General features: G+C 40.5%; 1 protein-coding gene across 9 annotated transcripts; it reads right to left on the reverse strand.

Moving 5' to 3' along the window:
- Positions 1-5,126: 5,126 nt before the first annotated feature.
- On the reverse strand, positions 5,127-153,430 carry map2k4a (mitogen-activated protein kinase kinase 4a). Of its 9 annotated transcripts, none has more exons than XM_063074248.1 (14): positions 153,124-153,430; positions 152,648-152,760; positions 105,560-105,592; positions 92,400-92,508; positions 85,939-86,037; positions 67,316-67,490; positions 65,023-65,142; positions 59,474-59,593; positions 58,830-58,881; positions 55,128-55,255; positions 22,284-22,361; positions 21,962-22,110; positions 13,239-13,284; positions 5,127-7,512 (listed from the first exon to the last, which is right to left on the reverse strand). In XM_063074248.1, the coding sequence occupies exons 2-14, from the start codon at positions 152,733-152,735 to the stop codon at positions 7,399-7,401; spliced, it is 1,311 nt and encodes a 436-aa protein (XP_062930318.1). In that variant the 5' UTR covers positions 152,736-152,760; positions 153,124-153,430; the 3' UTR covers positions 5,127-7,398. The 9 variants fall into 9 exon arrangements, with proteins under 9 accessions (XP_062930318.1, XP_062930317.1, XP_062930321.1 ...); XM_063074247.1 differs by having other exon boundaries at positions 152,648-152,790; XM_063074251.1 differs by lacking the exon at positions 105,560-105,592.
- Positions 153,431-288,358: the final 134,928 nt, after the last annotated feature.

Raw genomic sequence — 288,358 nt, forward strand, 5'->3', positions numbered from 1 at the left:
GTAGCAGTAGGTGAACCAGAGTCCAGGTTCTCGCTCAGACAGAAGTCAATTCTGCTTGTAACCAACCTCTCAAAGCATTATACACCCTCAGTCTATGTGGCAAGAGCCAGATGGCAAAAAGGCAGCGTAGTACATAGCGGGTGACATTAACTAAGGTATATGAAATACTACAACACATGAAAAAATTTTACAACAGCATACTTTCTTTATATTCTAAACCAAGAGCTTCCTATCTCTATTAAGTTGACCTGGGGTAGAACTGGAGTAGTGATTCCACCATATAATGCTGTATAATTGCATGTCTCTGCCTTATTACCATAACCTTGGAGTCCAGCCACCGTCAATTTGTCATGCATGTAACAATATGCAAATCTTAACTTCCACATTCAGAAACACCACCTCCACCCCACAAGATTCTCCCCAAAACATCCAAATGGAGATAACATGGAACTTAATACAAAAAAAAATCACTAGGCCAGGTAGCATCTAGGAATAGAGTACAGTCATTTTGTTCTTGAAACACACATAAAAGTTGTTGGTGAACGCCGCAGGCCAGACAGCATCTGTTGGAAGAGGTACAGTCAACGTTTCCGGCTGAGACCCTCCATCAGGACTAACTGAAAGAAGAGCTAGTAAGAGATTTGAAAGTGGGAGGGGGAGGGGGAGATCCAAAATGATAGAAGACAAGAGGGGGAGGGATGGAGCCAAGAGCTGGACAGTTGATTGGCAAAAGGGATATGAGAGGATCATGGGACAGGAGGCCTAGGGAGAAAGGGGGAGGGGGGAAAGCCCAGAGGATGGGCAAGGGGTATAGTGAGAGGGAAAGAGGGAGAAAAAGAATGTGTGTATATAAATAAATAACGGATGGGGTATGAGGGGGAGGGGGGGCATTAGCGGAAGCTTGAGAAGTCAATGTTCATGCCATCAGGTTGGAGGCTATCCAGATGGAATATAAGGTGTTGTTCCTCCAACCTGAGAGTGGCTTCATCTTGACAGTAGAGGAGGCCGTGGATGTTGAAGTAGTTACACAATTTCTAACACAGAGTTTTAAACCCCTGGTATTTCAGTTCTTCATTAATTAGTTTGCATAATAATGAACATAATTAAAGCAAAAACATTATATTTGAATACAGAGATGGGCACAGAACTGCAATATTGACTATCAGGTTTGGACTAGCAAGAATGCAAGTCCTGCAATTTGCAGAGAGTTCGAGGCTAGTGAATATGCAGGCAGAGGGTACAACGTGTTCTGGTGAGCCCTACAAACACTTTAGAAGATTACAGAATGAAGAGTGGAAGATAGGAGTCATATTCAGATGTGTGAAAGCTCACATCAAGGACATGCTGTGTGTACATGTGGCTTAAAGCTAACACAGAATATTCCAAGCAGGCACAGCCATGCCTGAAGAACTGTATTTGAAGTGACTGACAAGTTCTGAATTCAATGACAACTCCCAAGTTAAGTGACAGCTCCAGAAACACCCATGTCTCGAATTGGGTTACAGAGTAAACTCGAGGAGCAGTGTACAATCAATATCATAGCTAAGTAAAGCTAGCACATGTATTCTGAAAAGAACCAAAGTAAACACAGTGAACTATTAGAGAATGTATTTGCATCTCTGCGATCTGACATGTTGGGTCCAAAGGAATGGGCCAACATGAGCATTTCAAGCTTCTCTGCAAATCCACTCCTCTAAAGTAAATTTTCTTGCCCAATAACGAAGAACATATTTTTAGTATAATGGTAACTTGTATGTTTCATTATTGTAAGCAATGATTGAATGCTTGCTGAGTGAGACACTTCCCTTGTCTAACCAATTATTTTGTGCATATTTTCTGGCACCAAGGTCAAGCAACTGAAATTAATGGACAACTTTACCTTTGACCTTACTGAATGACAGCAGAGGTTTAAGCAGCTACATTAACTGCACTTATTCCCTTTCTTAGGTTTCAGAGATGTTGAGCTATTGTTGCCAATTATTTTATGCAAATTTATTCACAGAATAGCTCACACTTCCATCTTCTCAAATATATCTATTAAAATGCTTCCTGCTTTCAAACTTAGAAAATACGCTTGTAGTATTATATGTGTCTAAAGTAATTCCAAAGAAGTTTAATGCCAGAAATAAGCATGTCAACAGTTAAAATTTAATATGGATCTTATTTCTTTCTGTTTGATTGGCAGATAATTGCTTGGCTTCCAAGAGCATTTGTGTTCAAATAAAAGCTGTGGTTGAGATGCATTTATTTCATTCCATCTCCAAGATGTTTCTTCAGATAAAACGTGAGGTGTCAGGCTGATAGAATTTTACAAAATCTGCAGTCATGTGCCAAAACTACCAGGATAGATCTCAATCTTGCGCAACAGAGTGCGAGATAACACCAAACCAGCTTTTAATTTTACATCTGTTCTATTTACTTTCAGAGGGGAAAAAATGAAGATGTCAATCAGACTGTTGATACACCAGGTATGTGGAGGATGAGGGTGGCTGTTTTTTTGGGGGGGGGGGGTAGGGAGAGAGGCTGAAAAGAACAACAGCGGTAATGAAGGGGTGAACAACAAGTCATAGCAAAAGAAAATTGTGATAATTGTTCAAAAAACTACAAATTAAGCACAGGAAATGGTGGAAACACAGCCTGTCATGTGGCATCTGTGCAACAACAAAGTTGACCTATTTTGGATCAAAGAGTACGCCTCTCCTGTCCTACATCTTCACATGCTGCCTGACCTGCTGAACCTTTCCAGCATTATGTTTTTATTTTAGGTTTCTTATGTCTACAGTTTTTCTTTATTTTCATCTTAAAGTGGAAAATAGCTTAGGAATCAAAACAGAATTACTGGAAATACTTACTAGATAAGGCAGCATCTGAAACAAATTATAATTTGTCTCCCCATAGTTGTTTAATCCATTGAATATACAGTGGAATACAAAAGTTTGGGCACCTCGGTCAGAATTTCTGTTACTGTGAATAGCTAAGTGAGTAGAAGATGAACTGATCTCCAAAAGTCATAAAGTTAAAGATGAAACATTTTTTTCAACATTTTAAGCAAGATTAGGTATTATTTTTGTTTTGTACAATTTTAGAGTGAAAAAAGGAAAGGAGCGTCACGCAAAAGTTTGGGCACCCCAAGAGATTTGAGCTCCCAGATAACTTTTACTAAGGTCTCAGACCTTAATTAGCCTGTTAGGGCTATGGCTTGCTCACAGTCATTGTTAGGAAAGGCCAGGTGATGCAAATTTCAAAGCTTTATAAATACCCTGACTCCTCAAACATTGTCCCAACAATCAGCAGCCATGAGCACCTCTAAGCAGCTGCCTCGCACTCTGAAAATTAGAATGAACAATGCCCACAAAGCAGGAGAAGGCGATAAGAAGATAGCAAAGAGTTTTCAGGTAGCTGTTTCCTCAGTTCATAATGTAATTAAGAAATGGCAGTTAACAGGAACGGTGGAGGTTGTTGAGGTCTGGAAGACCAAGAAAACTTTGAGAGAACTGCCTGTAGGATTGCTAGAAAGGCAAATAAAGACCCCCATTTGACTGCAAAAGACATTCAGGAAGATTTAGCAGACTCTGTAGTGGTGCACTATTCCACTGTGCGACACCTGCACAAATATGACCTTTATGGAAGCGTCATCAGAAGAAAGCCTTTCCTGTGTCCTCACCACAAAATTCAGCGTCAGAAGTTTGCAAAGGAACATCTAAACACGCCTGATGCATTTTGGAAACAAGTACTGTGTACTGAAGTTAAAATAGAACTTTTTGGCAGCAGTGAGCAAAGGTATGTTTGGAGAAAAAAGGGTGCAGTATTTCATGTAAAGAACCCCTCTCCAACTGTTAAGCATGGGGGTGGATCGATCATGCTTTGGGCTTGTGTTGCAGGCAGTGGCACAGGGAACATTTCACTGGTAAAGGGAAGAATGAATTCAATTAAATACCAGCAAATTCTGGAAGCAAATATCACACCGTCTGTAAAAAAAGCTGAAGTTGAAAACAGGATGGCTTCTACAACAGGATAATGATCCTAAACACACTTCAAAATCCACAATGGACTACCTCAAGAGGCGCAAGCTGAAGGTTTTGCCATGGCCCTCACAGTCCCCTGACCTAAACATCATCGAGAATCTGTGGATAGACCTCAAAAAAGCAGTGCATGCAAGACAGCCCAAGAATCTCACAGAACTGGAAGCCTTTTGCAATGAAGAATGAGTGAAAATCCCCCAAACAAGAATTGAAAGACTCTTAGCTGGCTACAGAAAGCATTTACAAGCTGAGATACAAAGGGGGTGTTACTAAGTACTGAACATGCAGGGTGCCCAAACTTTTGTTTCGGGCCCTTTTCCTTGTTATTTTGAAACTGTAAAAGATGGAAATAAAAAAGTAATCTTGTTTAAAATATTAAAGAAACATGTCATCTTTAACTTTATGCCTTTTGGAAATCAGGTCATCTTCTACTCACTTAACTATTCACAGTAACAGAAATTTTGACCGGGGTGCCCAAACTTTTGCATGCCACTGTATATATGTTTTTTACAGAATATTTTGCTTTTGATTACAAAGCAATCACCTGATGTTGAAGTGAGTATTGTGTAGTCAATGAATGAAGGTATACTAAATTGAATACAATTGAATTCGTGCTTTACACAGGTCAAGCTATTTAGAGCAGGATAATGGAACTGCATTATTACCAATCTGTTCTTGCATGGGTAGGTGCCATGGAAAGATTTACACAACAGCACAGTCAAAACACATTTCTGTTTCAGAATGGATATATGCAATAGTCTATCTTTTTCATTATTCTTTTGACTCAGAATCACTGTAAAGCTAAGCAACAGTTATTTGAAAAGCAACTTTCACAAGGACTTAAACGCAATTGAATTGTTTGTTCACCACCACAGGATACATCAGCAAAGAGAAAGTATTAAAGCCACACAATTTTTCTTTCTCACATGGGAGTCTTAGGTTGTTGCATTATTCACCCCAATGGAAATGAAGATGTTGACAATTAGGCAGCATTGAAAAACATACTTAATAACCAAGTTGATTGCAAATTCCTCAATATACAAACCTTAGATTACGATAAAAGATGCTGTCCTTAAGGCACATCAAGTTGTACACTTTTTCCAGTATTTCAATTTGGAGTTTATTTTTGCAATTGTGTGTTTCAGACCTTACAAAACAAGAACAAGGTCACAGTCACGTTCTAGTTTTATTACAACTGACCTGCAGGCAAGAGTATAGAACTATTATATGAATATTTAAGATTCCATTTATAATGTTTTAAATATAGGAAGAAGTCAAACCAGTATACAGGATAAGAAATATCCACGAGCTCTGTAAAATAATGCTATGGTGATGTTACTCAGCGAGCTCCATTTTCACAGACAAGTAAGGCGATATCCCTGCACATCAGCTTTGATATTTTTATACATTTTCTATGATACAGGAAAGAGAAATTAACCAAAGTTCACAATGTACAGTTCTTAGTCTATTTTCACAGTTTGTGACCATTATACACCTTTTTAAAGATACACTGTAATATATTCCTCACCCTTAATAGATAATAATCTAAGATTAATATACGTATAAACTGCCAATTTTACAGGCATTCCACTCGAGAAGTTTGAAGAAGTCTCTTGACTTTTTTTTTTAAAAATCAAGTTAATTTCTCCACCAGTAGAATTGAACACAATGAACTGAGATGGGAGGTTGAGGGAAGGGGAAGCATGTCTTAAATTATGAAAGGAGGATAGAGGAACAAAAATTTTGCATATTTTTTAAAACTTTAGTGACATTTTGATTTACAAAGGAGACGCTTATTGGGTTTACTTGTCCATTACAAAAGCTATCACCTGTCCTCAAACAAAACTAACATTCTCTCCACAGATGTTGGTATGAAAAATAGAATCTTACAAGGAACCCTTTCTTGTATAGCGCAAGTCCTGATTCATGTGTAGCTAAAATTAAAACTTTTTTTAATAATTATCTGAAACAATAAAATTCTTCCAGACTTGCAGCCCCTCTGGAGCTGGGTACTCACAACGATGTCAAACTAAATGGAAGACTCTGCACCTAACATCCAAACAGTTTAATTTATTTCTCTTACCATTAAATTGTATTTTCCTCATCAGACAAGTACAACCAATAATTAAACACATAGCCAAATGGTGTCAATATACTACTGATAAACCTGGAGGACTTTTCGTTTCTCGAAGTTTTCAGCAGTCACAGGTATACATTTATTTTTGCATAAATAATTTGCCATAAAAAATAGCACGTTGAGCCACAGTATGAGCTGTCGGTGGGCAACATTTAAGTACATCACTGCTAGGTGCTCACTGCATAATCCATATATAGCCTGCTTTAGTCTAAAATCCTAAGACATCAATGTGTACATTTACAGACTGATAAACAGGAAAACATTTGTTGCTTCAATCCAGCTTATTTTTTTTCCCAGCATGCTTTACTCAAAGCATGCTGGTCAAAGTTACATGATAGCCCAGTGTCTTTACTGCAGATTTTAATAGTCAATTAAACAACTTTTCTCAGATGAGTTGGCCAATTTTCTCAATGGTTACAGCTAATAGACAATGAATGTCATCAAACTCAAATTAAAGTTTGATTTTAGGGGAATAAGTCAGCTTTTTTGCATCAAACCTTTCCTGTATCAATTTTGTTTTCATTGCAAACCTCAGTCCACACTTTTTTTGGTGAAAGACATGCTGTTCAATTTTGCACTTATTTAAAAAAAATCATTTAAACTTTATTAACAGTAAAATACAGATGAATTCATTCCTCCATGATATACACTAACTATAAAGCAACAGAATTAAAATCAGTAAATCTATTGCACTTTGTTGAGCAAAATTCAAACTTGCTTGACTGCACTGGAATATTGTTCGAAGTATCCTGTTCATGTCGAGGTTTCCTTTCACTGAAGACAAAGCAGAATTCTCAGAGTCCTTGAGGGTGCTGCCTAAAATATTCTATGCAATGGAGGGAAAAGCTAGTCCAAGACAGTCTTTCCAAAATTGTACTGTGATAATGCTGCCAGCATTTGTTCTTCTATTTGTATTGAGTCAACTCCTTTTTTCACGCTCTTCCCAGCGGTGGCTAAGCAATGTCCCAGCAATTTTCTGATTTCTGAATACCCTCCAACGTTTATACCAAAAAGGCAATAAATATTTCAGGTCCAGTAAAATTCTTGTGATGACTTGGATACAATGAGAAGGATGCTTCGAATGGACAATTGTGGGCAGACACAAGGAAAATGGAATAACCAATTTTTATTGCACTGTTTGAGCAAGTTAAAAATAGAAACACTGCAATGTGTCATAAAACAAATCTTTACACCTTGATTTCTCTCAGCCGTTTTAAGGCCATCTTTTCAGCAGCAAAATTAATCAACGTACATTGGGGAAACAGGAGTAGGGGGCATTTGATCCAAGATTTTGCTAACATAACTTGCCACGTCCACCCTGCGCTCCTCATACATCGAGATGAAAGAATGTTTCTGAAATGAGAACAGTAACATATTTTGGATGTATACATCACATCTCTCCAGAATTAGGTTACCAGCAAGTTCATGATTTGATCTCTCAACAAGCTTTCATTACTACGAGGGGTGATTGATAAGTTCGTGGCCTAGGGTAGGAGGAGTCAATTTTAGAAAACATAGCACATTTATTTTTCACCATAGTCTCCTCCTACATTTACACACTTAGTCCAGCGGTCCTGGAGCATACGCATCCCTTCTTTGTAGAAGTTGGCGTCTTGGACCTCCAGAAAGTGGTCCACAACAAGGGCGATTGATAAGTTCGTGGCCTAAGATAGAAGGAGATAAGTTATACAGCTCTTGTTACATGCACATGCAGTTCAACTCTGAGTGAAAATGCAGAAAGTTTGAAGTTAATAACTCATCTCCTTCTACCCTAGGCCACAAACTTATCAATTACCCCTGCTGTGGACCACTTTCTGGAGGTCCAAGACGCTGACTTCTACAAAGAAGGGATCCGTATGCTCCATGACAGCTGGACTAAGTGTGTAAATGCAGGAAGGGACTGTGTTGAAAAATAAATGTGCTAGGTTTTCCAAAATTGACTCCTTCTACCATAGGCCACGAACTTATCAATCACCCCTCACATTTTGCAAACAAAATAAATATACCAATTTGCAAGCTTTTAATACTAGACTTCTCCATTGAGCATCAAACCATTAACTTTGCAAAGCTATATAGTCCAGATAGCAAATGCAAGAGCTGGAGCATGGTTTACTATTTGAGTTTCAGAACAGTTTTACCAAAGTGAAGTCTTAAAATGTTAAATCAGAAGATTTACTTGAAATAAAATTGATCAGAATGTAATTTATAGCAGCATGCAGCAAGAAACTTAAAGTGGAAAGGAACTACAAACCAGGAGCTGGAACTGAGAATATTTGTATCAATAAAATCATAAAAAGATAATGCACACATCCTTCAGCACATAGTGCCTAACTAACTTTCTAAATCATCCCAGCCTTACCACTCTCTTGCCTTTCTCCCCACAGCCCTTAGAATACTTGCTCAACTATTTAATAACTCACTGAAAGTTCTACCACTGGATCTATTTTTATCACCATCTTGGGTCATTGGTATCAAATCCTAATGTCTTATGTTCAAAAAAGAAATTTTCATCTTAACTCTAGTCCTTTTGCAGACCTTCGGTAAGTACCTTCTGAGAACTGACCCCTTTATTTCCTATATACTTTAGTCATAGAATCACAGAGCATGAAAATAGGTCCTTTAGCCACAAAGTGCATGCTACCGTCCAACCACCCCTTTACGCTAACCCTTTTATTCCATCCCTCTCACATTCTTTTTAATTCCCTCTATGATTCTACTGCTCACCTACACACCAGGGCAACGCAGTGGTTAATTAACACTAACTCACACTTTATAAAAATGAAAACCCTTGGTTAATTTTGAACAGTTAAAAATTCAGAAGATGCTGGAAACACTTAACTGATGAGACAGAACTGAAGGATATTCAGCCTCAAACTCTTTCCATAGAAGGTACATAATTTGTTGTATTTGTGGTAGTTTATTGTTTTTATTTCAGAAATGGAGTATCAGCTGATTTTTGATTTACATATCTTTTCTTAACCCTGACTATGCAAGCCTCGAGTTGTCCAATGTCATCAAACCCTTTTGCTTTAACTTCTCTGCAAACTCTCCCTCAAGTTCAGTGTCTAGAACTGCACAGAAACTAAATCTGTTTCTTACTCACTGATTTACAAAGGTTTCACAGAACATTCTACTTTGGACATACATATCTGTTTAGTTTAGTTCACTGACTTACTTAAAAAACAAAAGATTGTCAACACATCATGACACTACAAGATTTGTCCACACACAATCCCATCTCTCTGCTACAGCATATTAAAATTTCAGTCTATGCTGCCTCTCATTGTTGTCCCCAAAATCAAGCACCTCACGTTGCTCACTTCACCAGACTAATTACCTTTACTGTCTGCCCACCTACCTATCCTCCACAAGTACAGACTTTGTCCTCAATATTCAAGCTTGGATCATTAACATAAGGAACATGAGTCGTGGTCTAAATACTAATCCTTGAGATCAGAGTGCGAGATTAACGACAGAATCATCTATACTATTCTGCTATGGAAAAAGGCTATTAACCATTACTGCTTCCTGTTCCTTAATTTGCATCCACCCTTTTCCTCTCAGTAGTCCAGCTCTATAATGCAATTTTATAATATTTATTCAATGAATACATTATTTTCTCAATCTACACTAAAGATCTTGGCATGAAAAATATTCAAAATAGAAATCTATAAAAGATGTAAACAAAATAGAAATTATTAAATCAAATATGCACATATTCTCTCCCCACAGATTCTGAGAGGAATACATGGTTATAGAGTCCAAGCCAATGATCAAATACCCAACTGCACAAATACCATTGAATTTTGCCATCATTCCTCTCAACTACCTTAAGATATTGTCACTTTAAATATACATTAGGGACAATTTGTAATGGCATATTAACTTAATTTGTATATTTTTGGATGTGGGAAGCTACAGGATCACAGGAGCAAAATGCAAGCTTCAGAGAGATAGCAGAGGTTGCTGCGGAAACTGGATTACTGGAGTCATGAGACAGCAGCAACAGCAGCTGTTTAACAGTTCTATGCATGCTGTCTCTTACAAATAGGAGCATTTTGCTTGACACTCAAAAAGTGGTATGGGCACCAATTTGTAAAAGGTTGTGCAAAACTTTCTGGAATTTGTGGCTATTGGTATTTTTCAGCAAAATGCTGCGCAAGATAATTGAAGAAAATCTAATGGCTATAGATATGGTAAATGCACCTCTGCTATAACTACTAAAGTAAAAACTGTAGAAACATTCATCACTTCATGCATGGTTGTGAAAGGCACAAAGATTTTAAATTCATTGACTTTCAATGATTAACTAGCCACAATAATGCACAGAAAAGGTAGCAGAGGGTTTGATGAATTTTTGTTTTACTTGGGATAAAGTGATTTGGAAAAGGATATTGATGAAATGATTAAAGGACTTGCAGAAGCTAATTCTATTAGCATAACAGCTGACTTGGCAAAGAGTTATTGTGAGTATCTACTTGTAGGAAAGTTTAAATTTGCATGGTGGGAAATAATGGAGAAACATCAAGAGTTCTAGGTCACCATTTTCCTTTAAGGGTAAAAGTTGGGGTAGCAAGTACAGGGAACTCTGGATGTTGAGGAATATTGAGAGTTTAATACATAAAAAAAGCAGAGAGAACTAATGACAGGGGAGGCCCAAAGTAATAAAAAGTGTAAGGTGGTGCTTAAATTTGAAAGGCTAAGCTGGGTCATAAAGATTAAAGCAGACAAGTTTAACTTAATTAAATCTGAAGGCATTGACAACAGGCACAATTATGTGCTTGGATCTAAAAAGGTTTAGAGGTCTCAAATAAATACTTTTCATTGGTATACACAAAAGAACCATAATTCAGTGAAGAAGTTAGTCTTGTGGAGGACTTTATAAATGAAATAACTCAATGTCTTCTCAGGCTTTAAAGTGCATCGAGCACTGGACTGCATGGGATATATTCCAGGCTGTCATAGGAGATAAAGGGGAAAGATTGTTGGGGCTCTTGCTGAAAACATGCTGCCAGTCAGAAGGTAACAGATGTGGTAGCAATCCAAGAAGTCAGCACATGTAGAGCCCTTAAGAAAGGCAGCAGGCAAAAGCCTGGAAACTATAGACCTGTGAGCCCAGTGGCAAGACAGATACTGGGAAAAAAATTCTTAGAGGGAGGATTAATGATCACTTGGACAGGCAGAGATTAATGAAAGACTGCAATATGGTTTTCATGAGGGCAAATCCTGACTGACAAACTTTAGGTTGAAGAGTTAACAAAGAGTTTTGATAAGGACAGGACAGTTGATTTTGATTTCGAGATGGGAGTGAGGTCTTTGACAGGGTCCCACCTGGGAGACTGGCTTAATGGTTCAAGCTCACAGAATTCAAAAGCGGCTTGGCAAAGGAAGATACAAGGATGATTTTGTGATTGGATGCCTCTGACTAGTGGTGTCCCACAAGAATCGATGCTGGGACCCTTCCTATTAGTAACAGAACATTAAAGACTTTGCAGTGGATGTAAAAGGCACAATCAGTAAGCTTGCTAATTACATTGAGATTAGTGAGGCTGATAATTGTGTGGAAGACAGCTTTAGGCAGAGACAATGATATATTGGTGAAATGGGCAGAATAATGGCTGATGGAGCCTAATTCAGATAAATGCAAGGTGATGCATTATGGATTTGAGGGAGCTCTGAGGAACTGATGGGCTTTGGAGTACCATATGTCCTTGAAGGTGGTAGTGGACGTCCTGTAGGTAACAGGGTTAGGAAGGCACATGGGGTACTGGCCTTCATTAGTAACAACACTGAATACAGATGTAGGGAGGTTATGCTACAACTTAAAAATAAAAACATTTGGTCAGACCTCAGCTTGGCTCCTGCCTGCAGTTCTGGTCCTCATGCTATAGGAAGAATATGATAGTGCCGGAGAGGATACAGAGGACATTCAAAAGCTATTCACAAAGAACTTTGCGAGGGAAGGAGCACCTCATTAGACTGGAGAAGCTGGATCTGTTCTTCCCTGGAGCTAAAGAGTGGCATGTCTGAGGTATATAAAATTGTGAAGGGTATAGATAAGCAAAGACTGCAGGAAGCCTATATCAAAGGATCAGGGCTAGCTAAGGCTCAAAGACAGATTTAAAATATGGAGAAAGATTTAGAGGAGGTACAAAGGGGACTTAATGAACAAGTGAGCGATGAGCACCTGGAATCCACTGCCTGAGAGTATGGCTGAAACTGGGTCACTAACAGCATTTATGTGTCCAGGTAAACACTTAAATAGCCTGGGCATTTAAGGGATATAACAAGTGATGGGAGATGGGACTAATACAGAAGGGTATCCACTGGTCTGTGTGAACAAATTTGACCAAATGGCCTGTTCCATGCTGTATAGCTATATGACCTTACCAACTGAATAATGTTGTCTCTTGAAATTTTATTAAACACTCTCAATTCATAATCCTTGCCAGCTAGCATCTTACAAATGGCTCAAATAAAGTGTCAACTTCAAACCTAATACTTCTGTTAAATTGTGTCTGATCACTCTCCTGAAGTATCTTCAGACTTTTAAACATAGAAACTAGTAATAAATGTGAGTTAGTCACTAGCCAAATAAAATTATTACTTTCTGAGAATTTTAATAGGCATCTCCTGAGAAAATAAAATTTGAAAAGTTTGGTTTAATAAGATTCTCATGTGCCTTTAAGAGAATAATGGTATTGCACAAGATGTCTCATGTCTAGAATTAAAACTAAGATTATGGTTATTGCAATGGTTCTCTAATTCATTATCATCATGCTTTCTCTAAGAGTTGTGTTGTTTTTCAGATTAGGACTGAACTGAGACAGAGACTATGTGCAAATGGCTTCCGTATTAACAATCTTAAATATGCAACATTATAGATGAAATGAAACAGATGTTGGCATCAACAACCTGAAATCAGAATTTTAAAAAGGACAAAAGTATAAACACTGCTATCAGTGGAGATCATTCAATATTTTAAAAACATGTATGCAAAGAATACATAAAAATATTAGCTACAGTTAAAACAAATGAAAAGTTTTGGCAAAAGTTATGAATTAACAAACTGAACTCACCAGAAGCTCTTTATACTTTGGCCTTTTGGACTCATCCTTTGTAAGGCTGAAAGAGACAGATGATAAATTAAATATACAGATGAACGGAGGTAACAGCTTCAAATGGAAGCTCGGTAGCATAGGGGGTTTTAACTGATTCCCTCCTCTCTTCATGAAAATTCTTCCCTCCCCCTTTGAAGGTAATAATTTTGCCTCTTCAAGATTAGCACGTCTATATCGCTACCATAATTTGTCAAGAAAGCCATCCTCCATGTTCATGATCAAGAATATGTTGACAGGTTACGGAGAAATAAAGTAGGTTCTTTGACAGCTCCGCTGAAACAAGTTGCTACGAGGAACTGGAAGATAAGTGTAGTGTGTTTAAGGAATGATATGCTCCCAAGATTCATATCTGGACATATTATTTCCTTCATCAGAACTTAGCAGTTTCTTATTTTATTAGGATAGCAACTTTACTGCATGGGCCACAGCAATTCAGACCCAAGAATGATCCATCTACCAGCGCATCTAATTTACCAAATTGATTTGTGCTTATTGGGGCAACCTACGCAGAGTGCTAAAATATTACAAGGCAACTTGTTTTCCTTTTGGAATATTTCCAGTTTTTGTATCTTCCTTAACCAATGGAATGGATAGTACAATGAGATTGACAGCAATTCTTTATTCAGACATCAGGAAAAGACACCAGCTGAAAATGGCAGCTGTTCAGAAAAGCTGAACTGATATGAACCCCAACTCTTCTCCACAATGTCCCATGCTAAGAAAACACACACAATTGAGAGTACAGAAACAAGAGGTTTTCCTAAAATAAAAATTCTATATTTCTATATTAAGTATGATTGGTCAGTGGTGATGTTTAAGAATGGATTATAGATAAATGGAGGCCCCACTTGCAAATCTCTTACTATCTCTTCTTTCAGTTAGTCCTGACGAAGGATCTCGGCCTGAAATGTCCACTGCTTCTTCCTATGGATGTTGTCTGGCCTGTTGAATTTAAATCTTCAACAAGTTTTGCAGATAATCATTGAAAATAAACTGGTAATGAAATATACACTCTATAAGATCAGCTTGAATTGAATATTCTTCTTGTGTATATGGCCTGTTACACAACAATGCTATTAATAAAAACGCTGGAGACGGGAGCTACATTTCATGGTTCTTTACTGGCAGAATCTGAACTCGACACACACACATACAGATCAACATGCGCTTAATAGCGCATGCTCAATAAGTGCCTTATAGCACATGCTACGACGTGTTACTACAACATAAAGTAGTCCCTTATTATAACGTAGGCCATACGGTACACTCCTCCCCTTTTATTTTAATAGTGTATCAATTTTTTTTTACTGTGGCACTACGCTAAACAAATATGTTTACCCTTAACATACAACACCTACCATTAGTAACTTAATAATATCAAATTATAACAAGCCTTTTTTTTTAAACTTTTGGTCTAAGACCCATTTATAACTCAAGTCTCTGGGGGGGGGGGGGGGTCTTCTCTGCCTCTCCGGGTAATGTCTGTCCTGAAACATTTGCTTTGGGGAATGAGTCTCCACAAGTACATCAGGTGGGTCCTCAGCACTGATGACAGGCTTATCTGTAGATGAGACTGATGTGGTCAGATCAGGAGTGTTTGCTTCTATGTCCGGGGAGCCTGGGCAAAGTGTTGTTGTGTTTTTCACCTGAGCATTCAGGATTTGGTCCACATGATGTGCTTCTATGTCATGGGAGTGTGGGCAAGGTATTGTTGTGTTTTTCACCTTAGCATCCAAGATTTGGTCCACATGACGTCTCCATACTTTCTCTCCCACCTGTACCCTATACATCAGTGGCCCATCTATGACGGAAATTGCACCCGGTTGCCACTTCAGTCCAGTAATCACGTGCAAGAACTGACTGTCCCACACTGAAGCTCTAAATTGACTCAGCATTCAAGTGTTTGAACTGTCTGTTCTCCACATCACGCTGAACATCTGGTTTGAGAAGATCCATGCAGGACCGCAGGCTCCTGTTCAGAAACATCATTGCTGGAGTCTGATTAGTGGTTGCATGTACGACATTACGATAGGCAAGGAAGTTGTCTATCTTGCGTTGTAGTGGTCGATTTCCGCTGTCCATTGCCTTGATGGTTTTCTTGAATATCTGTACAAATCTTTCTGCCAAGCCACTTGTGGATCAATGGTAAGAGACAGATGTAAAGTGCTTGATTCCATTGTCCTGGAACAAAATTTTGGAATTCTTCAGAGGCAAATTGTCGTCCATTGTCTGTACAGATTTGTTCTGCTATGCCATTCCTGGCGAACATGGTCCTCAAAACTATAATGGTCTTTTCCGATGTGGTTGTCTTCATTTTGATGACCTCTGGCCATTTGGAATGTGCATCGATGGAGATTAAAAAGATGGAGTCCATGAATGGTCTAGCAAAGTCGATGTGCACTCGCTGCCATGGTGATGAGGGCACTCCCATGGATGGAGAGGGGTTTGTGGTGGTGTGTTCTGGATGTTCTGACATCCAGAGCAGATCTTGGCCAAGCCCTCAATCTGCTCATCAATTCCTGGCCACCACACATAGGCACAGGCAAGAATTTTCATCTTCACAGTACCCAGGTACCCCTTGAGCAGTTCCTCCAGCACTCTGCTGCATAGCTTGGGAGGAATCACAACTCGTGAACCACACATTAGTGTTCCCCGACACACTGACAACTGCTCCTTCCTCGCTGAGAAGGCTGGAAACAGTGTGTTACCCCACACTGGCCATCCCTTTACCGTGATGTCGTATACTTTTGACAACATCGAGTCATTGCATGTTTCCCTTTCAATGACGCTGTTTGTCACTGGTAATTTTTCGAACATTGTTGTGTGAAAGACCTCTGCTGAATCCATTTGGGTAGCTATCTCTGAAGTTGGCAGTGGTAAACATGACAAACCATCTGCGTTGCCATGTTGCTTGGTCCCCTTGTGTTCAGTGTCATACCTGTGACCGCCTAAGAAGAGACCATTGCTGTAGCCTTTGTGCTGTCATCACTGGAACACCTTTCCTTGGGTTGAATATTGACACGAGAGGCTGATGGTCAGTCAACAGAGTAAACTTTTGGTCATACACGTAGTGACTGAATTTCTTGACTCCCCACATGAGGATTAGGGCCTGTCAATCTGTGCACTGTTGCGTTCAGCTGAAGTTAGCTTTCTTGAGGCAAAGGCTATTGGTCTTTCTGAGCCATCTGGAAGCTTGTGCGATAACACAGCTCCTATCCCATGGGGCGAGGCATCACAAGCTAGTCAGATTGGTAAGGAGGGGTCAAAGTGTGTGAGCACCCCTTCTGAAGTTGAGACTTTTACTTTCTTGAAACGCTTTCTCACAGCTCTCAGTCCACTTCCATTGTGTCCCTGTCTGTAATAGTGCATTTAGTGGGTGTAGGACCGTGGATAGGTGAGGCAAGAACTTGTGGTAATAGGTCACTAGTCCAAGATAAGCTCTCAGCTGAGACACATTTTCAGGTGGTGGTGCCTTAAGCACCGCTTCTATCTTGTCTTGAGACATGTGTAAGCCATTCTTGTTGACAACATACTCACAGTATGAGATTTTCTTTTTGAAAAACTTACATTTCTGTCGATTAGCTCAGAGCCCATATTCTTGTAACCTGGTGAGTACTTGTTCAAGGTTAGAAAGATGTTCGTTGTCATCTTTGCTGGTGACAATGATGTCATCCAGGTAACACTGAGTCCCTGGAATCCCCTGCAGAACCTGGTCCATCACCCTTTGCCAGATTGCAGGAGCTGAAGCTATCCCAAACATCAACCAGTTGTACTGGTAAAGTCTTTTGTGTGTATTTATTGTCAGGAATTTCTTGGATGCTTCACTGATTTTCATTTGGAGATAAGCCTGGGCCAGTTCAATTTTTGTGAAATGTTCCCCTCCTGACAGGGATGCAAAAATGTCTCAATACGAGGTAGAAGATACCGTACTGTGTGGAGAACTGGGTTAACAGTTACTTTAAAGTCACCACATATACGCACCCTGCTTGGTTTTCCTGGTTTTGTGCTGGAGGCTTTCTTCATCACCAGAAAAATAGGCGTGGCCCATTCACTCCAATCCACCTTTGTCAGGGACCCCAGTCTGCTCCAGATTTTTCAGCTCTACCTCTACTGTAGGATGGATTGCATGTGGCACTGGCCTGGCTTTGTGAAATTTTGGACATGCATTTTCCTGAATCTCAATCCTTGCCTTCATGCCCTGAAGTGTTCCTATTCCTCTCATGAATCCTTCCTCAGAGTCAACAAGTATTTGCGACAGTCTCTCAGATGTAGCCTTGCTGCCCTCCTTTGCTGACACATCTAGTGCCTTGATGGTGTGCCAATCCAACTGGATTTTCCTGAGCCATTCACCTCCCAGCAACAGTGGTCCTCCATTTTTTAGTACATAGAGGTTCAGCTGCTGTGTTTTGTCTCCGTAGGTCACTGTCACTTTAATTTTACCTTTGGAACACACTTTCCGTCCTGTGCAAGTCTTTAGCAGTAGTTTAGTTTGTTTCAGAGGTATGTGAGAAAACAGTCGATTGTAGTCGGGTACAGAAATCACTGTTAAAGCTGAGCCTGTATCTAACTCCATTTTCAGTCTCACACCTGCTACTTGTGTAGTGATCCATATTACTCTTCAATCATCTGTCTCTTTCACACTGTGAAGTTGCAGCAAGACAATTCACTTTTGGCTGAGTCGTTTTCAATTTGTGTACATGGTTTTATTTTCCTTTCTGGGGTTTCTTGTTTCTCTGTATTTTGTCCTTTTTCTGCTGTTTACTAGCTTTGCATACTCTGCCAGTGTGGCCCTGTTTGCCACAGTTTTGGCATTCTTTGTCTTTAAACCAATAGTCATCAAGGTCATGTGACATGTTCCCACAATGGTAACATTTCTTTCCTTCATTTCTGTTCAGTGACATTTTATTTGTAGCATATTCTAGTTATTTTTGTTGCATCTCTGAAGCACCCCGTGCTGCTGTTTCCATTGATATTGCAATGTTCAGCGCCTTCCCTAATGTTAGGCCTTTTTCACACAGGAGCTTCTTCTGTGTGGTTCCACACTGCATGCCACACACTAACCCATCCCTCAATGCATCTGATAGACCAGCTCCAAATTGACAATGTTCTGATAATTTGCGCAATTCAGCACAATATTCAGAAATGCTTTCTTTTTGCCTTGATTCCATTTGTGAAATCTAAATCTTTCAGCAATGACCAGTGGTCTGGGGTTTAAATGCTGTTGGAGAGTGTCTACTATTTGCTTGAACGTTTTGTCAGCTGGCTTTTCAGGGGTTAACAAACTCCGTAGCAGCCAGTATGTTTTTGCTCCCTTAATACTGAGATGCTGGCTTTCTTTTCATCATTAACACTGTTCGCATCACAATATAACTCCACTCTTTCAATGTAAATTGCCAAGTCTTCAATGCCACTATCAAATGCTGTAATGGTTCCAATCATCGCCATCTTTGTTATGTTAATTTAGCCCCATTCTCCCCTTGTTTTCTCTTTGACTCATATGTCCTTTTTGCTAGCGCAATGACGCACTCTGTCTAGAATCTCTCTCTTCTCCTCTGAGTGTTGTTATCAACTAAAACATGGCATTCCAATAAGATGTAGGTTCATAATTCTCGTTGTCAATTTGTTGTGCATGTGGCCTGGTTACACAACAATGCTATTAATAAAACCGCTGGAGACGGGAGCTAAGTTTCATGGTTCTATGCTGGCAGAATCCAAACTCGACACACACAGATCAATACACGCCTACTTGCGCATGCTCAATACGCGCCTTATAGCGCATGCCATGACGTGCTACTAAAACATAAAGTAGTCCCTTATTATAACGTAGGCTATATGGTACAATTTTCATTACTGCTCAATGAATCCAAACCCCAGATGATGTTTTGCACACTTTAGCTGGACAGCGTAAATCTAATGCAAGTAGATACTGCAATGCCTAAATTTACTGGATGGATAAAGAGCAACAACTACACAAACTAAAAGCTCAAGGCACATTGGAATGTCTGCAAAGAAATTTGTTGGGATTTTTGTTTTAAGAGTACAAATCTATTCCAAGAGGAAGACAAAGTATCACATCTCAATCTCACTAAATTTAAAACTCCAAACCAAGATTATTTTACAACTTAAAGAACTTCAATATACCTCTTGTTTAAGAAAATTGACTATTTCTTGCTCCACCACAACAATGCAAAGAATTGTTAATAATTAAGTATTTCAGGTTTCAATTAAATATTTAAGTAAATACAAAAATAATTCACTTGGGTTGAATCAGGTCATCAAGTGCCCAACTCACCATTTTGTTCACTATCATTACATTATTTGCTTTATTCACACTGTCAGATGTCAACGTGGCAGTTGCAGTAATCTTGTAAATTACATTCAGTAGAAATAAAACAAGCTAGCTTTTTAAGGGAATATTAGAACAGCAGTTTTCATCTGAACTGAAGCCTCAAAATTGGATTATGGTACAAAAGAGATCAGTGTACACAACACAAGAAAAATGAAGGCAAAGGGAAGATTGCAGTTACAGTGCACATTTTGAGTAATGTCATATATAATGATATCCAGGGGGTAACTGAAGTACAGAGAATGTTCATAACAGGTGGTTTGACAGAAGAAAGGAAATGTAATTGAAAAATAAATAGCTAAGCAAAATAAAACTTTCTGTATTTTGCTGACTCAATTTAAGTCAAGAATTAAAGACTTTTTTTTGCCCCAAAAGGTCCAGAGTAGCTTTTACTGCTTATAATACCAGGTCGATTCCCGTTGCTATCTGTAAAGAATTTGCATGTTTTCCAATGACAGTGTGGGTTCCCTCTGGGTGGTCTGGTTTCCTCCCATATTCCAAAAACATACAGGTTATGGGTAGTAAGTTGTGGGCATGCTATGTTGGCAACTGAAGTGACACTGTAGCTGCCCCCAGTATATCCTCGGACTGTGTTGGTCCTTGACGTAAATCATGCATTTCACTGTGTCCTTTGGTGCTATAAAGTTTGTGAACCTTATAGAATTTTCTCTATTTCTGCATAAATTACTTAGAATGTGATCAGATCTTCATGCAAATCCAAAAACTAGATAAAGTGAACTTGATCAAATAAATAACAAAAACATTATTCTTGTTCATTTATTTATTGAGAAAAATGATCCAATATTACACGTATTTGTTGGGAAAAGCATGTGAACCTTTGCTTTCAGTAACTGGTGTGACCCACTTGTACAGCAATAACTCCAACCACAGGTTTCCGGTAACTGTTCATCAGCCCTGCACATTAGCATGGAGGAATTTCAGGCATTCGTCCTTATAAAACTGTTTCAGCTCTGGGATGTTGGTGTGTTTCACTGCAGGAACTGATTGCTTCAGGTCTTTCCACAACACTTCTTTAGTATTAAGGTCACAACTGTGACTCAGCCATTCCAAAACACAAATTTTATTCTTTTTAAACCATTCTGTTGTTGATTTACTCTAGTCTTTTGAATCATTGCCTTGTTGCATTATCCAACTTCTATTAAGCTTCAGGTGACGGACTACTACCCTGGCATTCTCCTGTAAAATGTCTGATACAATTTTGAATTCTTTGTTCCCTCAACGATGCAAGCTGTCCCGGCCCTGTCGTAGCAAAGCAGCCCCAAACCAAGATGCTCCTTCCACCATGTTTCACAGTTGGGATGAGGTTTTGGTGTTGGTGTGCAGTGCCCCTTTATCCTCCAAACATAGCAATGTGCATTTCTGCCAAGAGGTTCAACTTTTGTCTCATCTGTCCACAGAACATTGTCCCAGAAGCATTGTAGAACATGCAGGTGGTCTTTTGCAAACTTGAGACATGCAACAAAGCATTGTTTTCTTCTTTGGTGTCCTTACAGGAACACCATTCTTGTTCAGTGTTTTTCTTATAGTGGTCACATGAACAGACACTGTAGCAAGTTCTAGAGATTTCAGCAGGTCTTCTGCTGTTACCCTTGGGTTCTTTTTCACCTCCTTCAGCATTGCACATTGTGCTCTTGGTGTGATCTTTGCAGGGAGAGTAGCAACCTCTATTTGTAGACAATTTCTCTTACTGTGGACTGATGATGTCTTTAGAAATGCTTTTGTAGCCTTTTCCAGTTTCATGCATCTCTACAATTCTTCTTCTAAGGTCCTCTGAAAGTTGCTTTGTCGAGACATGGTGCACATAAACAGATCTTTAAGAGCAGACTCTGTCAGTCACTTGATTTGGTACATCTTTTTAATAGGGCAGGGCACCTCTACAACCCATACCTCAATCTCTTCTCATTGATTGGAACACTTGACTCCAAATAGCTTTTGTAGAAGATATTACCCCAGAGGTTCACATACCTTTCCCAACAAATGAATGCAACATTGGGTCATTTTTCTCAAAAATAAATGAAGTATGATGTTTTTGTGATATATATTGAATTGGGTTGTCTTTATCTAGACGTGGGATTTACATGAAGATCTGATCACATTTTAGGTCACATTTGTGCAGAAATAGAGTAAATTCTACAGGGTTCACAAACTTTCTAGCACCACTGTATGAGAAATAAAGCACCTGCACCAATACTACAGTGTGACCTTGGAGGCAAGTTGAAAATCGTTAACTGCTACTGTAACAAAAACAGGAGAGGAAGAAAAGTGAAATGTGCCAACAAGATATTTTAACTGTAAAGATTTGAAAAATTCTTACCACAAATTAACAAAGTTGATGAAGCTGGGAGAAAACTCCCTCTCCTCAGAATTGCTGAGTTGCGGAGGATCACCTTTTACTACCTGGGTTAGCTGATCAAATACACTGTTCCATTTTGGATATGGGAATCGTCCAGTGGCTAACTCATACTAGAAAATAGAATAAAAAGGGTAAACTTTATAAAACAAGTAATTCTTGATTAAGATAATCACTTGTATTCAAATCTTTTAACGATGATCAGAAAAATCTAAATTTTGCATGCTGATGTTTATTTTATTTAACTTGCAGCACATTAATTACAATACATTATAACAGTACTTACTAATGTGATTCCCAAACTCCAAACGTCTGACCGCACATCATAGCCTTGTCTTGAAGCACTTGGATCTATTCTTTCAGGCTTTCAGGGGTGGGAAGAAACACAAGAGATACATACTTAAACCAACTGCAGCAAGCACTCATAGTCAAGCTAGGAATCTCAAACAAAATTAACATACAATTTCTGAAAAATACAAATGGTATTTTTTTCTTAAACCACATTGTTATCCTGTTTTTTTGCCACTGACCTTTCAAAAAACACACTGAAATGGATACACAAAGTATATTCTGAACACTGAAATACCCGTTTCCCTTGGTTTTGATTCTATCCAGCAATTTTCCTAAAGAACTGGTCAAGCTTACAAATGGTCCAGGAACACTTGAATCCAAAATTTATTGACTCAATACACTTAAGTCAAGATGTTCTGAGAATCTAATAAATGAAATACATTTTTCAAGGCTCAGTTTAACAAGCAGCGTTTCCACTGATCATATTTTAAGGAAAAATTTACAGGCGATACGTTACTGAACTTCAGATGTCACCTAGATCAACTTAGCTACTACATATTCTTGCAGTAAAGTATTACAATTGTGCACTATTCTCAAGTATATAAACCTCAAGCATATTCAATACATTTTCTGACTGACAAAATAACAAATCAAAGGATACACTAGTTTTAAATATAAAAATTCCCTCGAGACAACAGTAACATTTGTAAAATGATACTTAGAGTCTGTTTAATATTTTCAGTCCTCATCTGTCTATTAATTTGCTTCTATTTATGCTATTCCACATCTATGAAAATTTTATTTTTTCAGGAGCCTTACAAACTTCAGTTTAAGTTCTAACATTTTAAAACAGATTTATATTTGGAAGAGGTAGACCAATAAATCAACCTACTACTTAACTAGTACAAAAATTAAATGGAACCTACGCATGCAAAGCCACTCTCAAAACTTTGGGTTATTTAAGAAAAACAAAACACTGCTCGAGGAACTCAGCAGGTCAGGCAGCTTGTGTGGAGAGAAATGGACAGTTTGTGTTTCTGGGTGAGACCTTTCATCTGAATTCCTGCAGCAGCTTATTTGTTTACTGCAGATTCCAGCATCCACAGCTTCATGTCTCCAAATTAATTATTTAATTTAGATTGCCAAAAAGAGTGGAATTAAGAAGGTTCTTGCCATTTCAAGCAGAAATAATATTTTGGATTTTATTCCCCCTCACCCAAATATAATTACTGGCGAGGTTTCAATTGTAACATACTGTAGTTACATTATTTACCAAGCACCTTGATTGCACAACTAGTGCTCCTGATAAATCAGTAAAACTGTGAAACATTTCATAAACAACAGAATATCTGCAGATGCTGGAAATCTAAGTAACACACAAAATGCTGGCCTGCTGAGTTCCTCCAGCACTTCATGTGTGTTGCAAATATTTTATAGATCATATTTTAACATGCTCCAGTTTTATGCAAGCAAAAACAGAAAACAAAACTCCACTCTCTGTTCTGCAAATATTAACCTTTTCATAAAAACTAGATTTCTCTGAGATTTTTAATTTTGGAGTCAGTGTTTTACAGCACAGTGACAGGCACTTTGACCCACTGCACCTATGTTGTCATGTTTATTGATACTATTTCATACCCTCCATGCATCATTCCTGCCTCCTTTACTACCCATGACAGCACATTCCAGATGCCAACTTATTGTGTATGTGGTTACCCCTCAGATCCCTTTAAAATCCTTCCGCTCATCTTAAACCCATGCTCCCTAATTTCCGACACCTACCTTAACAAACAGCCATTGGCTAGCTACCTTGTCCATACCTCCCAAATCTACACATTTCTAACTTGTCACCTCTTGCTTAACTCTGGGAAAATAAACCCAATCTATCCAATATCTCTATAACTCAAGCCCTTCAATTCAGGCAGCATCCTTGTGAATCTTTATTGCACTTTTTCTGGCTTAATTACATTCTTCCCTATAGGGTGACAACTAAAACTGCAAATATTCCAAGTGCAACATAACTAATGTTTTGCACAAATGTGATATGATGACTCAGACTTTATATTCAGTGCCTCACATGGGAAAGCAAGCATGCCCTGTGTCTTCCTTACCAGCTATCTACTGTGCTGCCACTTTTGTGAACTATATGCTTATACTCCAAGGTGTCTCTGTTCAACAGCACTGCGAGGCCCTGTACTGTGCACACCCTGCCCTTGTTTCACTTCCCAAAATGTCAGAGTTGCTACTTCCCTTTGACCATTTTCCCTGCTGGTCGATAGCATGTGGTAACATTAGGTAACCTTATTCACTGTTCACCAATTTTGGTGCCATCTATGAGTCAATGGTAAATACAATGTTAGCATTCATTTTGAGAGGACTAGAATACAAGGCAAGGAAGTAATACTGAGGCTTTATAGGACATTGGTTAGTCTGCACTTGGGAGTATTATGAGCAATTCTGATCCCCTTATCTAAGAAAAGATGTACTGGCATTGGAGAGGGTCCAGAGGAGGTTCACAGGAATGATCTCAGGAATGAAAGGGTTCACATATGAGGAGCTTTTGATGGCTCTGGGTCAGTACTTGCTGAAGTCTAGAAGAATGAAGGGTGGTCAGGAGAGGAAAAGGAGATCTCATTGAAAGGCTTAGATATGAATGGATGTGGAGAGAATGTTTTCAGTACTGGGGGAGTCTAGCACCGGAGGCCACAGCCTCAGAATTGAGGGACATCCACAGAGAACAGAGACTAGGAAAAATTTCTTTAGACAGGGGGTGGTGAATCTGTGGAATTCATTGCTACAGACAGTTGAACAGACCAGTTCATTGGGTCTAATTAAGGTGGAGATTGATAGGTTCCAGATTAATCAAAGCATCAAAGGTTATGGGGAGAAGGCAGGAGAATGGGGGTTGAGAGGGATAATAAATCAGAAATGAGGGGATGGCAGAGCAGATTTGATGGGCTGAATGGTCTAATTCTACTCTTATGTTAACAGGGCTGCACATTAGTTAACTACTGCCATCATAACAAAATGTTCAAATCTGGAATAACTATTGCAAGTAATAGTGAACTGACACAAAATAACTAAAATTGAAGATAGATATTTGTCACCATCATCCACAGACAAAAATAAACCTGAACGACTAGTGGTGTTCTGCAGGGATTGGTACTGGTACCACTTCTTTTTATGCTGTACTTTAATGATGGAATACATGGCTTTGTTGCCAAATTTGCAGATGAAATGAAGATTGGTGGAGGGGCAGGTAGTGTTGAGGAACAGGCTGCAGGTGGACTTAGATTAGGAGAATGGGCAAGAAAGTGGCAAATGAAATATAATGTTGCAAAGTGCCTGACTGAATTTTTTGAGGATGTGACTAAATACATTGATGAAGGTAGAGCCGTAGATGTAATGTATATGGATTTTAGCAAGGCTTTTGATAAGGTACCCCATGCAAGGTTTATTGAGAAAGTAAGGAGGCATGGGATCCAAAGGGACATTGCTTTGTGGATCCAGAACTGGCTTGCCCACAGAAGGCAAAGTGTGGTTGTAGACGGGTTATATTCTGCATGGAGGCTGGTGACCAGTGGTGTGCCTCAGGGATCTGTTCTGGGACCCCTACTCGTTGTGATTTTTATAAATGACCTGGACGAGGAAGTGGAGGGATTGGTTAGTAAATTTGCTGACGACACAAAGGTTGGGAGTGTTGTGGATATTGTGGAGGGCTGTCAGAGTTTACAGCAGGACACTGATAGGATGCAAAACTGGGCTGAGATGTGGCAGATGGAGTTCAACCCAGATAAGTGTGAGGTGGTTCATTTTGGTAGGTCAAATATGATGGCAGAATATAGCATTAAAGGCAAGACTCTTAGCTGTGTGGAGGATCAGAGGGATCTTGGGGTTCGAGTCCATAGGACAACCAAAGCTGCTACGTAGGTTGATTCTGTGATTAAGAAGGCGTACGGTGCATTGGCCTTCATCAACTGTAGGATTGAGTTTAAGAGCCGAGAAGTAATGTTGCAGCTATATAGGACCCTGGTCAGACCCCACTTGGAGTACTGTGCTCAATTCTGGTCACCTCTCTACAGGAAGGACGTGGAAACCATAGAAAGGGTGCAGAGGAGATTTACAAGGATATTGCCTGGATTGGGGAGTATGCCTTATGAGAATAGGTTGAGTGAACTCGGCCTCTTCTCCTTGGAGTGATGGAGGATGAGAGGTGACCTGATAGAGGTGTATAAGATGATGAGAGGCATTGATTGTGTGGATAGTCTGAGACTTTTTCCCAGGGCTGAAATGGCTAGCATGAGAGGGCATAGTTTTATGATGCTTGGGAGTAGGTACAGAGGAGATGTCAGGGGCAAGTTTTTTTTTTTTAAAAACTCAAGAGAGTGGTGAGTGCATGGAATGGGCTGCCGACAGCAGCGGTGGAGGCAGAAACAATAGGGTCTTTTAAGAGACTCCTGGATGGATACATGGAGCTGAGAAAAATAGAGTGCTGTGGGTAAGCCTAGGTAGTTCTAAGGTAAGGACATGTTTGGCACAGCTTTGTGGGCCAAAGGGCCTGTATTGTGCTGTAGGTTTTCTATGTTTCTAAACCTGTAGTAGAAAAAAATGTGCAGACTATTTTCTAAGAGGGGGAGAAAATCCAAAATCTGAGCAGTGAAGGGACTTGGGAGTTCTTGTGCAGGACACCTTAACGGTTAACTTGGAAGTTCAGTCAGTGGAAGTTCACCAGCTTGAAAGAAATGATAGCATCTACTCATGTTCTTTTTACAAACCCTACAGCATTTGGTAGGTTTCTACACAGAAGATTAATTGCAAAAATAGAACTGCATGAATTGATTTGATGATCTAGGCTGGTAATTATTTGGCCATCAGGATTGGAGGAAGGATAACTACAAACGTTTGTAGCTCACTCTCCAAATGGTAGCACTTGTCAAGTGGTATTTCCTAGATATTTGTCCTCAGGAGTGTTTCTTATTCTACATAGCTGAAAGGGAAGAAACTTCCTCAGAATTTGAAAGAATAATGCAGTGTGTGTACAAACGTTTGTAGTTTATAGAATTTCTCCAAGAACAACAGATATAATGAAGTCAGTTCATTATTTGCTGAAAAACATATTTAACAAATCCCAAGTATTTGATACAAGCTAAGAATTTCAGTATCTTGTACTATAAAGCATTTGCAGTGTGATAATCAGGAATATAGGACTGGAATTGTTTGGATGGGGATCCACCAACAACTTGGTAGATGAAATGTTCAAGTTTTAAACGTAAACAATTGAGTTATTTTTCCCAGGTTATCTGGCAAAACTGTCTTGACGTCTATTCAATTTCATTTAAACATTCTAATGCTATTGACTATCCTAATCCTATTACTGTGCAGTGGACTTAACTCTTAACCTTTCCTTAGGAAAACAGTGATGCAAAAGTGTAGAACAAGTCTGAAGCATAATAGAATGCAGTTATGCGTAAACATCTTGAGGTCCAATAATCCAATCCCTGACAAACCTTTTCATCCCAAGATATCTTCCTACTTCCCTGTACGTTGTCCCTTCCCAACAAACCGTAATCAAGGATAATATCAATAATTGTTTGAAATTTATTAGAAGTTGTTATACAAGACTATAAGACATAGGTGCAGCGAATTGGCAAATTTGGCACATCAAGCCTGCTCCACCATTTCATCATGGCTGATCCATTTCCCTCTCAACCCCATTCTCCTGCCTTCTCTCCACCACCTTTCACGCCCTGATTGGTCAAGAACCTATCAACATCTGCCTTAAATGTACCCAGTGATCTGGCCTCCACAGTTGCCTGTGGCAACGAATTCCACAGACTCACGACCCTCTATTTTGAGGCTGTGCCCTCTGGTCGTAGACTCTCCCCGCTCTCTCCCCCCAAAAAAAAACATCTTCACACTGCTCTGCCTCAACCTTTCAAACAATGGGTTTCAATGAGCCCCCCCCATTCTGCTAAATTGCAGAAAGTATAGGCCGAGAGCTTCTGAACTCTTTCCAATGTCAGCACAGCCTTTCTTAAATAAAGGGCCCAAAACTGCTCACAATATGCTGCGAGGCCTCACCAGTGTGTTATACAGCCTCAGCGTTACATCCTTGCTTTTACATTCTACTCCTCTCAAAATGAATACTAACATTGCATTTGCCTTCCTCACCACTAATTCAACCCGCAAATTAACCTTTAGGGAATCCTGCACGAGGACTCCCAAATCCCTTTGCCACTTGGATTTTTGAATTTTCTCCTCATTTAGAGCATGGTCTATGCTTTTATTCCTTCTACCAAAGTGCATGACCATACTCTTCCCAACACTATTCCATCTGCCACCTCTTTGCCCAGTCTCCTAATCTGTTTAAGTGCTTCTGCAGCCTTTCTGATTCCTCAACACTACCTGCCCCTCCACCTATCTTCGTACCAACCACAAACTTGGTCACAAAGTTATCAATTTTGTCATCCAAATCGTTGACGTACAGTGTACAAAGAATTGGTCCCAATACAGACCCCTGTGGAACAACACTAGTCACTGGCAGCTATTCCACAAAGGATCTCTTTGGTCCCATTCTTTGCCTCCCACCAATCAGCCAATTCCAGAATCTTTCCTGTAATATCCTGCGCTCTTATCTTGTTTAGCAGTCTCATGTGCAGGATGCAAATCAACTTGCTCTTCAAATTGAATATTATTTTGAAATTAAAATATGATTACATTTATTGGTATGCTATTGAGCAGGTAGATACAAGTTATTATGGAATGCAACATGATAGTATAATCCTTTTCAATAAATTGAAAATACATTACCGTCAATCTTTCAATTTTTAGAAAGACCATTTCTCATTACCTGTTCTTCACGGTTCTCTGCAAGGATTTCAGTGCTAAATATAGTTAACCCGTTACACTTTAGCTATTGTGAGCAGATTATAAAGTTACTTTGTGCTGGCAGTCTGTAATTTCCTACTCTTTCCCTTCATGAGAAACAAAATTGCATGCTGGTGAGAGCACAAGAAAATCTTGGCCAAGAGCTCTTACAACAATCTTAACATTGCCCTTGATGGACTGTTAATGCTTTCCCACTTTAAGCCGAAACTCCAGTCTTGTGCTTAATGGTAACCACTATCCATCGAAGCAGGCAGTTATGGAATATGCCTTGAGCATTTCTTGACTGGCAAATTTCCCAAACCTTAAATGAGTTCAAGTAAGGAGAAACCATTCAACATAATAATCACTTGGACTTGCACAAAATGTTACTTACTGAATCAAACACACATGTTCAGATTTTTTTTAAAAAAAACATGCTTTCATCTATTATTTCAATGGTTAAAGCCAAAGTCATACTTAAAAGTTAACGTAGATAATCCCTGCTAAGAATCCAATTTATCAATGCTAAAATTATTAACTGTGGCTCCAAGAGACTAACCAAATCATGGCATGAAAAACAGTAATAAAGCTACTGCAGACCTCTCTCCAGATTCTATTTCTTTCAAAATAGACTAAAATGGCATGTTATGGCTTCATTTTCCTGCTTTACTTTCTTCAGCTTGATTACATCTCCATTATGTGTGCATAAACAGAATAATTTTAAATTTGTATGCCTGTAGGTTATAGTTCTTAACTATTCACATAATGATGAAAAACAAAGGAAATATAATAATGATTTATATGTAAACCTGAGGTTAAAATTTACTGCTATTTCAGCAAAGTCAAGGAACTAAGTGGTGAAAAATTACGGAAATTTCAATGCAATAAATGAACTAAAAACTTGCACCTTCAAAAGCAGAGCTGTATCTTTTAAAAGTTTCCCTCATCTTTCCTTGTGTGGTTACATAAAAAATAACAGAGAACCAAGGATTCCACAACCAACACAAGCACTGTGACCTCAATTAGTTTTCAATCTTAAAATGAATGGTACCTGGATTAAAATCCTATGTTCTTTTAATTCTTGGGAGGGGGAAGCTGGGGTGAAGTAGTCTGCCTTATATATATATATGCATATTGGACCTAGTTAATAATTAAGAATAACTGAATCATTTCACATTATTTAGTGTAAAATCCATGATTTGAACCATGTTGTGTCGAACAAGTCTCAAATAAAAATGGGTTCAGCGTTTCCAGATTTCCATAGTTATTTAAAGGATATGTTAAGTGGAGTCCTGATCCAAGGTCTTGGATGGTAGATCTATTCTTTGTTCTGGATACTAAATCGATTTTGAAATTAACAAGTAACTAGTTCAAAATAGTGAAATTTGATGTTGATAAATTTAGGTCACAACTTGACTACATATTTTGACAGAAGTATTTTGATAGAGGGAACCAATGATGGATGAAAAACAATGAACAAGTAAGAAAATGCTCCATTTCGTAGTAATTTGGGAATATAAGAATGTAAGAAATAGGAACAGGAGTACGGACTGTCCAGGGAGAGGGAGCATCGTCGGTGAAGGGGCTTGTTATGTCCAATCTGGGGCAGCTCATTGGGCTTTTTAGTCCTCATCAGTCATTCAGTTCTCACCTGTGTCTCTAAGTAGCTGATTACATGCAACAGCAGCCATGCCCCAGTACACTGTTTGACTGGTGGACTAAACCAACTGAGGGTAGCCAGTGAACCTCATAACCAGTGAGATAGGGAAATGCCTGTCCTAGCATGTGAAGTCTGCTCCATTGGACTGGGTGGATGAGATCTAATAGTGCGCTCCAACGGCGAAGAAGGTAGTTCTGCATTGCTCCACAAAGAGCCAAGGCCATGACGAGGCACAGAAGCAGTTATGGTCATCCACTGCAAACTACTTGTACCACTGGATCCAGATTTCTGAGGTTGAGAGAGTGGAACTACCTCAGTGCTAAGGATTTTCCACATTAAAAACTCTCTCGTACAGGTTTCCTGTCATTGTCACATATAAAGGACAACCACTAAACAAACAAATTCAACACAGACACCCCAGTGCAAATAGATTGCCTTCACGCAATGACTTTAATGATTGCACCCTAAATGTTCACTTTCATTGTAACATTCAAGATGATTGTTGATACCTTCAAATTCTTCATAGTTCCTAACTTTAAGTAGTCAAATCGTTTCAATTCCACTCCTGACCATTTCTAGCATCTCCAAACCTGAATGCTTGAAACTGCAGTGAGCAAAGCTATCAGTGAGATATACCACTGCTTTTTGAACATGAACACATGTAACTGTCACCATTTAAAAACTGTTCGCTCTAAGCATGTAATGTCTTATAACAACACTAGTTCCTTCCACTAATTCTAGTTAGAAACTGTTTGGCAGGTCTTCTGTCCCAAATAAACAAAATGAATTCTGGCTACTTTCTCACAAACACGAGGAAATCTGCAGATGCTGGAATTTCAAGCAATACACATAAACATTGCTGGTGAACGCAGCAGGCCAGGCAGCATCTATAGGAAGAGGTACAGTCGATGTTTCGGGCCGAGACCCTTCGTCAAGACTAACTGAAAGAAGAGATAGTAAGAGATTTGAAAGTGGGAGGGGGAGGGGGAGATCCGAAATGATAGGAGAAGACAGGAGGGGAGGGATGGAGCCAAGAGCTGGACAGTTGATTGGCAAAAGGGATATGAGAGGATCATGGGACAGGAGGCCTAGGGAGAAAGAAAGGGGGGGAGGGGAATCCCAGATGACGGGCAAGGAGTATAGTGAGAGGGACAGAGGGAGAAAAAGGAGAGAGAGAAAAAAAATTAATAAATAAAGTTTTTGTTCTTTGAGAGCTGACCCAACTCAGCTGCTGCCCTGTGTAACTAATGGCCCAATTAACTGGAATTCGCTATACCAGGAAATTCCCACACTGTTGGGTAAATGTCAGTATTGTTGCAATTTGGCCAGATGTGTAGCCGGTTCTGGAGTGCAGGTCACCAGTACTATGGCTGAGATGCAACCTTTGCTCTGTGCTATCATATGGAGTGAATTAAATTGGACATTGAACCCATCAGTGCTACTTTCCTACTTTCTTTTGATATATTATTTCTCTTTTTGCACTTTTTGCTTTAACTATTTAATATACTGTAATTGACTGACTTACTTTTTTATATCATATATTGCATTTTACTGCTGCCACTAAGTTAGCAGATTTCTTTTTCTTTTTAAATCTTTTTATTGAATAAGTATACCAAAAGGTAAGCCATATAAACATTAATACAATGTTAAAATATAATAAAATTACAGAAGGTATCAATACCAAAAAAAAATACTACAAACAATGTAATTTAAACATAAGAAACCAAGATAACATAATAGTATACTAAATTTTATATATATATCAATAGAAAAAAAGAAAAAAAAACCCAAAAAAAAAACCCACCGTGCAACTAACTAAAAGCAAAGCAAAGCAATGGGCTAACTTGAAACCAAACAGAGTTAAACTTAAAATCACGTCCTCAATCCCGACCTCCATTAAAAACAGTGAAAAAAAACAAGAAGGGTATATATTACATTAAGTGAAAATATCGAATAAAAGATCCCCAAATCTGTTCAAATTTAAATGAAGAATCATAAAGGTTACTTCTAATTTTCTCCAGATTCAAACATAATATCGTCTGAGAGAACCAAAAAAAGGTAGTTGGAGCATTAAGCTCTTTCCAATGTTGTAAAATACATCTTTTCGCCATTAAAGTAAGAAATGCAATCATTCTACGGGCTGAAGGGGAAAGATTACTAGAAATTTTAGGTAGTCCAAAGATAGCAGTAATAGGGTAAGGAGAGATATCTATATTTAATACCTTAGAAATAATATTAAAAATGTCTCTCCAAAAAGTTTCCAAAGTAGGGCAAGACCAAAACATATGAGTTAAAGAGGCTATCTGCCCCGAACATCTATCACAAAAAGGATTAATATGCAAGTAAAAACGCGCTAACTTATCTTTGGACATATGTGCTCTATGAACAACTTTAAATTGAATTAGGGAATGTTTAGCGCAAATAGAGGAAGTATTAACTAATTGTAAAATCTGCCCCCAATCATCCACAGAAATGGTAAGCCCCAATTCCTGTTCCCAATCTACCCTAATCTTATCAAATGGAGCTTTCCTAAGTTTCATAATAATATTATAAATCATAGCCGATGCACCTTTCTGACATGGATTAAGGTTAATTATCGAATCTAAAATATATGTAGGAGGAAGCATTGGAAAGGAAGAAAGTATAGTACTTAGGAAATTTCTAACTTGTAAATATCTAAAAAAAATGTATTCTTGATAAATTATATTTATTAGATAATTGTTCAAAAGACATAAGGGAACCATCTAAAAATAAATCCAAAAACCATAAAATACCCTTAGTCTTCCAAGTTTGAAAAGCGCGATCCGTAAAAGAGGGAGGAAAAAATATGTTACCTAAAATAGGAATCGCTAACCCGAATTGATTAAGATCAAAAAATTTTCTGAATTGAAACCAAACACGCAAAGCATATTTAACTATCGGGTTAGACGCCTGCTTAAGGCGTTTCGAATCAAAAGGGAGAGAGGAACCTAAAATAGAGCCAAGTGTATAGCCCTGAACAGATTGTAGTTCCAATGCTACCCATTTAGGAATAGATAGTATATCCTGGTCAAGTAACCAAAATTTCATATGTCGAATATTAATTGCCCAATAATAGAATCTAAAGTTAGGTAATGCTAAACCTCCATCTCTCTTAGCTTTCTGTAAATGTATTTTACCCAGTCTCGGATTTTTATTCTGCCAAATAAATGAAGAAATTTTAGAGTCAACTTTATCAAAGAAAGATTTTGGAACAAAAATTGGTAATGCCTGAAACACATATAAAAATTTTGGCCAAAAAAACATCTTAACTGCATTAATAAGACCAATCAAAGTTAAATATAAAGGAAACCATTTAGATGAAAGTTGAGTAATATGGTCTATTAATGGTAAAAAGTTAATCTTAAATAAATCTTTATATTTACAAGTAATTTTAATCCCAAGAAAAATAGTTATCAATCAATTTAAATGGAAATTTATAATATAAGGGAAGATGTTTATTAATCGGAAAGAGTTCACTCTTACTAAGATTTAATTTATAACCTGAAAAAAAACCAAATTGAGCTAATAACTCTAAAACAGCAGGAATGGATTTCTCAGGATTAGAAATATATAAAAGTAAATCATCAGCATAGAGTGATAATTTATGGGACTTTAATCCCCGAGTTATCCCAGTAATATTTGAAGATTCTCGAATGGCAATTGCAAGAGGTTCTAATGCAATATCAAATAATTGGGGACTAAGAGGAGCCTTGTCGAGTACCTCGAAAAAGAGGAAAAAAAGGTGAGTTTAAAGAGTTAGTACGGACCGAGGCTACAGGGGAATGATATAACAGTTTAATCCAGGATATAAATTTCAAGCTAAAATTAAACATTTCAAGCACCTTAAATAAATAAGGCCATTCTACTCTATCAAAAGCTTTCTCGGCGTCTAAAGAAATAACACACTCAGGAACATTTTGTGAGGGAGTATAAACGATATTTAACAATGTACGAATATTATAAAAAGAGTAACGACCTTTAATAAAACCCGTTTGGTCTTCCGAAATAATAGAAGGAAGTACTTTTTCTAGTCTATTTGCTAATAACTTAGAAAAAACTTTAGAATCAACATTTAATAGAGATATTGGTCTATAAGATGCACATTGAGCAGGGCCTTTATCCTTCTTTAATATTAAAGAAATTGACGCTCTATTAAAAGATTCAGGAAGTTTACCAAGTTTCAGAGAAGCCTCAAAAACCCTACAGAGCCAAGGGATCAATAAAGAAGCAAAACATTTATAAAATTCAACGGTAAACCCATCCGGGCCAGGAGCTTTCCCCAAATTCATAGAAAGAATAACATTCTTAATCTCATCCATAGTAATAGAAGTATCTAATATAGAAGACATATCCTGTGAAATCTGAGGGAAGTCTAAATTATCTAAAAAATCATTCATATGTTTAGAATCTCGAGGAGACTCTGATTGATATAAAGAATAAAAATCACAAAAGGTTTGATTAATCCCCACATGATCCAGTATCAATCGATCATTTTGGTTATAAATCTGATTGATTTGAGATTTAACATAATTAGATTTCAATTGATTAGCCAGCAGCTTGCCAATTTTGTCACTGTGAACATAAAATTCACTTCTTTTCTTTAATTGGTTTACAATCGAGGACGAGAGTAGTAAACTGTGTTCCATTTGAAGTTCAGTTCTTTGTTTGTATAAATCCTCAGAAGGAGCCATAACATATTTCTTATCAATTTCTTTAATCTTGTCCACAATTACCATCTCCTCCTGCTTCTGCCTCAAAGCAGCAGAATACGAGATAATCTGACCACGAATATAGGCTTTAAAAGTGTCCCAAAGAGTGTTAACCGAAATATCCTCTGTATGGTTAATTGTAAAAAAAAGCTCAATCTGTTCATTCATAAAGTTAACAAAGTCCGAGTCCTGAAGCAACAGCGAATTAAAACGCCATTGTCTATTATTTTGTATATTGGCCATAATTTTAATAGAAAGCTTAAGTGGAGCATGATCCGAAATGGTTATAGAATCATAATCACATTTAATCACTGAAGGAATAAGACGAGAATCAATAAAAAAAAAAATCAATTCTTGAATAGGAATGATGAACATGTGAAAAGAAAGAAAAATCTTTTTCCTGAGGATGCAGAAAACGCCAAATGTCCGTCGACCCAGAATCAGAAAGGAAAGAGTTAATCAAAGTTGCAGATTTATTAGGTAAGGTCCGTAAAGGAGCCGAACGGTCCAATGCTGGAGACAAACAGGTATTAAGATCTCCGCCCCAGATCAATGAAAACTCGTTCAAATTCGGAAACTGATTAAATAATGATTTATAAAATTCCGGACAGTCCATATTAGGAGCATAAACATTAACAAAAACTACTTTTTTATTAAATAGTAAACCACTAACCAATAAAAATCTACCATTCGGATCAGAAAAAATACCCTGTTGTATAAAAGTAACTGAGGAATCTATAAAAATAGAGACGCCTCGAATCTTAGCATTGGAGTTCGAATGAAATTGTTGGCCCTTCCAGAATTTAAAAAAACGTAGTCTGTCCCCCCTCCGTACATGGGTCTCTTGTAAAAATAAAATTTGTGCTTTAAGTCTCCGGAACACTTTAAAAACTTTTTTCCTTTTAATAGGATGATTAAGACCGTTAGCATTCCAGGAGACAAAATTAATAATAGACTCCATAAATCCTAAAGTCAACCCACAGCGAGGAGGATTGACGATAGGCTCGACCCACGAACCCGGAGAGGAAACAGAACATACAAAAGATACCGGGAAAAAGGACGCAACCAGTACTTCAATAATGTATATAGCCCAAAGAGAAAAAAACTAAAACGTGAAGCCCCTCCCACCACTCCCCACCCCAAGACCCCAAGGCAAAATCTAAAGCAGACCCGCCCGAAAGAAGCAAGCGCTAAAACTACCCCCATGACTTCCAGTATACGCTCCCTAAAAAAAAGGTATAAATATGAAAAAGATCAGCTAATTGTAAAACAGTAAAAAAGTAAAAAAAAAAGGTAACTCAATTAAAATACACACACAACAGAACAAAAGCCAGAAAATATATATTAAAAAAAAACCACAATAAACCCCAAACCCATGAATAAACAAAACAACAAGAAAAAATAAGATTATTAACATAAACTAGTTATAAAAAGCAAAACAAAATAAAATTTAAAAAAAAACTACAAAATTTAAGGCCACACAGGAAATACGTAAAATGACAATAAGGAAGTAACCACCCAGAATCCCCTGGGAAAAGAAAGAAATGACGCAGTTAAAAAGAAAGTTTAGCAACCATATTAAGAAATCAAAAATAAACTTTTCTGCCCAAATAGGGCACGAGAAAGTTAAAACCAACCAATTCACAGCCTCCGATCAACGGAGATAGTTAAAAAAATAACAATTAAGATGTTGAAGGTGAAAATTGATCCAGATAACTCTGGGCATCCGATGGAGAATCAAAAAAACGAAGGGCTCCATCTGACATGCGAATCCTTAGACGTGCAGGGTACAGCAGCGCTGGTCTTAAATTTATCTTATAGAATTCCGACATCACAGATCTGTAGCGAACCCGTTGGTCCCAGATTGGTTTACTGAAATCTTCCACGAATCGGAACTTAAGATCCGAAAAATCAATGAAACCTTTAGATCGAGCAAATCGAAACAGTCTCTCCTTGTCTTGAAAGTAATGAAAACGTAAGATAACATGTCTAGGTCTATCTGACCTAGACGAGTATGATGGGACTCTGTGAACACGATCCAGTAGCGGTGGTTGGTCAGGAAATACAGTAGGGAATGCATCTTTTAAAAGTTGAGAAAAATACTTCATGGGGTTGTTAGATTCAACAGCTTCACGTACCCCAATCATTCGTAAATTCTGCCGTTGCATTCTAGATTCTAAGTCAGAGTTTTTAAAAGTCAGAAAGTCAAGTTTCTTCTTCATTACATTAATTGTTTCTTCGATTTTCCCCATCTTAAGCTCACTTTGTTGCGTGGATTTTTGAAGATCAGTTATAGCCGACTGATGTTCCGCAATAGATGTTTGCATCTTATCGGTTGAATCGGCAATTTTCTGGAGATTAATTGAGATTTCCGTATGAATCAGGTCCTTAACAGAGACTGCAATTTCCGTACGAATCATCTCCATAACAGAGGTTGAAATTTCCCTCTGAATTAACTCCGATATAGCTTTCAAAGTCACCGGTGATTCAGTCGGAGGAAAATCCATACCTTTCGGTTTAACCGGAGGTTTACCATCCTTGCCGTTTTTCCCGTTCTTAGACATAGCAGATCTAAGATGCATCCAGTTATCGGAGAGTTCAATTTAATTCAAAGTATTGTAAGAGTTGATACCTTAATGGTTAATTAAAGTATAGCTGATCATAGAAAAAAAACTCAGAGGTAATGGAGCGAGTCAAGAACGCGACTTCACTCCATGAGCGCTACCGGAAGTCCCCCAGCAAATTTCACAACACATGCCAGTGATATTAAACCAGATTCTGATACTGAAAGAGAAAATATATAAATACTAAACAATTTCTCTTGTTCCAACACAAAGCACTGTAGAAACTCAGCAGGTCAGACAGCATCTATGGAGGGAAATAAACAGCCAACATTTCACTATGGCTACCAATCTGACTATGTCTACTCTCTTTCCAATCCACATGAAGGGTCTCGACTTCAAATGTCAACCATCCATTTCTCTCCATGGATTCTGCTTAACCTGCTGCATTTTCCCAGAACATTTTGTGTTGGAACAGATTCCAGCACCGACATTCTCTCCTGGGTATGAGAATAAACTACACCCAGCTGTGGAGCATTTGCTTTGGGTAATGAGGTTACCATTAACCACAGCTACCTCCAGGTCACCCTTAGGCAAGGCATAGCACCTGTTAGCCTCCCTACTTGGGTTACAGTGAAGCCACGGCAAGCAGGTGGCGGATGAAGCAGAAGGCAAGTCGTGACACAATCGATGGTTCCTGCTGGTCAGACACTGAGCTATAGATCCTTTTAATAGGACAATGTTCAGGGTCACCCGTCTTGTAAAGACACTGCATCGGAAGCAAGGGGAAGCTACTTCTTGTATTTTATCCCTAGTACAACCGTGGTTAATACATACACGAATATAAAAAGACAACAGCGTAAATAGCAGCCCACTTCCAAATAGTGTGGACACCTCGCTCTGTACGGGATATCATGTAAACAGAGAGGTAAGCCTGGATCATCATAGCACTACTGTCTGCAAAGAACAAGAGACTGTGAATTGCCACTTGGAATATTCGAACCCGGCACCAAGCTGGTAAGCTAGAAAACAAAATTAGAAATGAAGAGGCTAGAAGTCAGCATCCTAGGCCTAAGTAAAATAAAGTGGAAAGGCACTGGAGTATCCCCATCAGACAACTACGAGATGATATACTCTGGTGGAGATTAACATGAAAAGGGTGTTGTAATCATCTTAGACAAAGAAACATCCAAGAGCCTGCTAGGATACTGGCATATCTCAGACAGAATGATGCTAATCAAACTAAAAGGACAACAAAACAACATCTCTATCATCCACAATGGCAAGCTCAGAGGAAGAAACTGATGCTTCTACCACTCCCAACACAAAGCACTAGAAGAATGCAAATCACAAGAAGCATCATAGTCATGGGTGACTTCAATGCAAAAGCTGGTGAGGGAAGAGAAGACCATATTGTTGGAGACCAGGGATTGGGAGAAAGAAATGAAAGAGAAAAGCTTATATCATGGTGTAAAACAATCAGATAATCACCAACACTTGGTTTAAACAACATCCGAGAAGAAAATGGACATGGAGAAGCCCAGATGGGAACAACAAAAATCAAATTGACTACATAACAATAACAGATTCAAAAAGCTACCATGGAGCAGACTGTGGAAGTGACCACATACCAGTCATTTGCAAAATGAAAATAAAGATGAGAAAATTAAAGAAACCAAAAAGATCAGAACCACAACTACAAAACAACCCTCATCTGAAAACAGAATACGGGGGGGGGCTTCCGGGTCATCAAGGGAATGGCGGCATAAGGAAAAGGTCTCTCGACAAAAAAGGTAAACTGCCCCAAAATCGAATTTAGACAAATACTTAATATTGCATAACTATATTAATAAAAGGGGCAAGGATGATGTCTAAGAACAAGATTAAAAAGTCCGCTCCGAAGGCTGATAAACATAGAGAGACGCAGCAAGGCGACGGGCCTAGCTCCCCCACGGCAAGCCAGGACGGAGATAATGAGGGGGAATCGGTGACTCTGTCTTTGATTCTCGGAGAGATTCGCGAGTTCCGACAAGATAACAGCAAACAGCTGGAAGATATTAAAGGAGAAATAGTAAAAACTAACTCGCGGATAGATGAAGCCGAAGCGAGGATTGTTGGAATTGAAGAGAAGCTACAAAACACCGAGAAAGTGATAGCAGAAATGCTGAAGCTGCAAGACCTGCTCCAGTGGAAACTAATAGATCAAGAAGGCCGTTCAAGAAGGGAAAATGTGAGGATTTACAGAGTTCCCGAAGGAACCGAAGGTAAACCCGGGTTAATGATTCCCTTCATAGAGAAGCTGCTTAGAGAGAACCTTGATATACCGGCCGCAAAAGACCTACAGATAGAAAGGGCTCACCGCGCTTTGGCACCACAGCCTCCGGCAGGTGCCCAGCCCAGATCAATTCTGGTCAGATTTCTCAGTTACAGAACGAAGGAAGAGGTGCTTAAAAGGGCATGGCAAAATAAAGGCTTCATGTGGAACAACTGTAAAATCAGTTTAGACCACGACTACGCACGGGGGATTCTTGCCAGACGGAAGGAATATACGGAAACACGGAGAGTCCTGAAGGAAAGCAACATCAGATTCCAGACCCTGTATCCAGCTTGGCTGAGAGTCTTTTACGACGAAGGGACAAAAACTTACGCTACGGTGGAGGAGGCAACGTCGGACCTGGCGGACTGGGGACGACCTATTAAAGTTATCACCCAACCGGAGTCGCTACTGGAGAGGATTCAGCAGAAGTCGTGGCAGTTAGTGGGGCGAGGATGCTCCACACGAACCAGAGTGTCAAACTACAAGGAAAAGCTGCAAATATTCAGACGCGAATGTACAGAGAATACAGATTAATTAAGGGAAATGACTGAAAAGAGTAAATCGGACTTAAAGGTAAAATGAAAACTGGTAACTGAAAATAAACTAGGCGGAATAACTTGAATGATAGCAATATGGTTGAGACATAAATAGGAGAAAATTCTCTATGATTATTCAAACTGCTGAGGGCCCTCTAACACAGGGTGAAGATAGAGGTTATCCCTCTGAACTGAGGCAGGTCGGAGCTCAGGCCTCACTGTGGGAAGTTGGGAAAAATTTTCAAATGTTACACTTTCGAAAATGTCTAGGGTGTGGTTATATGTCTTGGTTTACTGTTGAGAAGGGATTGCTTACTATTTGGTTAGAAAAGGAGTGTGTTTTTTTCTACTAGAGAAAAATGCAAACTGAATTGGTAAAAATAATTTCCTATAATGTTAATAGGGTTTTGAATCCAATTAAAAGAAATAAGATTATGTGTAAATTGAAAAAAGAGAGGGCACAAATAGCTTTCCTCCAGGAAACACATATGAGTCAATCTGAACATGGAAAATTAAAAAGAATGGGCTTTAAGCATGTATTTTATTCATCATATAAATTGAGTCACAAAAGAGGGGTAGCTACTTTAATATCAAGTATTCTTAATTATGAACATATTTCAGAGACTAAAGACAAAGAAGGACGGTTTGTAAAAATCACAGGAAGAATAGAGGGTACAGAAATAACATTGCTGAATGTTTATGCTTCTCCAGGTTGTGAATGGTCATTTTATAGACACGTTTTTGACCTAATGGTCAGTTCTCAAGGGGTAGTAATTTGTGGAGGGGATTTTAATATTAGATTAAATCCTGTATTAGATTCTTCAAGAATAGTTACTCAGAATAAACCTCTGACTCGGAAAATGAATTCATTGATGGAGGAGTTGGGAATTATAGATGTCTGGAGGGAATTACACCCTACTAGTAAAGATTATACACATTACTCTTTCCCTCATTCAGCCTATTCAAGGATAGACTATTTCTTTATCTTTAATACAGATAGACTCAGGATAAAAAAACTGTAATATTGCAACAATTGATCTGTCGGATCATAGCCCAGTCTCTATGTCTCTAATCCTGGAAAGGAAAATGAGGAAAACACTATGGAGGCTAAACTCACATATACTCAATAACCCGAAAGTAATGGAGAGATTAAGGGGAGAAATCAAAGAATATCTAGACCTTAATGACATGGGAGAAACATCACCAGTGATCTTATGGGATACATTGAAAGCTGTACTGAGAGGGAAAATTATTTCCATTACCATTCACATGAAAAAAATCAATACACAAAAATTGGCAGACCTTCAAGGAAAATTAAAACAACTTCAAGTTGTAGATAGCAACAAAAGTAATTCAAATCGAAAACAAGGAAATTAGGAAATTGCAAAGTGAAATTGACGATATTTATACGTTGGAAACTCAAAGAAATTTTCTTTACCTGAGACAAAAGAATTATGAAGCAGGAGGTAAATCAGCTAGATTATTAGCATATAAATTACAAAAACAACAAGCAGACAATACAATTCATAAAATAAAGAATCCAAAGACAAAGCTTGTGGAGAGTACAATAGGGAAAACTCAAGAGAGTTTTGAAACATATTACCGAGAGCTGTACTCCCAATCCCAGGCCCCCAATGAGCCCTATGTAGACAGTGTATTGAATTTTTTAGATCTACCTAAATTTACAGATTTACAAAATGAAAGTTTATTAGAACCAGTAACTGTCAAAGAACTAAACGTGGCCATCTCTAGGTTAAAGGCTGGAAAGTCCCCGGGTTCTGATGGGTTTACCTCAGAGTGGTACAAGTCCCTGAAGACACAGTTAGCCCCATTACTACTTAACACCTTTAATTGGATTTTGCAGAGAGGAGAAACTCCACCTTCCTGGAGAGAAGCGATTATTTCAGTTATTCCTAAAGAGGGTAAAGATAAACTAGAATGTGGCAATTATCAGCCAATTAGTGTTCTTAATTTAGATTACAAACTATTTACATCTATATTAGCACGCAGATTGGAAAAGCTTTTACCTGGCCTAATCCACTTAGACCAGACTGGATTTATTCAACAAAGACAAACACAGGACAACATAAGGAGAACTCTGCACATATTAGAACAGGTTAATAAGAACGAGACAGAGACAATGGTAGTAGGATTGGACGCTGAGAAAGCTTTTTATTCGGTTAGTTGGGCATTCCTATACAGAGTGTTAGGAAGATTCGGCTTTCAAGAAAAGTTTATTAAAGTAACTCAGACTCTATATGACAGCCCTACAGCCCGAATTAAGATAAATGGGGACCTCTCTGACTCCTTCATCTTAGAGAGAGGCACTAGACAGGGATGCCCAATTTCTCCTCTCCTTTTTGCACTATATATTGAACCGCTTGCCCAACTAATAAGACAGAGCGAAATCGTAAAAGGTATCAAGGTGGCAGGGATCGAACAGAAAGTGGCGTTATTCACAGATGATGTTTTGGTCTATCTGAGTGAACCAGAAAAATCATTTATAGGATTGTTTACACTGTTGGATGACTTTGGGAAAATATCAGGTTATAAAATAAATATAAAGAAAATGCAGGTTATGTCCCTAAATTATACACCATCCAAAAAAATTGCAGGATACATACGATCTTAAGTGGGAAGCTAAATCATTAAAATATTTAGGAATAACCCTGCCGAAGGATCTTTCAACACTGTCACAAGTAAATTAGGGGCCATTAATCTCAGAGATAAAAGCAGATATGCATAGATGGAATCTTATCCCCTTTTTAAGTTTAAATTCAAGGATAAATACTATAAAAATGAATATTCTTCCTCGGTTATTGTATCTTTTCCATATTGGAGGTGGATGATAATCAATTCAGGGAATGGGACAAATGGATTTCCCGCTTCATTTGGCAAGGAAAGAAACCTAGAATTCGATATAACACCTTACAGTTAGGGAAGGAAGGAAGGAGGTATGGTTCTTCCTTGCCTGAGAAATTATTTTTATGCCTCACAGATAACCCCTCTGTTATATTGGTGTAATAGGGAATATAAGGCTAGATGGAAGGAAATAGAATTTGGATTAGTTGACAGTTTTCCTCTACAGGCCTCAGTAGCTGAGAAAGGATTGATGGCCCAGTTGGAAAAATTTAAAAACAGTTGGATAAATCTTACATTAAAAGTATGGCAGAAGGTGGTTAATTCATGTGGAATTAATAACATGTTAAAACTCTTTAGATGGTGTGCATATGATACCGAATTCCTTCCCAACAGAGGAGATAAAAGATTTGAGCTATGGATAAAGAAAGATCTTACAACCGCAATGTGAGCAGACTTTAGATGACTCTCCTAATGATTTATACTGCTCTTCTCATCAACACAGTAATATTGCTAACGTAAGCATCCCTAGTCTAAATGTCTTTTTTTTTGGTTTTCTTTTGGAAAATAGAGAATTAACACAAGTAAAGGGAAAGATTTGGGAAAGGGATAAAAAATGAAAAATTAAGTAAATAAGTACATAAGGATTGGATAATTATGTCTGCGGGCAGGAGCAAGCATGAACAAATTAGGATATAAACACCTACAATGGTTGTTACATAGGCTTACATACAACATTTTGGACCAGTGGAAATGGTCCAGAAGAGTTATATGGAAACTATTATTACTATTTTTCTTAACAACTAATACCATTACTTAGCCTAATAGATTAGAATTACCACAGTACATAATTATCTATTTAAGTGTCTAATTTTCTTTTATATCATCTCAATGTGTACTTAAGAATGTATAAATAATTATAGTTTTATACATATAAAAAAATGGAAAAGGTTATATGTGTGAAAAAAGTACATGATATTTGTGAATTCCTTATCCAAATAAAAATAAAATTAAAAAAAAACAAAACAAAACAGAATACACAGTCAAGGTGAAAAACCATTTTCAATTGCTGCAGGATGAAGGAGGCAAATCTTCCTGGGACATACTGAAGGAATCCATGGTTGTAGCTGCAAAAGAAACCATCCCACGAAAAGAACGGAAAAGTAAGAAGAAATGGATAACTGAAGATATAATACAATTAATGCAACAAAAACAGACCATCAAACTAAGAGACAGCGAAGAATACAAACAACTTGATAAGACAATAAAAAGAAAATGCAGAGAAGCTAAATACAGATGGTTAAATAAGAAATGCTCAGAGATAGAAATGCTACAAACCCATAACCCTGGAACAAAGTTGATGCACAATAAGATTAAAGAACTAATGGGGAAATTACCTTGCTCAGCAACTGGATGCGTCAAGGCAAAAGTTGGCGGCTTAATTATGAACAAAGAGGAAATCCTAAACAGATGAACAGAATATATAAAAGAACTTTTTGAAGACCAAAGAGGAGAAAAACCAAACATAAAGAAGAATCTTGAAGGACCTAGCATTCTAAAATCAGAAATTCGAGCAGCTGTAAATAAAACAAAACATAACAGAGCAACTGGTCCAGACAAAAATCGCTGCTGAAATGATACTGGCCTTCGAAGATTTTGGAATAGAGAAAATAACAGAAATAGCAAATGAAATCTATGATCATGGGGAGATATCTGATGATTTAAGTAAATCAGTGTTCATCACACTTCCAAAGAAAGAGGGAGCAACAGAATGTGAGTTAGATAGTACAATAAGTCTGATGAGCCACGTGGCAAAAATTCTCAGAGTAATCATGATGAGAGCAAGATGTTATATAAAACCAGAAATCAGTAATGAACAATGCGGCTTTGTGGAAAACACTGGAACCAGAAATGCAATTTTCATGCTACAGATGATCAGTGAACGAGCCATCCAGGTACAAAAAGATATCTACCTATGTTTCATTGACTATACAAAAGCTTTTGACGCTCTCAGACAGCAAGATCTTCTGGAAATGCTTCAAGATCTTGACATCGATGGGAAAGATATATGTTTCTTAAGAAACTTATACCGGGACCAGACAGCATCCGTCAGAATAGGAGAAGTGAGTGAATATTTGAATATCGTGAGAGGAGTCAGGCAAGGTTGTGTCCTTTTCGCCAGACTTATTCAACCTGTACAGTGAAAATATCTTGAGAAGTATCAAAGACAAAGGATTCACAATTGGAGGCCATAATATAAATAACATGAGATATGCTGATGACATCTTACCAATAGCTGACTCAAAAACAAAACTTCAAGAACTACTCACTACAGTGGCAGCAGAAAGTAATCGCAGAGGCCTCTCAATTAACACCAAGGCGACAGAAAGCATGGTCATCTCCAGAAAGACAAACATCTCACAATGTGTGATCAAGATTGGAAATACAAACATCAAAGAAGTCAAATTCAAATATCTTGGCAGCCTAATAACAAGTAATGGCAGGTGCAACACAGATATCAAATACAGAATAGCAATGGTGAAAGCAGCTTTCCAAAAAATGAAGACCATATTAACAGACAGAAAGTTGACCACGTACACTGAAAACAGAATACTGCAATGCTACATTTATTCTATCCTGACTTATGGAAGTGAATGCTGGACCATTTTTCCAGCAATGGAAAAGAGACTGGAAGCAGCTGAATTATGGTTCTACAGGAGAATGTTAAAAATATCATGGACCACACACACATCAAATGAAGAAGTTCTCAGAAGAGCCCAAGCAGTTCGATCACTCATACCAACAATAAGAGAAAGACAACTCAGATTCCTAGGACACATCACGCAGAAAGATGAACTAGAAAAACTCATACTCTCTGGAGAGATTGAGGGGACCAAACCTAGAGGAAGACCTCAGCTTATGTACATTAACAGCATAGTCAGGTGGCTTCACATCGAGGAAATGGAAGTCATCCAAAAAACGAAGGATAGATCTGTATGGAAAACCATGGTCCCCAAAGTCCGCATCGGATATGGTACCCAGGCAGACAGTCTCTTGCATCTCCACTTTCTGGTTCACCTCTTTAGACAGTTTGAACCATCACTCTTCCAATGTTAGGGACTGAGTTAAACACTATACAGCGTTCTCCTCATTCTGGATCCATGATCTGGCTCATCACCAAAACTATCAACTTCTATCTCTACAATGCAATCCTTCTTCACCAAACCAGCACCAAATCTCCACTTCAACTAAACTTTCTCTGCAAACTTCTAACACATTAATTGCAATGCATATTTTGTTCACAATGAATATTATATCCAGTGCAATCCATTCTCAAATGACTAAAGCTTTCATATCTTAATTTTTCAGTATGACCAAATCTTGCTTACCAACGTAACCTTTGCTGTAATAATTACATCATCACTGGTGCAAGTCATGAAATTTGTTGTTTTGTAGTAACAGTACAGTTAAGCCAAGCCTAATGACCAGCACCACTTAGAATCTCTTTTTTATTCTGCCTATTGTTTTCATCATCTCAACAATAGACATTGTTTGGTCTTCTGCTACATTTTGGAATTTCCTTCCAAGCCCAAGTATTGCTGTTTCCCCACCTCCAAAAAAGTCTCAAGCCCACTCACCTTCAACTGATTGAGAGATTTATCAGGCCCTTAATCTTATGATGCCATTCATACCAATTACTACAGTACAGCACGAAAACAGGAATCATTTCTGTACACATCCTCAATTATCACTAAGCAAAATTGTACTTGTAGAGTTCTAGGAAAAAAATTCTGGTATCACATACAGCTGACTAACAGTACCAATGTTAAGGAAAGAAAGAGTAAGTTGTCTAAAACCAGGCTACAACACTGTCTTCAAAGTACTGTCAAAGCCAGTTTTGAAAATGAAAACACTTTACACCCACATTTTCTATAAGCAACCTGAAACTACTTCCATAAATAACTACAGTTAGCTAAAAGTTTAAAATATTTACTCACTTTAACTACTGACTGATGTTACATGCTCAAGATTTGTTTTTTTTTGCGGGAATGATGTAATGGTCTTTTGAAGGTTACCTGATGTGATTTTCCCGCCGATGCGAGGTCACGTGATGACATGTGCACCATGACTATATAAGGGTTGACCCAGATGACGCAGTAGGTTTTTTCAGTTTGTAGATTTCCAGGTAGAACGTGCTGTATCTCCGTTTCTGTTGCGTGTTTGTTTTTGTGACGCAGTTTCATTTTTAAAACAGTTTTGGTTCTATTGCAAGATACCATACTATGGACTGGAAATTTTTGGCTAGATGTGTTGATTTACTCAATTCCAACAGTAAAAGGGAGAGTGAAGAATTTATCGAAGTGCAGGATCGAGGGATCGAGAGGAGTCGGCATCGTCTGGCAGTTTAACAAAGGATCGACCTTATTGAGTCTTCGTTGGCAGAGTAGCAATCTGCATCGAGGATTAAATCTTGCCAAAAAGAGCAAGGAGTTCATGTAACGGTTTGCTCTCTCTAAAAGAATTTAAGGTCAGTTGTTTTAAACTGTTTATTTACCTCCACGTGGATTCTGCGGACAGAACCAGCAGAAAAGTTGCGTCCGTGAAGAAATCCTTCTCCAGAGAAGTCTCTCCCCAACTGAACGTATAGATCTGTTGGACTTTCGAATTTATCGCTTTAAGAACTGTTTTAGCATTTAACGCTTTAAGAACCAGTGCCGAATGTTGATTTGTTGAACGGCTCCATATTGGTTAACTTCTGGTTAAAGTTTTCGTTTGTTTTTTTTACCTTATCGTTTATCCTATTTATTAAATGTTTGGTTGTTTTTATATAACCTGTCTCGATTGATATTCATTGCTGCCGTTTACGTAACACTGAAGATTGTGGACTTCAATCATTAGCTCTTAACTGTTTCTTTCTCTCCAGAAAAAGGAAAATTCCAAAGAATTGGCTCACTAGGGGACTGACTATTAAATGTTATTCTCTTACTGTTTTAATTCACTTGCTTGATAGGTTACAGAGTGCTGCAGCAAATTTCTCAGCGAACTTGTTAAGTTTAAAGGGAGCATAGGAGGTAGGGCCCGCTGTGTCAGAAGTATGCGTGGAAATTTGGGACTCAGTAAGTGGAAGGGGAATGCAGGACCCAAGGTCCCCCATGGATCAAAAATGAACCCAACAAACATTACCTGTGAACGAGATACTGAACCACCAGGAATTGCGTTTGGTCATATCATGTATTATCAAGAGTTTTACCATACAATCTAAAATGTTAGGCATCAGTACTTCTATTCCACACCCATCTTGTAAAGTCTGCAAGCTTGCAGATGATAGCTTTATAAAATGGGTAGTTCAAATCCATGTTACCACTAAATACATTTCACATGATCACAAAATATTCAAATAAAACGTAATTTCTGAACAACAATATTTTCAGAAATTAAGCTTATTAGCAGCCAATATTGCATGAGTTTTCCATAGCAAATGTAGGCAGCATGGCTCTAATCCACATTGCTGACATCATCATAGTACACAGCAATTCCTGAAATTTTAATGCTCTGAGCAAAAGCTACTTTATCAAAGAGATGCCAATGATGTCACCTCAATACTTGAGTAGTTCAAGATGAAAAAAAATCTTTGTTCACTCATTCAGAAGTTGAATAGAGCGAATGATGTCATCTCAGTTTAGGGCTTCTACTGCCTAAACTTAGAACATTACATCAGTTGGTACTGAGCCCACTATAAAGTACTTGGTTCCAAAGCTTAGGTCATGTCTACACTTAGTAAATACAAAGCCGATTTAGCTTCAGCAAAGAATAATTCTTCCAACAAAATGAAAATAACACGAGTACCATGCTTATTACATGTAGAAAAAAACAACAATTAACACACACCATTCAGCTTAGGTTTAAATTTTAAATGAATTATGTTTGATTATATTTGCCTAAAACTCAAAAAATGATAGAAAGTGTCGATTTCTCATGCAAAATGTATTTCCCCACATGGGTAAAAATTTTAAACAAGCATAACCCAGGACAGATATTTAGTGTCAAACAGGAAGTAGCACATTAGAAGGGACACATGCCTTTTTTCTGAGCTCACTTGGACTGGGAAAGCTGTATAATGAACACTTAAGTCATTTATTCATTCAGCACAAATGCAAAACCAAAAATGACCTCCAAAAGGTTACCAAATTTAGATTGGAAACCAAGGGTCAGCCATTGAACCAAGTCATAGTCTGCATGCTTTAATAATACTATTTACAATACAAAATATTTCTTCATGAGATCATCAAGACTTTTTTAAAACAGCTACAAATACTCTAGATTAGCTGCATGATCACAAATTTTGTTCATTCCATTCAAAATATGACATAATCACCATGCCTGAACACAATAATACTGCACTTGAAGGCACAAAATGTTCTGATTTCATCAAAATGGGAAAAAAGGCCCAAATCCTCTGGGAGCATGAAAAATACTAACAGTGCAATTCTACTATTTTAAGATAACAAATTTAAATGCAAAACTTTCTAACATCCAAACCATTTTAAGCAGTAAAAGCACTTCAAAGAAAACTACCATTTAACAATGTACATAGCCACACGGAATTTCAGCAAATCAAGGAATCAGCATCATAAATCTCACTGAATTAATATTTCCTTGAAGAGCAATATTAAGAGCAACTATCACACTGCTACCGAGATAACAAAATCTTCAGCAGGAATTCTAGAGATTTACGAACCTGAGAAGCAATCTTGGAGCAATTGTATTGTATAACCAGTTTCCGACTGTGCAGTTATGTTCCCTTGTTTGTGACTCCCTCACTAATAAAAACATTTCAATATTTACAGTTTCAAGCTCCATCAATAAGGTCATTTCTCATTCATTTAAACTCCCAGACTGCAGACCAAACTGTCTAGCTTTTCTTGACAGAATTAGTCTGGTGGTGAATCTCCCTAGAACTGCTTGTAATGCTACCATATCCTTGTTATCTGTGCAAGGGAACCTCACTGTGCACAGTATTTTAGGTGTGGCCTGATAGATACTCTGTACAAATGCAATAAAATCTTCCTTTTCTTAGAAACAGTCCAACATACCATTTGCCTTCATAATTTTGGGACTCGTGCACCAGGAACACCTAGAAAATCCTCTGAACTTCATTCATTTGCAGCCTCTGTCCATTTAGATAACAAATTAACGAAGGGCTGATAAAACACAACTATTTTAGAGATAGTCCTGACGAAGGGTCTCAGCCTGAAACATCGACTGTACTTCTTCCTAGAGATGCTGCCTGGCCTGCTGCGTTCACCAGCAACTTTGATGTGTGTTGTTATTTTAGAGATAGACATAGAATCTGAACCTCATCAAAACAAAATGCTTGGACGAGTTCAGTCAACAAAACTTCCAATTTCCCCAATTGCTTTTTAACAGGATGTTTTAGAGATTTTTCTCGATTTATGTTATTATATGCAGAAGTAGTCACAACCATTGTTTACTGTAGCAAAAAAATCTACATTTCACAACTCCATCAGTATCTTCTGTGGCACAAACTTCTGTATTTAACTTATCCTGCTTAAATAGCAATTATTAAATTCATAGTTGTAACTGAACTCATTATTTATTGATTCAACTTTGTAGACAACATTAAGCACGCTCCTCCTCAAATGGCAGGAACAGTCTTTCAAGTACCTTCCCCATGGAATACTCTCACTGCTAAAAGGCAAACAGCAATGAGCAAGCTTAAAGAGAGAACATGCCATGGTATTCAAACCACACACAATGCTGACATCAAAATCATTCAACATTTTGATTTTGTACTTATTACTTTAACAATAATAGATATGATCATGCCCAAGATCTTTTTTTCACACCAGTTGGGAGTGCACAACAATGTTCCTACATCGTGTTATTGCAGTTAAAACGATGATAAAATTCAACCATTTGTGACATTCAATTTTAATAGAAATTGCAATTTATAAATTATTCTGGAAACTTGTGGAGTTTATCTCTACACAGACCCCATGGTTGTGTGCTGAGCCCATTGCTGTATACTCTGCTCACACTGTGAAGCTCGCCGATGACATGACAGTGCTGGCGCTCATTACAGACAACAATGAGGCAGCCTACAGAGAGGAGGTGGAAGAGCCCTGGTGCCAGGCAAATAACCTCTTCCTCATTGTTAAACAAAACAAGGGAGATGGTTACTGACTTCAGATCTCACACCATTCTTTACATCAGCAGCACAGCAGTGGAAACCATGAGCAGTTTCAAACTCCTGGGAGTGCACATGTTGCACAACCTCTCATGGTCCCAGAATACATTCTACATCATCAGGAAAGCTCACCAACGCCTCTACTTTTTCAGGAGGCTGAAAAGAGCTAGAGAATATGCACACCCACGCTGCTCATGGACTGTTCCTTCCACTCCATCCCATTCTACCTAGCATCCATGCCAGGACCAGGAGTCTCAAAACAGAAACTTTACCAAAAGCAGTAAGGTTGATCAATACCTCCGCCCATTAACACACCCCCCCACACCCCCAACCACCACTACTTCATTATTTCCTGTCAATCACCTTATGTCCAAACACTCCTGTGCCTAGCGTCACTTTTTGGACACAAAATCTATGTATACAAGCCATTTTATGTATTTGCATTTCTTATTATTGTGTTTGTTATTGTGTTTTTTTAATGCCGCATCAGATCCAGAATAACATTTGGTTCTCTTTTACATCTGTGTACTGGAAATGACATTAAACAATCTTGAATAGAGACCAGGATAACCTTGTTTGTGATTATCTAAACAGGGAAAACAGGAGTGGGTTACACTGCTCTTAATCATTACAAAGGATCAGTCAAATATACAGTACTCCATAATTAACCCATGCTTAGCTTGATTTTTATCAACTTTGCCTCCAACTTCCACTCAGCCCTTAAATTCACTTGGTCTATTTCCGACACCTTCCTTCCCCTTTCTCGATCTGTCTCCATCCCGAGACAAAGTGTCAACCGCCATCTTTTATAACCATACTGATTCCCACAGTTATCTTGACTATACCTCTTTTCACCCATCTCCTGTAAAAATGTTATTCCCTTTTCTCCGTTCCTTCATCTCCACCACATCTGTTCCCAGAATTTGGCTTTCCTTTCTGAGACATCAGAGATTTCCTCCTTCAAAGAATGGGGCTTCCCTTCCTCCACCATTGATGCTGTCTTCACCTGCATCTCCTCTATTTCCCAAGTATCCACGCTTACTCCATCTTCCTGCAATCTTAACACTGACAAAGTTCTTCTCGTCTTTACCTACCAGCCCATGAGCCTCCGAATCCAACACATCCACCATCTCTCAAGGGATCAAACTGCCATGCATATCTTTACCTCCCCCATTCTCCATCTTCTGCAGGGGTCAATTCCTCCATGACTCCCTTGTCCATTCATCCCTCCCCATTAACCTCTTCCCCGGCCAAATGCCGCACCAGCTCATTTACTTCTTCCGCCACCACAATTCAGGGACCCCAACTGACCTTCCAGATGAAGCAACACTTCACCTACAAATCTGCTGGTGTCATCTATTGTGTCCAGTGTTCCTCATGTAGCCTCCTTTACACTGGTGAGACCCATCATAAAATGGGGAGGGATAGTTTTGTCAAGTGCCTCTGCTCCATCCACCAAAAGCAGAACTTCTGGTTGCCAAACATTCTTAAATTCAATTCCCATTCTGACATGTCGGTCCATGGCCTCCTTTTGTGCCACGATGAGGCCATCCTCAGCATGGAGGAGCAACACCTGGGTATCCTCCAACTGACAGCATGAATATTGATTTCTCCTTCCAGTAAAAAAAATTCTTCCCCCCTCCTCTTCTTCTCTTTCCTACTGTGGCCCTTACCTCTTCTCACCTGTCTACCACCTCCCCTGGGTCCCCTCCTCTTTCCCCCCTCTCCTATGATCCACTGTCCTCTACTATCAGATTCCTTCCTGTCCAGTCTTTACCTTTCCTATCCACCTGGCTTCACCTATAACCTACCAGCTGTCCTCTGCCCCCTCGCCACTAGCTGTCACCAATCATCTACTAGCTATCCTCCGCCCCCTCGCCACTAGCTATCACCTATCACCTACTCTGCTATCCTCCTACTAGCTATCCTCGGCCCCCTCCCCACACCTTTTCATTCTGGCATCTTCCCCCTTCCTTTCCAGTCCTGAATAAGAGCCCCGGCTCAAAATGTCAACTGTTTATTTATTTCTACAGCTGCTGCTTGACCTGCTGAGTTCCTGCAGCATTTTGTGTGTGTTGCAATAAATATCCACAGTCTATTTTAGAATTCTAATCTTCTAAATGAAAACATTTCTCACTTCATTTGTAAGTAGATGACCCTTTTAGAGACCATGTTTCGTTTCTCTGCACCCATCAACCTTAAGTACATCTCAGAATCTATACAGGGCTTTTTCACAATAAAGTGTTTGGTTTCCAGGTATATATCAAGTATCTGGACTCATTTGTACAGGTCACGGTGAAGAATAGTGCGGACTGCGGCAAAATGGAAGATTAGTGATATAGAAAGTTATAAATTTAAAAAGTATCAGTAGGCCTTTAGATGAGCAAAAAAGCAACATGCATTCAAATGAAATTTCAATAACTAACATTTGCACTTCCCTTCTGCCTTCCCTACCAGATTTATTCTGTCCATCATTCATCCATGTCCCCTCTCAAAAAAAATCTAGTTGCATAATACAAAACAGAATGCTAGTAAAACTCACCAAGTCAAGCAGCATTTAAGGAGACACAAACTGCAAGATGATGGGTTGAATTCAAGACCACATGTATCAGAACTGAGAAGAAAGAAGGATTGCCGATATAGAAGGGAGGGGTGGGATAGAGACTAGGAAGTGATGGGTGGAACCGGGCCAATACAGGAGAAGTAGAACATATGGATAAGGAGGCAATGGAGTACCGTACTTGCCTTTTTTCTGGATCAATTCAAGGTCATCAATCATACTAAAATCTAGGCTATACAAATCTTGTCATTACATCATAAGAATGACAGTAATCTAGGGAGTATAAAAAATTATCAAGATATTTCTGGGCCTGAAGATTTTTGGTTATGAGGAGCGATTGACTGCACTGTTAATTGTTTACTCTGATTATATCTTCCCCTTGCCTCACTGCTTCTGAAGTATTTCAATTCTTACAGGAAGAATCCAATTCCCTCAGAAATGGGCCTTGTGGTGCTTAAAAACAAAAATACAAGTTTAGCTCAAATTATCAATAAAAGGCTCTATTGATTAGAAATATCAAAAAACAATATTTTGGCTTACTGCCATGTATGGTCGGCATCCTGCATCCCTCGTTTTGGCAATAGAATCTACTAGTTGTCCACTAATACCAAAATCACAGAGTTTAATATTGCCATTTCTGTCCATAAGAATATTGGAAGGCTTGATATCTGTAAAACAAACATTTTTTTTAGTACATTGCAATAATATCACTGTCTTTAATAATATTGCAAGAAGGATACTTGTTAAAAATAGATGAAAATTAAAACAAATCACCGCAGAGCGTACATATACCAATGAATACTTAATACTGCTCATAACAGCAATACAGAGGGAACTAGTCAGTGAAACTAAGCTCTTCCTATGTTAAATTTACAAATTTACACTAATTTCATACCTACTGGCCATTTTCAATTTATGAAGTGTTAAATTGTCTGCTCTAAGGCAAAATAACCATGTTCTCCCTTTTGGCCCATTTAATAATCTGTTATAAATCCAAGGTGCAAAATAGAGCAGAGCAGTACTATTAATGAAAACACAAAATATAATATTAAGAGTAGATCACATGGCCCCAACCCACCTCATCTATTCAACAAGGTCAAAGCTAATCCTGCATGTCGTGTCACTTTCCTATCCAATTGATAGATCCCTCATTTTCACTGTATCAAAACATGGATCGGTCTTAACCTTGAAGGTACTCCACAAGCAAATATCGACAGCCTGCTTTAGAATTCCAGACATTCCGAATCCTCTAAATGAAAAAAATTCTCATTTCAGTGCTAATTGACCCCATAGAGAGCATGTTTCCTTTCTCTGTATTCTTCATCAAGCATCACCTCAGAAACTAACCTGTTAATTTCTCTTAAAATTCCTTGTCTCCATGATATCTTATCCTTGTATGAATTCAGTGTATATGATCATTTTCCTACCAACAACTCGGTGTTGGTACTACTTAGTATTTTCTACTAAGAATCAACCTAGCGGATCAATGTTGTGCCTTAGATGGAAATCAGATCAAAACTTCACTCACTACTCTAGGTTCAAATTCGAAGACTTAGATGAGTTCACTATGCTTATACTCCATTTGCCCTTGTAATAATTTTCTCTACACTATTTGCTTTCAACCTGCACACTGTTGTGGCACCATATTCTATAAACTAGCTCATTTACATTCCTATGATTTCCATACTCTAAGTACATTCATCATATTTTTAAAAAGCATTTCCAAAAAAATAAATTTGGCAATTGTAGCATTCTAACTAGAGTTCTTCCAGGGCGGTTGAAAGAAACTTAATTAGGACTCCCACATGCCTGGCATCATTCCACAATTAGCATGTGAGCAAGAATGTTTCAGAATACTCAGTCTAACCACGTTGAAAATGGCAGATTTGGCCCAGAACCTTCAACACCACTCAGCTCAAAAATCAACTTTTTAAAAACTGTTTTGTTCCTTAAAAGCTGATTTTGCGAGAAATCGTAATTTTAATACTTTCACCAAAAACTTCAGTCCAAATACCTTCCTCAACTAACAGTCTGAATTATTCAGGAACTAAAGGTTGGTAAATCTCCTTGAATGAATCCAATATCCTAGATGTAATGTGGTGCTTGCAAATAACATATGCATTGTAATAGATCTCCAAGTTCTCTAGATTCTGGAATGATGACTGTGGTTTGCAAGGAAACAAATTCAAGCCAGACATTGGCTGCTGGAAAGGTAGTGGAAACCATTAAGGTAATGATGACAGGGCACTTTGAAAATTGTACAATTAGGCAGAATCAGTACACTTATGTAAGGGCAATAGCTACAGACAACACTGAGATTTGTAACTAGTCAAGTTAATAAGGGAGTACATCAAATATAATCAGTAATTTCGTAAACATCTGACAAGGTGACATACAAAATTTAATTTAAAATTTAATGAAGGCACATACAAAGACAGAAAACTGGTTAAAAGGCAGAAACCAGTAAATTTTTAGTTCTAAGTTTTAATACTGAGGAGCCCAAACACCAACTACTCTGCTGGTAAAGGAACAAAGAAGATTAAGTGAGTCAAGAGACTAACACAGGGGTCTGCAACCTTTTTGCCTCTGTGGGCTGGACTGCGTATTATAAGTGAGCGAACGGTGGACCAGATAAATGCCATAAAAAACTTGAAATATGGGAATTATCCATTTAAATACATCTAGTTATGTTTTGCCTCAAATTAATGAATAACACATGCTGGAAAATCATTTGTGCTTAACCATGGATGCCAATTAGTAATGATAGAACTCAGTTTAGTTTTTCTGTCCGACCATTGCTGGTGCCCCATCAGTTGTGATGCCAATTAGCTTCAACACATTAAGTTTCATTTCTGACATCATTTTCAGCAAAGCTTCAAAAATGTCTGCTCCAGTAACTGTGTCCTTCACAGGAATTAATTGAATAAATTCTTCAAAAATTTGAAAAGTTGAGGTAACTCCTCGCACAAACACTGCAAGTTGAGCAGTGTCTCGCAAGTCTGTACTCTCATCAAGCACAATTGAAAAAAAATGCAATTCGTTGCAGACATCCCTTAAACAACTTTTAACATGTGCTGACATTTCTTCAACTCGCCGTGTGATCATTCTTGCTAACAGGCTGATAGATGCAAATAAAGATTTCTTTTCAGGACAAACAATATCCACCACTGTTAGTAAACATTCTTTGACAACCTCTCCATTTGTAAAAGGCTTCATCTTTTCTGCAATACGTTTGAGACTTCATAGCTGGCACAGGTATTTCCCTCATTTTCACTGCTTTTTCGGCACTCAGCGCCTACCTTCCTGCGTTTTGCATTCATTGCCATTCGAATTTTTTTCTTTGATTTTATTTCAAAACACGAGCTATTCAACAAGTATCGTAGAATATGTAAATATCTGGATATTTAGCATGGATTTCTTGTTAAAACACAGTGACGCTGTTTCTGTTTACAAATTTGAACGATCCCATCTGAAAACCTGCGTGTGCACCGTGACTATCTAATATATATTAATAAGGTAGTCTGCCTTCCCATCATTTTTATATACCAGTGTTTGGTTTGGAACAAAACAGAACCTGGGGCCAATGTAACAAGACGCCATGCATGTCCATCAGTGTTGTCGCGTGAAACACTCAGAATAAGGGGGGAAAAAAATTGCCCGCGGGCCGGGTTGCCTACACCTGGACTAACATATGCATGAAGTGGAAAAATGCAAGGTTAATCATTATGGTAGGAAAAAAATAAACTTTAAATAGTAATTAATGGGGGTACTGCCTTAAGAAACACAGAAAGTTAACATGGAGGTAAAACAAGCAAATGGAAAAGCGAAATGCATGTTGGAATACCAAAGTGAAGAAATCCTTCTGCAAACATAAAGGCTTCAGGTGAGGCCTCATCTGGAGCAAATCAACCATCAAGTACTCATTTACATTAATCTCACAACCCCATTTTTCCTACATTCTGTCAATCAAACAACCCCAGATTCCACTTACATACCAGGTGCAATTTGCATTGGCCATTCAATTAGTGACCTACATATCTTTGGCTTGGGGAGTAAACCAGAGCACCTGGAGGAAACCCACAAAGTAACAGGGAGAATGTCTAGGCTCCTCACAGAAAACAAGCAGGGTCAGGATTGAATGAGGATATCTGGTGCTCTGAGGCAGCAGCTCCAGTAGCTGCACCACAACTGATGTCTTAGTAATGCGCATCCTTCTTTGTAAGACATGACCTAAACACTTACCTCGGTGAATTATTTTCAAGTTTTCTTTTAAATAGTTAAGTGCTTTCACAGTCTGAAAGAAAGCAAATGAATATCAGAAGAAAGCAAAGGAATGTGAAAGGTTGTTGGAAAACATTAACACTAATCACATTCACAATTAACAAATATCCCACAATACAAGAGATTACATTTCCTTTTTGAGATTTCTGCACTGTCTGGTTCTGGTCTCCCTCACTCCAATGATTTAATTACTCCATCAACTCAGTGTAGTTTCAGAATTTTCGATCCTAGTCCCACTTTCTATCTTTTTCCCTCTCTTCAAGAGACTCCTCAAAAACCAAAGAGAAGACATTTTTATCACTTGTTAACTTGACAGTATTTTTTAAATTTCTATTTCTAAAATCATACCTCATGAAGCAGTTTGCTGCTAAAAATGCTAAATGCAAATTGCTATTTTACCAGCAAAATATACAATAGATTTCTTTTTCTTAAATTCATATACAGGGAAGCAAACTGGTTTCTGGCAAACTAAGGTGCAGGTTGACATTGAATCAGAAATAAATCAACACATTTACTAACTGTTGAAGTTTTGCATTCCATTATGGAACAATAATTGCAGCAATTATACTTATAACTTCTTTAAAACTAAAAACCAAGTTACTTACAGCTAATGTGATTTTGCCTAAAATTTCCTCTGGGATAACATCATCTAATGCACCATATACATATTTGTAGAATTTGTCAAATGAGGTAGACATGAGCTCCATACATATCCAACAATCACCCTGTAAAGAAAGTTAATAATCAGATTTGATCTTCTGAAAACTGACCATTTGGCACAGAAACTTTTTTTTTGGGGTTTGGGTATTGACTGAGTTAAAATGCACACCTTCACATTTGCACAAGATAGAGTATGTACTATTGCAATGTTGGAACATGTCTTTAAAAAGAAACCACAGCACAAACAGCATTTTACGATAATGCAATTTGTCTTCAGCGAGTTTACACATCTTCAGAATACGAGGGTGATTGATAAGTTCGTGGCCTAAGGTAGAAGTAGTCAATTTTAGAAAACCTAGCACATTTATTTTTCCTATGTTTACACACTTAGTCCAGCGGTCATGGAGCATACGGATCCCTTCTTTGTAGAAGTTCGCGTCTTAGACCTCCAGAAAGTGGTCCACAGCAGGGGTGATTGATATGTTCGTGGCCTAAGGTAGAAGGAGATAAGTTATTTACTTCAAACTTACTGCATTTTTACTCAAGAGTTGAACGGCATGTGCATGTAACAAGAGCTGTACAACTCATCTCCTTCTACCTTAGGCCACGAACTTACTTATCACCCCTGCTGTGGACCACCTGGAGGTCCAAGACGCTCTCGTTACATGCACGTGCAGTTCAACTCTTTGAGTGATAATGCAGGAAGTTTGAAGTTAATAACTCATCTTCTTCTACCTTGGGTCACGAACTTATCAATCACCGTTGTTATGGACCACTTCTACAAAGAAGGGATCTGTATGCTTCACCACCGCTGGACTAAGTGTGTACATGTAGGAGGGGACTATGTTGAAAAATAAATGTGCTAGGTTTTCTAAAATTGACTCCTTTTACTTTAGGCCACAGACTTATCAATCACCCTTTGTATAATCATCAACTAGTTCAAAAAAGCAAACACTGGAAGCAATGTGAACTAAACATCGGCGACCAAAGCTTAACTCAGGCGAGGTGAATGTTAAAACTCAAAGATTTCAGACAGAAGGCACCAGCGAGAACAGGTAAGTTTTATTTTTTTTTTAAATTGTCTATAAATCCTTAGCCCCAAGTTCAGTGCAGGCAGGATGGTTAAGGCGCTGGAATGCTCCTCCTGTGAGGGTACCTGACAGTGTCCTTAATAACTACATTTGCAGGACGCGTACCAGACTTTCGCTCCTGACTGACCAGGTCAAGGAACTGGAGCTGGATGTACTCACGACCATGTGGGAGGCTGAAAACCTCAAATGTAACTTTTACTAAGGTGGTCACTTGCAGGCTTCAAATATGGATAGCTGATCACCACAGTAAGACAGCAAGCAGTCAATGTAGGGTTGCCCTGTGGCTATTTCCTACATGGCCCAGCGACTCAGCAGGGAAGGGTAAAGTCAAGCAGAGAGATAAGAATAAGAGACTCAATAGTCAGGGGGACAGACAGGAGACTATGGCTGAGAAAGAGATGCCAAGATGGTGTGAAGCCTCCCAGGTGCTAGAGTCCACGATGTCTCAGAGCAGCTGCGGAATATTATCCAGGGGAGGGTGAGGAGACAGGAATAATGTTGCACATTGGCACTACTGACATAGGTAGAAAGGGGGAAGAGATCCTGTGCAGACAATATAGTGAGTTAGGAAAGAGGCTGAGGAGCAGGACCTCCAAAATAGTCAGGGCAGGAAGAGGATGATAGTACAGATGTATGAGTGGCTGAGGAACTGGTGCAGGGGGTAGGCTTTCAGGTTCCTGGATCATTTGAACCTCTTCTGGAAAAAAGGTGACCTGTATTAAGAGGTGCAGTTTGCACCTAAACTGGAGGGGAACAAATATTCTAGCCAGGGGGTTCACTAATGCTACTTGGGAGGGTTTAAACTAGTTTGGCAGTGAGATGGAAACCAGAGCACCAGGTTAGAAAGTGGAAGTATAACAAAGGAAGTGTATATGGATAAGATCCCTAATGAGTACTTTACTTCAGAATTTACCAGGGATGTGGAGGATAATGAGATCAGCACCAAGACTATTAATATAGTACAGCATTTCAAAGTCAACGAGGAGGTGGTGTTGTGTCTCTTAAAAGCACTAAGGTGGACAAGTTGATGGGATATACCCCTGGTTATTGAGACAGGCAAGTGAAGAGATTGCTGGGGTCTTGAGCAATATCTGTCTCCTTCAGCCACAGGCAAGGTCCCAGAGGACTGGCGAGTAACTAATGTTGTTCCATTGTTCAAGAAGGGAACCAGAGAAAGGATGTTTCCCCTCAGAATAGAGGGGCGATCTTTCAAAACAGAGATGTGAAGAAATTTCTTTAGCCAAAGGGTAGTGAGTTTGTGGAATTTATTGCCACATGCAGCTGTGGATGCCAGGTCGTTGGATGTATTTAAGGCAGAGATTGATAGGTTCTTGGTTGGACATGACATCAAAAGTTACGGGGAGAAGGCTAGGAACTAGGATTGAGGAGGAAAAACAAAGTATCAGCCTTGATCGAATGGCGGAGCAGACTTGATGGGCCAGATGGCCTAATTCTGCTCCTATGTCCTATAATCCTGGAAACTATTGACTGCTGAGTCTCATGTCAGTAATAGGGATATTACTGAAGAGAATTTATGAGCATCTGGAAAACCATGGCTTAATTAGGGAGAGCCAGTATGGTTTTGAGCAGGGCAAGTCATGTCTTACTAATGTAGTTGAGATTTTTTAATGAGGTGATAAGGGTGATTGATGAAGCAAGTTGTCCACATGGATTTTAGTGAAGTGTTTGACAATGTCCCTTAAGGCAGGCTCATCAAGATCAAAATGCATGGGATCCCTGGCGAATTGGCCTTTTGCATTCAGTACTAACTTTCCCAGAGAAGACAGAAGATGGTGGTCGATGGGACTTTTTGTTTTAGCTGGAGGTCTGTGTTCAGTAGTATTCCATAGGGATTGCACTGGGATGTCTTCTGTTTGTGATGTATGTAAGTGACCTGAATTAATATGTAAATTGGTGAGATAGTAAGTTTGCAGATGATACAAAGATTAGTGGTGTTATGGATAGCTTAGATGACTGGCAGAGAATACAGCAGGATCAATTGCAGGTATGGGCAGAGAAAAGGCAGATAGACGTTTACCTGGTCAAATGCAAAGTCTGGCACCCAAGTAGGTCAAATGTAAAGAGACAGCACACTATTAAGAACAAGACCCTTAACAGTGTTAAACAGAGGGGCCTTGGGGCTACTGAAACCTTTACGCAGATTGTTAAGGTGCTTAAGAAGGCATATGGCATGCTTGCCCTTAATGAGTCAATGCAATGAGTTCAAAGGATAGGAAGGTATGTTGCCGCTCTATAAAACTCGAGTTAGGCCGCACCTGGAGTACTGCATACAGTTCTGGTCACCCGATTATAAGGATGTTGAGGCTTTGGAGAGGATGTAGAAGAGGTTTACCAGGATGCTGCCTGGATTAGAGGGCATGTGCTACAATGAGAGGTTGGACAAACTTGGATTATTTCCTCTGGAGCGTTAGAGGCTCAGGGTAGATCCGATAGAGGTTTATAAGACTATGAGAGGCATGGATAGAGTAGACAAACTGTACCTTTTACCTAGGGTTGAAATGTCTAATACCAGAGGGCATGCATTTAAAGCGAGAGGGGGTAATTTCAAAGGAGATGTGTGAGAGAGTGGTGGGTGCCAGGGATGATGATAAGAGGCAGATACATTCAGGACTTTTAAGAAATATTTAGATAGGCAAATGAACGCGAGGGAAATAGATATGGGACATTGTGTAGGCACAATTAGTTGGCCATTTGATTACTAATTTATTTGGTTCAGCACAATAGTGGGGGCTGAAGTAATATTTTATCATAGTACTGTTGGATTTAATTATTACAAGAATAACTACTATAATCACAATTACCACAAGTTGAGATGTTGGTAATGAGAATGAATTTGCTTATAATTTACCCAAAATACTAGACAATTAAATGAATGCCAATCTTTAATTTTTATAACATTTTTTAAACTCACTCTTCCTCCAAGGACCTAGCTAACACTTTAAAGCTGTCTGTCTGCTTTAGCAGTGAATGGCAGGTATGATTTAAACCAGCAGGGAAGGATGCAGCCAAGAAACATTACTTTCACCTTCCGTGCCAATCTATGCCCATGTAAGGGCTGGTCTTGTGATTTCCCTACAAGCAGCTTGAAGTGTATGCTAGGGTCAATTTGTTGAACTCAGGGTCAGCAGCCATTGACATGTGGCTATCAACCATTGGAGAGTTGTGGTATGGCCGGATTGTCCAATCAATTTATACACATCAAATGTTAGGATATTAACTCCAATATAAAAACCAAAAACACTGAAACACTTAACAGGTTAGGAGAATCTTTCAAAGTACAAAAGTTGAGCTAACCTTTTGGATAGAAGATGAAGAGCCCAACATGTTTTTATTTTAGATTTTGGCATCTGCTCTTTTTAATATTCATTAAATCCAATATGTTTGTCCGATTCAAAAAGAGTCCCTGATATTGTTGTTCTGGTTATTTTAAAAGTTTTACTGGATTAGATATCTCTCAGAATGAACTGAGATACTGCAGTATTAATATTATGAGAATTTAAAGATAAATGTAAGCCTTTCCATTATTGGAAACAGGGTTGTATCTTGTCTTCGACTGCTGTGTATTGTAATGCTACTATTTTCATCAGCTGTCAAATGCACCATATTCACAATCCTTCAATTTTATCACCTTTGAATGCTTTTGACATTTTTTACATTTATTCTGGTCATTGGATAGAACATTTCAGCATGCCTTATTTTGTCCAAATTCATTTCAATATTGACTTTTCTCAGAAATAAGTCAGAATTTTACCAAAAACATTATCCGTTCTTCCCCTTTCACAGTTTTGGTGATTTTTCCAACATGGTGACTCAGTAGTGTAGTAGTCACTGTTAGCGTAACACTGTTACAGCTCCAGTGATTGGAGATCAGGGTTCAATTCCTGCTGCTGTCCATAAAGAGCCTGCACATTCACTGACTGCGTGCGTTGCCTCCAGATGCTCGGTTTCCTCCCACATTCCAAAAAGATGTACAGATCAGGGTTAGTAAATTGTAGACATGCTATGTTGACACCTGAAGCATGGTAACACTTACAGGTAGTCCCCCAGCACATCAGAAACGATGATGTAAACTATGCATTTCATTGCATGTTTCATTATTTAAATGTACATATGACAACTGAAGATGATCTTTAATCTTTAAAATGTGTTTGTGGGAATTTGAAACAAAGCAATAAAATTGTTCTGATCACTATTATTTCCATTTAAAATGACTCAACTATAAAATCTAGCTTACTTAACTATATATTATTATACCTTTTCCAGTGTCTACAGGTGAATATTTCCCATTTGAACACCAGTTCAATTTGATGTTACAAAAAAAGGCTCTCCCTTAAGAATTTGCACAAACATACAAAGAGAACATCTCATCTCAATTTTCTCACCTCTCTGAAGAGTGCACCATAGAACTGAACAATATATGGACAATCACTACTCCTCATTACAACATCTAAATCCATCAAAAGCTGTTTCTGCTCTTTCTCATCCACTGTTGATCGAATTCGCTGTAAAGAACGTAAAACATTAGAAAAATTGTCAGATTTCTATATAGTTAGAAGACGCTCCATTTTTCTTGAAAGTAAACTGTCGCGACCTCCTTCTGCAACTTAAAATCTATACTTTTGGGTAGATTCTTTTTTCCTTTGTAGTTCTATATGCTTTTTCAGCCATGTACACAAAGTTCGGCATTTTAAGTCAAATTTTATAATATGAAAAATGCATATACTTCAGTATTATTCAAAATAATCCATATTTTGTTCTCACAGTTGTTTATGATTTTTCAACTGATGAAATAATTTTGTTTCTCTTTTAAACATTTTTTGGGTAGCTTTAATAGTGAAGTAGTAAGGAACAGGTTATGCCCGAAATGGTAAATAATATTATGCACTTCAATGACTTTTCATATTTGCTGTCTTATAGGGGGGAAAACAAGTTCTGTTAATGAATCTATCAAAAATATAACAGAAACACATTAATTATTAAGTTGACAGAGAGAAAAAAGCACAATGGTGACATACGATATACAAGCTCAGGTTCAATTGCTGGTGTCTAGGGTCAGTCTCCTGCTAATTTTCTTTAAGACAGTTCTGCAATAATGTCACCAGACAACACTAGACTACACTCTAATAGCCTGCATTGCTAACTATCATTGATACCAAGTAGCAAGTTGTAGTGCTAAACAACCTCTCCTGCTAGGAGGATCTTTAGGCATTAGTTTCTCATAGGATTACAAGGAGCATATTAATCACAGACTGAAGGTGAGGTTAACAAAATGACCAGGATCAAAATAAGCTATCAATGTTTGTACACTGTGCAAGGCCTACAATAGACCAATAGCCAAAACAAATCTAAAACATCCTGGTCTCATTAAATCTGTTGCTTTAAGAATTGTAAAAATCATAAAGCAAAAATCATGTATAAACTCAAAAAATAAACCATTTTTTGAACATGAAACTTACCACCATATGAAGTTATTAAAACAAACAATTGGTGTGTCTTTAAATTCATTTATGTCCACAAAGGGAAAGGACAAGCAGATACGTAGATCAAATGAAAAGTGAAAGGCAGCTTAACACGGGCATGAATGGTTGGATTGGCTATAAATTTTACGTAATTCTATGTGATACATACCTACTTGGCAATTAGCTTTAGTGAGCTCTGATGGTTTTGTAGTCTGCCTGCTGCTTCCTCTAAAACCTGATGTCATAGGCACAGATCTCAAAACATATGAAAGGGAGGAGGTTGATAATGCAAACTGGCAAAGGGGTGTACTGCCATTTGAGATGCATACAGAGCATATAGAGTTTGCTGAATAAATTGAATATATTTTCATCAAAAGAGAATGTTGGAAATATCAAGAGACTTGTACTATAAAATTTGGAAATCAAACTCAATTGAAGTTTAAGTATGAAATGCACATTTGACTATTTAAATGCAAATTTATGTGCATTATTGTCTAGTTTTAACTGCACTGAATCATCAGGGTATCAGAGTGAATGAAGCTCATAAATACAGTAATTTAGGATGATGTGCCCAAAAGGCATTAAGCTCCTGTTGATCGTTCAATCAGTAGCTTAAGAATGCACATAACCTATTAGAGTCAAACTGAAAAAATTTCTTCAGTTACAACTAGACTTACTAGGTCAAGCAAACTAGGAATGTGCTAATACTACTACATTTGTAGTTTGCACTATGTTAAATGCAGTTTTCCTTCTCATACCAGTGGGATGATTGTGTAGATATTTTGGTGGATTTAATGTCCGAAAGGATAGTTTCAACCCTCTCCTTGTGAAAGCTGATTGAATGTAACATTCTACCCACACGTTGGTACAAATTTCTGAAGAGTTATGAAAGATTTTTTTGGAAAACTGTGGTGGGGGGTTGTGTAGGGATGGAAAACACAATTGGAATAAGGGCATTGCCTTAAAACTGAAAATAAGCTGTGGGAATGGAATGGAAATTGTTCCTTTAGTGCCTGACTTTATGGAAGCAACTCAGATTCGGCACACTCATGCTCAATGCATAAACTGTAGATAATACGAAGAAAAGGTTTTGAAAGAAACATTTAACAGCTTTGTTTTCCAAGTAGATCTTGTAAAGTTGATTTTAATAAATGGATTTCCTATTTATCTTGCAGCTTATATCAAGCTTATCAAGAATTACTATTTTAATGCTTACTTTCACTGCCATAACCTGCTCACTTGGGTTATGGACCATTTTGTTCACAGAACCGTAGGCTCCACGTCCTATTTCCCCAAGGTCCTTGAGGTCATCCGCAGTGAAATCATACAACTGTTCTGGAGAGATCTTCAATTTCCCTGAGGATTCAATGCTATGAGTCCGCAGCCTCTCTCTGAAAAAGGATGTCAAGAATGTCATTGGTCTCAGATTTTCAGAAGTGTAATCCTCATCAGTTAGAATCCACACCACTCCTTTAATCAGCTTCCTCTATTGTGGCTGTTATTTAGAAATATTGCTTACATTCTTTGACTTCCTGCAAAACAAAATGATAATAGATGGAAATCTGTGCATTTCAATTGTGTAATCATACATTCCTCTTTGCTTTTTCTATAAAAACTAGTACAAAAAGTATAGTTATGATGGGTTTCAATACTGCTTCCTCTGATTTAATGTGAAGACAACCATTTGGGCTGACAGGGTGCATTTGATATGATGCCATAATGTTCAACCTCCTCCTCGTGCTGCCAACAGTGCAAATGTTTTCAATATTTTGACACTCTCAGCACCTCCAAATTTTTCTGTGATAATGGTGACCAACATTGCTTAGTGCAGCCAAGAGTGGTCTATTACAAGTTTAGTGCTAGGTCAGCACAAGTCAAGTACCTCTTAATTCCGTCTTGCCAAAACTATTGAAATTGACATAGGAGCAGAATTAGGCCATCTGGCTTATCAAATTTGTTCTGCCATTCCATCACAACTAATTTATTATCCCTCTCAAACCAGTTCTGCCTTTCCCTTGTAACCTTTGACGTCTTTACTAATTAAGAACTCATATCTAAACTCATTTTATAAATTATACTTTTTCAATTTCAAAACCAGTCCAGCAAAATTTAAGCAACACACATCAAAGTTGCTGGTGAACGCAGCAGGCCAGGCAGCATCTCTAGGAAGAGGTACAGTCGACGTTTCAGGCCGAGACCCTTTGTCTGGATATTCACCAGCAACTTTGATGTGCCATGCTTGAATTTCCAGCATCTGCAGAATTTCTTTGCCAGCAAAATTTACTCTTTTATAAAACTGGAATGTGTCAGAATTAGTTTTTTCTTTAGTAAGTTATAGCATTATCATTATTAAAATCCCAAACTTTTAATCCATTGATCTACACTCATGTATTCCCCATTCTAGAAAAAAAAACCCTTGTTGGACTTCCTTGCATATTCAGTTGTGAGTCCTATATATATCATGTCCAATATTATCCCCTTTGTCTATATTTTAAAAGTTACAGAATTATACATGTACATGGGCCACTCGCCTAAATTCATCCAAGCAGACTAGTGGGCACCTTTTGTAATAATCCCATCTCCCAGCATTTTGCCCATACCCTTCTATACCTCTGCATTCATCCAGCTATTTCCTAAATGTGATCCAATTTCAATCATGTTCTCCAGGTACTTAGCATTCTTTGGCTGAAATCTCTTATATGCTCCCTAAAACTCTTTTCTAAATCAAGGTCCTCTCTGGGGAAAAAGTTTCCTGCTGTCTACCTTTTCAATACCCCTCAAAGTTTATGGACCTTATTCATATTCCCTCCTAACCTCCTCCATTCCTAGGAGAGAAGATATAGACTCTCCAGTCTCCTCCCATAGCTAACCTGTTCCATCCAGGTAATACTCTGGTGAATCTACTCTGCACCTACTTCAGTACTATCATGTCCTTCCTCATGGTGATCCTAATTGGATGCAGTACTCCATCTAGAGTTGATAATGGTTTCATAAAGTTGTAGATTAATCTGTCGACTTCTGTATTCCGTGATGACTATCAATGAAAAATAGTCATTCTGGATCTCAGCCACATTTTCGTCAAAAAGGCCCTGATTTTTCTCTGGTTATTCCTTTGCCCTTTTCCAATGCTTTCATATTTAACTTAATCCTATCTGCCAATAAATTTTCAGGATTCTCTAGGCCTTCCTAATTTCCTAATTCAGCACCTTCCTGCACTTTAATGGAGTGGCCCATTAAGTGCATTAGTTCTCTGTACCTGTCATGACTCCTTTACCTAATCTTCATTATCCTTAGATATCCAAGGTTCCCTATACTTGTTATCCCTGGCTTTTACCCTTACTATTTCTCTTTCTCACTTACAATATATTTCACAGTGTGCAGATGCAAGCATGCCTCCAAGTTAATATTTCCAATCTACCTCCTTGAGGCTAATGAAATTGCCCTTCCCCAATTTAAGACCTTTATTACCAGTCCACACTATTCTTTTCTGTAGGATTTAGGATAGGTTTTTAAAATATATGGAGCAACAAACTATCTGCTAGACAAACACTGATGCAGTTTTCAACCCAAAACATGGACAATTCCTTCAAACCTCAATCGCTAGCTCTTTCTTCCCTCATTGGTCTATCCACATAAGACACCAAAAAGCTCTCCTGGATATCTATCTATAAATCTGTTCCAGTCAAGGTGGCACCAAAATGTGGTCTGTTAAGGTTGTGGCTCAGGCTAAGTTATTGTTTAGGTTTTGGAGGCAGCGTAGGGAGTTAGGGAACAGGTTAGGGTTTAGAGGCAGTGATAAGGGGAGATAGAAGTCAGAGCCAGTAGCTGGAGCTCTCCGCAGTAGAAGGCCAATGATCTCCATGAATAGATGTCAGGTCATCAGGCGCTGAGACAAAGACTAGTGATCCCTGTGGTTAATGATTGAGGTTGATGGGCCCTGTGAATGATGCAGGTGACTCCTCCCAGGTTAGTGGTGAGTCCTGGGGTCGGCGGTCTGTGCAAGTCCAGAGTTTGAAGCCCAAAGTTGGCGTACCCAGAAGTCCAAGGCTGATGTCTGGAAGTCCAGTTGAAGGACAAAAACCCTGGTTGGCAAGTCGCAAGCTTGGAAGCCCATGTGACTATAGAGTTAGAGGCCGGAGTTCAAAGACTCATGATATCTAGGCCCTGGGGTTGACCAAAGATTGAAAATCCATGTTGCCCAGTTAAGAAGTCGAGGTCCAATGATCAAGACCCTGGACTGGCAAGTCTGGAAGATAGAAGCCCAAGTCTGCAAGTCTATGTGTCTGTGTGTGAAAAGGGGCTTGTGCTACTGTTTTGTTGCTGTGGCTTATGTGGTTCTGCTGAACACCGTGGGCATGCTATGTTGGCACTGGAATGTGTGTTGACATTTGCAAGCTGCCCCCAAACTCATCCTTAGGTTACGTTGGTTATAAACACAAATGCATTTCATTGTGTGTTTCAATGTATACGTGATAAATAAATGAATCTTAATCTCCTGTGGACTGTTGGTAAGTCTGTAATATAACCCCAGCAAAGTTTGAGGAGCCTTCTAGGATATCCTCCTTTAAAACTGAAGTAAACCAAACACTAACAATGCAATATCTCCTCCACTTGGCTGAAAATTCTATACCCTAGGATATTAAGTTGCCATTCCTGCCCATCCTTAAACCATATCTCATTGATGACAGCAATACTGAGAGTCAATGTGGTTATGCAATTTTTAGGCCAGGCAGTGTCATATATTTAAAAAAAAGGGTGGTGGTGGGGAGGGGGGAGGGTGGGGAAGAGACATGACACTGCAGATGCTGGAATATGGAGCAACAAAATCAGTCCTGATGCATGGCTTTGACCAGAAATGTTGACAATCCTATCCTCCCACACATGCTACTTAACCAGCGTTCTTCAAGCAAATTCACAATAAAAGGAAACACCAAGTTAAAGCATTACCCCACGGCATATCAGTAGTCAAAGGTATCGGAGGACTAAATATGAAATGTTCCTGATGTTCAAAATTGTTCAAAAATAGTCACTTATATCAAAATATTAAAAATATAAATGTTTGAATACTTCAAGACATTGAGAAAATTTAAACCAAATACATAGAAACCATAGAAACTACAGCACAGAAACAGGCCTTTTGGACTTTCTTGGCTGTGCCAAACCATTTTCTGCCTAGTCCCACTGACCTGCACACGGACTATATCCCTCCATACACCTCCCATCCATGTATCTGTCTAATTTATTCTTAAATGTTAAAAAAGAACCAGCATTTACCACCTCATCTGGCAGCTCATTCCATACTCCCACCACTCTGAGTGAAGAAGCCCCGCCTAATGTTCCCTTTAAACTTTTCCCCCCTCACCCTTAACCCGTCCTCTGGTTTTTTTCTCCCCTTGCCTCAGTGGAAAAAGCCTGCTTGCATTCATTCTATCTATACCCATCATAATTTTATATACCTCTATCAAATCTCCCCTCATTCTTCTACGCTCCAGGGAATAAAGTCCTAACCTATTCAACCTTTCTCTGTAACTGAGTTTCTCAAGTCCTGGCAACATCCTTGTAAACGTTCTCTGCACTCTTTCAACCTTACTTACATCCTTCCTGTAATTTGGTGACCAAAACTGAATACAATACTCCAGATTCGGCCTCACCAATGCCTTATACAACCTCATCATAACATTCCAGCTCTTATACTCAATACTTTGATTAATAAAGGCCAATGTACCAAAAGCTCTCTTTACGACCCTATCTACTTGTGACGCCACTTTTAGGAAATTTTGTATCTGTATTCCCAGATCCCTCTGTTCCACTGCACTCCTCAGTGCCTTACCATTAACCCTGTATGTTCTACCTTGGTTTGTCCTTCCAACGTGCAATACCTCACACTTGTCTGTATTAAACTCCATCTGCCATTTTTCAGCCCAGTTTTCCAGCTGGTCCAAGTCCCTCTGCAGGCTCTGAAAACCTTCCTCACTGTCTGCTACACCTCCAATCTTTGTATCATCCAAACTTGCTGATCCAATTTACCACATTATCATCCAGATCATTGATATAGATGACAAATAATAATGGACCCAGCACTGATCCCTGTGGCACACCACTAGTCACAGGCCTCCACTCAAAGAAGCAATTCTCTACCACCACTCTCTGGCTTCTTCCATCGAGCCAATGTCTAATCCAATTTACCACCTCTCTATGTATACCTAGCGACTGAATTTTCCTAACTAACCTCCCATGCGGGACCTTGTCAAAGGAAGGCCTTACTGAAATCCATGTAGACAATATCCACTGCCTTCCCTTCATCCACTTTCCTGGTAACCTCCTCGAAAAACTTCAATAGATTGGTCAAACATGACCTACCACGCACAAAGCCATGTTGACTCTCCCTAATAAGTCCCTGTCTATCCAAATGCTTGTAGATTCTGTCTCTTAGTACTCCCTCCAATAACTTACCTACTACCGACGTTAAACTCACCGGCCTATAATATCCCGGATTACTTTTCGATCCTTTTTTAAACAATGGAACAACATGAGCCACTCTCCAATCCTCCGGCACTTCAGCTGTAGACAGCGACATTTTAAATATTTCTGCCAGGGCCCCCGCAATTTCAACACTAGTCTCCTTCAAGGTCCGAGGGAACACTCTGTCAGGTCCCGGGGATTTATCCACTTTAATTTTCCTCAAGACAGCAAGCACCTCCTCCTTTTCAATCTGTACAGTTTCCATGATCTCACTACTTGATTCCCTCAATTCCATAGACTTCATGCCAGTTTCCTTAGTAAATACAGACGCAAAAAACCTATTTAAGATCTCCCCTATTCCTTTGGTTCCGCACATAGCCGACCACTCTGATCTTCAAGAGGACCAATTTTATCCCTTACAATCCTTTTGCTCTTAATATACCTGTAAAAGTTCTTTGGATTATCCTTCACTTTGACTGCCAAGGCAACCTCATGTCTTCTTTTAGCCCTCCTGATTACTTTCTTAAGTATTTTCTTGCACTTCTTATACTCCTCAAGCACCTGATTTACTCCCTGTTTCCTATACATTTCATACAACTCCCTCTTCTTCTTTATCAGAGTTGCAATATCCCTTGAGAACCAAAGTTCCTTATTCCTATTCAATTTGCCTTTAATCCTGACAGGAACATACAAACTCTGCACTCTCAAAATTAACTAACATCGTAAAAATAATGAAAGCACCATGTAAGCTCTTGTCCAAAATCAAATCTATTAAAGTCTGTGCTCCCTGGTTAGAGAAAGTAATTTTCTCAGGATCAAGGATCAGCCAAGCAGAAAGTTGACTTCAACCTCTGTCTGGGCAAGCCCTGAATTTCTACATAGTACATAGGTGAAAGTTGTCTGCTCCAAAGTAGAACTACTGACTTTTAACGTGAAGGTGAAGGCGATGGCGATCATCTTTTGTCTCTCTCCACACTCACTGAGAGTGTGTTATGACCTAAAATACCTCCCAGTCTCAATTTTTCCATAGGGTTGTCTCAGTCACTCACATTGAGACAGTTTGCTCAGAAGCACAGTACTGCTTGCGTTTTATTATAGAAAATATACAGGCCTATTTTAAATTCACATTTAATAGAAATTTATTTTTTTAGTTTCCAAATACCTTTTTACACTATACTCCCTGTCACTGGCACTTCCCTTAGTTGCTTTTCCCTAATAATTTATAAGGTATTTGACTCTACCTCCTTCCTGTAATGAATGGCCAGGCATGTGAACTGTTAAACCAAATATTCCGGTTCAACAATCATAATGCAAACATTAATCAAAGCAATGGCAATAGCATTATGCTGAATTCTCATGCACATATCAGGAATTAAAACACATGGAACATTCTTCACACTTCCAAAAATAATTATAGGTTTGGAACTATTGACTTCCCACTGCAGTCTAGAAAATGGAAGGTAGACGAAATATTTTCATGCAGGTCAGAAAAAATGCACACATATTCCACTCTCGCCTTGAGAGAACAATGGTCAAGAAAAGGCTGAAGAAGCTAATCTGCATGAATAATGGTAGAAATGCATTTCATAAAAAATTTTGCACTCTTAAAAATGCACTATTTTGATCTGGTTTGAAATATATCCTCAAATTATTCATAAATAGATCACAAAAGGCTCATGATGTCAATGTTTGACAAGATTATACCTGACACCAGCAACCAGGGTCTCCCCATGTCAATACTGAACTGATCAGAATATATCTTCCCGATCCATGGTATTCTAGATGATACCAACGTGCAAGATGGCAGCAAGTCTAATGGTAGTGAGAAAGCTCCATGCTTAACACATTCTTGAAAACTCCAGACAAAACTCCATTCCTAGGTTTTAGCAATGTTGTAATTTTAATTACTATTGTGTCAAGACACAGCAAAAATCTTATCTTGTATACTGTTCACATAGATCAAGTCATTACAGTGCACTGAAATAGTGCAAAGTTAAACAATAACAGAATAAAGCCACAATAACAAAGAAAATGCAGAACAGATAGACAATAAAGTGCAATGAGGTAGATTGTGAGGTTAAGAGCACATCTTATTGTAATAGAGACCATTCAACAGTCTTATAATAGTGGGGTTGAGCCCAGTAGTATGTACAAAATTTCAGATGTTGATGAGGAGGCATAAAGGAGCAAGATAGATCAACTGGTTGAGTGGTGTCACAGCAACAAAATTGCACTCAACGTCAGTAAGACCAAAAATTGATAGTGGACTTCAGAAAGCAGAAGTCGAGGGAACACACATCAATCCACAGAGGGATCAGAACTGGAAAAGGTGAGCAGTTTCAAGTTCCTGGGTGTCAACATCTAAGTATCTATTCTGGGCCCAACATTTTGATGCAATTACCAAGGAGGCACAACAGCGGCTGTACCTCTTAAGGAGTTTGAGGGGAATTGGCATGTCACCAAAGATGCTCACAAATTTCTACAGATGTACCATGGAGAGAATGCTAACTGGTTGCACCACTGTCTAGTATGGAGGGTTTACTGCACAGGATCAGAAAAGGCTGCAGAAAGTTGTACACTCAGCCAGCTCCATCAGAGATACTTGCTTCCCCAGCATCCAGGACACCTTCAAAATGTGATGCCTCAAAAAGGCAGCATCCATCATTAAGGACCCCTATCACTCAACACATCGTCTTCTTATTTCTACCATCAAGGAGGTACAGAAGCCTGAAGAGACACTCAACATTTCAGGAATAGCTTCTTCCCCTCTGCCATCAGATTTCTGAATGGACAATCAACCCATGAACAGTTCCTGTTTTTCCCCCCTTTCCTTCTCTTTTTGCACTACTTTTTTTTTAACATACATTTCTTATTGTAATTTATAGCATATTACCTTGTATTACTATTTTAATACAATCTATAAAATGACAAATTTCATGACATACGCCAGTGATATTAATCCCCATTCAGATTCTGCTTTCAGGCTTTCGTATTTTCTGCTTAATGGACAAAGAGAGAAAAGAAAATGTCTGGGGTGGGCGAAGTCTTTGATTATGCTGGCTGCTTTATTGAAGCAATGAGAAATGTGGATAGAGTCCATAAAAGGGAGACTGATTTCTTGATGTGCTGAGCTGTGTCACAACTCAATGCAGTTTCTTGTGGTCACAGCCAGAGCAGTTGCCATACAAGTTGCAATGTAACCAGATACTGTTTTCAATAAAAATAGGTAAGGGTAGATGCATCTATGCTAAATTTTTTGTCAAAGCTAATTGAAGCAAATTGTAAATACCTAAACATGTTTGCAAATAACTAAAACCAAGGCAAACTTAAAAGCAGGAACTTTACTTTCCCCTTACCTCAATGCCAGCAGTTCCATTCAGAACAGAGATCCAGCACAATTGTGTAAATGTGACAGTACATAATGGAATTTACTTTTCTAGAAAAGGAACTTTAGTTCTTCCAGTTTGATGGTAACAATGGACTTCCATTAATTCCATAATTATTCCTTTTAGACTTAGCAAGTTTGCTCATTTATCATGAGTTTAAAAGAATCTTGGCACTCAACAAATCAAAGCAGGAAATGAATTAATGACTCATTATGATGCTTAGCGAAAGCAAACTAATGAGATATACTGAATGTTAGGAATTTAAAAACTGTAGGTAATCGTTAGACTAGGTTTTGTTTTCAAAAAATTACCACAAATTACCAAAATATTTGTTGACTTTACATCTATCATAACAATTATATAATCTATTGATCCTTTTTGAACAAGTCCCTTTACAAATGCTATTCATTGCATTTCACACTCTTTAGGCATGCTACATTTCCCAAGGTTACTTTCCATCAATGTGCCAATTAAGAGGTTTAGGCAACTCAAACTCTTCACAGTAATCTAATTAGTGGTTCTCAGTCTTTTTCTGTATGTGGCTCATTTGTGACATTCATTTATCTCTGTGGCCCCCACCCTCCATTGTCCGTTAGTTACTTAAGTTTCTATTTGGTCAGCTGTATTATTCTAATACACTGTAAATATTTATGGTTCAACAGATTATAGGCACTACAAAATATCAAATATAATATTACACATGTATATGGAAAAAAAATTCTAAGCTCTGAATACGATACTTTGAGAAAATTAGTAATTCAGCGCTGTGGCTGAATTATAATAAATATAATCGCACATGGAAAAAGTACCAATTTTGAATATATGTGTAAAAATAAAGCTAACTTTTAAAGAAAATGCTTTTGAAAAATACTAGTATATATGCAAATTCTATTTGGCAATAAAGGGTGTGTACTCACCAAGAGAAGTGAATTGAACTCTTTTCAAAATATGATAGTATCAGGGATTTAATGGAACACTCACAACATGCTGGAGCAACTCAGCAGGTCGGACAGCATCCATGGAAAAATCGGTCGACATTTCGGGCTGGAACCCTTCGTCAGAAACGTCGACCGATCTTTTCCACGGATGCTACTCGACCTGCCGAGTTCCTCCAGCGTGTTGTGAGTGTTGCTTTGACCTCAGCATCCGCAGATTATTTTGTGTTAGGGATTTAATGGAAGTTGCAGTGGTAGATAGGGATGCAGTGTTAACCTCACGTTCTCACCTCTCTGGAGTTTAGCCATTCCTAGCAGATGACTCCACTGGAGTAACTGCAGCCTTCATGCCGCATCTTATAAGTATTAAAATACAGACGGGTCAGTGGAAGGCAAACAGAACTAACCTCCTGTTGCAAATTCGCTGACTGGCCTTGCTGCAGACAGCCAGCCCCACCTGCAGTTTGCAGTTTGCAATTTGGGGGTGAATGTGGAGCGGGGCCCGCTGTACAGGATGTGTGTGGTGATTTGTGTGTGGTCAAGCAGGAGCAGAGAAAACAACTGATTTGCTGCAACCCCCATGCCACATTATGGCAGGGCACTGTTAAGTTACTAGCAGACTTGATACGTTGTACAATTTTGGCACAGCATGACAAAATTCAAGTTAAGCTTTACAGTCTTTAAATCTAGGAACATGATAAGTAGCCTGAAAGATCTTACAAGCATTGAAAGCCTACAACACAATACAGGCCCTTCGGCCCAAAATGCTGTGCCAAACATGTACCCAAGATAGATCTTAGGTGAACAGGTTTTGACAAATGACTTTGTAAAAACAGAGGATATAAAATATGGCTCATTTATGTTTAAAATGATATTACAAATGATAAACTACTCCAGCTTTAACATGTTTCAGCAGAACTTCAATTATTTTGATTTACACTGTAAACTCTCAAAATAACTTTGGGCCAGATACATGCAGATGTGCAATTTAAATCCATGAGAATCTCTGCCATTTAGAACTAAAAAAGAATGCTTCAACTCTTTCCCAATAATTGAGTAGATGTTTTAATTGAAACTAATTGTTAAATTGATTAAACTTGACAAATATGAGTTACACAGGGATAAAGCATGTTATTGATATATTTACTTTTATCACTGAGATTTGCTTCTCATTTTAACATGGTGGGGCTAGATATGGAAAATCCTGACTAGGCTTTCCACTGTTGAGAGGCTCCAGGTTTGACTGACTGGGTCTGCTCTTCCCCAAGGAGCTATTCTCTAAAATTCTCAAGAGCCCTGTCAAAAAAAAAAGCATACCCAAAGCATTAAGGCAGATCTCATCTAATTTTACATTTGCATAGGTAACGTAACACTCAAATTTTCCTTTCCTTCACCTGAAGTGTAATTAAGTTAACAAATGTAAATGCATTGCGTACTAGCACCTTGCTTACTCTAAGTTTTTGCATAATTATCAATTTATTTAATATTCTGCAGATTAAAATGTATATTGTCATAAGATCTTAAATGGAAAGTTATTTTAAATAAACACTAGGTCAGTTGCCACTCTCCATGAGCTATTCAGTGCAAGATTACTAAATACTCAAAGCATAACAGAACTATTATGATAACAAAAAGCTCAACTTACTTTCAAAGATCACCGTCACTAACAAGAATATAATGAAATTACTTCATGCTAAAATTGTTATCGTAACTGGATGCTGCGCTGCTGGCTGCCCCCTGCTTAGAGCTGCGAACTAAAACTGATGGCATAACTAATTGAAGCAAAAATAATTGCACAAGCAGAAACCTGACAGATTTCAACTCTGATGATAGGTTTTCCTTGACACTGACAAAACAAAATTAGAGACCATGTCTTTAACTTCAATGTTGTGCTCAACAGAAACTTGCTACAAGATGGTGGCTATTAACTCAGCTTTGGACCTACTTCCAAAATAGTGGATAGTTGAATAGATAGAAGAAAAACAGATTTAAGTGTTGTGGCAGAGAAAAAGAATAGCAACATAAAATCAAAGTGAACTAAAAAAAGGAAAGACAGGAAAAACCAAACACTATAAGCTCAATGGATTTAAAAAAATAAATGGTTTTATTTATTACAGTGCAAACCAATGCAGTTTAGAAAAGGGAGCCTCACCTAAAAACTGAAACACGAATAGTGAATATTTACATTCTTCAAGAATTAAGGTATTGCACTTAAATTGTAAAACAATTAAAGTCAAGTAATTCCAATTAATGCAGAACAGGACTACGAGATAATATTCAGTGCGATCCAAGAGTTCAGTCTTAAAACATTCAGTTTTCATATTATGTAAAACTAATACTATGATAATCCAAATACTATGGTCGAGAATTGAGGAAAAACTGACAGTTGATTTTCAAAGCTATCCCAAAGTGATATACACAATGACAAATAAAACAGGTACTGTGTCCAACGCACAATACCACTAACAAGGTTATTAATAAACAGCTTTAAAGTAATAACAACTTCCAAAAGCACTAACGGGGCCAATCAGACAAAAAGACAACGTTTAAAATCAAATAAAAAGCTTTGTCATGCAGTCAGGAGGGAAGTAAAGCAACAAATACAGGAAGTGGAGATGCCTTAGCATCTGAACACCAGAATGAGAATTAAGATAAGCAGCCGGTGAATCTGCAGCTAATATTACTCATTCAACACAGATGATGTAAAAAGAACTAATACCAGCTCAAGAACTGAGCTGCAAGATTTTGGATAAGCTTGTTTAAGGATAGAAGGTCGCAGAATAGTGAAGTAGTTGAGTCTGAAGAGAACAAGGAACAGCACTTGTAAGTAATCTTTGGCACTGCACTGAAAATATGCAAGCATCTGAAGCAATCTATGGTTTAACTGAGTTGAGTTATGAGGAAAAGTAAGGACAAGTTGTAGTACTTCAATTGCAAACTATCCTTATATTACAATCATGTTCAAATGAGTTACATTTTGATGTATGAATTATTTAATATTTAATGATCACAGAAATTAATGTGTGCAAGTTTTATCGTTGGGTATCAATCTATAAATAACTAAATTGAGTTACCATTTTAGTACTTTAGTCACTCCAATATTTGTTTTATAGGCATTTACAACTACTCAAAACCATTGTGCTTAAATAGCTTTTGTAAGTATAGTGAATAAGGCTAATTTCACACTACTTAATCACAATAGACTAAAATTAGAAAATTACATTGTATCTGGGCATAGAGAAAATTTACATATTTTTTCATAAACCCAATGAACCTAAGAGTCAACAATTAAGATATTATAAAAGAAAAAAAAATCTACAGATGCTGGAAATCTGAAATGATGTCCCCAGCATTTTCTAGGTTTAAGCAACACATCTACTGTCAATGACCCTTTATCAGAACTGACCATTGACTGGAAATGACAACTCCTCCATTGTCCATCTGTATGTCTACTCCAGCACCTAATGAAGTACATCAAAGAAAAGAGGGATGGAAAGTGCCAGAGCTTTGTTAAAGGAGACTATACTTTTGATAAACAATGCCATAATACAAAATTGTCATTTCATTTCAGAAATCTCACCAGTAAGATGTCCTTACATGTCAGTTACCTTTCTATTACCTTAACCTTATAACATGATATGGCTGTTTGCTCACATGCAAGCTGGCATGGACCAGTCACATTAGTCCCATTAACCTCACCATATTTCCCCGAGGTAATGCAACTTCTTCCCTTACATACATGCTGAGCTTCCATTTGATTCTTTTTTAATCACTGAACTACACCAAAGGGAGAGCACCTCTTTGCTTAGATAACATACACAGCTTAATAAACAAGAATGAAGTTTTGTTTTGTTGTGTGCCAATGACTGTAAATATTCTCCCTTTTATCAACAGCACAACCATAATTACCAGACACCGTAAAATAAATACAGATGGGGAAAAATAAGTTTGTGGAATATGCTTTCAATGGATCTATTATCTTTTAAAGCATTTTTGAAGCAATAAATATCTATTAATTTAGATATTTGGTAGTGCTGTTGCCTTTCAATTCAAGTGACCCAGGTTCAATCCTGATCTCTGGTGCTGTCCATATTGAGTTTTCATATTCTCTACGTAATTACACACAGTTCTTGCAGTATGTAGGTTTCTCTCATATCCCAAAGATAAGTTGTTTGGTAAGTTAATTGGCTATTGCAAATTATCCCTAAAACAGGAGGGCAGTTAGGGAATCTGGTGAGTCAATAAGAACATAGAATAGTACAGGCCCTTCGGCCCACAATGTTGTGCTGACCGTTAAACCCTGCCTCCCATATAACCCCCGCCCACCTTAAATTCCTCCATATACCTGTCTAGTAGTCTCTTAAATTTCACTAGTATATCTGCCTCCACCATTGACTCAGGCAGTGCATTCCACGCAACCAACCACTCCCTGAGTAAAAAACCTTCCTCTAATATCCCCCGTGAACTTCCCACCCCTTACCTTTAAGCCATGTCCTCTTGTATTGAGCAGTGGTGCCCTGGGGAAGAGGCGCTGGCTGTCCACTCTATCTATTCCTCTTAATATCTTGTATACCTCTATCATGTCTCCTCTCATCCTCCTTCTCTCTAAAGAGTAAAGCCTTAGTTCCCTTAATCTCTCATCATAATGCATACTCTCTAAACCAGGCAGCATCCTGGTAAATCTCCTCCGTACCCTCTTCCAATGCTTCCACATCCTTCCTATAGTGAGGCAACCAGAACTGGACACAGTACTCCAAGTGTGGCCTAACCAGAGTTTTATAGAGCTGCACCATTACCTCGAGACTCTTAAACTCTATCCCTCGACTTATGAAAGCTAACACCCCATAAGCTCTCTTAACTACCCTATCTACCTGTGAGGCAACTTTCAGGGATCTGTGGACATGTACCCCCAGATCCCTCTGCTCCTCCACACTACCAAGTATCCTGCCATTTACTTTGTACTCTGCCTTGGAGTTCCAAAGTGTACCAGCTCACACTTCTCTGGATTGAACTCCATCTGCCACGTCTCAGCCCACTCCTGCATCCTATCAATATCTCTCTGCAATCTTCAACAATCCTCTACACTATCTACATCACCACCAACCTTTGTGTCGCCTGCAAACTTGCCAACCCACCCTTCTACCCCCACATCCAGGTCGTTAATAAAAATCACAAGAAGTAGAGGTCCCAGAACCAATCCTTGTAGGACACCACTAGTCACAACCCTCCAATCCGAATGTACTCCCTCCACCATGACCCTCTGCTTTCTGCAGGCAAGCCAATTCTGAATCCACCTGACCAAACTTCCCTGGATCCCATCCCTTCTGACTTCCTGAATAAGCCTACCATATGGAACCTTGTCAAATTCCTTACTAAAATCCATGTAGATCACATCCACTGCACTACCATCATCCTGGTCACCTCCTCAAAGAACTCTATCAGGCTTGTTAGACACGATCTGCCCTTCACAAAGTCATGCTGACTGTCCCTGATCAGACCATGATTCTCTAAATGTCCACAGATCCCATCTCTAAGAATCTTTTCCAACAGCTTTCCCACCACAGATGTAAGGCTCACTGGTCTATAATTACCCGGACTATCCCTACTACCTTTTTTGAACGAGCGGGCAACATTCGCCTCCCTCCAATCCTCTGGTACCATTCCCGTAGACAACGAGGACATAAAGATCCTAGCCAGAGGCTCAATAATCTCTTCCCTTGCCTCGTGGAGCAGCCTGGGGAATATTCCGTCAGGCCTCGGGGACTTATCCATCCTAATGTATTTTAACAACTCCAACAACTCCTCTCCCTTGATATCGACATGCTCTAGAACATTAACCCCACTCATATTGTCCTCACCGTCATCAAGTTCCCTCTCATTGGTGAATACTGGAATTATTCATTGAGGACCTTGCTCACTTCCACAGCCTCCAGGCACATCTTCCCACTTTTATCTCTAATCGGTCCTACCTTTACTGCTGTCATCTTTTTGTTCTTCTCAAAAGCATGACCATGAGTGAAAACAGATTACAAGTGAGGCAAGTGTACTGGAGAGAGAGTTCCAAAATGCTTGAACAGATCTGAAGGGCGCCTATTGAAAGTAAAGAAACTTTAAAGCAGAGGAAAAACAGAAATTATTTTCTCCAAGTGCTCTTATTTCCTCACATTCCAAAAGAAATGTTAACTGGTAGGTTAATCAACTAGGATAAATTGTCTCTAGTAAGGAAGTGAGTTGTCCGGCTGCTGGCACAGTGACATCAGCACCAGACTCCGGAGCGATGGTTCCCGAGTTCGAACCCAGTCGGGCCACTCCCGGGCGCGCTTTCCATCTGTGCCAGGTTGAGTGTCGAGCTCGCAACTCAGCTTCATTAAAAAAAAGACTGCGCTGTGAGAAGGACATGGGGGAGCACTCACAGAATCTCCCTTCCAAGACAACCACTTGAAAAGTGGGGCCAAGGCTCTGCTACAAACAAAAGGAAGCGAGTGGGATGACCTGGGAAGAACATGAGGGGATATAAACATGGGACTGATTTTTGATTAGTCTTAATAGGTAGTTGCTGACTTGCTATGCCAAAGGGCAATTTGTTATATTAGATTGCTCCATAAATACTTAGAAATGATAAAAAGGGATTAGATATGCAGATAAATTTATTACAAGATAGTCAAATTTTTACATACACAAATTCTTAAGTTAGAAATGGGTTGATAACACTAGAAAAATTCACTAAGTTCAAAATTAGAACCAATGTTTACAGACAACATTTACAGGGATGTTGTCAGGATTTGTGGACCTGAGTTTTCGGGAAAGAATGAATTGGTCAGGAACGTAGAAGAATGAGGGGAAATTTAATAGAGGGATAGTAAATTATGAGAGGTCTAGATAAGGTAGATGCAAGCAGGCTTTTTCCACTGTGTTTTGGTAAGACTTGAAGTAGAGGTCATAGGTTAATGGTGAAAGAGAAATGTTTAAGGGGAACTACTTCACTCAGAGGGTGATGTGAGAGTGGATCGAGCTGCCAGTGGAAGTGATGGCTGTGGGTTCAATTGCTACATTTAGAGAAGTTTGGATAAGTACATGGATGGTAGGGATAGTAAGCATTATGGTCCAAGTATGGATCAATGGGTCCAGGCAGAATAACAGCTTGGCATGGACAGGTTGGGCTGAAGGGCCGTGTTTATGTGTTGTACTGTTCTATGACTACATTTATAATATAACAACAATGACATCTAATTTCAGATATCTGGGTCCCACAAAGAGCAATGTGATAATGATCAGATGCTGTCTTTTTAAGACATGTTGACTTCAGACTGTCCAGGGCATCAAGGATAAATGCCCTCCACTTCCCAAAGTAGTTGTTTGGGACTGTTTAGGCTTGTTTGATGGTGCAGTCATAATTGGGGTTTTACACCTCATCATAAAGACAATGCTATTGACTATGAATGAAGCATTCCTCCACTGCACTAGCACAAATTTAAGAATTTCATGATCAAGTCTTTCAAGAGACTTTAATCCACAACCTTTAATTTAACATAGACCATAGAATAGTACAGCACCTTACAGACCCTTCGGCCCACAATGTTTAAATAAGCCCTAGAAACAAATGGCAAAAAAATGCAAAGCATGATGCTGAAGTTGGAGATAATTGAAAATCAGTACAGATGAAGTACAATTTCTTCTTCTGGTATTCCATGGAGTTATAAAGGGAAATGCAAGTTGAATCATATCACTTCTTGGACTGAGTGACATTTGGTTCATAAAAGCATTAGGTGATTCTGCTCTCATCTCTTTTCTCCACTTCTCATTATCCCAACCTTAATTTACCTTCCTTGCCTACTCCTCCTTTTTTCCTCCAATCATACACATACACCTTCTTCTATGGTCCACTCTCCTCTCCTATCAGATTCCTTCCTCTCCATCTTTTCTACCCACCTGGCTTCACCTATCACTTTCTAGCTATCCTCCTTCCCCTCCTCCCCCACCTTCTTATTCTGATGTCTTCTCTCTTCCTTGCCAATCCTGAAGGACGGAATCCACCGAATCATCAAGTGTTTATTCATTTCCATAGATACTGCCCTGACCTGCTGAGTTCCTCCAGCATTTTGAGGGTGCTGCATCAAGTTCAAAATCATGGAACCAAGATACTGAAGATGTAACAATAATGTGTGACAACTGGACCGTGTTGTTTATGGTAATGTACAGTGTTTCATGGAACACTGAAACCATGGAACTAATCAGATATACCTTACGACTTCAAAAATAAACCAGCATTTCATAAATAAATTGTACTATACCAACCAGTAGCTAAATAATGTTTCCATTTTAATAGCCAGGCAAGACAATTGACTCATATGCAGGTCAACAGGTAGTTAGGAAAGCTAACAATGTTATCACAGCCTGGGGAACTGAAGTTGAAGGAAATTACATTTCTTTTCTCAGGACATTAGAGAGACCACATCTGGACTTTTGTAAAGCGTGGACTTATCAGCAACTATAGTTTCCTTCTCTAAGGAAGATGTTAATGCAGTTCAGGTTTATAAATCTACTACCAGGAATGCATGGATTGTTCTCAAGGAAAAATTGGATGGCCTAGTTTTGTATTCACTTCGAAGTACATCATAAAAGATCTTTTGACACGATGAATGTGGAGGAAATGTTTCCTTTGAGTGTCAAAACTAACAATCATTGTTTAAAAATAAGGTATGACCCATTAAAGTCAGATGAAGAAATTTTTGTGTAATGCCTGGGTCTTTTCGTCAGAGGGTGGGTGAGTATTTTTAAAAGCAGGGTGCTAGATAATAAAGCAAAGAGGGATGAGGGTGAAAGAATACTGCAGGTAAAAGGAAATTCAGGCTTCAAGCCTGAATTAAGTGCCCTACAATTCCTAATGCATAATAAAATCCAAACAAATCTTCCTCACTCTTCTCAATGTATCTGTTGGTTACAGAATCTGAGCTTCACAGGCTATAAATATAAACATAATTCAGATTAATTACATGTTCAATAACAGGTCCAATAATTACAGTTCTATGTTTCACATTATGCAAATCCAAACAAACCTTGTTCGTTTCATTTCCAATGATATGAAGTCTTCATCCACAGGAGCTGAAAGTTCCAAAGATCCAAGGTCTGGGCCCTGTTTTTGGGTGGGCCTGGACCTGCAGAAAATATCAGTGTAAAATCTAACAGACTAATTGAAAAAGTGGCAAACGTTAGCACTGTAAGTTCAGTTTTTTTTTAAAAAGTTAATGGAAATGGTTGTCAAAAGTTAAAGCTGATGGTTTTAGTACAATACTGACCTTCCAAACTAAATTTTAACGGCTTTAGAAGATTCTATGAACTATACGTTCCCAAGAGATTTAAAACAAAACACCTTTACAACACTGTTAGATGTGAATACAAACTCTGAAAAGCCCAACCCAAGAGATAACCAGTGGAAAATTCAAAGTCACACTAAATAAATTAAACTATAACAAAAAAAAACTGACGAGAATCTCCGATGATTATTTTTCATCCTCCAGTACAAGTTCACTGGTGGCAACCCTCAGAATTATCATCAATACTAGTATACTAATAAGCCAAATACCACCAGCCTTTTCTGCTCCTGGCTATATCATGATCTAACTCTATACACTTACCTTTATCTCATATTGCTTGGTATTTGTTTCATGGGTAGCTTTGCATAAACTACAATTTGCTGAAGAATACTTAAAACTTCCATAAAACTACTCAACTGGACAAGTACTTTTCCTCACTTGATTCCTTTAAGATCTGGCTTTAAATTTGAATTGGGAGGTTGTAGGTATCCTTAAAAAAATATTGATAAAATGATTGGGATTGAAAGGCAATAAATCTCAAATGGTTTACTTCCATTTCCTACATCCTTCAAAACCTTATTTTGATCAAATCAACTCATAACCTAACAGTGAGAACTGAAGCAGACTTCACATATGTCCTCACGTCAACCCTCTGAATCCAAGTTCCTTTCTGTTAGATCTGCACTGCATCTATCCAGGACAAATCTCTAAGTGTGATGTCTAAATCTGCCCTCAATACTCCTGATATGGCCACAAGGGGGTTAACATTGTAACAACTCAAACTTATAATTGAGCTCTCTGGAACAAAGGCCAAAATTCCATTGCTGTTTTGATTAGTTTTGCACCTGTAAACAATTCACGATGGAAGAACATAGGCCTCCAATACTTCAAATGTTCAGTTAATATTTTTCATTAATCCTGAGTTTGCACAAAAAAAACAATAAGCTGTCTGTTCCTTAGAAAACAGTCACACTTTCCTAACTTTTGGAAATCTCACGCTCAGCTTTTTAACTTCTTGCTTTCATTCCTTTAAGATGTTACTTAAAACTGACCCTCATGCTTTTAAGTCATGTGGTTTGATCCAATTTTGGCTGGCACCATTATCAAAAGCTACATATAAAGATGCCATGTTAATACAATTTGTTCACCAAACAAATTAAAATGCCATGCTTACACATGCATAAAATGGCATTATTACAGCTCCCCAATGGTATTCCTCTTACAAAATTGTGGGCATCCAGTGTAATCTCTGACCAAAGTGAAACCAATTTCCTTTCGGTGTTTTGTTGAATATTTCTTGGTGTTTTTAGAGGAGGAGATGGTGAAATTTCAATAAATAAATGATTAAAGATCATTGTCAAGCTATAGAATCAACTTAAAAAGGAAAATGGACTTTGCTGGAGTACCTTCTACAAGAATAAAGAACAAAAGCCACTTATATACCCATTTGATTCAAATCTCAAAGGATAATTTGCTCAAGGACAGATTTTTCCACTCTTTATTCAGGGTAAACTCGAAGCTGTCAATCATTTCAATACATGGCACAGGAGAAGCCAAAAAAACACAACATATTGCAGGTTCCAGAAAGGAAAGCACAAACGACAAACGAGTGTGAATTGTCACGAATCTCCCCCTTTACGTTACTGATTTTGTCCCCACTTTTCTAAAATGGCAGGAATGGATGGAAAATGTTTCTTAAAGCAAGTAATATTTACAGATAAGTACGCTGGGATTCCCTTCAATGCCTCCTAATGGATAGCTACAGTTGCTGAGATTTGCAGATTGTCTTCTCAAAGACCAACGCAAATTTATTATCAAAGTACATATATGTTAGCATATACAACACAGAATCAATGAAAAGACCACACTCAACAAGGCGGACAAACAGCCAATGTGCAAAAGCTGACAAACTGAAAATACACAAGAAAAAATAATGATCATAATAAATAAGTAAGTAATAAATAGAGAACCCGAGAATGAAGAGCCCCTGAAAGTGAGTCCATAGGTTGTCAGAACAGTTCAGTGATGGGGCAAGTGAAGTTATCCCCTCTGCTGAACAGGCTGATGATTGTGGGATAAAGACTCTTCCTGAACCTGGTGGTGTGTGTCCTGAGGCTCCTGAACCTTCTTCATGATGGGTTCAGTGAGAACAGAGCATGGCCTGCATGACAAGGTGATGAATGCCACTTTCCTACAACAGCGCTCCGCTGTAGATACGTTCATTGGTGGGTAGGGCATTACATGTGATGACCTAGACTGTATCCACTACTTTTTGTAGGATTTTCTGTTCAAGGACATTGGTGTTTCCATTCCAGGCTGTGATGCAATCAGTTAACATACTGCCCACCACACATCTGTAGAAGATTGTCAATGTTTTAGATGTCACACTGGACTCTGACGGTGGTGTCTGAAAAGAGGATGCTGTCCAAGTTGCATGCCATCTTGGACAATGTCTCCCATCCACTACATAATGTACTGGTTGAGCACAGGAGTACATTCAGCCAGAGACTCACTCCACAGAGATGCAAGACTGAGCGTCATAGGAAGTCATTCTTGCCTGTGGCCATCAAACTTTACAACTGCTCCTTTGGAGGGTCAGACACCCTGTGCTGATAGGCTGGTCCTGGACTTATTTTCATCTGGCATAATTTACATATCATTATTTAATTATTTATGGTTTTATTTTGCTATATTTACACTCTATTCTTGGTTGATGCAACTGATTTCCCACGGGATCAATAAAGTAAGACTATGACTAAATCTTCACAAACTTCTAAGGAAATAAAGGTGCTGTCATGCTTTCTTTGTAACTGCACTTTCGTGCTGGACCCATAACAAGTCCCCTGAAAAGGTAACACCAAGGAATTTAAAGTTGCTGACCTCTGATCCTCCAATTATCTAGTTCAGACAGACAGTTCAAAATGAGAGACAGTTGGATGACCTGCTTTTTTGGCCGTCTGTTCACAGAACTGTCAGGGCATTAAAGGGTGAACTGAGACTATTAATACAAAACAAAAATGTTTGAAGAGTCAATTTTAAAGCCTTCAAAAAGCTATATTGTCATTTTAAAATAAAATTGCAGCCAATGAAATAAAATTGTGTTTATGCATAGTAAGTTAACTAATTGTTTAAAGCACTGAGGCAAAAAGAGTATTCAGTCTTTACAGAGAACAAATGCACTGTTACTTCATCTATCATACCAACATGGGTTTGAATTTTCATTTTATAATCAGTAACAGCTAATTCCCTAAAATTTATTGCAATTATTTTAAGGGCTTATAAAACATTCAATACATCTTACAATGTCAAAAAACCAGAAATAGTGAAAATGTAAGCAGACTGTAAACTTTGAATTGTCAGGTAATATGATAATTTGTAATTTAATTGCTTTTTATCATAGAAACAGTCGATAATTTGCTTTAATTTTCTTTTCCTCAGTAACTCTTGCTAACTTGACAAACATCAGAACTAAAAATAAATCATTTTAAAGCAAACAAATTTTAACTATAATTCAACAGCATCAACCATACATGGTTACTTTAAAATTGCCATTAAGTAAATGAAATATTATACCTTCAAAAAGCTACAATTTTCATGATGCTATATAATATGCAGATGTTACCATTAAAAGCATTTCTTTCGGATGCTATGCAGCACACTCTTGGGTATTAAATCAATTCCAACTTTCACTTTTCAATTCAAAACACTTGTCTATGTGTAGCACTTGCTTTTCATTTCAACTGCACACACCCTCCCTCAGCCACACAGTTCTCAGCTGGCAGGGATCTGACATTCAGTGCTAGAAAGCAATTCAGATACCAAGGACATCTTGTTCCCATCTACCTCCATCCTAGCTAAGGATGACAGCCACAGATCAATACCCGAAACCACCTCTCTTCTTAAATATAGTTATACAGAGCGTCCTTCATACTGCTCAAGCTAAAATTTTTAACAGACCATACATCAAATCTGCTGCTACTTGCCGGGTTTGATTTTGTTTGGAAGCAGATGGTGGTTTTACCAATTTAATTCATTGGAATAATTTTAGCACCATTTTTTTATTTGAAAGCAAAGCACGTTAAGCACAAGTTATTCATAAATATAGCTTAACTGTCAATGTAATAGTTACATACTTTATTTTATAAACAAATTGGCTTTACATTTTTAAAATAAAGAAATATAATAGAGGACATTTTCTGCACATTTTCCTGTCATTTTACAATGATGGAATGATTCCTGAATATTAACAATAATTGGAATAATAACTATTAAAGTAGTGCAAAATACAAGTTATTGATTCAAATTAAGTATGACAAATGCATCTCCGAGTATAGATATCATAATTGGGAGAGCTACGTTTCAATTTAAAACACACAAGCTTCCACTCTGATTTGTAACTTGACGCACTCCGCATCCTTTAAAATGTGCCACCCTTCCAAGGAAAAACATTTCACCTCATGTTTCTTGGCATTACATTCAGCTTCCATGTATATCTCCCCATTTCATTGCTATTTGCCTTGTCAGAGAGCTTCTGATTTGTTTCATATCTGCTAACAATGAAGCCAGTCCAGGCGCCACAAGAAATTAAGATGTGAAATATTTAATGAATTAACTGGGCTACAACTTCTGAATCCCAAAATAATGTTACTTTATGATAGCAAGCTTTTACAAGTTCAGGACAAAACTAAAAAATGTTCTGCAACAAGTACAAATCCTATTAACTAATCTTGTATCACAGATTAACTATACTGGCATATCAATAATAAAAAACTAATAATTTGAAATGCTAATCATACAAATGACTACACGCTATTCAAAATACGTATGCACTAAGATTTTGGCAAACAGATTCGCAACTGAGCAGACATTTCTCTCATGCCAAATTCAAATTAGATTTTTTGGAAAAGCTTAAACAATGATCACTAAACATGAAAATTTCACAAATGAAATACGTAGCCATAGCATTTGTCTCCCAATTTTTCAACTTGGCTAAATGAACTCAGAGTACCTCCAGCAATTTTTATTTTATTTCCAAAAGTTTAAGGTTTCAGTGTGACTTAACTGAGTGACAGAAGATACAATGCAGTCAGCAAGAACTACCTTCACCAATCACCATTACATTTAAGTCTTTGAAAACAGTTTCACAGCCACTATTACTGCCAAGTAATAACTTTACACAAAACACAGCCAATGCCAGAAATCTGAAACTACATACAGAAAAATGCAACAATATTCAGAAAATCAGGCAGTCAGTCACAGAAAGTTAAACGTACCAGGCTTCTATCAGATCTGATTACTCTCACAGATTCTTATCGGAAAATATATGATCTAAGCTTAGTGGGTCTTGAAAGGTTCTGTTAAATTGAGCTGATATTTGATTCTATGGGATTCAAGATTGACAAGAATCATTCCACATATCCAATTGTCCATAGGTTATACAAATGTGAATATCCCAAAAAATATTTTACACTACTATTTACTGCAGATTGTAATGCAAATCATGAGAAACTCCATTTGCAAACAGCAGATAGCTGGGATCATAACTGTTAGACAACAAATGAAAATATTTTCCAAAGATTGCTAACTGAAATGATAATCACAGGGTATGTGCATCTTTGTATCAATTACATTCTTATTCATCTCTTACATTTATTGTTATAAAATATTAATAGTTCATTCCCTGGCAAACAAAATAATTGAATTGAAAAAATGATCAGCTGAATTTGTATCTCCTAACTCAAGCCTCTGTCATGACATATCCACAGTACAGACTGCTGACCATCACCTGATCAAGCATTACAGAGTGAAAAGGTAACTAACCAATAACAGCAATGGGTCTTGACTGCACTACTACTCTTGACCAAAGGTTAAAAATTGAGAGCTTTAACAGGAAACACTGCTGAAGGTTACACAAAAGGAGATTAAAACAGCCTCAAAGTTAACAAGAACAATTTAAATTCCCAGCATTTACCACAAATGTGTGAAATGTAAAGTGCTAGAGACACTCACCAATTCAAGCTCCATCCGTGAAGAGAGAAATAAACTTAACACTTAAAGGCAAAAGCTTTCATATGCTCTGATTAAAAATGCTCAACTTGTTTCTTTCTTCAGAAATGTAGCCCAACTTCCTGAGTGTCTATGATGTAGAGAACATACAATTTCAATATTGTTGTTGAAAGGTTAAATTAGAAAACTCCACTCACATGTGTGGGTTCTGAAAGTGAACGCCTCCTGTTGGATTTAATGTAAGCCTTGCTGTTGTCTTGAAGGCAGGGTTGGCAAAATTCAACTTCAACGCTTTGCGTTTAACTGCTTTTTAAACAAAAAAAAATGACAAAAGGAAACAGAAAGATATGTTAAGTCATACCAACCATTACAGCTTGGAAATTAATTGCTCAAAACCTAGTAACTAATGGTAATTGAAAACAAGGAAATATCACAAACAACTTTTTATGAAAAGCTAAAAAAAAATGCATAGGCTTTCTTGCAGGTTTAAAACAAATAACTGCACTAGGCAGAAAAGGAAAATACACTTGTAATGTACATATCAATGCACCACCTGCTTTACTTTTTACATTTAAATGCTAAATGCTCTGCAGAATACAATTGTACGTTTCAGTTCAGGAAATCAAATTCAAATAATTTGCAATACATAAATAATGGAAATGTATCTGTTATTGTTCAAGGACACAAGTAAATAGGAAGTACAAAAATTCTACATTAAATTCTATATGAATTCCAAAATTCTTTAGAAGTAAACAGAAATTATCTTTTTATTCAACATTTAAACACAAAGTAATTAACTAATTTTAACAAGATCCTCCATGCATTTTGTGAAAGTTTGAGTTTTCAAGATATAATCCTGACTTAGAATGTAAAATAGCTGGTAATCACAATTCTTCAGTTCTCTTTTTAAACAGCAAAAATGAGCCAGAAGGCAGGTGAGTACTTTTAAGCATACAGTACCAAGCTTCTCACTCAATATGGTTCAAGAAAAAAAAAATGATCAGCTGAATTTGTATCTCCTAACCCAAGAGAATTCTGGTAAATTTTGGCATCAATCTTCCATAACTTCAAAATGCTTGGTCAAATAAATCTAAATTAGGAAATCAATCCAAGGACATTCTAATGTAGATGGCTCAGTTTCTCAGGTCATACTCTGTTGTTCTTGCCATTCTCGGTGACAGAAATTGCAGGTTAGGACTGACAATTGCAGATCGCACATGTACTTAGTGCAGTAGATGAGGTAGCCAATAAAATTTTTGATTTACTCTGGGTATTATCAAATTCTTCAGTGATGCTGGAGCTGCTTTCAAAGTGTAGAACAGTTGATTACACTTCATATTTGTGTGCTGCAAATGGTGTAGGCTTTGGGATGTCAGGAAGCTGATCACTTTTCACAGGATACTAATCTGACTTGCTCTTTAGCCACATTACTGAGGCAAATCTAGCGAGCGACAGGCAGCATTCAACTGTTCAGTTGTTAATTTGCAGAGATCAGAGCTACCATTCATTTTCAATGGGAATTCTTATTAGACAAAGGTAAGATTTTTTATTTGTATACATTTTACGTATTAAATGTTATCGTTTTCCAGGATTGTCGAGGTCCTCAGGACTAACAAACTTCAGATCACTGATAAACAAGGATACCCCAGGATATCAATGGTGGGAACCAGCAAGATTTTATTTGGTCTGGAAATGAGCCTGGGAAAATTATATTGGCTTCAATGAACTGAAAACCTTTCACCCACAAGCTACACATTAAACTGCACAGGTTGAGATGACCATTTAAGGACAATGTTATTTTGCCATTTCAAAAACAAAATGCAGTATAGCTCCAAATAGCAAATGTTTAATTGTCTGCATCTTGACTTCAGCAGCAATTAACTGAAAACCTGAATGAAATAACTACTATTACATTATGAGCTACACACCCTTCACTGAAGTCATTGCTGCATGACTACAGCAGTATTTCTATTTTCAATGTTTCACTTGGGAGCTGAAACTGAACTCCAACTATTTTATTTGGTCTGTGCCTATTTAAACTTTTAAACAAAAAGGAGAACGCCAACAAAATCTGAATGCTTACAATAAACAAGTTCACAGTGGCAAGCTGCATGAAAAATAACATTTCCATGACACTTCCTCCAGGTCTTATTTTCCAAACTAACTTTTATAAAGAAGGGAAAAGAGTTTAGGAAACATATTTTACTCTAAATGCTCTACTTGCTCAATTTCCTTTTTAGTAGGAGAAAAATGCATTCAACATATTTCCATCTGCTGTATCAGTCATTGTGAAAAATGCAGTCAGCTGGTCTCCCTACAACATCAAGCCCTGATAACAGAAAGCTGCCTATAGAAAGAACTGCATCAGGAAACTGAGGTACTACTTCAGACTAATCCTCACCACTCTCCCCCCCACCCCCCAAAAGGTGTCATGGAACCATGCAGAGATCTTCAGAGTAACAAAATTTGGGCAATCCTCAAACGAAAGTTAATTTTGAGTAGAAGGCCTACACTATGTGAAAAGATTTTATGATGGTTTAAAAGGCTAACACTGTATTGGTATGCTATTATCTTTCACTTGTTCCATAATTCAATATAAAAATCATTCTTGGAACTTATCAAAAGGGTATCTGCAAATAAGGTATAATTGCGTCAGTGATCACCAACATACAAACCAATGCTTCAAATTTTACTTTACTATCAGATGAGATGGTCAAATAAAATGGTTATAAAACTGTTAGAAATAGTGTATGTTTGCCATTTTCTTTTCTAGCAATATACAATTTTACCATGGTGGGAAAACTATTCAATTTTTCGCTAAGATCAAAAATAGAAGCTCCACTGAGAAACAGTTTAGTACAAATACAAAAGAAAAGTCAATTATCTTATTGCTGTGCTGTAGCATTAAAAAGCAAACAAGCAGTAAATAATTCAAATTAAATTTTGTCAAATATAAAACTGAGACAAAAATCAATTTTTTTTTTAAAAGATGCATATCAAGAGCACAAAGTACAAATAACTTCTTAAAATGGCACTTGGGACTTTTTGAAAACTGCAGAATTATTCTGACAGAATGCCAGTTTATCAAGGCTGCGACAGCTCTTAGAGCAATTCAGTCAGTCTGATTCCCTTGTTCTTTTTTCCACAGCCCTATAAATAATTTTGCCAAACTACCTAGCCAGCTGGTTCTTGAAAGCCCAGATCAACTTCATTTTTACCACCATCATAGACAGATTCCAAAACATCATAGTCTGATTCCAAAAACTTCAGTCTATCATTTTAAATACATGTAATTGTCTCAACTTCTTTTAATTTACTCTGAATATAGGATTTTGTACACCTCTATCAAATCGCTTTTCAGCCTTCTTTATTCCAAGAACAATTACTTCAGTTTAAACAAACATAAAATCCCTTGAACCCTTCCAGTAAAGTTTTTCTCTACCCTGTCTGGAATCAAATCCTTGTTTAAGTTTGATAATGTGAATTAGGTACAGATGTTATTCCTCTCTGCACATCAGGCAGCAACCTTGCCGTTTCTTAAACATTTGTCCTGTTTTTTTTAAATATAAGGCCGAGTTGCTAGCTCAGTGCTGAATCCAGCGCGGATGGAAAGCACGCAAGGAGTTGGCCAGATTCGAACCCAGGACCACTCGCCTTGAAGTCCTGTGCAAATGCACTGCACCACTGGCCAGCTAGAATTAGGTGTAGAACCTCTCTTACAATCTACCGTGTTACATTGTCTTTGAGATGTAACATGGAAGCAGGCCCAACAGTACAACAACCTACATTTTTTGTCTGAAGCTACTAATAAGAAAATTCTAGATCTCAAATGCATTACTCAAAATTTATGTGCACTTTCATTTAAACCCCTCTGTCCTTATTCAGCCTTATGTCATCAAGTCTTAAGCATCTGTCCTGACTACCTTTGCCAAATTGCATAAATCCACATTTGCCCATAGTTTTAGTCCACACATAGTCTAAGTAGATTCTGGTGAATTGGATCACATCGGGACCAGTCTGTTTTGGCCGAAGTGGCCGCCCCAGGTAACCACAGTTTTATAGAAATAGTTTTAAAAGATATTTAAAACACTACCATTTAACTGAATGACAAATTAAGAAATGAAATACAAAAAAATTAGAACATTGCCATTCTATAACAGTACTATAAAGTTGTACTAGTTCATAATAATTAGAGGAATTCATACAGTGTACACTGCTGTGTTCATTTGATTGACGGAAAATGATCAATGCAGATACCTAGGGCAGATAATGGATTGTCTTCGTACAATGTTATCGACCATTGTATCCTCCAAAGCTTCATTTTCATTCTGTCATTAAAGATGATCAATGATCCCTTCAAACTCTTCCTTCTAACTTGAAGTAGTGAAATTGTTTCACTTTCACTCCCAGCTTGAACGTTTAAAACCACAGTAAGCAACAGTTCTTGCTGCTTATTTCTCAATAATTATCTGTGACAAAAATCACAGCTATTTAAACACAAACACACGCAAGTGACACTATTTAAAAATTATTCGCTCTAAGCATGGTGTAGTGTCTTACGGCCACACAAGTGCACGCGATGACGCCAGTTCAAAACTGTTCGGCAACAGTCTCCTGTCCCAATTAAGCAGCACCATGCCAAATTAAAGAAAGGGAATCTCAGCTATTTTCTCAATTAAGCCCCAAATAAGCTGCTGCCCCGACTAAATGATGGTCCAAATTAACCGGAATCCACGGTTATCTTATATCCCCTGTTCATCACCATTTCCAAATTATGTGCCATTTTCATATTCTGAACTTCTCCTGTATTCTCATATCCAAGTAGCTCATAAAAAAAACGATAGTTGTAGTCCTGACACAAACCCAGAAGAAACATCACTTGTCTGAAAAATAACCATGCACCAAGACCCCCTATCGCAGGGGTTCCCAACCCAGGGCCAACAAACATCTCTGTTAATGGTAGGGGTCTATGGCCTATCCTAACCCCTTCCATTAAACCAGCGTCTTAATCATACAGCCATTGAGCTGTGGACCTTGACTTTATGAAAATACATTTTACGTGGGACTTTGTTAAAAGCCTTTTGAAAATTCAGATGTTTACTGCATTCCAAACATTATCACATTAAGATATTGAATCTGTTTAGTCAAATGATTTGCAGATGAACAACAGAGTGATGGCTTTCCTAATTAAAGCTGAACTATCCACATTAAAAAAAAACAATTTTCGGCATAACTAGCCTCACCAAACATTCCATAAATTTTCACTCCACCCATTATTTCTATTATCAGCTGATACTTTGACTGCATTCTCTTTCTTAAAGGGCTCATTAGCTCATTCTGGATCCCCCAACTTTAATAGTGGAATTACACTGAGTATGGCACCATGGCACCCTGGTTAAAGTGGAGTGAATAGGAATCCGGGGGGGGGGGGGGGAAGAGAAGAAACACTCTTGCTACTTGGAATCATTACTCAGCACAAAGGAAGATAGTTGCAGTAAATGGAGGTTGATCATCTGATCATCTTAGCACTAGTTTCTCAAAGTTGTATAGAAGGCCCAATCATCTTCAGCTGCCACATCATCAAAAATCCCTGCTTCGCACTTCCAACAAAGCCAGAAGCAAAGATGTTCGCTGATGACTGCACTTTGTTCAGCACCATTTGAGACTGCTCAGATAACGAAGTGGTCCGCACCTAATTGCAACAAGACCTGGGCGATATCCACAAATATTCTAGGCAATGACAAAAAAAAAATCCAGTTTTCAACATCTGACATTCAATGACAGTACCATTACTGAACCTCCCTTCCAGCCCCCACCCACTATATCCTGGGGTCACCAGTGACTAGAAACTGAACTGGAGCAGCCATGCACAAAATGTGGCTAGAAGAGCATAATGGAGCAAGGAATTCTGTGGAAAGTAACTCATTTCTTAACTCACCAAAGCCTGTCCACCATCAACAATGCTCACTCAGGTCCGGAGTGTGATTTAAGTACTCCCCACTAGTCTGGATGAGTGCAACATCAACACTCAAAATGCAACACTGTACAGAACATAGTAACACACTTCATAGCCATCCCATCTACAACTATTCATAGACTACCATTGCAGCATACAGCAGTGGTTTATAGCATCTGTAGGATGGCACAGCAACAACTCAGCTAGAAGGATGAGGGCAGCAAATGCATGGGAATACCACTGCATGGAAATTACCCTCCAAACCGCAAGCCATCCTGACTTGGAAATACATCACCATTTCTTCACCATCAGGGGGCCAAAGTCCCAGAACACTTGCCCTAAAAGGACTATGGCATATCCACACCTCAACGCTTGAAGTGGTTAAAGGCAGCACACCATCAACTCCTTAAGGGGACTTAGGAGAGGGAACTAAGTACTGATTCAGCCTGTGAAGCAGACAACTGTGATATGCATATGAACATTGTGGGTGGGGGAGCCAGGAGCAAGAGTGGGAAGAAAAGAAAGGGAAGAGAGGAGGGAGTGACAGAGATGTTCCAATGTTAAATGAATATGCAAATTTTTTTGACACTTACACCTAAACAAGAAAAGATTTCATGGCAAAGCAAAATATATGCAGCAAAACTATCTGGTGTTTAAATGTCATGTCTTCTATTCATATTCTACTTTACTAATAAGGTGCAAATAATAAATGAATTCTAGAAACTATTTTTAAAACAGAGGAAGCAGCAAACATCCAACAACAGACTGCAACTTTCCTAGTTCATTGTTGCAGTAAAATTTGAAGTCATAGAAATGCAAATTGAAACAAAGGAATAGGCTCCTCATCCTTTCAAACGTGTTCTGCCACTCATACTATCATAGCTAATCCTCCATCTCACTGCCATATTCCTATACTCAAGGTGCTTTGTCTATTAATCAATTTATCCTTATCAAGGTATTCAGCCTCCATTATCACTCTGTAGTGGAGAATTCCATTACATGTTCATCACTTGCTGAGTGAAATTTCAGTCCAATGCCTATACTACATCATGAAACCCACCCTTTCTCTCCCACCTCCCCACACCCTCCCAGTCAAAGGACATATTGAGCAACCCACACTAACTGCTGGAGGAACTCAACATGGCACACAACACCTATGGAGGGAAGTGGTCAGCTTCTGGATAAGACCTTTCAAGTTCTGTAAAATTCTGTAAATTCTCCCCTTTTTTTTTTCCTTCTGCTTATTCTAAACTTCTGTATACAGAACTAGCTAACTTCCTCTCTTCATATGACAGCCCACAATCTCAGGAATCAGTTTGGTGTATTCATATTTTATTGAAGTACGTAGACTAAAACTGTAGCTAACACTCCAGATGATGTTTCACCAGAGGCCCAGAGAGAAGCAAGGCACCCTTGTTCATAGACACAAAACCTCATCATGAAGTCAATCTGCCCACAGCACTCTACAGAACCTCCATCAGAAGAACTGCAGAGATTTAGGTGCTGGCGTACCACCAACTAAATAGTATGGGATAGGCAGTAAATGGTACTATTAGCAGGGCCCTTATTCCATGGGAATTAAAACACTCAGAACCAAAAGTTTTACAAGTGATGACTGAAGTGTACAATTTAACTGAATTGCAATCATGTCTTCATAATGTTACCAGCAGATAAACAGGAAGAACGTGACCTCTTGGTACTGCTCATTCTCCAAAAAAATTCAAGTCAATAGATAAATATTTAACCAAATTAAACATTTGTTAAAATTCAATGCAGTTAAGGTTCTACTGCAAGAATTCTGATACTTGCATCCTAAAATATATTCAAACAACATACTGCACAGCTCTAAATTATGACTTATATGACTCAAACAGGCATTATCTTTGGTTGGGTAGAAATAATGAAGAAAATGGTGAACAGTACATGCTATTTAACTTCAAATATTAGGCACTTTTTTCTTAAATTTCTGCTGAGAACCGTAAGTAACAAGAGTTAGTACAGCCATTTTAGATGGGTATTCTGGAAAAACTATATTTTGGCTCAACTGAATTATCAGAACATTTGCACGTCAGAAATCTGAAATAAAAATTCCTAGAAATACTCAGTCAATCTCTTTATCTTGCCCCTTCAAGTACAGTTTTGATTACCAACTTTTCTTTGTTTTAGTGAAAGCTAAATTGCAATCATGCAAACCTGATTAACTCTGGTCTCATTTTGAAAATTTAGCAACTGGATAGTTGCTTAGCTAGTTCACAAAGTATACAAGACTAGCTTGTGTTCATTCCAGTGCTTGTCTGGAGTTTGGGAAAGACACTCAAAATATACACAATTACTTTTCGCACAACAGCATTATTCAACTTCCCCATTTAGTATGGTGTGAAATAGATCAGCTAATAATATTTTGATTCCAATCTGTCCATCTGAAAACAAGTTTTTGGCTGGCAGGTTTTGACAAAACAAATAATTTTCAACTGTTTACATTAGGAATATTTCAATTCACTTTCAACTTAGAATACTGCAAATATTTTTTCACTAGCTTTAGATAAACTTTGTACCATATATGCAAATACTTACAAGATCCAATTGCATTAACTTCAACCAACTAACAAATGCCAATTATGTCCCTTAACAGGATAATTCCAATTTTGTAGCTCAAATACAGGTAAAAGCAGAGCCTAATTAAAGAACTACTGAATTTACCTTTATATAAAAAGCTATCTTTTCTAAAATGTTCAAGTTCCTGGAAATAGCAATTTAGTTTTTGCCCATCTTGTATGAACCACAATACAGTTAATAAATTTTTGCCTTACCAATCTTTGAAAATTTTGTTAGGTTCCTAAATCTTAAATCAACTATTTGTCACATTTTTGGTAAAGTTATTGCAAGCATTTTCCTTGAAATATTCACCATTTTAAAAGCTACAGCACATTTAAACATGTAATGACTACACTTCACAAGTACACCACTGGCTATAAAGCTCTGAGATCTCATGTGGTTAAGAAAGGCATAATATAAATGGAAACCCAATTAGTCTAAAATTTATCTTAACAACCATGTGTAGTAGTGTGTCGTAAATTTGATGCAACAAAGATTTGTTCAAAACCATTACTGGTTACAAGGCAATAATCTGAATCTCCTGAAGACCTTGTAGCAGAGATTCATAAAGAAACTGTACGAAGTTTAGATAGAACAGTAATCAACATGTACTAGTCTTAAAAGTGTCACTTCCACCAGAACAGCACACTTTTTTTTTAAACCCACGCTTCCTGGGAAGTGGGTGGCAGAAGTTAGGAAGAGAAAAAAAGGTTAAAACCAGGAGGAAACAGAATCCCCTTCACCAGCATTTGCTTTTATTTCATGGATGATTTGGATAAAAGTAACAATGATGTACAGGTTTTGATGCAATCGCTAAAATGATATCAGATTATATTTCTAAAATCAAGCTTCCTTGAACTAATGATGCAATACCCCAAGTTTTCTAAACATTCCTAATAAAAATTATGCTAAATCAATATCTTTAGCAGGAATTAAATATAATGGGCAAATAACTATTATACCTTTATTACATTGCAACTCACAACAACATGTCATTTACAATTGATATGGATTAGTAAAGAATACTGAGAGGCAACCTTCAATCACATTCAATAACTTATTATACAGATTCCACTATGTATTACTGGAAACTTTGGTAAATATAGCACAATCATTCGTACACCTCACTTCTGTTATCTGGTGAATCCTGCTTGCCATGAGATGCATTTTGTCTTGTGCTAGTAACTAGTGAAATATCAGGTACACCTAGAGTCCAGAACATGCAGCCGGAGCTGGGGTTATCTAGTAGGTTTCAATAAGATCATCCTTCATTTTTCTTGAATTGAATTTCTTACTTGCATCCTTCACATACATGAGGAGTAAATATCTTTACGTTATGTCTCCGTCTAAATGTGCAATGTTTAATTTATCGTAATTTGTAATAAGTAGTATGTACAACAGGACAGTCAATATAACATAGAAATACAATTGTATCAGTGTGAATTAATTAGTCTGATGGTCTGGTGAAAGAAGCTGTCCTGGAGCCTGTTGGTCCTGGCTTTTATGCTGTGGTACCGGTTCCCGGATGGTAGCAGCTGGAACAGTTTGTGGTTGGGGTGACTCGGGTCCCCAATGATCCTTTGGGCCCTTTTTATACACCTGTCACTGTAAATGTCCTGAATAGTGGGAAGTTCACACCTACAGATGTGCTGGGCCGTCTGCACCACTCTCTGCAGAGTCCTGCGATTAAGGGAAGTAGTTCCCATACCAGGCAGTGATACAGCCAGTCAGGATGCTCTCAATTGTGCCTCTATACTCTTAAGAACCAACCTGTTCAGTCTCTCTTGGAATAGCTATCCCCTGATTACACGAATTAGCTTGACGAATCTTCTTTGGTCTTCTTCCAATGCTATAATAATTCTTGTGGCATTGCCTCAAGAACACGGAGATGCCCACAAAACAAACCATGCCTTCTTTTTGCAGCTACCATTAGGCAGGAAATATAGAAGCTTCAAGTACCACGTCACCAGGCACAAGAACAGTTACATCTTTTCAACCATTTGGTTTATGAAACAACCAGCAAAACCCAAATCACTGCAGTCTAGCACAGCTATAAACGCTGATCAACTTACACCTGAAGTGGACTTGGCTCTGTTCTAATTGTTTTCATTTTAAAAAGTGCATAGTTTGTTTTTTTTCTTGTGAATGCTGCTTTTGTTGTGTGCCTGTGATGCTAGTGTAACAAGTTTCTCATTGCACTTGTGCATGTGACAAACTCAACTTTGACTTTTTAAGTAAGCGGTTAAAACAAAGAACAGCATGGCCTAACCACAATACATTCCAACCCTTTGCAATGACAGCCAATGCCAATGCACTATTTGCCACACCTGCCAACTTTGTGACGCAGAACTAAAATATCCCTGTGAACTGCACTTGTATAAGATACAATAAAATGGCCTCCACACACTACCTCATAAGTTTGTATCTTATGGTTTGCATTGCAGTCTCCTTGCTGCTGCTACAATGTATTTGGCACTCTTTTATTGTTTTCTACCTCAACACAGTAATCAAGATCAGTCTTTCACTGTATCTCGGTACATGTGACAATAATAAATCAATTTCAATAATAAAATGGATTATAGTACGAAAATAGTAAAGCCTGATTGGAGCTATTCAGGGTATTGATGAGATCACACCTGATATGCTGTCCACGTTTGGATTCTTTTTACGAGAGTTGACAAGGTTGATAGCCAAAATGAAGGGGTTTTCTTGAAAGGTTTGAGAATTTATGCCTATAGTTATTGATAATGGAGTGCAAAAGAAGGCAAGGTGATCTTACCGAAATATGTAGAGGGCAGCTAGTCAGGCCAAATGCTGTGTTTCCTCTTGTGGTTGACTATAGACCAAGCTTAAGAATAAGCAGCAACCTTTTAAAATTGAGAAGGAATTTCTTCTTACAGAATTGCAAATCTGGTACTCCAAATTGAATACTAAAACTACATATATTCAAGGCTTCCTATGAAGGGTCAAGAGTCATCAGAAACAAGGAGTGAAATGGAGCTCAAATGATAATCAGATACTCCATTATCTCATTCAATGGTAGGGCAGGCTATAAAGACATATGGCCTGGTCTTATTTCCAATTAGGTTCTTAAATTTGGAAGTATTGTACTTAACCAACCAAATTTAAAAATCTTTCAAGTCACATAGCTGAGTATTAATTAGGTGAAAGTCAATCCTATGATAGATTAAAATAAAAATAAGTTACCAGTCTGAATAATCAGACCAGCCGTAGGTTCAATAAGTAAACCAGCTTGTACCTTAGTTATTTGCATTTGTTTGTAAGAATAATCAACACTTTTGAAATGACAGTACAAGTGCTGTTTTAAATGTATTGGACTCCAAGTCACTGGCGTGAAAATTTAAAAGTTCTAAGAGCAGTTTCATTTAAACAGATATTAAATATAAACAATTTTTGAGTTCAACTGCTACACTTAATTAATACTGTGCATTCTGTTTAATTGGGACACATCAGACCAGTATATTTTGGCTCTGTTATGCAGCTGGCCCAATTAGCTGAAGTTTCATGGAAATAGTAAAAAAAAGGTATATAAAAAAAAGACCAACCATCATTCAATTGAGTAATAAGTTACATATTTAAATGAAATACATTATAAATTAGAACACTATCAAAACTACATTGTACTATAAAACTGTAGTAGTTCCTAATTGTTATCTTTGGAGGAATTCATTCAGTGTACACTGATGTGTTCTTTTAACTGACTGTAAATGAACAAAGTCAGCACAAGCACTAGTGCAAATAGTAGACTGCCTTCAAACAAGCTTGACGACTGCATCCAAGTCTTCATTTTAATTGCAACATTCAGATAACTGTTGGTACCTTCAAATTCTTCATAGTTCCTAACTTGAAGTCGAAAAATTGTTTCACTGTCACTCCCAGCTGTTTCTGGCATGTCAAAGTTTAAATGCTTGAATCCGCAGTGAGCGAAACAGTTCTGGATTGTCTTAGTGCTTATTACACACCAGTAACTATCAGTGACAAAAATTACTGCTAAACAAAAGGAATCCCTAAACATAAGGAAATCTGCAGATGCTGGAAATTCAAGCAACACACATAAAGAATGCTGGTGAATGTAGCAGGCCAGGCAGCATCTATACAAAGAGGTACAGTCGACGTTTCGGGCAGAGACCCTTCATCAGGACAAAGGGTCTCGGCCCGAAACGTCGACTGTATCTCTTCGTATAGATGCTGCCTGGCCTGTTGCATTCACCAGCATTTTGTGAAGGGAATCCCTGCTATTTTCTTTTTGTTCAAGAGTTGCCCTGATTAACCAATGGCCCCCATTAACCGGAATCCACTGTATTCCAATCTAATAATCTTTTGAGCTTTCCAGAATGAAACAAATATTTCTCTGGGGACATGGTAATCCCACAGTTATTTGATAAGACTTTTAACACTTTTGAAAAGGAGTGCAATGGCAGGCCTTTAATGGAGTAATTGCACGGCTCTTCAGCTATAAAGCTAAAGATCCTTTCAGTTTTTAAATACTGGAAATTGTATACATTTTAGAATTAATCTTCACCTGCCATGAAACGGAATATCCAAATTTCAAATGGCTACTGGTACACAATTTGACATAATGCCAATTTCAGAAAGAAACTGACAGTCTGCACTTTGCACTGAAAACAAGTCAGTCTTGGCATGTTACTGCACTGTTTAAGAGGGCCAGGCAAGTTGCAGAAAAGAGAAAATGCTTGCTGAACCAAAGTTAGTTGAAATGGCAGCAGACAGATACCCACTACCCAGTTATCAGTCAGAAACAAGTATCATGAAATAGGAGCTTACTTTGCTCTTTTCCACAGACGCTTAGCTGAACTCCTAAAGCAGAAAAAACAAAAACTTCTTTTAGAAACAATTGCAACAGTGAATTTCCACAGCTACCATTGTACCTGTTTGAGAGATCACTGAGGTTCTTGCCATAAAATCTGATCACTTCAACTGAAACACAACTGCTGGCATTATTTGGAGCAGGGGAAAGATCAGAGTATCCAATTTACAGCAGATTGCTTTCCATGTCACAAGTTAATGACAGAACAATTGTTTAAATTGGATAAAATTATTTTAAAAATACTTTATATTAATGGATCTACGAACAATGAATATGGAATACATTGCAAGTCTCATGCTTTAAAAGTGTAACTGCATTTCGACTTGCGTTGTGCAGTTTTTATTACCATTCAAAATAATTGATAAATTATCAATTTATTATGCATAAATCAATTATTTTTGGCATATTTGATACATGGGTGGTAGCTAATCAATCATCATTCATTAATGTAAAATGTCCAATTTTAAGTTAGTAACCATTAATATTGAGAACAAATCATTTCAAAGAATACAAGCACTATTCAGTTCTAACTCAAGTTATATTGTTTAGCTTAGAATCTCAAATCAATAATTCATATTTGTACAAGTTTTTAAAACATTACAAATCAATTTGAGACAAATATAAAATGAAAACGTGACAATGGAACGCCAACATATTATTCACTAACAATTCCCATACATGTATATTAACTTCGTTGTATTTTTAACATGGTCAAAAGGTCTAAGGCTTATTACTTACAGAAGTTGAGGCACAAACTGAAAAACATAATAGGACAGGAGATTGGGAAATTGAACTTTGATTTCTGGAACGTGCATTCAAATCCAGCCCATCTCAAAAGGTATACCAGGTAGCTCCATATATCAATATACTCTATCCCTGCAAACAAGTGATCATGGCACTAACCGATCCAGAAAAGAACTTAAGTTTACACAAGTCTTAAGAATAACTTCATGTTATATCTCACCTTTAATCAATGCAGTTCACATAGAAAAAAGCTATTATATTAGGAGTTCAAACACATGGCAAAGTGATGACCCTTAATCAATATATTCAAGGACCAGGAGGTAAAGAAATTTGACCTGAATTACAGAATTTAGGTCCTAAGCAGAGGACACAAGGTCAAGGAGTAATCTGGAAGAGATGCTTAGAACATGGGCCCATTGGACTGGCAACCAATATAACTAAGGAAACAGTTGTGAAGGACTAACAGAACATGGTCTTTTACACAAATTATGGGAAGTAGGATTTTTTTTTTACAATTATGGAATTGTAATCTAGACTGTAGATCACTGGAATAAAATATCATTTATTTTTGAAATTTTTGGTTTAAAGAGAAGTTAACACTGTTCATTTTGGTTATTTAACATCAGTAAAATCAACAACCCTCAAATGTTAGAAGAATTTTTAGGGCAGAATAAACTTTTGCTTATTTTTTGTTAATGATGTGTTCCAATTATAAATGACTGTTGCCATCAATAAAATAAAATGTGCCAGCACTTTCAAATCAAAGTAACTTGACCTAACAAACGTAGGTAAGGGCTTTTCCTTTGCTGATCACTGGAGTCAGAGAAATCTAGCATGGGAGCATACCCTTTGGCCCACCGTCCATTCCAACCATCCACCACCACCACCCATTTAATCCTACATTAATGCAAACTGAGTGGGGATTTCAAATCTAATTTGTATTAAACTGGCACACCAAACAATGAACTTTATTGACAATATATGTTCATTTCATAGGATCCCTCTTTGGAGCACAGAACATTACCAGGCTACCAATCAAATTCTTTTCCAAATGACAATATCTGTGTAATCAGTCTGAGAACCTTTAGTTACTGAAAATACCAAATACAGCAAAACAATTTCTCGCAAATGCTATGTACAAGTGAAATACGTAGTTGTGTACAAATCTAATTACTTGTTCACTTTACACGGAAACTACCATGCTTTCAATAGTCAAAGTACTTTCAGAGTGCAGTTTTAATTCAACTTATAATAAGTATCCTGGATGTCAGATATTGAGGTTCAAAAGGTTCAAAGGTTGATTTATTATCAAAGTATACAACTCAGAAATTTTTCTTCTCCAGGTAGCCATGAAACCAAGAAAAGAAAGGCAGCACAATCAGCAACCCCCAATCTCCCCTCCCCGCATACAAAAAAACAAAACCAGAACAAGCACATCAACCCCCAAATCCCTCCTCCCCGCACGAAAATAACGAGAAAGATCAGGTGAAAAACACAGAATATAAAAAACTAAGACTGGAAAAAGTCTATCATCCCAAGTCCATTATCTGAAATGCAGAAAACCTGGGTAACATTCACAATCAACCTAACAAATCTACCTGAAAGTAATGTAAAGCAATCACTGGACAAGTTTTGTTATCATTTCAAATATGGTTGAAAATTCACTTCCGACAAATATCCTTTAATAGACCAGAGGTGCTATTATACATTACTCTTGCATTACATAAAGTTATCAGAGTCAATACAAAAATTAGGTTAGGCTTCAGTTATATTGGCATTGGTGAAATAACACATGAAGTATGATGTAAAGCATTAACGGCCTTCTTGCATAAGAACAGGATACATTGAAAACTGTTTAGAGAAGGCTTTAGTCATTTTTGGAATGGGCAGATTGCCATAGGACAAAAGGTGACACTTGCATCTGCTGGAGTTTAGAAAATGACTCAAGGGCTCAGTAGCTTATTTTTGCTCAAATGCTCATAAATTACTTTTTGTAGAGATACATCTATATGGTTTGAAGGACTTTAAAAATATTTTTTCTCATAAATTATCAAACATATTGTTTCTTACAATAAATCAAATCCATGGCACATTTTGTCTCATTCAGCAAATACTGAGGTTGGGTTGAAGGAGGGGGTATGAGGCATTTAAAAGAGTGGATACGGAATGGAGATCAACCAGTTGAAATTAGAAATTTTGACCATATTTCAGCATCTAATTAAGCTTGTGGAATAACATTTCAGCAGATCGGTTCAAAGAATCCTTATAAATGGTAGCAGAGGGTGAATTAGACATCTCTAATAATTCGTTTGAAAATACTTAATTATCAACATTTGTCAGATCTATCAATTTTCCTCATCATGTAGTGGAAGTGGTTATTGGGACAGAGGCCTTCGTCAGTCAGATATTAAGTTACAGCTGTAGACCACGACTATATTTGGAATATTGTGTTCAGTTTTGGTTATCCTGCATTAGAAAATATGTCATTAAGCTCTAAAGAGTGCAGAAAAGATCTGAGGATGCTGCCAGGACTCAAGAACTGAATTGACTGAATTGTAGGGAAAAGGTTGAGCAGCCAAGAACTTTAATCATTAAAGCTTGGGAAAATGAGGGATGATCTGAGAGATGCAGAAAATCATGGCAATAGAGTGAATGCACATCACGTTTTCATCTTTACCCTCTCCCCCTCCCCTCCCACCTTCCAGGTTGGGGAACCAAGAACTAGACAGCATATGTTTAAGGTGAGAGGGAAGATATTTAATAATAAGGACCTGAGGGCAACTTTTTCACCCAAAGGATTATCCATATATGGAATAAGGTGCCAAAGCAAGTGGCTGAGGAAAGTAAAAGGCACGTGCATAGGAAAGGTCAAGAGAGATAAAGGGGTAAGCCTAAATGGGCATCTTGGTCAACATAGACTGGCTGGGCCAAAGTCCCTGCTTCCATGTTGTTTGACTATAACAGATCTAGCATTTGTTCACACCATTCAAAGGAGAGAGGAAGTACTTTTCTGGGGAGCAAAGTGTAAAATTAGTTTGAAAAAAACAAAACAGAAACAAATAAAAACAAAAACAGAAACTTGCTTAACCAAACTAAGGAATTTTTTTGCGATGACAGGAATGATATCTAGACTTGGGTGACATCTTGTAAGGTTTTACCCATTAGATTAATGAATAAAATTTATAGCATGTAAAGTCACAAAGTGAGCAGCAAAATGAATGCACAATCGAGTAGAATATAGTGGTAAATAGTACTATACATTGTGACAGAAGAAAGAAAATGGGGCTCGTACTGAAGCACATAACCATCCTGGAACGGGTATTTTATTGCCCAATAAGTTCCATTTCCCATAAAAGTAAAGCATTACAATTTACAGCATACAATAATTAATGATTGTATGCTACTTGAAAAGTAATAATATAAATGTAACAGAGAAACAAAAGATCTGGGCATATACCAATCACTTTCACTGTTGTAACAAGAGTACCTCAAGCAACAGGTTTTAATTTCAGAGGGATCCAATGGGTAAGAACATTTCAGAATCAGATTTAATATCACTGGCACGTGCTGTGAAATTTGTTAATCTTACAGCAACAGTTCAATGAAAAACAAAAATAAATCTGAATTACAGCAAGTTTATATATATATATATATATCTCCATTAGACAGTTAAATTAAAATAAGTTGTGCAAACAAAAAAACAAAAATACAAAAGTAGTGAGGTAGTGTAGTGTTCATGGGTTCAATATCCTTTTAGAAATCAGATGGCAGAGGGGAAGTTGTCCCAGAATCACAAAGTGTGTGCCTTCAGGCTTCTGTACCTCCTTCCCAGTGGTAACAATCAGAAGAGGGCATGTCCTGGGTGGGGGTCCTTAATGATGGATGCAGCCTTCCTAAGGCACCACTCCTTGAAGATGACTTGGATACTACAGAAGCTGGTACCCATGAAGCAGCTGACTAATTTTACAAGTTTCTGCAATTTACTTTGATTTTGTACAGTAGCCTCACCTCCCACCTTGCATACCAGACGGTGATACAGCCAATCAGAATGCTCTCCACACTATCTTTGTAGAAGTTTTTGAGTGCTTTAGGTGACATACCAAATCTCCTCAAACTCCTAATGAAATACAGCTGCTGTCTTGCCTTCTTTATAGCTACATCAATATGTTGCATTTAGGTTAGGTCCTCAGATATTTACTAATCTCCGGGAACTTGAAATTGCTCACTCTCTCCACCTCTGATCCCTCTGAGGGTTGGCTTGTGTTCCCTCATCTTAACCTTTCTGCAGTCCTTAATCAGCTCTTTGGTCTTGCTAATGTTGAGTGTAAGGTTGTAGCTGCGACACCACTCAACTGGTGCATCTTGCTCTTTCGTCACAATCTGAGATTCTGCCAATAATGGCTAAATCATCAGCAAATTTATAGATGGCATTTGAGCTATGCCTAGCCATACAGTCATGGGTATACAGAGAGTAGAACAGTGGGCTAAGCACACATCCCCGTGGTGCTTTTTATGCTAAATGCATCGAACAGGCTAGGTCTCTTTTCTACCAAAAAGACAGAACTGACTTAAAGCAGCTGAAGAATAATTTCAAAATGAGTAGAATGGAAAAGTAACCTTTTCCAGACAGTCATTATTAAAAAAACACATAGTATTAGAAGAAACTTCACTTAAACTTGTGAGAATGTGGAAATTGCTGTCCAGGGAGTGGTGAGGCAAAGCATGTTGATTCAGTTAAGGATAAGCTAGATAAGCATGCAAGGAAGCAGCAAACAGTGTGTTTATCCTGATTGGATTGGATAAGAAGAGGCTTGAAAGAAACAAATATTAGCAAGGACGGGTTTTCTGAACTCAGCAGCGTTTATTGTGCTGTACATTTGATGTAATTTCAATATGTTTAATACTAAATATAAAAAGTGTATTCTTTAAGGCTTAAAGTGTTTGTGAAGTTTAATAAATTTAGACATGAAAATTATTGCCCATATTCTGTATATTCGAGTTTAGTAATGTATTTTTCTATTATTGGATTTAATATAGTTTTAGAATAACAGCTTTCTCAGGAAAGGAAATTAAAGCGCAAAGGTATAATGTTAAAATAAAAGCAGCCCATCAAAACTTAAGCAAGCGTATTGTAAAAATCAGTCCTCTGACTAAAAAGGGTATGTATATTGGACAAACAAGAAATTCAGAACATGCTGGAAACCCAAAACACCACACACAAAATACTGGATGAACTCAGGTCAGGCAGCATCCATGGAAATGAATAAACAGTCGACATTTTAGGCAGAGATACTCAAGAACTGCGAAGGAAGGAGGGAAGATGCTAGAATAAAAAGGAGGGAGAGAAAGGAGGGAGAGGAAGGAGGGAGAGGAAGGAGGATAGCCAGATGGTGATACGTAAAGCGAGGTGGGCGGGAAGGTCACGGGCTGAAGGAGGAATTTGATAGGAGAGGAGAGTGGACCACATGAGAAGAGGAAGGAAGAGGGACCCAGTGGGGAGGTGAAAGGCAGGTGAGAAGAGGCAAGAGACCGGAGTGCAGAGTAGAAGAGGGGAGAGGGAGAGTAGTTCTTTAATATACCGAAAGGAGAAAATGAAATTAATGACATCAGGTTGCAGGTTATCCATATGGTATACACGGTGTTTTTTAAAAAATTATTTGAGATACAGCACAGCAAAGACCCTTCCACTCCTTTGAGTCATGCCACCCTGCACCCTTGATTTAACCCTAGCCTAATCACAATTTGCAATGACCAATTAACCTACCAGCCAATATAACTTTGGACTCTGGGAAGAAACAGGTGCACCCGAAGAAAACCCACGCAGTAACGGGGGAATGTACAAACTCCTTACAAGCAGTGGCAGGAATTGAACCCCAGGTGACAAGTATTGTAAAGCGTTGTGCTAACCACTACACTACCCTTTTGTTCCTCCACCCGGAGGGTGGCCTCATTGTGGCACAAAAGGCAGTCAAGGACCGACATACCAGAACAGGAATTGGAATCAGAATCAGAATTAAAACGTTTGGCCTCCAGGAAGTTCCTGCAAAAGAGACTATTCACTTTTCTCAGTTCTTTCATCTCCGTTACATCAATTCCGAGGTTGAGATCCTCCTTTCTAGGACATCAGCATTGTCCTCCACTGTCAAAGAACTCAGTTTCCCTTCCTCCACTGCTGAAGCTGCCCTCATCTCATCACCTCCATTTCCCGACCATGTGCACTCACCTCATCTTCCCACTGGCTTAATGGTGATAGCGTTCCTCTTGTCCTTATCTCCCACCCCAAGAGCCTCCACATCCAACTTCCACCATCTCCGAAGGGATCCCAACATCAATCATCTTTACTTCGCCCTCTCTGCTTTCCACAGGAATCGGACCCACTGAGATCCCCTTGTCCATTTGTCCCACTCCACTAATTTCCGTCCTTGCATTTATCCCTGCAAGAGGCCAAAGTGCTACACCTGCCCAATCACCTCCTCCCTCACCTCTATTCTGGGCCCCAAAAAGGCCTTCCAGGTGAGGCAACACTTCACCTGCAAATCTGCTGGGGCCGCCTACTGTGTCTGGTGCCACTGGTGCAGCTTCCTCTACATTGGTGAGACCCGTCATAAATTGGAGGATCTGCTGCACTCCATCCATGAAAAAGCAGATCTTCTCAGCGGCCAATCATTTTAATTCTGATTACCATTCCAACATGTAGGTCCATGGTCTCTTCATGCCAAGATGAGGCCACCTTCAGGGTGGAGGATAACACATGATATTTCATCTGGATAGCCTCCAAACTAATGGCATGAATATCAAATTCACATTCTGGTACAAAAAACCCTCCCCCCTTCTTCAATTCCCCACTCTGGCCTCTTACCTCTTCTCACCGGCCTATCAGCTCTCCCTCTGCCCCCCCCCCAACCTCTCCGGGTCCCCTTCTTCCTTTTCTCCTATGGTTTACTCTCCTCTTCTATCAGATTCCTCGCTCTCCAGCCCTTTCCTACCCATCTAGCTTCACCTGTCACACTCCGTCATCCTCCCCCCCCCCCATCTTTTTATTTTGGCATCTTCCCTCCTTCCTCTCCAGTCCTGAAGGGTCTCAGTCCAAAACAAACTGTTCACTTCCATAGATACTGCCTGACCTGCTGAGTTCCTCAATTATTTTGTGTGTGTGGGCACGAGGCCAAGTGGTTAAGGCATTGGACTAGCCACCTGAAGGTTGTGAGTTCGAGCCCCAGCTGAGGGAACGTGTTGTGTCCTTGAGAAGGCACTTAATCATACATTGCACTGCGACAACACTGGTGCCAAGCTTTATGGGTCCTAATGCCCTTCCCTTGGACAACATCTGTGCTATGGAGAGGGGAGACTTGCAGCATGGGCAACTGCTGGTCTTCCATACAACCTTGCCCAGGCCCGCACCCTGGAGAGTGAAGACTTTCCAGGTGCAGATCCATGGTCTCACAAGACTAACAGATGCCTAAATTGCTACGTATATTAGGTAGCAAAACTGATATTTTATGATTGAGATGGTGATTCATTAGGTTAAAAACTAAACAGGCAAAGGAACTGAGCTACAGAGGATTGAAAGTGTAATGGAATGGAGGAACAAGTCATTTAGTAAAATTAAATTTGGAAATATACATAGCTCTGGGCCAGAACAGGCTACTCCTACTCCCAATTCAATGGGTTCACACTATAGTTTCTACGAATTTCTCACAACTAAAGCATTGTTATTCAATTTATTTACAATCAAAATACAAACCACAACAATCTGAAGAGACATACACAAGGGCATGTATCATTATGCATTCAGTAAATATTACAATTTAAAAATAAATCCTTTAAAATACACAGTATTTGTCCAAGTTGAAGTAGACCATATTCAAGTACAGCTTAAGATACAAATTAGACAGTCTGTATTCTATTAATCTAGCAATGTCACATCCAGGTTGACTGGTATTATTTAAAAGGCAGGTAACATGCAAATTCATTTTAAGGAACATTAAATTTGAGAATTTCCCCCAATTTTCATTTCTTGTTAAACATAATGAAGTCAGATTACTGTAAGATTATTTTGAAAAAGTAATAACCCGCATGCTACTCTGATCTAAAAATCCAACAGTTTTAAAGTAGTCAAGGTATCTTACAGAGTGCAGTTTTATCCACATACAAATGAAAATATCTCCACTTTTGATACTGCAGAAATCAATAGCATTATCTTCAACATAGATGATTACATGGTTTTCATTTATTCCAATTGGATGAACTACAACATTTTGCAAAAACAATGCAATCTTTAAAAATAGGAATTCATATATGTCAACTACCTAAGTCAAGTTCAGCATAAAGAGAAATATATCACAATAAACTAGCGTGGAGCAAAATAATTGACAATAACAGCAAACGTGATACATCTATGACAAATTCAAACAGGTGTTACACAAAAGCAATACTTCCAATAATAAGTTCTCATAAGAATGAACATTTTACAGTAATTGTCACTGACATGTTATGCACAACAAAATGCAACTTGCAAATTGGCTTTCCTTTCAGAAAGTTGATTATAACTGATACTGATACATATTTGTTTAATAATAATGGAACTTCCAGGATTTGCACCATTATAAGAGTATAGGAAGACATGCCGGCTTCATATCCAACAACTTATTGCCTATGCAATTCTACAATTCTCTAATAACTGGATCAATTGATACATTACCCTTTTTAAACTATGCCAACCAATGCTACTACAATTTAAAGGAGTTAAAAGTGTAGAGATTCAAAACCTGTGTTGGTATTATCAATAGTTAGAAAAATCTGCATTGAGTAGAACATAACTTATTTTCATCATTATCAGTATTTCCATCAGTTTAAGATGTAAAGGATTTTCATTTCACATCAACATTAAAGACACTCAAGACCTACTCATTGCTAAATCTAATGAGTACTGTCATAGAAGGTGTCTCATACTACTGACAAAAACTATTAATAAAAGTGTGCAAATTTACCTGACGTTTATTTACTTATTGGGATGGGTCTCCCAGGTTGGTGTTCTAAGTAATTATACTATTGTACCTAAAGTCTTCAAACACATACAACCTCCCTAAACAAGATAATTCACGTTCCAACAAGGAAGGCAGAAAATGAAGTAAAACAGTGAACAAATTGCTTGCTTTGAGTGTCAACATTATAGCCATAAGTGCATGCGCTCCTAAATTGCTAGCTTGAGTTTTTATGATCATACACACAAAAAAAGAGGAAAAACAAATACCATAAAAATGTTCAAACAAAAAAAATTGCTTCTTTCTAAAAGGGTAATTTAGAAAGAAGCTATTAAAGCTATTAAATCTTACTAGCTTTGAGAAGCTTTAAGCTAAACAAAACCACCAGATATAAAATCCTGAACTTTACTCTTTAGAAAAAGACACTCTTAGGAAAGCTAAGGTCAATCTTTTGAACTGATGTCATTCTCGTTGATCACGGCCATCTCCATAACTCAATTCTATAACCGCGGATGGACTTTAGTTGGACAAGAGTAGTAATCTGTTTCAGCGTTTTCAACTGATCTCACTTTCACAAAACAGTTCTAGATTTCCACAACTAGTTTCCAGTAATATGCTCTTGCCCAAAGATGTCTTCTCTTTCTACTCAAAAATTTACTTAATCATCTTAATCTCCAATCATCCCTTCATTTCCTATAATCCAGGTTTTTAAAAATTCATAAACGTGACTGCTGAAGGAGGATCTGGGCCTGAAATAGCAACTGTATACACTTTTCCATAGATGCTGCCTGACCTGCTGCATTCTGTGCATTGCTTTAAAAAAATTGTCTACATAACTTGTCCAGATAATTTAATTACTCTATGCAGGAAATTTGATGTTTGCCCCTTCCTTATCCATTACATTCTTCCCAAAGTGTGGTGCTGGCAGAGTTGAATACAGTATTTTCAAAGTTTGAAGTAAATTTAATACCAAAGTACATATACATCACCATATACAACCCTGAGATTCACTGTCTTGAGAGCATACTCATGAAATTCATAATAACCATAACAGAATCAATGAAAAGCTGCACCAACTTAGACATTCATGTAGCGTGTAAAAGACAAACACGGCAGTATATAAAAAAAGGAAATAATTATAATAAATAAATAAGCAGTAAATACTGAGAACATGAGATAAAAAATCCTTGAAAGTGAGTTCATAGGTTTTGGAAACATTAAGGATGAGGCAAGTGAAGTTACCCCTGATGGTTGAGGGATCATAACTTTTTCTGAACCTGGTGGTATGAGTTCTGAAGTTCCTGTACCTTCTTCCTGATGACAACAGCAAGAAGAGAGCATGTCCTGGGTGGTGGGGGTCCCTGATGATGGATGTGGCTTTCCTGCGACAGCATTTCATGCTCAATGGTAGGAAGGGCTTTAACCGTGATTGACCGGGCCATATCCACAAATATTTATAGGATTTTTTGTTCAAGGGCATTGTTGTTTTCATACCAGGCTGTGATGCAGCCAGCCAACAGACTCTCCACGACACATTTATAGAAGTTTGTTAAAGTTTTAGATGTCATGCCAAATCTTCACCAGCTCCTAAGGAAGTATAGATGCTGCTGTGCTTTCTTCATAATTGTACTTACATGCTGGGCCCAGGAGGTCCTCTGAAATAATAACACCAAGGAATTTAAAGTTACTGACCCCTTTCACCTGTGATCCTCCGATGAAGGAAGGCTCATGGACCACTGCTTTCCTTCTGAAGTCAATAATCAGTTCCTTGGTCTTACTGACATTAAGATATTAGGCAACACACACAAAATGTTGGAGGAAATCAGCAGGACAGGCAGTATCTACGGAAAAGAGTAAACAGTAGACATTTCAGACCGAGACTCTCTGTCAGGGCCTGAAAAAAAAAGACGACACTCACCACCACTTTCAATTTAGCCTATGACAGTGGTGTCGTCAGCAAACTTGAATATTGCATTGGAGCTGTGCTTAGCAACACAGTCATTAGTGTAAAGTAGAGTGGGGTGCTAAGCAAACAGCCTTGTGGTCAATGTTCCCTCTAATTTTCAGTCCTCAGTGTGCGCAATAATCTTATGTTCTGCAAATGTTTTTCCTGTGACGAAAATATGTGCGCACTGAATGCACACATGGTACAGTTTATGTAGGTTCAGAAAATATTTGACATAAAACTGCACAAAATAACAAAATAACATACATATTTAAGTCACTCAGTTATTTTTTCTCTCTCCTGTCTTTGGCATTTCCCCATTCTTTGTAAACTCTATCTAGACTAATAGAACTTCCATCCAATTGATAGCTTTTGATTCTCATTAACATATCCAAATGACATTCACCTAAACAGTTTCTCACCTTGTTTGAGTTGATTCATTAGAAACATAGAAAATAGGTGCAGGAGTAGGCCATTCGGCCCTTCGAGCCTGCACCACCATTTATTATGATCATGGCTGATCCTCCAACTCAGAACCCCGCCCCAGCCTTCCCTCCATACCCTCTGACCCCCATAGCCACAAGGGCCATATCTAACTCCCTCTTAAATATAGCCAATGAACTGGCCTCAACTGTTTCCTGTGGCAGAGAATTCCACAGGTTCACCACTCTCTGTGTGAAGAAGTTTTTCCTAATCTCGGTCCTAAAAGGCTTCCCCTCTATCCTCAAACTGTGGCCCCTCGTTCTGGACTTCCCCAACATCGGGAACAATCTTCCTGCATCTAGCCTGTCCAATCCCTTTAGGATCTTATACGTTTCAATCAGATCCCCCCTCAATCTTCTAAATTCCAACGAGTACAAGCCCAGTTCATCCAGTCTTTCTTCATATGAAAGTCCTGCCATCCCAGGAATCAATCTGGTGAACCTTCTTTGTACTCCCTCTATGGCAAGGATGTCTTTCCTCAGCCCGCACTAGACGCAAGAAAACCTCACTGACAGTCCGCACTAGACGCAAGAAAGTTTCCCTCAATGTCCATCAACTGTGCAAGGTCGCAAAACTGTTCATTTTGAAGTACAAATCCCACCATTTGAGCAAAGTTTGAAATCAGTTTGGATTTAATTTTTTCTTGCACGGAAAATCTGAAATCATTAAACTATCTAACTATTACAATATTTTCAGCTAGAAGATCATGATATTTTAGGCATAAGGCATGAACTTGTTCTTCGCCAAATGTGAAGTCACAATCTGCAATTGTGGAGAAATCAAAAGCTGACCATTCTTGTACATCATCTTCAGGAAACCTTTCTTCTAAATGAACACAGACTATTTATAAAAGTTAACTGAACTTCTATCTACTGTGACATTTTCTTCACGTTGTTGGCTTAGCAAAACTTTAACTTTGTCACTCCACGAAACATTGTCTTGTTAATTTTGCCTCACGTAAAATGAAGTGAATCAATTGGTGTTAGGCCACTCTTTTGCAGAATCTTGCACAGCACAGCCAGTTCATCAAAGACATCACTTCTGTGCGCACATTAATTTCCTTTGTGCGCAGGTTGAAAAACAATTGGCACACGCGCACAGCTTAGAGGGAACATAGCTTATAGTGCACCTGTGCCAATGGAGATCACGGAGATGATGTTCTCAATCCAAATTGACTGCGTCTGCAAGGAGGAAGTCGAGGATCCAATTGTGCAAGGAGGTATTGAGGCCACTAGATTATTGATTAGTTTTGAGAGGATGATGGTATTGAATGCTGAGCTACAGTCAATAAAGAGCATCCTGATGTGTACATCTTTGCTGTCCAGATGTTCCAGGGTTGAGTGAAGAGCCAATGAGATGGAATCTGCTGTGAACCTGCTGCTCTGGTAGGCAAATCGGAGCAGATCCAAGTCGATTCAACTCCTGCCTGAAAAATGCTTCATCACCAATCTCTCATAACACTGCGTCACAGTGGATGTAAGTGCTGCTGGATGATACTCATTGAGACAGGTCACCATATTCTTCTTAGGCACTGGTATAATTGAAGCCCGCTTGAAGCCTCAGATTGCTGAAGCAAGAGGTCAAAGATCTCAGTAGACACTCCAGTCAGTTGATCAGCAGGTGTCTTTAGTACTTCCTATTCATTGGCTTTCTATCAATCATCTTCAAATACTTTTCATTAAATTTAAAGTTCCTTTGGCCATTTTTGAATCATACAAACTAAAATTGATCTTTAGATATGTGAACACCACAGCCTTTATTAGCTCTGTTAAATTACATTGGAGTTCAATGCATTTCCTCATGCCACTGAAACATCACAGGACATTTTCTACATTAAAAATAAATATTAATGGGAAGTAGTGCTGTCCATGAAGGGGGCATGACAATTAATAAGTTTGGCTTGAGCTGAAGCAGAGTTTGCAAAGCATATCCACCCAACTGAAATGAAATATGGTTTGACACATAAAGGAAAAAAATCAATATGCATACAAAATTATATTATTTTTGTGAAAATTATTCTCTTGAAAAAGTCCAAATGAAAAGGAATCTTCTGTTTTAAGAAATCGAGGATCTAAAAATTCCCAATAAGGTCAATGTTAACCTTAATTCTCCATTAATTTGAGAAACGAATCATACTAAGTACAGGTGTCCCCCGCTTTTCGATCGTTCGCTTTACGAAACCTCACTGATATGAAAGACCTACATTAGTACCCTGTTTTCGCCAACAGAAGGTATTTTCACTGTTATGAAAAAAGCAGCGTGCGAAAAAAAATCAGTACGCGATAAAAGGCAGCGTGCAAAAAAAATCAGCACGCGATAAAAGGTAGTGCGCGTCTCGAGCAGCCGCCCTCCCCCGGATTCGGAATGGCATTCTAGCCGGCATTGTTTCAACACATGCCTGTGAGCAGCCATTAGCAAGATGAGATCTAAGGTATCGGAAAAGCCTGAAAGAGCTTGTAAGGATGCTACACTTAGCGTAAAACTAGACATAATTAAGCCTTTTGATCGTGGTGAATGAAGTAAGAACTAAGTGAGTTTGGCTTGTGGATGCTTATGAAGACGATGCTGAAGAGGTTTTGGCATCCCATGACCAAGAACTGATAGATGAAGAGCTGATTCAATTGGAAGCGGAAAGGATAACAATCGAAACCGAATGAGTAATGATAAAGTACGACTTTAATTTTGAAAGGGTATGTCGGTTTAGGGGATATTTGCAGGATGGTTTGAGTGCTTACAAAGAACTGTATGATAGAAAAACGCACGAGGCTCAGCAGTCAAGCCTTCCACATCAGCCACAGCAGACGACGAACCTCGACCTTCGACATCGAGGCGGGCAGAGATAGGAGAAGGTGAGCTGCATGCTCTAATGGAAACAGACGATGATGAGATGACACCCCAGTGTCCCACCACCCCAACACCCAGGCCGCAAACAGTTACCGATTCGCGGAAAAATGCAGCAGTAGCCAGGAGACACACAGTACATCTTTAAGAAAAAAGCCGAAATAAACATGCCAATTAATTACGTGCTGGGCAGCACCTAATTAATTAGCTTATTTATTTCGGCTTTTCTCTTAAAGATGTGCTGTGTGTCTCCCGGCTACAGCTGGTCCCCTGCATGCTTCGCGGCAATGTACTGGTTCGCAGCCTGGAGGGTGGGGGGCCGCTGCACCACCCCAACCTTCGACTCAGCCTAACACATCATCATCAGTGTACTCGACGCTGTCCTAATTCCAGTAAGTGATAGTACACTGTACATACATTATTTCTACTTTATATCGGCTATGTATTTTTACCTGTTATTTGGTATGATTTGGCAGCTTCATAGCTTAAAGGTTACTGGACAGCGCTTGCGCATGTTTTTGCCGACGGCGCTGCGTGAGATTTTCGTTATGGAGAACAGTTCAGGCAATGATTGTGGAAAAGTATTTCTACTTTATATTAGCTGTGTATTTATCATATCATTCCTGCTTTTACTATATGTTACTGCTATTTTAGGTTTGATGTGTTATTTGGCATGATTTGGTAGGTTACCTTTGGGTCTGTGAACGCTCACAAAATTTCCCCATATAAATAATTGGTAATTGCTTCTTCGTTTTACGACATTCCGGCTTACGAACCATTTCATAGGAACACTCTACCTTCGGATGGCGGGGGAAACCTGTATTCAAATTCAGGAGTTTTTCCTCATAAATAAATCAAATATATTTTGAATTTTGTCTTTAAATTTTACATAGTGTGAATATTCAATACATACCTTGCAGTAGCCAAACAGAAATTAAAAGAAATAACATTTTAATAGTCATATAATGCATTAGATTAACACTGGATGGATAAATTAATATTAATTTGACAATTCCTGTGAATGCTAAAATATACCTTTGTACATTTGATTCAACATTTGGTGACTGCTTTTCTACCGGTAGTGGTTTTTCTTATTAAAAAAACCATGCTCCCAAAAATATTTCTTAAGCACTAAAATTTCTAATTCTGGTGCAACCTGCACGGTGGCATCATTTACAATTATCAGCAGCCTTCAGAACCAGCAAAATCATCAAATGACTGAGCAGCCAATGAGACCAATGAATTCCAAGTAGTAGAAAACCAAGAGAAGAAAATTTTAACAGCAGAAAACAGTTAATTAAAATTGAGCCAATATTCAGCATTAAGTTAGCAAATTAAATGCATTTTTAGAAATTTTAATCAATATTTTAAGCATGGAATGGTAGGAACAATGTAACACACACATAAGAGTAATTAACAAAGATAACAAATTATATGACATAAACCAGTGATATTACCCCTGATTCTGGATTATGCCGGGCCAGAGATTGTATGCTACTTTAAAAACTTGAGCAGCAAGACTCAACTTCTGGTTGGCATGAAAACCATGTTAAAAGCTTGAAGTACACATCAAATCATGACTGCAACAGCAAATCTTAACAAGAAGCAGATTATATGATTCAATTATTATATTTAATGGCACATAACAAGAGTTAGTTTCATTTTCACACAATGACGATGGCAATTCTCATCACTATCCTTAAACGCACATTGCAAACCAACGCGTCTTTTTTGATTGACTAAATTATTATTTAGAGCTAGGTGTGGGCTGGTTTCCTACATTGAGAATTTTGGATATATGATAGGTATTGATTTTAGGTATGGCTCAGTCAGTGGTTGTATCTGGTGAAACCCCACAAGTTACAAACATTCAATATTCTTCACTTGATAAGCAGAAATGTGCTGTCAAATAAAAAAAACAGCCTGCAGTAGTCTTGTGTGCCTCTGATGCTTTTCCTTTTGGCTTCATGCAACTTATGTAAGCATAATATTTGATTTTCCAATTTTGCATGCCTATAGCAGAAGTCTGATAAGATTCTAAATGGGCAGAACCTGCATAGTAATCATTCTTCAGCATCACTGTATTGGAATCTACTATAAGATAGCTGAGGTTGTGCTGCTTAGTTTAAATTTTGTTCTAGATTGTCACTGAGCATTTCATCAATGCCTAAAAAAATTGCAAATGTCCAAATTTGCATGCTTCTAAAATCTATGTGAAGATAGATGTTATTCTCAGAATATTGCTGTGATTTGGTACACCCATGCTACAATACTTTGTGATTGAAAAGTCAATGTTGAAAGGACACAACTTCATCCAGACTATATGTTGCTACTGGTGATTTTTGGTGATGAGACTATCAAATGGCACAGATGCCTCGTTGGTTACAACTTTTGATGAGGATTCAGTTTTCCCATTGGACTACAAGTACATTTGTCACTGTGCATCACAGTTTAAAGTCAAAGGGATTCTACTTCAAAAGCTTATTTACCTTGCACTGGCAAAAAGTTGTAGTTTGTTTGGCTAAACACCTAGCTCTAAACAATATCTGAATGGCAAAGCCCAACTTTTCAAAAAAGGGGGACAAGTTTTAAATAAGTCTTTTTGATAAGGCTCATTATATACATTTGAGAGGTTTTATCTTAGTTGCTAGAAAGTACAAATATTGAAAATGCAGCTGTGTCAAAAATCATTTAACATTTTAGCTCAACAATTCTTCCTCAGATCTGGAAGAGCAGAGGTGTTAGTCTTCACAGTTGTGGAGAGGAGCTTCAAGCATTTCAGTTTATTTTTCAAGATTCCAACACTTAGTTTTATTTACTCTCTCTCAGTTGCTGCCTTTCAAACTTTGTAAAGCCTCTTGTGTTTGTAGTTTCACCTTCAATGCCACACACCAGCCCTTGCCTCTCACATCTCTCAAGTGCCTTTAGATCTTAAACAGATTTGTTTTTTTTGCCCCAAATAAATAATTTTCACTAAAGTTTGAGTCTGACATTAGTTAATGCAAATCCCTATATTTACATTCACAAATCATAATACTTTTAATTCCTGCAAACTACATGCTCTTGGGTTCAATATCAGATGTTTTCCTGAAAGGAAGTCAGCTTTTGAAACACTTTATCCTTAAAAACTAAGTAAACCCATTTCCTTAAACAAGGCACTGTATTTATCCCTTTCTTCAACAAGTCTTTGCAAGTATAAATGAACTAATATCCAGGAATTTTGAAAGCAATTAACTTGCATTAATTATTGATCACATTTATTTTAATTTTGAAGCCACAGACTTTAGCTCTGATAAAAAGTAGTTAAATTCATTCAATGTGTAAAACTGATCTCACCTGGATTTAGAGAAAATGGCATCAGAAGGTCAATGATAACTCACTGTTCTATTGCAATATATGTAGTGATCAATAGAACTGGAAGATTCAAGTTTGATTCTCTTATTTCAGTTGATCTTAGTTGGTGTTATGTTCTAAGATTAAGTTAGCATCTATGCATTTTGGCTGAGAAATGTATCTGCTTTGTTATTTTCATAGCACACAAGAACAAAATTAAGTTTAGCTGTTTTATGTTCTGTGGTTAACTAACATATAACACATTGTCATAGCTCTCAAATAAATGATGGCTGCTTGGTTAAAGTGCTAGACTGTGCTTTGAGTTTATGTAACTGCACCTTGATGAGGACACCAACTCCACAGCAAAGATACAGGTATTAAGAAACATCAGCATTCCAGAATCACTCAGAAGTGAAAATGAAAAAAAGCTGAAATTATAAATACCACATGTAAAAATTCACAAAACTGACTTCTGGTCTATGTCAACGAACCTAAGGCAATTCATTTCCTGTGTTCTCACAACCCAAAGCTGGAGAAACCAAATAAGACAGCCACTATCCCTGTAGTTTCAATCCTGCCATAGAATATATGGGACACACTTGGGAAATAAAATCAGGCAAGTACATTGAAGCTCTTCACTGTTTGAACATTCTTTCGATACATGAACAGCAGGCGAGCAGAGAAATATGGGAGGAAACATTTAAACATACAGAAATAGATAATTCAAACAAATAATTTTGTACAGAAAGTTGTTTTTGGCCTTAACGTGCTCAATTTTCCTGCAATATTTTACTCAAGTTTCAGCATTTTGCCAAAAACTGCAATCACTACAGATTTTATGGCTCAGAACTACAGCCTTCCTTACAAAGTTAATTCATTTTGATAATAAAGCAACTTAGTTGATAGTGATTAAAAAAATGTAACTTTATACAAGTCCCAGTCAGAGGACAATTTATTAGTTACATCATAGTAGAGAGTTAGAAAGGTTAAGTGTCATGAACAGAGAAAATATTGGAGTAACACCACCAAAATACCAGAGGTCATTTTAACTTCCCATTGGAATACAAGGAATAACTACCATTCATGAAACTGCATTTAACCCACTCATTGTCCTCATCAGCTTCTGCAAATCCAATCAGTTCTTAGGGACAATGGATTCAAATATTTGTGCTTATAACATCCAGTACCTGCTTTTTAAAAACCCAATGTAAGCACATATGCAGCATGTGAAACAACAGATCATATGAACACAACTCTCAAGGTAATAGCATAATAAGCCTCCCCCATGATTACTGACTTCAATCTACATACTGTTTTTCTTAAATTTACTAATACTTTCCTCCATGTGAGAGAATGCACAAAGCAAAATTAAACAGACAAATTAAGAGCTGGAAACAATTCTTGTGTGGGAAGTGCTTCTTCAAGCACTGATGCCCTTGTTCAATTTAGTTACAATTGGAAAGGGAATTCAATCAATAGGAAGCAACTGTTGTACTAAGGAAACTCAAGTACAATTCAATTCAACATCTCTAGAAAGACAAGCCTGTCAGAAAAATTAGAAAAATTGCTAAATAAAATTTCATTACATATGTCGGAAGTATACAACTTAGCAATAGGGTGAGCAACAAAACAGGCTGCTTTTAAAAAAAATAATGCCCATGTTAAATGTAGGTTTACTCAATGGACATTTATCCAGATTAGGAAAACACAATTTGGTTATGTAAAATCTAATAAAATTAATAAAGTTAATGTGTCAACGATACTAGTACGCATCAAGTGTGTGCTCAAGAAAGTGTATGACTTAAATTTTTGCTCACCCCATTGAAAAGGTTTTGGTGCTTTTTTCATCCCCAATTATTTCACATACTCCTGCTGTCTACCAACTTTGGATTGTCAGCTACAAGTTGAAAATTATTACAGACTTAAAACTGAATTAAAATAACTTGTTTTAAAGTGATCAAAACACTAAAACATTGATTCTGTCTATCCTTAAAGGTGTTATCCAACCTGTTGTGTGTTTGCATGATGTTATTTCTATTTCCAGCCAGAATTAAATGTTTCATCATTTCAAGACTGATGATTTACACCCTCAGAAATGACTGAGACTGATGTTAAGCACCCAAAATGTGTGTAACTATCTTTCAGCCAATGCATTGCATGGGTAAAATTACAACTTTTACTGGGAGGCTTTGCTGCCACAGACCAAGGGCAAGGGAAATTCATTGAAGCTATTTTGGTGAAAGGAGAGGGAGGTAGGGAGGCGAGGGAGATGGGGATGCACCAGGACAGAGTCAGGGTACAAACGATAGCAATTGAGAAAACTGGATGTCAGAAAGATCATACAAACAGAATCACTGGGACTTTACAGCCATATTCGCATACGCTAAATCTATGCCACATGCCGAGATCTCCAACTATTTGACTGTTTTGCCATGGCATTGGGATCTTGCTGTCTAGGTTGTGTTTCTGGAGCTGCTGTGCAACAGTTATCCCATGTTAAAAGGTACCTAACAATCTTCATAACCAGACTAAAAGTAAGTCATCCCCAAGGTGAAAGGTGTTCTAAAGGCCTGGAGCTACTTTTCTTCTCCCTGCCCCCCCCCCCCAGCATACCCCGCAATCTCCCACTCTCATTTCAATCTCATGTAAATTGTAAACAATTCCTTTTAACAACACACATAAAAATTGTTGGTGAACACAGCAGGCCAGGCAGCATCTATAGGAAGAGCTACAGTCGACGTTTCGGGCCGAGACTAACAATTTCTTTTACATGTTTCTCAAAAGGTCTTGGAACTTGAATGCTGCTGGGACAACGCATAAGAGAACTACATTGCCACGGACTTTGCATACACAATATCTGGCCAAGGTATCACTGTATTGCTACAATCTTCTCTCTTCAGGCACCATGCATTTTGTTAGTTCTTTATATTCAGTTCTCCAACTAAATCTCTGTCTCTCAACAATGTATTCTGAAGATTCAAAGGTAGAATCAAATTGATGCAGGTTTTTAGGTGTTGATGCTGAATGAACTACATGCAAATTTTGTGTGGAGAAATAACTGTCATATGTCTACATCAGCTGCATGAACTAACATTAGATTAAAATGCGCCTTTCAAATCAAGCCAAATTAACAATATTCTGCAAATGAACTCAGGATTAGTGAAATTTACACAGGAAAAGGCAAAAACTGAGTAACAGAACTATTTAAACAAAACAAAAGTATACGAGTACCAGCTGATAAATTAGCATATTCCAAGAATGCATTTGGAATTACCATACAGACTGAAGAATTAATATAGAACATGCTTCAATGCATCCTTGCATCCTATCCAGCCTATCAGAATTTCATCTTATGCAAATGTGGTACTGTGTACTCTGGAAGATTGACTTGGTTTCCAATCAGAAGCAGTTATAAAAAGTTTTAAAAGTGAGCTTCAAGCATCAAACATGTAGGATGAATAGATGGATTTTGTAAGCGGATACTGAAAACTGAAAAAAGGCCAATACAGCAGACTGGCAATATCCACTGCTGTTATCAAGTTCTAAACTGGCAAAGCCAATTGTTAATTTACGTTCTCAAAGTCCAACCAGTAAGCAGATATGCACCGGACAAAGTAAACAGATAACTGACTCTTTATAATGGCTCTAAAACATTGCCTCCATAAGTGTATTCATTACACAATACTAACTGACTACTACAGATGAGAAAAAATGCAGGTGAACAATTTCAACAAATTAAATTTTGCCAAACAACCTGCACTGCAAAAACAGTATCAGAAAAAGTGGAATGAAAATTACTAAATTACTATAGAATACACTGCCCTTTGTTCATTTGATACTATTATGCTGAATAGCACTGTGTGCAATGATATTGCACTTTACCCAGACTTCTGAGTTTTGCCATAGCATGAGGCCCAAAATGAATCACTGGCCCAGATTTTGCCAATGAATCACTAAGTCCAAGGCATCTACATCATGATAGTCAAACAAGTCGGTTGTAAACAGGAACCCTACCTGTCAAGGGCTGCAACCTGCCAACATTTCTTAGTCCGGAAAAATAACTAGGCCTTAGATATTATGGCTCAGGAATTACATCCTCACCAATTTCAACATGCAGGGAAGAGCTGAGCAAATTCCCTTATTAAAAATATGATGTATAATATTCATAATTATTTGGACCTCCAAGTATTTTAGCTGAGTTAAACAAATCCTTTCACTTGTTTGTTAAAAGCTAAACCTTTATGACTTATCCTGCTGGTAAAACTGGGTCCAGTGCTTTTCCAGCAGTCAAACTTGGCATAATGGAAGTTGTGGTAAGGCAAGCATTAAGAGACAACATTCGGCTAAGGTTAGCCTGGGGCAGATATAGTCAAATGAAATGTTTTAAGTGAAACCGCTGGAGCCCCCACTGCTTACTACAGATGGAATAGGCGGGTTGTGACTGAATAAGCGAGTGTGCACTCAAGCCAGAAGAGCAAGGTCATTGTAGTGAGACTTCTCCAGAAAGATCTTCCTAAAACATAGCATGCTTTTACACAACAGGTGGTGCCGGAGACAAATGACAGATAATGGAAGGACATGAAACCAATCCAACAACTAAAGAACAATTGTTTTACAAACTTCAAAATAGCATTAGTTAACTTGAAGTTTTGATTGACTCTTAATACCACTGTGAATGACAAATGATTTTGCAAGTAAAGAGTTCAAACAAATACCATTTTCCAAATAGTCAATAGCTGTAAGCCAATTTTGTATGAAAATAGCAGCTTTCTGTCTGGCTTCAGAATAGTGGGGATGACAGGGGCCATGCTGTTCTTCTTGCGCACAAGTAAAATAAAAAGAATGTTTAGTCACAAGCATGTGCATGTTCTGGACACAGTTATTTTAGTTATATTTTGTTATATTACCCGTGATGACAACATCTTGAAGAAAGGTCTTCTACAATGCAGCTTTGAAGGCCTCATCGTCACTTTTGCTACAACATAGTGGTCTAGAAAGTTTCCATCCAGCAAGTGGGACACATCCGCAGCAGGTTAATTACAGACATAAGGTCAATATAAACAATTCCAAATCCACTACATCAACCTCTCTCTGAGGCAACTAAAACAAGCATGGCAGTTGGGACATTCATATTTTGGTTGCCTGCTCATAACACCAAGGACATCAGCAGCAAATAGGCAATAAGAATGGTGCTCCAGTTACTACACTTAAATCTGCATTGACTACAGCTGAATGTGAAGAATCTGAATGTAACCTTGCATGCAAAATTACTGCAAAGCAGCTGAAGTTATTTTTATTAACTTTATTTCAAAATGAAAACAATTTCAAATACTAGAACTCTTGAAGACATTTACAATCTCCAAAGATTATTGAATTCTTGTTTCCCTATCCATACATGCTGCTCAATTTACCGTTTTGTTTACTAACCTTTAATAATATCTGATTCTAAAAAATTGCATGCCTTTAGAAGATAACATTTTTCCAAATTATATCCTCAGATAGCGTATAACATGCAAACAGAAATACATAGTATAAATTACATTAAATAAGCAAAAGGAGAATAACATATCATTCATCTTTTTTGGTTTCATTACACAGCAATACTTCATCAATGTTAATGAATCAAGCAATTCTACGGGACTCCAATTAACATGGCAATTTTTTGTTGATTTCAGTGGCACCTCATTTTCAGATTAAGAATATTTTCTGAGGGTACTATGCTAAATTACATTCAATTTTCAAGTTATGTTGACTTTAGAAAACATTCTTTATTACCATCCTCCTTGAAAAAAGTTGAAAATACACTTGATTATTATTCTCGAGATAAATCTTAATCTTGCAAACAATCAAGTCAGACCCATTTCTACACTAGTCAGTTACCTTCATGTATTTTCATGGGGTATAAAAGACATCTTCATAACATGCAACTAGTTAAAATATTGCATGCGGTAATGACCAGCAGCATCTTAGTCATTACCTACCAGAGCTGAAATCAATTGAAGCATCTATTGAGACAAATAAAGATGCAATTTCTATGAATATTAGCACAATTAGTTCAAGCCCCCACGCACAATTTACGAAGCAACTACAACCACCTGATTATTTTTCCATGTCAATTGTGCATTTAGTTACTTTAATACAATCACTTTACAAATTGTCTTCTCATCACAGCAGGATTTTAAGCCTTGCAACTGCAGTTTCTACATGTCATCAGAAATGCAAATATGTTGTGAATCTACACAAGATTGTTCAAACAAATCCATGTTCTAAGCACATAAAAACATCACAAAATATTTTTGCAAAATTCCACTGTCCAAAGATTTTTACCCATATTTCAGTATTCATGGACATTAAATGTATGTACAATACAAAGTTAAACCTTCCAATCTGTTCCACTTGTATTGCAAAAGGTCAACTCAAGGAAGAATTCCTGAACATTGCAAGCATGAACAATCCTTTGTATTGAAAACCTTACAGTACAAATATTAATACAAATACATAATGGACAATAATTCAACTTGAGACAATAATAAATTCCCAACTAGCAAAACAAAACTACTTTGATGGAATCTCTCAGCTTTTCAAACTCATATGATAATTGGAAAGAGTCAATCCTGGTGATATGTCAATAGCTGTCAGCTGAACCACAAGATGGAGCACCTTCCTGTGGCATAAAACTACTTTAAAAATTTATCAGTAATTAAACCCATTAACGTTCACTATCTACAAATAGTGTACCCTTGAGTTGTCAATTGCAATGTAAAAATAAAGGGGAGGCAAATCTGGTTAAATAATTAGTACAAGGGAAAAACCCAATTAACAATTCAAAAACAATATCTATAAATATCATTAAACACTGAAAAGATCTGATGCTGCAGATTCCACAGAATCATTAGAGCCCAAAAAAATTTCTATTCACATTTTGGATTTTGATTTACCCAGAATTTATGGTTTAAGGCGGCAGATAGGATACAAGTTTTCATTAGTCAGGACACTGAATACTTAAGTAGGAAGGTTATGCTCCAACTTTATAAAACCTTTTGCAGTTCTGGTCAATAAGGTATCAGAAGGATTTGACAACATTGAAGAGGTCCTGTACAAAGCACTTGAATCACAGGGGGACCAATATCCTGTTGGGGAGATTTGCGAGGGCTACTGAGGTGACTTTAAACTAGAATGGTTGAGGGGAGGGAATCAAATTAAGGAGACTAGGAGAGGGGAGGTTGATGTAGGGGAAAAAGCAGAAGATAACAAAGTTGTTCGCTCAATTAAGGATAAACAGAGAGTGGGAGGTGGAGAGTTTCTTAAATGCATCTATTTTAATGCTAGCAGCATTGGAAGAAAGGTGGATGAGCTCAGAGCATGGATTGATACCTGGAAATATGATGTTGTAGCTATTAGTGAAACGTGGTTGCAGGAGTGGTGTGATTGGCAACTAAATATTCCAGGATTTCATTGCTTCAGGTGTGATAGAATAGGAGAGGCAAGAGGGGGAGGTGTTGCATTGCTTGTCAGAGATTATATAACAGCAGTGCTCTGGCAGGATAGATTAGTGGACTCGTCTACAGAGGTTATTTGGGTGGAATTGAGGAATAGGAAAGGTGTTGTGACACTTATAGGGGTGTAGTATAGACTACCTAATGGGGACCGAGAACTGGAGGAGCAAATTTGTAAGGAGATAGCAGATATTTCTAGTAAGCACAAGGTTGTGATTGTGGGAGATTTTAATTTTCTACACATAGACTGGGAAGCCCATTCTGTAAAAGGGATGGATGGTTTGGAGTTTGTAAAATGTGTGCAGGATAGTTTTTTGAAGCAATACATAGAGGTACCAACTAGAGAAGGGGCAATGTTGGATCTCCTGTTAGGGAATGAGACATGGCAGGTGATGGAGGTATTTGTTGGGGAGCACTTCTGGTCCAGTAATCACAATACAACTAGTTTCAGTGTAATTATGGAGAAGGATAGGACTGGACCTAGGATTGAGATTTTTGATTGGAGAAAGGCTAACTCTGAGGAGACGCGAAAAGATTTAGAAGGAGTGGATTGGAAAAGTTTGTTTTATGGGAAGGATGTAACAGAGAAATGGAGGTCAATTGAAGGTGAAATTTTGAGGGTTCAGAATCTTTATGTTCCTGTTAGGTTGAAAGGAAAGGTTAAAAGTTTGAGAGAGCCATGGTTTTCAAGAGATATTAGAAACTTGGTTCAGAAAAAGAGAGGGATCTTCAATAAATATAGGTAGCTTGGAGTTAATGAGATACTCGAGGAATATAAAGAATGTAAAAAGAATCTTAAGAAAGAAATTAGAAAAGGCTGCTTTGGCAAGTAAGGTGAAAATAAATCCAAAGTGTTTCTACAGTTATGTTAGTGGCAAAAGGAAAGTGAGAGATAAAATTGGTCCCTTGGAGAATCACAGTGGACAGCTATGTGCGGAGCCAAAAGAGATGGGGGAGATTTTGAACAATTTCTTTTCTTCAGTATTCACTAAGGAGAAGGATATTGAATTGTGTAAGGTAAAGGAAACAAGTAGGGTAGTTATGAAAAATATGACAATTAAAGTAGTAGTAGTACTGGCACCTTTAAGGAATATAAAAGTGGACAAGTCTCCGGGTCCGGGCAAGATATTCCCTAGGACCTTGAGGGAAGTTAGTGCAGAAATAGCAGGGGCTCTGACAGAAATATTTCAAATGTCATTAGAAACGGGAATGGTGCCGGAGGATTGGCGTATTGCTCATGTGGTTCCATTGTTTAAAAAGGGTTCTAAGAGTAAACCTGGCAATTATCGGCCTGTGAGTTTGATGTCAGTGGTGGGTAAATTAATGGAAAGTATTCTTAGAGATGGTATATATAATTTTCTGGATAGACAGGGTCTGATTAGGAACAGTCAACATGGATTTGTGCATGGAAGGTCATGTTTGACAAATCATTGAATTTTTTGATGAGGTTACTAAGAAAGTTGACGAGGGTAAAACAGTGGATGTTGTCTATATGGACTTCAGTAAGGCCTTTGACAAGGTTCCACACGGAAGATTAGTTAGGAAGGTTCAATCGTTAGGCATTAATATGGAAGTAGTAAAATGGATTCAGCAGTGGCTAGATGGGAGACGCCAGAGAATAGTGGTGGATAACTGTATGTCAGACTGGAGGACAGTGTCTAGTGGTGTGCCTCAGGGATCTGTACTGGGTCCAATGTTATTTGTAATATATATTAATGATCTGGATGATGGGGTGGTAAATTGGATTAGTAAGTATGCAGATGATACTAAGATAGGTGGTGTTGTGGATGATGAGGTAGGTTTTCAAAACTTGCGGAAAGATTTAGGACAGTTAGAAGAGTGGGCTGAAAGATGGCAGATGGAGTTTAATGCTGAAAAATGTGACGTGCTACATTTTGGTAGAACTAATCAAAATAGGACATACATGGTACATGGTAGGGCATTAAAGAATGCTTTAGAACAGAGGGATCTAGGAATAATGGTGCATAGTTCCCTGAAGATGGAATCTCATGTGGATAGGGTGGTGAAGAAAGCTTTTGGTATGCTGGCCTTTATTAATCAGAGCATTGAGTATAGGAGTTGGGATGTAACGTTGAATTTGTATAAGGCATTGGTAAGGCCAAATCTGGAGTATTGTGTACAGTCAACACACATCAAAGTTGCTGGTTGAACGCAGCAGGCCAAGCAGCATCTATAGGAAGAGGCGCAGTCGACGTTTCAGGCCGAGACCCTTTGTCAGGACTAACTTTGTGTACAGTTCTGGTCACCGAATTATAGGAAAGATGTCAATAAAATTGAGAGAGTACAGAGGAGGTTTACTAAAATGTTGTCTGGGTTTCATCTCCTAAGTTACAGAGAAAGGTTGAACAAGTTAGGTCTTTATTCTTTGGAGTGTAGAAGGTTGAGGGGGCACTTGATAGAGGTGTTTAAAATTATGAGGGGGATTGATAGAGTTGACGTGGTTAGACTTTTTCCATTGAGAGTGGGGAAGATTCAAACAAGAGGACATGGGTTGAGAATTAGAGGACAAAAGTTTAGGGGTAACATGAGGGAGAAGTTCTTTACTCAGACAGTGGTAGCAGTGTGGAATGAGCTTCCAGCAGAAGTGATCGAGGCAGGTTCTATGTTGTCTTTTAAAGTTAAATTGGATAGACATATGGACAGGAAAGGAATGGAGGGTTATGGGCTGAGTGCAGGTCGGTGGGACTAGGATAGGGTAAGAGTTTGGCACGGACTAGAAGGGCCGAGATGGCCTGTTTCCGTGCTGTAATGGTTATATGGTTATTATTAAAGCTATTTTTTAAAACTGCAAATGACTTAAAATCACAGTCCTCCCTTGCCATGGCAGTACTTCAAATCTAATACTGCATAAATTTTGTCAGGTTTCCAATTTTTTTCTGCACACAAATGTGAGTACAGATGTAGAAACACAAGGTATTGATATTACAAGTACCATGAGGAAAAGTGTGATGTTTCAATGCAACTGTATTTCCAGCTCTCAGAAAACACAAGGTTATGCTCCAACTTTATTGACTTAATTATTTCAAATCAAAATTGGAACAAAGAACTCATAGGAACACACTTAACTCAAGGAGATGTATAATTTTAAAATAAAGTGAAATGATAATTTAGACTCTCAGTATCATTGGATCAACACTTAATGTTAATTAAATCAAATGAGAACACGTTTTCTCCTATCTTGGTGATAGCATGGGAGATCTGATGAACTGAAATCAAAACAATTATCAACTGCACAAGTTCAATTAAATTACCAGATTATCATTTGTTTTTATAGCTTGATGCAAAGTGACAAAGCACATTTGCAAATGCCAACTGGTAGTTTTTTTGAACAAAAAATCTATTTACTAGCATTGGCCTCAATGTGAGGATGATGTTTTTTTGATTCTTCTACTGCCTTCAATACCATACAGCCGACATTGCTGAAGAAAAGCTCCATTCAACGCGGGCTGACACTTCCACTGTATCCTGGATAACGGACTACCTAAATGGCAGACCACAGTTTGTGTGGCTTCAGAGCTGTGTGTCAGACATGGCCGCAAGCAGCACTGAGGCCCCACAGGGGACTGTACTGGCACCCTTCCTGTTTACTCTGTATACCTCAGACTTTAGAAACAACACTGGGTCATGTGTCTACAGAAATTCTGATGACTCAACAATAGTTGGGTGTACAAAGACAGGACAGGAGGGTGAATATAGGGCCTTGTTGGAGGACTTTGTTGAATGGTGCAAGCTGAATCATCTGCAGCTCAACATCAGTAAGACAAAGAAGATAGTGTTGGACTTTAGGAAGATTAAGCCTGCACTGCTCTCTGTTACTATTGATGGTGAGGACGTGGATGTGGTGAGAACCTACAAGTATCTGGGAGTGCACTTGGATGACAGACTTTGTGGAGCACCAACATAGAGGCTGTGTACAAGAAGGGCAAGAGTCACCTCTACTTCCTGAGGAGATTGAGGCTCTTTGGAGTATGCAGGTCTCTCCTTCACGTTTTACCAGTCTGTTGTCACCAGTACAATCTTCTAAGCAGTGATGTACTGGGGCAATGGCATCAACATGAGTGATGAAAACAGGCTCAATACACCGATCTGAAAAACTGGCTCTGTTATAGGAGTCAAACTGGACATACTGGAGATTGTGGTAGAACAAAGGACCCACTGGAAAATCCTGGCAATTCTGGACAACGTTTCTCACCCCCTGCATGCCACCTTGGCTGATCAGAGGAGCACTTTTAGTAATAGGCTAAGACAACTGCACTGCTCCAAAAAGCACTATATGAAGTCATTCTTACCCTCGGCCATCAGGCTCTATAATGAGGCAACCTATAGCTGGGGAGTGATCTTATAATCTTTGACATGTAAATCTTGTGCACCTTTTTTTAAGGCAACTTATTTGTATTCTTTCTTAATTCTCCTCTAATATTTGTATATCTGTGCACTTGTAATGCTACTGTGAATTGTAATTTCCTTTGAGATCAGTAAAGTATCTATATATCTATCAAATTAGAAAACAATTCTTCAAATGTTCAGTTTGTGGCCAAGTCCACTTTCATACTAAATTCTCTAATCTCAGTATGGGCCAGGATGACAATTAATCTCAGTGGGCCTAGTTGGTGATATAGAATTCTGCAAAAGCTGGAAAGACATCCATGGAAGACAAGCTTGAGGAGATTCTGGTTTACTCATTATATCCTAATCAACAAAGTAACCTGCCTGCAATTCAAAATACATCATACCTTACAAATGACCGCCTAGGTGAAATTCTGTGTAATTGTTAATACCTACTGAATCTTGCCAAAGCTAAATTCTGTTCCTCTGTGTGACAGAAGATTTTTTTTTAAACTTATGGTCTTAATCACTATGAATACTAGAATACTATTTAAAATCAGCAATTTGAGTGCATATTTCTCAATCCACATACAGTGGCATGCAAAAGTTTGGGCACCCGGGTCAAAATTTCTGTTACTGTGAATAGTTAAGTGAGTAGAAGATGAACTGATCTCCAAAAGTCATAAAGTTAAAGATGAAACATTCTTTTCAACATTTTAAGCAAGATTAGTGTATTATTTTTGTTTTGTACGATTTTAGAGTGAAGAAAAGGAAAAGAGCACCATGCAAAAGTTTGGGCACCCCAAGAGATTTGAGCTCTCAGATAACTTTTACCAAGGTCTCAGACCTTAATTAGCTTGTTAGGGCTATGGCTTGTGCAGAATCATCATTAGGAAAGGCCAAGTGATGCAAATTTCAAAGCTTTATAAATACCCTGACTCCTCAAACCTTGTCCCAACAATCAGCAGCCATTGGCTCCTCTAAGAAGCTGCCTCGCACTCTGAAAATTAAAATAAATGATGCCCACAAAGCAGAAGGCTCTAAGAAGATAGCAAAGCATTTACAGGTAGCCGTTTCCTTCGTTTGTAATGCAATTAAGAAATGTCAGTTAACAGGCACGGTGCAGGTTGTTGGGGTCTGGAAGACCAAGAAAACTTTCCAAGAGAACTGCTCGTAGGATTGATAGAATGGCAAATCAAAACCCCCATTTGACTGCAAAAGACCTTCAGGAAGATTCAGCAGATTCTGGAGTGGTGGTGCACTGTTCTACTGTGTAGCGACACCTGCACAAATAATGACCTTCATGGAAGAGTCATCAGAAGAAAACCTTTCCTGCGTCCTCACCACAAAATTCAGCGTCAGAAGTTTGTAAAGGAACATCTAAACAAGCCTGATGCATTTTGGAAACAAGTCCTGTGGACTGTGAACTTTTTGGCTGCAATGAGCAAAGGTATGTTTGGAGAAAAAAGGGTGCAGAATTTCATAAAAAGAACACCTCTCCAACTGTTAAGCACGGGGGTGGATTGATCATGCTTTGGGCTTGTGTTGCAGCCAGTGGCAAAAGGAACATTTCACTGGTAGAGGGAAGAATGAATTCAATTTTAAATATCAGCAAATTCTGGAAGCAAACGTCACACCATCTGTAAAAAAAAAGCTGAAGATGAAAAGAGGATGGCTTCTACAACAGGATAATGATCCTAAACACACTTCAAAATCCACAATGGACTACCTCAAGAGGCGCAAGCTGAAGGTTTTGCCATGGTCCTCAGTCCCCCGACCTAAACATCATCGAAAATCTGTGGATAGTCCTCAAAAGAGCATTGAATGCAAGACTGCCCAAGAATCTCTCTGAACTAGAAGCCTTTTGCAAGGAAGAATGGGCAAAAATCCCCCAAACAAGAATTGAAAGACTCTTAGCTGGCTACAGAAAGCTTTTACAAGCTGTGATACTTGCCACAGAAATTTTGACCAGGGATGCCCAAACTTTTGCATGCTATTGTATAAGTGCTTGGTCATTCTATTATGAAAACAAACACAAGTAATCACTAAGATGGATGAAGTACAAAGTATCATAGGAAACAATAGTTTATTCAACTGGAGGAGACTGTGATGTTTTCCTATAGAAGCTAAAAGACAATACAAGTTCCATATGGTATCACTTATCTCCACAGTTCAATGGGATTTTGGGAAGTGCCAGCCCTTTGTACATCCATTAGCACTATCTGGCTTGCCAACATAGATCACTCACGCCTTTCTTTTCTGCCAACACTGAAAACACTGCAGGATTATTCTGCACGATGTGGATATGAACAGTTACTTCCTAAGTGCCACTGTCTGCTTAAACCCTGCACTTTACACCCTTCCATGAATAAATAAAAGGGCAAAATCTCAAAAGCTTTAAGGGTTTTGAGCAAACTTCAGCGTTCACCCACTATAGATTTTGTAGCTGGTCAATTACCTTAAGCTTAATCATGTTGTCTCTATTCTACTTCCCAGAACCCTAACATGATAATCAAGGGAACTCTGCAATTTTCTTACATTTGGGAATTATGCACAATTATCAGGTGGAAAGTGAAATTTAATTTCTAGCCCCTAAAACTAATTACAGTTGTCTTCCAGCAGCAGACCATTACTTAACAATCAGGAAAAGCTAATTCTAGCAATGAAATTGTATTATTCAAGATCACATTAAAGATGTGCGTAGCTCAGTAATTAACTTTTATAAATATTAAACATACAAAACTGATTACCACTGCATATTAAGAAATTGAATTATAGGAGTTGTAACTATGTCATGACACAGGTGAAACAGTTGTTTTAATTACTACCGCTTTACTAGAGTTTAAGACAAAAATATTCCAAACTATAAAAATAAATGTGGAAAGGAAAAGAACCATTCAGAAAATTAATTGTTGCCCATATCTCCAACAGAACATTGTTTTCCGATTCTAGGTTTGGATTGCAGGTGTTTATACATTTAAAAACCAACACCACTAAAGGATTTACACAAACAAAAATAATGAATTTATAAATGCTAGACTGCTGAGAGAGAACATTGTTCAAAGCAAATTATAAAAGTGGGACTTGGTACAAGATATAAAGAAGGCATATGGATATGCTAGAACAAAGAAAAAATGTAGGTCAGTCAGGAGAGCATCAAAACAGCCAAGACTCAACATAAAAAATACAAGGATCAGCACTTCTGGTGCAGAGGTGCCAAGGCCTGGATGGAAGCCAGTAACAAAATAGATAAAAGTATTATAACCAACTCAGAACTGAATTCAATGGTGAGTAATTATGACAATGAAAGGAGGACTGAAATCACTAGTGAGGAGAGTAGCATTTATAGCAGATACTGAAGACAAAAAAATCAGTCATCTAAGAGTTCAAGTGAATGAAAGCAGATAAAACTGAATTTAGAAAAGCAGAAGCATTTGAGAAATTGAAACATGCCCAAGTACAATTTAACAATGCCAGCCTGAATGTGGAAGTTAACTACACAAGATAAAATCAAGTATGAGGAAAAGAGGATCAAAGATAGATTTCTAGGGCATGCTGAAAGTAAGATCAGTGAGAAGCTTGAGTTACAACCTAGAAAATTAAGACCCGACTTTCCTTCTGACCAGCTCAATGCAGCTAGAGCTGCCAAAGGAGACGGCACTGAAGGCTAAACTTAGGTTGAGATAAAGGCCCAAAAGGATTTCAAGAAAAAGATTAATAAAATTGAAGGACTGGGTGGCAAATAAGTCATCAAGAGGTTAGTATGTGAATAACATTTGATACAAGACTGGATAAAAGCATCGAATTTTAAATGTGAAGTTTACAGAATAAGTAGAGATAGCAGGACAACAGTCTGGAAATGGACGAGACCAAAAAATATGGCAAAAGAGTTGGATTGCGGAATAGCCACAGAAATCATGAAACTTTTTGGAAGTACAATTTCAGTATCAAGTCAGATGAAGAATCTTGTGTGCAACTGAAATAACTAGTTCCAGGAAAAGTGAAAGCTAATTCACAAACAGCCAAATTACGAGACTGAAATGGAGGAAGGTCAGAAACTGGACACCTCTTGTACAGCTTTGAGAGCAAGAATTTGGAAAGTGAGGATAATGATACACAAGTGGCCACTTATGATGTCATTTATCGCAAGGACCAGAAGAAAACAGACACAAAGGATTGAAGCCCCTGCAAAAAGGCAACCAACCTGAAGACGTGCCTTCAATGCACAAAAGGAATAACCACTGTTGGAGCCTTGGTTTAGTTTGCATGTGAGAAACCCAATGTCAAAGTAAATTTATTATCAATGTATACATCATCATATACTACCTTGAGAAACATTTACAGGAAAATATGAAATACAATAGAATTTATGAAAACCAGTAAAGAACTGGCAAACAGCTAATGTGCAAAAGAACAATTGTGAGTCCTGGAAAGTGAGTCCCTAAGTGGTGGAATCAATTCAGAGTTGCGAAGAGTGAAGCTATTCACATCGGTTCAGAAGCCTGATGGTTGTAGGGTAATAGCTGATCCTAAACCTGGTGGTTGGAAACATAAAACTCTTGTACCTCCTCCTTGATAGCAGTCGTGAGAAGAGAGCATGGCCTGGATGGTGGGGATCTTTGATCACCGATGTTACAGTCTTGTTGCAGCACTCCTTGTGAATGTGCTCATTGGTGGGGAGAGTGTTGCCTGTGATGAACTGGCTAGATCCATGACTTTCTGTAAACTATTTTGTTCTTGGGTACTAGTGTTTCCATGCCAGGCCATGATGCAACCAGTTAGGCTACTGTAAGATACTCTCCACTGTGCATCTATAAAAGTTTGCCAAAGTTTTGGCAAGTCAATGCAGACTTTGAAGAGAAATGCTGTCGCACCTTCTTTACGATTCTTCACTCCTACTTGCATTCTGCTCCCTGGACAGATCTTCTAATACCAAGGATTTAAGGTCACTGACCCTCTCCATCTTCAGACCCCCAATAAGGACTGGTTCATGAACTTCTATCTGCTGCTGCCTGTAATAAACAGTTCTTTGATTTGCTAAGGTTGGTTGAGAGGTTGCTGTTGTGGCACCAAACACATTGTCAATCGCTCTCCAATATGCTGATTCGTCACCAGCTTTAATTCAGCCAACAACAGTGGTATTATCAGCAAAAGGCATATTGCTTAGTTTTCCTTTGAGGGAAATAATGGCATTCAAGCCCTCCTACAGCTGCTGAGCATCCTTCTGTGATTCAAGTTAGTCCGGAATCACCATCTCGCATATACCTGGGCCTCTTGTACTTTAATGGGTCACCAGCCCTGAATGCTTCCAATCATATCCTCAGCAGATTAAGAATCTTTTGGTTCATCCAGCGCTTCTGTTTGGGGAAGACAATCATTCTGTAGGGACATGCAAAGAAGATGTCCTCCTTTTTTAAAGAAATGGGCTTCCCTTCCTCCATCAACTCTGCTCTCACCCCATCCTCCTGCCACACCACCAGGAATAGGGTTCTCCTTGTCCTCACCTACCACCCCACCAGCCTCCAGGTCCAACATATAATTCTCTAACTTCTGCCACCTCCAACGGGATCCCACCACCAAGCACATCTTTCCCTCCCCCCTTCATCCCGCTTTCCACAGGGATCGCTCCCTACGCAACTCCCTTGTCCATTCATGCCCCCCATCCCTTCCCACCAATCTCCCTCCTGGCACTTATCCTTGCAAGTGGAACAAGGATGCCCTTACACTTCCGCCCTCACCACCATTCAGGGCCCCAGACAGTCCTTCCAGGTGAGGCGACACTTCACCTGTGAGTCAGGTGGGGTGATATACTGTGTCCGGTGCTCCCGATGTGGCCTTCTACATATTGGTGAGACCCGACGCAGGCTGGGAGACCACTTCGCTGAACACCTACGCTGTTCACCAGAGAAAGCAGGATCTCCCAGTGGCCACACATTTTAATTCCATGTCCCATTCCCATTCTGATATGTCTATCCACAGCCTCCTCTACTGTCAAGATGAAGCCACGCTCAGGTTGGAGGAACAACACCTTATATTCCGTCTGGGTAGCCTCCAACCTGATGGCATGAACAATGACTTCTCTAACTTCCGTTAATGCCCCACCTCCCCTTCATACCACATCAGTTATTTATTTATTTATTATTATTTTTTCTTTTTCTCTCTCTTTCTCCCCCTATCCCTCTCACTATACTCCTTGCCCATGCGCTGGGCTTCCCCCCTTCCCCTTTCTTTCTCCCTAGGCCTCCCATCCCATGATCCTCTCGTATCCCTTTTGCCAATCAACTTTCCAGCTCTTAGCTCCATCCCTCCCCCTCATGTCTTCTCCTATCATTTCGGATCTCCTTCTCCCCCTTGCAAATCTCTTACTATCTCTTCTTTCAGTTAGTCCTGACAAAGGGTTTCGGCCCGAAACATCGACTACACCTCTTCCTAGAGATGCTGCCTGGCCTGCTGCATTCACCAGCAATTTTTATGTGTTGCTTGAAATTCCAGCATCTGCAGATTTCCTCGTATTTGCGTACTCATCCACCAGTGTCTTTATAAAGTCTGTGATAACTGTGGCATATTCATTCAAGTACTCTGAAACTGTTCAATAAATGGGTTCAATACATAGCAAGGACATATGTGCATTGCAGGTTAGAGAGGAAGATGAAGGAATGTAGCTTTTTCGAGTTCAAACAGGGTACAAGTGTCATGGAAGTTAGCTTATTGCAGCAAAGGCACAACACATTACATAGCTGAGAGAGATTTAAGCAAACTAGGAAATACAGGAGTAACTGTCCATATCAGCAATCTTCAAAGTAATTCATGAGTATTGACCAGCTTTGAAAGAGTAAAGCATGTTTGATGCAGGCCAGCTTGTCTGATAACTAATGTTCAACCAGTCACATTCAAAGCAGCAAAAGTAGAGGCCATACCAAGGCAAGGTATTGTTTGGAAGGACAAAGACAAAAATAAAAGGCAAGAGGTTTGTCAACAATCAAAAGCATTGTAGCATTAAGAATTTGGAATGGAAATGGCAAAAGACAATAAAAAAGGTAAAATATTGCAAATAAGTATTTGTTTGTGTCATTCCAGATTAAACAATAGTTATATGCAAGTGAATAACAATGAATCTTTCTAATATAGCATTGTTCACATTGTCTGAATATTATTGGAAAAAAACATTTGCAAAGGAGAGCTGGAGGAAAGTGGGTGTTCCCTGACTTGAACTACATGTCTGAAATACCAAACAGCCAAATTCCAGAAATAAGGTGAGTGTAACTGCCTTTGATATTATAGTGTGCAAATTGTGGCATCATAGGGAACAGGTAAAACAGAACACAAAAGAAACACAACAGGGAAACACTGCAGTAAGAGTTTGTGAAAACTAATGTGTGGCGGATCACCAATCTCAGCCCAGAGTACTGCTGGCAATCATCAGGGCAATTCATGGGCCCAGCTACTTCAGTAACCTTCCTTCCATTAGATCAAAATTGGAATGACTCCTAATATTTACAATGCTCAATTCCATTTGCAACGCCTCAGGAAATGAAACAACTTAGTACAGCAAGATATCAATGAAGTATGGGATTAAGATACACACTCTAAATGCCAAGCATTGCACATATCCTAAAGTAAAGCAAGTCTCATTATCTGCCCAACTGCACCCTGTGATCAACCCTGGGCTAGCCAGACAAATACAGCAGCCACTGAATAAAGCAGAGTCTAGGTTATAAAGGACAAGATAATTTAGGAATCTGATGGCACCGATGACATAGGAAGGAAAAGCAAAGAGGTCCTGAAGAGAGAATTTAGAGAGCTAGACAGAAAGCTGAGAAGCAGGACATCCAGGGTAGTAATTTCTGGATTGCTACCTGTGCCACACGCCAGTGAGGGCAAAAACAGGATGATTTGGCAGATTAGTGCATGGCTGAGAAGCTGGAGCAGGGCTTCAGGTCCTTGGATCATTGGGATCTCTTCTGGGGGAGGTATGACCTGTACTGAAGTGACAGGTTGCACCTGAACCCAAGGGGGACCAATATTTTCACGGGCAGGTTTGTTAGAGCTGTGGGGGAGGGTTTAAACTAATTTGGCGGGGGGGTGGTTAGGAATGGGAATGAAGGAATTCAGGATAGGACGGATGGTAAAAAAGCAAAGATAGCAGTCAGACTGTCAGGAAGGGCAGGAAGATGATAGAACAAAATTGCAGCCAGTAAGGTGAGTATCAATACATCAGGGATGCAAAATCAAAAAGGGTAGCAAAACCCATACTCAGTGCTATATCTCAGTACATGGAGTATAAGAAAAAAAGTGGATGATCTTGTTGCACTATTACAGATTGTCAAGTATGATGTCGTGGCCATCACTGAATCATGAAGGATGGTTGTAGTCGAGAGTTGAACATCCAAGTTATACGTTGTATCGGAGGGATAGGAAGGTAGGCAGAGGGAGTGGTGTAGCTCTACTGGTAAAAGGTGGCAACAAATCAGTGGAAAGATTTTACGTAGAACTGGAAGAAGTTGAATCCTTGTGAACTGAGTTAATAAACTGCAAGGGTAAAAAGGCCCTATGGAAAAAAACAAAAATTTACCCCTTGAAAATGAAGGGACAGCAGTATCCATTTGTCAGAATTGTCTGCCACTTTGGTACAGTGACATTTCCATCAACTTTTACTTGGCTCTTCCTGGATTGTGGAGATTGCAAGTTCAATGATGCTACTGAGAAAACCTTGAGTTGCTGTAAAGGAGGCCATAGATTAACATATTGGAATGGGAATGGGACATGGAATTAATATGTGTGAACATATCGGAATGAGAATTTCTTCCTTGGCCTTCTGTCCCATGATACTCTCCCTTCTCCAGCCTTGTATCCCTTTTGCCAATCAACTTCCCAGCTCTTGGCTTCATCCCTCCCCCTCTTGTCTTCTCCTACCATTTTGGGTCTCCCCCTCCCCCTTTCAAATCTCTATCATCTCTGTTTGCTGTCAGTCCTGACGAAGGGTCTAGAGCCGAAACGTTGACTGTACTTCTTCCTATATATTTTGTTTATGGTATCAGATGCACAGGCTGCTTTATCAAATGGGTTGCATTGTTTTTAGATGGTTTAAAATTCTGCAACTGCTTGCATCTAAGCAAATGAAATATACTCTATCATCTTCTTGCCTTGTTGATAGTGGGTAGACTTGGTGATTTCTTCTGTGATCCATTGTGCAGGATATTCAGTCTCTGTCCTGATCCATGATCAGGAAAGCTTATGCAGCTTGCTCAGTTAAAATGCTTGGTCAAAGATTTTAAGTTATCTGCAATTTGACCATAGCTAATTTGTTGATGTTAGTGCTGCAGATATCTTCGGAAGTGGTTGTAAATGGTCAATGGCTATTTGTGTCCTGCAAGAAGATACTTTCACTTACCGAGGTATGTATATTATGGGCTCACTACATGTTGCATGAAATAGCTAAAATACCTTACAAATGTGGGAGAATGGGAAACTCCAATTCAGGTCCAGACAAGAGGAGAGGCCATACTGGATATAGTTCTGGGTAATGAACCTGGTCAGGTGGCAGAACTCTTGGTGGGAGAGCATTTTGGTGAGAGTGTCCACAACTCCCTTAGCTTCAACATAGCTATGGAAAAGGATAAAAAAAAACAGACAAAATGGGAAAGTGCTTAACTGGGGAAGGGCTAACTATGAAGGGATGAGGCAGGAACTAGTGAGTAAATTGGAAACAGATGTTCAAGGGTGAAAGCACAGAAGTAAGGTGGAGGAAGTTTAGGGACCACTTGTGCTGGGTTCAGGATAGGTTTGTCCCACTGAGACAAGGAAAAAATGGTAGGAAAAGGGAACCATGGCTGACGAAACACGTGAGGCAACTCGTCAAGAGGAAGAAGGAAGCTTATGTTAGATATAGGAAGCAGGAGGGGCTCATGAGAAATATAGGGTAGCCAGGAAGGAGCTTAAGAAAGGACTTAGAAGAGCTCAAAGGCGGTATGAGAAGGCCTAGGCATGTAGGATTAAGGAGAACACCAAGGCGTTCTATGCGTATGTGAAGAACAGAAGGATGACAAGAATGAAGGCTAAAGGATAAAGAAGGCAACATGTGCCTGGAGGCGAAGGAGGTTGGGGAGGTCCTAAATGAATACTTTGCTTCAGTATTCACAAGAGAAAAGGACCTTGATCAGGGTGAGGTCGAAATAGAACAGGCCTGTGTGCTGGACAATGTGGAAATTAAGGAAGAAGTAGCGTTGGATCTTCTTAAAAACATCAAGATTGATAAGTCTCCAGGGCCAGACCTGATATACCCCAGGTTGCTGTGGGAAGCGAGAGAAGAGATCGCTGGAGCAGTAACTATGATCTTTGAATCCTCTTTGGCTGCAGGGGAGGTGCCAGAGGATTGGAGAATGGCAAATGTAGTTCCATTGTTTAAAAAAGGTAATAGGGAGAATCCTGGGAACTATAGACCGGTGAGTCTTACGTCGGTGGTCTGCAAACTATTGGAAAGGATTCTTAAGAATAGGACCTACGAGCACTTGGAGTAGTCGTCTACTCAAGGATAATCGACATGCTTTTGTGAAGGGAAGGTCTTGCCTCACAAGTCTGAGTTTTTTTGAAGAGGTAACAAAAGAAGTTGATGAGGGTAGGGGGATAGATGTTGTCTACATGGATTTTAGCAAGGCATTTGACAAGGTCCTCCACGAGAGACTCATCCAGAAAGTCATGAGGCATGGGATCAGTGGAACTTTGGCTGTTTGGATAAAAAAAATTGGCTTAAAGAAAGAAAGCAGAGGGTAGTAGTGGAAGGAAAGTATTCTGCCTGGAGGCCAGTGACTAGTGGAGTGCCGCAAGGATCTGTCCTGGGACCCCTACTCTTTGTGATTTTTATGAATGACCTGGGTGAAGAGGCGAAAGGATGGATGAGTTAGTCTGCAGATGATACAAAGAATGGAGAAGTTGTGGATGGAGCTGTAGGTCGAAGGTTACAAGAGGATATAGACAGGATGCAGAGTTGGGCAGAGAAGTGACAGATGGAGTTCAATCCGGTTAAGTGTGAGGTGATGCATTTTGGAAGGACAAACCAGAAGGCTGAGTACAAGGTTAATGGTCGGTTACTTAAGACTGTGGATGAACAGAGGGACCTTGGTGTTCAAATCCATACATCCCTCAAGGTCGCTGCACAGGTTGATAGGATAGTTAAGGCGGCCTATGGGATGCAAGGCTTCATTAATAGGGGGATTGAGCTCAAGAGTAGAGAGGTCATATTGCAACTCTACAAATCTCTGGCAAGACCACACTTAAGAGTATTGTGTTCAGTTCTGGTCACCTCATTATAGGAAGGATGTGGAAGCTATTGAGAGGGTGCAAAGGAGATTTACCAGGATGTTACCTGGATTGGAAAACAAGCCTTATGAGGCAAGGTTAGCAGAGCTGGGACTTTTCTCTTTGGAGCGTAGAAGGATGAGAGGACAAGATTATGAGAGGCATAGATAGGGTGGATAGCCAGTACCTGTTTCCCAGGGCACAAATAGCAAACACCAGAGGGCATATGTACAAAGTTAAGGGAGGGAAGTTTAGCAGAGACATCAGGGGTAAGTTTTTTTTTACACAGAGGGTTGTGGGTGCCTGGAATAACTTGCCAGGGATGGTGCTGGAGGCTAAAACATTAGGGGTATTTAAGAGCCTCTTGGACAGGCACATGGATGAAAGAAAAATAGACAGAAACGGAGTAGTGTGGGTTTAGTTCCTTTTTTTTTTAAGGCATACATGGATCGGCACAACATTGAGGGCTGAAAGGCTTGTACTGTGCTGTAGTATTCTAGTGTCTAGTTTCACGTTCATTGTTGCAATACCTGTATTAGTTCATCCAATGACACTTCCATGATGAACCTATGCAGTGACATCTTTGGAAGATAAGTTATTTTTACTCTCAGTATACGACAAGTTACTGAAGAATAATTTGATCAATTCCTACTAACTTCTTTTATTGGAGATTCTCAAAACCACATTTTGCCAAAAGCCTGAAGCTCAGTTAAGATTCTGTGCATCACCAGATTCCCACAATAAGCTGTTCTTCAAATCAACCTTGCACAGTGTGGAATTGAAATATTCAATCTCAAAAGTGGACTCAGTTTACAAGTCTACAAGTTACTTTGCTAAATTATTGGATTGCTCAGGAGAACTCAAGAAGAGGAGAAGCTGTACTGCTCATAGAGATGTTCAAGTCTTTTCTTCCCATTTTCATAGTGTAACAACCCAGATTTATGAAGATAACTTTTGTTGCTCTACAAGATGTTCGTTTTCAAGAAAGCTCATGTCTTGACTTTTTTTTGGGGAGATGGCATCACTAAGAGCACTGACAACATGCCAAAAGGAGCATTATGTTACACACCAAGCTGGTAATTGCCAAATTCAGTACATGCAGGTGTGGCTCCTGCATCCCCAGGCATGAACATTAACTTACATGAAAGACAGTCACACATCTTCCAACAGAGCCCCAGTTAGCAGCTTCAAAAGCAAACCAACTAGTCAATTACTTATTTACCAAGATGGGAAAAAAAAAGAGATGGCACATTCTCAAATCTGGAGTAACAAACAAAATGCTGAATGAACTCAGCAGTTCAAGTAACATCTGTGGAGATAAAGAGACAATTGATGTTTTGGGTCAAGACCCTTCATCTGAACTGAGAGATAGAGGGGAGATAGCCAGTATGAAGGGGTGGACAGAGGGGTGAAGCAAAAGCTGGCAAGTCATAGGTGGACCCAGGAAAGTAATAGGCAGGTGAAGCACAATACTGGAAATGTCAAGACAGGCTAGGAGGTGATAAGAGAAGGAGAAAAGGTGCTGCAGATGATGGAATCTGATAGACATGGGACCAAATAAGGAAGATGGGATTAGAATTGGTTTATTTCACATATACTAAGATAATGAAAAGCTTTGTTGCATACAGTTCATACAGATAAAATCATTACACAGTGCAATGTAGTAGTACAAGATAAAACAAAAACAATGCAGAATAAAGTGTAACAGCTACAGAGAAAGTGAAGGCAAACAATATAATGAGGGAGGTTGTAAGGTCAGGAGTCATCTTATCGAATTAAGGAACCAGTTAATAGTCTTATGACCACAGGATAAAAGATTTATGGGACCCAGCAGGACTTTGTGGAAGATAGGCAGATGAAGTATATGAAGGGGAAGGAGGAAAAAGAAACAGGGTGACGGGGGCTAGAATGAATGTAAAAGAATGTGGGGGGGGGGGAACCTGAAATTGGAGAAGTCTTACAGCCAAACTAGCCTCCACATTATTCTATTTCTGATGGATGCATAATTTACTCAGTTTTGGGAGACAAACATGAGCACTTGTCTTCTGTGGGAGACAAACATGAGCACTTGTCTTCTGTGGGAGAACACCAATACAGCTATCCAATTCCTAACAGTAACTTCATTGCTCCACCACCTTACATAACCTGATGCCCAGTCTACAGTTTTGTTTTGCTCAGTTTTAACATGCCACAGCTTCACCTTGTGGTTTCAGCAAGCTGGCATCTCATTTGGATGCACATCTGATGCTGCGCTGACATACATGACACATATTGAAATCTCCCAAGATGTTGACAGAAGATCATCTGAAAATAACCTGGCTTGAGCATGATGAAGAACTGAAATAAATACTGGGTTATAAAATTGTTGACTGAGATGAATACAACTCTGCTGATACAGATGGTTGACAATACCCCATGGATGCCTAATTTAAGCTGAAAGGAGTACAAGAAATAAAATTCATTAGAAACCCCAAAGAGACAACTTTTAAATAATCTTTTTTATCCACCTTAAAGGTCAGGCAGGGAATCAAATTCAGCATCTCAACTGAAAAGATTCCCATGTAGTGCCAAATTCTTCAAAGCAAAACAGCAATATCACTGCTCAATGAATATGCTCAAATCTCCCAAGGGGACTAATGCAGACGGTTTTCAAACTTAGATGCAAGATTGTCCACTGAGCTGCAACTGACACCTTGTAGCGTGGTAGTTCCACAATATACAATGCCATCTGTTATGTGACTTGGTCTCCACAAGGACACTAGTCACAAGCAGTTGCATCTGTGATGGATAAGACTGGCGAGGACAAGGTCAAATAGGTTAAACCATTTAGTGGCAGCTCAATTCAACAATATGGCTTGGTAGGCCATTTCAGAGGCAGCAAAAGAGCAAAGCTAATGTAAGACACTTGTATGCTAGGCTCACGAATGTCAGGTTTTCTTCTCCAAAACAAAAGGAGTTCAGCTTTAAGACAACCTGGGAACATTCTGCTGAATACACCATACACACAAATAAAACTATTAGCTAGATGCTAACAAAAATATTTCCTCCATTAACTGGACTTGAACCAAGGAACCAGTTCCTCTGGACTTGATTGGTCAGTGAGCTCAAAAAACATCAGTTGCACTTCCTGGATCTCCATTAATGTTCCCCATCCGATATACAATTCTAAAACCTAAGATGTAGTTGGAGAACCAGAATCCAATCATAAAGCAAATAGCTTTTATTCAGATGTGCAAAATTAGAATGAAGGTTCAGTTGGGTTGGAGAACAGCACAAACACAAATGAGTTAAGTCCCTAAAGTTACCATACAAGAGATTCATACACTCATGAAAATATGTAAGTTTAATAGGTTTGCATATTTTGTTGATATTCAGTACTATGAAAGATTCCGTTCACTTCTTCTACAAATTATAGCCAAGATCAACCACAGTGAATTCTGTCAAAATTTATTAATCCAGGTTTATACAGTGATACAAAATTAAGTATTACAATACAAAGAAAGAAACTAATAAAAGTCCTTAACTAAAAACACGTTCAAGGATTACCCTCTGGAAATCAAAAACAGAATTGCAAAATCTTTTAGTTTCATAGGTTCCTACAAATCGATAACTTGTGGAATAATTTGAAAATGTCTCTACACTGGCTAGTGTTTATAATGCAGCAAAATATAATTTAAAATGGCCATGTCAGTTCATAAATATAGCACCAATATTAAAAAAGATTTGTTTTCTTTACAAACTTCTATCAAAATACAGTGGTATCTACACGATATTTGTAACATGAGAAAATCCTTAGGTAAATTGTGTTCAGAAAATTGTTAATTCTGCCTTTAATTATAAGATTTATAGATTATTTTCAATGGAAGTAAAAGGCTGAGTGCAAAAGGGTAATCTTATAGAGGTTTATAAAATCACGAGGGCCATAGATAGAAGACCAGAATCATTATGCTAGGGGACGAGAGTCTAGAATTTGAGGACGATGCATAGATAGGCACAGTCCACGTGGATGACATTAGCATTTTTCTGTGTTGTATAATTCTATGAAAACACAGTCATGTGTGCAACTGTAAAAAGATCTAAACAAATCCATCACACAGTTGCATGGGTATACATACTGTTTTATACCAAACAACTGCTGAGGACTGATAAGTGAAGTAGATGCTTTTGTGATTCAGGGGGTAAACTATGAGCTATTCAAATACACCAAAATGCAGCAAGACTAGTACAAACTGCAAATGGGCTGAGTGCATGCAAACCACCCCAAGAGCACAGACATCACAGGATTAAAATGGAAGTAAAGCTTCAAAAGTGAATCAAACAAATGGTTGGCTGACTTAAAGTTATCTGCAAATCTCTATGTTAATCAAGAAATCTGAGGACAAACTACAACAGCATACCTCTATGGTTCAAGGATAGCACAAAATTAAATGTTCTGCCTTGTAACTTACAACTAGGAATTTGCAATACTTAAACCTTCTAGAAATGTTACTTCTTCAATGCATTTACTATGTTGACTAATGGTGGCAGCAAGATATAGTTAAAAGGTTAATAAATCAAAATGGATGAAAGAATACAAGTGCTCCTTATTTATGCTATTTTTACCACAGTACTAGGAAAAATACCAGTCTTATCGGACATTTTACCAGTTATCAAATTATATAACAAGCCTCATGCTGTATACTGTAAGAAATATTAGTTCAAATGAAATTATCTGACAACTGTTAGTCTACATATCAAACGAGGACAAAATATTTAATAACTGAGTTATATCTGCCTGCATTATTTTGGATTAATCCAAAATACAATAACTACAAATAATGTTAGCTTTAATATAAATGGGCAAGGTGCATTTTCTCTGTAATGGTTATTTCTTTATGACTTATTAAATTGTATCAGTCAGAGAAAATAGAAAAAGGATCTGAAAAATGAACGAAGTGGATTTTCTAAAAAGGAAATGTAATTTACCCAAGGACCATACTTCAGGGAAACAACGTAACTACAGGAAAATAATAACCGTACAACACAATTCCCAACTGTTACCCAGCTTATTTCATTTTTATAAAGTTAACCATGTAATATTTGTCATTTAACCACAGAAGAAAAAAAAAGTATGGACGTTCTCCAACCATAAAACAACTACCCTGCTTCTGTATTCATACCAACATTTCAAAGTAATTCAATGTGTAAAACAATTTGAAATAACTTGGTGTGCAAGATGTATCATTTAAGTGCAACTACCTTATTTCTTAAGAAATAAAATGCAAGATGGATGATATCGATGAGTCCGAAGTTTTCAGAAAAGAGACACTGTACACAATGACACCCCATAATTTTACAATTGTTGCAGGCATAAAACTTGCTTCCACTTAAATAATTTCATGATAACAGATCAAAGTAGGGCGAAATTAAAACTATCTAACCTGAATCCACACCTTACAAATCCAAGCCCAATGAAGAGGCTGTCTGCAGCGACAATATCTACACCAAGGTATTAACAGCCCATAGCAGAAAGGCAAAAAGGAATATAACTTATACATTGCAAATAGCATTACACAAAAGTGCTGTCCGATGACTTACCCTGCATGCAGGTGGTTGTGTTTTGCTGCTGACTCTGTTGCTGCTGTGCTGAGCTGCTGGAGTTGTTGCTGTAGCTGGGAGTCGCCATTGCACAGATAATATTCCAAAGGGGGCTGCAATGCAGCAACTCGGTCACTCGCTTCCTTTTATATATATATATATTTATGTGAAAAACACAACACACACGCAAAACACTTGCACCTAGTCTCTAAATCAAATAAAGAGGACCCAAACCCACACCGTCGCCGTCAGGAAAAACGTTTGAAAACCTCTTGCAGCTTTCTTTCAAGCATCATATCACAACCACACACACACACACACACAGAATTTTTTTTAAAAACTTGGTTATATAAATGAAATAATTTTTTTCCAGAAAAAAGGTATACAAATTTATAGATTTAAGCCAAAATAAAAATCAGACGGCGAGGGTAACGCGCCGCAACGGTTCCCAGAGAAAAGTCCAAATAGTTTCTAACCGAATTAATTCTTTAGAGAAAAACAATATTTAAAACTAGGAACTGCCCGAGTGCCTGGAGGCGCCGCCACCGCAGCCTGACAAAGAAGCCATGGAAACCCGCTGCCCCCCTCCACGGCAAGAGAGAGTCCCTCTGTGTGTGAGAAATTTTTTTAAAAAAATGAAATCTGTGTGCAGCCCGAGGAAGATGTAATCAGAGAAAAATTCGGGAAAATCCCATTAAGAATGCGTCTCTCCTGGCGTCACATCTGTAAGTGAGGGAACAAGATGGGAAAGGGAAAGGGAAAGAGAGAGAGCGAGAGAGAGGGGGGGAGGAGGAAGGCAAGGACGACACTTCACACTGCGCAGTCGCACCACGCGTGCTGGAACCTGTAGTTCCACCTCCTGACGGAGTCCCGAGGCGGCAGGCTTCTTTACCGGCCAAGCCTTCGGTAAACAAACTACAATTCCCAGGGTTCGCCAAGCTAAGGAGGGAAATGGGGGGTGGGGAAGCGAAATTTGGGTGAAGCATTGGTACCGCCCCTCGTGTTGCGTCGATTGTGACGCAAGCCGGAGGCGCTGCGTAGGCAGCTGAGCTGGAGTCAAAGTTGAGAGTTGTGTGTGCTCATCTTGCGTTCTTGCGTATCTGAATTTATTCCTTCACACAAGAACCTAAGGCCTTTGTTAACTTAGAACGCCTTCTGGCTTCGAGTAAAGCTGTAATCACCGTTGTCCTCAATGGACACCAAGAGTCTTGCCTTCAAGTTGAATTTTTATTTTGCTTGCTTCTGAGTTTGACGTGGAAGTGTTACGGTTTATTTCTATTAAAACGGGAACACATTTCAAAACTCATGACCCCACTAAATCTGAAATGGTGATGGCAAAACTGGAATCTACAATTTTTTGAATTGGTAGACACCTCAACCCTCAAACCAGCAATATCGTTCAATAACAGCGTGGCAGATTTCGTTTGTAATCTCAACTGTCAACCTGCAGTAATTTCTCACCCCCCATTAATCAAGTGCATTTCTTCCATCTGCCTTCAAATATTCACCACCCTTTCCGTAAAAAAAATGCTTTATCACTGTCTTAAAGGGACAATTAATGTTAGAGATGGGTCTTGTGTTGAACTTCTAATCTTATTTGAAAAATTGCTAAGGAAAAATCATAGCTTCCTCATAGAGAGGTTGAACCCATTTGATGGAATGTAAAAACCTTCTGTTACTGGAAGTTTGAAAAAGTATAGAAAATAGAGAAAACACAGTAGTAGGTCAGACAGCATGTGTGGAAAGAAAAACAAAATTGACAGAAGACCTTTTGTCCTGAAACGAGGCCTGTTTCATTTTCCATAGATGGTTCCCTGTTGAATGGCTTTAACTTCTCATGCTTTCATATAATAGCTCAGGGTGCTCACTCAAACAGCTGTCTATGCCCGTGATGAAATCAAGTCCGGCAACTAAAACGCAATATGCAGCTCTGTGTATTTAGTATATGAAGATATTGCTTGTTATGATATTAATAGAAATTAATTGTTGATTGCAGAATTCAATAGACTGCAAAACCAAAGAAAAGTAAAGTTATTTAATCAAATGGGGAATATTCTGTTACCTTGATTGTCCAGAGATTCTGCATAGGATTTTGATCACTTTGAACATTGAACTGAGGAATTTTATAAGTGTAAGGTTATATATTTTTCAAAGCTTTTTAAATTTTATGCTGTGGAGAGCAACATTGACAAGGCAGTACGTACTGAAATGGAGAAGTGAGAACTCTGCTTCTGTCGAGAGCTTGTTATACTATTTTACATTTTGTTAAACATTCCATCGGAAGAGAAACATGAAAAGTTTGCAAAACAGACAGAGATTATTCAACCCACCAGATCGGTAGCAGCTGAAACAGTGTCAGCTTTCAGAACCAGGTCCATTGATCTCCAAGTCATGGCTCTTGAAAGTCCCATCCAGAACTGCTTTTATCATCTACTTCTATCATTCTGTTAAGCGCTTATTTCTGACCACTACAACCCTCAGGGTGAAAAACATTTTCCTCCTCTCTCTTTTAATCTTTCTAGTGATTATTGTAAGCTCACAGCTTCTAGTTCATTACTTTTCTACTAAGGGAAATGTGTCCTTTCTATTGCCTGATCTAGGCCCAAATATTTTTATATACCAAACGGCTTCCTCTCTACTAAAGAAAACAAGCTCATCCAGCCTTTCTGCATTGCTAAAATGCTCAGTTCTTGGCACCAGCCTTCTAAATCAACCCTGTACCTTTCTCAGTACCACCTCATTTCTCTGGAACTGTGCAGTACAGAACTGTATGCTATAGTACAGAGACACAACTGCAAATGCTGTAATCTTGAGCAAAACAAAACTGCCAAAGGAAGTGAAACATCAACTATCCCTTTGTCTCCACAGATTCTGCTTGATTTGCTGAGTTCCTTGATCTGCAGTTTGTTTGCTTTGTAGTCATGTGACATTGCCTACAGTTCCTACACTGCCCCACTACTGTTAACACTAAGTCATTAATATGTATTCTAAAAAGGAAGGTATTGACTATTGAGCCATATAGAAGTGCTCTGGCAAAGCCATTCCAATCACAAAAAACAGCAGTCAACCATTATCTTGTTCTTCCCGCCACTGAGGCAATTTTGTAACCATGTTGGTAGTCTCTCTTGGATACAATAATATTTTATCAACTTCTTTGACCTATCAGCCAAAGCAACTTGTCAAAAAACTCACTGAAATCCATACAGTTTATTTAAAAAATATTGTCCTCATTTCTCCATCCTGCTACCTCTTCAGAAAGAACAATTGCAAGTCAGACAGGAATGAGCCTTAACAAATGCCCGCTGACTGTCACTAACTAATCTATGCCTTTCTAAACAAAGAATCATACTGTTCCTCCAAACTACTTCCAGTAATTTGCTCACTGCCTGGAGTAAATAACTACCTATGATCACTTCATTCCTTTCTCCATTTTAAAATATGGCATAATATAGCAGTCCACCGATCCTTTGGCATCACTATGGTAACAAGGGACAAGCGCTAAATAATGATTAGATCCTCTGCAATGCCGATGTTAACAGCCTGGGATATATTTTATCAGGATTTGGTGAATTTTTTGCTTTTTAAAGAGGATAACTTCTTTACGTATTTACTATGTTTATTTAATACAATAATTCACGATATCTTGTAGTGGTAATTGGGAATAGTATAGTCAGGGGAATAGCCAGAGTTCTCTGTTGCAAGAATAGAGCATCCTAAAGGTTGTGTTGCCTGCCTGGTGCCCGGGTTTGGGACATCTTATCTGACCTACAGAGGAATTTGCATTGGGAGGGAAAAGATCCAGTTGTCATGGTCCATGGGTAACAATAACACAGGTAGAGAGAGGAAAAAGGTTCTGCTGAGGGAATTGGATCAGATAGGGACTAAATTAAAAAGCAGAACCAAAAAGGTGGTAATCTCTGCATTACTCCCTGAGCCACATGCAAATTGGCACAGGGTCAAGAAGATTAGAGAATTATATGCATGGCTGAAGGATTGGTGTGGGAGAAGTGGGTTTGGATTCATGGGAAATTGGCACCAGTACTGGGGAAGGAGGGAGCTGTACCAATGGGACGGGCTCCACCTGAACCGTGATGGGACCTGGATCCGAGTGAATCGCATAACTAGGGCTGTGGATAGGGCTTTAAACTAAATCGTAGGGGTGTGGATTCAACAGATTGGAGAAGTATGGATAAAGTAAAAGAGAAAAGTGTGAATAAAGATAAAGTAAACGCAAATGATAAAAAAGAGTAAGGAGTGGAGTGAAGAAAAGTCAAGTGCAAAAGAGGAAAAGATTACAAAATTTTAAAAGCACAATGAGTGTAAGGGCACTTTATTTGAATGCCCATAATATGCAAAAGAAAGTCAGTGAGCTTGTGGCGCAAATCATTACAAAGGGGTATGATCTAGTGGCTATTACAGAAATGTGGTTGCAAGGTAGAGAGGATTGGAAATGAAATATCCAAGGATATCAGGTAATAAAGAAGGATAGGCAGGAAGGTAAGGGAGGTGGGGTAGCACTCCTAGTAAAGATGAGATCAGGATGATAGTGAGAGACGATATAAGATCTAAGAAGCAGAATGTTGACTCCATCTGGGTAGAGATTAGTAATAGTTACGGGGGGAAAAAATCACTGGTGGGTGTTGTCTATCGGCCACCGAATAATAACATTATAGTTGCACAGACAATAAACAGAAAAATATCTGAGGCATTTAAGAATGCAACAGCAGTTATCAAAGGGGGACTTTAACTTGCACATAGATTGGGTGAATCAAGTTGGTTGAGGCAGTCTTGAGGAGGACTTCATAGAATGCATCTGTGGTAGCTTTCTTGAACAGCATGTTACTGAACCTACAAGGGAACATGCTATCTTAGATCTGGTCGTGTGCAAAGAGATGGGTAAAATTAGTGATTTTGTAGTTAGGGATCCTCTTGGAAAGAGTGATCACAGTATGATTGAGTTTCTCATACAAACGGAGGGTGCAAAAGTTCAATCTAAAACTAGTGTATTACACCTAAGCAATGGAGACTACAGTGGGATGGTGGAGGATTTGGCTATTGTAGACTGGGAATACAGAAAATATGGTGGGACATTTGAGGAACAGTGGTTGAAGACTTTCAAGGAGATTTTTCACAGTGCTCAACAAAAGTATATTCCAGTTAAGACCAAGGACAGTAAGGGTGGGGACAGCCAGCCTTAGCTAACTAAGGAAATAAAAGAAGGCATCAAACTAAAAGCTCGTGCATACAAAGCCGCCAAAAGTAGTGGGAAACTGGAAGACTGGGAAAAATTTTAAAATCAACAAAGTACCACAAAGGGAGCAATAAAGAAAGGGAAGATAGTTAATGAAAACAAACAGGCACAAAATATAAAAACAGATAGTAAAAGTTTTTTTTAATTATATAAAGTGGAAAGGGTGGCTAACGTGAACGTAGGTCCCTCAGAGGACGAGAAGGGGGAATTGCTATTGGGTAATGAGGAAATATCTGAGGCTTTAAATGACTATTTTGTGTCGGTCTTCATGGTGGAGGACATGTCTAACATGCCAAAGAGAGATGTCATGGATGTTATGGAAGATGAGGATCTTGATACAATAACTATCACTAAAGAGGTAGTGCTGAGCAAACTTGTGGGCCTAAAGATTGACAAGTCCCCTGGTCCATGATGCATCCTAGGGTACTGAAAGAAATGGTAGAAGTTATAGTAGAGGCTTTGGTGATAATTTACCAAAATTCTCTGGACTTTGGGCAGGGCCTGGCGGATTGGAAGACGGTGAATGTCACACTACTGTTCAAAAAAGGATGTGGGCAAAAGTCAGATACTATAAGCCAGTTGTTTAACATCTGCAGTTCAGAAAACGCTTGAAGCTATCATTAAAGAAGAAATAGGCATCTAGAAAGAAATGGAAAACACAAAATACTCTGCAGATGCTGCCTCCTCTATCCCTATGTCACTCTGCCCCCTCCCCCAGCTGCCTATCACCTCCCTCATGGTTCCGCCTCCTTCTACTACCCATTGTGTTTTCCCCTATTCCTTCTTCACCTTTCCTGCCCATCACCTCCCTGCTTCCCCTCCCCCACCCCTTTATCTTTCCCCTTACTGGTTTTCACTTTCACCTGAGCTGTCTCCGCAGACTCCTCCACATCAGGTGGCAGGACAAAGTCCCCGACACGGAAATCCTGGAACGAGCTGGGCTCTGCAGCGTCTACACCCTCCTGCTGAAAGCCCAAGCCAGGTGGGCTGGACATGTGGTCAGAATGTCAGACAGCCGATTGCCTAAGCAGCTGCTGTACGGAGAACTGTGTCAGGGCAAGCGCTCAGTCAGGGGGCAGAAGAAATGTTACAAAGACTGCCTTAAAGCGTCCCTCAAAGGCCTGGGTGTCGACATCAACACGTGGGAGACGCTTGCCCTCGACCGTCCAGCTTGGCGCAGCAAGATCACCACAGGAGCCCGTGCAGCTGAAGTCAGGCGCATCATCGAGGCGCAACGAAAGCATGCTGTGCGCAAGGCCCGAGCAGCATCCACTGCCACGACAGCACCCACCCACTTGTGTCCCACATGTGGGCGAGCCTTCAGGGCCCGGATTGGCCTCATCAGTCACCTCTGGACCCACAGCCACCAATCTCCCATTTGACTTTGAAGCCATGGTCATCTTCGACTACAAAGGACCAACAACAACAACAACAACAACTGGTTTTTCACCTGGAACCTACCAGCCTTCTCCTTCCCACCCTCCTCCCACCTTCTTTATAGGGCCTCTGCCCCTTCCCTCTAACGTCTTGACGAAGGGTTCCAGCCCGAAACGTCGACTCATCGTTTCCACAGGTGCTGCCCGACCTGCTGAGTTCTTCCAGCGTGTTGTGAGTGTTAGAAAGAAATGGATCCATCAGACAGAGGCAGCATGGATTCAGCAAAGGCGGGTCCTGTTTGACAAACTTACTGGAGTTCTTTGAGGAGTGCAGTGGATAGAGGAGAACAGATGGACGTTATTAACTTGGATTTCCAGAAGACGTTCAATACAGTGCCACATAAAAGACTTACTTATAAGATAAGGATACATAGAGTTGGGGGTGATGTATTAGCATAGATAGAGAATTGGTTAACTAATAGAAAGCAGAGAGTTGGGATACATGGGTGTTAATCTGGTTGGCAATCAGTGGTGACTGGTGTGCTGCAGGGGTCAGTGCTGGTCTTGCAAATGTTCACGATATACATTAACGATCTGGAGGAGGGAACTGAGTGTAGTGTATCTAAGGTTGCTGATGATACTAAATTGAGTGGAAAAGCAAATTGTGCAAAAGATATGGAGAGAGATATAGATAGGTTAAGTGAATGGGCAAGGGTCCATCAGATGGAATACAATGCTGGTAAAGGCGAGGTCATCCGCTTTGGAAGGAAAAATGGAAGATCAGATTATTTAAGTGGTAAAAAATTGCAACATGTTGCTGTGCAGAGGGATTTGAGAGTGCTTGTGCATGAATCACATAAGGTTGTTTTGCAGGTGTAGCAGGCTATCAAGAAGGCAAATGGTATGTTGGCCTTCATTGCTCGAGGGATTGAATTTAAGAGCAGGGAGGTTATGCTGCAACTGTACAGGGTACTGGTGAGGCCGCACCTGGAGTACTGTGTGCAGTTCTGGTCTCCTTACCTGAGGAAGGATATGCTGGCTTTGGAGGCGGTGCAGAGGAGGTTCACCAGGTTGATTCCAGAGATGAGACTATGAAGAGAGATTGAGTCGCCTGGGACTGTACTCACAGGAATTCAGAAGAATGAGAGGAGATCTTATAGAAATATATAAAATTATGAAATGGATAGATAAGGTAGAGGCAGGAAAGTGGTTTCCACAGGTAGGTGAGACTAGAACTAGGGGACATTGTCTCAAGATTCGGGGGAGTAGATTTAGGACGGAGATACGGAAGAACTGCTTTTTCCAGAGAGTGGTGAATCTGTGGAATTCTTTGCCCAATGAAACAGTGGAGGCTACCTCAGTAAATATACTTAAGACAAAGTTGAATAGATTTTTGCATAGTAGGGGAATTAAGGGTTATGGGGAAAAGGCAAGTAGATGGAGATGAGTCCATGGCCAGATCAGCCATGATCTTATTGAATGGCGGAGCAGGCTTGAAGGGCGAGATGGCTGACTCCTGCTCCTATTTCTTATGTTCCTACATTCTCCCAAACTTAAAGTTCCAAGTAAATTTATTATCAAGGTACACACACACACACACACACACACACACACACACACACGCACACACACGCACACACACACACGCACACACACGCACACACACACACACGCACACAGTATGTATGTGATGTGTGATTAATTTGATTTATTTATTGGCATACAGTACAGAGTTGGCCTTCCTTCCACCACCCAGCAAACCACCGGTTTAACCCCAGCCTAATCATGGGACAATGAACAATTAACCTACCAACCGGCATATCTTTGGAATGTGGGAGGAAACCGGATCATCCATAGGAAATCCATGTGGTCACGGGCAGAACGTTCAAACCCCTTGTGGGCATTCACAGTAAATACAAAGAAACACAACAAAATAAATGAAAAATTACACACAACAAAGACAAATAAACAACCAATGTGCAAAAGATAACAAATCATGCAAGTATAAAAAAGAAAAAAAAATTCTTACCTAAAAGAAATCACATCAAACTATTGACCTATTATTTGAAAACATTATATCATCATACATCTCACAAATAGTCACCATTCACTTAGATAACCACAATATATATACAGAAGAGCAGAAAGGATGCCGTAAGGGTATGAAAGGTTGTAAACAGCAAGTGATTCAGTAATTCTAAATCAAGCCCAGAGGAAAAGCAGAAATCTTTCATATTGTTATATTGACTTCCAAAAAGTATTTGATTCTGCCCCACACTCTTGGTTAATAGAAGTTCTTAATACCTATAAACTACATCCGATACTTGTGAACTTTCTGCAATGTCTGATGAAACATTGGTGTACTATAATCACCCTACTATTAACAACCAAAATAGAACAAAATCTGGCAAACAGAGCTTAATAGTAAAAATAGAACAAAGGCAATAAATGCTTTTGCTGTAGTACCTATATTAACGTATTCTTTTGGCTTAATATCTTGGTCTAAAACCAATCTGGAAAATTTACAAAGGAAAACAAGAATTGAAATGGTACATTTTAGAAAACACTATGCACACTTAGATTAACACTACCTAGGACAGAAGGAGGAAGAGGAATACCAGACATAAAAAAAATTACACAACAGTCAGATAAAATTTCTAAGGATATATTTTCTTCAACAAAAACAGGATTCAGCACTCCATGCAAGCATATGCAGTTCTGAGAAGAAATACACACTACTGAACTTAAATGAAAGCACAACCCAGAAAAATAAAGTTTCACCATTGAAGAAAATGATTACCAATGAAAATGCATGACTCTTCGTGGAAGATATCCCCACGATCTGAGCAGATTAGATGTTGACAAGGAAGCTTTGAATGCTTGGCTCAGAGTTGGAGACCTCTTTCCAGAAACAGAGGGGTTCCTTGTGGCAATACAGGACCAGGTGTTTAACACAAAATATATCAAAATGCATAACAAAAAACCCCAACAAATTCAAGATAATAAATGCAGAAAATGCCAAGAGAAACCAGGAAAAATCCAACCACATTACAGGATCCTACAGCAGTTTAACTCAATCTGATTACTTACACAAGCACAATCAAGTGCCAAACATCATTCACCAAAATCTTTAAGATACAAACTCATAAAAGACGCCATACCTTACTAGAAGTACAAGGTTGATCTAGTTTTAGAGTCAGCATCCTACAAATTATATCACAACTGATTCGTTATTACAGATAGGACAATCCTTATAACCGCCTGGATATAATATTACAGGATAAACAAGCAAGAACAACTTATTTAATAGATATAGGCATTCCATACACACACAACTTACGTAAATCAATGTGAAAAACATCAGAAATATGTTGAATTAAAAGAGAAAGTTGAAAGACTATGGAATAGTAAAATCTATAACTGGTATCATCCCAAAGTCACTACACAATATCATTAAACAATTAGGTCTACACAGCAATATTTATGTAAATCTAAACACCACTTGATTAGCATAAAAGTTCCTAGCAATTGAGAAATGGGTGTGCTTGTCTATGCCCACACCTCAGCCTGAGCTGAGAAAAAAAAGAAATATAATAATAAATAAGTAATTAATATTGAGAACATGAGTTGTAGCATCTTTGAAAGTGAGGCCATAGGTTGAGGAAGTAGCTTGATGTTGAGATAAGTGAAGTTAACTACTCTGATTCAGGAGCCTGATGATTGAGGGGTAATTACTGTTCCTCAAACTAATGGTGTGGGACCTATGACCCTTATACCTTCTTCCTGATGGCAGCAGTGAGAAATGAGTATGGCTTGGATCATGGGAGATGTTGCTTTCCTGCGGCAGTACTCCTTGAGAAGTTCTCTGTATGAGTACCAAAGTGGCTGCTGCTGTAAGAAAATGTTGAGGGAAGAAGCTCCAAAAAAGACTGAAACAAAGATTGCTAATTTAATTTCTACTTGTATGCAGTAACCCGGGGTTTACTTTTATAAATGAACTTGATATTGCCTCTTTGTAGGACAGAATGGTCCTCCCATTGGTTCCTTTAGGTAAAGTAAAATCTGAAATCGAGAATTTGTACTGATGAAGCCTGAAATCCCATTCCACTAGGTCAGGAACAGTTACTATCCTACAACCACCAGATTCTTCAACCAATTTGCTCAATCCTAACCCTACCTTAGCAAAGGAAAACTACAGACCGCCTTTTGGACAACCATGGCCTTTCCTTTAATAATAATAATAATAATAATATCTTATTTAAAGAGCACTTTTCATACTAACGATACAGTTCAAAGTGTTTTGCAATGGGATAAAGTGCAAAAATGAAAATAAAAGACAAAAAGATATTTGTTAAAAGCAAGATTAAATAAACAGGTTTTGCTCTGGTGTTTAAAAGTGCCAACTGAGTCTGCATCCCTTAGGTACTGAGTTCCACAGTTCAGGAGCATAGTTCAAAAAAGCCGATTTGCCACTTACCTTTTGAGGGAGGTTGTTTAAATGTAAGAGACTGGCAGAAGGGGACCTGAGAGCTCGAGCAAGATTATAAAATTTAGTCATGTCTTTGTTTTCTTTTGCACTAAGGTTTTGTTTTTGCATGGTCTTTTTTTCACTGCATGGTATAATTTTATGTATAACTTATATTCTATGTGATGCCTGTGATGCTGCTGCAAGCAAGATTGTCATTGTTCCATACCTCAGCACAAGGCAATAAGCTCAACTCAAGCTTGACTTGACAATAATGTATATCGTTTCCATATTACAGTTATAACAATATAATCCTGAGAATGCTTATCACTTGTCGAAATTAATGCAAGGCGGAATTTATTATCAGAGAGATAAAGCAAAACTGACAGCCCTTTAAAATCAGTAATGACCTTTAAATTGATTTCAATAATAATTTTTCAAGATTTGCATATTTCTTCATCAATTGTATTTCAAAGTAAATTATTATCTTTACAGATTTAATTTTTTGAGCAGCAGCTATCTATCAACTGAAATTTGGATTTCTTATGGAGAATGTCAATGATACGATTTTACCTGTAATCTAGTTGCGTGGGAAAGTTGAGTGATTGGCATCAAGTTGAAATGAGGGTTATTTTAGTAAATAAATAAGTTATATGTCTTACCAAAACTGGGTCATCCTCAATTATTTGTTTTTTTTTTCATAATCTTACAATTCTCAGGGTCTGGGTACATATTTTTCTTTCTAACATTGCAATGGTGCATATTCCCCCAAGTATTATTTTCTCTCAGAAGCTAGCGTACCTATAGAATTCTCTACTCTGGAGGGTTGGGAAGCTAATTCACTGGAGGTTTTTATAAAGGGAGTAGATATCCTTTTGAAACATCAGAGAACTGAAGGTTATGGGGTGCTGGCACAGAAGACGTATCAAGTCCAAGGCAGATTAGTCATGATCATATTGAATGATTAAGCAGATTTGAAAGGGCCAGGTGCTCTGTTCCCCTCCTATTTACTTGTGCTTTTGTGTATTTGTCCTCATGCCCCTCCTGTTTCTCAACAATATGGTAGCCTTTGGCAATATCATCTGAACAGACACTACATTATTTGAATGATTGACCAATGAAAATAAATTTACTCCTATTAAATACTGGGAAGACCAAAAGCATTGTCTTCAATTGCTCTGCAAACTATAATCCTCATCACCTATAGCATTCTCTCCCTTCTACTGGTTTACTATTGAACCAGATTCTTTGCAGCTTTGCTATCCTATTTGAATACACAATGATCTACAGATCACATATGTGAAGCATAATTAATTACTATTTCTGTAATATTACCCACTGTCTGCTGTAAGGCACATTACCTGCTGCAGTACTGACCCATGCCATTTTTAATTGTACGTTTGACTATTCTGGCCACCCTGTGCCCTATTGATCATAAATTTGAAATCATCTGAATTCCTGTTGGCCAGGTTCTAACCCATCAATTTTCACCGATCATTCCTGTGCGTGCTAATGTCACCTGCGTCTGGTTAATTAATGACGTATCCCAAAAGTTTTTACCCTTTTATAAATTCCTCCAAAGACTTGCTCCTCATTGCCTCTGTAATCATTTTGAGCATTATCATCTGATCTGCTTTATGCTGTTCTTTACTGGCGGATCAGTGATGGTAGGATAGTAGTTATGGTACGGTTCTATCAATTGGGTAATTAGGAGTTGAACTCTTATCAGTCAAATTCTGATAATTTAATTTAACAAATCTGGTAATTGGCAGGCCATCTCCAGAAAATTAAAGCTATCTGGAGAATTACAAATGTACGCTAAAAGAGATCCTGGCACTATCACGTATGATTCTAGATGTGTCTTACCCTATACATAGCAAGCTGTGGACAAAAATTGTCATATCTATCCATTCTGCTTACTTCAAAAAATATTTATTACCCATTGTTACCTGCATTTTCATCCCCTATTAGTTGTGAGGCAAATAACTGCTAAACAGTCTCATATACTGCCTCGCCTTGTATTTAAACACAGGTTTCCGTCCCTTTAATAGGCATTAACCAAAACCTGCATGGCAAAAAAATAGACCACATTTTTAATACAAATTTTGATTAATACTAATGTATGCACAGGACAAAAATATATAAAGAGATAAATTCTGGTTCTTTTCTGGACAATAAATTTCACTCTTCTCATATATACCTAGAACATTTATTTCCTTTTTTAAAAAATAATCATCTAGATTTTTTAAAATAAAAATGTGGAAGAGCTCTGTATATTTTCAAGTCAATACATAAATGAAGATACTGCCTACTGTTGTCCTAACTGATATGAGTTAGCAATGAACTATCAGGCATTTTTGTTACTTTGTGTTTTTTCACAATTGTTACCTTTTCTCCTAATTTCTGTCAACTTATAAAAATTTTTAAAAAATATGTTGTTTATGCTGGCTTTGTTGAAAACCAGGAGGTATCTGACATTGGTATTATCATTTGGATAGCTTCAATGGTGTATGAGAAACACAGCTTTGTCTTAAAATGGAGGGAAAAGTATGAAGAAACTGTAGTCCAAATCCTTTCCAGCGCTGTCCTGGACCTACAAAGTTATTCCATCATTTTAAACTTAACAATAGCAAAAGGCACAAAATGCTGGAAAACCTTAGCAGGTGAGGCAGCATCTATGAAAATGAATTAACAGGCAACTCTTCATCAGAACTGACAAGGAAGGGGGAAGATGCCAGTATAAAAAGGTGGGGGGAGGGGAAGGAGGACAATTTAGAAGGAGATGGGTGACCCCAGGTGGGTGGGAAAGGTAAAGGACTGGAGAAGAAGGAACGTGATAGAAGAGGAGGGTGGGCCATGGGAGAAAGGGAAGAAGGAGGGGCACCTCTGGCAGGTGGTAGGCAAGTGAAGAGAAGAGGTAAGACGCTAGAGTGTCAACATAACAATATAACTCAATTTAAAATATTTAAATAGTCTAACCCACTCTAACACTTTAAAGGCAGAAGTAGTGAGTAAATGTTCTGTTAGATGTTACTGCACAGAAATGAAGCACTAAAACTCATGTTTATTCTTGGAGTATTTATATTTCCCCATTTCCCATTGCTTAGCTGTTTCCATTTTTTTAGTCTATTTTTGGTCAACGTGGTTTTCTAAGTAAAAACCAGGAAAAGCAATTCTCTGGTAACTCTCATTGAAAAATGCAAATAGGAGAATAATTTAGTGTGATTCATCCTCTTCTGACCCTGCTCAAGATAGGTGACTCATTCGCACTCAGCCTCTTCACTTCTGGTGAATTAGGATTTCTGGCTATGAGCATCTAAAGCCTACATCCTGCTACCAAATATGGACAAATTTTAACTGGACAGAAAGTGGTTCAAGAGGATGTTATCATTTTGTTGTCACTACTAGATATATTGGTTTCTTTTACTTCCTTTAAGTACAAAATAAAACCTTAGGGAAACATTCATATTTAGATTCACTTACTTATCACAAGTACACTGAAACATACAGTGAAATGCGCCATTTGAGTTAGTAACAAACACAACCTAAGGATGTGCTGTGGGCGGCCCACAAGGACACCACACATTTCAGCACCAACGAGGCGTGCCTACCACATTCAGCAGAACAATACAAGCAACAACGAACAACAGAACTAAATGCGTGCGCGTGCACACGCACACACACACACACACACGCACACACACACACACACACACGCGCGTGCGCGCTTGCATGCCTCCAACTCCAGGACAAGCCACCTCTGGGCCTCCGATCACCAATCCTAGGCTTGGACAGTCAGACTTGCCGACAAATGACTCTCTAACCTGGCTTCAACCACCAGACTTTGCTGACTTCTCTGTAGGACTCGCCCATCACAGGACTTTGACCTCAGCTTCGGGGCTTGCATGGACCTCTACCCGAACATGGGGCTTACTGGCCCCTGTGCCTCCTGCCTGCACGGACCCCTGACCCCAGACATTACTGACATAGGGGTTTTGACAACCTTCATCCATGGGGCCTGTCGACCTTGATCATTGACCATGAGGATCCTGAGTCTTTGTTCTCAGCACCTGCTGACTTAACATCCATCTACATGGATCACTGGCCTTTGACCACGGAGCACTTGCTTGGACTCCAACCACCGGCTCCTGTCCCTGAATCATCATTTACTGTCTCTGACCTCTAAATCTTCCTCATCCTTGTCCCTAAACACTAACCCATCCTTTAACTCCCCATGCTGAACCCAAACCATCCCACGAACCTGAAAAACAACTAAGACCTCAACATCTAGACAATGCACACAGACAAAGATGAGTACATAGCCACTGTGTTTCTGCTAGAATGCTGCAATTAAATTGAGGGAAACTAGATTACTGATCTAGTAGTTTATTGAATTATTTAAAATTTCTGAGGTCTTTTTGTCTTTCATTCCATATTCCAGACTCATAACCAGATTATGACTGATCATTTCCCGTTAGTCCTGGATTTCTTTTGTATGATGTTCTTGTACACATCTTTAAATAGAAATACAAAACTTGATACTTTATTGAGTATTTTAAGATTTCAAAACGTTCTTCTTCAGGAAAATCTTGAGATTGTCCTTTCAGTGATATAAACTGATATCTGCAGAATAGATCCCAGGGTAAGGGGGAAATGCAAAATAGTAATTCTTTGAAAACTTGATAATTATGGAAAATAATTATACAGGAGGACATTCAACTGTACCCCTGCTTCACCATTCCCCATCCCTTTTCCCTCTCTCACCTTATCTCCTTACCTGCCCATCATCTCCCTCTGGTGCTCCTCCCACTTTTCTTTCTTCCATGCCCTTCTGTTCTCTCCTATCAGATTGCCCCTTCTCCAACTCAGTATTTCTTTCTCCAGCCAACTTCCCAGCTCTTTATTTCAGCTCTCCCCTTCTCCCAGTTTCACCTATCACCTTGTTTTTCTTTCATACCTCCCCCCCACCTTCTAACTCTGACTCCTCATCTTTTTTTTCTCCAGTCCTGGTGAAGGGTCTTCGACTGAAACATCAACTCTTTTCCATAGATGCTGCCTGGCCTGCTGAATTCCTCCTGCATTTTGTGTGTGTTGCTTGGATTTCCAACATCTGCAGATTTTCTCTTGTTTGATATTCAGCTCATCATGGCCATGCTGGATGAAAGAACTTCTTGATCTCATCCCAGCTCAGTGCTTAGTCCTTGGTCCTGCACTTCAGTCATCCTGTCAGGTACTTCTTAGGTGTGGTCAGGGTTTCGAACACCAAGTTCTACATCACTAATACCTAGGGTAAAGTTTCTTTTCCACATCTCCCCTCTAATCCATCCACCAACAACATTAAATCAATATCCATTAGTTTTTCACCCCTCTTTTACGGATTTTAGACCATAGAGTCATAGAATAATACTGCACAGAAACAAGCTTTTTGACGTAACTTGACAATACCGAAAAAAATGTCCATCTTAGCTAGTCCCATTTGCTCACACCTGGCCCATATCCCTCTAAACCTTTCCTAATCCTGCACCTGTCAAAATATATTGTGTTTTGATGAATGTAGAGTGGTGGATGTGCTGTATGTGGATTTTATTAAGGTGCTTGACAAGGTTTCCCATGGAAGGCTCATCCAGAAAGTCACGAGGCATGGGATCAATGTTCCCTCTAAGGTGTACATGTATGCGCATGCACAATCTTTTGCTACCAGTGCACAAAGGAATTTAAACTGCACACAAAAGGTTATCACCTTCTACCTTGTTGGAATGTCAATTATATTTCGTAATCGTACACAATCACATTTCCTTTTCGGTTTCTGATGCAGACAGTTTTGACAACGTAGAGTTCGCAATGATTAGTCTACAGATTTTAGAACTGACTTACTTATACCGTTCTTATCGGAGAAATTATTGATTCACTGTGTCAAATTCCAAAGAAGCAAAGGACATGAAGTGCAAAAGAACTGCAAGTTCATTTAAAGTGGAATGATTTAATGAAACAGTAGAAATTGCACAGCACAAGATTTTTGCACATACTGGTCATTACAAATTAGAGAGAACATTGTATGGGATCCATGGAAACTTGGTAGTGTGGATTTGGAATTGGCTAACCCACAGAAGGTAGAGGGAGATAGCAGACGAAGCATATTCTGCTTGGACATGTGTGGCCAGCAGTATGGTAGGGATTTGTTCTGGGAACCCTATTCTTGGTGATTTTTATAAATGACTTAGATGAGGAAGTGGAAGGGTGAACCTGTAAGATTACAGATGACACAAAGATTGGTGGTGTTGCGGATAGTGTAGAAGGTTGTCATAGGTTACAATGGGATAGAGACATGATGCAGAGTTGGTCTGAGAACAGGGAGATGGAGTTCAATCTGAAAATTGGGAAATGATACACTTTGGACAATTGAACTTGACTGCAGTGTACAAGATTAGTGGCAGGATTTTTTATAGTTTGGAGAAACTAGGAGATCTTGGAGCCCAATTTTATTGATCCACATAGCTTTTCTGCATGTTTATTGGGCTGTTAAGAAGGTGTACATTGTGTTGACCCTCATTAGTTGGGGGATCGAATTCAAGAGCCATGAGATAATGTTGCAGCTCCATAAAACTCTGGTTAGACCACATTTGGAGTATTGTGTTCAGTTCTGGTCAACTTATTATAGGAAGGATGTGGAAGCATTAGAGAGAATGCAGAGGAGAGTTACCAGCTTGCTGTTTGGATTAGAGAACACATCATAAAATGAAAAGCTGAGTGAGAGGATTTCTCACTTCAGAGCAAAGGAGGATAAGAGGCATCTGGATAGAGGTGTGTAAGATTATTAGAAGCAGAGATAGAGTGAACAGCCAGTGCTTTTTCCCCCATGGTAGTAATGGAAAATACAGATGGCATCCTTTTAAAATTATAGTAGTGTACCATAAGACATGGAGCAAATTAGGCCATTCAGCCCATTGAATTTACTCCACCATTCCATCGTGGCTGATTTATTTTCCTTCTCACCCCCATTCTCCTGCCTTCTCCCTGTAATCTTTGAAAGCCCTTAAGAAATCAAGAACATCAACCTCCACTTTCAATGTACCCAATGACTAATCAGTAAGCTTCAGGTCCTTGGCCTCAATACCTCCTTGTGCAATTGGATCCTCGATTTCCTCACTTTTAGACCATAGTCAGTTCAGATTGGTAACAACATCTCCCCTACAATCTCTATCAGCACAGGTGCACCACAAGGCCCCTACTTAGACCCCTGCTCTATTCTACATATGACTGTGGTGCCGAAGCAAATCCCAATGTCACTGTCAAGTTTGCTGATGATATCATCATTGTAGGCCAGATCAAAGGTGGCAATGAATCAGAATATAGGAGGGAGAATGAAAATCTGGCTGAGTGGTGCCATAACAACAACCTCTTACTCAATGTCAGCAAGACCAAGTAGCTCATTATTGACTTCAGGAGGAGGAAACCAGAGGTCCATGAACCAGTCCTCATTGGAGGATCGAAGGTGGTTCAACAAGTTCAAATTCCTTGGTGTTATTATTTTAGAGGACTTGTCCTGGGACCAGTAAATAAGTGCACTTACAAATAAAGCACGGCAGCACCTCTACTCCCTTAGGACTTTCCGAAGATACAGCATGACATCTAAAAATTTGACCAAGTTCTATTTATGTGTAGTGGGGAGTATATTGACTGGCTGCATCACACCTGGTATGAAAACACCAACGCTGTTGAACAGAAAATCCTACAAGAAGTAGTGAGTACGGCCCAGTCTGTCACGGGTAAAGCTCTCCCCACAACTGAACACATCTACACACAGTGTTATCGCTGGGAAGCAGCGTCTATCATCACCACCCAAGTCATGCTCTCTTTTCACTGCTGCCATCAGGAAGAAGATACAGGAGCATTGGGACTCACCCCACCAGGTTCAGGAACAATTATTACCCCCGACCATCGGGTTATTGAATCAAAGGGGATAACTGCACTCCACTTGCTCCATCATTGAACTGTTCCCACAACCTACGGACTCACTTTCAAGGACTATTCATCTCATGTTCTTGATTTTTATTGTTTATTTATTTATTATTATTATTTACTTACTTTTGTATTTGCACAATTTGTTGCATTGTGTATACTGGTTGAACACTCAAGTTGGTGTGGTCTTTCATTGATTATATGATGGTCATTACTCTGTTATGGATTTATTGAGTTTCTTCACAATAAAATGAATCTCAGGGTTGCATTTGGTGACATGTATGTACTTTGATAATAAATTTACTTTGAACTTTGAACCTACCAGCCTGTCAATAAGAATACTAAATCTGATGCTCTCTCCCGCCAGTTTAGATTAGATTAGATTATGGGGACACTCAGTCCTCGTTTATTGTCATTTAGAAATGCATGCATTGAAAAATGATACAATGTTCCTCCAGTATGTTATCACAGAAACGCAAGACAGACCAAGACTAAAACTGACAAAAACCACATAATTATAACACATAGTTATAACAGTGCAAAGCAATACTGTAATTTGATAAGAGCAGACCATGGGCATGGTAAAAAAAAGTTTCAAAAGTCCCGATAGCCCCATCATCTCACGCAGACGGTAGAAGGGAGAAACTCTCCCTGCCATGAGCCTCCAGCGCCACAAACTTGCCGATGCAGCACCCTGGAAGCACCCGACCACTGTCCGACTCTGAGTCCATCCGAAAACTTCGAGCCTCTGACCAGCCCTCCGACACTGAGCACCGAGCACCATCTCTGCCGAGCACTTTGACCCCGGCCCCGGACCCGGCCGCCAAGCAACAGGCAAAGCCGAGGATTCGGGGCCGTCCCCTCTGGAGATTTCGGATCACACAGTAGCAGCGGCAGCGAGGCAGGCATTTCAGAAGTTTCACCAGGTGTTCCTCCGTGCTCTCACGTCTGCCTTTATCAAATCAGAATTGTGCACGGCCTCCTACTTGACAGATTATAGATATTCATCACCAGAGAGGCCATGCGCGCTGCATCGTTCTCCTCCTCCCAATCCCAAGTTTGACATCAAGGACAATGCCAGAGTCTACCCTTCCTCAGTCTTGCATAGCTGTCCTGGTGACTTGTGGAATAGAAGCAAAGGTGAGAGCTGTCCAACAGTCGAATCCAGGCTCAGGTGGGGACCTCCTAACTGCCTGTTTGTTCCTGCCACTGGGAGCCCCAGAGTGTTGGAGTTGGTTCACTCTTCCCATCTGGTTGGCCATCCAGGGAGTCAACAGACCCTGGAATTTACAAAGTGGTGATTTTGGTGGCCATTCATGTCTCAGGATGCCCATGACTTCAGCTCTGCCTGTCCCACTTGTGCCCAGAACACGATATCATGTCAGCTCTCTGTTTGTCTGCTCTGCCTGATGCCTGTGCCTCACTGCCCCTGGTCCCACCTCTCGGTGGATTTCATCACTGGCCTGCCTCTGTCAGATGGAACACTACCATTCCAGTAGTTGTGGACCAGTTCTCCAAAGCTGCCCACTTCATTGCTCTTCTGAAGGTCCCATCGACTCATGAAACTGTTCAGCATGTGCACAGGCTGCATGGCTTCCCTCAGGTGTCTGATCTATGTCCCATTTTTAAAATGCTTTCTGTTCTCTTTTAGGAGCCACAGCCAACCTCTCATCGGGTTTCCATCCCCAGTCTAATGGCCAGACTGAAAAAGTGAATCAGGAGCTAGAGAAAACCCTGCTCTGCATTGTCTCTTCCAAACCTGTGACCTGGAGTGCCCAACTGGTCTGTGCAGGGATTGCCCACAATAACCTCCAGTGGCATGTTCCCATTTGAATTCCAGAAAGAATTCTAGACATCATTATTCCCCGACCAAGGGATTGACGAGGAAGTTCCTGCAGCTGAACAATTGGTCCAACACTACAAGCACATGTGGGTCCGGGTTTCTTAGCTGCAAACACAGAAACAATATGCTCGGTAGGCTGATTGGCTACGCCAACAGGTGAGGCCTTTCAAGCCAGGAGAGAACATTTGGCTGGCATCTAGAGACCAAGTTGGCCCTATGCTACATAGGACCATTCATGGTGGAGGAGGCTATCAACTGAGCCTCCTATAGATTGCACCTACTATCATTGATAAAAATTCAGTGTGTTCCATGTTTCCCAGCTCAAGCCATTGACTACTTCCTGCACCCCCCCCCCCCCCCGGCTCCACTCAATACCCTTCCCCACCTCGCTGCTTGGTGGATGGCTCCACGATCTATTTTGTGTTGTGCCTCCTGGCATCTTTCTGGGTGTGGGGCAGGGTATGGTATCTCATGGATTGGGAGGGGTGTGGCCCTGAGGGACATTCTTGGGTTCTAACTGAAGACATCCTGGTTAGGTTTCTCATCCGGGATATCCAATGGGCACATATCTCTGAAGCTTGGGAGCTGTGCCTGTGGCGGTGGGCCTCGTCACAACCGTGGACCCTGCCGTGGAGTCTGGGTGCCCTCATAGGCGGCAGATGAGTGGGCTTGCCAATCACGTTCATGACTATGCACGTTCCAGCTAATTAGTGTCTCATGTGGTTGTATTTAACTCCCTTCCTTTCAGTCTTATCAAGTCTTGACTAAGCGCAGTGATGGCTACGCTCCCTGTGTATCTTCGACCTCATTCTGAAAATTACAGCTGGATTGACACTGTAAAGGAGTGGAATCAATTTAGTATTAAGTTACTGCAAGCTACAGTGTCAACATTAGCTCTAGTTTGAGACTTCTAGTTAATGGCCCCATTGACCGAGCATTTATTATTTTTCCTTTTGTTCTGCACAGTTCTTATTAAGATCAGTGAAATGTTCAATCCTCTGCACTTGGGCTATATCACACATCTTTGTCACTTTCCCACCTGCATCAATATCCCACCCATGCATTACTAAACCTTGGACTATCCTCTAGCTTCTGTACTCCTTGCTGAATTGTACGGGGAGTAATCCGCTTTCTACTTCTGCTTCTCAATCTCTGATTGTTTTAAGAACTACTTGCCACATCTCAACCTCTTTTATACTCTTGGGAGTAGTACTGACACAGACCATGTCTTTTGTCTCTTCACTTTTATCTTTCAGAGTATTTGGCAGCCGCTTCATGATTTCCCAGACTCTGCCAGCAGGAAGGCAACAAACAATGTTGAATTGTTTAGAAATGGAGATATTTGACAGGGAAAGATAAATGGCGGTGTGAGTGAGTTTTGGTCAAAATCCTACTGGAAAAAGAAACAAGTGAAGGTGAACAAGGCAAATGGATGGAGAAGGACTTTTGATCTGAAACATCATCTCTGTTTTTTGCTTTCCACAAATGTTGCATGACCAGCTAAATTCTTCAGATTTCTAGGATCTGCAGTTTTATGGTTATTCTGGCAATATGCCATCTTGAAAATATGCCTGGCTGCCTCTTGCCTATAAAAATATCTGTAACTATTGTTGTGTGACTGTTTCCCTCCTTCTTTGTATAGCTGACCTACAGATGGCACCGTGTCTTAACTCTGGCTGTACTCCCAAAGGGAAACTTTTTCTCTTTGGCATTTAGAGGACAGGGTGTCATCAAAGGTATCCTGAACCATCGATCTCTGCTTTTTGTTCATGCAGCTAACGCTATTCCCTCTCTATCTGCACCACTTGAGCTTTGCAGTGCCCACCTAAACTGACTGTGCCATTTGAGCTTTGCAGTGCCCACCTAAACTGACTCTGCCACTATGCAGTGCCCTCCTAAACTGACTGTGCCACTATGCAGTGCCCACCTAAACTGACTCTGCCACTATGCAGTGCCCTCCTAAACTGACTCTGCCACTATGCAGTGCCCTCCTAAACTGACTGTGCCACTGTGCAGTGTCCTCCTAAACTGACTGTGCCACTATGCAGTGCCCTCCTAAACTGACTGTGCCACTGTGCAGTGCCCACCTAAACTGACTGTGCCATTTGAGCTTTGCAGTGCCCACCTAAACTGACTGTGCCACTATGCAGTGCCCTCCTAAACTGACTGTGCCACTGTGCAGTGTCCTCCTAAACTGACTCTGCCACTATGCAGTGCCCTCCTAAACTGACTCTGCCACTATGCAGTGCCCTCCTAAACTGACTGTGCCATTTGAGCTTTGCAGTGCCCACCTAAACTGACTGTGCCACTATGCAGTGCCCTCCTAAACTGACTGTGCCACTATGCAGTGCCCACCTAAACTGACTGTGCCACTATGCAGTGCCCTCCTAAACTGACTGTGCCACTGTGCAGTGCCCACCTAAACTGACTGTGCCATTTGAGCTTTGCAGTGCCCACCTAAACTGACTGTGCCACTATGCAGTGCCCTCCTAAACTGACTGTGCCACTATGCAGTGCCCTCCTAAACTGACTGTGCCACTATGCAGTGCCCACCTAAACTGACTGTGCCACTATGCAGTGCCCTCCTAAACTGACTGTGCCACTGTGCAGTGCCCACCTAAACTGACTGTGCCATTTGAGCTTTGCAGTGCCCACCTAAACTGACTGTGCCACTATGCAGTGCCCTCCTAAACTGACTGTGCCACTGTGCAGTGTCCTCCTAAACTGACTCTGCCACTATGCAGTGCCCTCCTAAACTGACTGTGCCATTTGAGCTTTGCAGTGCCCACCTAAACTGACTGTGCCACTATGCAGTGCCCTCCTAAACTGACTGTGCCACTATGCAGTGCCCACCTAAACTGACTGTGCCACTATGCAGTGCCCACCTAAACTGACTGTGCCACTGTGCAGTGCCCTCCTAAACTGACTGTGCCACTATGCAGTGCCCACCTAAACTGACTGTGCCACTGTGCAGTGCCCTCCTAAACTGACTGTGCCACTGTGCAGTGCCCTCCTAAACTGACTGTGCCACTGTGCAGTGTCCTCCTAAACTGACTGTGCCACTATGCAGTGCCCACCTAAACTGACTGTGCCACTGTGCAGTGCCCTCCTAAACTGACTGTGCCACTGTGCAGTGCCCACCTAAACTGACTGTGCCACTATGCAGTGCCCTCCTAAACTGACTGTGCCACTATGCAGTGCCCACCTAAACTGACTGTGCCATTTGAGCTTTGCAGTGCCCACCTAAACTGACTGTGCCACTATGCAGTGCCCTCCTAAACTGACTCTGCCACTGTGCAGTGTCCTCCTAAACTGACTCTGCCACTATGCAGTGCCCTCCTAAACTGACTCTGCCACTATGCAGTGCCCTCCTAAACTGACTGTGCCATTTGAGCTTTGCAGTGCCCACCTAAACTGACTGTGCCACTATGCAGTGCCCTCCTAAACTGACTGTGCCACTATGCAGTGCCCTCCTAAACTGACTGTGCCACTATGCAGTGCCCACCTAAACTGACTCTGCCACTATGCAGTGCCCTCCTAAACTGACTGTGCCACTGTGCAGTGCCCACCTAAACTGACTGTGCCATTTGAGCTTTGCAGTGCCCACCTAAACTGACTGTGCCACTATGCAGTGCCCTCCTAAACTGACTGTGCCACTGTGCAGTGTCCTCCTAAACTGACTCTGCCACTATGCAGTGCCCTCCTAAACTGACTGTGCCATTTGAGCTTTGCAGTGCCCACCTAAACTGACTGTGCCACTATGCAGTGCCCTCCTAAACTGACTGTGCCACTATGCAGTGCCCTCCTAAACTGACTGTGCCACTATGCAGTGCCCACCTAAACTGACTGTGCCACTATGCAGTGCCCTCCTAAACTGACTGTGCCACTGTGCAGTGCCCACCTAAACTGACTGTGCCATTTGAGCTTTGCAGTGCCCACCTAAACTGACTGTGCCACTATGCAGTGCCCTCCTAAACTGACTGTGCCACTGTGCAGTGTCCTCCTAAACTGACTCTGCCACTATGCAGTGCCCTCCTAAACTGACTGTGCCATTTGAGCTTTGCAGTGCCCACCTAAACTGACTGTGCCACTATGCAGTGCCCTCCTAAACTGACTGTGCCACTATGCAGTGCCCACCTAAACTGACTGTGCCACTATGCAGTGCCCACCTAAACTGACTGTGCCACTGTGCAGTGCCCTCCTAAACTGACTGTGCCACTATGCAGTGCCCACCTAAACTGACTGTGCCACTGTGCAGTGCCCTCCTAAACTGACTGTGCCACTGTGCAGTGCCCTCCTAAACTGACTGTGCCACTGTGCAGTGTCCTCCTAAACTGACTGTGCCACTATGCAGTGCCCACCTAAACTGACTGTGCCACTGTGCAGTGCCCTCCTAAACTGACTGTGCCACTGTGCAGTGCCCACCTAAACTGACTGTGCCACTATGCAGTGCCCTCCTAAACTGACTGTGCCACTATGCAGTGCCCACCTAAACTGACTGTGCCATTTGAGCTTTGCAGTGCCCACCTAAACTGACTGTGCCACTATGCAGTGCCCTCCTAAACTGACTCTGCCACTGTGCAGTGCCCACCTAAACTGACTGTGCCACTGTGCAGTGCCCACCTAAACTGACTGTGCCACTATGCAGTATCCTCCTAAACTGACTCTGCCACTGTGCAGTGCCCACCTAAACTGACTGTGCCACTATGCAGTGCCCTCCTAAACTGACTGTGCCACTATGCAGTGCCCTCCTAAACTGACTGTGCCACTGTGCAGTGCCCTCCTAAACTGACTGTGCCACTATGCAGTGCCCACCTAAACTGACTGTGCCACTATGCAGTGCCCTCCTAAACTGACTGTGCCATTTGAGCTTTGCAGTGCCCACCTAAACTGACTGTGCCACTGTGCAGTGCCCACCTAAACTGACTGTGCCACTGTTCCACAGAGAAGGGGCAGTGCACTACTCAGCCTATTTGAAGCAGTAAGTGAAGGTCTGCATGCAGGTTTCGTCCTGGTTAAGGAGGCTAAGAGTTGACTTGATAGGGGTGTGTAAGGTTATAAAAGGGATAGACAGAGTGCCAGCAAGTGCCTTTTTCCCCAGGGTGGCAATGGCTAATGGGAGAGGACATCCTTTTATGGTGAGTAGAGAAAGATTTAGAGCAGATGTGAAAGGTATCACAGAGAGTGATAATGCACTGCCGGGGATGCTGGTTGAGCTGATACATTAGGGACATTTAAGAGATTCTTAGACACAATTATAGATGAAAGAATAACTGGAGGATTGTGGACTGTGTAGAGGGGAGGAGTTAGTCTGAACATGCAGTAGGTTTGTGGAGGTGGGTCCAATGTTGTGGGCCAAAGGGCCTGTACTGTACTGTTCTGTACTGTTCTACGTTCTATGTAATTCCATCTCATAACCATCCCCAGCCCTTCAGTGCAGATGGTCCTGACTATTTGCCAGCCCTCTGCTCACTGTTACTCCTTTCACTCAACATGTGGCAGATCATTCACTATGAAATAGGCAGTATTTCCTGCCCCAGGGTTCCATTTCCCACTTCAAACACACTGGCTCAATTACATCTTCGTTCATTTTAAAGCTTCCTTCCAAAATTCCTCACTGTGCGTTTCTCCCCCCGCATGCGTCACTTTACCTGGTTACACAGATATACAGTTGTTTCTTTCAACGATGCAACCACATGAAGTGATCTGTAGTCAGCAATTAGTCAGGTTTAAATTTACAGGATAAAAAAAAAGATTTTTTGAAATGTGATATATAAATAGCAAACACCATGTAGAGCACACCACCTGACTGATTTAGGAGGCGATTTGCTGATTTGGAAATCTGTTATACAATCCTTGGTCTGATGACTAAATGAAAGCCAATGTTCAGAAGCAGACAGACTTGAGTATCGCTTTCTTTTCTTTTCCATGATCTCAGCTTGAGCTCAGGAGCTCACCCATCTTCTTATTGTGAGGTACCAGTCATAAAAGACAAAGGAATTATGATCCATGGATGGGACTTCACTGGAGACCAAGCATCTCCTCGGTATGGAGAAATTTACATTAAAGGGGGAGAGGGGAGAGTGGAGAAGATCAATAATCCACCTCACCTTGTAACATTGTGCCCTGCATTCGCCAAATGCATGGGATAGCGCTCAGAAACCTTGAGTTTGAACCACTGAGTTGAACAACTGAAAAAGGTTTTATACCAGTTAATGATTGTGTTGGGGGGGAGGAGGTATATTTTAGGTGACAAAACCTGTAATATGAGATATTTTTGCATACTAATGAGCCTTTAAATGTGAGAAAAATAACTAAATAATTTATAATTTTCAGAAGTTATATTTAAATTGATAACAAGAAACAGGAACTATTGACCCTTTTGTGTGAACTCATATAGGAGTTTGCTCACATCTAATTTACAAGAAGTAAATTTAAATTATTAAATTTACATTATTTACTATTTACGTTATTCCACCCTCTTCTTTGAGTTGATTAGTTCCATATTTAAGGTGTTTAATCTCCTGTGCACAGCTGTTGCTGTGGTGCGTATTAGATTTGACTTTTGATGGTCATGTTACCAGCCCAGCATTTTAAAAAGGTCTAGACAGATATTAGCCTGAGTTACTTCAAGCACTAAAGGAGAGGCACTGTGCATGTCCAGTCCGAATCTAACATTTTTGCCTGTTCATAGCACCCCTCCTCAACTGTGAATTAAACTGCTATTGGTACTCAACAGCACTTTAAATTTAAAGGACAGAATGCCCTCTGTTACAGCAACTAGTTACCGAACAAACTGTTAACTTCCTCAAGACCAGCTAAACCAACATGATGACTCATCAGGACTGTATGTTCTGAGGAGAGTGGCTCTTCACTGCTCAGCAGTGTCTCCTCTCCCTGTTGCTTACTTCTGAGTGAGGTGGGAGTCTGATAGAACTGGATTTAACTGGGCAGAACTCCATTTAACTGATGGAGCAGCTACAACAAAAGAGAGCTTCCATGGAAAAGCAGTTTGCTTGTTTGGCAAAACACCGATGACCTTATACTCTGGGGCATGTTCTTCCTTTCCGTGCCTTGTGGCACATTGGATGACATCTTTGCCGTTTCCGTAGCATTTGACTGTTTTTTTACGAGGCTGAGTTAGTAGCTCAATGCTCAACCCAGCACGGATGGAAAATGTGCATGGTGCTGGCTGGATTCGAACTCAGGACGATTCTCCTTGAAGTCTAGTGCTGATGCCACTTTACCACCAGCTGATAACGTACGGTGCAATGACAAAGATGTAACCTTCAACACACAGTCAAGGACAACAGGTATACATAAGCACTATCAATTTCAAGCTCAATTTGCAATTCATCAGTGAGGGCAGATTTCATTCTTTGATTGCTGTTGGGTCAAAATCCTGCAACTGCAAGACCTTGCTAATTACATTATAAGAATACACAAATGTTTTGTTTATGCAGAAGTATGTGCACAGGAAGTTTTGGTAAAATGGAAGAAATAAGTGAATGCATTTATAAAAAGGTGTGATTAAGAAGGTAAACCAGTCCCTAGTTCATCACCAACTAACCTTTGTACTGTATCTATGTTGCACCCAGCCAGCCTGGCCTTTGGGTCCAGGAGTGGGATGTGAATGTGCTGGGTGCTGGGGATCTGAATTTAGAAGTGGGATGAAGGTGAGCTGAGCACCACATTTCTTGCCCTGGAAGTAAGCCGTACACTTGGCTTTTGGGCCTGGAATGGAGCTGAAAGTGAGCTGGGTGCATTTGTGAGAAGAAATACAGTGCTTGCATGCTTTCAATTGATTGTGTATTCCATGTGTTCTTAACACTGGAAAATTAACTAACAATATACAGAAATAATCCTGAAACTGCACCATTTCATGTAGTATGCTTAATAATTACCAATATTTAAAGCCTCTTGTAATCTATGTATACATTTTCCTTTTCAAATGCAGTAGTGCAAGGGAGACCAGCACTACTAACCACTAGAAGACACCTAAGGATGGAGAATGCACTGGGAGACTGGTTACAACATGTGATTCGAGTAAGAGGTGAGAACAAGGAAATGCTCAGATGGCCAGATATTTAGGAAACATCAGGTAGATTTGGTCCAGTACGTACAGGCCACATTCACCTGTGCTTTATTCTTTAGCACCGTCTGTAAAGCCTGGTCAGCCTTACTGTTATGCCACATTAGGGTTTGTTTGACATTCATTTATGAATCAGTTATCTTGCCAGTTGCTTTTTCTAAGAAGCCGCTCCAGAGTAGCACTGAAGCACACCTGCTCCTTCTGAAATCAGTTCAGGGAAACTCAAAATTCAGATGATAGTGGGAACTCAGACTGGGAATGAGGAGCTAATATAAATGTTGATGGGGGCATAGAGAACCTAACTTAACAGAATTTTATCTTAGTAGGTGCAAGGGTCTAGAGAGAGAGAAGGTACCCCTCCTGTTATGTAAAACTCTTTTTTAGCCATCTGCCTAAATCTCCCTTTCAATTGCTTCATTTTGAATTGTGTAATTGGTTTCATATTGGATCTCACGGTCATCGGAGTAAATCAGCCAAGTAGCATATTGTGTGTTGTGATCATCCCCTAGTGGTCATTATGACAATACAGAAAATACATGAAAATTGCACATATGGTGTTCCTCACTAAGTTTCTTTTAAACCCGGGAGATCCAAAGAAAAACACATTATTTTAGTTATGGATTCTATGAATATGTCGACTTCGTTGTGTATTAAGAATAATGTGTTATAGCGTAGAATAAAGTACAAAGTAGTATTTTAAAGCGTTTATACAAAAATGTTGTAAACAACACTGGAAATACTTAGAATTTGAGTATCACATACAAGGGAAGAAAGTAAGATTAATGCTTCACATCAATAATTATTTATCCCTCATAGTGAGGAAATATTATGCTATATTGTGAGGTGACTGATGGGGTCAATGTCTTTATCTGCTTATCCTTCCAATAAATTCAGTGGATTTAGAGAATTATATGGCAAAGCTGCTGTACTCAGAGGAATATGGGAGGGTATGAGTATAGGTACCTGGTAGACTATGTGTTTTGTGGGAGTTCACAGGTCTTGATCTTCAAACACCCTGTCTTCTCTCATTGGTCAAAAACTATACTGACACATTGAAAGTGATGGTGAATTTCATCATTAATGTCTCCCTTCAACAATGGGATGTTCCTGGGTTATGGGAACTGGTCTAGAGTTTCCTGGGGCTTGGGAGCTCAACGTTCAGGGATATTCAATATTCAGGAGGGATAGACATGAAAGAAAAGGAGGTGGGGTGGCGTTGCTGGTTAAAGAGGAGATTAACACAATAGAAAGGAAGGACATAAGCCGGGAAGATGTGGAATCGATATGGGTAGAGCTGCATAACACTAAGGGGCAGAAAACGCTGGTGGGAGTTGTGTACAGGCCACCTAACAGTAGTAGTGAGGTCGGGGATGGTATTAAACAGGAAATTAGAAATGTGTGCAATAAAGGAACAGAAGTTATAATGGGTGACTTCAATCTACATGTAGATTGGGTGAACCAAATTGATAAAGGTGCTGAGGAAGAGGATTTCTTGGAATGTATGCGGGATGGTTTTTTGAGCCAACATGTCGAGGAACCAACTAGAGAGCAGGCTATTCTAGACTGGGTTTTGAGCAATGAGGAAGGGTTAATTAGCAATCTTGTCGTGAGAGGCCCCTTGGGTAAGAGTGATCATAATATGGTGGAATTTTTCATTAAGATGGAGAGTGACATAGTTAATTCAGAAACAAAGGTTCTGAACTTAAAGAGGGGTAACTTTGAAGGTATGAGACGTGAATTAGCTAAGACAGACTGGCAAATGACACTTAAAGGATTGACAGTGGGTATGCAATGGCAAGCATTTAAAGATTGCATGGATGAACTACAACAATTGCTCATCCCAGTTTGGCAAAAGAATAAATCAAGGAAGGTAGTGCACCCGTGGCTGACAAGAGAAATTAGGGATAGTATCAATTCCAAAGAAGAAGCATACAAATTAGCCAGAAAAAGTGGCTCACCTGAGGACTGGGAGAAATTCAGAGTTCAGCAGAGGAGGACAAAGGGCTTAATTAGGAAGGGGAAAAAAGATTATGAGAGAAAACTGGCAGGGAATGTAAAAACTGACTGTAAAAGCTTTTATAGATATGTAAAAAGGAAAAGACTGGTAAAGACAAATATAGGTCCCCTACAGACAGAAACAGGTGAATTGATTATGGGGAGCAAGGACATGCAGACCAATTGAATAATTACTTTGGTTCTGTCTTCACTAAGGAGGACATAAATAATTTTCCAGAAATAGTAGGGGACAGAGGGTCCAGTGAGATGGAGGAACTGAGCGAAATACATGTTAGTAGGGAAGTGGTGTTAGGTAAATTGAAGGGATTGAAGGCAGATAAATCCCCAGGGCCAGATGGTCTGCACCCCAGAGTGCTTAAGGAAGTAGCCCAAGAAATAGTGGATGCATTAGTGATAAGTTTTCAAAACTCGTTAGATTCTGGACTAGTTCCTGAGGATTGGAGGGTGGCTAATGTAACCCCACTTTTTAAAAAAGGAGGGAGAGAGAAACTGGGGAATTATAGACCAGTTAGCCTAACGTCGGTGGTGGGGAAACTGCTGGAGTCAGTTATCAAAGATGTGATAACAGCACATTTGGAAAGCGGTGAAATCATCGGACAAAGTCAGCATGGATTTGTGAAAGGAAAATCATGTCTGACGAATCTCATAGAATTTTTTGAGGATGTAACTAGTAGAGTGGATAGGGGAGAACCAGTGGATGTGGTATATTTGGATTTTCAAAAGGCTTTTGACAAGGTCCCACACAGGAGATTAATGTGCAAACTTAAAGCACACGGTATTGGGGGTAAGGTATTGATGTGGATAGAGAATTGGTTGGCAGACAGGAAGCAAAGAGTGGGAATAAACGGGACCTTTTCAGAATGGCAGGCAGTGACTAGTGGGGTACCGCAAGGCTCAGTGCTGGGACCCCAGTTGTTTACAATATATATTAATGACTTGGATGAGGGAATTAAATGCAGCATCTCCAAGTTTGCGGATGACACGAAGCTGGGTGGCAGTGTTAGCTGTGAGGAGGATGCTAAGAGGATGCAGAGTGACTTGGATAGGTTGGGTGAGTGGGCAAATTCATGGCAGATGAAATTTAATGTGGATAAATGTGAAGTTATCCACTTTGGTGGCAAAAATAGGAAAACAGATTATTATCTGAATGGTAGCCGATTAGGAAAAGGGGAGGTGCAACGAGACCTGGGTGTCATTATACACCAGTCATTGAAAGTGGGCATGCAGGTACAGCAGGCGGTGAAAAAGGCGAATGGTATGCTGGCATTTATAGCAAGAGGATTCGAGTACAGGAGCAGGGTGGTGCTACTGCAGTTGTACAAGGCCTTGGTGAGACCACACCTGGAGTATTGTGTGCAGTTTTGGTCCCCTAATCTGAGGAAAGACATCTTTGCCATAGAGGGAGTACAAAGAAGGTTCACCAGATTGATTCCTGGGATGGCAGGACTTTCATATGAAGAAAAACTGGATGAACTAGGCTTGTACTCGTTGGAATTTAGAAGATTGAGGGGGTATCTGATTGAAACGTATAAAATCCTAAAGGGATTGGACAGGCTAGATGCAGGAAGATTGTTCCCGATGTTGGGGAAGTCCAGAACGAGGGGTCACAGTTTGAGGATAAAGGCGAAGCCTTTTAGGACTGAGATTAGGAAAAACTTCTTCACACAGGGAGTGGTGAATCTGTGGAATTCTCTGCCACAGGAAACAGTTGAGGCCAATTCATTGGCTATATTTAAGAGGGAGTTAGATATGGCCCTTGTGGCTACGGGGATCAGAGGGTATGGAGGGAAGGCTGGTGCAGGGTTCTGAGTTGGATGATCAGCCATGATCATAATAAATGGCGATGCAGGCTCAAAGGGCCGAATGGCCTACTCCTGCACCTATTTTCTATGTTTCCTATGTTTTCTATGTTTCCCTGGAGCAGGTAGCTAAAGGTCTGGTGTCTTGTGGATGCCCCATGGGCTCCAATGAACAAGTTAGTGATGTCTTGGAGCTTGGTATATGCACAGGCCTGGGCATCATCTACATATTGCAGCCCCATTGCAGAAGTTCAGTTGTCATTGATTCTGGAGTGAAATCACTGTAAAGTCATAAGGATTTATACCGCACAGAAAAAGACCCTTCACTTCACCATATCCACACTGAGCTTTTTACCCATCTATACCAAACCTATGTAATGCCCTGGTTCACATCTTTACTGTTATGCTGTAGGTATTTCACTTAGCAGGTCTGTAAGAGCTGCTGTTCTGCTTTCAGCCTGTTTGGGTTATTGTTGAAGATAAGGGATAATGTGGAATCCAATTAGCGGGAGGTTTTCTTGGTGAGGGACGATAAGGTTGGGCATGGGGCTTTTGTTTGAGGGGAGACGAAAAGAGAAGACGCTGGGGAGAACCAGTTGTAGCATGTGATCTAGTGGGAGACTGTTTGTTTGAGTTGGATTGTGAGCAACGTTCGTAAGGTGTGTGTGCTTTCACGTTGACCGAGGGCCCAGCTTGTGAGTGACAGAGAAGTTCTAGATGGGCTCCAACTTGTGCACTTTTGACTGTTTATTTAGAATGGGTCCTTTTGCTTTTGTTATTCTTTACTAACCCTTCAATTAAGATTCATAAATATAATTCCTTTAATCATATGCAGTGTGCTGTTTGTTATTTTGTGGCATTAATTTGTAACAGGGTAGCAAATGACACAGCTCCACACAAACTGAGGTTTGGGACGGTATCAACCGTGCCTCATTCTCACGAGTTTGGTGGGACCCGAGGTTGTCTTCCCTAGACTTATGCAGCCAAGGAAACCAAATTGGTTTCACCTATATTCCTCCATGATCTCAAATCCATCTAAGCCTTGACTTTCTAAGTGTCATTCTAAATACATCTTAAATGCAGCAAATGTACCTGATTGCACCACCTCATTTGGCAGCATATTAACGACTCTCTGTCTGAAATAAGTACTCCTTAGTTCCCCTTCCTCTCACCTTAAACACATGACCTTTTGTTTTTGATATCCCTACTACGGGAAAAAGGATTTTTTCTTACCACTTTCTCATAATCTTGCATACATCTAACAGCTCATCTCACAGCCTCCAGGGAAAGCAAACCCAGCCTATCCAATCTCACCTCCCTAACTAAAGTCCTCTATTTCAGGCAACATCTTGGTGGATCGCTTCTGCAATGAAGAGGGAAAAAGAGATCATGAAGTATCCTTGGCAAGGAAGATTATGGAGAACCCTGAGACAATCCAAAAACCAGCACTCAATACCAACACGACTAAGAAGGGAAGCTCGGGAGAACACACACCATTACTCAAAAAGCAGTCAACAGTTGAAACGGTGAGCAGCATTAAGTTACTGGGTGTCAACATCTCAACAATTATCCTGAGCCCAACATAGAAATGTAATCATGAAGAACGCTTGCCAGTGGCTCTACATCATTAGGAGATTGAGGAGATTTCGAATGTGACGAAAGACTCTTCTAGATTTCTATAATTGGAGAGCACCCTAACTGCTTGCATTACAGTCCGGTGTGGAGGCTCCGTAGTACAGGATCATAAGAGGCTATAGAGGATTGTGAACTCAGCAAAGTCCTTTCCAATTTTTTAATTATTAATTTTACATATAAGAATACAGAGTACAAGAAAAAAATATCAATATATTATACTAAATCGCATATAAAAACTCTTTACCCTGTATTCATACAGATTAATTAACTCATAACATTGAAATATAGTAATATTATTGTATAAAAAAACTAATCCTCTACCAAGACTGAAAGCTGATTAGTAAAGAAAAAAGGAAAAAAAAATTATTAGTCATCATCTATGCTTTAACAGCAAATCAAAGGTTTTGAAAATAACTCAGAAAAGGTCCCCACAATGTTTGAAAGTCTTGACTAGATTCAGAGATTGAACATCAAATCTTCTCTAAATTTAAACATGACATCAAATCACGTAACCATTGAGCATGAATAGGAGGGGCCACATCTTTCCATTTAAGCAAGAGTGTCTTTCTGGCCATAAGAGACATAAAAGCCAAAATGTGCAAGTCAGATGACTCCAAAATATTATCCTTTCCTCCAACAATACCAAATAAAATGGTCAAAGGTTTAGGCTTAAAGTTTACTTTGAAAAGTATTGAGAAAGTTTGAAATACTTCTTTCCAATATTTTTCAAGACTCGGCCATGTCCAAAACATATGAATGAGTGAAGCTTCTCCATTATTACATTTATCATAATACAGAGATATATCTAAATAAAAACGAGACCACTTATCCTTGGTCATATGGGCCCTATGGACCACTTTAAATTGCAGGGGAGAGTGGCGGGCATGTAATGATGAAGTGTTAACCAATTTAAAAATTTGATTCCAAGTTTCCTCAGAAATTGAAGTCTGTAAATCTTGTTCCCAAAGATTTTTAATTTTATCGAAAGGAACACTTCTCATTCCCAACAGCATATTGTAAATATTAGAAATAGATCTATTATAAAAAGGTTTCAAATTAAAAGTTACAGCTAGTAGATTCTTATCAGGACTTTTAGGAAATGTACTTATTTGAGACCATAAAAAATCTCTTATTTGTAGGTATTGAGAAAAACAAGTTTTGGGTAAACTATACTTAGTTGACAGTTGTTTAAACAAAAAGAGATTTCCCTCTACAAATATGTCCTGAAAGCATTTAATACCTAATCTATCCCATTCTTCAAAAGCCACATCAATCATAGAGGGTTTAAAAAATAATTAGAAAAAATGGGAGTCGAAAGAGAAAATCTCAATAAGCCAAAGTATTTTTGGAATTGTATCCAAATTCTCATAGTGTATTTAACTACCAGATAATCAGTTAACTTACTCAGAGACAAAGGAATGAGGATCCAAGAAGAGAAATAATAGAAAATTTATTAACAGAGCTAGCTTCTAAAAAAAAACCCACATCAGTCAATCCTCACGATTACTGTAATATAACCAAAATGTAAGATTTCTTCTGCTGCCAACTTTTTCCATTGAGCAGCAACTTTTGAAATCTAAAAGTCAATTTTATATACATGAGGATAAGTCAGATAAACTGTTGGCCGGTCAACTTAAAGCAACTATGGCTAGAAGGCAGATTTTGAAAATACGCAGAACTGATAGAACTGAAACGTCAGATTGTCAGGAAATTAATAAGGTATTTCTGGATTTTTACTCTAACCCTTATAAATCTGACCTTCCAGACAATACTACTTATATGAATAGATTCTTGCAAAGATTGAATATACCCAAAATTTCTATTCAAGATATGAATGCATTGGAAGTGCCTATTAAATGAGAGGAAATAGCAAAGGCTATATCCTCTTATCCATCAGGTAAAGCTCTGGGACTGGATGGATTTACAGTAGAATTTTTTAAGACTTTTACTGAAATACTTATACCTCATTTGTGCCAAATTTTCACCGATTCTATATTCTTTGGGACCCTTCCGAAAACTTTTTATGAGGCATCAATTTCATTAATTCCCAAAAAAGAAAAAAGATTTATCTGAATGTGCCTCTTACAGACCAATTTCTTTACTAAATGTGGATTCTAAAACTCTTCCTAAGATTTTGGCTAACAGGCTCGAGAATATTTTACCTAAGGTTATTTCTAAGGATTAAACTGGATTTATTAAGAATAGATATCCATATTTTAATATTCGAAGATTATTGAACATTATTCATTCCTCTCTATCTAAAGAATCTGACTGTGTTGTTTCCCTTGATGCAGAGAAAGCCTTTGATAGGGTGGAGTGGTTTTATTTATTTGAGGTTTTAGAAAGATTTAATTTTGTCCCAGGTTTTATTTCCTGGATTAAGCTGATCTATCGAGCTCCTATGGTGGCAGTTATAACTAACAATCAAAAATCTCCTTATTTTAAGCTATACAGAGGTACCCGGCAGGGTTGTCCTCTTAGTCCGCTGTTATTCAACCTGAGTTTAGAACCTCTTGCTATTGCCCTTCGGGACTCCAACAATGTTCAATGTATTAAGAGAGGAGATAAAGTGCATAAGGTTTCGTTGTATGCAGATAATTTGTTAGATTATATTTCAGATCCTAACAAATCTATTCCTTCTATATTATCTATATTTTCTGAATTTAGTAGTTTTTCTGGATATAAATTAAATTTACATAAAAGCGAGTTATTTCCTATTAATAACTACTTGGATCACTACAATCAAATTCCTTTTAGCACTGCTAAAAATAACCTTACTTATCTTGGTATTAAAATTACTAAAAATTTTAAGGACCTGTATAAATATAACTTTCTTCCAGTAATTGAATACACGCAACAAATCTTTTCTAAATAGTCTCCTATGACATTATCATTAATTGGTTGAATTAATGCTATTAAAATGATAGTTCTACTGAAGTTCTTATATGTATTTCAAGCAATCCCTTCCATTGTTCCTAAACTGTTTTTTGATAGAATAGACCCTAAAATTTTATCTTATATTTGGAATAATAAAAATCCTAGATTGATTAAACCTCTATTGCAGAAATTAAAAACGTATGGTGGTATGGCTTTGCCAAATTTTAGAATGTATTACTGGGCAATTAATATTCTATGTATTTTGTTTTGGATTCATTATTCAGACATATATGACTGTCCTTTATGGGTGGATTTGGAGAAAAACTCGGTGAAGGGGTCTTCTTTGGCCTCTTTACTGGGAGCTCCTCTTCCTTTTTTGCTTTCTAAGATTGGCAGTCGAGACCTCAATCCCATTATTAAAGATACATTAAGAATTTGGTTTCAGTTTCATAGATTTTTGGAGTTTAATAACTTTGTTCTTTCTAGTAAAATATATCTTAATTATTTTTTTAAACCATCAATTTCAGATCAGACTTTTTTAATTTGGAAAACCAATGGAATAGTAACTTTTTAAGATCTGTTTATGGGGGATTGTTTAATGTCTTTCACTCAGTTAGTGGACAAATATGACTTATCTAATGCACACTTTTTTAGATATTTACAAATTAGGAATTTTTTATGTAGTTTACTTCCAAATGTTCCCTCTGCTTATCCACCCAATATGATAGATGCCCTTTTACAGGTTAAGCCATTTCAGAAAGGACTGATAGCTATAATTTATAAATGGTTATTGAATTTGCGAATGGTATCTATCGATAAAATTAAAGGTGCGTGGGAATTGGAATTCCGAGAGTCACTTTCAGATAATCAATGGGATAAAATTTTTCATTTGGTAAATACTTCATCTATTTGTGCCCATCAGTCCTTGATACAGTTCAAAGTAGTGCATCGGGCACATATGTCAAAGGATAAATTAGCCTGTATTTTTCCCAATATTAATCCTATTTGCGACAGATGTAATATTGAGGTGGCTACTTTAACTCATATGTTTTGGTCTTGTATCAAGATAGATAATTTTTGGAAAGATGTCTTTAAAACTTTATCAAAAGTCTTGAACTTGGACCTACAACCGAATTTATTTACAGCAATTTTTGGGATCATTCTGCTGGAAGCAGGATATAAGCAACACACAAATAAAATGCTGGTGAATGCAGCAGGCCAGGCTGCTTCTATAGGAAGAGGTACAGTCGATGTTTCGGGCCGAGACCTGACCTGGCCTGGCCTGCTGCGTTCATCAGCATTTGTTGTGTGTGTTGCTTGAATTTCCAGCATCTGCAGATTTCCTCATGGAAGCATGATATATTCCTGTTTCCACTCAATGGATGATAACTTTTACAACTTTATTGGCTAAGAGAGCCACTTTGCTTAAACGGAAGGACTCTAATCCACCTACTGTTTTTTACTGGCTTTCCTCCATTATGTCCTGTCTAAGTTTAGAGAAAATAAGAGGTCGGACATTTGATGCATCCTTTGAATTTGAAGAAACCTGGAGACCTTCTATTCAATATTTTCATACGGTTTGATTTATTGCTCTTCTAGTTACTTTCTCGAAATTCTGGATTTGATCAGAAAGTTTTTCTTTCTTCTTGTTTTTACTCTCAGTATGGGCTGCCCAGTCCCTTTTTTCTTTTTCTTTTTTTATCTTTTGTTTTTGTTTATACAGAATAGTGGGGTTCTTTTTTTTATATATATATAAAAATTATAAAAGTTTCTCTATCTTTTTTTCTCTTTATGAAATGATAAGCGGAGGATTGATTTTCTTATTTTTTATTATATATTATTAGATTATCACTATGTATGATCTTGATCATGTTTATTTTACCTTTTATATGTATTGTTATCGATGTACATATTTGAGATAATTCTCCTCTTGTTTGTATATATGTACTTTTTTAAAATTAATAGAAAGATTGATAAAGAAAGAAGAAGAAGAAAGATTTTTTATATTAACCGCCCAATAATAAAATCTAAAGTTTGGTAAGGCTCATCCTCCATTCTTTTTATCTTTCTGAAGATGAATTTTATTTAATCTAGAACGTTTATTCTTCCATATATAAGATATAATAGAGTCAAGAGAATCAAAAAAAGATTTCGGAATAAAAACAGGCAATGTCTGAAAAAGATATATAAATTTAGGTAATATATTCATTTTCATAGAGTTAATTCAGCCAATCAGCGATAATGAAAGAGACGACCAATTTCATAGTATCCTTTTTATGTGATTCAATAGGGTAAGAAAATTTTCTTTAAATAGACGCTTATAGTTTTTAGTGATTGTTGCACCTAAGTAGGTAAATTGGTTGCTTACAATTTTAAAAGGAAGGTTAGAATTTGTTGGTATCAAATTATTCAAAGGGAAAAGTTCATTTCTATGTAGGTTTAATTTATAACCTGAGAACTGGCTAAAACAGGAGAGTAGAGAAAGCACACGGGGTAACAAAGTCTCAACATTAGAAATAAATAGCAGCAGATGATTAGCGTACAGCAAGACTTTGTGAATAGTGTCTCTCCTTAAAATACCAGTGATATCATCAGATTCTCGAAAGGCAATGGCTAAAAGTTCTAAGGCCAGATCAAAATGCAAAGGGCTCAATGAACAGCCTTGTCTAGTGCCACGTTGAAGCTTAAATGTTTTGGAATTATGAGAATTAGTGATAACCCTAGTGGAAGGAGCTAAATAAAGTAATTTAATCCATTGAATGAAAATGGGTCCAAAATTGAATTTTTCTAAAGTTTTAAATAAATAATTCAATTCAAACCTGTCCAAAACTTTCTCAGCATCTAGGGATACCACACATTCCGATATCATGAGCAAGGTCCATCACAGGCACAACTCTTCCCACCACTGAGAATATATTCAAGAAATGGTGCTTCAAGTGACTTTCATCAGTAAGCACTCCCACCATCCAAGATATGCCCTCTTTGTAAATACCATCAGGGAGAAGGTACAGGAGCCTATAAACATCACTCAGCAATTCAGAAACAGCTTTTTCCCCTATGTCATCAGATCTCGGAATGGTCCATGAACCCATTAACAATACCTCATTAGTCCTTCTTTTGTACTACTTATTTTGTAATTTACAGTTAATTTATGTCTCTACACCGTGCTACTGCTGCAAAACAATAAATTTTGCATCACATAAGACAGCGATAATAAACCTGATTCTGAATTTGTAAGAAGGCAGAGGCCACTCAGAGATAGTCAGCATGGCTTTGTGTGGGGTTCATCCTGCTTCACTAATCTGATTTCTTTCAGCAGGTATCTTAGAAAATTGATGAAGACAGGGCAGTAGATGTTGCCAAATATGAATTTAATTGTTGCATTTTCTGCAAGTTTCACCTATAAGTCTGCACTGGTCTGGTGTATGTGAGCCTCTGCCACAATGGTAGTACAAAACAGGATGCATACAAAGAGCATGTCAGGTAGATAAAAGTAAATAGACTGCACAGAGAAGAGAAAGATAAAAGGTCAAGTTGCAGTTTCAAAAATTAGTAGTAGAGCTACTAGGACTTGATGTTTCAATCCCCATGGTAAGTTGGCACTCTCGATGTTGGCAGTGGGTTTGGAGTGGTGACAAGGAGGGAGGGTAGGTACGTCATCGGGGTCATCAGGTGGGCACCCTCCTTCTTTGACGTTTCGTTGATAAGCCCACAACGTCTCCAGAGGGCTCAACGGTGCTACCTGGCGTTTCAGATACACCCCCTCAGTTCCATACCCTCCTGTCTTCATCTTGCAGCCCAGTTGTTGTTTTTCCTTCTAATCCAAATCCAATTGCTGCTTTCTTCTGCTGCGTTTGACAAGGACTTGATTGCTTGTTGGAGGGAGTGACCCCTCACCCCCATCTTCTTCAATAGATTGGTTGTAGATGTAGCAACGAATCCCCTGCATCCCACTTCTACAGGGAAAATCTTGGTCTTCCAGCCATTCTGGGCAGCTTCAGTTGCCAGTTCAGAGTACTTGGTCTTTTTCCTCTCATAAGCTTCTTCGACACCATCTTCCCATAGTACTGTCAATTCCACAACATATGCCAGCTTAATCTGATGCTGTTGATGAATAATCTGATAATGATGAGTGTGACACAGGACTGGTAGCCTTGAGATTTATGTAGTAAAAACTAACAGGAGACAAACAATATGGCTTACACCAGAAGTGGATGGCACATTAATTAAGATGGATTTGGACACTGACTCAGCTGTTTCAGTTATTCCACAAAATGAGTTTGAACAGCATTTCAAGGATATTGAACTGAAGCCTGCAGATATCCAACTAAGAGCTTATATTAGAGAAAAGATAGCTTTAGTGGCAATGACATCTGTAACAATGGGCTTGTATGTGGTAAAAACAGGAGAGCCTGCATTGTGGGGCTGTGATTGGGTGAGACAACTACAACTTGATTGGAGATCCATCCACCATTTGCATGCCACGTCCCCTGCAAAAGGGTCGACGGAAAGTCAATGAAGAAAGGTACTGGATGATGCAACAGCAGTGTTCAAGGATCACACTGGAAAACTGAAACATATCTAGTTCCTTATTCCACTCATGATAAAATATCCAGTGAGATAGATTGCATGGAGCCTGAAGAAATTCTTTCCAAGGCTGAGTGGAGACATGGGCAATGGCAGTGGTCCCAGTAGCCACTGTGGTGATTTTAAGGTCACAATCAACCGAGTACTGAAAGTAAATCTATACTCCCTGCCCAGGATAGAGAATATCCTTGCAAACCTTTCTAGAGGAAAACACTTCAATAAGGTGGACTTGGCTGAGGTCTACCTTTAGATCAGGGGTTCCCAGCCTGGAATCCACGGACCCCTTGGTTATTGGTAGGGGTCCTTGGCATAAAAAAGGTTTGAAACCCGCTGCTATAGATGGAGATGGAAGAAGAGTCCAAAGTTCTTCTCACCATAAACAATTACAAAGGGCTTTATCACCATAACAGGCCTATTTTTGCAGAAGCATCTGCACCTGCACTGTGGCGGAAAGCTATGGACCAGGTGCTGCAAGGCTGCCCAGGCACTCAGAGTTACCCGGATGACATCATTGTTACCAGTAAGGATGACAAGGAACATCTCCAAAATCTCAAGACAGTGCTAAAAAGATTAGAAGCCTATGGGCTCAGAGCACAATGCAACTAGAGTGAATTCTTTAAGCCAAGCATCACTTACTGCGGTCACACCTTTGACTCACGAGCATTACACAAGTGTGCTGAGAAAATTCAAGGGGTGATTGTTAGGTGTTAATATTGAAGTAGTAAAATGGATTCATCAGTGGCTGGATGGGAGATGCCAGAGAGTAGTGGTGGATAACTGTTTGTCAGATTGGAGGCCGGTGTCTAGTGGTGTGCCTCAGGGATCTGTACTGGGTTCAATACTGTTTGTCATATATATTAATGATCTGGATGATGAGGTGGTAAATTGGTTTAGTAAGTATGCAGATGATACTAAGATAGGTGGAGTTGTGGATAATGAAGTAGGTTTTCAAAGCTTGCAGAGAGATTTAGGCCAGTTAGAAGAGTGGGTTGAAAGATGGCAGATGGAGTTTAATGCTGATAAATGTGAGGTGCTACATTTTGGTAGGACTAACCAAAGTAGGACATACGGGTAAATGGTAGGGCATTGAAGAATGCAGTAGAACAGAGGGATCCAGGAATAATGGTGCATAGTTCCCTGAAGGTGGAATCTCATGTGGATAGGGTGGTGAAGAAAGGTTTTGGTATGCTAGTCTTTATAAATCAGAGCATTGAGTATAGGAGTTGGGATGTAATGTTGAAATTGTACAAGGCATTGGTAAGGCCAAATTTGGAGTATTGTGTAGAGTTCTGGTCACCAAATTATAGGAAAGATGTCAACAAAATAGAGAGAGTACAGAGAAGACTTACTAGAATGTTACCTGGGTTTCACCTCCTAAGTTACAGAGAAAGGTTGAACAAGTTGGGTCTTTATTCTTTGGAGCATAGAAGGTTGAGGGGGGACTTGATAGAGGTATTTAAAATTATAAGGGGGGTAGATAGAGTTAACGTGGATAGGCTTTTTCCATTGAGAATGGGGGTGATTCAAACAAGAGGACATGAGAGTTAAAGGGCAAAAGTTTAGGGGTAACATGAGGGGGAACTTCTTAACTCAGAGTGGTAGCTGTGTGGAACGAGCTTCCAGCAGAAGTGGTTGAGGCAGGTTCGATGTTGTCATTTAAAGTTAAATTGGATAGCTATATGGACAGGAAAGGAATGGAGGGTTATGGGCTGAGTGCAGGTTGGTGGGACTAGGTGAGAGTATGAGTTCGGCACAGACAAGGAGGGCCAAGATGGCCTGTTTCCGTGCTGTAATTGTTATATTGTTATACTGTTATATGGAGTGATAGGCCAAAGGACATGTTACAGTTGTGATCCTTTTCAGGATTCGTCAATTACTATAACAGGTTCCTGCCAAATTTGGTTACTGTGCTCCACCCTCGAACTCATCACTATAGATCTGAAATAAATGAGTGTGAGGTGGCTTTCTAAAATCCATATTGTCCAGTGAAGCTTGCCTGTGATGCCTCACCTTGTGTTATAGGTGCAGTTATGTCACATGTTACGTATGATGGAAGTAAATGCCCTATAACATTTTCATTATGTTACCGCTGTGCAGAAAAATTACACACAGATTGATAGAGAGTCCTTGATTCTGGTTCAGGTTATAAAACATTTCTACCAGTGCTTGTCTGGGAGTGAGTTTACCCTCGTTGCTGATCATCAACCATTAGGGTCCATTTTCAATCCACAGAAGGGTGTTCCACCAACAACAGCAGAGATGGGCTCTGTTTCTTGGAGGACACAATTACAAGATCGAATTGAAGAGGATGACTAATCATGGAAATGCTGGTGGATTGTCCCGTTTACACTTGGAAAGGAAAATACCAGAAAAATTTACAAAAGAGGACACTCCTCCTAATGAAAATCGACAGTATCCTTATTACGGCAGAGATGACCCAGAGCAAATCTAGAAAAGACTCTGCACCATCTCAAGTTTACATCGCAACTTAAGATGGCTAGAATCTGCAGCAGGAACTCCAGTTAACCTATTTTCACCTGCGCCAGGATGAATTCGCCTCTTGTGGGGGATTGAGAGTTGTTGTATCATCCAAGCTGAGAGCTAAAGTGTTGGTGGAGCTACATGTCAGTCATCTCGATGTGGTCAAAATTAAAGTGTTGGTCTGAAGCTTGGTCTGGTGGCCTGGGATATATCAGCAGATTAAGCAGCTTCCCATGCACTATACACACACACACACACATATACACACACACACACACACACACACACACACACACACACCACACATATACATATATATATGTTGAGCTGCATTCTATATTGAGTTGGAGTTTGTAGCTAAACAGGGAAGAATGCTGTGTATTTAATATTTCAGTAATATTTGAGTGTTATTGTAAGTATATTGTTTGTTAAAGCATTCTTTGTTGTTTGCATAATTGATTATGTGTTATATGTAAAAGTACGTAACTGGTTTACGTCATCACACCACCATGTCGTATGTGTGCGTCTCGCTAAAGTAAAAACAAAACTAGACACCCATTCTGGGCTCTATTTTTTTTTGTTTTCAGATGTATTGGAGATGCAAATCATACCAATAGGCGTAATTACACCATGGGGATCCAATATATATTTGCAAGATTGATATCTGGGACGAAAAGATAGAATGGATGCCTGTTTTCTGAAGTTCAGAAAGGTGAGATGTGTAAAATTCCTAGAAGGTATGGGGAAATAAATACTGGATTGATATTTTCCCCATTCTGAGAGTGAGGACTGTGGTATTGTATGGTCTTAAGATTAGATGACTGTGATTCTCCAAAGGACTGGCCTTCACAAAGTACTGTTGTGTGATGTATTTACTTGAATATTGGTTTTGATAACCACACAGCAAAAGCACTGGGTAAAATCTCATCATGTTTCTTTGATGATTGGTTGGGGTCATAAACTACTGTAAAGGCTTGAATGGGAAGATTAGAATGGACAATGGGAGAAGTGAAGGTCTAGTTACAGGACAGATGAGTTTGTGAGAAGAGAGCTGAGGCCATAGCTGGACATCACTGAGGAGAAGCTGGAAATAGCAACGTGGGGGTGGGAAGATTAAATGCCATTGTAGTCAAACCTCTAAAGCATGCCGCACATTTTCAAGTTGCTGTTTGTAGAAAGTGCATTGTGCTGGAAAGGAAGGTCTTCTTTAGGCAAAGTAGCTCATTACCTGGCCATTGTTCCATGAAGTGCGACAAACATGCTGATATAACCCGCTTACTTTTAACACTTGGAAAGCCTGATCAGAGCAGGCTCCTCATCAAAAGGCCTAATTTGGAACTGGTTTGGTCTGATGAAATTACCCTATCTAACACATGGTATGTTGTCATTTTTAAGCATCACTGGTTTTTAACACTGTCCCTGAAATATTCTCTAATACCAAATCAGACCTCACGAGGTCCAATGACTCGTCCTCAAAGAGCCACAGACAATGGATGCAATCCAGTTTCAAGAAACACTTAAAAAGCTGTGATAAGGTTTATCATTCCTGAAACAATATAGCCAAAAAATAGACTCCAGAGATACAGAAAGCTACCAATGTACTTCTAAGAACAAGGACACAAGTGAAGAGATTAAATAAATCAATTTTCTGTGAATGCTGAATGTCCGGACATGTTTCAGGCACTGAAAATGCATTAACAGTTCATCATAATGAACAAAACATTGGGACTAAAACCACAGGTACTTAATTGGCGAGCACAGCCCTGGAACAGCATAGAGAGCGTCTGAACCACATCATGAAATGCATTGCTTGTCAAGTTCTTTGAAAAAACTTTTACATGTGAATCTGGCCACAAAGTTTCACAGGCACAATAGTAATAACTGTAATAGAACTTTAATTGAACAGAAATATGAATCACCTGAGTTAACAGTAGTATTGTGACATCAGTGTTCATGCATTATAGAATATTAACTAACCAGCAATGGGAAAATGTTACCAGGCATTGGCAGAAGTATCAATCGTACTGGGCATTATTCAGTAAAGACCTGGAGGAGCAGTAATGCAGCTGTAATCTGCTCTCCGAATAGCTTCCGCGATCTTTCTCTGTATGTTAACTGTGTTGAGGAAAGAGTCATTAAAAATGACTTAAATGGTCCACGTTGAAATTCCTGTTTAATTCCATTTGTAGATCACTACCCTTTACCCAGAAGATAAATCTCAGCACCCTCTCAGAGATCAATCTGACTGAATAAATTTGATGCCAGTATTTCACAAGAAGACACTTGCCAAGAAAATAATGTACGCCAAAGGTATTTCAGAAGGAGGGATGTCAAACTTGCTAGTGAACATTGGGATAGGTGCAAGTCAAATTCAAGATCAGTGGAAGGGGGAGTTACAGTCATGATCAAAGGAGGAGGGGTGGTATCAGAGTGGCTGTGTCACTGTTGAAGAGGTGAAGACCGGGAGCACTGACAGCAGAACGTGTTGGGGAAAGGGGTAGTGTTGAACATGTTGGTGTAGGGAAGGGGATGTCACAGAGTCACACATCACAGAAAAACCTTTGGCTCACTGAATCCACGCAGTCCATCAAGCCCTCATTTTTACATTAGTTCATCCTCATGACCTTTTCTGATATTCCATTGCTTATCTGCCCATTTTGAACCATTTTCGCGGCCAGCTGTCCAACCAATCCACGTGTCTTTGGGATGTGGGTGGAAACTGGAGCACCCGGAGGAGGGAAATCCCACACAGCCGTGTGAGAACCCCTCACACACAGCACTTGAGCTCTGTGAGTTGTGTTGTAAATTGGACACTTTGGGAGGTCAAGGGTTGGGTTCGAGGGGTTTGAATTACTGGAGGTGCTAGTTCCGGGAGTTTGGAAGTGGTGGGGTTGCACTGGCAGTGATGATTTTCATTTACCTTCATTGTCCGTGGCAGAGCTGTAGCGTTGAGAGCATGTTCTGCTAGGAGTGGCCCAGGACAACATGGTCCAAATTCCTCTGCAATTGACACTATCTGGTAGAATTTTGTGATATGCACAATTTTCTCAGGTTAAATTAATTTTCAATCACAGAGCATCGATAAAATATGATCAAAATTCACAACAACTATTTATAAAATGTGACTTCCTCACTAAGTAAACATAGGTCACTGTACCCAGTCTCAGAGCCTAACAGTGACATTAAGCTGCGATGCTCTCCCTACCCTAACCAGAGATACACTGATATGATGCACCTCCAGAATTACTTTGCTAATGCACAGCAACTATCAGAAAAGGAAAGAGCTAAATTGACAGTTATAAATTTTTGTATGTAAAATACATGTAACACAAATCATAGCTAATGAAAGACCCTGTGGCTTGAAATGTTATCTCAGACGCTGCCTGATCTGCCAAGTGGTTCCAGCATTATCTCAGATCTCCAGCACATGCATTCTTTTGATTTTCATACACAATGAACGTGTTGGCTGCAGATTGCATTTTGACTGAAGGAAATTTGGTTCTACAATGAACTGGGGCTTTGTAACTTCTTGAATGATGGTTAACTGGAAAAGGATGGATTCAGGACAGATCGATCAAGGAGTTTCAACTCTGAAGATGGCTCAAAAAGGAGATGATAGAATTCATGGTTCAATCTGGATGATCAGTAAATTTCCAGAATGAATTATATATGGATCTTATATGGCACTGAAACTGGTCTATGCAATTCTATCACTGTTGTATCTCGAATCTTCAGTGTTAAAGAAATTGAATGATGCGGTGATCTTCACTGGCATTGGCTTTACATTTCAGCCTATTAGAAGCTGGCAACTATCTTCCAATGCCACAGCCAAATTTACTCTTTTTTTTGAGAAGTTGCAGTTTGACTGGCCTTCATTAGCCCAAGCTTTACCTTTAATTACTTAATTCTCTTTCCTCAGATGAATACCCATGTGAGTGCAGATATCAATGAACTTGCACTTTTCCCTCAGCACATTGATCGAAACTTCAGAATCTCAGGGCCATAAAACCAATAGTCTTTTAGTAATTGATTGAATTGAGCTTTACTATTCATCACATTATCAGATGGAGCTAACAGTGGAGGTTATTAACTAGGGATGCAGTGGCTATCAGAATCCCACATCAACTGCCTGTAAGTCCTTGCCAATCCTCTGACAAAGTGAGATGAAAATTTGGGTGAGGAAAACTCATTCTGTGATCTGTTCGGAAACAGATCCTTCATGAAACCTTCATAAATTTACACAGCCCAGAGTACTCAGATCTATAAGGATCCTATCTTATCAAATATCATGAAGATGCTAGAAATCTAGATGGTCAAGGAATACTTTGGGATCTCTGGAAAAGAAAATATTTTGACTTATCTTGGTAAATGGCAATGGTGGCATGATAGATGACACCATGCACTGAATCTGGTCTATGTAATTTTGTCACCAGTGGCATTTCAAATCTCCCAGTGCTAAAGAAATTCATTGCAGTAGTGATCTTCACTGGCATTGGCCATCCATTCTAGCCTATTAGAAAGTGGTATACTTGTCTGGCAAGCACCCTCCAGTGCCACAGACAATTTTTTTTGTTTATTCAATGGATATGGACGCTATTGGCATTTATCGTGCATTCCTGATAAATGTCTCCTTGATTCAGGGATAGAGTCAACTGCACAAGTGGTTTGAAGTCACAAACAGGTCACAATGAAAAAGGATAGTCTACTTCCTTCCCTGAAGTGAAACAAATGTCATTTATGACAATTTAGTCATTTCATAATAGCTAAAATTTTATATATACTACATATATTATTTTTAAAATTGTATTTATATAGACAGATGTACAAATTTTAATTCCAGTATTATTTATTTAGTTGACCTTGAATGGGATTTAGGGTAATACTTCTAGATGAATAGGCCAAACATTTGACTGTTGGTTTACTCCACATATAATCAAGTTCCATATATTAAAATAGGAAGTAGAAAGTACTACAACTTTCAATGAGCTGTACAAATACATGCTACCTCAACTCAACAATAAATGTTCGCTTTATTCAAGCAAATATGGGAACTGGAGATGCATTAACTAAACAATTTAAGCCTGAATGTATTAAAAGTCAGCTACACATTTTGAAAGTCAGTATCACTTGCGTTTATCTAAAATCAGATTACTTCTTGAAGGTGGTGACAGCTTTTTGCCAGCTATTATATTTCACTGATTTGAAGTGATAATCAGCTGCACAAGCAGTTTGAATGAATTATTCATAAAGCAAGTAAATAGGTGGGGCCTTCAGTCAATTTTCTTCGAAGGGTGAACTTTCACCTATTTTTCTTTGTACCTACTACTGTTTGTTAATAGCTTTTTTTTAAACCAAATTGTTCATGAATATCCATTACATAGTGCTATTGTATAGTTTCCAAGTTTCGGCTTTTTAAGTTACTGACATGCAAAGCCAAACCCATTACTGGCAACACATGTGAAATAATGATATTAATTATTGATTACATCAAGAATTTCAATCTTTTTTTTATCCTTGATTCTGTGGAAATTTTTGGTAGTTCTTTGCTCTTTGGATTGCATATAAAAGATGCAATCTTTGATTTACAAATGAAAGATGTAATCTTTTATATGTAATTGTTGGATCCTGATGTTTTTGATCTGAGGTTCTTCAAAAGTCAAGAATGAGGCATAAAACTTGTTGCTCATGGCTGCTTTCATTAAGTGCTAAAAGAACAAAAGAAAGTGGATGGGGAAGAGCAAAAGCTGAGCTTAGTAGTGAGCAGAAGGCAAAGGCAAAAAAGACCAATCCAACATTGTCTGGTTTTATTGTACCAGATTGCTCATTCCATTGAATTGCTATTGACAACACTGGACAACAAATTTTTTCGAAAGCATTGCATCCTCAGAATTTTTCTTTGGGGATGATAGACCTCTTGAAGCTGAACACAAATATAACTTCAGACTACTTGTATCAGAAGGAATTTGCAGAAACAAGAAATTAACTTCTATTGAATATAATGTTTTTAATTGCATAATGGTGCTGATCCATTGTAATAGTTCAACTTAGTTAAAAAAATTTTGTTGATGGTTTTTGCTTGTTTTCGGTGTCTGAGACTTCTCGCTTAAGTGTCCAATGATAACCAAGTCAGTTCCACTTGGGGCCCATGGACAGAAGATCCATCAGTCACTGGCAAAGTACTCCAGAGTCTTAGTGCTCTCTAGAGACGAATAGTGGCCTAAGCCCTGCTCTTTATCCCAGTTCTTGTGATTTTCAATGTTAATGGAGTTATTATACTGGACAACAAATGTTTTCAAAAGTGTTGCTTTCTCAGAATTTTTTTTGTTTATGATAAACCATTGATAGCTGAACACAAATACAATATCTGACTACTTATATCTCATAGGAATTTGTAGAAACAAGAAATGAACTTTTATTGAACATACTGTGCTTAATTGCATAATGGTGCTGATGCTTTGCAGTAATTCAACTAAGCTACAAATGTTTTGCTGATTACTTTCATTTGTACTCAGTGTCTGAGGCTTCTTGCTTAAGTGTCCAACAATAATCAGCTGGCATTGATGGATTCCAGTTGCCCTGATATTGTTTCTCCATGACTGCAATTATGACAGCGCTAAGATTTGCTGGGAAGTAGTCTAAATGGGAATGCAGAAAGTGAATCTCTAGGGACAAGTTGCACATCATGGTTTTGTATGCTTGAAGCATGTTGTCAACTAGCTGCACAAAGTTTGGTGCTCTGTAGTTGCCAAGAAATTCATCAACATCTTTAAATGCCTTCCATGGGATTTTCTTCAGTCCCTCTAGAAGTTCTTCAAATTGCCTATCATTGATTGCCTGTTTGATTTGTGGACCAACAAAAATGCCTTCCTTAATCTTGGTACCAGTTACTCTGCCTTGAATTACGAATTGAAATAACAAATACAGGCAATTTTAAAAAATGGTGTGCGATAGTGAAATTTCATGATAATTTTCATCATCAGCAGCCCAAAATCCAGAAGATACACCCAAAAGTGTTCAGGATGTCCAGTGTAATAGTCAACCAATAACATAGCCCCTACTGAAGTAATTCGATACCCACCATTGAAAGCAAGAAGTTCTAGAAAAATACAAAGGAACTGTAACCACGAGAAACCCCATTGAACAATTACATATATGTAGGTAATTATATAAAAGTACAAACAAGTGTAAGAAAGTTAATCTACAAGGGAAATTATAATTATCCATCCCAATCCAGCATAATCTAAAGATTATGCCCCCTCTTCACCAATCCCCATCCCCTTTTCTTTCCTTCACCTTATCTCCTTGCCTGCACATCGCCTCCCTCTGGTGCTCCTCCCCCCTTTTCTTTCTTCCATGGCCTTCTGTCCTCTCCTATTAGATCCCCCCCTTCTCCAGCCCTGTATCTCTTTCACAATTCAACTTCCCAGCTCTTTACTTCACCCCTGCACCTCGCAGTTTTCCCTATCACCTTGTGGTTCTCCCTCTCCTCTTCACAAACTTTGAAATCTACTCCTCACCTTTCTTTCTCCTGTCCTGCTGAAGGGTCTCGGTCTGAAACATCGACTGTACTCTTTTACGCAGATGCTGCCTGGCCTGCTGAGTTCCTCCATCATTTTGTGTGTGTTCCTTGGATTTCCAGCACCTGCAGACTTTCTCTTGTTCGGAATCTAAAGAACACGTTTGTTAGTCATGGATGATGCAACAATCACTGTCTTTAGGATTCTACCACCGTATTTGCCCAAATGAAGTTTGGATACCGTCTTAGGTTGTCACAGTGGTGCTGCCGCTTTGCAGATGCAGGGACCTTGTTTCAATCCTGACCTGGGTGGTATATTGGCAAATACTCTCTGACTGCGTCGACTTCCACCAAATACTCCAGTTTCACCCCATTTCACAAAGACATTCTGGTAGGGTAATTGACTATTGCAAAGTACTTTTTAGTGCATGTTACTGGCAAAAGAGAGTCAAAGGAGAGTTGAATAGGATGTGTGAGAGGCAATAAATTGGAAGGATGCAATGAAATAAGGAAAGAAGAATGGGACTAACGAGGTTGCTCCCCTGGGAACTGATAAAGACCTGATGAGCTGAATGGCTTCATCCATGTTCCTCTACCTGACTGGCAGACCATAATTTGAGTGGCTTCAGAACTGTGTGTCGGACATGGCTATGAGCAGCACTGGGTCCCACAGGGGACTGTATTGGCTCCCCTACTGCTTACCCTGTGTACCTCAGACTTTAGGTACAACACTGAGTCATGTCATCTGCAGAAACTCTCTGATGACTCAGCAATAGTTGGGTGTATAAAGGGAGGACGGGAAGATGTAGGACTTTGTCAAATGGTGCAAGCTGAATCATCTGCAGCTCAACATCAGTAAGACAAAGCAGATGGTGATAGACTTTAGGAAGTCTAAGCCTGCACTGCTCCCTGTTACTATTGATAGTGAGGACATGGATGTGGTAAGGATCTACAAGTATTTGGGGGTACACCTGGATGGCAGATTTGAGTGGAGCGCTGACACAGAGGCTGTGTATAAGAAGGGCCAGATTCGCCTTTACTTCCTGAGGAGACTAAGGTCCTTTGGAGTATGCAGGCCTCTCCTTCACATGTTCTACCAGTCTGTTGTCACCAATACAATCTTCTATGTGGTAGTGTGAGGAGGCAATGACATCAGCACATGTGATGCCAACAGGCTCAATAAACTGATTAGAAAGGCTGATTCTGTTATAGGAGTCAAACTGGACACACTGGAGGCTGTGATAGGACAAAGGACCCCAGGGAAAATCCTCACCTTGGCTGAACATAGGAACACTTTTAGTAATAGATTAATACAGCCTTTCTCAACCTTTTTGGCCTGGAGGAAACCTTGTAATAATTTTCAGGTCTCAGGGAAACCCTGCGTAAAAATCAGTATATCTACAGCTCATGGTACATTAGTGATATTGACATAGTAAGTTATAGATTAATAATCCAAATATAATTGTCAAAGCTCTTTTGAGTAGAGAATGAATTTTTAGCCATTCTTTCTTGTAAAAAACCAGTTAAGCTTAGCTTACCTTTCTTGAAATTAATCTCTTTCGTTCCTATACATAATGTTTTAAAACATTTGACAAAATGATAAATTTCTCAATTCTGGGTCAAACTTGAGATAAGCGCACACAGATTTCACTTCCAACTGAAATTTGATGGTTTCTACCCTTGCTCTTGATGCTTGTTAAACAAGAAGAAGCTTGCTCACACATGTAAGAAGTTGAAAACTGCAGCAAAATGTTCATTGCTTTTCTGTGAATGGCAGGATACTCCTCTTTCACAGAAATCCAGAACTTGTCCAGGGGCAGGTCAGTAAATCTCATCTTGAGTGCACAATCAGAGTGTAGCTCAGAAAGTTCCTCTTCTCTCAAAGTCAAGTTCTTAGGCTGAGCAGAAGACTCAGAGAAAGGGTCCCTCACCCAGTCATACATTTGTGTTGAAAAGGAGGAAAATACTGTTTAGAGTTGTTCTCCAGATCTTCCAGGTGGTTTTCAATAAGACTTGAGACTTTCTGATGTCCTTCCTCACTCTCAAGCTCAAGCAGCAGTGGAAACATTTCAAGATTTCCTTTTGCAACATCATTTTTCCAAACATTCTGTTTCCTTTAAAATCCAAGAATCTTGTCGCTTGAAGGTAAAGCTTTTTCTCCAGTGCCTTCCATTGACTTATTCTTATGATGAAAAATCTCTGCTAAGTAGGCTAGTTTCTGCAGCCATTCTTCATCTTCAAAGTATTCATCAAAAGCTGACCTACTACTTTCTTGAAAGTACTTCTGTAATTCACTTTTCAGCTCAAACACCCTTTTCAGAATGCTTCCTTTAGCAAGCCATCTGATCTCTATCTGTCACAGGAGATTGGTGTGCTCTTTGTCTAGATTTTCACAGTTTTTTAAACACTCTTGAGTGAACTGGCCTTAAAGCCACTGAATAACTTGCTTCCTAGGTTTTTTTACTGACTGTGACTTTATTTCAAAAGCTTTAATCTGCTTGTTTTGAGATTCCAATAGTTGTTTAAAATAAGATGCACTTTTACACGCCATATGGATGTGATTCATAGTTAAGTGTCTTCTTCAACTTTGCTGGAACCTATGCTACATTTGCAAGTTGTTTTCCACAGACTAGGCACAATGGAATAGGACAACTTGGATCACTAGTCCATGTAACACCCATTGGTAAGTAGCTTTCATTGTAAAGACAGACTTTTTTTTGCATCCATTGTTGCATTAATGCAGTGAAATGACTCAGAAGATTGTAATTCTTCATCATTAACCTTATCAGAATTGTCCATAGGAATCCTCCTCTTCCATGTCACACCTCCCCTTCAAGCATTGTCACACTGGACTGTCTTTAGCATGACAATTTCCTTCCAATTTTCTACTACACTGGTAGTTCGTTCATTCCCATAAGTTAGTTGGTGGGGCATAAGGGGAAGTTAGGGGAGGTAATTCGGGAGGGACAGCTGACGTCACAGCCCAAGCTGAGTGAGTCAATTCAATGCTCAGAAAACACAAGTTATGCTCCTCATCAGCCTACCGTCCTCCCCTCTGTGCAATACAGCGCTCACCAATTATTAGCGGTCTCCCCTAACTTGCGTCAAAACTGAGGATAGATTGAACCAGATAAACACAGTTCTACTGTGTACTGCCATACTGGACTGAGATCTCTTATGAGATTGCTAATGGGGCTTTTTGGTCACTTCCCACCACTACGAGCGCTAGCATTGCACGTTGTGCGAAGTTCATAAAATGATGTTTATTTTTATTAATCACGATCTCTCACAGAACCCTTAGTGACCTCTCATGGAACCCCGATTGAGAATCTCTGGACTAATTCAACTGTGCTACTCCAAATAGCGTTATATGAGGTCATTCTTGCCTTCGGCCATTACGCTCTATAATGAGTTAATCTATAGCTGGGAAAGTGATGGCCCCCCTCCTGTTAGTCTGTTTGAGGTAATTTATTTTTTATTCTTTCTACTTCTCTTCTAATATTTGTATACTTGTATACCTGTGCAATTGTAATGGTACTGTGACACAGTAATTTCCTTGGAATCAATAATATCTCACTCCCTCTCTCTAAAGCATAATTCATCACTACTTTAAATAGCTTGTTTCCTCTGGCTCCCCAGATATTACATGGCTTGCTCATAATCTATATTCAGATTATTTTTACAAGTATACCATGAAAATTGACCCTATGGATTATCTTGGAGATTCTTTAGCTCTCCTAAAACAGCATAGTCAAACTTTCATGATACTTTTGTTTGATAAAAGCAATGTGAAACTGCAGAATGCAGATTTAAGAAGGTCTCCAAACTGTGTTTGCTAATCTCACAGAAGAATGTAAAAATGCGACTGTTAATTATAGTCCCCTCCACCCCACCAACCAACATTAAAGAGGAAACTCTGCCAGAGGTAATCTGGAATGATCTGTTGGAGTTCTCAAAACACCTTCCTGTGTAAGGATGGGGATTTGTTAATATTTTGAACAGATTTTTTTTGGACAATACCTGGATCTGCAAGCAAAGCACTGGAGGGTGGTAGATATCTACAGAGCTATAGCCCATATAAAACAAAAAAACATAGGAAAAGGCAAAAGCCAACAAAAAAGGTTGTTAAAAATAATAATTTCATTAATAAGTTGCAGTTTTGATGTTTTTCTGGAAAGGAAAATGAAAAAGAAGAAGCAAGCAAAACAAAAGAAACAGACTTGTTTATCAAATCCAACAGGGGCATCTCAAAGCTGCTTTGTGAGAGTGAATGTTGTTTTGTGCCAAAATAGAACAGCTGTTGTATGCACGCTATCATCCTAGTACTAGCAGAGAACATGGTAGTGTTGGCTTAAGGAATAACCTTGAGGAGGAAGAGGAGCAATTAAGAGCTCCTCTCCAAATAGTGACTTGGAACATTTCAACACTCACCTGAACAAGAAAGCACATGCTGAGCTCAGGTTAGCTCTTCAGTTAAGGGGCGGCATCATTCTTTTTATCAATCATCTTGAGTTTTTAAGTTGCTGTTAATAACACAGAATATACTTACTGAAAAGTTATGATACATTGAGAAGTTTATTTTTCATAGGTTCCAAAACTGAGCAGAATCTTAGTTCAAAGTAAATTTATTGCCGACGTACATATCACCATATACAGCTCTGGGATTCATTTTCTTGTGGGCATACTAAATAAATCCGTAATTGAACATTAAACATTAACCATAACAGAATCAATGAAAGATTGCACCAACTGGGTGTTCAACCAGAGTTCAAAAGGCAACAAACAACAAATGCAAAAAGAAAGTAATAATAATAATAAAAAAAAAATAAGCCATAAATATTAAGAACATGAGATGAAAAGTCTCTTATAGATAGATAATTCTCCTGTCTCTTCTCTTGTTATTGCATCTGGATGATTCAGTATGCCCAGGCACATAGCCTGCAGTTAGGTATACACAAAATTATTAAAATATTTTTATGCACCCATCACATTCAAATCAGCATCTACAAGTACATCTTGCTGTGCTCAGAATATTAATGCCATTCCTTTAATTCACTGAGCTGTTTCCTGTGTGGTTTCACTGCTGGAACCTGACATGTCACCATTATTAACTTAGTGCTCACAAGCAGCTGTTTATCAAGAATTCTTATCAACACTTCATGAGACAGTAAACACAGTTTGTCAGCCTTGTATCCATTAGCGTTTGACTTGATCCATTCCAGACGCAGGATTCCGAGAGGGACACGGCTCCACAGCAGTACTTAAGTGTCAGAGCGGAGATGTTTGAAAAAAAATGTTCAGTCTTCTTTTGTGGTCTATGTCAACTGAATTTGCTGGAGAAGCAAAATATAATCTTTGACATTTACCTTGAAACATCATACTCTGAATGGAGAACCATTTTATAGGTCTCAGAAATGCATGTGGATTTAGCTCTTGTTCTCGTTAACTTGTCCACTAGGCCAAATAGATGCACAATATTCTGATTTCATTGGGAGACAACAGAATTTGTATCTTCAAGGGTTCATTTATTATCAAAGTATACAACTCTGAAATTCTTCTTCTCCAGATAGCCACAAAACCAAGAAAGAAAAGAACGGCAGCTCGATCATCAGCCCCCAAATCCTTCTTCCATGCACAAAAAATGGACAAAAATGGAACAGGCACATTGACCCCTAAATCCCCCTCTACCACACGCAAAGAAGGAGAAAGATCAGGTGAAGAACATAGAATATAAAAAAACTCCAAGTCTGAAAAAAGTCTATCTTGATTTTTGAATAACTGTTTCAATTGCAGTGTGAATGGCATTAACTCTGCTCGTGCTTCACATTGGTAAAATAGGCAGCAAAGTGTCTTGCTTATGGTATTTCATAATGGAAATGTAGCACTTGTCACAGTGGGAAAGAAAGAATGAAAGATTCTTTTTCCTACATACATTACTCAAGTGTCGAAACCTTGAGAAAGAGAGGTAAAGGCTGTCAAAGGGCCTTTTCTATGCATTCTGTGGAACATACTGAATTTCAGTCTCTGCTTTCCTTTTCTCCTGTTCAAGGCACCAACTCAACCCAAGGAAGAGCAAGCCTGCAGATCCTTGACATCAACACAATAGATTCTCCAGAGCAACACATACAAAATGAAGGAGATATTCAGCAGGTCAGTCAGCGTCACTGGGAATAAACAATCGGCATTTTGGGCTGATCTTTGACACCTTACCCATCCATCAGTGTGATCTTGACAGGAGCAAGGTCAAATTATAATCTGAAAGAAATCATGACCAAATCACATGGTTACACACTTTTACTTTTCAGAAGAATAATGGCCAGCAACAGGAGCTGAATAGAGTATCTCTGCATTTAATACAGCCACTTCAGTAATGTCTAGAGAATTAATATTACATCTTCCTCCAACATATCAGCATCACCCAATGTATTTACAAGCTAAACTGCCAAAATAACTTCTTGACTGATATTTTTTTAAATCATGCTTGCTTGGTGAAGGGTAAGTCACATCTCGTTTATTTGACACAATAGACATTTGGCAGTCTATTCCAGCATTGCTGAGGAGATGCTGAAAGCTTCTGGTTCACATTAAAATTCAGTTCCATGATTAGCTGATGCAAGGTTCATCTGTTAGCAAATAAGAAGTACTTTGATTAATATTTCCCACCTGGAATTTTCTTAAAAGCTCGCATCCATCAAGGCAGAAAAAAAAGCTTTTTGTCATTCGAATATGATGGTCTGTTTGTGAAAAAGTAAACAAGTTACTGAAGTATGAAGGGAGAAAGTGTCAAAATAACTGAGAAGCAAGAGACGAAAAGGAACTTTCAAAAGCAAAAGAAAAATACTGAAGGAGTGGATATTTGCCAAACAGATGCTCCTTTTGACATGTACAGTTCAATATGCATTTACAGTTTCTGAAAGTAAGTAGAACAAATAATACTTAGCAAAGAACACATCTTTTTAGAAATTCCACTCCACTTTGCTATGGTTTACAATATTTGTGAGTGACTGAAGACTGCTAAACACAAAACGTTGTATGAAGCCAATCTGTGTGAACCTTGCCAGTAATTTACTAATGAAGCAAATGGCACATTTAAACAGCAGCTGTGCCTATAGAAGATTCTGGAAATAATCCAAATAGATAGACTTTCTCTAGAACAGTTATGAATTATCAAACAGTATGTGAAACATCAATTTAAGCGTTATTAGGAAGGTATCTCATTTAAATATGGAAGATTGTCTTATTAATTTTTATAGTGAGTGTTAAAAAGTTCAGGACAGATGATGATAGATAAAAAGCAGATCACATCTTCAAAGAGGTCCACAAAAAATGAAAGAGGATTGCTAAAAGACGCATTGTTTTCCCCAATGTGTCAGTAATTTTTGTAGCATCTAAGTGCCAGATGAAAAATAATACTTTGGCATGGAATCCTGTTTTGACCATGGAGTTATGTGAAGTATCTGAACAGTTCTATTCAATTTTATTTCTGTAACCTACACTCCCGTTTTTAAATCAAGTATTTGCCCAGAACATTTTTTTAATTAACAGATTTAATCAATGTGAAAAATTCCCTCAGCAAGCTACATACAGCAAAACTGTAAATTTGTTTCTTTGAAGAGGGCATATAATTTTGTTGCACAAAGAATTCTATCAGATAATGCCATGGTTACAAAATTAATTGTGCTGAAATTTTTGTAAGTACTTCATTCTGTTTGGCTCAGAAAATATTATTCCAATCTCTTAGTTCATCTAAAGAACACTTGTTTTATATGCTTCAATCATATATGAAGTTAAATCTTCTGCATTTTAAAGGTTTGTATCTTTTCCTCGTCTGAATTTACTTTTAATTTTAACCCATTGTCACCATTTAAGTATGTGAATCAAAATGTGACTTTTTCTGAACTCTTTAAAATTTCTTGGTGTCCTTTGGAAGGTAACATGTCTGGCTTGTGAAATGTTTCAGTAAATTATTCATTTAGAATTTTAAATTTATAATCAATGGTACTCCTTTGATGTTTCTCAATACATATTGACTTTGGTGGTCAATCTCTGCCTCACCAGGACATGTTCATGGACTTGCATCTTTTTCATCTTTGACATTCAACATTATTCTATCATGCATATATATTTTTTTACACTGATAGTATCATTTCTAATTGAAATAGAGGGTATCTGAAGACAAAATAAGCGAAATGACACCAATTTACAGGGCACATCAAGTGAGAGGGGTAGGGATTAGTGGCAATTGGTCTGTTGGATCCATAATCAGTGACTAAAGCTGTGGGTCTGGATGTAAGCACAGATATTAGGAAAAGGCTGACATCCAGTGTAGTTGACTCCTAAGTGACCTCTCAAATAGCCAACTAAAATGTGAAGTTCCCAGGGCCTTTCGAGACTGAGTGCTGGTTTTACCAGGAAAGTCCAGATCCTGCAAATGAATATGAAACATGCTTTAAGAGACTTGCTCAAAATAAATCCCTGTCTATCTAATGGGCTAAATGTATTCTGAAACAGAACCATGAAGTCAAAGGTTGTCCCCAGTTTGTTGGGACAGTACACTCAGCACATCACCATGCCTTGTGATTGGCCTCGGTATTGATGGGAAGCTGCCTCTTATTACTATGCCACAAAGCAACTTATGCAGAACAGAAGCAGGTATCTCCTACCTCTGCTGGACAGTCTGACTATTTATTCCTGCATGGAAAGAGGATTAGCTACTTTGAAAATAGAATGCTTCAGTAGGTCTTCACCTGCTGTTTACTCAGCTCCATTTTGTCTGTAAGATATTTACGTTCATTTTGTCAGTACTCTGGGAAGTAATTAGAAAATTAAAGTTTCAAGCATATTCTGAGTAAGTCCAGTATCACTTACAGATCCAGCTGAATGAAGCTTGGTTTCCTTCAGTCTCAAACAGGGTGGTCTGAGTGCCTTCCAGTCCTTCCTTGCAAAGAGATCCTTCCGCCCTCATTCCCTTTTACCTGGTTCAACATGCTTCCGCTTTGAGCACTTAAGGAAAGGGGAGAGTGAAGTAAAAAACTGTTGATCTGTTGGCCTGCCATCAATTGTGGGGAAAAATGTGAGAATCTGTAATGAAAGATGTATTAGCAGTACAGGACAGTTGATCACGCACATTCATGAAACGGAAATCATTGTTGATTAAGTGACTACAGCTCTCTGGGTATGTGACTTGTAAGACAAATAAGGGAAAGCCCTTAGTATCATGACATAGCTGCCATTTTCACAATTGAATTTATAGACGACCAGTATCATCATTTTCATCTTCCAACTTAGTCGATTTCCTCTCATGCACCAACATCCCAATACAAAGTCAAAGATTTAAATATTAACTTTATTTGTCAGGCGTACATCAAAACATACAGCGCAAAGCATCGTTTGCATCAAATCAAACTGGCGAGGGTCGTGCTGAGCAGCTTACGTGTCGCCAGTTGCCACGGTTCTGGAGCCAACATATCATGCCTGCAGTTCTCAAACCCTAACCGCATGTCTTTGGAACATGGGAGCAAATTGGAGCACTTGGAGGAAACCCACGTGGTCATGGAGAGAACGTATAAACTCCCTATAGACAGCAGCAGGAATCAAACATGGATCTTACAATTGGTGCTGTAATAGAATTAGACTGGCCATGATACTATATTCCAGCCAGTTACTATTCAAGCTGGCCATTTACAGCAGCCTATTAGTTTAATATACATGGAGAGCCTCGGAGGTCTAGGTCACTGGAGTTAACTCATGGTCAACTGTGCTGCATATTATTTTTGAAAAGATCCCACAGAGGAAGTTGGACAATAGGATTGAGAACCATTTGTCAGACAGAAAGCAAAGAGTGGCAGGCTGTGACATAAAGTCTACTCCAGGGATCCGAACTTGAGCCCCAGATTTTCATGATCCTTAGCAAAGATGAAGCTCAGAGAATAGAATGTCATACTTCCAAACTGACAGATGGTACAAAATGATGAAGCATTGTCCTAGGAGGAGCATGTAAAGAGGCTCCAAGGGGATATAGACAAAATAATAGTCATAGTCATAGTCATACGTTATTGATCCCGGGGGAAATTGGTTTTCATTACAGTTGCACCATAAATAATAATTAGTAATAGAACTATAAATAGTTAAATAGTAATATGTAAATTATGCCAGTAAATTATGAAATAAGTCCAGGACCAGCCTATAGGCTCAGGGTGCCTGACCCTCCAAGGGAGGAGTTGTAAAGTTTGATGGCCACAGGCAGGAATGACTTCCTATGACGCTCTGTGCTGCATCTCGGTGGAATGAGTCTCTGGCTGAATGTACTCCTGTGCCCACCCAGTACATTATGTAGTGGATGGGAGACATTGTCCAAGATGGCATGCAACTTGGACAGCATCCTCTTTTCAGACACCACGGTGAGAGAGTCCAGTTCCATCCCCACAACATCACTGGCCTTACGAATGAGTTTGTTGATTCTGTTGGTGTCTGCCACCCTCAGTCTGCTGCCCCAGCACACAAAAGCAAACATGATAGCACTGGCCACCACAGACTCGTAGAACATCCTCAGCATCGTCCGGCAGATGTTAAAGGACCTCAGTCTCCTCAGGAAATAGAGACTGCTCTGACCCTTCTTGTAGACAGCCTCAGTGTTCTTTGACCAGTCCAGTTTATTGTCAATTCATATCCCCAGGTATTTGTAATCCTCCACCATGTCCATACTGACCCCCTGGATGGAAACAGGGGTCACCGGTCCCTTAGCTCTCCTCAGGTCTACCACCAGCTCCTTAGTCTTTTTCACATTAAGCTGCAGATAATTCTGCTCACACCATGTGACAAAGTTTCCTACCGTAGCCCTGTACTCAGCCTCATCTCCCTTGCTGATGCATCCAACTATGCAGAGTCATCCGAAAACTTCTGAAGATGACAAGACTCTGTGCAGTAGTTGAAGTCCGAGGTGTAAATGGTGAAGAGAAAAGGAGACAAGACAGTCCCCTGTGGAGCCCCAGTGCTGCTGATCACTCTGTCGGACACACAGTGTTGCAAGCACACGTACTGTGGTCTGCCAGTCAGGTAATCAAGAATCCATGACACCAGGGAAGCATCCACCTGCATCGCTGTCAGCTTCTCCCCCAGCAGAGCAGGGCGGATGGTGTTGAACGCACTGGAGAAGTCAAAAATCATGACCCTCACAGTGCTCGCTGGCTTGTCCAGGTGGGCGTAGACACGGTTCAGCAGGTAGACGATGGCATCCTCAACTCCTAGTTGGGGCTGGTAGACGAACTGGAGGGGATCTTAGTGTGGCTTGACCATAGGCCGGAGCAGCTCCAGAACAAGTCTCTCCAGGATCTTCATGATGTGGGACGTCAATGCCACTGGTGAGTGGTTAAGAGCATATCAGATGGAATATAAAGTGGAAAAATGTGAAATTATTCATTTTGGTGCAAAAAATGACAAGCGATTGGAAAATGCTGATGTTCAAAGAAACATGGCTAGCCTTGTGATGGCCAGTATGAAGGTTCCACAGATAATTATGAAGGCAAATGATAAACTCGTCACTCCATCGATGTAGCTGGATATTTCAGTTTCAGTTTAGTCTGCTTTTTTAGTCTCTCTTTTGCCTCAAAATGATGGTATTTATAGTCACAGCTACTTTAACAGCTTCCCTTTGTCGCCTTCACCTCCTTTCCTGATTTACAGCTGATAAACTTGTTTTCACTTTTTTACAATTTTGAGGCGAATCAATAGCCCGAAACATTGACTCTGAGTCTCTTCACTCAGATGCTCCTAGGTTAAATGGTGCACAATTCCAGAGCTAGTCATTTATAATTTGGATTTCCAGAATCTGCTCCAATTCACTAGATCTCCCTCCACCGGAATTGAAATTGGAATTGGTTTATTATTGTCACATGTACTGAGATACCGTGAAAAGTTGGTCACGAGCACTCTTCATACAGATCAAATCATTACTTAGTGTATTGAGGTAGAACATTTACTTTATTTTAAAATATCTATTTTTGCACCCTATCAACATCATACTAACTCATCAATAACTCCAAAATCAGTTTCAAACACATTGGGTTATCTCTCCAAAATAATTTGAAGATTCATTTCAATGATAGATATGTCATTAAATTCATCTGAAACTTGAGAATTGGAGGTCTATTTGTTGGTCTTTGTCCCCTTCCCTTTCTACATAAGGACCAGACTAATTAGGGGGAAAAAAGTGTTGAGGAGAAAGGAAAGAAAATAAAAAGAACAAATTAAGGTAAATTTATAATCTGTTAACAAATGCTCTTCCTCAGAGCCAAATATTTTGCATTCCAGCTTTTCAACAGGGAAACAATCAGTGTTGTGGAAAATGGTGTCTTTACATGTGCATTTGTTTTGATGATGTAGCTTCAATCTTATACTTTATCTCCAGTTCTAACAAAAAGGCCACCTCTTGTATAATTACCATGTGACTGTAAGGAAAAAGAAACATACTCTAAATTAGTTGTTGCTTCATGAATTTGCTTCATATCATTGCTCTTTGCAATACCCATGAAACTCAAGTTATTGGGGATAGCCAGTGTACAATCCCTCCATGAATCTAAAAGAAGTATCTGCTTAAGTGTTCAGATTAACATAGCATGAAGCTTGTAACCTAAGCCTGTCTTTCCATGATTATAATTCTTTCTCACAGAATCTGAAATATTAGAAGCTTACTTAATTCTATTAGGCAAACACGAGGAAATCTGCAGATGATGGAATTTCAAGCAACACACACAAAAGTAAAATGTTGGTGAACGCAGCAGGCCAGGCAGCATCTATAGGAAGAGGTACAGTCGATGTTTTGGGCCGAGACCCTTCGTCAGGACTAACTGAAAGAACAGATAGTGAGAGATTTGAAAGTGGGAGGAGGCGGGAGAGATCCGAAATGATAGGAGAAAACAGGAGGGGGAGGGATGAAGCTAAGAGCTGGAAAGTTGATTGGCAAAAGGGATATGAGGCTGGACTAGGGAGAGGATCATGGGATGGGAGACCTAGGGCGAAAGAAAGGGGGAAGGGGGAAGCCCAGAGGATGGGCAAAGAGTATAGTGAGAGGGACAGAGGGAGAAAAAGGAGAAAAAAAAACCAATAATAAATAAATAAATAAATAAATAAATAACCGATGGGTTACAAGGGGGAGATGGGTCATTAATGGAAGTTAGAGAAGTCAATGTTCATGCTATCAGGTTGGAGGCTACCCAGAGGGAATATAAGGTGTTGTTCCTCCAACCTGAGTGTGGCTTCATCTTGACAGTAGAGGAGGCCGTGGATAGACATATCAGAATGGGAATGGGACGTGGAATTAAAATGTGTGGCCACTGGGAGATCCTGCTTTCTCTGGTGGACAGAGCGTAGGTGTTCAGCGAAACGGTCTCCCGGCCTGCGTCAGGCCTCGCCAATAGATAGAAGGCCGCATCGGGAGCATCTGACGCAGTATATCACCTCAGCTGACTCACAGGTGAAGTGTCACCTCACCTGTATATCACCCCAGCTGACTCACAGGTGAAGTGTCGCCTCACCCGTATATCACCCCAGCTGACTCACAGGTGAAGTGTCGCCTCACCTGTATATCACCCCAGCTGACTCACAGGTGAAGTGTCGCCTCACCTGTATATCACCCCAGCTGTCTCACAGGTGAAGTGTCGCGACCAGCATTTTTTTTTGTGTGTGTTGTTTAATTCCATTAGGATTTTTTTCATGCAAAAAGTGCTACATCTTATCAAGAGGAAGTCTGAAGTCACATATTGTGTGATAGAACAAGTTCACTGTGATCTCAACATTACAAACTATCAACCTTAACCATAGTTACTCTAGTTTACCTATGCTACAAGTCTGTGCAGATTGTGCTCCCATTTGATTTTGGGTTAGATACTCTTTAGGAGAGTGCATTGGTTGCTGCTAGTAGACACAATAGCTTCCTTTAAATTATTTATTACTGCATACCATTTCATTGTTAGCCTGCTGAATGCCCAACCATCCAAGACTATATTTTGCTGGGGCTTCTTATTTTGGCCCCTCCAGTTCAACGTGGTTTTGTCCAGCTGCTCTGAATAGGTAGACCTACAGGTACATGAAAACTTTAGCTAAATCCCGAGGCTGTCCCTTCCTGCATTGAATAGTCTTCCCATCATCCTAGATTTCCTGCCAACATCCTATCCCCATCCATCCTAATCACAGTCCTACACCTGACTTAACAATCCTACACAGCTCTCCCTGCCATACCCCATTTCATTCCTCAACATCTTGAGATGACCTCCATTCCTGTTGTCCTACCACTTTCTGATTCTTACATCATCTAAAAATGTTGTCGTGCTTGGAAGATCCCAAAACACTCAGTCACGCTTGATATTTTGCACTCCTGGCCACGTGTGTGCATAGGTAAGTGCGTAGAGTATGGGTGAGATGTGTGGGTCTGAAAATTGGCACAGCAAGGAAATGGTTGACAATTAGGAATTTATGGGCCTGTTATGTTGTTGGGCAGATTGACCCTTGATACTAGATAAGGGGAGAACAATATGTGACTCTGGTCTACCGGATAACATGCCTGAGAGCAAGCTAAAAGTACTGATTTGTGTAAAAGTAATTAATCACCTTGTCTCTAAAGAATTTTTTTTTACATTGTTTGGTTGTAAGATTAATAGGATGCATTGTCCCTGAGGGGGCAAAGGCCAGTTGTTACAGGTCACCTGACCATGGTACTTGCAGGTATGGAGGATGTATGTTGGCTTAATACGTGGCCAGGACTTGGATTGGCCAAGGCCAAGGTTCTGAGCATCCAGTTCAAGTCAAAGGCTCTGTGTTCCAAGACCAAATCCAGGCACCGTGTTCCAGCCCTGTACAAATCTAAGCTTCGTGTCCTCATCTAGTTCTGGTGCCTTGCCCAGCCCGGAGTTGGAGATTCCTTGTCCTGTGTTGGAGTACCTCATCCTGTCCTGTAGCCACGTGCTGTCCTTTCCAAGATCCTAGTCCCGAGTCCTAGCCTAGACCCAGGTTCCAGTTCCGATTCAAGACCCAGGTTCCGGGTCCTTGTCTAGGCTCTGGTTCCAGAGTTCCAGAATTCCGTGTTCCTAGTCCAGGCTCCTTGTTACTAGTTCCACGTCTGGGTCCCGTGTTTCTAGCCCAAGTCCTAGCCCAGGCTCTGTATCCTAGTCTCGTCCAGGGCCTGTGTCCCTGTCCAGCGTTATTTCTTCCCGACTCACCTTGTTACCTTGATAACCCTAGTCCTGTTCCCAGTACTTCAGTGTTTGTGTCTTGCATTTGGGTCCGCTCCCAACGCCCCCTTAGGACAGCAACAGTAAGGAAAAGGCCGATTAGTGTATTGTATGCTATGTATCTTGCGCACATGAAAGCTGGGAAGACGAAAGCTGCCCCTCCTGCCCCTCCTGCTCCTCCTGCCTCCTCGCTCTACCCATTGTTAGCTGAATTGCAGGACGTAGTAAAGAAGGCCACACAGGAGGAGACTGGGAAATGGCGGCCTCCCAACCCCTCCCGGACCTAGGGGGGTGGCCGGGTTCCCCCGACATATGAGATCAATTCAACGTGGATCCGGTGGGGGGGGGGAGCCCTAGGCCTTATGCACCTACAGTGGTCCATTGGGCGAAGGGAAATGATCAACAGTTTGTTGCTCTGGCGGATACGGGAGCAGAAGATACTGAGATCCCGGGCGATCCCGACAAGTGGAGGGGATCCAAGTATAATATTGAAGGGATGGGGGTGCCCGGGAAGTAACGGTGCATGTAACGATGGACAAAAACGTCCCGTGTTCTGTATCTTTCCTGATTGCTGTAACCACCCAGTGTATCTTAGGAATTAATGTGTTACGGGGAATGCAACTGAAGACATTGTTAGGGACCTTTAGTTTTGGGATCCGGAGCATGCGGGTGGTAGTCGGAAGGGCAAAGTGGGAGCCCCTGTTTATCCCTTCACCGACGCACATAGTGTCGATTCCACAATACTGGATCCTGGGAGGTCACAAGGAAATAGCTGATACTAATACCTCCTTGGAGCAAGGTGGGGTTATTCGACCTGCCACGTTCCCGTACAATAGCCCGGTCTGGCCGGTAAAGAAACCAGGCAGGGCCTGGTGAATGACTGTTGACTATCGACAATTGAATCGATACTCTTCCCTGTTCAGTTCTGCTGTGCCCGACATAGTGACGCTGGTAGATGATATTTCGGATGATGCAGATGGTCGATGGTATGCTGTTATTGATTGGGCCAACGCCTTCTTTTCGATTCCCTTGGAGGAGGAATCACAGGAGCAGTTCGCTTTCACCTGGAATGGTAGGCAATATACCTTTACTTGTTTGCCACAGGGATATGTTCATAGTCCGACCTTATGCCACGGGATAGTGGCACGAGATTTGGAGACCTGTGCACTGCCCCCTAACGTCAGAATACACCACTATATCGATGATGTTATGTTACAAGGACCTGACAAAGAGAGAGTCGCAGAGGCACTGCGGTCCCTCTTACAGTGTGTGCGAGAGAGGGGATGGGCTGTGAATGAAAATAAGGTTCAAGGTCCCAGTCAATCCATGACGTTTCTTGGAATCCACTGGCATGCTGGGGAGAGGATTATACCAGAAAAGGTACGAAATAAGATTCAAGCCGCAGCTACCCCTGCTATTAAACAGGAAGCCCAGCACTTTGTGGGATTATTAGGATATTGGAGGGGACATATTCCCCATTTGACTCTCCTATTGAAACTACTGTATGCCGTCACTCATAAGAAGAGTGAATTTACCTGGGGAGATGAGCAGGAAGAGGCGTTTGAGCAGGCCAAAACGGCAGTTAAACAGGCTCTTCCCCTTTCACCTTGGGTCCCGGGGCCCCCATATGAATTACATGTGTCTGTTCACGATAACGTGGCAGTATGGAGTCTGTGGCAATTACAGAATGGAAAGAGGGTGCCCCTAGGGTTCTGGACATGCACTATGCCGGAGACTGCCAAACGATATACTCCATTCGAACGACAGCTCCTGGCGTGTTACTGGGCCCTGGTGGAAACTGAGTCCATCACGGGATCGGACCCCACGGTGTTGCGACCCGATTTGCCTATTATGTCCTGGGTGCTCGCCCCAGATACGAAGGTGAGACAGGGGTGTGCACAGCGGTCATCCATAGTGAGGTGGAAATGGTATATACAGGACCGGGCCGCTAAAGGATCTGATGGAGTCATCCGTCTTCATGAGCAAGTAGCCAGATTACCTATGACAGCTGGAATCGAGGAAAAGAAGGCAGTTCCCCCTCTCGAACCCTCCCCCATTCGATGGGGCCGGCCATATGGGGATTTGACATTGGATGAAAAGGCTAGTGCTTGGTTTACGGATGGCTGGAGCCGTTGTGTGTCGGGGCGCCAACAGTGGAAGGCCGCTGCTCTGTGGACCTCGGACGATGCTCAGTTAATACAAGAAGGAGGGGGCGGATCCATCAGCTGGTGGAACTTGTAGCGGTTACCCTGCCCTTTTCACTCCCCACCAAGGAAATTAGAATATATACTGACTTGTGGGCAGTGGCTAATGGAATGGCTATCTGAATGGTGAGTTGGCAGATGCACCAGTGGACGGTTCATAATAAACCTATCTGGGGCAAGGAATATTGGCAACAGGTACGGCAGGAGGCGCAAAGGCACAACATTTATGTGTATGTCTGTGAAATCCGCATTCCAGTTCACGGTCTGGTTCATCGATCCTTATTCTAGGTTTTCCCATTTTTCCTTGTTCCATTGGGTGCCTTAATGGAGGCACCTGATTCTCATTTTGGGCTGGCACATAAATACCTCTGAAAACCAAGGTTTCCCTGCTGGACTGTTCCTTTCCCCTCCCTATCCAAATCCCTGACAGTTACCTCGGCAGTTTCCCTCAACAAGTATCCCCGGCAGCCATTCTGGTCCTGCGTACTAGAGGGTCCCGGCCCTGCGCTCCAAGGAGGGTCCTAGCCCTGCACTCCAAGGAGGGCCCCTGCTCTGTACCCAAGAGCCTAATCAAGCCGAGTCCAAGAACCGAGCCAAACCTAGTCCAAGAGCCACTTCCTGCTCAGGAAGTTCCTTGTCCGGCCCAGGAGTACCTCGTCTAGTCCAAGCCACGTCCAAGAACCTCATCCTGTCCAAGTCAAGGCTTTGTATTCTCATCCTGTCCATGTGCCTTGTCCTGTGCAGGAGTTCCACGTCCAGTCCTGTAGCCTAGCCACATCCAGGCCTGTAGCCATGTCTTGTCTTCGCCTTGATCCGGGGTCTGCGTCCGAGTCAAGACCCAGGTTCTGGGTCCCTATCCAGTCTCCGGTTCAGAGTCCTAGCCCAGTTTCCTAGTTCCAAGTTCCTACTGTTCTGGTCCCATTTTCCTAGTTTTAGTCCTAGCCCAGGCCCGGTGTCCTTGTCTCGTCCAGGGCCTGTGTCCTTGTCCAGCATCATTTCTTCCTGAATCCCCTTGCTTTCTTGATAAACCTTGTCCTGTTCCTAGTACTTCAGTGTCCGTGTCTTGCGTTTGGGTCTGCTCCCAACACCCCCTTATGACAGTGTATCACGTGAATGCTCACCAAAAGGACATTAGCCTTACGACACTCTACAATAATCAAATAGACGGATTGGCTGCGGTATCTGCTATTACAGTGCCTCTAGTTAGTTGGGCCCACGAACAGTCTGGCCATCTCGGGGAGTGTTGGAGTGTCCTATTTGTCAGCAAATCCAGCCTCGCTCTGTCCCGCGTGGACCTTTCACCCATATTTAGAGAGGCTCCGTACCGGCTAAAGTATGGCAGATTGATTACATTGGACCCCTGCCCCCACACAAGAATGATAAATATGTGTTGACAATGGTGGACACTTATTCTGGATTCCTGTTGGCCGGACCCTTTCCTAGTGCCAGTCGGGAGTCCACTATTCGGGGGGTGGAATACCTGATGTCACATTATGGCACACCCCAGGAAATACAGTCAGATAATGGATCCCATTTTATAGGGCAACAGATCCAGGATTGGGCAAAAGAGCGAGGTATTTATTGGGTCCACCATATACCTTATTACCCCCAGGCAGCTGGCTTGGTTGAACGATTAAATGGACTTTTGAAGCAGCAGATTCGATTGATGACCCCCACCCACACTATGAAAGGATGGCATTCAGTGCTGCAACAAATGTTGAACGTTCTGAACAATCGACCACAAACGGGGTTTTCCCCTATTTCCCGTTTGATTCAGACTTGATAAAGCCTGTGTATTTTAGAGGGGACTACCACGGGTGAGATAAGTGAGTAGCTAGTAAAGTATGGGTGACAGGGCCAAGAGGGGAATGACAGAAGGGGAAAATAGTAGCCCCCGCACAGGGCAACACTCAATGGGTCGCTATAGAAGGACAGGAGGAATTGCAATGTTTGAATTCTGAATGCCTGACAGCTCGGAACTAGAACTGATGTTTTCTTGAGTACTACAGACCGATGGCTGGAAGGCTGCTGTGGTACATTGCTCTATTAGGGGCACTTCAGGGGAAGACCCTAGGGTCTGAGCTTGGAACCCCTCCCCAGACAATCATAAAAGAAAATGGAACCTTATGCGATCAATATAGGTGATCTCCCAATTCAATGAGTTGTACAGACGCTCTGTCTAAGCCGCGAAGACAACACCCTTGGTCCATGTGTCACTGTTGGGAGTTGCGGATTCCCTCTGCTGTCCCTCTTTGTCGATGGATATGGACTGAGGAGGTCTGGACGGTGCGACCTCGTCATAGGATTGAGGACTTTGATGATAGTATCGAGCATCGAAATATATTTTTGAGAATGAGTTATGAATATGTTGTACGACTGAATGCATGAAAGTGTTGGGTGTATTCAATGGGACCGTTGCATGCATTGGAAGGGACCCCCGTGATCCAAATACCCTTCACGGTTAAGGAAGAATGGGCTTGGCGTGCATTTAATAAACACTCTAGGATGACTATAGTCCCCACCACTACCTCAGATACAGTTGTTGGGGGACATGTCATTGACCCAAGTATAAAACAGATTCCAATACAATGGATACACCGAACCACTGTGTTCGAAGGGTGGGTTTTGCCCCTGTATGATATGACTTAGATGCCCCCTACATTTACAGTATCCCTTCACATACGAGGTTTTGAGTGTTTCTGTAAATACAGAGGTCAAATACAGTTGGGGATTAGTTCTTGTACTGGGATCACTACTGTAATTCCCGATCGGATACCATTGGTCTTACGAACACTAAATGGCACATATTGGATTTGTGGTGTTACGTACCCCATAATGGGTTAAAGAACCAGCAGAAATGGAAAACAGCTTGGAGTCTGGTATTGCTATTCACTAAAGCTCGTTTATTAGTAACTACATAATACAGTAATGTAAATTCAGATATATCAACCAGGTTAGCAATGATAATATTGTTACGAGAATACACATAAAATTAAGATGTTTGCTGGCCTGGGCTAGCATCAGTGGCATCAGCAGTTGGTCTGCCACCTGCCCTCAGGGGAAGGAGAGATAAGGAACAATGGAGCAGCGTCTGGAGATGTGTAATGAAGGGATGTGGGAGGAAGAGCTGTCTGGAGCGGCTCCCCCCTTTGAACCCTGAACTGTTTGAAGTGATGGACAGGCGATACCCCAGCAGGGGGATAAAAAGGGACAGGTTCGCTAAGACAGACACACGCCACCCGAGGTAACGAGACCCTGGAAGCGGTGCGCCTCTCACGAGTGGGTGAGAAGTATCGGACAACGCACAGGGTGGAAAGGTACAATCAGCGGGAACCCGGTGTGTGTCCGCCCTTGCCTGGGTGCCGGGTTCACTGCAGAGGATCGACCGCATCTGGAGGAGGGGTCACAGTCGGTGACCTCAGGTGACATCACCAAGGACCCGCCCAAAAGTTGTTTGTGAGCAATCTCGCTGGTCTGTGAGTGAAGCTGTGCTGAATGATGAGTTGTTCCTATTCTATGTCTCTCTTCCCCCAACTTGTCCATCGCCATGGCAACGATTACTGCGAACTGAACTACAAACTGGACTGAACTTTGAGTCATTTTGAAATTGGTCATTTACCCCTAGACAACGATAGAGCTTGATTGATGCTGTTATCTTAATTCTGTGCACATGTGTGGTTATCATTGTTGAATTGTTGCATTTATTATCCTTTCGATTACTGTGTTGCTTGTTTCTTTAATAAAACTTTCTTAGTTCTAGTACTCCAGACTCCAACTGAGTGATCCATTTCTGCTGGTTTGGCAACCCAGTTACGGGGTACGTAACATAAGTGGGGTTCTCGTCCGCGATTTTGAACGCTAAATTTGGGACGGAGTAAATTGATTGGGTTAAAATTCCCGAAAGAAAGAAAAGACAAACAGCAGAAATGGAGGTTGAGGAATTTATAAAGGCGCCGACCTTGGAGGCATTAGAGGATGCCAGGAAATCGGAATTGATAGCTGTGGCCAAACGGGTGAATCTTGCCAAGGTGAAGTCGACAATGAGGAGAGAGGAGATACACAGAGCTATTGTAGAGCACTATGTATCTAAAGGTGTGTTTCCCCAAGGTGAGCTGGGGGTGGTGTCTATTGAAAAACCTGCTGGAGACGCGGTACAGGTACAGCTTGAAAAACTGAGACTCGAGCACGAGTTCCGGGTACGGCAGTTAGAACACGAAGAGAAGCAGTTAGAAAGGCAGGAGAGAGAGTTAGAAAGGCGGGAGAAAGAGAGAGAGTTAGAAAGGCGGGAGAAAGAGAGAGAGTTAGAAAGGCGGGAGAGAGAGAAAGAGGTAGAAAGGCAAGAGAGAGAGAAAGAGGTAGAAAGGCAAGAGAGAGAAAGACAGTTGGAGAGAGAAGAGAGAGAGAGGGACAGACAGTTGGAGAGAGAGGAGAAACAGAGGGAAAGGGAATTTGAGCTGGAGAAGTTAAAGATAAGGGCCGAGCAGGGGCTCGTGCCGAACCAAGGTGGAGGGTTCCGGGCGACCCAGGAGGTTAGGCTGGTTCCCCCATTTGACGATACCGATGTGGATCGGTACTTTCTCCACTTCGAAAAAGTAGCTATAAGTCAGGACTGGCCGAGGGATAAGTGGGTTGTTTTACTTCAGAGTGTACTGAAAGGGAAAGCCCAACAAGCTTACTCCGCTTTATCCGCGGAAGATGCCCAGAAGTATGAGGTGGTGAAGGAGGCCATCCTCAGGATTTATGAGTTGGTCCCGGAGGCATACCGGCAGAGGTTCCGGAATGCGAGGAAGCGGTGGGACCGCACGTATTTGGAGTTTGCTCGCGAGATGCAAACATATTGTGAGCGTTGGTGCGCCTCGAAAGGGGTAGAGGGGGATTATGACAGACTGCTGCAGCTGATTCTGATTGAGCAGTTTAAAGGTTGTGTCCCTGAGGGTATGAGACCCTACCTCGATGAGAAAGAGGCAGCCACGTTAGCCGCAACTGCTAAGTTAGCGGATGAGTATGCGTTGACGCATAAAATGAAGGTTGCCCCGAGTAAAGGCTACCAGAAGGGTAGTCAGGACGGCGGGGAGAGTCCACCGGAAAAGTCAGAAAGTAAGCCGGGGACTAGTGAAAAGGATAAGGTAGACCGGGAGCAGTCTGGTAGGAAGTCTCCTGGGGTCGTCTGTTATAATTGTGGGAAAGCCGGACACTTTGCGTCCAGGTGCTTTGCCCCAAGAAAGGAGACGGGGAAAGGAAAAGCGGAAATTTTGAATGGCTGTATCGAGCTGTTAAGCGAACCGCTAGGGAAGGACAGGTCTGAAAAAGTCCAGGAAGGGCGCGAGAGGTTTATCTCGGCCGGACTGGTGTCAGTGAAGGAGAGGTTAAAACCAGTTCCAGTGCGGATCTGGAGAGACACGGGAGCGTGTCAGTCACTAATACTGAAGAGTGTATTAGAGTTTAGCTCAGAGACCCAGACTGGGGAGGTAGAGGTCAAAGGTGTTGGGAAAGGGACAGAGTCAGTCCCTTTGCACCAGATACACTTACAGAGCAACCTGGTCTCTGGACTAGTCACGATCGGGGTGAGGTCCGAATTACCGATGAAAGACGTGGAAGTCTTGCTCGGTAATGACATCGCCGGAGGAATCGTGTTCCCAGTTGTGAGATTGACGGGTCAGCCTGCCAGCATGGAGGCCCCGCCCGCGATGGTGAATTTGGCTGAAACATTTCTGCCAACCTTGTATGAGACAGGGTGTAGTGAGATAAGAGGTAGTGAGAGAGCTGGGACGGACGTAGCAGTAGCCAGGAAAGAATTTGTGCAGACGCAGGAGCGAGACAAGGGGCTGATGGGTTTTGCAGAGACAGCTCTCTCTGACACAGCCTTGACAAGGGAACTAGTAGGCTATTGTGCGGATGAGGAAGTGCTAAGGAAGAAAGGGAAATCAAGTACAGTACCCGCAGATGAGGAATGGGGGGTGGTGCAAAAGAGTTATGGGGATGAGGTTTTTAACATGGCCCACGAGGTACCCCCCGGTGGACATTTTGCGGTGCTGGAGGAAACAGTTGGTGGAATCATGAAAGAGAGTTACCGGCTGCCCAGGGGGAAAAATGTTATTGATCATGACCGACGCGAACTGAGACGTTCACCGGCTTTTGATATGCTAACAAACCTAGTCGGTGTTAGCGTGGAAATCAATGAAGCTAGGGGCCCCTTGATAAGAGGAAAAAACCATTTTGAAAAGATTAGGATGGGATCGGTCAGATGGGAGAAGGCTATTGTTTTGGCCAGGTCTACTGATAAGGTCTCTCCCTTAATCCCCGAAGGAGTAATTAAACGACTCGCACCCATGTGTTTGATTGTCCCGAGGAAATGCAAAGAACTGGGACGTTGGGTTATGTCTGTTACAATAGGGCAGCCAAGTAAACAACACCCATATTTTTCGAGTAATTCAGTGACTAAAGGGCTGATGAACACAGAGGTGTGTATTGGCAATTTAACACGGCTGTCTGAAGCCAGTTTGATAGTGAACCTTGAAAAAAATGAATTCGGCCACACGAGAGTCACTTACCTGGGAATTGTGGTGACACAGGGGCAGCTGGCAGTGATGCAAGCTACAGTGCAGGCTATCGCTGACCTCCCAACCCCGACAGACAAGAGGGCCCTCAGAAGGCTTTTGGAGATGGTGGGGTACTGCAGGAAGTTTTGCAATAACTCTGCGGTCAATACCCGTCCCCCTCCTACTAAGCCCTTGCGAGAGAAAATTGAGTCGGAATGGGACGACCCTTGTTGTTGTGGTCCGGGACAAAACCAAATGAGAGGTTACATTGGTCGCAATTCATCAGTGTTTTTGGCCACTCTGAAGTTTGCTGAGTTGGAGCCTGGTCTAAGGGATTATTAATAACACGTGTAAAAGGAACAGAAAATGTGATGACTGTCTGTCAAGGTGTTGACAGTTTCAAATTCTCTGTATTAGCTAAATAACTGTTAAAGATGTATATTGTGTATGTATCAGATAATGTAGTCATGTTTGTAATTTTTACCTCCCGGTAAAAATCCTTAAAGGGGGGAAGTGTTACGAGAATACACATAAAATTAAGATGTTTGCTGGCCTGGGCTAGCATCAGTGGCATCAGCAGTTGGTCTGCCACCTGCCCTCAGGGGAAGGAGAGATAAGGAACAATGGAGCAGCGTCTGGAGATGTGTAATGAAGGGATGTGGGAGGAAGAGCTGTCTGGAGCGGCTCCCCCCTTTGAACCCTGAACTGTTTGAAGTGATGGACAGGCGATACCCCAGCAGGAGGATAAAAAGGGACAGGTTCGCTAAGACAGACACACGCCACCCGAGGTAACGAGACCCTGGAAGCGGTGCGCCTCTCACGAGTGGGTGAGAAGTATCGGACAACGCACAGGGTGGAAAGGTACAATCAGCGGGAACCCGGTGTGTGTCCGCCCTTGCCTGGGTGCCGGGTTCACTGCAGAGGATCGACCGCATCTGGAGGAGGGGTCACAGTCGGTGACCTCAGGTGACATCACCAAGGACCCGCCCAAAAGTTGTTTGTGAGCAATCTCGCTGGTCTGTGAGTGAAGCTGTGCTGAATGATGAGTTGTTCCTATTCTATGTCTCTCTTCCCCCACCTTGTCCATCGCCATGGCAACGATTACTGCGAACTGAACTACAAACTGGACTGAACTTTGAGTCATTTTGAAATTGGTCATTTACCCCTAGACAACGATAGAGCTTGATTGATGCTGTTATCTTAATTCTGTGCACATGTGTGGTTATCATTGTTGAATTGTTGCATTTATTATCCTTTCGATTACTGTGTTGCTTGTTTCTTTAATAAAACTTTCTTAGTTCTAGTACTCCAGACTCCAACTGAGTGATCCATTTCTGCTGGTTTGGCAACCCAGTTACGGGGTACGTAACAATATATATAAGTGTGGAAATAATAGAGCCAAGCTTCTTCGAGCTTAGGAGGTAATTGGATACAGTCTTACAATGATAGGTAGATTTCAATTCGTATTATTGAAGGGAGTAGTGTTGGAGAAAGAGAGAGACTTGTTTAGTTCTTCAGGTAAGCTGAAGCCGTCGATCCTCCATTGTCCTCCGAAATCCCTTCAAAGTCACTGAATGTGACCACAAAATGGAGACCATCTTCTGTAGTGAAGTTATCAACCCAGGTGAGGGTTAGACACACTAATAACTTCCCACTGATCACCCCTTTTCCACACTGCGAGAGCCACTGATCGATTCTCCTGATCGATCCTCCAAAAACCCACCTTTCTGTGGGCACAACAAAGCTCATCCAGTGTCCAAAACCATGTGTGTGTGTGTGTGTAACAACCAGCTGAACTTGTATTTATCTCAGTATGCTGAACACCAGCTGTCCATCACGTAGCTCCTCCTCTCTCTCTCTCTGTAGGAACTCAAAAGCTGGCAGTGTCCTTGCAGCAATCCCAAACAAACTGTGAGTAGTCTTCACCCCCTCTCTCTCTGTAACAAGCTGTTTGTGCTGTACAGCTGCACACTCTCTCTCTCTCTTTAAAGGCACAGTCCATAAGGGATAATTCAGGATCTGCTTAGCAGGTTTTTTTTTTGTTATCACAAAATTTTTTTTCAATCTTAAGATAATGTTTTTTCTGAGACATTGTAAGTGTTGTTACTTCAATGTACTCATGTTATTTTTCCTGTATAATATAGCAATAAAAAGATTTGAAAAGAATGAAAAGAAAAGGATCCCGTCACACCTCCTTCCCTTTCAGAAAAAATTTGACCACAGAAGAACGGTCCCCTTTGTTGTGGTCACAGTCGGTGACTTTTAAAGGAATTCGGAGGACAACGGGAAGATCGACGGTGTCAGCTCACCTGAAGACTCAAATCTCTCTCTCCATCACTACTCAACTCAATACCACGAACTGAACTGAACTTTACTCATCATCGTAAGACTATTTATTTACCCCTAGACTTGAAGAAGCTTGTTTTTCATATATTTCCACACTGACTGATATACTTACATATATATAATCATTGCTAATCTGTTTGATTTATCTGCATTTATATTACTGTATTGCGTAGTTACTAATAAATACCATTAGTTAATAGCAATACTGGACTCCAAAATGTTTTCCATTTCTGCTGGTTCTTTAACCTGTCATGGGGTATGTGACACCTGAAAGCGATTATAGCAGTACATATCGACTTAAACACATGCACAATATCTACTATAACAACTAGTAGTATTACAATCCATATTACCCATTGCAGTATCTTATGTCCGATGCCCCCAAAGGTGTTAGATAACCAGGAAAAGGGTCTCCACTCCAGAGAAGGAGGTCTGTGGAGTTGTTGGCCCCAAACAGTCAACTTAGCCGACGCCATTAGAATATGGTCTGCTAAATCAGTAATATTCTCACTTTCGTCCAGAATGTAAGTACAACATTCTTGACTGATTATTGCCCAAGTTCCTCCCTGCTTTGCTAGCAAAAGATCCAATGCCATCCGATTTTGCAGGGCCACTGTACAGATAGCAACTAACTCGGCATTAACCATCTGAAACTTGTTACTAGTCTGGGCTAAAGCTAGGGCGGTTTCATCGGTTAATTTTCTCATTGCATCAGATAAATGAATCACCTCTCGGGAAATACGGGCGGTACCATAAAAGGGAATCAATATAAGCGAGAAACCATCAGATTTGGTAATGTGCCTACGAGGGTCACGAGAGTCACGAGGGTACCTTGTCTTAATATATGGACGGCCTGTGAGAGAATACAAATGATGATAGTAAGGTACAGAATAAGCAAGGTAACAACAACCTTTCCAAGCATGGGGTAGCCAAGGGTAAGCATTGTCACCACTGTGACAAGATCCTGAATTATCCCTTATGGACTGTGCCTTTAAAAAGAGAGAGCGAGCGTGCAGCTGTGCAGCACAAACAGCTTGGTACAGAGAGAGAGAGAGAGAGAGAGAGGGGTGAAGACTGCTCACAGTTTGCTTGGGATTTCTGCAAGGACACTGCCAGCTTTTGAGTTCCTACAGAGAGAGAGAGGAGGAGCTACGTGATGGCCAGCTGGTGTTCAGCATGCTGAGATAAATACAAGGTCAGCTAGTTGTTACACACACACATGGTTTTGGACACTGGATGTTGTGCCCACAGAAAGGTGGGTTTTTGGAGGATCAACCGGGAGAATTGATCAGTGGCTCTCGCAGTGTGGAAAAGGGGTCACCACAGAAGACGGTCTCCTTTTTGTGGTCACATTCGGTGACTTTTAAGGGATTTCAGAGGCAACGGAGGATTGACGGCATCAGGTGACCTGAAGAACTGAACACCTCTCTCTCTCCAACACTACTCCCTTCAATAATACAAACTGAACTCTACCTATCATCGTAAGACTGTATCCAATTACCTCCTAAGCTCGAAGAGCTTGGCTCTATTATTATATATATGATCATTGCTAACCTGGTTGATATATCTGAATTTATATTACTGTATTGTGTAGTTATTAATAAACGAGCACTACTAGACTCCAAGCTGTTTTCCATTTCTGCTGGTTCTTTAACCTATTATGGAGTATGTAACAAAATTGGGGCTTCGTCTGGATTTGAGCAAATTGTTTGGGGGCTTGTTTGAATTGATTGGGGAAGATCCCTTTTGATTTGGTCATGTGTAAAAACAGCAGAAATGGAGGCTAGTATTGATAAGTTTCTGGTGGAACCAACCCCTGAAGTGTTGGATGATGCTACGAGGAATATGCTGTTGGGAATCGTTCGAAGGTTAATGCTTAAGGTGAATACTAGAATGAGGAAGGCTCGGATGCAGACGGTAACAGCAAAGTATTTTTATAACCCAGGGAAAGTTTAATGAGGATGTGTTGGAAATGTTTGCTGAAGGTAAACTTGCTGAGGCAGAGATTCAGCTTCAGTTGGAAAAATTAAAGATGGAGCATGAATTACAATTAAAGCAGCTCGAGCGACAGGAGGAAGACAAACAGAGAAGAGGCAGAACGACAGAGGATGTTTGAGAAGGAGATATTGCAGCAAGGAGGTCAAGTGTCATGCCGAGGTAATGAACAGGTGGCACCATTTAATGTTAGCCAAGAAATAAAGTTGGTACTTCCATTTGAGGAAACAGAAGTCAATTAGTATTTCCTACATTTTGAAAAAGTGGCCATAAATCAGCAGTGGCTGAGGGCTCAGTGGGCTGTCCTGTTACAAAGTGTGATTAAGGGGAAGGCTCAACAAGTGTACATAGAAACATAGAAAATAGGTGCAGGAGTAGGCCATACGGCCCTTCGAGCCTGCACCGCCATTTATTATGATCATGGCTGATCATCCAACTCAGAACCCCGCCCCAGCCTTCCCTCCATACCCCCTGATCCCTGTAGCCACAAGGGCCATATCTAACTCCCTCTTAAACATAGCCAATGAACTGGCCTCAACAGTTTGCTGTGGCAGTGAATTCCACAGATTCGCCACTCTCTGTGTGAAGAAGTTTTTCCTAATCTCGGTCCTAAAAGGCTTCCCCTCTATCCTCAAACTGTGACCCCTTGTTCTGGACTTCCCCAACATCGGGAACAATCTTCCTGCATCTAGCCTGTCCAATCCCTTTAGGATCTTATACGTTTCAATCAGATCCCCCCTCAATCTTCTAAATTCCAACGAGTACAAGCCCAGTTCATCCAGTCTTTCTTCATATGAAAGTCCTGCCATCCCAGGAATCAATCTGGTGAACCTTCTTTGTACTCCCTCTATGGCAAAGATGTCTTTCCTCAGATTAGGGGACCAAAACTGCACACAATACTCCAGGTGTGGTCTCACCAAGGCCTTGGACAACTGCAGTAGTACCTCCCTGCTCCTGTACTCGAATCCTCTCGCTATAAATGCCAGCATACCATTCGCCTTTTTCACCGCCTGCTGTACCTGCATGCCCACTTTCAATGACTGGTGTATAATGACACCCAGGTCTCGTTGCACCTCCCCTTTTCCTAATTGGCCACCATTCAGATAATAATCTGTTTTCCTATTTTTGCCACCAAAGTGGATAACATCACATTTATCCACATCAAATCGCATCTGCCATGAGTTTGCCCACTCACCCAACCTATCCAAGTCACCCTGCATCCTCTTAGCATCCTCCTCACTGCTAACACTACCACCCAGCTTCGTGTCATCCGCAAACTTGGAGATGCTGCATTTAATTCCCTCATCTAAGTCATTAATATATATTGTAAACAACTGGGGTCCCAGCACTGAGCCTTGCGTTACCCCACTAGTCACTGCCTGCCATTCTGAAAAGGTCCCGTTTATTCCTACTCTTTGCTTCCTGTCTGCTAACCAATTCTCCACCCACACCAATACCTTACCCCCAATACCGTGTGCTTTAAGTTTGCACACTAATCTCCTGTGTGGGACCTTGTCAAAAGCCTTTTGAAAATCCAAATATACCACATCCACTGGTTCTCCCCTATCCACTCTACTAGTTACATCCTCAAAAAATTCTATGAGATTCGTCAGACATGATTTTCCTTTCACAAATCCATGCTGACTTTGTCCAATCATTTCACCGCTTTCCAAATGTGCTGTTATCACATCCTTGATTGTGGTACAGTGAAAGCTGCTGTGCTTAAGGTTTATGAGTTGGTTCCGGAGGCATACAGGAAAAGGTTCCAAGATTTGAGGAAGCCTTGGGACCGCATGTATAGTATCTAGAGTTTGACCGTGAGATGCAGATTTACTTTGATCGGTGGTGTACCTCAAAAGGGGCAAGTGAGAATATTGACAACCTGAAAGAGTTGATATTGATTGAACAGTTTAAAAGCTGTGTCCCTGGTGGTATAAGGATATACTTAGATGAGAAAAAGGCGGCGACCCTTTCAGTGTCTGCTAGATTAGCAGACGAGTATGCCTTAACTCATAAGGTTAGATTTTTTCTGAATAGGAGTTAGCAAAAGGGTAATAGAGATAACCCACTGGCTAAACCAGAAAGTAAGCTGAGGACTAGTGACAAAAGTAAGGAGGAAGGAAAGCAATTTTCAAGTTTAACGTGTTTCTATTGTAAGAAGCCCAGTCATGTGGCAGCTAATTATTTTGCTCAAAAAAGGGAAAAGGAAAAGGAAAAGGAAAAGGAGAAAATCCCAAATGCTTGTGTTCAGCTGGTTAAGACACCACTGAAAAAGGAGGGGTCTGACCAAGTTCAAGAAGTGTTGGAGCGGTTTATCTCGAATGGATTTGTGTCTGTGAACAACACACATAAAAGTTGCTGGTGAACGCAGCAGGCCAGGCAGCATCTGTAGGAAGAGGTGCAGTCGACGTTTCAGGCTGAGACCCTTCGTCAGGACTAACTGAAGGAAGAGTGAGTAAGGGATTTGAAAGTTGGAGGGGGAGGTGGAGATCCAAAATGATAGGAGAAGACAGGAGGGGGAGGGATGGAGCCGAGAGCTGGACAGGTGATAGGCAAAAGATCAACCAGTGTGCAAAAGATAACAAACTGTGCCAATACAAAAAGAAATAAATAATAATAATAAATAAATAAGTAAACAATATTGAGAACATGAGATGAAGAATCCGCGAAAGTGAGTCCATAGGTTGTGAGAACATTTCACTGATGGGCCGAGTGCAGTTGAGTGAAGTTATCCCCTCTGGTTCAAGAGCCTGATTGTTGAGGGGTAATAACCGTTCCTGAACCTGGTGGTGCAGGTCCTGAGGCTCCTGTATCTTCTTCCTGATGGAAGCAGTGAGAAGAGAGCATGATCTGGGTGGTGGGTTCCCAGATGATGGATGCTGCTTTTCCTGCAACAACATTTCTTGTAGATGTGCTCAGTGGTGGGGATGGCTTTACCTGTGATAGACTGGGTTGTATCCATTACGTTTTGTAAGGATATTCCATTCAAGGATATTGGTGTTTCCATACCAGGCTGTGATGCAACCAGTCGATATACTCTCCAGTACACACCTGTAAAAGTTTGTCAAAATTTTAGATGTCATGCTGAATCTTCACAAAATCCTCAGGAAGTAGAGGCATAATTGCCCTTACATACTGGGCTCAGGACATGTCCTCTGAAATAATAACACTGAGTAATTTAAATCTGCTGGCCCCCTCCACTTCTGATTCTCTACTGAGGACTGGCTCATGGACCTCTGGTTTCCTCCTCCCAAAATCAATATCAGCTCCTTGGTCTTGCTGACATTGAGTAACACATTATTGTTATGGCACCACTCAGCCAAATTTTCAGTCTCCCCCCCATATACTGATCCATCACCACTTTTGATTTGGCCTACAACAGTGGTGTCATCAGCAAACTTGAATATGGCATTGGAACTGTGCTCAGCTACACAGTCATAAGTGTAAAACAAGTAGACAGAGGGCTAAACACACAGCCTGTGGTGCACCTGTACTGATGGAGATCACGGATGACAAGTTGTTGCTAGTCTGAACTGACTGGGGTCTGCAAATGAGGAAATCGAGGATCCAATTGCACAAGGTGTCATTGAGGCCAATGTCAAAGTTTATTAAGTCCTGACGAAGGGTCTCGGCCTGAAACGTCGACTGCGCCTCTTCCTATAGATGCTGCTTGGCCTGCTGCGTTCACCAGCAACTTTGATGTATGTTGTCAAAGTTTATTGATTAGTTTCAAAGGTAGGTATTGAATGCTGAGCTGTAGTCTGTAAAAAGCATGCTGGTGTATGCATTCTTTGTTGTCCAGATGTTCCAGGTTGAGTGAGGTATGACCCTGGTGCTCCGCTAGGCAAATTTGAGCAGATCCAAGTTACTTCTCAGGTAGGAGTTGGTATTTTTCATCACTAACTTCTCAAAACACTTCATCACTGTGGACGTAAGTGTTTTTGGACAATAGTCAATGAGGCAGGTTACCACATTCTTCGTATGCACCGGTGTATTTGAAGCCTGCTTGAAGTTGTTTTGCTTATGGGCAAGTACTCTCGAGTTCTGGAGTTCTTGCATATTAAAAAGTTTTATTTTGTCATCAACCTACAAATTCAAGCTAAAATTATCATTTTATCATAGGAGTCTGCAGATGTTGAAATCTGAAGCAAGAAATTTTCTGCTGAAGGATCCTAATTAGTCGAGCAGCGTCTGTAGGGAGAGAGGAATTGTAAACATTTTGAGTCAACCCTCCATCCGATCCATACATAAGGCTATAAATAATTCATTCATTCTCATCTGCTGTCAAGGTGGACCTTTAACAGTAGGCATTAAAAGACTTTCGTTAGCTATGATGTCAATGAAAGCCTCGATCTGCTCAGAACCATCCTTTCAAAAACAAAAGCAAAAGGGATGGCACGGTAGTGTAGTGGTTAGCATCATGCTTCACAGTACCAGCAACATGGGTTCAATACCCACTGCAGCATGTGAGGAGCTTCTAAGTTCTCCCTGTGACCATGTAGGTTTCCTCCAAGCACACTTGTTTCCTCCCACATACCAGTTGGTAGGTTAATTGATCTTTGTAAATTGTCCTGTGATTAAATAGGGGGATTGCTAGGTGGTGCGGCTTGAAGGGGAAGAAGGGCCTATTCTGCACTATAACTCAAATAAGTAAATAATGCAAAAGGACTGCCACTTGTAAAGTAACATTAACATGCATTCTCTTTTGCATGTAGTCAAAATCCTGGTAGAATGTTGGTTCGTGACTGAGTCCAGAGGCACAGATGGCTAAGAGGGGTTGGTTATTCAGAGAATCTTGCTGTATAAAGACATAGCTGTGCACTTGAACTAGGTTGCTTTTTCAAGAGTGAACAGATTAGTTATTCATCTGGTGAACAAACAGCAAGTAGGTTCAGAAATCTATTTTCTGTGGATTTATGGATGCTGTAAATGTCTTCTGTAGCCCCGAGAAGTATTTGAAAGAATAGAGTTGACCTGGGAGACTGCCACCTGTGGTAGATATTTCCATTTGGTCAGCTTGTAACAAACGGCATTATCTTACATATTAACCTAAGCTTGCAGGGAGATTTGCCTAGAAATCCTAAGGCACCAGAAAGTAGATGTGGGAATGGTATATGAATGGTGAGAGAATAACCATTTTGAATGATATTCCATTGCAATAAAATTGGAGTGATTACACACTGTTCCACAAAACTGAAACCCAATAGGAATAACCATGACGGGTGGATGCTGCAACTATTTGGTTTCGCTTGAACAAATAGACTCAGACTCGGTAGTTCCTCCGAGACTCACTTTATTGTTAATACAGAGAAGAAAATAGAGAGTTGCAAGAAATGCTTTATATCGTACACTACCTACACCACTAATAGGTAGGGCTAACTGAAGCAACCCCTAGTAGTCTACTCCACCAAGTATACTTAGCAATGTCTGCCTGGTCCCTGAAGCAGGCGATCGACCGTGGACTGGCCAGGATGGAGGTCCTCGGTGCTGGTTCAGCTGCTCGGCTGGAAGGTGGGACCCAGGCGAGTGGTCTGCCCAAGGAAAAACTTGCCCACCTTTATAGCACTATCGCCACCTCCCAGTCCAGCTGGAAGGGGCCAGGCATCCAAAACGTGGACTTCACCGGAATGCGGACTTCACGGACCGGATCATGACAGAAGCCTGCTTTCAAAAGAGTAGTGAAGATCTCCCTGCGCATCAGGGCAGGTTTCCTAGTCCCACTGGTACCATGAGTTCCTTCCCCTCCAGTATTCATTAGCTGTGTCGAACGGACTCGGGGCTTAACCAGCTGCAAATCCGAAAGGTTTGCCAAGGCATTAGTCATGCCCTCCACATCCTCCTGAACTAAGGGCCCCAATAATGCAAGAACCACACCCCGAATGGATGGGGCGGCTGACCACACCAATTTTGTGTACATCTAGTCGCCACTGTGCATCCCAGTCCTCATACATCCTATTGACCAGAGCCTGTTGTCTTAAGCGGTGAATGCCTTCTGTGGCAGTCTCCCAGTCCCCCTGTACCTGTGAATCCCAATCAAGGGGGTGCTTCTTAACAGCCTCTAACACTTGAAAAAAGAACCTATTCACACGGGGAAATTGGCGTAACTCAATATTAATATGGGGATTCAAGGTTAAAGACCCTAGCCTTGCTAGTTGTTCAGGATAAAAGGTTATGCTAGCACCTCCACCGTCCCACAAGTGGTGTAAGCACTTGGCCAGTGATGCCCAGACCTTTGTTTAAAACGGGCAGCCATCTCAAATAGCTCCTTATCATTATACTCCTTGTACTCGAAAGTCTGTACTCCTGGCTGCCCGGGTACAGTCTTTTGAGAAGTCACCACAGCAGACTGAGCCTGCAATAGTTCTGGGGGAAAAGCAGTTTCCCCCTCACCAAATGACTCATTATAATTATCATCATACCATATATCCCCATCCCAGGTATCTGGGTCTCCCCTAGGTAACAACATGAATCTTATCTTCATGGGATCGGGGGTATAATTCTGGTGGCGAGCCGCCTCCTGATGTTTGATTTGCACTAGCCTACATGCCATCTTATTCCTTTCTCCTCCGCCTCCTGCACCCTATTCTGACTACTCCTCACCATCTCAGTCATTACTGAGCACCTCTCCTTCATAGCATTCACTTCATCCCTCAACTTATCCCTTTCTTGTTCCACTTCACGGATCCTTTCCAACTGTTGGCACAAGGCTGCGGCCAGCAGCCAATAGCCATCAGTATGAGAACCTTGTTTCGATGGAAAATTTATTTCTCGCAACAATCTAGCCATCTTACTTCCCAATTTCTCGCCAGTGTTATCTGGGCAATCATCTCAACTTATGGGAGGTCCCAGCTTAGCAAGTGCAGCAAGCCCATCAGTATTATCTGTCCACCCAGGCATGCAATATTGTTCCAGGGCAACCTTTTTGTTCCAGTGAAACATTGTCAGCAATCCAGGTATCCTGCCAACTACGCCAATTGGTCCACAAAACTGATACCCAATAAGAATAACCGTGATGGGTGGATGCTGCGACTATTTGGTTTCACTTGAACAAATGGACCCAGACTCAGTAGCTCCTCTGAGACTCACTTTATTGTTAATACAGAGAACAAAATAGAGAGTTGCAAGAAATGCTTTATATTGTACACTAACTACACCAGTAATAGGTAGGGCTAACTTAAACAACCCCAGTAGTCTACACCGCTGAGTATACTTAACAATGTCTGCCTGGTCCCTGAAGCAGGCGATCGACCGTGGACTGGCCAGGGTGGAGGTCCTTGGCGCCGGTTCAGCTGCTTGGCCCAAAGGTGGGACCCAGGCGAGTGGTCTGCCCAGGAAAGAACTTGCCCACCTTTATAGCACTGTCGCCACCTCCCAGTCCAGCTGGAAGGGGCCAGGCATCCAATCTGACGCTTACACGGCCCTAACTTGGGCCAGTCCAAGTCCTGGCCATGTATTAGGCCAACATACACCCTCCATACCTGCAAGTACCAGGGTCGGGTGACCTGTGACAACTGGCCTTTGCCCCCTCAGGGACAATGCATCCTATTAATCCTACAACCAAACAATGTAAAAAAAAATTCTTTAGAGACAAGGTGATTAATTACTTTTACACAAATCAGTACTTTTAGCTTGCTCTCAGGCATGTTATCCGGTAGACCAGAGTCACATATTGTTCTCCCTTTATCTAGTATCAAGGGTCAATCTGACCAACAACATAACAGGCCCATAAATTCCTAATTGTTAACCATTTTCTTGCCAGTTTTCAGACCCACACATCTCTCCCATACACTATACACTTCCTATACACTCCACCCCCTGTCTCTAGTATAGCGGATCATGGATGCCTGTGTGACAGGGTCCTGAATTACCCCTATGAAATGTGCTCAATTACCCCTATGAACTGTGCTTTTGAAAAGAGAGAGGGTGTGAAAGAGAGAGAGAGAGAGAGAGAGAGAGAGGGTGAGAGAGAGAGAGAGAGAGAGAGAGAGAGAGTTATTTAACACTGACATCTTGTTTTTAAGAAAGAGAGAGAGAGACGAAGACTGCTCACAGTTTGTTTATACTTTCCCAAGGACATTCCCTGCTTGTACGTTCTTACAGACAGAGAAGGGAGGAACTGTTATTTGAGAGACAGTTGGTACTCAGTACGGGGAGATAAATAGAAGGTCAGATGATAGACCTGAGACACATGATCTTGGATACTGAATGAGCTTTGTTGTGCCCACAGAAAAAGTGGGTTTTGGAGGATCATTTAGGTGGATCAATCAGTGGCTTTTGCAGTGTGAACAGGGCATGGCCGGTGGGGAGTTATTTGTGTGCCCAACTCTTGCACACTGACACATACCTTCGCATCAAACCACTGTTCTCTGAGCAAGGTCAAAGGTCCTCTGGGCCTGTAACCAAAAACAAGCTGAAACAGGCTAAACCCTAATGATTCTTGAATTGAGTCTCTAACAGCAAAGATAAGTAAATATATACCTTCATCCCAGTCCCTGTTATTCTCATAACAGTAGGTTTTAATCATTGTCTTTAAAGTGAAATGGAACCGTTCCAAGGCTCCTTGGGATTCTGGGTGGTATGCAGATGAAACAGTTTGTTTAGCCCCCAGCTCAGAAACTATTTGCTGGAATACTCCTGATGTAAAGTTACTGCCCTGGTCGGACTGAATTTCTTTGAGCAGGCCAACCATAGTGAAAAAACTTAATGAGTGCCTTCACCACTGTTTTAGCCCTAATATTTCAAAGAGGAACTGCCTCGGGGAACCTAGAAGTGGCACACATTATAGTTAACACATACTGATGGCCAGCTGCAGTTTTTGGCAGTGGGCCAACACAATCCACCATGACTGGGGAAAATGGTTCACCAAAAGCAGGTATCGGCCGAAGTGGAGCTTTTGGGATGGCCTGATTAGGTTTTCCCACCACCTGGCACGTATGACAAACTCTGCAATAATTCACAATATCCTTCCTCACATTGGCCAATAAAATTCCCTCATAATCCTGTGCACTGTCTTCTTTACTCCAAAATGTCCACCTAAAGGGTTATTATGGGCCAGGTTTAAAATTTCAGCCCTGTAAACTTTTGGAACCACTACCTGGTGCACAATAGCCCAATCCTCACTTGCAGGCACAGTGGCTGGTCTCCACCTCCTCATTAACACCCCATCTTTAGGGTAATATCCCACTGACTCATTCTGAATTTCATCCGCAGAGAGAGCTGTCTTCCTTAAAGCTACAATTTCTGGATCTCGATTCTGTTCCTCTATGAATTCCTTTCTAGATAAGGACAAGCCTTATCTATGATCTATGATCTGGCTACAATAAGGATGCCATACATAGGATCACAAGGCTTTCACAATATAAAAAAGGATTTTCCAGGGCACATCACATGTTTGTACATCACCTGCCTATGAATTGTCATTCATTGGATTAAATAAAAGAATATTTTCGGGCTTGAAATTTCCCAAAATGCACAATTAGCATTGTTGCAAAGGTAGATATGGAAAATATTTTGTTTTCATAAATTTTAATATGCTGTATATCTGTAAAATTGTACACCTGTGTGCTGTTTCATCAATTTTTTTCAGACTCCTTGCTCCAGTCTTTTGAATGAAGACCTATTGCTGATGAGGTCAATAGAAGATAGATCAAACCATTCATTTTGTTGGGATTGACTCTCAGCTTGCCAAATGGGCCAGGCAATTACTATCAATGGAATAAAAATCAGAAAACTTATTTACCAGAGAAACAATCCACAGAAGTCATTTAGTGCCTGTGACCAAAGATCACCAGCAGAATATTGTGTCCTTACCACTGATTCATGGTGAAGCTCATTAAAATCTAGGAAAATATGAATAACTTAGATGAAAGTGCTCCAGAGGTCCTAATTATGGTAAAGATTTATTATTGATATATTAAATAACATATAGTCTCTGGAACTTATGTTCACACAAGCCAGCTCCCAACCCTACTCATTCAATTGTATCAGTGATCAAATCTTCTTCAGACCATTTAGCCATGCATTTTGTTATATGTTTGGGTGTTAATTGCTCTTGGGAGAGTGGGAAAGTTTGGAAAGCAGATATGTGTGGGATTATATGGTGTATGCAATGTTCTGAGAATATACTACACTTCTTCCTTAGTAGTACCATGACAATCTGTTCTATGGTATCAACACCAGAGTGATGAGGTTGGAAGTCGTGCCTAAAGCCTTCCCTTTAAAGATGTTGACAGATGCTGCATCTAGCATAACTTTCATGGCAAACTCAGCTGCAAAATTCCCTTTGAGTGGTATTTTGGACATAATCTTTATCGATGATCCTTTGAGACATTTAGCTCAATTTTGCTGTGCAAACTACCATCTCACAACACCCTACTTTCTAATCATCAGCACTGCTCTGTGCACCCTAGATGATACTGCCTTGAAATTGGAGTTCAGACTTAGTTGGAGAAATTGGATACGATGTTTAGAGCTAAACTGAAATGAAGGGATCCATTAACACTCCCTCCTCAAGTAAAGAAATCACAGAATTAGGAAAATTCAGCTTTCTAATACTTTTAGATTAGTTTTCACCCTGATTGTTGTGTTAAGATAGCACTTGCCCAGTTAACAAAATCAGCAACCACAGCCATTATTCCTAGGAATCGTAGGAATTGGGCATAAAAGGCTGCTGAGAAGACAAAGGAAATTGCAGGGAAAGGTGGGGAGGGGGCATGAGTTTTAAGTCTGTCCACCTCTACGTATCCATGACCAATGAAGATAAAATCTTGTGAATAGCCCGAGTCCGATCAGACAAGGGCTGTCCATTCTGTAGAGAATCAGAATCGGAATTAGGTTTAATATCACTGAAAAAGTCATAAAACTTGTTACCTTAGCTCACAGTTTGTGGGACATGGTAATGATGTGTGTGAAATATAGAGGGTATTAAGAACTTAGTCAGGTAAATGCTAACAAGTAGATATGTAGACTTAAGTAGATGTTGTAATAAGCAAATAATAAATAGGTGAATATTGAAATTCCGTTGGGACCCTTTAATTCATGTGCTCCAATCATGCACTTCATGTGTTTTGGGAATTAAAAAGCAAAGTTCATAGCTTGCTCTAACCTCAGAAATAAATCAAAGAAGAACATTATGCACATTGATTAAAAACATGAATGATGTCGATGAAATGTCATCTGTGGTAAGATGAATCATACCCTGGAGTGTTCAGTTTTGTAATGGGTGGGATTTTAACTGGAAACAGTCATTACCATGTTAAAAAGTGCACAAACCAGCCTAAAATATAATTTTCAAACTAACAGCCAGTTCCTTCTCATGCATTTCTTGAGGCCTCACACTGTAGAACACTGGTCCACATGCAGGACACAGTGTCCCTCACCATTACATGAATCACAGTGATGAAAGCTGAACAGATCATGAAGAGATTCAATGGTTTTGATCACCAAAGCCAACACAAATATAATTAAATAAAAGGATATCCTTACAATGTAAAAGTTAGGCAGACAACAGGAGGCACACTAGTCTTTTATATGATACAAAAAAAAAACCTGCCCAGAGTGTCTACAGTCTCCTTGCCAAATATGATGCTTGGCTTATGGAGCTTAGGGGAAAATGAAGTTCTGATTCTGAATAGAAAGCATCAATGGGTCTCCTTAGAACATCCATCAACACTAGAGGGTGCAGCTGCATTGGTCAACAATTAAAATGAATATATTTTTGTCAGACTAATCCCTGTAGGACAGAAATTGAAAAGAAGGAAGTAGTCTGTGAAATATAACTATTTTGTTAATAGGTAAAAATAACATTGTCAGTTTAGGTTCATGAACTTTAAGCTGTAAATTGGTTTGAGCCAGCAACTTAGAGAATCACTTGACCTGGCCGGAACGTAAGTTGTGTTTATTTGTACAATTGCACGTTCCAGCTTCTATCTGCTGCTCATTTACTGCATGAGAACATATGCACGAGCAAGAAAGTGACAGCTACAGAGACACAAGTTGTAAGAATGACACACTGATAAAGTTAAATTTTAGCAGATTTAGAAACTCACAAAGGAACAAAGAAAAAGGAAGAGCAGGGAGAATGTCTTAGAATAATAAAACAATATTTGCATCATCTGTCAATTGCCGATTCTATCTGATAAAAGATGATGCGTGCATGATTCCCTGTATTTGTACTAGAATAGCTACTAGCTGAAGGGCTGTTTTGGAATTGTAATTCTGAAAACACAAAGCAATATTACTGCCCATCCCTGAATATAGAAAGTTAAAGCACTTTTACTTGAAAGTTATAATCAAAATTAGGGGAACAAATGGCCCGTAGCTGTAAATTATGTGTGATTCATAAACAGAAACACGTGAGTGGAGCTCTGGGACTGACTGCCAGATCTGATGCCACAGTGTGTCTTCAGGACTTAGCCAGATTCCCAGATGGGACTCTACACACTAAAAAATCAAATGTACCTGGAGAAAGAACTGGAGACTGGGTAGCATCTCCTTATGCTCTTAAGGAATGATAAAATCCTTATCAGAATAGTGTCGTCTTTCATCTGTTTTTAAAGCATTATTTGCATAACTATTCACAATGATATTTACATTTGCACATGTATACATAATAGGTTGGTAGTGAAATTAGGAAATTGCTTTGTAGGTGAAAAATAAAAGGGAAGTTATAAATTTGAAAGACAGAAAATTATATGATCTTTAGAAGCCTGTTTAAAGTAGCCTCAGTATTGCAGGTTATTCCAAATCTAAATGGGCAAAGTGCTAAGCACTGAGTGGCAAATGTAAATGAGAAAGAAATTTGTGATGGTAGTTGTTTTGCCTTGTAACTCCAGAAACAACTAATGTTTAATCAAACAATATATTTACAAAGTTACTCAAATATTATTGAAATATTAAATACACACTGCATAGCTATAAAATCCAACTCCAGCTCTAATATAGAGTGCAACTTAACTCAAGTATGTAACACACACACACACACACACACACACACACACACACACACACACACACAGTATATTACGTAATATAACTACGATATAGATATTCATGGCATTGTGAATTTTAAACTGTCCCATTCAGGCCTACACATTTAATATCTGCAAAGGATTTCTTACTCTTGTGGGATAACAACTTTCCTGAAAAGGTGGTCACTCTGCGTGGCAGGTGACACATATGGCTTTAAAACTATCTCAGGTTCTGGTGGTTGTATGTATGAATTGACCCTGGGACTATAGGAAGTAGTTCTGACAGCTCTGGACCCTTCTTCTCTAACAATTGACTCTGGTATCCTCAACTGATTGATGTGTTGTCTCCAGAGAACATCAGATGCAATCTCCACCAGTAAGTGGTACAGGTAAGATCAGCAAGTTAAATATAACATACGATCAGATTGTCCCTACCTATCGCCTGCCCAAGATTGTGCTGTATGGCGAACTCTCTACCAGCCACCGTGACAGAGGAGCACCAAAGAAGAGGGTACAAGGACTCTCTGAAGAAATCCCTTCATGCCTGTCACATTGACCATCGCCAGTCGTCTAATCTAGCCTCCGATCGTGAGGCCTGGCGACACACCATTCACCAGTCTGTCTCCTCGTTCGAGAACACACGCAGGGCTGGCATTGAGGACAAAAGGAGAAGGAGGAAGAACCGTGACACAGCAGCACCAAACCCAGATCAGAATTTACTTTGCAGCTGCCGTGGCCGGTCCAGCCTGTCCCATATTAGTCTCGCCAGCCACCAGCAAGCCTGCAGAAGACATGGGCTCCTAAGTCTTCATTCGCGAAGATAAGCCATGATGATGACCACATTTTACTAGGTCAATGTTCTCTTTTGAAAACTGTTTGTTTTGATGCCTTTCTCAGTTTTTGCTATCCATGAACCCAGCTTATACCTTGTAAGTGAAGAGTAAATTTAAAGAAGTAAAGGATAAAATAAATTGGATTCTGTCACAAATTGTAGCTATCAAAAGCACACTACAACAGGAAGAGGGAATAGTAATCTCAGATATGATTCTGCAAAGCCCCTGGTCTGATGATGACATTGTGGTGGATCGTGTATTAGCTTCAGGGAAATTTCCCTGAAAGTGGCATCACAGGTAGATAAATAGACAGATAGAAACATTATTGATCCCAAAGGAAATTACAGTGTCACAGTAGCATTACAATTGCGCAGGTATACAAATATTAGAAGAGAAGTGACAAAGAATAAAAAAATAAGTTACCTCATTTGAACAGGAGGTGGTCAGCCTAATAGCTGAGGGTAAGAATGACTTCATTAAGAGCTCTTTGGAGCAGGACAGTTGTCTGTCTATTACTAAAGGTGATCCTCTGTTCAGCCAAGGTGAATGCAGGGGACAAGAAACATTGTCCAGATCTCTCAGGGTGTTCTGTAGGGTCCTTTGTTCTACCGCAGCCTCCAGCGTATCCAGTTTGTCTCCTATAACAGAGCCAGCTTTTCTAATCAGTTTATTGAGGCTGTTAGCATCACCCATATTGATGCCATTGCCCCAGCACACCACTGCGTAGAAGATTGTACTGGACACAACAGACTGGTTGAACATGTGAAGGACAGGCCTGCATTCTCCAAAGGGCCTTGGTCTCCACAGAAAGTACAGGCAAATTTGGTCCTTCTCAAACATCCCACCTCTCCCGGAAGTTCCGGCAGTCTCCCGTATATCGATAGTGGCTCCCTGACGCCCGGAAATTATATACAATATCCCGGAAGTAGATTTTTTTGAGAAAGAGAGGGAGAGGGAGAGCGAGCATCCAGATTGGTCTCTCTTCGTGCTAAGAGTGGTCCCCATCCACCGGGCCACGAGGAAACAATATGATTTGGCGATATGAGTCAGCGGCACCTTTCCTCATTCCCTGTCACCCACTGTTGGAACTTGAACGCATGCGAGGTCATTACCTGCGCGTAATCCATGTCAGCGCGGGAGGAGATCAACTCCTCGAGCTTGCAAATGACGGCGGGCTGAAAAGTATGTTTGACATAACATCACTGCTGGCATTCTGGATCAAAGTCAAGGCTGAGATAGCCATGTAAGCACTGAAAACGCTGCTTCCATTTCCAACATCATATTGCTGCGAAGCGGAATTTTCTGCAATGAAAACTAAATTGCGGAATAGACTGGATATAAGGAACCCCCTTCGAGTATCACTGTCTCCCATCACCCCTCCATGGCACCGTCTTGTTGCAGGGAAACAAGCCCAGGGCTCCCACTGATTCAGCGATATTGGTGTGTTGCAATGATTTTATATTTCATACAGGGAAAATATATGCTGTGTGTTTAATATCCAAACGTTACTTAAAATGTTATGATGCGATTGACTTATAATTGACTTATCACCTATATTCCGGTCGTGATTAACAACCCGCAGCACCCCCCCACCCCCCGGTCAGCTGGTCCGCAAGAGTATTGTCAATATTAAACCGGTCTGCGGTGCAAAAAATGTTGGGGACTCCTGCTAAGTAGACCTATCAGTTTTCTGTGGGCAGGCTTTACAGTCGACCTCAAAAATAATGACAGTGCTGCTCATTGCACTGTTTGCAACAGTGACTTTTCTATTGTCCATGGTGGGTTAAAATGTAAAAGACATGTTGAGATGAGTTTAACAGGTGTCACTCATTCATTAGCATAGCTAACGTTATTTAAACTAGCTGGCTAGCTGCCAAGGAGCTACGCTATTTATGTCCTACGTGATGAGGCCAAACTCCCTGTAGACTTGCTTAAAGTTGTAATAGAATAAACATGATGATATAATGTAATATAAGTACATATTTTAATGTCACATTTTCTGCATATATGCAACTTGGTTTACAGATTAGACAAAATCATTAAACAAAGTATTACATACACCCTTGGAGGTCGACGGGGGTGGGGGGGGTGAGGGATATGGGGTTGCGGGGGGCAGGGGTGATACCTCCCTGAAATGGTGGTGATACCTCCCTGAAATGAGTTTTTGCAGGGTGGGATCTGCCTTCTTGTACACAGCCTTTGTGTTGGTGCTCCACTCAAGTCTGTCATTCAGGTACACCCCAGATACTTGTAGGTCCTCACCACATCCACATCCTCACCATCAAGAATAACAGGCTTAGTCTTCCTAAAGTCCATCACCATCTCCTTTGTCTTACTGATGTTGAGCTGCAGATGATTCAGCTTGCACCATTTGATGAAGTCCACCACCAGGGCCCTGCAGTCATCCTCTTTTCCTCCCCATATACACCCAACTATTGCTGAGTCATCAGGGAGTTTCTACAGATAACATGACTCATAGTTGTATCTAAAGTCTGAGGTATACAGGGTAAACAGGAAGGGTGCCAGTGGGGCCCCAATGCTGCTTATAGCCATGTCTGACACACAGCTCTGAAGCCACACAAACTGGTCTGCCAGTCAGGTGGTCCATTACCCAGGATACAATGGAAGTGCCAACCTGCATTGAACAGAGCTTTTCCCCCAGTGATGAGGGCTGTATGGTATTGAAGGCACTGGAGAAATCAAAAAACACAGGCTGCCCTTCTTACCCAAGTGGGGGTAGGCCCTGTTCAGCAGGTAGATGACAGCATCGTTGACTCCAATCTGCAGGGGGTCGAGGGCTGATCTGACCAGGGTCGGAGCTGAGCCAAGACCAGCCTCTTTAGGTCTTCACGATGCGTGAGGTCAGGGCCACCGGATGGTAGTCATTCAAGACTTTCGGTTGGCCCTTCTTGGATACTGGGTCCACACATGATGTTTTCCACAGAGTCAGGACCCTTTCCAGGCTGAGACTCGGATTGAAAATGCGCTGGAGAACTCCACACAGCTGCTCAGCACACTCCTCCAGGACCCTGGGGTACACACTATCCAGTCCCAATGCTTTGCCGTGTCTGAGTTTCCCAAAGCCTGTAGTGTGGTATAGGTGGCATTCAGCTATTGGTGATCTGAGTGTAGGGGTTGGGTTGTATGTTACTGCAGGAAAGTTGTTATAACCACGGACTCTACCACAGGGTCTGTGTGCCCTTGCAGACAGGCTGTGGGTGGGTTCAGCAGTCACGCTCGGGAGTATGAACATTCCAGCCAATTAGTGTTTCATTGAGGCGATATTTAACTCAATTGCTCTTTGTTCCAGTCTTGTCAAGATTTTACCAAAAGCACGGCAACATTTACACTCCCTGCACGCCTTCGTACTTGTTCCGCGATCGATTGATGCTTCAAAGGAGCTGTATTCATTTAGTAATAAGTTACTGCTTCCTAGCCACAGTGTTGACATTAGCTTTCCGTCTGAGAGATTTAACCGCCATGTTGGCCTAGCTTTTATTGTTTTTCCTTTTTCCCTGCTCAGTTCTTATTAAAAGTCAGTGAACTGTTCATCCACTTCAGTATCTCTCCCTCTGCACTTGGGCTGTAACCTCACGTTTGTGTTGGCAAGTCTTGATCAACTAAAATGGACCCAGCGGAGAGAGAGCAGCACTGAATTTTGTTGGGCAGGCAGGAGAGCAGCAAAAGCCAGCAGAAGCTACTTTGGCTGATGCAGCTTGTACGGTGCGACAACTATTTGCAGAGTGGTAAGCCCTATCCAAATCAAAGTTCATTAAAGAGAATGGAGTCTGAGTTGGCTGAAATGGCTAGCACAGTGTAGCAATTACTTTCAGAGCGGCAAGCCCAGAATGAACAGGAAGAACAGGCACCAGTGCTCACCGTGACGGTTTGGCAACTCAGCAGTCAGTCAGAATCAAGTGGCAAGTTTTACTGCTCTCACAGCTGTGGTTCAGCAGTCCAGTACTGATAGGCAGAATCTAGTGGCAGCCATTACCATTCTCAGTAATGCAGTGCAGTAGTAGCAACCTTCAGCCAGAACAGTTTCGCTCCCCATATTGCCAACATCGTCCCCTGTTATGGTGTCATCAGCCTCGGGCACGAATGCCCCGATTCCCTTCGCAGTTCCTGAGTCAGAGCTGATACTCTGGTGACCCCAATGGCTGCAGGAACTTTATTACACAGTGTGACTGATTTTCCAAGCCAGCCAGGTTGGTTCAGTGATGATATGTGTAAAGTGGCTTACATAGTGAATCTCTTGGATGGATCCCCACCTAGACTGTTCAGCACTCTAAGAGAACAAGGTATCCCTGCAGCCCAGTCCTTTCAATGATGCGTGGGTGAGCTCAAGAGGGTCTTAATTTTCCAGTATGGGATCAGGAGGCAGCCCACTAACTTCTGGACCTGTGCCAATGGAAAGGGAGAGTGAGGGAATTCATAGTAAAGTTCCGCACGCTTACAGTTGAGATGGAGTGGAATGAGTGATCCCTCATCACTGCATTGCAGTGTGGCTGAGAACGCCCTGAGTTTCCTACTCTGGATCACTGTCTGTCTTCACCCTCTCTCTCATCCCCCAGTGGCCAGTACATGGAAGAGCCTATGCAGGCGAGGCACGAGTGCCTGTCTCAGGAGGAACGAGATTGGCACGGGATACCAGGCTCCTCTCCCTACTATGGCATTCCATGGTACTTCCGGATACAGTATCACATCCCAAGTGCCCGGTAAAAGAGTATACTCATTAGCAGGAAAGAGAATATGGACGGGTCAATTCTCCCTCCAAGCATCGTTGCCCAGCTTCCTTGTTGTGGGCTTCCCAGACCCATCAGCTCCAGCCATTTATCGACTCTGGGCCAGCAGGGGACCTCATGGATGTTTCTCTGGCTCAGAGATGGAGAGCTCCGACTCAGCAATTGAGAGAGAGTGGGGATACCATGCCTCTGTGCACTGGCAAGATCCACCTTTTCACAGAACCCCGCCAATTTGTGCTAGAGGGCAACCATAGGGAACAGCTCTCCTCTCTTGTTCATTCAGCTGAACTGCTGCTGATGCTTGGTTTTCCCTGGCTATCTCGACACAGCCAATAGATCAACTGACCCCTAAAGATGCTCCAAGAGTGAGGGCTGACATGTATGTCCACCAGCTCAAGATCCTGTCAACGTATCCCCTCCTGTGCCAACTGCTAGTTTGGACCTGTCTGGTGTTCCAGCTGAATTTGCTGACCACCTTTTGGCCTCCTCCCTGCCTCCCCACCAGCCATACGGCTGCAACATTGACTTCTTACCCAGTACTAGCTCTCCCCACAAACAAGAGAAAATCTGCAGATGCTGGAAATTTGAGCAACACACACTAAATGCTGGAGGAACTGAGCAGGCCAGGCAGCATCTATGGTAAAGAGTACAGTTGACATTTCGTGCCGAAACCCTTTGGTAGGGCTGGAAAACAAAAAAGCTGAGGAGTAGATTTAAAAGGTGTTTGGGGAGGGGGAGGGGAGAGAGAAACGCCAGGTGATAGGTGAAACCTGGAGGGGGAGGGATGAAGTAAAGAACTGGGAAGTTGATTGGTGAAAGAGACAGAAGGCCATGGAAGAATGAAAAAGGTAGGGTGGGTGGATTTCCAGAGGGAGGTGATGGGCAAGCAAGAAGATGAAGTGAGAGAGGGTAAAGGGGATGGGAAATGGTGAAGGGGGGGGTGTGGGGCATTACTGGAACTTTGAGAAATCGATGTTCATGCCATCAGGGTAGAGGCTACCCAAACAGAGTATAAGGTATTTTTCCTCCAACCTAAGTGTGGCCTCATCACAACAGTGGAGGAGGCCATGGATGGACATATCAGAATGAGAATGGGAAGTGGAATTAAAATGGGCGGCCACTAGGAGATCCCACTTGTTCTGGCAGATGGAGCGTAGATGCTCAGCGAAGTTGTCTCCCTTTCTATGGTGGGTCTCACCGACGTACAGGAGGCCACACCAGGTGCACCAAACACAGTAAATGACCCCAACAGACTCACAGGTGAAATGTCACCTCACCTGGAGGGACTGTTTAGGGCCCAGGATGGTAGTGAGGGAGGAGGTGTAGGGGCAGGTGTAGCATTTGTTCCATTTGCAAGGAGGGACATCAGTGGGGAGGGACAAATGGACAAGAGAGTCACATGGGGAGGGATCCCTGAGGAAAGCAGAAAGTGGGTGGGGGGGGAGGGAAATATATGATTGGTGGTGGGATCTCTTTGGAGGTGGTGGAAGTTTCAGAGAATCTGCGCTGGACACAGATGCTAGTGGGGTGGTAGGTGAGGACAAGAGGAACTCTATCCCTGGTAGGGTGGCGGGAAGATGGAGTAAGAGCAGACGTGCATGAAATGGAAGAGATGCAGTTGAGAGCAGTGTTGATGGTAGAGGAAGGGAAGTCTCTCTCTTTGAAAAAGGAGGACATCTCCTTCATTCTAGAATGAAAAACCTCATCCTGAGGGCAGATGAGATGAAGGTGGAGGAATTGAGAGAAGGGTATGGTGTTTTTACTAGCTTTCCCCAGTTTGACTCTTTACCCTCTCTTGTTCTGAGTTGGTGGCCTTTGGAGGATAAGTCAAGAAAGCATTGGCCTGAGGATTTATCCATTCATCAACCTCACCAGCAGGGTCCAGCTTCTTTTTTGTGAGCAAGAAGGATGGCAAGCTCCACCCCTGCTACCCTCTTCCCCTGCTTGCCTCTGTGTTTGAACATCTCCAAGGAGCAAACCTATTTTCCAAGGTAGAGCTGCATAATGCTTACAACCTGGTTCATATCTGAGAAGGGGACGTGGAAGATGCATTCAACAACTCCATTGGCCACTATGGGTACCTCATGATGCTTTTTGTCTGGCCAACACTGCTGCTGTTTTTCAGGCCCTGGTCAATGATGTGCTCTGGAATATGTTGAACCTGTTTGATTTTGTGTATTTGGTTGACATTCTGATCTGTTCCCATTCATGCCAGGAACACGTATAGTATGCCCGGAGGGTTCTTGGATGACTCCTTGAGAATAACCTTTTCACCAAGCCAGAGAAGTGTAAGTTCCATAGAGAGCAGGTATCGTTTTTGGGCTATATACTCGCCCTTTTCAATGTTTGAATGGACCTATGCAAAGTTCAGGCAGTCATGGAGTGGCCCAAACCATCTTCAGGCAAATAGCTTCAGCGCTTCATGGGGTTTGCAAACTTTTTTTGCCAATTCATCAGAAATTTTAGTTCCATCGCAGGCCCAATAAATTTACTCACCAGGAAGACTTCTGCAGGATTCCATTGGATAAACGAAGCCAACCAGGCATTCTCGGAACTGAAGTGATGCGTCACCACTGCCCTGGTGCTCCAACTCCCTGATCCATCCCAGCCATTCATTGTCGAGGTGGATGTTTCAGATGACAGTATTGGAACTGTACTCTCCCAGCGCTCTCCTGCATCCCTGTGCTTTTCTTTCCTGTTGCTTGACTCTGGCCGAGTGTAACTATGATATCGGGAGCCATGGTTGTCAAGGAAGACCTGGAAGTATGGTGACACTGGCTGGAAGGGGTAAGCATTCCTTTTTCACATGGACAGATCACAAGAACCTCTCCCACATTTGAGACATTCAGAGACTCAACACACATCAGGCCCATTGAGCTCTCTTCTTCACCTGATTTAATCTCACCCTAAGCTACCTTCCCAACAGTAAGAATACCAAGAACCATGCTCACTCCCCTCAGTTTACTGTGTTCGAGGACAATGCCAATCCAGATCCCATCCTTCTTCGCTTGTGCATTACTGCTATAGTAATTTGGGTTATAGAGGTGGAGGTGAGGGCTGCCCAACAGTCAGATCCAGGCCCATTTGGGGATCTCCCAACTGGCTGTTGTCCCTGCTGTGCTGGACACTAGAATGTTGGAATGAGACACTCCTCCCATCTGGTTGGCCATCCAGAAATTCAATGGATCCTGGAATTTATCAAGAAGTGATTTTGGTGGCCATCTAAGTCCCAGAATGTCCACAACTTTATCTCTGCCTTTCCCACTTGTGATCAAAATAAGACATCATGCCAGCACTCTGTAGATCTGCTATCCTCTGCATGTGCCTACCTCCTCTGGTCCCACCTCTCAATGGACTTCATTGCTGGTCTGTCCCCATCTGAGAAACGCAATACCAATCTGGTAGATGTGGACTAAATCTCAAGGCTGCTCACTTTCTAAGCTCCCGTTGGCTTGTCAGACTGCCAGCTTCAACGTTCAGCACACGCTCAAGCCGCACGGCTTTCCTTAGGACATCATGTCTGACTGAGGGCCACAGTTCACATGCTGTTTCTCGAAGGTCTTCTGTTCTCTTGTGGGAGCCGCAGACAGCCTGTCATCTGGTTTCCACCCCAAATCTAACAACCAGACTGAGAAAGTGAATTAGGAGCTGGAGACAACCCCACAGAGCCTTCCCTCTTCCAACCCCATATCCTGGAGCTCCTAATTGGTTTGGGCAGAGATTGCCCACAAACCCCCCAGTTGCCCTCCATTGTCAAGTTAGAATCTTAGGATGCCAGAAGGAATTCCAGTCACCACTCTTCCCTCAACAAGAGATTGTCATGAAAGTCACTGCTGCTGAACAGTTGGTCCAATACTTCAAAAGCACGTGGAGATGGGCTGGGGCTTCTCTGCTCCAGGCTCAGAAATGACATGCACAGCAGGCTGATCAGCTCTGTTGACAGATGAGGCTTCTCAAACCAGGGGACAAAGTCTGGCTGGCACCTAGGGATCTTCACTTGAAAGTCAAGAGCCTGAAGTTGGCCTCATGCTACATGGGCCCATTTATGGTGGAGAAGGTTATCAGCAAGGTCTCATATAAATTGTGCCTACCATCATCAATGTGGATTCACCCAGAGTTCCATGTTTCTCAGCTCAAGCAGATGACAACCTTCCCCTTTGCTCCAATCACCCCCGTTCCCTCTCCTCCCTGCTTGGTGACTGAGTCCCTGGTCTATTCTGTGTGGCACTTCCTGGCATCTTACCAGATGTGGAGCAGGGTCCAGTACCTTGTAGACTGGGAGGGGTAAGGCCCTGACAAATGTTCTTGGGTTCTGGCCTATGAAATTCTGGACAAGGTTCTTTTCTGGGACTTCCGGCAGGCACAGGTCTCTGGCAGCTTGGGAGTTACACCAAGGCTGGGGTGCACTGTCACAATGATGGACTCTACTGTCGTACCTGCATACCCTCATAGGCAGGCTGTGGAGTAAGTTTGACAAACACTGTCATGAATATGCATATTTCAGCTAATTAATGTTTCATTGAGGTGGTATTGAACTCCCGTCATCTCATTGAGTTTTGTCTTATTGAGTTTTGACCAAAAGTACAATAATGCTTACGCTCCCTGCTTACCTTCGTCCTTGTTCCAAGAAAGAAGTCCATTGTTTTGATGGAAGCTGTAAAGGAGCAGTATTCAATTAGTAACAAGTTACTGCTTCCTAGTCACAGTGTTCGTGTAGCTTTCAGTTTGAGGATTGTAGTTAACAGCCCTGTTGTCCTAGCGTTTATTGATTTTCCTTTCTCCTTCACAGTTCTTATTAGAATTCAGTGAACTGTTCATCTGCTTCAGTGTCTTTCCCTCCCGGGCTTGGGCCACAACCACTCATTTGTGTTATGTGAGCCTACAGGGTGATATAATAGAGCTTTATAGATTCATGAAGGGAATAGATAGGGTGAATGACACAGTTTTTTCCCAGGTAAAGGAGACCAAAAATTAGAGAGCATCGATTCAAAGGGAGGGAAGAAAGATTTCAAAAAGAATTGAGGTGCTACATCTTCCTGAGGAGGGTGTTGCATATTTGGAATGAGCTGCCAGAGTTAGTGGTTGAGAGAGACACAATAACAACATCTACAGGCACAGACAGGAATATGGATAAGACAGGTTTTGAAGGATGTGGGCCAAATAAGATGAGCTCAGATGGGTGTCTTGGCTGACATGGATGATTTCAGCTAAAAGATCGGTTTGTGTGCAGACATATGACCCTATGACTTGATGTTCTCTTGTTCATTTATAGATTTCCTAAACCTGAACGAAACACATTTAGCATTAATTTCTCTGGCATCAGACTGTAAGATCCCAAAATAATGTTGCTCAGTTTACAATTAAATACATGAAATTGTTAATTGTAGTGGGCATCTCCTTCAGCTGCACAGCATATTACACACTTGGGTTCTTTACAATCAGGAGTGACATTTAGTTTACAATTTAGGCTGAGAGCTCCCTCTCTCGGTTAGCTGGGGGTCGGTTTTAGATCTCTTTCTCCACTCTCATACCTCACATTCAGCTGGGCCTGTCAGGTATGACTCTGCCTTTATTGCATTTTTCCAACATTGCAGTTCTTGAGTGTGCTCTGGTATAAGGGATAACTTCTCTAAGTTTTCAGTAAATTAGCACAAAAGATGCAGCTGGTCCAGGGTCTTGCACAGACAGGAGTTAATTCTAGCCGTGACCAAGCACTCAAAGCACTTCATCACAGTAGATGTGAGTGCAACTGGGCAATAGCTAGTGAGGCAGCTCACCCTGGTCTATTTGGACACTGATATGATTGATGCTGTTTTGAAGCAGGTGGAAACCTTTAAATACAGCAGTGAGAAATTAAAGATGCCTTTGAACACTCCTGCTAGTTGGTTGACACAAGTTTTCAGAGCCTTGCCAGACATACCATTGGGTCCTGACGCCTTGCAAGTGTTCATCCTCTTGAAGGATGTGCTGACATCAGCCTCCGAGACAGATATCACAAGATCGTCAAATGCTGCAGGGAACTGCACAGGTGTAGTTTTATTCTCCCTTTCGAAGCAAGCATAAAAAGCATTCAGCTCATAGGGAAGTGAAACATCACAGCCATTTAGTTTGCACCTAATAGGGAATAATGCCACACAATCCCGCCAGAGCAGATGTGGGTCCATTTGTGTCTCTATCTTCACTCAGAATTGTTTTTTCACTCTGCAATAGCTTTCCATACATTGTACCTGAACTTCTTGTAGACGTCTGGATCAGTGGTATTGAACGACACAGATCTATACCTCAGGAGTTTGAATCTCCTGGTTCATCCATGGCTTCTGGTTTGGGGAGATAACCTTGAAGGTACACACTCATCCATACAAGTCTTGATGAAATTGCTGACAACTGTGGCATATTCATTCAGATCCAAAGATGAATTCCTAAATATGGTCCAATCCATGGACTCAAAGCTGTAAGTGTTCCTCCGCCTCCCTTAACCATAACTTTGTGGTCCTCACCACTGGTGCTGCAGTCCTCAGTCTCTGCCTGTATGTTGGAGGTAGTACACACAGGATTTGCCAAAGTCTGGGCATGTATGGCATGATAAGTGTTCTTGATGGTGGTGTAACAGTGATCAAGTACTTTGGCTCCTCTGGTTCCACAGGTGACATATTGGTGTTAGTTGGTCAGAAACTTCTTCAAGCTGGCCCGACTGGTCCCCTGGTATGATTTGGAAGGCATCTGGGTGTGCTGTCTCATGACCGTTGATGACAGTTCTCAGCTCCCGTAGTGCCTGTCTGACATAGGCCAGGAGTGGAATGAACACTGCAAGGTGACAGGAGAGAACTTTACTGGCAGCCTGGCTCAGCAGCTACACCTCCTTAAACAATGGAAACTTCATTTGCTGCTTGGGTGATCTGTAATCCACAGTCTGTCCATTATAAACAGGGATCGGTTCTTTTCAACTGTCTTGAAACAATGTCACCTACTGAAGAACCTATGACTGTGACTGTAGCATTCAGCTGTAGTAGTTCTAACCGGAAATAATTTATAATTCCCTTAGCAGCTGCATACAAAGAGTTGCCACTCTCTGGCACCATTTTGGGTCGGAGAGGCAGTGTGAAAATGAATTAATGGGCGATCAGAAACTTAGGGTTACCACTAGGGACAGAATGGAAATGCTCTGCAAAGCCACCACCCAAATTATGTTTGTCTTCTCCAGTGCAGAGGAGACCAGTCGCATTCAAGAACATTTACATCATCCAGGACAATGCTGTCCTTTGCTTGGCAACCTCTGGAGCACCACAGAATTTCCCTAACTTCTTCACAGATGTTGCAGTGGGTGCCATTCGTTGAAGGGCCAGGACAGGAGATATGTTCTGTAGAATAGATGAGGAGAGCAGATGCACAGGAATGACACTACTTGAACGTGCCTCTCCTGTTGCCAGTATTCATTATGACAGGGCTGACATCTTTAAACTCTCTGTAGGAGCACCTAACCACAATGACTTCAGTGACTGATTAAGTTGACTTTGGAAAGGTAATTTTAATGGACAATAATTGCTTGATTTGTCAATGTAGCTGGCAGCCTGTTTATGAGTAAAATAGTAACAATCATTCATTTCATTTAAGAATTGAATTGACGTCCATTACCCTTCAGCCAGTTAGCTTGAGGACAAAAAACAAATTCTTCATATGTCTCCTAAACTATTATCACTGGTCTCTGGTTTCTTTTGTTTGGGATTCTTTCAAACAGGAATGTAGTAAAATTAATTTGATACAAATGTGAGTGGATAGATGTGAGCACATCCTGCCTAGTTATTTGGTGTTACCACTTTTCTATCCATCAGCACTGAGCAAATCATAAAAACCAATGTTCACATATGAAGCATTAGATTACTAAATTAATTCTGTACAGCCGGCAGGAATTTTCAAAAAGATTTCAATGTATTTGGTTCCAATATGCATCACCCAAGATGATGTCTCAGAGAGACTGATGCAGTGTCAACATTATGCGGCTATTCATAAACACAAGAGCTTCTGCAGGTGCTGGAAATCCAAAGCAAGCGGAACTCAGCAGGTCAGGCAGCATCTTTGGAAATGAGTAAACAGCCGATGTTTCGGGGTGAGACCCTTTATGAGGACCTTCTGCCTGATGCTGCCTGTTCTGCTGCGTTCCTCCAGCACTTTGTGAGTGTGTGAACTATGCTATTAATGTGACTGAAGTGAAACAGCATTTATCTTTATGATTTAATAACACTTGGAAGGCTTATATTTCTCTTTTTTTAAAGCAGTAATTTACCATAAGTATTTAGATCTGTACTCTCCATAGATGTCAAATAGGTTTTTAGAATTTTCTGCTTTTCTTTTAATTAAAAGGAACAGTCTTTTCTGTCTGACATTTTTTTCAGTTATTAAATTAGAATCCTGCCAATTGACAACAGATTTGAAATGTTATGAGACCTGTTGTAGTTAAGAGGTCAGCTGTGGAAATCACACATACAAAAAAAGGTCAGCTGACCTCGTTTGGTCAATAAAATTGCTAGCAGTAATAGATTTTCGTTCAGAGTATTGTACCGTGCAGAAATGAGTCCTCCCAGCCAACATCTACATTAATCACATTTGCCCACATTAAGACTATCTCTCTCTACTCCCTTCCTATCCAAGTCCTTGCGAAAATTACTATTAAATATAGTCATTGCATTTCCCTCCATCACCTCCTCCAACAGCACATTCTAGATAACCACCACTTTCTGTGTGAAAAATGCATCCCTCAGATCTCATTTGAATTTCTCTTCTCTCATCTTAAACCCATGCTCTGCAGTTCTAGATTGTCTTGCTCTGGAAAAGAAGTTTCTGACTATCCATTCTATCTAACCCCACACGTCTTGTTTCGAGCAGACAGGGATGCAGCTCTTTCCGGTAAGACTCACGGTGGTGGCTTGTGTGTTTACATCAATATGGAACAGTGCAAGAACTCTGTGTGCTAGTTCCCAGATACTGCTCTCGCTAGTGGAGTTTGTGACTGTTAGCTGCAGACCATTTTATTTACCACGGGAGTTCACCACTGTCCTTATAGTCGGTGTCTACATTCCCGCCAGTGCTAATGCTAAGGAGGCGCTCTGTGAACTGTATGGGGGCTATGGGCAAACTGCAGAACGCACACCCTGATGTCACTGGAGATTTTAACCACACGAACCTTAAGTCAGTGCTCCCCAGATTCCATCAGAGCGTGGACTTTGCAACGAGAGGGGAGAATGCATTGCATCTTGTTTACACAAACATTCCTGACGCGTACCGGGCGGGGCCCAGCCCACACCTTGATTACTCAGACCACATATCTGTTATGCTAATCCCAGCATACAGACCAGTTCAGAAGCAGGTGAAAACCTGGCCAGCAGGAGCCATCTCTGCACTTCAAGACTGCTTTGAGCACACTGACTGGCACACGTTCAGGGAGGCTGCAACCGATGGCGACTCCACCAACTTAGAGGAGTACACAGCATCAGTGATGAGCTACATCAGCAAGTGCATCGATGACGTCACTGTGGCCAAGACCATCACTACACGCGCTAATCGGAAGCCATGGATGACCGCAGAGGTGCGTGCGCTGCTGAGGACCTATGACTCCGCCTTCAGAGCAGGTGACAAGGCAGCCCTAACAACAGCGAAGGCCAAACTGTCCCGGGCCATCAGAGAGGCAAAGCGTGCACACGCCCAGCGAATCCACAGCCACTTCCAGGACAGCGGCGACACACGGTGCATGTGGAAGGGCATTCAGGACATCACCAACTACAGGACAACATCACCTGCCTGTGCTGGTGATGTCTCCCTCCCAGATGCGCTGAACAACTTCTACACTCATTTTGAGGCAGAAAATGACATGGCAGCGAGGAAGACCACCCCTCCTCCAAATGACTAGGTGCTGTGTCTTACCGTGGCCGATGTGAGGAGAACCCTGTACAGGGTTAACCCAAGAAGGCTGCTGGACCAGACAATATTCCTGGCAGAGTGCTTAGGGGATGTGCAGACCAGCTAGCTGAGATTCTCACTGACATCTTCAACATCTCCCTGGGCAGCACCGTCGTTCCTACATGCTTCAAGTCCGCCACCATCGTCCCCGTGCTGAAGAAGTCTTCAGTGTCCTGCCTCAACGACTACCGTCCTGTTGCACTCACATCCATCATCATGAAGTGTTTCGAGAGGCTTGTTATGAGGCACATCAAGACCCTGCTGCCTCTCTCACTTGACCCCCTGCAGTTCACGTACCGTCCCAACCATTCAACAGACGATGCCATTGCCATCACCCTCCACCTGGCCCTAACCCACCTGGACAAAAAAGACATGTAGGTTCAAATGCTGTTCATAGTCTCCAGTTCAGCATTCAACACAATCATTCCTCTGAAACTGATTGGAAAGCTGAGCCTACTGGGCCTGAACACCTCTTTCTGCAACTGGATCCTAGGTTTCCTAACTGGGAGATCTCAGTCAGTCCAGATCGGAAGCAGCATCTCCAACACCATCACACTGAGCACAGGGGCCCCCCAGGGCTGTGTGCTCAGTCCACTGCTGTTCACTCTGCTGACCCACGACTGTGCTGCTACACACAGCTCGAACCACATCATCAAGTTCACCGATGACACGACCGTGGTGGGTCTCATCAGCAAGAACAATGAGTCAGCATACAGAGAGGAGGCGCAGCAGCTAACGGACTGGTGCAGAGCCAACAACCTGTCTCTGAATGTGAACAAAACAAAAGAGATGGTTGTTGACTTCAGGAGGACACAGAGCGACTACTCTCCGCTGAACATCGACGACTCCTCCGTAGAGATCATTAAGAGCACCAAATTTCTTGGTGTTCACCTGGCGGAGAATCTCACCTGGTCCCTCAACACCAGCTCCATAGCAAAGAAAGCCCAGCAGCGTCTCTACTTTCTGCGAAGGCTGAGAGAAGTCCATCTCCCAACCCCCATCCTCACCACATTCTACAGAGGTTGTATTGAGAGCATCCTGAGCAGCTGCATCACAGCCTGGTTCGGAAATTTCACCATCTCGGATCGCAAGACCCTGCAGCGGATAGTGAAGTCTGCTGAGATGATCGTCAGGATCTCTCTTCCCGCCATTACAGACATTTACACCACACACTGCATCCACAAAACAAACAGCATTATGAAGGACCCCACGCACCCCTCATACAAACTCTTCTCCCTCCTGCCATCTGGCAAAAGGCACCGAAGCATTCGGGCTCTCACGACCAGACTGTGTAATAGTTTCTTCCCCCAAGCCATCAGACTCCTCAATACCCAGAGCCTGGACTGACACCAACCTACTGTCCTCTACTGTGCCTATTGTCTTGTTTATTATTTATTGTAATGCCTGCACTGTTTTGTGCATTTTATGCAGTCCTGGGTAGGTCTGTAGCCTAGTGTAGTTTTTATGTTGTGTTACGTAGTTCAGTGTAGTTTTTGTATTGTTCATGATCATGTAGCACCATGGTCCTGAAAAACATTGTCTTGTTTTTACTGTGCACTGTACCAACAGTTATAGTCAAAATGACAATAAAAAGTGACTTGACGATTTGATAAATCTCTGTAAGGTCACCCCTCAGCCATCTTTGCTCCAGTTTTCTGGTCAGTGGTGCTTACTTCTGACCTGGAAGAATAGTGTCCAACAATGATAGGGTGATTCCCATGGTGTAGATTTAACCTTCTGCTCTAGCCTTGAGGGAATGTTCTGGAATGCAATGGTTGGGATATCCACAAACTGGCAAATTATATAAAGTAGATCATATAAATCACTACTCAAGGAAAAAACGAGCATATCTTCAATTATGCTTTACCATTTTATGGAGAGTCAATTAAAATTTGATCAAGATTGAACTAGATTTTGTGGTTAAGGGAGTGGCTGTTGTATGAATGGGCCATTGTTAGAGGGGGAAGTTGAGGCTTTTGCTCATCCAGGCTGCGATGAGGAGAGGCATACGCCATAAATAGATTTTTTTTCCATTATTTATGCTTTTGTTTCTTGTTGCACATTTAGAGCAGTGGGGATGCCATGCAGGATAGTTAAATGCTCCCCTTTCTGGATGTGTGAAGGCACAGAGACCTCCAATGTCCCTTACAGCTACACCTGTAAAAAGTGCATCCAGCTGCATCTTTGAACAGACTGTGTTAAGGAGTTGGAGTTGGAGCTGGAGCTGGAAATAGATGAAATCTGGATCATTTGGGATGCCGTGGGGTTGATTGACAGGGAGGTGGTGACACCCAAGGTATAGGATACATGTTACTGGGTGACCATCAGGAGGGGAAAAGGGATAGGGAGCCAATGCAGTGTACCCCTACGGCTGTTCCCCTCACCAACACTTTGGATACTGTTGGGAGGTGGGGGGTTGACATACAGAGGAAGCCACAGTGTTCAGGTCTCTGAGTCACAGTGTCTGGTTCTGTGGCTCAGAAGGGAAGGGGGAAGAAAAGGCAAGTTGTAGAGATAGGGTATTTGTTGTTTAGGGGGTTTCGTGAATGAGAATGAGATTTGTGGATGGTATATTGCTTTCTAAGTGCTGGGGTCGGGGACATCTCATGTTGTGTCCACAAATTTCTTAAGTGGGACGGTGATCGATCAGAAGTCGTGGTCTACGTCGGTACCAATGACATGGGTAGGAGGGGTGATGAGGTCCTGCAAGGTGAGTTCAGGGAGTTGGGTTAAGTTAAAGGACAGGACCTCCAGGGCTGTGGTCTCAGGATTGCTACCATGCCACAGTGAGGCCAGAAATAGGAAGATCATACAATTTAACACTTGGCTAAGAAGATGGTGCAGCAGGGAGGATGTCATATGTTTGGATCGTTGGCTCGCTTCCAGGGAAAGTGGGACCTGTACAAAAGGGATGGTTTGCACCTGAGTGGAGGTGGACTAACACCCTAGAAGTAAGGCTTTCCAGTGCTGCTTGGGGGGGGCAAGAGGCGGGGAGGGGGGAGTTAACCTAGAGCTGTAGAGTGACAGGGGCCAGAGTGACAGAGCAGATAGTGGAGCAGTTGTAGGGGAAGACATGCACAGTCAGGGATCAAAAGATTGAGAATGTCGAGACTGATGTTCTGAGTTGTGTATATTTCAATGCAAGGAGTATTGTAGGGAAGGTGGATGTGCTCAGGACGTGGATCGGCATGTGGATTTGTAGCCATTAGTGATACTTGGTTGCAGGAGCAGCAGGATTGGCAGCTCAATGTTCCATTGTTTCAGACATAATAGAGCGGGACGGTTTAAAGGGGAGGGAGTGGCATTATGGTCAGGGAAAATGCCATGGCAGTGTTCAGTCAGGACAGACTGGAGGGCTCCTTCAGTGAAGCTTTATGTGTAGTAAAGCTTCACATAAAGCTTGGGGTGTATGGGGTGTCAGGGAGGGGTAGCACCTCTGGTGGGGGAACATGTCACGTCTTTTCAAGGCGGTTAGTCCACCTTTGGTCCCCACCTGGCACTCAGCTCTCACCTGTGGCTCCCCGAAGCTGTTTGCATGCGACAGCGGCCACACCCCGGGCATTGGCTTCGACAAGCTGGCTAAACCAGGTGAGGGTAGCTGACGGGTCTCAAACCCTCGGTGTGATAGGGAGTTGTCTATCCCAGCATGTGAAGACAGACTCCGGCGGATTGAACAGACGAGACCAATGGAAGGTCCAACGGTCAAGAAGGCGGTCTCTGCAAGCGTTGTGGAACATGTAGAGCAGGACAAGACACAGAAGACGTCCTGATCATCCACTGCGCCTAGTCGCATCTCCAGCCGTCTCGACTCTGTCTTGCCACTGGATCCAGATGGGAATTGGGAAGAGAGAGTGAGGCTGACGCTGTGCAACTCTCCCTCACTTAAAATCAAATCACACACTAGTCTCGACACCATCAAATGGTGACGAGGTCCTCATCGACGTTGACGATGGACGAACACGTGTAGTAATGAGGAATAACAAAGGAAAGACAACGTTAATGCGATTATATTACAGACTAATCAACAGTCTGGAGGATTTAAAGGAGCTAATTTGTAGAAAGATTGCAGACTGGTGCAAGAAACATAACTTTGTAATGGTAGGTGATTTTAACTTTCCACATATTGACTGGGATTCATGTTGAGCGGTGACAGAAGTTTGTGTAGGGAAGCACTTTGCATCTAGTGATCATAATGCCATTAGTTTCAAAGTATGATAAAGAGTAGTTGTGGTTCCTGGGTTGAGATGCTGAATTGGAGAAAGGCCGATTTTGTTGGTATCAGAAAGAATCTGACAAGTGTGGATTAGGACAGGTTGTTTTTTGGCAAAGGTGTACTTAGTAAGTGTGAGGCCTTCAAAAGTGAAATTTTGAGAGCACAGAATTTGTACGTTCATATCAGAATAAAAGGCAAGGATTCATTGTGGCTATCTCCCGAGGTCGAGGATGATGGTCTTCGTTCTGTTGATCTACTTATGGGCTCTCAAGTGGCTTATGAGTCCAATCTTGGCTTTGAAAGTTCTTCCGCATTCAGGGCAGGTAGTTCCAGATGGCAGATTGGGCTTTGGTTGTTGCTGCCTCTCTTTCCATTTTCTTCTCTTTTCTTCTAAATTCTGCACATCTGTTAACTTCGAAAGTTGCTGTTCCTTCTCGGATGATGGCTTGCCAGAGTTTCATGTCCTTGGCATTGGTTTCCCAATTGTCAATGTCAATGTTACATTTCTTCATGTTGGCTTTTAAGACGTCTTTGAATCTCTTCTGTTGTCCACCTCTTCTACATTTGCCTGCTTTAAGCTGGGAGTAGAAGATTTGTTTCGGCAGATGTTTGTCTTTCATCCGAACAACATGACCACTCCATCTTAGTTGGTTCTTGATGATGTAGGCTTCAATGCTTGTTGTTTTTGCTTCATTTAACACACTGACGTTGGTTCTTCTATCTTCCCAGCTGATATTTAAGGTGTTTCAAAGACAGCGTTGATGGAACTTTTCAAGTGCCTTCAGATGTCATCAGTATGTTGTCCAGGTTTCTGATGCATACAGGAGCGTTGGGATTACCACTGCTTTGTACACTAACATTTTGGTGTCTGTTTGGATGTCACGATCATGAAAGATTCTTGTTTGGAGACGTCCAAAAGCTGTTCCAGTGCATTTAAGACAATGTTGGATCTCGTCATTAAGGTCGACATTGGAGGAGAGGTGACTTCCAAGATGCAGAAAGTGGTCCACGTTTTCCAGGGTTCTTTGGCCAAGTTGAATTGATGGTTCTATCCAATTTGTCTCAGTTGGTGATGGTTGATAGATGATCTGTGTCTTCTTGGAATTGATGGTAAGTCCAAGTTTCATGTATGCATGGTTGAAGGCATCAGAATCCGTAGCAGGTGGTTTTCTGAAAGAGCTGCAACACTGCTGTCATCTGCATATTAGAACTTGATGAGGGAACTCGTGGATGTCTTCATTTTGGATTTGAGACGGGTAAGATTGAAAAGTCTGCCATCTGTTCTGTAGACAATTTCGATTCCTGGGGGTAGGTCGTCCTTGATAATGTGGATGATTGTCGCAATGAAGATGGTGAACAAAGCTGGGGCAATCACGTATCCCTGTTTTACTCCTGAACTAACTTGAAGAGGCTCACAGTTACTGTTGCTGACCATGACTGTGGCAAGCATGCCATTGTGGAGGAGTCTCAGGATTCGAATGTACTTTTCAGATCATCCATAGGTGGATAGGACATCCCGTAGGAGTCCCCTTGATATCGAGTCAAAGGTTTTGGCGAGGTCAGTGAATGCCATGTACAAAGGTTGAAGTTGTTCACGACATTTTTCTTGTAGTTGTCGCATTGTGAAGATCATGTCGATTGCTCCACGTGATGGTCTAAAACCGGCTTGTGTCTCCAGAAGGATCTTCTTGGCTAAAGGCTTGAGCCGGTTGTTCATGATGTGGGTGAAGATCTTTCCTGCTGTTGCCAACAGGGAAATTCCACGATAGTTTTCACATTCGGATCGATCACCTTTCCTTTTGTAGATGGTAACGATTGCTGAGTCTCTAAAGTCTGCTGGTATGACTTCATTTCTCCAGATCTTGATGAGAAGTTGAGAATGAAACGGGTTACCCCCAATTTTGTAGACCTCGGCTGGTATTCCATCGAGTCCAGCGGCCCTGTTGTTTTTCAAGATTTTGATGGCTTCCCTGACTTCTTCGAGTGTCGTATTTTGCTTAGGGAGTCGTCAACGGGTTGTTCGGGAACGTTGTTAATCACATTCCTGTCGAATGAAATGGTTTGATTTAGAAAATCTTCAAAGTGCTCCCTCCGTCTAGAATTGATGTCAACATTGCTCTTCAGGATGGGTGAACCATTTTTGTTTTTGAGAGGGCTTGACAGTGAGTGGATGGGCCAAAAATAGCTTCAGTTGTGTTGAAAAAGCCTCGAGTGTCGTTGGCGTCTGCTAGTTGTTGGATTTCCTGAGCTTTCTTCCTCCACCATTGGTTTTTCAGGTTTCAGGTGCTCTTCTGGACTGCAGCCTTGCATTCCTGATGGCGTTTCCTTTTGGTAGCCGATTGTTGATCACTTTGTAAAGTAATGAAAGCTTTTCGCTTTTAGTCGATGCGTTATTGGAGAAGTTTGTCGTTATCATCGAACCAATCCTGATGTTTTTTCGTCTTGAACCCAATTGTTTCCTTGCAGGATAACAGGTTAAGGGAACCTTGGTTCACAAGAGATATTGAGGCCCTTGTGAAGAAAAAGGAAGTGCATAGAAGGTATAGGAGGTAGGAATAAATGAGGTATGTGAGGAGTATAAAAACAGAGAGAACAGGAAGGCTAAAAGAAGGCATGAGGTTGCTGTAGCAGATAAGGTGAAGAAGAATCCTAAGAGCTTTACAGGTATGTTAAGAGCAAAAGGATAGCAAGGGACAAAATTGATCAGAGTGGTAATCTATGCGTGGAGACGAAGGAGATAAAGGAGATCTTAAATGGATTTTTTGCATCTGTATTTACTTGTGAGGCAGATGCAGAGTCTCTAGAAGTGAAGCAAAGGAGCAGCGAAGTCATGGACCCTATACATATTACAGAGGAGGTGTTTGCTGTCTTGAGGCAAATTATGGTGGATAAATCCCCTGGGTCTGATAAGGTGTTCCCTTGGACCCTATGGGAGGCAAGTGCAGAAATTGCAGGGGCCCTAGCAGAGATATTTAAATTATCCTTAGCAAGGTACTGGAAAATTGGGGGTAGCTAATGTTGTTCTGTTGTTTAAGAAAGGCTCTAAGAAGAGTGTGGTAGAACAAAGGGATCTTGGAATACAGACCCATAATTCCTCGAAAGTGGCGCCACAGGTAGATAGGGTCATAAAGAAAGCTCTTGGCATAGAAGTTGAGCTGTTATGTTGAAATTGTGTAAGATGTGGTGAAGCCAAATTTGATTATTTTGTGCAGTTTTGGTCATCTATCTACAGGAAAGATGTAAATAAGCCTGAAAGTGTGCAGAGGAGGTTTACAAGGATGTATCTGCAACTTGAGCATCCATGTTATAGGGAAAGATTGAATAGGTTAGGACTTTACTCCCTAGAACATAGAAGATTGAAAGGAGATTTGACAGATTTATACAAAATTATGAGGGGTATTGATAGGATAAATACAAACAGGCTTTTTCCACTGAGGTTGGATGTGACTACAACCAGAGGTCATGCATTAAGGGTAATAGGTGGAAAGTGTAAGGGGAACATGAAGGGGAACTTCTTCACTCAGAGGATGGTGTGTCACCCGGTTCAGATATGGCCCAAGTGCAGGGTGCAAGATACTGAAGCAGCTCCATAATTCACAGACTTTAATACGAACAGTGCTAAAGGAAAAAGAAAACAACAAATGCTAGGCCAAACAGGGCTGTTAATTAAAACTCTCAAATGGAAAATGAAGCCTACACTGTGGCTGAAAAGAACAACTAAATATAAAACGAAAACCATTAGTCTTCAGAGTCGGTTGACTTGACAGTCCAATTTCTCAGGCAAGGCCGAATGCAAACAGACGGTGAAGCATTGCTGTGCTGTGTCCAAGTCTCGACAAGCACTGCAATGAAAAGAGTGGAGTTAAATACTATCACAATGAAATAATAATTAGCTGACACGTGCATATTCAGGAGCGCCATTGCCGTATCTGCTGCACTGCCGAATCCATGGTTGTGACAAGGTGAGAGTGTGGAATTCACCACCGGTGCAGATAGTGGATGCGGGTTCAATTTCAACGTTTAAGAGAAATGTGGATAGGTACATGTATGAGAGGAGTATGGAGGGCTATGGTCTGGGTGCAGGTCGACGGGACTAGTAACTTGGCCTGTTGGCTATTCATCAACTGAAAGTCCGATAGTTGGCTTTTGGTGGAGTATTCAACTATGTAAGGCGATACTAGCACATATCCACTTCCAAAGTGATAGAACTAAACACTGTTCAAAAAATGGAAGCATTGCTTGATTTCCACCAGTCCCAGTACAGGAGGGTACGTTCAGTTGGAGCTATATAACTGTCTGGTGAATTGTGAGATATTTTATATAGTAGATATTAACGTAAAGTTAGTCTAGATTTGGTTCACAACAAGGTCATTGGGATGAAAGGGTTGTGTATCAACCCATTGTACACATTGACTTTCTCCTCTCCATACTTAAAGCAATTATTTTAAATTTCACCTGACTCGAAAACAATTTCCTTGAGTTCTGTTCAAGTATAATAAAAAGTAATTGAATTCTTAATACACAAATAAATCAGCCACTTCCAAGGAATGTAATTATTTTCTTGAAAAAAAAGCAAAATATGTTAGATGTGGAAATAATTTAATTTTGCACTGATTGGTAGACAATGACCTTTGTTTAAGTAATGGTTTTCCATTGATCATATAGACAAACAGAAGAGTAACCAACGCCCCACAAACTGCAATAAACTGCATGAAGGGAAAGTCTGCTTGTCAGAAAAAGCAGCATCTCCCAGTGGCCACCCCACCAGTGATAGGGCTGCTGTTGTCCTCACCTACCACCCCAACAGCCTCCGTGTCCAGCACATAATTCTCTGTAACTTACTCCATCTCCAGTGGGATCCCACCACAGAGCACACCTTTCCCTCCGCACCCCCCCCCCCCACCCCAGCTTTCTGCTTTCTGCAGGGATCGCTCCCTATGCAACTCTCTTGTCCATTTGTCCCTCCCACTGATCTCCCTCCTGGCAGAACAAGTGCTACACCCGCCCCTACACCTCCTCCCTCACTACAATACAGGGCCCCAAACAGTGCTTTCAGATGAGGTGACACTTCACCTGTGAGTCTGTTGGTGTCATCTGCTGTATCCAGTGCTCCCGGTGTGGCCTCCTGTATATCTGTGAAACACGAGGCAGATTGGGAGACCGCTTCGTCTAGCACCTATGCTCCATCCGCCAGAAAAAACGGGATCTTCCGGAGGTCACCCATTTTAATTCCACTTCCCATTCCCATTCCAACGTACCAGTCTAGGGCCTCCTCTATTGTTGCAATGAGGCCACATTCAGGTTATAGGAGCAAAACTTTATATTCCATCTGGGTAGCCTCTAACCTGACTGCATGAACATCAATTTCTCAAACTTTGAGTAATGCCCCACATGCCGCCTTCACCAATCCCTATTCCCATTTCCCTCTCGGCCCTTACCTGCCTGTCACCTCCCTCTGGTCCTCCTCCCCCTTTTCTTTCTTCCATGGCCTTCTGTCCTCTCCAGTCAGATTCCCCACTTCCCCAGCCCTGTATCACTTTCACCAATCAATTCCCAGCTCTTCACTTTATCTCTCCCCTCCTCCCTGTTTCACCATCAACTTGAGGTTCTTCCTCCCCTCCCCCCAGTTTCTTATTCTGACTCCTCATCTTTTTTCCAGTCCTGAAAAAGGGTTTCAGCCCAAAATGCTGACTGTACTCTTTTGCATAGATGCTGCCTGGCCTGCTGAGTTCCTCCAGCGTTTTATGTAAATTGCTCGGATTTCCAGCATCTGAAGATTTTCTCCTGATTATGAAGGGAAGGTAACTCTTTAAGTTGTACTAGTAAGGATCTTAGGACCATAAGAAAGAGGAGCAGAATTAGGCCAGTTGGCCCATTGAGTCTGCTCTGCTGATGATCTCCCCTCTCAGCCTCAGGAATGCAATGGTGTAATGTTGAAGCAGGTTCAAACATTAGGCCCATGAGCACTGACTGAAAATAAGTATACTAATCACTTATTTATAAACAGTAGAAAATTTGACTGAACATTTAATTTCTCCCAAGTTACACAAACTATAGAACTAAATATTCAACAAATACTTAGTTAAAAGTTCATGCAGAGTATACCTTTCGACAGTTTTGGGGACAAAGGGAAAAAGAGAGCCAACCTTTCACACATGTTACTCTTTATATCCCTGAGGCATGAGACACTAGGCACGCAAGCCAACCAATGGGAAAAGAGCTTTGCAGACTTTAAACAAACCAATCACTGACCAGCAGGATGGAAGTGGCTTCCAACCGGCAAATAAGCTACACCACCGCAGAAAATATCACCCCTTGAAAGTCACGACACCATGGCAATTCGACCCTCGGACGAGTATGTCCATTCCGTACTCCCTACTGAGCTACATATAAAACACAAGTACGATACCCAGTACTGTAAACCCAATAGTCACCCCCCACCCCCCATGTACTACAGTAGAGCACCAGCTTCCCTGCTTCCCAAAAGGCATTCAACCCTCCCTCAGAGTGTAATAGCCAATGAGTTGGTTCCCACTTAACCTTATACCCAAACTCTCAGATGTGATCAACCAGATGACCAATGTTTCCCGACTGGTCAGGAATGTAGGTGCTGCATTCTTGACCAGTAGCAGCACGAGTACCACCTTTTTCTGCGAGCAGGTAATCTAAGGCCATCAGTATCATTTCCCGGGACAGTCTGGTCATACCATGCTGGGAAAGGCTATCATTCAAAACCTTCCTTCCTCTGTAAAAGTCCCCTTACTATGCCGAGCAGCATGGGCAAGGTGCTCATCCAGGACACTGGGTGGTAAGCACATGGGACCCCATTTCAGCTGCACCACCCTGCGGGAGCCACGGGTACAACTGGGATCTGCATATCAAGAAAGTGCCATTCAGCTTCCTGCAAGTGCCCACCTTCACAACACCATCTGGCACAGGCACAGCCGTCCCAGGATTGTGTTCCTGCTCACACTTGCCAGTCTCCTTGTGCGAGTGTTTATCATACCAGAAACAAAGGTTCTGAACTTAAAGAGGGGTATCTTTGAAAGTATGAGTCGTGAATTAGCTAAAACAGACTGGCAAATGACACTTAAAGGATTGACGGTGGATATGCAATGGCACGCATTTAAAGATTGCATGGATGAACTACAACAATTGTTCATCCCAGTTTGGCAAAAGAATAAATCAAGGAAGGTAGTGCACCCGTGGCTGACAAGAGAAATTAGGGATAGTATCAATTCCAAAGAAGAAGCATACAAATTAGCCAGAAAAAGTGGCTCACCTGAGGACTGGGAGAAATTCAGAGTTCAGCAGAGGAGGACAAAGGGCTTAGTTAGGAAGCGGAAAAAAGATTATGAGAGAAAACTGGCAGGGAACATAAAAACTGACTGTAAAAGCTTTTATAGATATGTAAAAAGGAAAAGGCTGGTAAAGACAAATGTAGGTCCCCTACAGACAGAAACAGGTGAATTGATTATGGGGAGCAAGGACATGGCAGACCTATTGAATAATTACTTTGGTTCTGTCTTCACTAAGGAGGACATAAATAATCTTCCAGAAATAGTAGGGGACAGAGGGTCCAGTGAGATGGAGGAACTGAGCGAAATACATGTTAGTAGGGAAATGGTGTTAGGTAAATTGAAGGGATTAAAGGCAGATAAATCCCCAGGGCCAGATGGTCTGCATCCCAGAGTGCTTAAGGAAGTAGCCCAAGAAATAGTGGATACATTAGTGATAATTTTTCAAAACTCGTTAGATTCTGGACTAGTTCCTGAGGATTGGAGGGTGGCTAATGTAACCCTACTTTTTAAAAAAGGAGGGAGAGAGAAACCGGGGAATTATAGACCGGTTAGCCTAACGTCGGTGGTGGGGAAACTGCTGGAGTCAGTTATCAAGGATGTGATAACAGCACATTTGGAAAGCGGTGAAATCATCGGACAAAGTCAGCATGGATTTGTGAAAGGAAAATCATGTCTGACGAATCTCATAGAATTTTTTGTGGATGTAACTAGTAGAGTGGATAGGGGAGAACCAGTGGATGTGGTATATTTGGATTTTCAAAAGGCTTTTGACAAGGTCCCACGCAGGAGATTAGTGTGCAAACTTAAAGCACACGGTATTGGGGGTAAGGTATTGATGTGGATAGAGAATTGGTTGGCAGACAGGAAGCAAAGAGTGGGAATAAACGGGACCTTTTCAGAATGGCAGGCAGTGACTAGTGGGGTACCGCAAGGCTCAGTGCTGGGACCCCAGTTGTTTACAATATATATTAATGACTTGGATGAGGGAATTAAATGCAGCATCTCCAAGTTTGCGGATGACAGGAAACTGGGTGGCGGTGTTAGCTGTGAGGAGGATGCTAAGAGGATGCAGGGTGACTTGGATAGGTTGGGTGAGTGGGCAAATTCATGGCAGATGCAACTTAATGTGGATAAATGTGAAGTTATCCACTTTGGTGGCAAAAATAGGAAAACAGATTATTATCTGAATGGTGGCCGATTAGGAAAAGGGGAGGTGCAACGAGACCTGGGTGTCATTATACACCAGTCATTGAAAGTGGGCATGCAGGTACAGCAGGCGGTGAAAAAGGCGAATGGTATGCTGGCATTTATAGCAAGAGGATTCGAGTACAGGAGCAGGGAGGTACTACTGCAGTTGTATAAGGCCTTGGTGAGACCACACCTGGAGTATTGTGTGCAGTTTTGGTCCCCTAATCTGAGGAAAGACATCCTTGCCATAGAGGGAGTACAAAGAAGGTTCACCAGATTGATTCCTGGGATGGCAGGTCTTTCATATGATGAAAGACTGGATGAACTAGGCTTGTACTCGTTGGAATTTAGAAGATTGAGGGGGGATCTGATTGAAACGTATAAAATCCTAAAGGGATTGGACAGGCTAGATGCAGGAAGATTGTTCCTGATGTTGGGGAAGTCCAGAACGAGAGGTCACAGTTTGAGGATGAAGGGGAAGCCTTTTAGGACTGAGATTAGGAAAAACTTCTTCACACAGAGAGTGGTGAATCTGTGGAATTCTCTGCCACAGGAAACAGTTGAGGCCGGTTCATTGGCTATATGTAAGAGGGAGTTAGATATGGCCCTTGTGGCTACGGGGATCAGGGGGTATGGAGGGAAGGCTGGTGCAGGCTTCTGAGTTGGGTGATCAGCCATGATCATAATAAATGGCGGTGCAGGCTCGAAGGGCCGAATGGCCTACTCCTGCACCTATTTTCTATGTTTCTATGTTTCACCTACACCACCACTCCCTGTCAGGTGGGGAAGCCACTTTAAGAGTTACTACGATCCAATTAAACAAATAGTACACAGGGGAAATGCCAGCCCTTAAAGCACGAATTTGACCAGGGGCTATTAAGGCTCAAACTGATACAATACTATGGGTCGAGGTTGTCTGGAACAGTCTAGTCCTAACCATCTCCCCCAAAACGGAATGCCAAAACCTACGAAGCCGGGTGATTTCCCCCAACAATCATTTCCCTGATCATCAAAGGGATTGATATCAGTGGATCCCTTCCCCGATGTAGTAAGGAGTCCTCATACAAATACAGCAAATCTGACCCGTTGGTCTGGTGGGCAAATCAAATGTTATCCAAAGGAATACATCGCAGGATCTTCGACCATAAGTCAGCATCCACTCCAGTTCCCGCTGCTGCTGAAGATGAGCTAAGACCCTTTGAACTGCCTTCACAGCATGGGATTTAGCAACTCCTGAATGCAATGCAACGAATCCAGCAGAGGACAAAATACTTCATACTTTATAATTTATTGTCGCCAAACAATTGGTACTAGAACGTACAATCATCACAGCGATATTTGATTCTGCGCTTCACACTCCCTGGATTACAAATATTAAATATTAAAAATATTAAAAATAGTTAAATTAGTAAATATTAAAAATTTAAATTATAAATCATAAATAGAAAATAGGAAAATGGAAAGTAAGGTCATGCAGAAAAATCGAGAGGCAGGTCCGGATATTTGGAGGGTACGGCCCAGATCTGGGTCAGGATCCGTTCAGCAGTCTTATCACAGTTGGAAAGAAGCTGTCTCCAAATCTGACCGTATGAGTCTTCAAGCTCCTGAACCTTCTCCTGGAGGGAAGAGGAATGAAAAGTGCATTGGCTGGGTGGGTCGTGTCCTTGATTATCCTGGCAGCACTGCTCGGACAGCGTGCGGTGTAAAGTGAGTACAAGGACGGAAGATTGGTTTGTGTGATGTGCTGGGCTGTGTTCATGATCTTCTGCAGCTTCTTCCGGTCTTGGACAGGACAACTTCCATACCAGGTTGTGATGCACCCTAGAAGAATGCTTTCTACAGTGCATCTATAAAAATTAGTGAGGGTTTTAAGGGACAGGCCAAATTTCTTTAGTTTTCTCAGAAGTAAATGTGCTGGTGGGCCTTCTTGGCAGTGGACTCTGCTTGGTTGCCCCAAATCAGGGCACTTGTGATATTGACACTGAGGAACTTAAAGCTTTTGACCTATTCCACTTGCGCACCACCGATGTAAATGAGGTCGTGCGGTCCGCTACTCCTTCTGAAGTCAACAACCAATTCCTTTGTCTTCCTGACGTTGAGGGATATGTTATTGTCTTTGTACCATGCCACGAGGTTCTCAATTTCCTCTCTGTACTCAAACTCATCATTACCCAAGATATGGCCTACAGTTGTTGTGTCATCAGCAAACTTATATATTGAGTTTGATGGAAACTTAGCTACGCAATCATGGGTGTACAGTGAGTACAGCGGGGGCTGAATACATAGCCTTGTGGGGCACCAGTTCTCAGAGTGATTGTAGAGGAGAGCCTGATAGAGAGAGGGCTTGAAGAATGACCCTTCTCCCCTAATGGCCTCCTTTTCTCGCTTCCCCTGTCAGGCAGTACTCCCTCCACATTGTATAGAGGGTGGGGGTGGGAAACCCATTTACCTGTTCCTTCAGGACCTGAGCTTTGAGAAACACCAAAAACATTTCCTATGGGCCATTCAGGATCCTCCACTTCGTCTGCTTATCCAACTTTTGTACCTGGCTACACACACCCTCTTCTACATACTCCAAACCCAGCAACAATTGAATCGCTGTGCTTATAGGATGATCAACAGCTGACCCTATTAAAGACAGCACCACTCCCTTTAAATGGGAAGCTGCTGATACAACCACGTGTCCTATCATGCCAGATGTTAGATCAACATCCTCTGGTGGGTCATCACTATCGTTGTATAATTCTGTATAGCTGTTTGCATGCAACAGTGGCCACACCCTGGGCAACGGCTTCGACAAGCCGGCTAAACGAGGTGAGGGTAGCTGACGGGTCTCAAACCCTCGGTGGGATAGGGAGTTGTCTAACCCAACATATGAAGACAGACTCTGGCGGATTGAGCAGACGAGACCAATGGAAGGTCCAACAGTCAGGAAGGCGGTCTCTGCAAGCGTCATGGAACGTGTAGAGCAGGACAAGACACAGAAGACGTCCTGGTCATCCACTGCGCCTAGTCCCATCTCCAGCCGTCTCGACTCTTGTCTTGTCACTGGATCCAGATGGGAATTGGGAAGAGAGAGTGAGACTGACGCTGCGCAACTCTCCCTCACTTAAATCCAAATCACGCGCTAGTCTCGACACTATCATAATGGTGTCAAGGTCCTCACTGACGTTGACCATGGATGAACACATAATTCTGTAATAAGGGCTTTACTCTACCTCTACTGTACTCCATTCTGCTTGGGGCTTTAAATTCCATTCAGAGAGAGAAGGATAGCTGAATTTAACCGCTGCTGCTACTCGATCCTAAAGTGATGCATTATGCTCAGGGGAAGCAAGCAGCTTTCTCAGGGCATTATTGACCGCATATTGGGACAATAGGCTCCCTAAAGCACCCAACTCTCTGTTAGATAGGATCAATATGGTTCACCACCTCATCCTATATCCTCTACAACCACGTGGCCAGAAACTCTCCAGGCTTCAGTTTGTACCTATCCCCTAAACTTGCCAGTTCCTTAGCAGAGAATTCTCTGACCTCTATTGTCTCGAAGGGGCTCGTTGCACCATCCCCCACATGTTCCTGATCCTTCTCCCCCTCCTGGGAGGAAGAAGCCGTAATTCAATGCCACCCATGGCTGGTGTGGGAGCACTTGATCACTGGTCTTGGCCCACACTGTTTAAGGTACACACAGGAGAGCTTGATCATTTCAAGGGATAAACCCAGGGATCTATGCTACCCCTCTCCCTCACTTTCATCATCCAGCCAGACACCCCCATCCCACAGACCCACCGTAGGATCAGACGCTCAAACCTTAACAGGATCGGACTGCCAATTAGCTCACTGGCAGCCTCTAATTGATGTACCTTCATTAGCCGACAAGCTATCTCTATATTCTTAACTTCAAATTTTGAAGCCCATGTCTGTGCCTTACTATTGCTGCAAACAGCCAGAAAGCATCCCGCTGGCTATCCCTTTTCCTGGGAAAACCCAATGTTTTAAGTATGGACACAGTATGGTGTCCAGTTTCAACCCTGGCAAAATCTAACTGCTCTGATCAATCTTCCGGCATCCCATAACACCTCAGTAGGTTAGTGAGACTCCCAAAGCCCTCACTGTTATTATTCCACCCCAGGACTTGGCATCTCTCATACGGGGAGGTCCTCTCTTTTAAATAACCTTTTAAAGAAATGCCTTTTCTGCTCAAGCAACAAACCCTGCTCACAGTGCCAAAATGTAATGTTGAAGGAGGTTCACGGGTTGCTGAGTGAGACAGAAAACGCTGACTGCGAATAATCAGTTATTTACAAATAGTAAAAATTTTGAGCAAACATTTAAGTTCCCACAACTTACACAAACTACAGAACTAAATATTCAACAAACAGACATTAAGTTAAAAGTGTTCATGGAGCATACCTTCCCAACAGTTCCAGTTACAAAGGGAAAAAGAGAGCATACCTTTCCTACACGTTACTCTTTATACCCCCGAGGTGTTTGAAACTGGACGCAAGGTGCTGTGGCACGCAAACCAACCAATGGCAAAAGAGCATTGCAAGCTTTAAACGAACCAATCACTGACCAGCACAATGGATGTGGCTTTCGACTGACAAATAAGCTATGCTCTCCACAGGACACACAAAGAGGCCGGTAGCTCAGCGAAAGACAGATAGTAGATATTGTTAATTGTAATTTAAACCAGGTGACTGGGAAATAAATTACACCCCCAAACATGGAGACCAAGCTCCTCGGCTTCTAATGAAAAGCATGAAGAACTTGATTTTAATTTCTGTTGGGCAAACAATTGAGAGAGATAAAAAAAAAATCATCAGCAAGCAGGGTTTTCGGATTAAGTTGGTTACCAACTTGAAACAGGTGAAAAGTGCCACTGATTACAAAGGTAACAAGGAGAATATTGTGCTTGTTCATTCATTATGTGCCATGTTGGATGACGTGGGTTATCAATGTCTTCCTGTGACCATAGTTACTCTTGGAAATTTTTCTACAGAAGTGACTTACCATTGCCTTCTTCTCGACAGAGTCTTTACAAGATGGGTGACCCCAGCCGTTATCAATACTCTTCAGAGCTTGTCTGCCTGTCCTCGGTGGTCGAATAGCCAGGACTTAACGATATTCACCAGTTGCACATACAGCCATCGCCCAACTGCTCCCATGGCTTCACGTGACCCTGATCCCAGGGCTAAGAAGGTGCTACACCTTGCCCAAGGGTGACCTGTAGGGAGGGAAAGAGTGCCTTACACCTTCTTTGGTAGTAGAGCTACTAGGACTTGATGTTTCAATCCCTATGGTAAGTCGGCACTCTCGATGTTGGCAGTGGGCTTGGAGTGGTGACAAGAAGGGAGGGTAGGTACGTCATCGGGGTCATCAGGTGGGCACCCTCCTTCTTTGACGTTTCGTTGTTAAGCCCACGACATCTCCAGAGGGCTCAATGGTGCTACCCGGTGTTTCAGATACACCCCCCCTTAGTTCCATACCCTCCTGTCTTCATCTTGCAGCCCAGTTGTTGTCTTTCCTTTTAATCCAAATCCAATTGCTGCTTTCTTCTGCTGCATTTGACAAGGGCTTGTTTGCTTGTTGGAGGGAGTGACCCCTCACCCCCATCTTCTTCAATAGACTAGTCGTAGATGTAGCAACGAATCCCCTGCATACCACTTCTACAGGGAAAATCTTGGTCTTCCAGCCATTCTGGGCAGCTTCAGTTGCCAGTTCAGAATATTTGGTCTTTTCCCTCTCATAACCTTCTTCAACACTATTTTCCCATGGTACTGTCGATTCCACAACATATGCCAGCTTGGCTATTGTGGACCACAGGACCATGTCTGGCTGGAGTGTTGTAGCCACAATGTCTGGGGAAAACACAAGCTTTTTTTCCAAGTCCATGTCCATTTTCCAAACATGCAGAATGCTTACATCTTTTGATGTTATACGATGCTCCGGAGGTTGGCCTGCTGGTACAAATCGTGTGATGTGGACATTTCTTGCTGATGTTTATGGGAGAACATTTGTGGTGATTCACCTCTGCTCCAAGATTGATGCCAGCTGTCTGAGAACTTGGTTATGCCGCCAAGTGTACCGCCCCTGGGTGAGGCTCGTAGTGCATCCTGTTAAAATGTTCCTTAGTGATCCAGGTGCTTGACAAAGAGAGCAAGCGGGGTCTTCTCCCCACCACTGGTTCAGGTTCTGGGGTGTGGGTAGGAGGTCATAAGTGGCTCTGATGACAAAACTTAGCTGAGATCTCTCCATCTCCCAGATGTCATGCCAGCTAAGTTTCCTCTTTTCCAGGCTCTCCCAATTAGTCCAGTGGCCCTGCTTGGCCATTGAGATGGAACCTAGCACATCGCTCTGCCTCCTCCTGTCTTCTCAACTCCTCCACCACGAGTCATCTCTTCTGCACTGATGTTGCCTTGTGCCACTGAGGAGCTTTTGGGATGAGCCTGAGCCCGGCTCTCCCATGTTGGACTTGGCCAACCATATCCTTGAAGCGAAGAGCAGACTTAGCACTCTGAATGGCTTTAGATGGAGTCCACTTCCTCACCGTTGCCACACGGTGGGGGGGGGGGGCGGTGCTGTTCGAATAACAGTATCTTCATATTCAGTGAGGGTCAGGACCAACCTTGCTTTGGTGCATTTGAACTCTTCCACAAGACTTGCAATTGGTAATTCTAGTTTGCCGTTCCCGTACAGTCCAACAGGACTTAAGCATCGCGGAAGTCCAAGCCATTATTTTGCATGTGTGCTGATCATTCTTTCAAGTTTTTCAACCTTGCTGATGGGGATTTCATACACTGTTAAAGGCCACATGTATCTCCACCCCACAACTCAAGAATATTGGGTGGGGCACCGAAATGGGAGGCTGAGTTCAAAATCCAACTTCGTTGCAGTGGAATTTAAATCCAGCTAATAATCTAAAATTAAATCAAATAAAAACTGTTCTGAATAATAATATGGATGCAAACATTCTTGAACTGTCATAAAACTTATCCTGCTCAGGAAGATATTCTTAATTGGCTGGATGGGATGTGAACTCAAATTCATTAATATAATTGACTGTTAAATGCTCTCTGGAATGGTCAAGCATGCTATTTTAATTGGGGGGGCATTAAGGGTGAGCTATTGATGCCCTTGTCAGTGATGCCCCCATCCTAAAAACAATTATTAAAAAATGAACTTCTCCTTCAGGGAAACAGACGTTTATATCTATGTCAAAGTTGCAAGTAAAGTGCATTTATTTTAAGGTCCCTGAGAAATACAAGATGTGAAAAAGCACAAAACTTCTCAAGATATAAAATGAACTTCTCAGAGGTGTAGAACCAGCTCCAAGGCACCAAAACCAGATGCTGTAAATGGACAGGTTTAAATTCTCTGCAAAAAGACATGCCACAGTAATCATTCATTCCGGTGATAAGTAGAATTTTATACTTACTCAAAATAATTCTACTGTAGCAATAATTATTAAAGCAGACCTAGGAGATTTTATTGCCAAATTATTCTCAGTTTTTGAATTTTCTAGAAACAGATGGCATCTGGCCCTTCTAAGCAGAAAGGCCTAGAAAAAATAAACCAGGACCTTGGTGTGCTGTGCCCAGTCTTACAAAAACTTGTGATTGGCCTCTGACCATCCTGGGCCAGGGTAGAGTGAGGGAAAAAGCAGGAGTGGGTGGGGATAGGACTTCCAAAGTTCTCTTGTTCCCAGTCTGGCAGGACACCTGTGTGTCAAGGGCCCAAGTTTAGTGTCAGGATTTGTCTCTGGGCAACATAAGCTGAAAATATCAGGAAAGGAGCCTAGGTCAAAGGTTACAATGAGTCACGGGAGGCCTTGCTGGGGAACTATTAACATACAGAGAGTACTATACAAATTCAATTTATTTCATTAATACTTTTCCCATGTTCATTTTACTTTTGTGTAGTTATTAACCTAGCTATTGAAGGAACAGTTTCTCAATAGCGGCTTCACCAGTTGAAATGGTTAGTTTGTTGATCCAGTTGTTTCTTGTCTTTAATTCTACTGATGGCTTGATAAGGTGTTTTTTATAAGCTAGGATTCATTCCAGTGTAGCATATTGTTCAGTATTAACCTATTCAAGAAGATGTTGACCTGTTGATTGCACTGTGTTTGGGTTGGCTGGGAGCAGTAAAGAACTATCATTTTGGCACTTGGTTTTCCATTTTTTGAAACACTGGGCTATCTCTTTCCTGTAAGTGTTTAAGATTTTCCAAATCAATGGCATCCTGGACCTACATATGTAATCAGACAAATGCCCTCTATTCAAGATGAAATGCCTGGCACATCGCTGGGAAGGTTATATGTAAGGGCTAAAAATATTTTGTTAAGGGAATTGGGCTCTGTACTAGACTGCTTGGAACGTCTAAAGCTGCATGTTTGTCCAAATAAAACTTGGAATAGGTGACTTCTCAGCAGCTGCTTCCCCATTCGAGTAGATTCATAGGTAGTTTCTGCAAAAGCCCCAAATACCAACAGTGCCTTCTACTTTTCCTGGGAAGTATGAAAAATTAAAAAATCAAAAAAACTGAAATGTCAGCAGTTCACAAGTATTCATCTCAATACTTAGATAAACCACCACTCGCAGCTATTAACTAGTAGCTTTTTGGATAAGTCTCCATCAGCTTTGAACAACACGATGCAGCAAGTTTTGCCCATTCCTCCTTGCTAAATTGCTCAGGTTTTGCCAGGTTAGTTGGGGAGCAGCAGTGGATAGTAACCTTGAGGTCATGCCAGAGATGTTCGATCAGTTTATGGTCAGGACTTTGACTGGGCCACTCAAGATGTTAATTTTCTTTATTTCAGGCCACTCAGTCGCTGAACTGGCAGTGTGTTGTGGGCCATTGTTCTGCTGAAAGACAAATATGTTCCTCAGTTTAAGCTTTCTGGAAGAGGCAAGCAGGTTTTCATCCAGGATATCTCTGTATTTTGTAAGTGATGCTATTCAAGGCCTTGATGGGCAATGATATGTTCTTTTTTTGCCAGGCTTCTTCCTTGCCACTCTTCCATAAATACCCTTTTTGTGCAAGGCCTTGGAGATTGTGGAGCCATGAACTTCAGCTACACTTGCTGCTATTGACTTCTGCAGCTCCCCCAGAATAACTGTTGGTGCCACAGTAGTCTCTTTTACACGTGCCATTTTCTTCCCGGCAACTAAATTTAGAGGGATGGCCTGACCTAGGCAGAGTGGCTGTGGTTTCATAATTTTCACGATGGACTGAACTGAGCTGCGAGTATGTTCACACTTTTGAGATGATCTTGTACCCATCCCCAGATCTGTGTCAAGGCATTGTACAAATCGTTCCAATAACGACTTGGTGTGCAACCCATTATACTCACACTACTACCCAGCTTGGCTCTTTGTTCAGTCTGGCATCACCTGTCTGCACTCTGGATTTCAAAACTTCTTACAGACCCCATTCATTCAGGCTTCTATTAATGTCTTCCTATTTATAAGTAATATATTTTAAACTTTTTATTTATACAATAATTATCTTATTTATTTAAAACTATTTGATTTGTCTTTACGTCTCTCAATTGGATGCATTACAGAATAGTTCTCAGGCTGCTGATCTGTAAAAACATCATCAGGCTAGAAACGAAGAAAGAATTTTAACAATACAGTTGATGCTTTGGTTCGAGATCCTTCATCAGGAGCCATGAAGGGTCCTGACCCGAAACATCAACTGTTTATTCATTTCCGTAGATACTGCCTGACCTGCTAAGTTCCTCTAGACTTTCAGCATCTGCCGAATCTTTTGTGTTTATGATTAACAATACAGTTTTTAGTATATTCCCAAAAAAAACTGCAACCATTACATAGAAATTGCTCGATCCAGTCTGCCACCTGTATTCACCTCATTGTATTACTCTCACTAGGAGCTCCACATTTCCACTTGAGTTTCACCTCTAGCAGCCACAGCCATCCTGTGAAATGGAGTGAGTTTGCCAGTCTTACGTACCCTGTAACCGGGTTGCCAAACCAGCAGAAATGGAACACGTGTTGGAGTCTGTGATTACTAGGAACTAATAAAGTTTTATCAAAGAAACAAGTAATACAGTACACTAATTGCAAGGATATAAATGTAACAGGTTAGCAATGATAATACACACATATACACAGAAATAGGTTAATAGGAATCAACCAAGCTCTATTGCAGTCTAGGGGTAAAGTGATCGGTCTTAAGTGAAGCAGAGTTCAGTTCAGTCTAGTGTAGTTCGAAGTAATTGCTGTTGTTGTACCGTTGGAGAGGGAGAGAGAGAGAATGAGAGATGCAGTTGGTTTCAGGCAAACATTTTCGATAGCCTTCTGATCCAGCTGTGGTCACGAACAGTGACCCCTCCGTTCCGGATGCGATCGTTCTTCCGAGGTGAACCCGGCACCCAGGCAAGGGCGGACACACATCAGGTTCCCACCGATCGTACCTTTACACCCTGTGAGCCCATGACCGATTCCCGCGAACCAGTCCTCCAAACTCCCACCACCTTGTGGGGCACACTGCTCTTTCCAGGGTCTCGTGGCGTGTGTCGTGCCTTAGCAAACCTGCTATTTTTATCCCCTGCCAGGGTATCACCTGTCCATCAAACCTCAAACAGTTCAGGTTCAAAGCAAACGGCCTGTTACAGACGCCAACATCAGAATTGTGTTTCTTTCTCGTTAATCTCTCTCTTCTCTCTTATTAGCATTTTGAATGTTTCTCCATTGTCTTCCGTTATCTCTCTCATTAGCATCATCCGTCCTGCAGCTCTGCTTGGCGTCACACATGACACCAGTAACAACCAGGAGGCTCTTTCCCCATTACCCCAATGGCCTTTTGACAGATCAGTGGCCTGATTATTACTGTTGAATACATCTGATTGAGACTTAGTAACAAATACATTTAAATGAATAAGAGAATTATTTCAGAATTTAAAAAAATAGTTTTCCTTAGAAATAAGAAATTAACAGAAGTCTGAAGGGAAAGTAAAAAAAGAAAATTTAACAAGTTTCTTATTGGCACTTGACCTTTTAATATAAGGTGTGTTGCTCTGTATTAAATTTTATTAAAATATTAGATGAAAGTCTGAACAATTCCAAGCGACACTTAAGCTCTTTATGAGCTTGCAGCATGTGAAGTGTCTGTACACGTTAAACACTATAGATTGGTTAAATGTTTGCTAATAGCCTCTGATTCTTTCTTAGCCTCAGGCACTAGTGGCATGATAGTATCTGTCTCTCAATGCTTTCAGTGCTTGTGCTGTCTCTCAATGTGTTTCTCAATGCTTGTGGATTGAACCCCTCTTTATTGAGGTACCTTTCAACTGGTTCTTGGGACTTCACCTAGACCAAAGATTGCGATCGATAGATGCCTAGGATGGACCCAGGGTGATTTCACGAGTCAGAATTTTGTTACCCTGACAACAGTGACAATCAAGCTGCAACTGAGAATTGTGAGCCCTGAGATCTCTGTGGAAATTTTTGTAACTTATTACATAATATTTAGTGTGGTTCCTTTCTGCGTTTGTTTTATGATAATTTACTTTGTTGTACTAGTATACTTATTACTACATTTCCTGGGCACTTTGAATTAGTTTGGGTCCTTTGGGTCTGATCAGCCCAGCCCATTACATAAGGTAAGGCAACAGATACACACAGAATGGCAAAATCAAGCCGAACATATACCTAGTCTTGGTTACAGATTCACAGTTATTATAGTGGTACCATTCCTTGTGTTCTAATATGAAATGAATAACGTTTCAGCAATCAAAATATGTCTGTGCAAGAAGACAGTTTTACTTTGTGCTTCAAGCTCACATTTACTGGAGGATGTTGATAATGACTGGGCCAAAGCACAACGTTCCTTCCAAGTGCCTTAAAGGCCACTTTGGTTATTATGGGCATATGGACAGTCATCACCTGTCATGGCACTATGAGAAACCTCATTTGTTTCAGACTTGGAACAGTTGCGAATCATTTTAAGCATGGCCGCTGTGTGACGCGCCTCTTCTCCCTGCCATACACGTGCAGACTATACCCATTCGCAGATCTGCCTGGTTCTCTCACAGACATACTTCAGTCACTTTCTGAAAGGTTAGAGCACTTAGTCGAATGTGCTTGACTTGCTAATCTAAATGCAGATGCAATAGATAAATAAAGGGCTCATAAATAAATCCAGCCTCAGATTTTAACTGGAGTGTAAAGATCAGATAACGTTCTACAGTATGTTTTTTTTCCCCATATTCAACAGGGACATGTGTATGAAGTGTCAGCTGCTAACATGAGGGATATAATGTTAAGGAAATAAATAAATCTCTCTTTGTAAATAATGTCAAATACTGGCACCCAAGTCAGGAATTGCACGGACTACTTGATCTAGCTTAGAGATGTTTTCATGTTGTCTCAATAGTCGTGCTTTACTTACTTATAGGAGTTTCAAGTTGCCATCAGTCTTCTGTCGGAATACCAGAGGAAGGAAAATGGGAACAAAGCTTGTGCCAATGTTTTTTAGGTGGATGGGAAGAACAGAACTGAAACATAGTGCTGCACTTTTAATAACATCCAGAAGTATCCAGCAGTATAGCTACTCTGCAATGCAAAAATTGACTCAAAAATCATGTGCAAGTTGTTCTAGCAGGATATAAATAGTACTATTTAATTTGGTGTTAACTAAACTAGCTCTCACTGCAGTAAGTAACCTCTGCAGAGGAAATTTGCAAATAGGTACTGAAACTTTGCATCAGATTTTCCAATCACACTTCAATGGAATAAAGATTTTAACCACAAAGAAACACAATTTATTCAGTCCAGCCAAAGGGCTTTGGCTCAAAACGTCGATTGTATCTTGTCCATAGATACTGCCTGACCTGCTGAGTTCCTCCAGCGTTTTGTGTGTGTTGCTCGGATTTCCAGCATCTGCAGATTTTATCTTGTTTGCAGTTTACATAGAGAAATGTTAAAGTTGGCACAACCTCAAATAGGATTAGAGTTACTGGTCTTGAGTATATTGACTTTTTACCTTGCAACACGTGTAAATTCTGAGAGCTTAGCACACCGCAATAAATCACATCATTTCAATGTATTTTATTGAACCTTACTAATCTTTTAACATCTGTCCATAGCAGTTCCATAAAATGCTCACTGCAGTATTTCAATCATTACAGCAGGAAACTAAATTCTGTCATAGTGCGTGTGAAGTCATAAGACTTAAATGACAACATGAATAAGACAAGAAGGAATGGATGCTAGAAATCTGAAACTCCATGGTAATTGTCTCACTGGATAAATATTTTTGTAATGTTGGTTTAATTTATAAACTAATATATGCTGAATTATTTCCCAACTAATAATGTCATAGCTTGGAGGAGGCCTTTGAAAGGAAGCTCTCCAAGTACGCAGGACTGGTCAGCAACTGTCAGCAGGCTGGATGGAGAGCGAGGTGTCTCCCAGTGGAGGTTGGTTGTAGGGGATTCATAGCCCGTTCTTTAGTTAGAGCCTTCAGCATTTTGGGCATCGAGGGAGAGAGGAAGAGGAGAGCCATCTGCAGTACCCCCGATGCGGCAGAGAAGGCCTCAAGATGGTTGTGGCTCAAAAGAGGGGAGCCACGGAGTCATAAGTAGCTGGCCATCTGGACACAAGCTGGGGTCTGATCAGCCCCGGCTGGGTCACCTGGAGGAGGTTGTATGATGTTGAAAGATCCGAAACACCCGATGATTCCAGGAACATCACTGAAGATGTGTCCAGAAGCATCAATAGATGTATGTACACAGCAGTGCTATTGTTAATTTTAAAATTTTAAGTGAAAAGCATTCCAAAGAAAAATCATTCCTCAATGCCTTTGTAATAAATTCTTCAAAACAATGCATGCTCATTTTTTTTTCACAAGAGTGCCGGAGGTCATTCAAATAGATTCCTCTGTACTTATTGTTTCAATTTGGCTTCTGGATGGTTGAAGTGGGGCTCAATTATTGATGAAATTGCATCTTATCAGGATGAGCTCAGTTTACTAGCCCTGTGGCTTTCTCCTTTTCCTTCTCCTATGTACAGTGTATATACACCTTAATCACTTTAATTTTCCACATGATTTATTAGAGGGCACATGTCCTCACTCATTCCTTCATTTCAGTGATTATATTTAATAATATAATTAATTGTATCTATTCACAACTGAAGCATCAATTAGTCTTGTTTTTAGTCATAAAACAACTGACATAGTTTGGAGATAAAAGACAAAACAATGGCAGGTGGACTTCTACATATGTAATGACTTTTCTTGACTCTGCTTATTGATGAGGACGAGAGGAACAAGTATTAT

This window comes from Mobula hypostoma, chromosome 22, assembly GCF_963921235.1.
Source record: "Mobula hypostoma chromosome 22, sMobHyp1.1, whole genome shotgun sequence".
Lineage (NCBI taxonomy): Eukaryota > Metazoa > Chordata > Chondrichthyes > Myliobatiformes > Myliobatidae > Mobula > Mobula hypostoma.

Bases quoted from the DNA above. Each gene is read 5' to 3' on its own strand.
- map2k4a (XM_063074248.1), bottom strand. From the start codon at position 152,735: ATGGCGACTCCCAGCTACAGCAACAACTCCAGCAGCTCAGCACAGCAG. The intron at 55,256-58,829 runs GTAAGTGTTTAG...TTTGTTTTACAG, and splicing joins CTTGAAAATAATTCACCGAG to ATATCAAGCCTTCCAATATT. The intron at 22,362-55,127 runs GTAAGCCAAAAT...CACCCCTGAAAG, and splicing joins GATGCCGACCATACATGGCA to CCTGAAAGAATAGATCCAAG.